The 288,358-nt window shown below is 40.2% G+C and overlaps 3 protein-coding genes across 4 annotated transcripts; 2 read left to right on the top strand and 1 right to left on the bottom strand.

Annotated features, from left to right (window-relative positions):
* Positions 1-59,312: 59,312 nt before the first annotated feature.
* Positions 59,313-119,495, top strand: pigq (phosphatidylinositol glycan anchor biosynthesis, class Q). Of its 2 annotated transcripts, none has more exons than XM_063058833.1 (11): positions 59,313-59,400; positions 73,049-73,768; positions 84,131-84,262; positions 90,215-90,335; positions 92,304-92,430; positions 94,510-94,663; positions 106,124-106,235; positions 107,615-107,695; positions 108,765-108,879; positions 111,518-111,579; positions 115,594-119,495. In XM_063058833.1, the coding sequence occupies exons 2-11, from the start codon at positions 73,080-73,082 to the stop codon at positions 115,747-115,749; spliced, it is 1,749 nt and encodes a 582-aa protein (XP_062914903.1). In that variant the 5' UTR covers positions 59,313-59,400; positions 73,049-73,079; the 3' UTR covers positions 115,750-119,495. The 2 variants fall into 2 exon arrangements, with proteins under 2 accessions (XP_062914903.1, XP_062914901.1); XM_063058831.1 differs by lacking the exon at positions 59,313-59,400 and adding an exon at positions 66,770-67,217.
* Positions 119,496-157,116: 37,621 nt separating this feature from the next.
* On the top strand, positions 157,117-240,854 carry rab40c (RAB40c, member RAS oncogene family). The gene is made up of 6 exons (XM_063058830.1): positions 157,117-157,544; positions 212,954-213,014; positions 221,898-221,958; positions 228,528-228,605; positions 236,906-237,128; positions 239,227-240,854. Exons 1-6 carry the CDS (start codon positions 157,394-157,396, stop codon positions 239,502-239,504), a joined length of 852 nt encoding a protein of 283 aa, XP_062914900.1. The 5' UTR covers positions 157,117-157,393; the 3' UTR covers positions 239,505-240,854.
* Positions 240,855-263,713: 22,859 nt separating this feature from the next.
* mettl26 (methyltransferase like 26) lies at positions 263,714-287,718 on the bottom strand. The gene is made up of 6 exons (XM_063058829.1): positions 287,364-287,718; positions 278,951-279,113; positions 273,421-273,480; positions 266,448-266,515; positions 266,257-266,335; positions 263,714-265,589 (listed from the first exon to the last, which is right to left on the bottom strand). Exons 1-6 carry the CDS (start codon positions 287,555-287,557, stop codon positions 265,533-265,535), a joined length of 621 nt encoding a protein of 206 aa, XP_062914899.1. The 5' UTR covers positions 287,558-287,718; the 3' UTR covers positions 263,714-265,532.
* Positions 287,719-288,358: the final 640 nt, after the last annotated feature.

Below are 288,358 nucleotides of genomic sequence, written 5' to 3'. Positions count from 1 at the left end.
CCACTGGAATTTGCCCATCACCACAACAGGTCTACAGCATATGCTATTACACTGGCTCTTCACCCAGCCTTAGGCCATCTGGACAACAGCAATGCCTACATCAGAGTGCTGTTTACTAACTACAGCTCAGCATTCAACACCATCATAGCTTCAGTGACAAATCACCAACCGTCAAAACCTGGGCCTCTCTACCTCCCTCTACCACCAGATCCTTGACTTCCTCATCAGTGCAGATCAGAAATAACATCTCCTCCTGGCTGACTATCAACACCAGTGCAACTCAAGGATTCATGCTTAGCCCATTGCTCGACTCTCCCTATACCCACGACTATGTGGCTAGGCACAGCTCGAACGTCATCTATAAATTTGCTGATGGCACAACTGCAGTTGGCAGAATGGTGACAAGGAGGCATGCACTAGCAAGATAGATCAGCTGGTTGAGTGGTGTTACAGCAGCAATATTGCACTCAATCAATAAGACCAAGGATTTAACTGTGGACTTCGGGAAACACACAGCAGTCCTCATCAGGGGATCAGCAGTGGAAAGGGTGAGTAGCTACACATTCCTGGTTGGCAACATCCCTGAAGATCTATCCTGGGCCCAACATATTGATGCAATTGCAAAGAAGGCACAACAGCAGCTATATTTCATTACGAGTTTGAGGAGATTCAATATGTCACCAAAGACTCTAGCAAAATTGTCAGGTGTATTATGTTACAATTTAAGAAAGTTTATCACATCCAGTGCAGCTGAATAGGGCTGCTTGACTTGTAGTCACCCAGAAAAGAATGAACACGTTCACACACAGAGAATCAGAAGGTCAAACGTTAATTGACAGATGGACGAACCCACAAAATTGACCGATCCCGTGATGTCACATGACAGACCGATAAACAGTCATATGGTGGATAGGGTATCTCTCCACCCTTACATTTTTAGGCGAAACCTGCTTGATGATATTCCACTGGTTTTCTGGTCTGTTCTGATCAGCGCAATCCAGAAACCCCAGGATCGAGTTTTGTCTAGATCCAGTGCTTTCAACGGGGGACTCTGTTTCGATAGGTTGTGGGGCTAACCCATCTTGTTCACTAGCTCATTCTGGAATGAGGGATTCACTTGACCATTTCCTGGTGTGGTCTTGATGCTGGCGGCATATACTACCGTGCTCAAGTGCTGAAGTAACTTGTTGGCCCTCTTCCACCACAAATTCGCTTTTCACCACCTTCAGCTCTCAGTGCTTGAGCGAATGTAAACTGGATCTCTTACCTCAAAGTTATGATGTTCCGCATTTGAATTGTGTTGTAATTAATTGAATTGTAACATTAACCGTACAGGTAATGGTGAAAATGCATGACCCCAAGAACAACTGCCAATGCTTCTTTGTCCAACTGTGCATAGACTCATTCAGCTGACAACAATTGTTTGTTGTCTGTCTCTTACTTGGTTTTCCGGCTCTGGCGCAATAAATCCAACCAGGAACAAAACCTGCAGCCTACCAATAGCTCAGATGGAGAGAAACCTGTGGTAGATTGTAGGGCTATTGGGTACCAGAACAAAAGCCAGTTGATCCTGGTTTGTAAGTCACCATTCAACAATTGTATCCCCAATCCATTTAGAATGTGCATCTACGACTACCAATAGCATGTGATCGTCCAATGGACCTGTGTAGTCTACGTGTAAACATCTCCAGGGTTTGATAGGCCAGTGCCATGAAGCCATAGGTACAGGAGCAGTTAAAGGTCAAGACTGCTGGCATGGATCGCATGCACAAACAATGTGCTCAATGTCTTCATCAATTTTTGATCACCAAACATAACTCCAGGCTAGCGCCTTCATACGTGATATTCCTGGATGCACGCAGTGCAACTCTTCCAGGATAGGGGACCGTAATTGTGTAGGAATTACAATACGACTTCCCTAGAGTAGACAACCGTTGTAGATGTTATGCTCACTTTAACACCTGGCATACGGTAGCACAGTCTCAGGCACTTTAGTTGGCCATCCATTTTCTACTTACCTTTTTACTTGGGCCAATGTAACATCTTGCTCAGTTTCTTCTTTTAACTGAGAAGCAGTGATCGGAGATGCGGTGACCCAGTCCATCAGTAGTACCAGTTCGCCCGGTAGTTCTGACTCGCAAGGGTATTCATGAAGCAGAAGAAGGATTAAGGCATCTATAGTTTAATTGTTTCCAACAGGAACAAAGATATCGTATACTGGTGAGTGGACAGGTATAGAGTCCACCGTAGCATCTTTTGTGATGCCATCTGCAGCACAGCCTTGCTCTCACCAAGCAATCCCACCAATGGCCTGTGGTCGATATGCATCTCGAAACATTGTCCATGCAAGTAATGGTGAAGACGCATGACCCCAAGAACAACTGCCAATGCTTCCATGTCCATTTGTGCATAGTTTCATTCAGCTGATTTAAGGGTCCATCACTATCTGTATCATTCTGGATTAACACCACACCAATACCATACAGGGAGACACTACTGCAGTTGTACAAGGCCTTGGTGAGACCACACCTGGAGTATTGTGTGCAGTTTTGGTCCCCTAATCTGAGGAAAGACATCTTTGCCATAGAGGGAGTACAAAGAAGGTTCACCAGATTGATTCCTGGGATGGCAGGTCTTTCATATGAAGAAAGACTGGATGAACTGGGCTTGTACTCGTTGGAATTTAGAAGATTGAGGGGGGATCTGATTGAAACGTATAAGATCCTAAAGGGATTGGACAGGCTAGATGCAGGAAGATTGTTCCCGATGTTGGGGAGGTCTAGAACGAGGGGTCACAGTTTGAGGATAGAGGGGAAGCCTTTTAGGACCGAGGTTAGGAAAAACTTCTTCACACAGAGAGTGGTGAATCTGTGGAATTCTCTGCCACAGCAAACTGTTGAGGCCAGTTCATTAGCTATGTTTAAAAGGAAGTTAGATATGGCCCTTGTGGCTACAGGGGTCAGGGGGTATGGAGGGAAGGCTGGGTTCTGAGTTGGATGATCAGCCATGATCATAATAAATGGCGGTGCAGGCTCGAAGGGCCGAATGGCCTACTCCTGCACCTATTTTCTATGTTTCTATGTTTCTATCTCAGTGCAAAACTATTGGCACCCCAGGTTCCCAACGCCACCTCGTACCTCTCTTCAACAGAACGTTAAGCAAAGCCGGAAGCGTAACTGTGTGAAGCAAAAGTCTGGCATAATGATTGAACATGCCCAAAAGGGAATGAAGTTCATGGATACTCCTTGGTGTCAGGGCTTCAAGAATGAGATGACGCTTCTCTTTGATAAGACATACATCTTTGGAATCCAAGTGGAAAACCAGTTATTCTACATGATCTGTCACAGGGTGCATTTCTCGCATTTCAGTCGTAGACCAAGTTGCATTATTCAGGGACGTTTTTAAATCAAGATTATTCAGATGCTCTTCCAGGGTCAACCCAGTAATTAGACTACCATCTAAGTAAGCAATTGTATTGGACAGGTCTTTAATGCAAGATTAGATGGTACATTGGAATATTGCTGGATATGAATTTATGGTGAATGGGAACCTCATATACTGGAACAGGCCTTTGTGTGTTGCAACAGCTGTGAGGCTCTTAGACTTTTCTTCCAGCTCAAAGTGTTGGTATGCATGTGCGAGGTCAAGTTTAGTGAAGAAATTTCTGCCTCCTAGTGCTGTGTAGATACCTTCTATCTTTGGCATTAATTCACTGCAACCACATCTTCTTACACTCCCATCACTCTTGATTACTGGCACAATACGTGTGAAAGCCTCACAGGTTCAATGATCCCATTTTCTTGTAATCATGTAAGCTCCGCCTCAACTTTGGGGCAAAGCATGTGTGGCAGGGAACGTGTCTTTGAAGAACTTTGGTTTGTCTGTGGCTGATTCTAGAAGACATACTTTGGTACCCTTGAGCTTACGTTCATCAGGATTGCTGTAAAGAAGTTTAAGTTGCTTCAGAAGTTTATACTCTAGATTGGCATGTCGGTTTTCATCTGACACACACCTAGGACAGGCACTGCTGTAGCCAATCATGCCTGAATAAGTTCACACCTTCTCCTTTAGTGATATGCACTGGTAGTTGGTGCGATTGAATTTCATGCTCTAGAAGAACCCTGCCACAACCAAGCATCTGTAACTGCTCCCCTGTGTGAGTCTTCTATCTAATGTGGGGGCACAAGTGTTTTCAAAGAGTCAGGGCCAAACGTGTCGACCCATGTCTTTTTACTGCATATAGTAATAGCACATCCAGTGTCAAGTTCAAGTTCAGAAGAAATGGGCCAAAACCATCTGTACAGGAGGAACTGGCCCTAGACCATCTAATTGCATTACCATAAATCCATAAGACATAGGAGCAGATTTAGGCCATTTGGCCCATTTAGTCAGCTCCACCATTCAATCATGGCTGATCCTATTTATTCCCCTCCTCAGCCCCACTCCCTGGCCTTCTCCCCACAATTTTCAATGCTGTGGCCAATCAAGAACATATCAACCTCCTCCTTAAATACACCCAACGACCTGGACTCCAGAGCCTCCTGTGGTAACAAATTCCACAAATTCACCACCCTCTGTCTGAAGAAATTTCTCTGCATCTCTGTTTTAAATGGACACTTCTCTATCTTGAGAGTGTGCCCTCTTATCCTAGACTCCACCATCATGGGCACATCACCATTTCCACATCAACTCTGTCCAGGCCTTTCAATATTTAAAAGGTTTCAATGAGATTCCCCCACCTCCATCCTTCTAAATTCCAGTGAGTATAGGCCCAGAGCCATCAAACATTCCTCATACGATAATCTTTTCATTCCCAGAATCATCCTTGTAAACTTCCTCTGAACCCTCTCCAATGACAGCACATCTTTTCTTAGATAAGAAGCCCAAAACTGTTTACAATACTCAAGGTGAGGCCTCACCAATGCCTTATAAAGGCTCAGCATCACATCCCTGCTCTTGTATTCTAGACCTCTTGAAATAAAGGCTAACATTGCATTTGTCTTCCTCACCACTGACTCAACCTGCAAGTTGACTTTTAGGGTGTTCTGCACAAGGATTCCCAAGTCCCTTTGCATCACAAGGTTCAAAGGTTCATTTAATGACAGAGAAATGTATACAATATACGTTTGTACATCCTGAAATGCTTTTTCTTCGCAACCAACTACGAAAACAGAGGAGTGCCCCAAATAGTGAATGACAGTTAAATGTTAGAACCCCAAAATCCCCCCAACTCCTCTTTAGAAAATAGTCTGAACATTTATTTCTTCTACGAAAGTGCATGACCATGCATTTTCCAACATTGTATTTCATTTGCAATTTTCTTGCCTGTTCTCTAATCTGTTTCAAGTCCTTCTGCAGCCTACCTGTTTCCTCAACACTACCTGGCCCTCCATCAATCTTAGTATCATCTGCAAACTTGGCAACAAAGCCATCTATTCCATCATCTAAATCACTGATACACAGCATAAAAAGAAGCAAATCCAAAACCGACTCCTGCGGGACACCACTAGATCTTTTAAAGGATCCTTTTATTCCCACTTGCTGCTGCCCACTAATCAACCAATGCTCTAACCATGTTAGGATATAAGAACTTCGGCTCCGTAACCATCTACTGTGCTGCTGCGGAACATTCGGTTTGAATGGAGGCCGAGATCGGCAAACTCTTGCCAAGTGTCCTTTCCTTTGGCAAGTACAACAGATGAAATCTTGGTGTCGTCAGTCAGTAGGCTTCTGCTGAAATTCGCTGCAACGGTAATATCGGAAACCCGGAGTATAGTTCCTTTTTTTCTTAGCACCATTGTTAACGTCGGGATAATCTGCAGCAGTTGTAGGTGATGGGGAAACCGCCCCTCATTTACTTTGCACGGTCACAACAAGACTGCATTCCTATCTGCAGCTTCCATGCTATTTGCAATATCAAAGGCTGACTTAAGTGTGAGCTCTGATTCTGCCAATCGAAGATCTTGAATGCAAACATCACCCACGCTGACAACCAAGCGATCTTGTATCATACTCTATCTTCTTGTACAGCTCCAAAATCACAAAATTTAATCAATTTTCTTAATTCAGCAACAAATTCATTTTCTGATTCATTTTCTAACTGAATACAAGTGTTGAATCTAAAGCGTTGCATAATAACTGGTGATTCGGACTCAGTTAATCTCACAAGTTCCTCATAAGATTTTGAAGAGGGCAAATTGGGGCTCAGCAAACTTTGGACGATGTCATATGTTTTCGGACCACATAGTCTGAGCAGGATACTGGCTTTTTATTGGGCTCAGTGATGTCTTTTGCCGCAAAGAAAATCACTCCAAATGTTCAATATAAATGTTCCAAGGATACTGTGAATCACAGTATTCCACCACTTTTCCAATTATACTCATTGTTCAAAAGTGAACACATGTACTCCAAAAGAGTGAGTGTCATAGATTTAATCCTCATCGCCACAGTTACAATTTACGAATGTTTATCATGCCCAGTGCAGCCAAATAGGTCTGCTTGACTCCTAGGCATCCAGAAAACAATGAGCACGTTCACAGGCACAGAATTAGTAGGTCAAACGTTAATTGATAGATGGACAAACCCGTGAAATCGACCAATCCCGTGATGTCATACGACAGACCAAGAAACTGTCACCTGATGGATAGGACATATCGTAGAGAGCATTCTAACTGGTTAGATCACTGTAGATCACTGTGTGGTACGGAGGGGCCACTGCACAGAATTGGAAAAAGCTACAGAATATCACTAACTCAGCCTGCTCTATCATGGATACTAGCCTCCCCGGCATCAAGAGTATGAGGGTATCTTAAAAAGGCGATGCCTCAAGAAGGCAACTTCCATAATTAAGGACCTTCATCACCCAGGACATGCCCTCTTCTTATTACTACCACCAAGGAGGAGGTGCAGGAGCCTGAAGATACACATTTAATGTTTTGGAAACAGCTTCTGCTCTTCCGCGATCAGATTTCTGAATGGATAATGAAGTACACTACCCCACTATTTTTCTTATTTTTGCTCTCATTTTGCACTACTTACTTAACTTAATTTTACAGTACAATATACAAAAGAGTATAAATTACAATTATATATACAGTATATATAACTGTAATTTATAGTTTTTGTGTATTGCAATGTACTGCAGCCACAAAACAACAGATTTTCAGAATATTCCAGTATATTAAACCTGATTCTGACATGTTAGATATTTTCACAATACCATGTTCTTACATTAGTGTCTACTTTGATTTTGGAGGCTGTTCTGCTTAGTATGAAATTGCATGTGATGCAATTCAGCATATAGTTAAAATAAATCATAAAACAAATCAATAAATTTCAAATTTTAATTTGTCCACTGATGAAGCACTTTTTGCATAATAGTTAGATGTTATTAATTTATTATTTTTCTACCACCTCTCATCACCTACTTCTCAATTTCATACATGCAACTTTACCAAGTCATTTAAATGATGCTGCCTATAATTATTACCGTCACTTAAGCTTCCTAAGAGAAACAGTTGTGAGTTATTAGCATGTGATACTTCGGAGTGAGTATTCCGTGGAACAGGTGTTATTCTTCTGCATTTTTATGCCTAACGGCCATAGTTCCATTTCCTACTTTGTCTTGTAGCCAAGCGTAAATGGTGGCAGGTAAGCATGAAATCTGAACATATTTGCCATCTTTTGTCAAAGAACAAAACACTGTTCAAGACCCTAGTGATTGATCCATCCACACCCAACTCACAACTGCACCCTATTGGCTCGTTTTCTTTAAGGAAATCATTTTTCACAGTTCTTTCATCTGGCTTAATGTGTATAATGAGTTTACAGTATATCGCTATGTTAAAAGCCAAATCCATTATTTGCAGAATAATTTAAGAGTAAATGTGGTTTAAATACAAATCTAAGCATTGAAGTTATTTCCTCAGAGGCAGAAATTCAGGCTACTGAATTTGCCCTATAATGGTTACATATTAAAAATAACATCTTAATTTTATTGTTAACATGTACATGCTGTTTCCCTAGCCACCTAGAAAGAGTTTGTACGCTGTACATGAAGTTACAGAAACCGGTAAAGCTCAAAGTTTGATTACTGGTTCATGGTTGCTTTGGTCTCTTCTGGATCTTTTGTTTGTTCGCGTGAATAACTTTGCTTGAGGGAGTATAAGAAGGAGTAAATGTATCTGGTTGTACTTTTTCACACAGGAAAAAATGGCATTTAAATAAAGCAAATAAATGGTACTGGTAGTATTTATAATACTAATTGAAAATTTTCAAAAAAATGTGCATGCTTATTTAATAATGCACTAAAAAGGAACAGTATGATTAGAAATAACTGCTTATCAATGTACTTTACAATCACAACTCTGTTAATGTGCTAAGCTGATGTTGACTGAGTTTTATTTTAAATATTAGCTATATATTTATCTTTTAGGTTCTGGCATACATTCTTGTAAGGACCAATGGTAATAACAAGTCTTCCATTGCTGATAAAATGCCTTTCTAAAAGTGGAGGCCAACTGAGCTGAAGCACGTTCCTGACATATAAAAAAGCAAGATATTTCTGCAGTATTCCATGAATAAAATGTCCAAAGACGAGATCACTTGCAAGATTAATGCAGTTTGTAAGCATAAGGAGCGCAAGCCAAAGAAGCCCCATTACATTCCCCGACCATGGGGAAAACCGTACAACTACAAGTGCTTTCAATGTCCTTTTACCTGCATGGAGAAATCACACCTTTACAACCACATGAAGTACAGCTTGTGTAAAAATTCCCTTTCGCTGCTAATAGAGACTGATTGGCCCTACAAGAAGAACAACATTCTCAATCCTGACCTACACTTTCTGCAAAGTACGACAGAACGAGGTCGAACTGGAAAACATAAAGAAGAATTGGAAAGCAGTGATAGTATTTCGATTACAGGTGATACTTCAATCAAAGTAGGCGACAGATGGGATTCGTGCAAAGCCAACATTGAATTAAGTGCGGATCTGACCATTTTAGAAGGATCTGATAAACAGACATGTTCTTTTGGAGAGCGAGAGAAACTGGGCTTTGCCACTGAACGGAAAGCAACAGAGGATTACAAAAAAGCACAGGAGCTAAGGTGTTTAGCTAACACTGACACGCAATCTCCCTCAAGAAGCAAAATGGCAAAACTGAGCAAAAAGTCTGAGAGTGATTTCATTATAACTGATGTATTTTCCCTGAAGGACTCAGTCGTGAAGAATAAGATTTTACCAGCTGCAGGACTGGAAGCCAAGCTGAAACAGTACAAGCTTCCTAAGAACTATGTGAGCAGCAGTAATGGAATTCTCATGGAACAGTGGAGGCTGGTCACATCTGGGCAGAGAAAAAACACAGCTGACATTTCTCCACCATGTACTGATACAAATGTAATTCCATGCTGTCCACCACCAGCATATAGTGACTACCAAGAGCCACAGGGACTGAATCTCTCGGTGCTGGAGGTTAATTACCCCATGAACCACAATCTGTTCTCCTATTTGAGTCCTGGGATCACTTCCAGTGGAACAACACCTGCACAAATGGCTCAGCTGCCTTTTCTGACCTCATCGGCTCAGTTAGTTCACCCACGATCTGGGCATATGCAATCTGCACATCTTCCAGGAAGATCTCCAGTTCCATCCAGATTCTTCTACCCCCTGCTATTTGAGCAGACACTCAACTCAGCAGAGAATAGACCAACAACTGGCAACAATGATCAGGAGCCAGCAACTCCAATTACTTCCAATATCCTTGCACCAAGAATGCTAGATATCCCAAATAAAGCATATTTGCATAAGGTTCCTATCCTAAGGCCTCGTGTAAGTAAACCTGGTCAGGTGGAAGGGAATCTAGCTGACTCCAATTACAAGTCTTTTTTATTACATGATGCTGAACAGAAATACTCAGCACAAAGTAGGGAAAGTACCACAATAACTCCTAAAAATGCATTTATGTACAAGTCACCAATTTGTGTAAACTCAAAAGATGCTGAAGATATGTCCAATAAGCTTCGAGCCATAAAAAACCAGGAGACTGCTGTGCCTGTTTCTTCCGAGTGAAAGTTCAGTGAGATTTGTCGAAAATAAAGCACAATTGTCACCAGAAAAACCAAGCAAGTCAACATTACTGCTAGGTTGTCTTTCTGCAGAAAGCTTGAAGCAACCACACAACAGGTTAGTTCACCGCTGATACAAAGTGTTCATTTTCATGGCAAATAAAATGTATTTCATTTACTGATCTAACTGGATGAAATATGTCCTCTCCCACCCCTCTTACACATTCACTTTTCTTGGGTAACAAAGAAATAATCTAATAAATAAACAACAATAAAGGATTAAAATAAATTAGAAGCCAGCAGGTCATCAAAGCATATATCAAAAGGGGTTAAGTCTCTGCTTATCTGCTGTTACAAAGTAGTGGGAAGCACAGTGTCATTTGCCTTTTGGCTTCTATTCTTTAGTGATTCAACTGTTCATCTAGATGTTGTGAGAGTCTTTGCCTCTACTGCCATATTGGACAGTGCATTCCAATTTACTACCACCCTTCGAAAAAAATTCTTCCTTGCATCTTCTCCAAACCTCTCTCTTCTTAGACCCATGTCCTCCAGTTTCAGATACTTCTGCAATGGGAAACAAGTTTATTCTACTCTATCTAGTCCAATTTTGTCAATTCTTTCATGTCTTCCCTCAACAAACACAGCCTATCTAGTCTTTCCTCATTAATGAAACACTCCCTCCCATACAAAATCTCAGTGAATCTCCTCTGCACACTCCCTAGAGCAAGCATATCAAATTGATACTGTGACAATCAAAACTGCACCTGATATTCCAAATGTAGCCACACCAATGTTTTAAAAAGCTGTATCATGACTTTCCTACTTCTGTTATTTAGTATATAAGAGGGAGCAGGAGGTAGTGGAATATCCCTCAAGACAACAAGGAATAAAGATTCTCTTTCGAAAGTTAACAACAAAATTTTAAATGGAATTTACATGAAGTGATATTTCTAAAGAACCCTCGGGTACAACAATATCTCAAGCAGGCAGAGGACAAGGGTATGAATGAGATATTGAAGGAAATAGAGAAGAAAAGGTTTTATTTGAAGGGGAGTAAATGCAAAAAAACATGAAATAACAAGATTGAGCTGCAGGGAAGGATTTCTATACAGCATGGACACTCCAATAAAAGAGCAAATGAATGAGGTGCAAAAGCAGAGTAATTCATAAAATTTACCAAAGAAGGAAGTAGATAAAAGGATCTCCAACCTTATTAATAATTAACAACTTGAAATTACTTTTTATTCTTCTCTTGATAATCTGGATTGTAGTCGTACAGTAAAGGTTGCTGTATTTCAAGATGAGCATTTATGAGCAAGTAACTTCCCAATATAAAGCACAGCTTTAAGAAAAACAGAGTTTGCATTTATCTATTCAAGTCAAGACTTGACTTGTATTAGCCCTCTTAAATCCCATACAGGACAATGTAAAAGTGTTTTAAAACTAAATAAACTATTGTGATACAGTTGCCAGGATGGACAAAACAAACTACTTCAAGCAGATAACTTGCTTCTGTGATGTTGGTTAATGGATAAATATTGGTCAGGTCACCTGGGATAGCTCTCCTGCTCTCCTTCAATATTATACTATGGGATTTTATATACACACACCTGCAAGAACTGATGAGACTTCAATACATTATCCAAATGACACACTATCACTTTTAAGTCTCCAAAGTGAGAACTGACATCACGAGTGACTAGGTCAGTAGCAAGATTACTACTAACAGAATTACACCTGATTGTTTTTTTTAAATATGAAGCAACAAATTTGGGTTTCTGGGTTGCAGTATTCAGCTTAGTTAAAATGTAATTTTGCAAGGTAATTTGTAACAATGAATTTAAAAGAAGATTTTACTGCTCCTAAATTACTTACTTGCTGGTCTTAGAGAGCAGCTTATTTTTTTTATATTTTACTAATTAGACAAACAAGCAAAATAAGCAAAACTAAGACATAGAGTTAAGATGTTCTGTTTAGTTCAAAAATTTGATTTCTTTTGCATAAATATAACTTCAATTTTTTTTCTCCAGTTCAACACATTGCATTGAGAGCATTTCTTCATCTTACCGAAAGATACTTCCCCATTGGAGCTCAGAACCTGAGGAAGTGAAGAGAGAAAATCCAAGAAGTAGCCCAGAGTTTAGACAATTGTCCCCAGCTGCATCTTCCCCTGGAATTAACAGCCTTGGCAATTCTGGTAAAAACTCAGACTGCCTTCAGATTTACAAAGAAAAGAATGGCCCGATGGTGCTGATAAATGATCTCTGTAAAGTGATTCATGAATATCAAGATGTTGAAGAACAACTTTGCTTTGTGGATAGTGAAGATACACCTGGGCAGAAACAATTGAGAGGACAACTAACTAAGATTAGAAAGGAATTGTTCCAAATTCGTCAGGCATTGGAAAAGACATCCAAACAACATGAAGGACCCTTGGACCTTTCAGTCAAAAAGTCATTAGATGGGATTGTGAAGAATCATAAGAACATTGACTACTCAGAAGATACATTTGATGATTGTGACATGCAGCACAACAACTTGGAAAGAGTGGAGCAAATGGATAGCAAGTGTATTGAAAACACAATCAATAAGGTAACGGCATCACAAAATTCTTTTGCCAACACTGAAAATAGGTCATTAGATTTATGTGTGAAAGTGCACAAGTTCGAAGGACTGAGAACTTTTTCAGAAAGGAGTGCAGGTACACCTAACAAGGCAGAGATGATTAAAATGACCAGTCCTCAGCAACCAAGAAGCACTTTAATGGAGACGACATTTATAAACAGAGCAACAAAATGTGAAGCGGACTCCAGTGTACCTCTTACTGTTGACGGAAAATTCAGCTTACAGCCTAGTCTTCTGCTTCCGGTAGCTGAAGAGAACTGCACCAAGAGTGAGACCTTGAAAGGGCCACTAGCAGGTGAAAATCAGAATGAGGGGGAAAAGTTGTGCATGCTCAGCCCTTTGGTGGCAGAAAGGTTAGGATCAATAAAACAGAATAGGATCATATAAATCCAGCAAGATGTAGATGAAAGCACTATGATTAAGTTGGTAATTAGAGAGGCTAGCCTAATTAACACCCAGCACTAGTACAGATCAGTAGAATATCTGAAATGAATTACAGATATGGTAAAATATGAATTATATCAAACAAGAAATAGTAGAATGCTATTTGTTAATTAAAGTAAAACACTCAAGCTTCCAGAAACTGTGATTTTATATATCGCATACACACAATTCAACTGCAGTACATGTTCTATATTGTAGGGTAAACATCCAGTTACTTCAATCTTTTGCATTACTGAACACAGGTATACAGTGGCATGCAAAAGTTTGGGCACCCCGGTCAAAACTTCTGTTACTGTGAATAGCTAAGCAAGTAAAAGATGACCTGATTTCCAAAAGGCATAAAGTTAAAGATGACACATTTCTTTAATATTTTAAGCAAGAAAACTTCTTTGTTTCCATCTTTTACAGTTTCAGAATAACAAAAAAGGAAAAGGGCCTGAAGCAAAAGTTTGGGCACCCTGCATGGCAGTACTTAGTAATACCCCTTTGGCAAGTATCACAGCTTGTAAACGCTTTTTGTAGCCAGCTAAGAGTCTTTCAATTCTTGTTTGAGGGATTTTTACCCATTCTCCCATTTGAAAAAGTTCTATTCAAAAAGTTCAAAGGAACATCTAAACAGGCTTGATGCATTTTGGAAACAAGTCCTGTGGACTGATGAAGTTAAAATAGAATTTTTTGGCTGCAATGAGCAAAGGTAAGTTTGGAGAAAAAAGGCCGCAGAATTTCATGAGAAGAACACTTCTCCAACTGTTAAGCACAGGGGTGGATTGATCATGCTTTGGGCTTGTGTTGCAGCCAGTGGCACGGGGAACATTTCACTGGCAGAGGGAAGAATGAATTCAATTAAATACAAGCAAATTCTGGAAGCAAACATCACACTGTCTGTAAAAAAGCCGAAGATGAAAAGAGGATGGCTTTTACTACAGGGTAATGATCCTAAGCATATCTCAAAATCCACAATGGACTACCTCAAGAGGCGCAATCTGAAGGTTTTGCCATGACCCTCACAGTCCCCCGACCTAAACATCATCGAGAATCTGTGGATAGACCTCAAAAGAGCATGTCATGCAAGACGGCCCAAGAATCTCACAGAACTAGAAGACTTTTGCAAGGAAGAATGGGTGAAAATCCCCCAAACAAGAATTGAAAGACTCTTAGCTGGCTACAAAAAGCGTTTACAAGCTGTGATACTTGCCAAAGGGGTGTTACTAAGTACTGCCATGCAGGGTGCCCAAACTTTTTCTTCAGGCCCTTTTCCTTTTTCATTATTTTGAAACTGTAAAAGATGGAAATAAAAAAGTTTTCTTGCTTAAAATATTGAAGAAATGTGTCATCTTTAATTTTATGTCTCTTGGAAATCAGTTCATCTTTCACTCACTTAGCTATCGACAGATTAGAAATTTTGACCAGGGGTGCCCAAATTTTTTCGTGCCACTGTATTTGATATGCTTATAACCATTATAATTTCTCAATTTTACCCTTTATTCATGCACATGTATAGAAGTTTGCATATTCTGAGGAAATTATGGGGCAAAGGCTGTGTGGCATCTTACATGTTTTCAGGATCTGAAATAGGTGCCACAAAATCACATTCAGGAGGGGGTCAACGAATGGATGGAGCATGCACGCCGGCACAACAGCTTTCTGTGGTAGATACCTGCAATGTTATTTCAAGACAGTATCATATCCCTTTATCTGAATTCATTCCCATCACCAGTGAATGTATTCATCCAGCAAATCATGGTGTGAGTAGTCAGGAAACAAATTTTAGGGGTGGTAATTAAAGAGATCCTGCTCGTTACTAAGGTAATGGCAAGAAATTATGCTTGTCTGCATTCTCACCAGATGCCAACTCCTCACACACCCCTTGCCCAGAATGTCAATAACTTGCTCTTTAAGCAGAGGCAGCATACAGAAACCTGCAGCAATCCACTCCTTGTTGTTTGAAGTGATCTGCCCATTAGGACAGAATGGCACTCTAGTTTGTGAAAGCAGGCAACAATGTACAGATGCCAGAAAATAGATGCAGATTTAATGATAGAAGCTGAAGGATTTGAAGTGCGCCACAATGATTTATAGGAGAGTGCTGATACTTAACAGTAGGAATGGTGGAGCAACAGATGGGCAATGCATTTCATAAGCTCTGTATTATTTTATATCTGTTTTTATATTATAAGCTCTGTAAGCTCAGTAGTTTGGAAACTACTATTCAGTTGGACCGGGCAACTTTCTTGCATGTCTTCCTGTGACCTGATGGACTGAGGATGTTCCACTTTCTGCTACTTACCTTCATCAAAACCTGCAGTGAAGTGTCCAAACTCTGAAGAGGCATTGCACCTTCTCCTGCACTGGCTATTAACTACCATTGTCCGCAAAAGTAACTTTATCAGTCTGTCTTCAAGTAATGCCAGGATTGCATGAAAATGAGCCCCATCAGCAAAGGAACAACACAACTGGCAGCCTGCATATTTTACTTTAATTGATAAGTTACACAAATGAGTCCTCTTTGTGCACTGTGATATATTTGTTCTATGCATGAAAATGTACTCTATCCAAATTCTACTTTTATGTCCTTGAAAATGCCTACTGTATATTGGCTTTGAAACACCAATAATTCTTCTGTAATTTTCAGCCTCCTGTATTTAATATATATTTAATACACAGCATGCAGCGAGTGTTTATCAATGGGAGCTGAGTGGCTGAGCCATCCTAAATAATGCTGGTAATCTCTCTGTCTGTTAATTTGTGCTGGTCAGTTTTCATAAATACCTTTCACTCCAGTTTCACTAAGAACCGAGTGGAGAAAGAGACTGCGAGCTTGCAGTAACTTACTCACTCTGCTGCCGATACAGCAGTGAAGGAGACTACTTAACCCATTGGGAGCCACAATAGATTACTCGATTTGTCTCCAATGGCAGCAAGTATTGGTGTTTATAATCACAAAGCGGCTAATGAACAATAATTTTGTTCTTGGGCACCACATGTTTGCTGTTGCATTCACATTAAGAATACGTAGCTAACAGTAAACTTGTTTCTTGAACTGAGATACAAGTCATCTTTTGGGCTGTAAGCAACTATTCAGATGCCCAATTATAATTACACAATTATAAGAACATTGCCTATCTCTCAGATATGAATGGGAGCATTAGGACAAATAATAACAATTTCAACTGGAATAAGGCAACAAATTCATGTTTGAGTGATGCTTCTTTTTAATATATGTTGTATATTAAAATGCGTTTGAATGTCATTCACTAATTTGCTAATTCAGAAAATATAGATCTAAGGGTATGTAAGATTTCATTTTTAAGATCCTTTCTTTGTCCACAAGTACTGTCTTATAATTTAAATTATTTATTCTTTCCACAAACATTTTGTCATTACATTTGTTACGTAGAAAGCACTATGATATAATATTCAAAACTGTACATGTTACAAGAACATAGATTATGCTCCCACTCTACAACTTCTTAGGATGTATTTCACTACAGTATGTCATTGTAGACACCAAAAAGGCACTTTATGATTAAAATATTAATTGAAAAACTATTTATTCATGTAGTGTAATTAAATTTGATTTTGTATGTTAATTTTGATAGATTAAGCATGCTCTGAACCTATAACATATAAGAATTCCAACACTTTTTTTACTTCTTTGTTGAGTAACAGTTATTCCATGTCTTATTTAATGGATAGTTATATCTTACTTGGTGATTTTAACACTGGTAAATAAATATGAGAAGTGATAAAAGCTCTAAACATTGGATGGCAATGGTAATGTTTTTAATCTTTGTACTTCCACCACTTTTTAAAATTGTATGTAATAATTGTTTGCATGGACAATTTCACATAAGAAACAGAGAGAAGATACTTTCTACACAAAGCATTAGGAGAAAGAATCCAACTGCCCCCTATGTTGTGACCGATAAATGTCCTACCAGATGGAGTGCACTCTCATAACATTTAATTCCATTGTATTATATTTAATTCCACACAGAGACACTCATGGCTTTTTCATTCCTGTAGAAATGATGTGTTGTCATGCTGCTATCTTGCAAAATTGAACCATAAAATAATAAGTTTGATATTATTTTTCTCGTGTTACTATCTCTTGCTGCCCACCACCATTTGTAACCACATTTACTTGTAGAAACATCAACATTTTTAGTGTTTTGGCACAGTGTTTGCCACAAATACTGCAGTGAGCATTGAATAAATTTGAAAACAGAGGATTTAGACAGGATAAAGAATGGCAGAGGTATTTGCAATTTGCACATATTGTGCCCATTAGTATTTGGCCCAGGATTCAAGTATTCATACTCAGGAACACCTGTTTACCAAGTGCTTTACAATTTATACTTTACAAGAGAAAGTGTCACTGAGTCACACCAAGATCTTAACTGGATCCAAACACATGTCAGCTGATCATTCCCATGAATGTTCTTGTAGCGTTGCACCTCTACATAGTTGCAGCATATACGGCAATCACTGGTGACTTACATCACATTATTTAGACCATTAGTCCTTTGGTAAGTTGAAAATGGATGGAAGTTTTATTTTGGGGGGAAAATCATATTACATTGCACATTTTTCTGCAGAAAGACAAGTAGGTTTGAACTTTCACTGGACTAGAAGTACCTTTACACGTGCAGAGACGTGGAACCAGTTAAGTAGCTCTTTCAGCAAGCCAACATGATTATAGTGAGACGAATTTCCTAATTAGGTGCTCTCACACTCTATCATTATGGTCTATCTATGCTTTCTGGTTAATTCTTCAACTATAAGTTACCCTTTATTGAAATCACCTATTCCTAAAACTTAATTCTCTAAAAGTATACTGACAACACCTAGCACCACCTCTCTCAACCCTCGAACTTTCTGATGTTATTTAAACTGCTTTCTCAACACAGGGCCATCATTTTCCTTCTATCATGTGTTGAGATAAGCAAAGCCATTATCTTTGGCTGGCTTCATTAAGTCGCTGCCAAATCTTAGCAATTTTACCATCCTTGGCCAACTTTTCAAATTTAACTGGAGTATTACATTAGCATCCAAAGTGATCTGGACGCAAGCTTCCAGCTACATATCTCTCCATCAGCAAAATCAGCCTAAGGCACAAAGACAGCTTCATCTAATAGATAGATCTTAACAAGTTCTTAAAGCAGGAAAGAAAATCAGAAAGGTAAGTTTAAGGAGGGAATGCCAGAGCTTAAAGCTTTAGTGAGCAAAGGCACAGTAACAAGTAACAAGCATTGAGAGTGGCAGATGGTTAAAAGGATGGTTAAAAGCTGAGATCTGGCAGAGACTTTATGACGCCAGCCAAAAATAATGGCTCTGTTTTCTCAACACATGATTGAGGAAAATGATGGCTCAGTGTTCAGAAAACAGTTTAAATAACATCATATGGTTAAAATATGAACCCTACCTCAACTTGTGGCTGAAACTTTTTTAACTACTCTTATGTTCTCCAAGCCAGCTTCTGGTTACTTATTATCCATAAACTTAATCTTATCCCAGACTCTACAGCATGTGTTCCGACTCATATCGAGATCTATAAACTTAAAACCCTCTGCTTGCTCATTATTATTGGTTCCAGTCTCAAAAATGCACCATGTTCCGATCCCTCCATGGCTTCAGTGTTTTATTGCCTTAAAGGCATGATTTAATTTTAAGCTATTATTGTTCTGTGATTGCTGAAAGCCTAAATTAGTGTTTGGGGGGGGTGCAGTTAGGAGCAGTGCGCATGTGCTGCAGCAAATTACAAATTATTATAAAAAGATGAACGGGGAAGAAAACAAAAAGGATTATGGGAGTTTAAAATAATAAAACAACATTCTATACAAGCTCAGTTTCTCAAGGACTGCTTTTAGCCAGTGGAAATATACAGTCAGCTCACTTGAGCAGCAAGACAGCCTAATGCAACCTAAATGAAACTGTAATGTTCGAATAATTCAGAAATGTTCATTCTAATGTATTTCCCCTAAACTATTTACAGAGGGCTATTATGCACCTTTCCTAACTGCTTAAACTGCATTTCAGTTAGATCTGAAATTAATTGTGTTTTTCAGGCAAATATTTGAGACTTCAGCTGTCATATGGAGACTTGCTGGAATGCCTTAACAACAAAATCAAAAGCGACAACAATTAAAATTACAAATTCAGTGGAAATATCTGTCCATCTTTCCACAATCTTGTCAATGTTGCGGAAATTAAAGTGATTTATTAAAGGCACTGTGTGATTTAATTTGTAAGTGGTTGCTTTTTTTACATAAAGTAATGTGAAAATATTTATCATTACGTATTACAATACGGCAAAGTAACAGGGTTCTTCATTCCAGAAGGAAACTTCAATCTTCAATACATCAAAATTACTTCAGTCACTTACACATAAAGATTTTAGACAGAGAGCTATTCTTTAACAGGGTTTAAACACAAAATGCACTGAGAACTCTCTTCAAACTGAGATTACCTTTTGTATATCTATTTATTAATTTAACATTAAAATGGCAGGAAGGAGGAAGCTGTGGTTATGCCTATTTAAATTGACTGTGTTTTTTACATGCTAAAGAGGGAGCTGGGGTGTATTGTTGAAGCAAGTTTAAAAAGTAAAGAAAAATTGCTGCATAAATGTATTAAGGTCATTTGAATTATTTTGTACTTTTCAATATGAACAAAGCAAGCAGTACAGAGATGTGAGTGGTTCACTCATGCCTTTGATACTGTTTAGCCAATCATTTAGGTAATGGTCCATCGGTGTCTTAACTCATCTTCATTCCAATCCCTTAATTTGTTAATTTATCAAAAAGTCAATCAACCTCAGTTTAGAAAATTTTAATTCAAACCCCCCACCCTACCCCCAGCCATACCAGTTTACTTGGGAAAAGATTTCCTGAATCCTGTCATACATGGCCTAGAGTTAATTTAGGCATTCTCCTATATTGGAAAAGGCAAATTAGGCCAATCGTGCAAGGTCTGCCTGCTGCTACAAAGTTCTGTCATTCCATGGGACCCAAGGTAGGTCACACTTATGGGCTTTGGGTCTTAGGTTCTAGTGTAGCTATGTAAAGTTAAATTGGAAAATTCATTTATTATCACTTGTACCAAGGTACAGTGAAAAATTTGTCTTGCATACTGTCCGTTCCAGATATTCAAGGTATCCAAGATTCTTTAACATCATCTCCAGGTGTAAAGCAGAACTAAATAATTGTTACTCCAGATCCTACGCAGGTCCAAAAAAAACAAGATAAGGATCACATTAATATAAATAAATATAAATACATAAGATAGCTGATATACAATACATAGTTTGATCATATTATAGATAGATTGATTTGATAATTGTCCATAAAGTGATGCTAAGCACAGGAGTGTCTGTACATAAGGTGACTGACAGGAAATGATAAAGCAGTGCTGGTGGGGGAATAGGGTAGAGTGAGTTCATGGGTGGAGGTGTTGCTGCTTGGGGAACATAATTGTTTTTGAGTCTGGAGGACCTGGTATGGATGTTACATAGTCTCCTCTCTGATGGGAGTGGGACAAACAATTCATGAGCAGGGTGGGTGAGATCCTTCATGATATTACTGGCCTTTTTCCAGCAACTTTATGTATATATGTCATTGAAGACAGGCAGGATAGTGTAGCATTGGGCAGCTTTGACTACCCATTGTCGAGCCTTCCCATCTGCTGCAGTGCAGTTTCCATACCATGCAGTGATGCAGCATGTTAGGATGCTCTCTACTGCACATCTGTAGCAGGATGTGAGTATGGATGTGCATTGTCCAGCTCTCTTCAGCTCCTCAGAAAGTAAAGGCATTGGTGAGCTTTCTTAATTGTGTAGAATGTGTTCTGGGACCATGAGAGGTTCTGCGAGATGTTGGCCAGTTAGAACACAATCGACATATCAGCAAACAGAAATGGGGCAAGGGCGGCAGAAGCAGACAAAACAAAAGTCTTTGTTCTTACCATGTGGTGAAAGGAATGGAGGCAGCCATTTTGTGAGACTGGCCTTGCAAGTGTCATTTTGTGTACTGTTTGGAGATCTGATTCTTGCTCTGGGAACAACTGAACATGGACATAATGAGTTTTCTGCTGAGACCATTTTCAGATGAGAAGCCTTTTTTGTGTAAAATGCAGGCTTGCAGAATGGACAAATTTTTAGCTGACCTGGTCTGACTGACCTGAACCAGTCTGAGTTGGACAAAGAAAAGAAATCACTTAAGGCATAAGTCTGAAGGGAAAGACATAAAGCAAATCTGCTTGTGCCTTTGGGCCACATCTAACAAGAAGCTGACACAGGTCAGTCAGATGACCTTGAGCCAATGAAATTGAAATATCATAGATTGATCCAACAAGGAAAAGAATATGAATGGAGGATTTTGGGAGCATATGCAGCAACAACTATGTGGAGCCCAACTATCGCAGAAGTGTATGACCCCTCATCAGAGACGTGATAACCAAATGGGGATCAAGGACACCCGGCCAGCAAAGACTCCTTTTCTTGGGTATTACCTTTTCTCTTCTTTAACTGTTCATGGAGGGTCAGAGAAACCTAGTGGGTGTGCACACAGGTACTCAGTCGTGTAATTTCATGTGCTGGTGAACTGAGACAATAAAGGTACTCGTCAGTAAAGAGAGATCCTTTGTGTGTGTAACTGATCGTTAATATTGAGGGGCAATCCTTGTATAAGAGATGTGCTCTCCCAGGAGTTTGTAACTGCTCAGAGTTTCCACTGATGTTTCATAATGTAAAGAGGAGTGTGAGTGATGTGAGTTCTCCCTAAGTTGATAACCATCTCCTTTGTCCCATTCAATCTGGTTGGTCAGAATTCTAGCATGGCTCAGGCACTGCTACCCACAAACTAAATGTCCTAAGGCACTGCAAAATCAGGAAATTACTGTATTTGCTGAAAGGCAGTGTTTGGCCAGGATATTATAAGCCTGAAGTACAGTATCACCTGGGCATTGAATGTGCAAGTCGCTGCATGAACACAATATTAAATATCTAAGGAACAATATCACATGCAATACACAAGCAAGGCACTGAATGTCTGAAGAACTGCAGCACAAATGCCAAATGCTCAAGGTAACAGAATGAATGATAAACATACTCATAGCACTGCGAGGTTAGGATGCAAGTGACTATTAAAACCGGAAGACAAGGACAACAGACACCCAAGGCTTCTGCATAGCCAAGATACTGAGTGCCCAAAGTCCCAGAATGGTCATGACAATGAATGCTCAATACTCTGCATGGCCAGGACACTATAAATCTGAGGCAACACCTGACCAGGGCACTATGTGCCTTATGGTATAATGTTACCGAAAACCTGGATACCCAGAGCAATCCACATCCCAAACATGAAATTCTTTAGGTATTGCATGCTCAGGGGATTATATACTGAGTGGTACAGCATTACCAAGACACCACATGCCCAGTGGCACAGCTTCGTCAGGTTACAAAATTACTGGGGGACTCCAAGACGTGAATGGCTAACACCATGTTACTGTATGGTCAGGACACATCATGGCTAGAGCTTCACAGACCTGAGTAACTGCATGCTCTGGTCATGAATAATTAAAGGCACAAAATGGTTAGAAGAAGATGTGCAAAGGCACAGTATGGCTAGAACACTAAATATCCAATGGCCAGGAAACAACAATTTCAAGGCACAGTACTCCCATTGCACTCATGTCCAAGGTCTGAATCTGAGGCCTCCATTGGCCAGAGTTTCTCCCAGCTGTCTAGATATGCAAGCCAGGGCAGTACGATATGGAGAGCAAGCTGTTGCCCATGTAGTAAGCTCTCCCTCTCCACACATCTGATGAATCCAAAGGAACGGCAGAGATCAATACATTTTGGTACCAGCAGCATCGCAGGAGTTGACAGTCAACATTGAACCCAATGTAGGACTGCCTTAGGGACTTCACCTCTGGATTTTTCCCTAGGGGTTTATTAACAAAGCCTTCCCCATGACTGGGTATAGCTGCAAGGCAGCAGAAGTTTGAGATCAGAGTTTTCCTTCTCCTAGATGAGCTGCCAACCACAGCAGATGAGCCCCATCTGCCCTTAGCGGCTGCTTTTAAGACGCCAGTAACCCGCCTTTTCCCCTTCTCTTGTCAGTCGAAACGGTTCTGCCAGGCTTAGTAGTTAAGCTACACGTGAAGGCCAGGAGCTGGACTTGCATATCAGAGGCTATTTGAGGTTCACACAATTGGGAATATTTAATAGGTAGCGGGAGCTTGTCCTCATTACCACCCACGGCTATAAAAACCTTAAGGAACCAAGATACTATATGTCCAATAGTACAAACTACCAGTGGAACTGCAAGGCCAGGACAATGAACACCCAAAGTCCCAGTATAGCCTTCAAAATGAATAATCATTCAAAAAGAATAAACAGTTGATGTTTTGGGCCAAGACTCAGGCTTCCTCTGCTTACTCTTTTATATAGATGCTGCCTGGCCATTTGAGTTCCTCCAGCATTTTGTGTGTGTTGCTTGAATTTCCAGCATCTGCAGATTTTCTCACTTTTTCATCTCTTTGTTTAGCATCTGCAACATCCTTCATCCTCTCTAATATTATCCTGTAAACTATTCCTGGGACTGATATGACTGTGATGCTTCTGGAGTTGGAGCAGTTGCTAACCTTCCTTTTGCATGGAAGTCTCCCACAAGAATGTTAATAACTCTCTCAGGATATGCTTCTGGGATGTTCTGGAGTATGTCGTAGAAAATGTCTTTGGTTTCTTCATTACTGCTACTACTTGGTGCAATTCGCTGCATGACGTACATCTTTATCTTTTCTTCTTTGTCCTAAAGGATGCCTAGATGATGTGGCGACCCATCCTATCAATGCCTTCTGCGCTACCTCTGATAGCATGAATGCTTCTCCCTGTGTGTGTGAGGCATCATCTTCCTCATGCCCTGATTAAAGCAGGAGTTCCCCTGTCATCAGATGCCTCTGTGCTGACCGTGTCCATCTTGTCCAGCTGATGCCGAGTAGGCTCAGAGTGCTGTTCCTCATTTCGGCCACCACTTCTGCTGTCTTTCCACTTTCATGCATGGTCTTTACATTCCAGGCTCCAATGATGGCCGTCCTGGATGATAGCAGGATGATCACCCTTGTCGCTGTCATGGACTTGCGGCCTTTATCACATGACTTCATATGTCTTCTAGGCAAAGATCCTTTCTGTCCCAGGGATTATGTCTTTGGAGCTTCTGCTGGCATCTCTGCTGCTCTCTGTTTACAGGAAGAGGTTGCTAGTCCCATGCCCAACCCTTCTCCTTTCGCAGCCGGGCTTGGGACCATCCATGGCACAGTCGTGGATCTCATCTTAGAGGAGATAAATGATTTTGATGTAAAACTTGTGGGCCCCACTGTCTATGTTTTGGCCTTAAACAAAGAACCACCAGTATTCCACTCGAGGAACACTGCATAGCTTGTGGCCAAAGAAGACAATTTACTATATAGAACAGATGAGCATGGTAGAAGTTAAACTTCTTATCTGTAACTGCATGCCAATCTATTTGCTCAGTTCCCCAGTAAGTAACCAGGCCTGAGATATGGCACAACATGTTGAACAATCTGCATGACCCAGGCACTGGCTGATTAAGACATATCCAAGACTGTACACACTGCTTTGGACATGAAATGCATTTTACCTAATACAGCCCACATAAAGTAAAGGTAACTTGCGCATGTCACAATGGAGCTTGTTTTTTCTGAAAACTTTCCAATCAATATGTCATCCAATATACAATCAGATTAAAGTTCAAGGTAAAAACTTTAAAAGAAAGTAAACATTCAAAAGTCTTTATGTTGTTATCTAGCTATTTCATTAAATATATGGAAATTGGAATTAGGTTTGTTATCTCTCCCAGTCAATCTGACCGAGAGTTAAATTTACAACAGGTTAAGCACTGATTTAACTGAACTAACAAAATGTAAACTATGAGAGATCATTGCATTTTTGTTGTGATAAGCATTGTGATAGTCACCGATGGCTTGTTAGGTGTTGAAAGACTTCCATGAAGCTTACTTGAGACTGAGTGCCAAGACAAATTCTTGCCTGATTTATGTAGCTTCCAGTCATCCAAAGGCATGTCAGGAAGCTTTCCTAATCTGTCTTTCAGTTCAGAATTGTGCGCTGGTGACCGATTGGCACTTGGAACTTGTTTGGAAATGCAAGACAAAAACATGGCATTTTAGCCAGCAGTTTAGGAAAGGAGGTTACGTGCCATCTGACATGATTACATTCCCTAATTCTTGGCCTTGTGAAAAACTGTTGCCCTATAGGTTTCTGTTTGGGCCACAACTGGATAACTGTACACAGTTCTGATCCTAACAGGGACAATTTAAGCGCACCAAAATTGAATCAGAGGCAATTTTAAAAGAAGTTGGGTCATTGGGGAAGTTTACTACACTGGAACTGCTCTGCTTCATGCAGAGGGAATCACTGTCTGACAACGGCAAGTCTATCTGCCATCCATAATGCACAAAGGAGCATGATGGAATACCCTCAATTGCCTATGCGAGTGTAATGATAACAATTCTCAAGATGTTTAACACCATCTAGGGCAAATCAGCCATTTAACTGGAGCCTCAATAACCTCTCATTCTCTCCAGAACAGCTGAACAGTGGCTGTTCACAGTTACTATATACCAACAGCAAAATGTATCACAGTTGCTTGCCAAGCCTACTTGAAGAATATATTCCAAATCCATCAGCTCTTCCACCAAGAAGGACAAGTCAGCAATTACAAAGGAACACCACCACCTGCAGGTTTCTCTCCATGTCACACGTCATCCTCACTTGGAAATATATCATAAGACTTTCATCATCTCCAGGTCCAGGCTTTGGAAGCACTTCTCCAACAGGACTGTGGAGAATAGCTCAACCAGATGGGCTACATACAATCATCATCTCAAAAGCAATTAACAATGGGCACTAAATGCTGATGTCGCCAGTGATAGTGGCAGGGCAACGATGTGATCTGGAACTCGGTGCCTAAGAGAGTTGGTAGTGGTGGGACAAGCATTTAATCCATGGTTATCTACAAGGTTATGGATCAGGAGTTTGGAATTGAGATCTTGTGAAGTAGCATTTCAGAAGCCCAAATTAATAGGCCAAGTACCCACCTCTGTGATCCTATAACCATATACAGCACTATCAGATTTCAAAGCGATGAGTGCAAAAACACAGACTGCTTGTCTCCAACCATACTATAGTATCAGGTTTTACTGAATTGTTGCTGGACTGGAATCAGCCATTGAAACTTTGGTCGGTCTCGAACCTCTACACACTTATTGGGCTTAACAAAGGCCCACCTGCCAATATTACTTTTAAATAGAGAGCAACAGCAGGACTGGTGTTGCTGAGTGTATCCAACATTTAGAGGGAGGATTATCCCAATCAGCTCATGCCAGGTGAGATCTAGCAGAGGATATGAGATCCTTAGGTAAAAAGGATCTTCTAATCTTCAAGTTTGGCATACCAATAGCAAGTTCTGACGAAGGGTCCCGGCCCGAAATGTCGGACGTACCTCTTCCTATAGATGCTGCCTGGCCTGCTGCGTTCACCAGCATTTTTTGTGTGTGTTGCTTGAATTTCCAGCATCTGCAGATTTCCTCGTGTCTGGTGAATGTCTATGAATTATATGATTACAGCTTAGTGAAATGTCAGAGACATTTACCATCACAAAAATGCAACAGTTTTGACAGAATCTGAAATACTGCCTTCTTTACCTTCCTGCCAAAGCTGTTTGGGGTGTATTGGGTGCCAAACTTCGATACTATGCTGTCCAAGATCAAGTTCTCATTGAGCCCTCCACACCCAACGAAGATCCAGTGGGGAACCAAGATATGACTTTTACATCCAAGCTAAACAAGCACAAGCAGGGAAGATCCCCTTGATGGCAGCTCCAGGCAACAGGCTGTGAGTAGCAAGTTCCATATCAAATATCCAGCAGACACAAAATGCAATAACTGCCTGGTTATATTACAAACACCAGAGATTCTGCAGATGCTGGAAATCCAGAGTAACACATGCAAAATGCTGGAGGAACTCAACAGATCAGGCAGCATCTACGGAAATGAACAAACAGTCGGCGTATCAGTCCTAGACCCCTAATCAGGACATCAGATGTTCAGAAGCTTCCCAAATGTTTCTCCAGCAGCCTGTGTGGTCTTGATGTTATCAAAACCCTCCTTGAGACTTGGTCAGAACCGAATAGGGCAGTGACTATCAACACAACAAAAGCAGAAGAATTCACATGAAAACTGCTGAGAGATTTTGTCCATCAGTGGAAAATCCATTACTATCTTGTACAGCAGATTTCCAAATAATGTGGGTAAGTACTGCCCTGTAAGAAATGTTCAAGTGAACCTTTCTCCAGTAAAGAGCTGCTTTCCTTGTACAGGTCATGCTGCTTCATTGTTGTGCTACTAGGTTGTAGCAACAGCTTTGTGCTTTGTACTCCTGTTGATGTTGCATCGATCTCACAAACAGCAACATGTAAACCTTGTGATATATTAACTACTCCAGGAGGTGCTGTTTATACAGAAAACCGATCATGTGGCATTTGGGTGGCACAGTTGGCATAGCCAGTAGAGTCACTGCCCCACAACTTCAGCAACTTGGGTTTGATTCTAACCTCTGGTTCTGTCTGCATGGAGTTTGTATGTTTTCCTCAAATGAAGATCTTAAGCCCAATCTGAACAAGATGGCTACAGGTACCCTCACTAAAGGGAGGTTATACTGTTGCTACCTACTCTTCAAAGGATAGACCACTTCCCTGTTTACCCTCCATGGTGGTTTAGCTGCCAATACCCACTTTTTTTTATATAACAAAATATACTTTATTCAAAAATAATGTACAATAAACCATTCAATGACTTTCAATCCTTTACAGATATTTCCACTATATTCTATACACTTCCACACTTTTAGCCACTCGCGTGGCACTCTGTTGTTTCAACTTTACACACCGCTGATGAGGGGTATACTCCCCGCCACCCGACCCCTCCCAATCCCGCGGGAGAAGAACCGTAAGCCGTGGTCCTTCCCCACTGAGCCCTTGCGGTGGCTGCACCGAGTTTCAGTGCGTCCCTCAGCATGTACTCTTGCAGCCGAGAATGTGCCAGTCGGCAGCATTCTGCCACGGACATCTCCATGTGCTGGTAGATCATCAAGCTTCGGGCCGACCAAAGAGCGTCTTTCACTGAGTTGATGATCTGCCAGCAGCACCGGATGTTGGTCTCCGTGTGCGTCCCCAGGAACAGCCCATAGATCAGAGAGTCCTCTGTTACACAGCTGCTGGGGATGAAACGTGACACTAGCCCGTCCATCCTCCTCCACAGCCTCTCTGCAAACTGACAGTTTGCAAAGAGGTGGGTCACAGACTCCTCCCCACTTCAGTCCTCCCGTGGGCAGTGGGGTGTGGAGGCGACGTTCCGGGCGTACAGGAGGGATCTGACTGGGAGGACCCCTCTCACCGCCAGCCAGGCGAGGTCCTGGTGCCTGTTGGTGAGATCTGGCGATGAGGCATTTTGCCAGATGAACTGGACGGTCTGCTCAGGGAACCACCCCACTGTGTCCATCATGTCCTTCTCCTGCAGTGCCTGCAGGACATTACATACCGACCACTGCCTGATGGCCCTGTGGTCAATGGCGTTCTCCTGGAAGAACTTTTCTATGAAGGACAGGTATGGCGGCAATGACAAGCTGACTGGGGTGTTGCACAGGAGTGGGGCCAGACCCATCCTTCATAGCCAGGGTGACAGGTAGAACCTGGGCACATAGTGGTACTTGGTGCCCACATTTGAGCAGTGGGTCCCTCCTCCCTACCAAAGAGGAGATACTTCCTGCTAACAAAGTAGTTTAAACACAGTTCATTTAATTTTAGTGACATACGTTTAAACTTAGATAAAATTATTCAAACACATTTAAAACTCATAGAGGTTTTCTATCTTATAAAATATTTCCAAATTACGAAGACTTTTAAAACACAAAGGAATTCCAAAACACAGGTACAATTCCTATAAGCTAAAAGACATGTAAATGTGTTGCAGGTGAACAAATCACAGAAAGAAAAGGCAGAGGAAGAGATTGTAGTCCCCCATCTTTCCTTGATGTTCCTCAACCATTCCAAACAAGCCTGGCTGCACTCTTACAATTATACTGGGGTTTCTTTGCCACTTGGGTGACTTCACAACATGAGAAGATTTTTCAGATAACTTTTCACACTGATGGTCTAAAAGCTTCTGGGGACAGATATCCCAAACACCAAAAATGAATGCAGTGAATGCTGACTTTCTGAGTACACCTATCTTCCAACTATTAATAGATCAGCTATTTGATGTGCTATCAATCCGGTCTGCAAGCTTAATAACTTAGCCAGTGTTGTCTTGTTTGATACCCCATTGTCTTATACTGCATCTCTTGAGCAATCAGCCCTAGACAGTGATGTTTGTTTGCAAAGCTGTCCTTTTAACTTCAGACTGATTATTGCTTGCAATTTACATTAAGGATTAAAGACTGGCTCCCATTTCTGTCAAGAAGCTGAACAAAGAATATTGGTTGGAAGTTTAACCTCCTCAAAACAATCCTTTGATCTCTAGAAGTGTCAGTTGATGTTAGAAAGCTGAGGTTGGCAAGAAGGCCCTCTGGCTCTGGACAGTGAATATCCACCACAGCACCAAAAAGTTACGATTCAGGCACAGCAGGTAACTAGGAAAGCTAATGGAATGTGAATGGTATGGAGTATGAAAGGAGAAAAATCTTGAAGGGTATTTACAGGGCCCTGGTGAGACCACATGTAGGGGGTTGCATATAGTTTTGATCTCCAGGTGAGGAAGGATATACTTGCTTTAAAGGTAATACAAAGAATGCTCACCTGGCAGATTAATGGGATGAAGGCATTGCACTAATAAAGTTTAATCAGTTTGGGACTAAACTCATTGGACAAATGAAAGGTTTCTAATAGAAACACATAAGATGATGATTAGGATTTTCAGATTGCAGGCTGAAAAAGTACTTCCCCTCATAGGATTACCTGGAATTATGGTAGCTTTAGAATAAAGATGATCCATTTAAGGCAATTAAGGAGGAATTTCTTCTTTCAGAGGGTTGTGAATTTTAGGAACTCTCTGCTACAGAGAGCTATACAGATGAAGTTATTGAAAATACTCAAGGCAATAATTGCCAGGTGTTTAAGCTTCAGAGAGTTGAGAGATCCGAGGAAAGAGTAGGAGAGAAGTGTTGAAGTCAAGACCAGCTGAGTAAAAATCCTATTGAATAGCTAGACCCATTGAAGGAGTTGACTAGCAAACTCCTGTACCTGTCTCTTGTACTTATATGGTGCACAAATGAACTTCTAGGCTATAGGTGACTTAGGTGAAGTCAAAAGTGGGGATTGATAAATATTACAGACATGAATAAAGAATTCTTTTGAAACATGTATGCAGTGAATGGTTACAATGTAGAAATTTCAGCTGGTTATGGTGGTCAAGATACAAAGAGAGATTTATCAGTCTATCATTCTCATTTATTAAAAAGACATTATTTGATTCTTTAAAGTATGAATCTCAAAACCAAAACAGAAATATAGAAATGACAGAAAACATTTTAATGAACAGAATATTTAACAAATTTTCACCAGTCTGTCAGCAAAACTAATGCTACTCACTTTAAAACTACAGCTATTGATGATATACCTCAATGTAACTTTATTATTTAAAGAGGCTGTGTACCAAGTATTTGATAACATAAACTTGTTCATCTGAACCATAAAGAACTACAGTAAAAAAATCAGAAATCAGATTAAGAATATAAAATGATTGTTCAGAATAAAGAAGGCAAGAGTATTTCCAACAAACACATAATGTTTCAAAAATATTAAATCCATAAATCACAATATCAAAACATGCATCAAATACACAAAGAAATTGTTGGACCTCTGTAAGACAGAGTCACACTATTAATAAGGCAGTGAAGTGTACTCGTTTCAAATCCAAGGCAATGGTTTGCAATTAGTTGTACAAATTTAGTCGGCAGTATTTACTTACTACAGTATTTTTAAATAATCATTGTATTGCAAGCTTTAAAATATAATCTAATATGGTGAAGTGACAACTCAAAGTGTTGAGCAGTATTATAGGAGCAATTAAATACTTCCTATCCACCACAGCTTCACTGTGTTCAATGTGAAGGGAAAAATCAACCTCCTCACCCACACATTACTCTTATGCCCCAAGTTTAATCACTCAAAGAGAAAAGAAAGAGATAGCGCCTAAATTGAGAAATTAAGTTATCCTTATGTTAATCGAGCAAATTCAAGATCCTATATCTGTGAGATCAGGAGATGAAACTTCGAAAGACAGGATGTGCATTAAGCACATAACCATCATAATTCAATTCTTCTGCTTTGACAGTTTCATTCAATTTTCAACATTCATAGTGCAATCCTTTGTGTTCTGTAGAGAAATACAGAAAACTATATGAATGCAGCTTTCATTTAGTTTTATCTTACTTAAAGCTCCAATGCAGAATGCAAACACAAGGAATTCTGCAGATGCTAGAACTCCAGGGAAACTCACACAAAATGGTGGAGGAACTCAGCAGTCCAGACAGCATCTATGGAAAGGAATAAAGGTTGACATTTTAAGCTGAGACCCTTCATCAGGACTGGAAAGGAAGAGGGAATGAGCAAGAGTAAGAAGGCGGAAAAGGGGAAGGAGTATAAGCTGGAAGGTGATTGGTGAAGCCAAGTAGGGTAGGTGGGTGTGGGAGCGAGAATGAAGTGAGAAACTGGGAGATGATAGGTGGAAATTACAAATAGACGTCACCATTACTTGTGATTTACTCCAATTTACTTCATTTCCCATAATACTATTAATTACTTGTTTAATATTTGGACTTTTTAAACTGCTTCCATGATTGGCAAACGTTATTAACGACCAAAATTTTTTAAAATGTGAAAGATAAAAGTCTAAAGTAGAGGTGGAGATACACAGCAAGTCATTCAGCATCTATGACAACAGAAGCTAATTTCAACATTTCAGATAAGTTACCTGTAATTAGGCTTGATCTTCGTAGATTGTTTTTCTCTCTCCACAATTACTGCCTGACCTGCTGAGTATCTCCAACATTTTGTTTTGTTTTATTTCAACTTGACCTTTGATTTGAAAAGACAGTCTTTCCAATCTTGACATCTCCAAAGTAAGATTATAGATTCTGCAGGGTTTTTTTTCATTCTTTCCAGTAGCTTGGGATAATTTCCTTTGAAAAGGGCATGCTTCACTTTTCATTTAAGTCAGTGCACTTTGCTTTACTGTTTATCATATGGTTGTTATCATTTTATAGTTTCATGAAACACTCAGTGTTTTAGGAAAAGCTTCTTCCCCTCCACCATCAGATTTCTGAATAGTCAATGAACTCATGAACACTACCTCACGAATTTGCTCTCTTTTTGCACTATACATTTATATTTTTATATTTTTTATTGTAATTTATTGTAATTTTTTACATCTTACACTGTTCTGCTGCCATAAGACAACAAATTTCACGACATATGTCTATGATAATAAACTTTATCCTTATTCTGACTCTTTGGTTATAAATCGGAGATCTTAATTTTTATCCTGCAGTACATTTTCTTTTTCGTTGATATATGTATAAACTAAGCAAAATGAAGTTAACTAACAGTATTCCTACTGTTCTTTCTTCCCAGGCCCAGCTTGAAAGATGTCATTATACCGTAATGAGGGGCCAATTAGCCAAAGACATGTTTTTGATGTGGATTCTTGTTTAAACATCCAGGTGTAGTAACTTCATCAATGTGCACATATACTTTACAGTAATGGGCCACATATATCATTCGGGACACTTTTGCTTGAAGAATCAAGTATATTCCAAATTCCCTATTCCCTGATGGGATAGAGGTTCAAATGTTGTAATAAAGTTTAATGTCTCCAGACTATTTTGTTTAAAACAGAACACTTCAGAACTATAGAACCATGGAACCATACAACTATACAGTACAGAAGCAAGCTCTATCAACCCACCTCATCAATGCTGACTGTACGCTACTTCCATTTGCTTGGATTAGTCCCATGTCCCTCTATGCTTTTCTCATCTAACTACCTGTCCAAATGGCATTGTAAGATGTTGGACATATTCAGCATGCAGCAGCTGTGGAGTGAAACCATACCTTTGGGGAAGAGAAGGACTGATGGAAGAAAATGGACCTAAAGTACTGACTGTTTCTGTTGTCATAGACGCAGTCTGGCTTGCTGAGTACCTTCAATATTTAATTTAGATTTTCATCAGGCAGGTTTTTATCTTCAGTTTTTATGGCAACATCCAAGAAGGACATTCTCAAGAAGGATGGAGGCACAACTGTTCTCATTAGCTTCCACTCTCCAGATGAAAATGAGAAAAGGTATCCAGGATATTTTGATCTGACCCGGTTCAGCCTCAACAAATTCCGGAATGCATTTTGGCTGTTCAGTAATTCCTGCTCAGACACCCTGCATTTTTCAACATCACTGCTATCTGAGCACATGTAAAGAGAGTCAGAAGGGTGGAAGTAACCTTACAGGACTGTAATCCGGTACAAGAAACTGTTTTCAGAGAGGGAGAGATAAAAGCAAAAGAATAAATCTCACCTCTTACATAGGCAATATGTGCAGGACTTAATGTCACTAAGATTAAGTAAAGAATTCCCTCTAACCAATCAAGTACTTTAATCAAACAGTATTAAAAATCTGGTTCCTAATTTGTCTTTGTCAAAAGTATTGGAAAGATTCCTGAATTAATGTTTGGAATCTATATCGAGCAATAATTTTAAAGAAAGAATTCTATTACCTTTGTTTTTTCAACAGAGTCCGAATAGAACAGGAACTAAAATCCAAGTGGCTTACCAAACTTAAATCCACCACTTAAATTACTGGATTTAGTCCATCAACCTCCAGTCATTAATCTCACTCTCTTTAGGGTAGCATGAATTTCTACAGATGGGAGCTTCAGGACTTTCTGTAAACCAGGGGTGTATGAGAATATTACTGCAATTTTAATAGTGTCTTTAGCAGAGCATCAACCAAAAACCCCATAGCAGAGAATCAGGGCTTAAAAATTGTTCAAATGACACTGATAAAAAAAAAGCTTACATCAAAGAAACCAGCAGGGCCAGTTGGGTTATTCGGTGTTGGCAACATCAGCAGAGCCATTGGCCTGAGGACTTTGAGCGCGAGTTTTGGAAAAAAATTAGACCAGTCAGATCATTAAGCACTCATGAGGTCATTGGATAATTAGGTGTTTGGCAAGGGCTAATGAAAAGAAGTTAATTTTAAGCAGAGTGGCCATTGTGAGAGCAGCCATAGTTGGAGTGGGACAATATGAGAATGGATTTGGCTCAAGAGGCTTCAGCAAGGAGAGGCGTGTTTCTGGTAAATTTCTTTCTTCCTTTGTCTATCACTGCTTAGTAGAGTAGTGAGAATGGGTCCAGGGTCAGTAGTCTGTTCTTCATATCAGATGTGGGAGTTCTGGGAGACCTGATAACTACACCTACATGAAGTGCATCCAGCTGCAGCTCCTTACAAACTTTCGGCTCATACAGGAAAATAAGGAGGCATTAGATAGGAGCTAAAGGGAGATAGTCACCACTAAGTTACTGTCATGGACCGGTCCGTGATGTCCGCATTCTGGTTCACGGTCTGGTCCGTAGACTCAGGACTCCAGGTCTTCCAGCTGTCCCTTGTTTTGATTGAGTTTAGCATAGGCACCTGATTCCCATCTTGGGGCTTGGAATGTAAGTAGTCTTGGGGTCGACTGTGGGCTGCTGGTTTGTCTCGTCAGTACCCCTTGGAGCAACCTGCTGATGGAAGGCTAGTGAAACCATTTGTGATCTCTAGGTCTTGTTGGAGGACCACTGCTTCATGGAGCCTTGTTGCCACTTGTTGGAGCAGTCATTGTGGTATGGATTTGGCCATTTCTGTAGCCAGACAAGGTTGCTGGCTGCCCTGAGACTCAGAGCCACCCTGGATTGAGCTCCTTTTCTGTCCTTGCCACCAATGGGTAAACCAGGCCGTAATTGCCATTACCCTGTGGTTGGTTCTGTCCCTTCCTGCCCTTGCCTCCGTGGGGTGAAGTTCCACGTCCTGCCCAGGAGTTCCTCCAAGAACCCAAGCCTCGAAAGTCCCAAGCCAAACTCCAAGAACCCAAGCCTCAAAGATCCCAAGCCAAGCTCCAAGAACCCAAGCCTCGAAGATCCCAAGCCAAGCTCCAAGAACCCAAGCCTCGAAGATCCCAAACCAAGCTCAAGACCCAAGGCCCCAGCCTGCAGCCAAGCTCAAGACCCAAGGCCCCAGCCTTGAGCCTCAAGAGCAAAGACCCCAGCCTGTCTCCAAGCTCGGGCTCGGAGTAGAAGCCTTGTCTCCTAGTCCATGGTTTCTAGTCCTGGTCCCGCCTTCCCTAGTCCAAGTCTGCGTTCTTGTCCCTGCGCCTTGTCTGCATCCTGTCACGTCCCTACTCCAGTCATCTCCTGTTCCTTGTACTTCAGTGTCTGTGTCTTGCATTTGGGTCTGTTCCCAGCACCTCATTGTCACTGTTACAGGTTTCAGGTAGCTGGGAGACAGACAGGAGAGAGCCAGGAAATAGACAGACAGTACAGACTATCCCTGTGGCCAGACCCCTCAAAAACTGTATACTGTTGGGGGAGGGGCGCAGAAGAAGGAAATGATATAACAGGGTAAAGCAACAATGACCAAGCTTCTGGCACAGAGTCTGGCTTTGTGGCTCAGATTGGAAGAGGGGAGAAGAGGGGTGTAGGACTGACAGGGAGTTCAATAGTTATAGGAGCAGATAGGAGATTCTGTGGACATAAAAGAGAAAACTGGATGATGTATTGCCTCCTAGGTGCCAGGTTCAAGGACATCTCGGATCGGGTCGACAGCATTCTAAAGGCGGGGGTGGGGGATGAGCAGCCAGAAATTGCAGTAGATATTGGGACCAATGACATAGGTATTGATATAGATATTGGGGCCAATGACATAGGTTTTGATATAGATATTGGGACCAATGACATAGGTATTGATACAGACATTGGGGCCAATGACATAGGTATTGATATAGACATTGGGGCCAATGACATAGGTATTGATATAGATATTGGGGCCAATGACATAGGTATTGATATAGATATTGGGGCCAATGACATAGGTAAGAAAAGGGATGAGGTCCTGAAAAGAAATGATAGGGAGCTAGGAAGGAAGCTGAAAAGCAGGGTAGTAATTTCTGGATTGTTCCCTGTGCCAAATGCCAGCTACGGCAAGAACAGGATAATTAGGCAGATTAATGTGCGGCTGAAGAATTGGTGCAGGACAGAGTTTCAAATTTGTGAATCATTGACATTCTTTCTGGAACAAGTTGCTAGGCCTGTTGGAGAGGGTTTAAACTAGTTTGGCGGAGGAATAGGAACCAGAGGATGTGGTATTGTTGGTATACAAGTAGATGCAGCATGTAATGAGACTGTGAGGAAGGACAGGCAGTTGGCTGGATAAAATTGCAGTCAGTGAGATGGGTTGAAGTGTGTCTATTTTGATGCAATAAAGAACAAGAACAAGGATGGTGAACTTAGAGCACAGGTTAGTACATGGAACTAAGACGTTAAGGCCATTACAGAGACCTGACTGCCACAAGGTCAGGAATAGATGCTGAATGATCTGAGGTTTATATTCTTCAAAAGGGTTAGGGGGGGAAGTAAAAGAGAAAGGGAATTGACATTGCTAATTATGGATAGTGTCACAAAAAGGGAGAACATCATAGAGGGATCGTCTACCGAGTCATTGCAAACGAAAGTCAGAAAAAGAAAGGTAGAAACCACTATACTGTGGCTATTCTATTGACCCTCTCTCCCAATAGCAGCAGAGACATTGAGGATCAGATGTGAGGCAGATTTTGGAACAGTGCAAAAATAACAGGTTTGTTGTCATGGTGACTTTGACCTCCCAAATATTGATTGGCACTTCCTTAGTACAAAACTTTTAGATGGGCTGGTATTTGTTAGGTGTGTCCAGGAAGCATTGCCGACACAATATGTCGACAGGCCAAAAATGGAGGGCTTTGTAGGAGCAAAAGGCTAGATTGTTCTTAGAATAGACATAAAAGGTTAGCACAACACTGTGGGCCAAAGAGCCCATACTGTGCTGTAGTGTTCTATGTTCTAAAATCACAGCAATTTCTGTCACCCATCGACACTCCAGAGGCCAATTAGCCTATCAACCCACAAATCCTTATGAGCTCCGGATCGAACCCAGTCTAGTGGAGGTATGAGTCTGAACGATACTAGTTATGTCGCTATACTGCCTTAATACTGAACCTGACAGATCTTGTTTTTATGCAGCTTTCTAGACCATAACAGCTTTAGTAGCACCAACAAATCAGCATTAAAAAAATACTAGACCCCAATTAGCAAAGGTCAAGATTTACCTTTGTAGAGCTAGCGGAGGTGGGAGTTAAAGTTTACAGTAGCCCAGTCCTATGTAAGCTCACGACAATGTTTCCTGTGCCCCATACTCACCCCCACCCTCCACACCCCAAGCATCGTCCTGTTCACCATACTCCACTTCTTCACTCATATCCTACAAATCCCCACTTGCAAATCCGGGCTTACCTCCCTCTGGGTGTCATGATTTTAAAGGTTCTAAGGTAGTGAGGTGTCACAGGTTGTCCATCTCTAGCGCTCAGCTGGAAGATTCTCAATGGTAATGAGAAGTGGGTTTCGAAATGGCCCTAAATGCCCAACTCCACTTTCCAGATGGTCATTTCTTTGTGACCCACCAGCTTTCTGCCCAGATGTAAGGATTACATCCTGTATGCTAAAGAAACATGATTTATTCCACTGAGTCTACAACTTTTGCAAGAATCTGCAAAACTTCAAGCATATGTACATTTAAACCCCTGGATATAATTTGTCCATATCCTGTGGCAGAGACAGAGGAGATGATTGAGAGGGGAAGGAAGAAAAAAAAATAAATTACAGATTTGCTCTCCACTGTTCTGTGGGCAGGGCTTTTTCTACCTCAACATCACCATTCAAAACTCTATTTTGAGAAATGACACTTTTGACAAATATATCTCTAGTTTCATCCAGATCTGCAAAATCAGATAAACATACAGGAACTTCCACAAAAATAAGATTCGAAACATAAAATTGCTTCTGATTTTGACTGAATTTTGATATATTTATATTACATTACATCTGAATTTCAAACAGAAGATATTTGCAGGTTATTGTGCTCCTGGGTCTTGATTATTTGAACTGTGTGAGCACTGTAAGTGGAAGACTTTCAAGCGGTGAAGGCTGCTAACCCAAGAATAAATTCACCTGATTTTCTCTTTTATTAACTTAAATAGATGGATAATTGGGAAGGTTCCCATTCAAACGTTCCAAACTCTTACAAGATTTGTTTTAGTCAGGTGACCCAGTTCGACAAGAGACACAAACAGGAATACCCACTTCCCTTTTTTGCAATGTATTGCAGTCAAATCCAATTTCCAGTTTGAAAACCAACCATTGCTCTCTTCTGAAACATGAACTAGCTAACTTTCAACATTGAAGGATGGATTGTTTTAAAACTTCAAAACTACATGAATGCAAAAAAAAAATCCTCTCCTTTTTACCTGCTAAATGTGACTCAGCTGTAGGAAATCTGAATAATAAAGATGAAAACAAAACATTGCACAAATTTGGTTGCACACTTTTTTTCTCTTATTGTCTATTGCAATGTACTGCTGCCACAAGGGCAACAAAGTTCACAACATATGCCAGTGATATTAAATCTGGTTCTGATTATTTTTAAACAAACTACTCTGAAGTGGTGTTCATGCAACTGAGATAAGATATAAGGGAAAACACAACCTGCATTATGTCGTGTATGACGAGGCAAATGTTGTTGAAGACTGTAAGAGTTGCCCGGCAGTCACAAAACTATTGCAAGAAAATCAATAAGTAAAATGCAAAAGTTTTCTCTTAAAATGTACCGGATGTGAACTTGCCTGTGCATTGTTATGTTTTACTGAATAATCACATTAACTAAGCATACATTGATGGTCACATGGTGATGCTCTTTAGACATCATTTAAAAAGAATAGGTTTCATCACTGAAAGGAAACCTCAGAAATATCTTCAAAGCCTGTAATGGGTTACAGCTGCTTATATTTTTATTTGGATTCTCAAAACATCTGCCATTCTCTATGTATCAGATTCCATGCTGAGGATGAATGTCTAAGTGATTGAGAGATTTAGGGAAAATACACTAATGCATTAGTTCTCAACTTCATTAACCATCAACTTTACTAAGATGTATTCAACTTATTCTAATAAACGATATATTGTTGTTAATCTCAACTTACTACTATCACCAACAGAACATATTAGCTCCTGCAATTAACCCACCACCAACCAACACTACACCACATATCTTTCCCTATTCTTCAGTTTTGAAAGGAACTAGTCCTTGAAGCAACACCCCTAAATATAACACAAACAGAAGTCCAATTTATCTGCTGAAGGAACTCAGCAAATCGGGAAGCATCTATGGAAAAGAATAAACAGTTGACATTTCAGACCAAGGCCTGATTTGCCTCCATAAATGCAACCTGAATTGCTGAGATCCTCCAGTATGTTGTGTCTGTTGCTCAAAATTTACAACATCTGCAGAATCTACACCTCCCACAACCACTGCCCAAACTATTCAACCCTTCCCAGTCAGAACCATAGGAGAAATAAATATCTCCTAGATCTTTCTAGGACATTAATCCTTTGCACTTGTCACCATTGGTTGTCCAAGATTTTGTGCATTTAAGGTTGCCACGCAATAGGAAGGATGCCATTGTACTGGTAAGTGTGCTGGAAGGGTTCATAAGAATTTTACTGAGACTGGAGAGCTTGAATTATGAAGAGAGACTAGATGGTCCAGAGCTTTTTACCCTGGAGCACAGGAGGTTGAGGGGTGACCTTACAGAGATTTATAAAATCATGAAAGGTACACATAAGGTGTATGGTCACAATATTTTCCCACGCTGGAGGGGTCTAAAGCTAGACAGTAGAGGTTTCAGGTGAGAGGGGAGGTTTGTAAAGGAGACCAGGGGTAAGATTTCACATACAGGATGGTGAGTTGCCAGTCCTATCTGCTTGTGTAGGGGAAAGAGCTGCCAGAGGAAATGGGAGAGGAAGGCACAGTTACAAAGTTTAAAAGACATTTAGACAGTTACACGGATAAAAAAAATACGCAGAGCCATACAGGACTGGTTTCAGTTGATCTGCATGGACAAGCAGTACCAAAATGTTTGTTTCAATGCAATATACCTCTTCGACATTACAGCCAAATAAGGATGCAGCAGTCATACCAAACTATCACGACACTATTATTACCTATAATCCACTACAGTATATAAACCGGATTCTCACATGCTATACCCAGTACTCCACAGTAATTATTAGACCTATGGATTACTGTGAACGATGAGCTCCAGATATCATGCAACCCAATATCACAAAGAGAGAGATATCACCCTAATCACTAAGAAATGGGGATATTACAAGGTAGATAATTGTATCTATTTGTTCAGAATCTGAATAATTGCTTGAATGTTAGAATGGTGCAACCATTTAATAGATCTGATTGGTAACTAATGCAAAAGAAAACATATAAAAACCTAGTTATTCACTTCCAGCTGTTTAGCTCTATACCTCTGTGGAATGTAGAAATTAAATCATCAGATGTCAAAATGTGCTCAATGAGCAGTGTTCCAATGCGTAGATTGAATCAGGTTACTGCTACATCTAGTGGCCTACCAATACACTGCATCTATATATCTATGTCGCTTAGTCACAGAGTTATACAGCATAGAAACAGGGCTATCAGCCCAACTCATCCATGTGTCTTCATGATCTAGTCCCTGTACACTGTTAGAAAATTTATTTGTGACAGGACTAGACTGAGGTAAACTTCAAAGCCAAGAAACTTGGGTCCATTAATGTCCATGTTCATAGGCATGTAAATGATACTACTTGAATGAGATCCTACCGGTAATCATTAACGGGTGAAATTGTGACCATCAGGAAAGAGCGCCACCACATGTAAGTTATCTTGGCACAGCTGATACTTGTTTTCCCATCATCAGTCATGGACTCATAAATCACACATTATCTGTTTCCTTCCTTTAACAAGATGCTGAAACTTTTTGGTGCAACCTGTGATCTTCATTGAGTATACAGAATCAGGTTTATTATCACCAGCATGTGATGTGAAATTTGTTAACTTAGCATCAGCAGTTCAATGCAATACATAATATAGAGGAAAAAAACAAATTAATTCATAAATAAATAAATAAATCAGTTACAGTATACATATATTGAATAGATTAAAAATGGTGCATATATATTTTAAAAAGTGAGGTAGTGTCCAAGGGTTCAATGGCCATTTAGGAATCGGATGGCAGAGGGGAAGAAGCTGTTCCTGAATCACTGAGTGTGTGCCTTCAGGATTCTGTACCTCCTACCTGATGGTAACTGTGAGAAAAGGGCATGCCCTGGGTGCTGGAGGTCCATAATAAAGAATGCTGCCTTTCTGAGGCACCACTCCTTGAAGATGTCCTGGGTACTTTGCAGGCTAGTACCCAAGTTGGAGCTGACTAGATTTACAACCCTCTGCAGTTTCTTTCAGTCCTGTACAGTAGCACACCCCCCTCCATACCAGACAGTGATGCAGCCTGTCAGAATGCTCTCCACGGTACATCTATAGAAGTGTTTGAGTGTATTTGTTGACATACCAAATCTCTTCAAACTCCTAATGAAGTATAGCCACTGTCTTGCCTTCTTAATAACTGCATTGATATGTTGGGACCAGGTTTGATCTTCAGAGATCTTGACATCCAAGAACTTGAAACTGCTCACTCTCTCCATTTCTGGTCCCTCTATGAGGATTGGTATGTGTTCCTTTGTCTTACCATTCCGGAAGTCCATTATCAGCTCTTTCGTCTTACCGATGTTGAGTGCCAGGTTGTTGCTGTGGCACCACTCCACTAGTTGGCATATCTCACTCCTGTACGCCCTCTCGTCACCACCTGAGATTCTACCAACAATGGTTGTATCATCAGCAAATTTATAGATGGTATTTGAGCTATGCCTAGCCACACAGTCAGGTGTATATAGAGAGTAGAGCAATGGGCTAAGAACTCACCCCTGAGGTGCACCAATGTTGAGCGTCAGCGAGGAGAATATGTTATCACCAATCTGCACAGATTGTGGTCTTCCAGTTAGGAAGTCGAGTATCCAATTGCAGAGGGAGGTACAGAGGCCTAGGTTCTGCAACTTCTCAATCAGGATTGTGAGAATGATGGTATTAAATGGTGAGCTATAGTCGATGAACAGCATCCTGACATAGGTGTTTGTGTTGCCCAGGTGGTCTAAAGCCATGTGAAGAGCCATTGAAATTGCATCTGCCCTTGACCTATTGTGGCGAATGGCAAATTGCAATGGGTCCAGGTCCTTGCTGAGGGAGAGGTTCAGTCTAGCCATGACCAACCTCTCAAAGCATTTCATCACTGTAGATGTGCGTGCTACCGGGCGATAGTCATTAAGGCAGCTCACATTATTCTTCTTAGGCACTGCTATAATTGTTGTTGCCTTGCTGAAGAAAGTGGGAACTTCCGCCTGTAGCAGTGAAAGGTTGAAAATGTCCTTGAATACTCCCACCGGTTGGTTGGCACGGGTTTTCAAAGTCTTACCAGGTACTCATTTGGGATATTCTGCCTTGCAAGGGTCACTCTCTTTAAAGACAGCCTAACATCGGCTTCTGAGACAGAGATCACAGGGTCATCAGGTGCAGCAGGGATCTTAACAGCTGTAGTTGTATTCTCCCTTTCAAAGCAGGCATAGAAAGTGTTGAGCAACATACATCAAAGTTGCTGGTGAACGCAGCAGGCCAGGCAGCATCTATAGGAAGAGGCGCAGTCGACGTTTCAGGCCGAGACCCTTCGTCAGGACTAACTGAAGGAAGAGTGAGTAAGGGATTTGAAAGCTGGAGGGGGAGGGGGAGATGCAAAATGATAGGAGAAGACAGGAGGGGGAGGGATAGAGCCGAGAAATAGATAGAGCATAGAAAGTGTTGAGTTCATCAGGTAGTGAAGCATCACTGCCACTCATGCTATTGGGTTTTGCTTTGTAGGAAGTAATGTCTTGCAAACACTGCCAGAATTGTTGTGCATCCGATGTCACCTCCAATCTCATTTGAAATTGTCTCTTCACCCTTGAAATAGCCCTCAGCAAGTCATACCTGGTTTTCTGGTACAGGCCTGAGTCACCAGACTTGAATGCCACAGAATGCCACAGATGCCTTCAGCAGAGGACATACCTCCAGGTTCATCCACGGCTTTTGGTTTGGGAATGTACAGTAAGTCTTTGTAGGCACACACTCGTCCACACAGGTTTTAATGAAGTCAGTAACAACTGCAGCACACTCATCCAGGTTCGAAGGTGAATCCCTGAATACAGTCCAGTCCACCAACTCAAAGCAGTCCTGTAGGCGCTCCTGTGCTTCCCTTGTCCATACCTTCTTGGTCCTCACTACTGGTGCTGCAGTCTTCAGCCTCTGCCTATACTCAGGGAGTAGAAGTACAGCCAGGTGAATACATGCAAATACTAAATGCAGATCAAGGAAAAGGTGCCAATAAAAGCATCTCTACTGTAACACTTTTGTCTTGCATGTGGCAACCTCTGTCTTTAATATTCGGGGTAATGGAACTGGTTATTAGATGGATAACTCATCATTGGTTATTCCTTCACCAACTGCAGCCTTTTTTTTAATTCAATGCACATCAAAGCAGCATGTAATGGTCTCTGCCTGCAGGTCACCCAACAACACACAGTGATATGGAGGACACTCATGACATAAGACTTAGTTGGAGAAGACAATCACATGCAGTGTTGCGTATATTCCTAGGAGGTAACAATGTCCCCACTCTCCTGGTCTTTTGTTCTCCTTATACAGTTGTTCAATAATTGTCGTAAGAGAGTTCCTTTAAGGTGGATTAGCCCTTCCCAGTGATTAGTGCAGCAATAGGAATCGGGAGCTTCTCCTGGAAGCTGCACATTTTTTTAAAAAATTCTGGATCCATAGGGAGAGGGTTGCAATCTCTAGCTATAGGTTTCAATCATAAAGGTAGGTTTTCAGTTTTATTGCTTAGGTGGGGAATGGAACTACCTTTTGTAGATCTCACCCCGTTTCCACTGCTGACCATCAGGCATTGGAAGTTCACCATGAGGAAAGAAACAAAGGCTAAGATTTCCAAGCTAACACATTAGGTAAGGATCAGATAAGCCTCATAGTTTACGCTCTTTGCAAAATAACTCTCAGGGAAAAGCAGAGTAAGCAGATTGATTGTAATAGTTCCCTCCTGAGAAAGCTGAGCTACAACCAAACTTTCTGTTTCCAATTTAATGATATGTCCATGTTGGGGCAGCATTACAAAGGGAACCTAACAACTTGCTTTGCAACTGAAGTCTCATGTTTTTAGTTCAAAAAGAGCAACCCACAATGGTCACTCTTAGGGTGACCTACTATGCTGTTTTAATGCTCCCTTTATATGCCATTCCAGACATGTCTTATTTTTCAGAATCAGGTTTAATATTACTGGCATGTCGTAAATTTGTTATGTGGCAGCAGTACATTGCAATACATCATAATAATAACTATAAATTACAGTAAGTACATATATTTAAAAAGTTAAGTTAAATAAGTGGTGCAAAAAGAGAAAAAATGCAATGAGGTAGTGTTCATGAGTTCAATGTCTATTCAGAAATCTTATGGTAAAAGGGAAGAAGCTATTCCTGAATTATTGAGTGCTTGCCTTCAGATACATCCTTCCTGATGGTAGCAATGAGAAGAGGGCATGTCCAGGGTGATGGGGGTCCTTAAATATGGATGCTGCTTTTTTCAGGCATCCTCCTTGAAGATGTCCAAGATGCTGGGGAGGCTAGTTCCCATGATGGAGCTGAGTTTACAACATTCTGCAATTTATTTCAATCCTGTGCAGTGCTCCTCCCGCCCCATACCAGAAAATGATGCCGCCAATTAGAATGCTCTCCACAGTATATCTGTAGAAATTTGTGAGTGTCTTTGGGGAATACCAAATCTCCTTAAACTCCTAATGAAATATAGCCGCTGTTGTGCCTTCTTCGTAACTGCATCGATATATTAGGCTCAGGATAGATCCTTGAAATCCCTCAATAAGGACGGTGTGTGTTCCCTCATCTTACCCCTTCTGAAGTCCACAGTCAATTCTTTGGTCCTACCGACGTTGAGTGCAAGGTTTTTGCTGTGACACCACTCAACCAGCTGATATACCTCACTTCCATATGCCTTCTCATCACCTTCTGAAATTCTGCCAACAATTCTTGTCACTTTTGTCACCAACCCCTGTAGTAGCCCACTACTTACGGTCTGCTAAACAGAAAGAACCATTTATTGTTTTCCAACATATTCAGGTCATGCTTTTGCACTCAAGCATTAACTAGTCCCAGTTTAGGGAAATGGCTTCTCCCTGCTCCCATTTTTCATAGTTTTTGGTTGGGTATCTAACAAATTTTGCTGGTGTTCGTTCCTGTCCAATCACCCCTTTGCACCCCATGTCCCATGTGCTCCTGACACCTTTTGCCACTCCCTCAGATATCTATCACTGAGTGCTCAATCCCTTACATCCCCATCTCTTGGTCTGAACTCGCGTACTTTCCCAATTGCCACTCTATTCTGCAGGTCACCTTGCAATTGACAGCCTAATTCATGATGGAGCCACAAGGAAGGACCTTTCTGTATACTCTCCCATGCAATGCTGGTTTATTGTATCCCATAAAATATTTACAAAAAATAACTTTACAATTGTGAGAAGAATTAGTGTGAGATTAGTCTAAATGCATGTTTGGTGATCAGCATGAACTCAGTGGACCAAAGGATCTGTTTCCATGTTACAGGGTATGACTCCAAAACAAAACTGGCACAAAACTTCCACACAGAATACATTTAATGTGCCTTTTAGGCGCTATAGAATCTGAAAATCATTATATTCTCCCAGCTTTAAAAATTGTAAAGCAGGGATTTAAAATATATTATCAGTTTAAATTTATTGCAAGAAGTATTTGTGCCACCAACGATATCCACCACTGTATTTGAAATAAAGTGATGTAGAAATAAAAATATCTTGTTCGAGGTTTATTAAAATTCATCACAGAAATGCTCCTAACTCCTTTAATTTTCAAATCTAATGGATAAAAGAATCCTTAAGTTCCTCAGAAATGAAACTAAACCACAGGCTTCTGTTTTGAAGAAAATGACAGATTCTTAAAGATCTTTTGAATAAATTGTGACACAAGTAAATCCAATTAAAGGTGAAGATCACCCAGAAGGTAGGAGCTTAGTTATGTTTTTACCTGTGCTCACATATTTCAGTAAAGGTCACTGCTTGCAGCAATATTCTGCAACCATTGTCCCCTCTTGTCTCACACAGTCATTTCACCTATCAAAGCCAAGGAAAGATTGCTAGTTCAAACTCGTGTACACTAAAGCTACAATACAACTGAAATGCAAATAAAATAAATAAGAGTTAAAATATTCAAATGATGTTGAAAGCAGAAAGTGTCCGTCAAACCAAAATTGCACTTTTCCTTAGAAATTTCGGTAAGCATTTAGTCTCTGAAATTCCACACGACTCCAATACTACAAGGGGACTATTGGAACTGGAAAAGAACAGTGCAAGTAGGTGAATGTCCATCTTACACCACTTCTTTGGTCTCCATGTGACATTACAAAAGCTGTACCCTTGCAGAATTTCAGAGTCAGAAATAAGAATCATTCTCTGAACTACTTCATTAGATCAGTACAGCCTGCTCAAAGTAAGAAATTCAAGCCTTTTCTCTATGTGAAAATATTATTGCAATGTTCCATTGATTGCTGTGTAACTAAAGAAACTATTTAAAAATTTGTTTTGTTTGCTTTGAAATGCAGTGGTGCACACTGGGCATTGCTGTTATAAATCAGGATGTAACCTTTTTGGCAACTGTTTTCTTGTCGCTAACAACAAAAATCCAAAACCACTCTCCCTGATTGTTTCATTTCGAGCACATTTGTTGCAACATGTCAAGTGCATACTTGCATATTATCCATTCCTCTCAGAAACATTGGAGTTCCATTCTGTAAGTAATATCTGCTGTGTTGTTACTATTTTGTTACGCCAGATATGTTCAGTTAGAAGGTAAAGCCTGCTTGGTTGGATTTGAGCAAATAGTAAGATAAATCTAAATGTTGGAGCTTAATGCCTCCAGAAAGTGGGCACCAAAATATCCACCATCAGTTTATAATCCTAAATGTTGCCCGTCCTACCACAGATAAGCAGAAGCAGAAGGGTGGGGACATGCTCCCATGATAGCTCCCATTCCACATCGTATCAAATATAGAAGAATGGTATCTAAAGTTATTTGGCACATAAAGGGGTCCCTCATGGGGAGCTTTGTTCACCTTTCTAAAACTTCCCAAGCCGCCATTTTAATTGTTTTGTCTCCCTTGCGTCAGTGAAAAACTTGAATTTACTTTAAATGGTCGTCTTAACAAAATATGTTGGATATGTTTTGGAAACCACTTTTTTATGTTGAGGAGAGGATGCAGATCTCAAAAAAGAAAAAAAATTAAAAATATTGGAGTAAGCTAACGTAGGGAAGTGATCCTTTCCAAGACACACCAGAGAGATTACAAAGTTTACAAAAAACAAGCTGCCAGAAGAACTCACCAAGTCAAACAACATCAGTGGACGCGAACAAATGGCTGACTTTGCTCCATATTCCAGTGTCTGTAGTCCTTTGTGTCGTCATACAGCGTTTTCAGTTCTGATGAAATAGCCAAAATATTGACTGTTTCTTTTTCTACAGATACAGCCTAACCAGCTGAGTTTTTCAGGCATTTTCTGTTTCTAATCCAGTTATTGAACAAGGATATTGATCAGCAGAAGCCTAGTACTGGATTGTCTAAAAATACCTTTTGAAAAAGTAGTAAATACAGAGTCAAATATTTTAATAAATGTTATATTAAGCGATTTGCACAGCTATAGAATAGTTTATCATGTCAGTTCCTACAGACATTTTTAAATATAAACAAACCAAAACAGCTTTTTTTTATTTTTCAGGTATGAAACAGATCAATAATAATGGACTCATTCAAAGCCTCAAAACTCAAAGAAAAACTAGTGGAGAATAATGCATAACCTACAAGTGAAGTTGGGGGACATTCTGCAAAAGACAGGCCCACTGCTAAATTGTCACAGAGGATTAGGTATGGTAACAGTGCAGCACTTGTATCATCTATCACAGGAAGCATCACAAATACGTCAAGGTATTAAGAATACTGGAAATCTTGCTCAATTTTGTCAAAATGAGGTCCTGTATAAAATTGCAAACCCATATGGTGATAATTCTAATGATTTAAGTGGTACCCATTTTTATCTGGATGGTACTATTTATATTGTTAGTGTCAGCTCATCATGGGTCTATGTATTGACGCAGTCTGGTCAAGTATTAAAATCACTGTACTGCGTTCAGAACCAGGGAAGAAGTAAAAAGCGTTTCCTACCAGAAGACATAACTCTTAGTAGGAGTGTAATGGTGGCAGCTACTGATATGATGGGTGGAGCTGTTTGAATCTTCAATCCACATTCAAATTTCTCCAAAGGTGAATGGATAAATATTGGGGAAATTGATTGTCCTAAAGGTATAGATATAGACCCTTCTGGAAAGCTCTTGGTGGCTGATTATACAGTGGGCAAAGTTCATATTTTTGCTATTGATCATGCCTTCAGGCTGCTGAAAGCACAAACTATCACAGGTCTAAGGGAGGCCAGATACATGTGTCCAACATATGATGAGAGAATAGCAGTGAGTGAAGAGTATAATGTTGCTAAGGTGTATGGAAGAAAAATCCACGCATTCAATTGGCCTAAAATATCTTCAGTCATTTGGTAATCCTTCTGGGATATGCGCCAATATCAAAGGGAGCGTCATGGTAGCAGATGAGCAGAAACGAAATGTAATGCTTTTTCCAAAGAATGGATCTCACATATGTATTGTGTCTGAAGGCCTCAAAAAGCCTATAACTTTGACCTGCTCGAGCAATGGTCAAGTGTTTGCTGTGGATACTGGAGACAACTGTATAAAAGTCTTCAAATTCCAAGTAACTCCATATTATGGTTCAGCAAAACATTAGACCACTTAACTGTTCTCATAAAAACAGCGAGAAAATAATGAACAGAATAATCTACTTGGAAATTTGAAGAAACATACATCATACATAGTAAAATATTCAAAGCTACTTTCTCAGTAGAGCTACTAGGACTTGATGTTTCAATCCCTATGGTAAGTCGGCACTCCCGATGTTGGCAGTGGGCTTGGAGTGGTGACAAGGAGGGAGGGTAGGTACATCATCGGAGTCATCAGGTGGGCACCCTCCTTCTTTGACGTTTCGTTGATAAGCCTATGACATCTCCAGAGAGCTCAACGGTGCTACCTGGCGTCCCAGATACAGCCCCCTCAGTTCGACACCCTTCTGTCTTCATCTTTATACTTCATACTTTAGTGTCACCAAACAATTGATACTAGAACATACAATCATCGCAGTGATATTTGATTCTGCACTTCACACTCCTTGGATTACAAATATTAAATATTAAAAATATTAAAAATAGTAAAAATTAGTAAATATTAAAACTTAAATTATAAATCATAAATAGAAAATAGAAAAATGGCAAGTAAGGTAGTGCAAAAAAACCGAGAGGCAGGTCCGGATATTTGGAGGGTAAGGCCCAAATCCGGGTCAGGATCCGTTCAGCAGTCTTATCACAGTTGGAAAGAAGCTGTTCCCAAATCTGGCCATATGAGTCTTCGAGCTCCTGAACCTTCTCCTGGAGGGAAGAGGGACAAAAAGTCTGTTGGCTGGGTGGGTCGTGTCCTTGATTATCCTGGCAGCACTGCTCCGACAGCGTGCTGTGTAAAGTGAGTCCACGGACGGAAGATTGGTTTGTGTGATGTGCTGCGCCGTGTTCACGATCTTCTGCAGCTTCTTTCGGTCTTGGACAGGACAACTTCCATACCAGGTTGTGATGCACCCTGGAAGAATGCTTTCTACGGTGCATCTATAAAAATCAGTGAGGGTTTTAGGGGACAGGCCAAATTTCTTTAGTTTTCTCAGGAGGTAAAGGCACTGGTGGGCCTTCTTCGCAGTGAACTCTGCTTAGTTGGACCAAGTCAGGTCATTTGTGATATTGACCCCGAGGAACTTAAAGCTTTTGACCTGTTCCACTTGCACACCACCGATGTAAATAAGGTCATATGGTCCGCTACTCCTTCTGAAGTCAACAACCAATTCCTTTGTCTCTTCTGATGTTGAGGGATAGGTTATTGTCTTCGCACCATGCCACCAGGTTCTTAATTTCCTCTCTGTACTCAAACTCATCATTACCTAAGATATGGCATACAATTGTTGTGTCATCAGCAAACTTACATATTGAGTTTGATGGAAACTTGGCTACACAATCATAGGTATACAGTGAGTACAGTAGGGGGCTGAGTACACAGCCTTGTGGGGTACCAGTGCTCAGAGTGATTGTAGAGGAGAGCTTGTCCCCTATTTTTACAGCCTGGGTCCTGTCTGTGAGGAAGTTGAAGATCCAGCTGCAGATCTGAGTGCTAAGGCCCAGGTTCCGAGCTTAGGAATCAGTTTATTTGGAATGATGGTATTAAAGGCAGAGCTGTAGTCAATGAAAAGGAGCCTTATGTATGCGTCTCGCAGCCCAGTTGTTGTCTTTCCTTTTAATCCAAATCCAGTTGCTGCTTTCTTCTGCTGCATTTGACAAGGACTTGATTGTTTGTTGGAGGGAGTAACCCCTCACCCCCATCTTCCTTAATAGACTGGTCGTAGATGTAGCAACGAATCCCGAGCATCCCACTTCTACAGGGAAAATCTTGGTCTTCCAGCCATTCTGGACAGCTTCAGTTGCCAGTTCAGAGTACTTGGTCTTTTCCCTCTCATAAACTTCTTCGACATCATCTTCCCATGGTACTGTCAATTCCACAACATATGCCAGCTTGGCTGCTGTGGACCACAGGACCATGTCTGGCCAGAGTGTTGTAGCCGCAATGTCTGGGGGAAACACAAGCTTTTTTTCCAAGTCCACGTCCATTTTACAATCCCGAGCAAACCATATTAAAAGCCAACTTGGGATTAAAATACACATAATTGAGACACAATTTTTAATATCTGAACTAAATCTCATAAAACTAAATATCAATGCCAATCTGGCAATCAACAATTCTATCATTTTCTCTGCATGAATAATGGTTTTGCAAATAGCCAATTACAATTTACAATTTATAATTCTTGTAATACTTCCAATAACCAAACTTAAAATGCTCTTAAATACACTGTACTTCCCAATTCTCTCCCCTCATTGGTCTGAATCAGTAAGTTAACTTAATTCTCAATGCATGATCATCTAGACACATAATTTTGCATGTTGTGTCATGAACATTTTTTAAAATGCCAAAATAGCCATGATGATTGAATGGGTTTCTTCTGTACCACGACGATTCTATGCAAAATGATATTATAATAAAAATATACTTTGCAATTACTATATTTTTCACTGCATTGGTATTAAACATCAAAAGAACCAGTGATTAATATTTCATGAACAGGATCAATCTCAGTAAGTACTCCATCAGTAAATAAGTTTTGGGAAAGGGGATTCCTGATAGTCAATTTTAGAGTAATGCTTATGAATGAATCATGTGAATATCTTTTCTGATACATTAATTAAAGTAGTGGGTATAAAGGCAAACTGACCAATAAATATGCACTTCATATTTTTGCCTGCCATTTTAGTGTCGCTTTAAAGCAATAGGAACTATCCTACAATTGTCATCAAAACAATTTACCTAGTAGAATATCTACCAGCATTTGAAGTCTACCACTCTCTTGCTGGGAGTGTAAGTGGCAATTAAAAATTGGGCTGGTCTCAGTCACAAACAGATAGGGAAGCTGATTATCACACACCCTGGTTACAGTCAGGGTGATCCACAAACACACATACAGATAACTGTATAACCCAAGCCAAAATGTAACGATAAATGAACTTGAACATCCCACCATAATCCCACGAAAGCATTTTAACACTGGAACAATAATTAGTGCTGGTCATTAGGAAAGCTGCGGCTGGCTGTCAACCATGCCCCCCCACACCAGAATGCCACACTGCCCCCACCTGTGGGCTCAGCTATCCCCGGCAATTACAGAGTCCACAGCAAAGTCCAAGAGTCCAGGTGCTGCCACCTGGCGCACTGGGTAGGTAATGGAGACCCCCAAAAGGAAGCACTGTTTGGTGAGGTAAGAGGCAGGGCTCCCAGAGTGTCACTCCCTTCCTTCAGCCTTGCTGGGTTGTTGGTGGCCAGGGGCCGATACGGTGCCAGCCAGTCCCGGTGAAGCACGACTGCCTTCCGCCACTCAGGCAACCGCACCCGGTATACCATGTCAGAGATGCGGTTCAGCACCTCTCCAGGCCCCCTTCCCACGGCTTCTCAGCTCGGGGGATAGTCCCTTCTTCCAGGACAGGCAGTAGACCCATTCTGGGGCCCCCACCATGTACCGCTGCATTGGCACCCCGGACTGTTGGCCCGCCATCTTCTGGGACAGGCAAGCATCGCAGCGGTGCATGAACAGCTTCACATCCTGCCTGTACCCGGCCCAGCAGAAGCATTCCCATAGCTTTGTGACCCCGAAATGGTCAGCCCCCCACCGGACTGTGCACCAATCGCGGCATCGTGGTGCAGACTCCCCGGGGGACCGCCAGCTGCGGGAGATGTCTGTCACCATTGGAAAACTACCACCGCCGGAACAGCAATCCGCTGCGCTCTTCCAGTGTTCCCCACTGAGAGTGTAAGGCGTTGGTCTCTGGATCCAGGGCAGGGGCCTCTACTCACACAGGTCACCGTCCCATGCTCAGCCATCCTCTCACCTGGGCCAGAACAGGATCGCTCGCCTGCTCTCTGCACAGCTGCTGGTCAATGATGGGGAGGTCTACCTCGCCACCAGCTGCCACTTGAAGCGGTGCTTGCCCCGGTTCTGCTGTGTTACATTGACCCGCTGCAGGGTGTGCTGTACTGTGGCAGGCCACTGTGAGACCGGTGGTGGTTGTTGCTGTGCCCACCTGGTCTGCTTCCTGGAGCCGCCCTACCGGAGAACCACAGCTTCAGCGCTGATGTAGAGTGTTACCCCCAGCACATCCACACAGTCCTCCAGTGGGACAGCAGGCCCAGGCCCAATGATGCAGGACTCCCAGATGTCAGCCAGCCATACCTCATGCTCCACTGTGTTTTTCTTCACTGTGATATGCAGCCACCTCTCCCCTCTCACTGCTGCACAGTCGCTGGTGACCATAGCCAACTGGACTGCCATCATTGTCCAGCCAGGCAGGGATGGCTGGTCCGTACTGGGGAGGACATCCGAACAGATGATGGTTGACCCCGTGTCCACCAACGCACGGCATCTGATGCCCTCCAGCACGCAGTCCACATGCAAGCCTTGCTCTTCACCCAGACGGCTCACCTGCAAACGCGAGAATGGAAGGGATTTGCTGGAAGTCTCCAGAGGCACCGCCCTCTCGGCGTTTCCCTATGGCTGCGCTGGCATGGTGCTGGTGTGGGGCAGTCCTGGGCCAAATGGCCTGCCTTGTCACACCAGTGGCAGAGATCACTCTGTGGTATGCGGCGGGGCTGGCACGGCACTGGTCGGACCTGTCTCACGGGTTCCTCTCTGTCAGTTTCCTCCTCCACCTCGGTTACACAAGCCCGGGCTTGCAGCGTGTGGGGCAATGCTGGAACACCTTGGGGGGGCTAAAATTACTTCTGCCCTCTCCGCCTCGGCCAGTGACGATGGTGATGTCAGGCGAACATGCTGCCGAAGGCACTCCGGTGTCAATGCTTTCACAAAGGCGTGGAGGGCAAGCTCTTCCTGTGCCGCAGGAGGGAACTGGGGATGGCCATACTGAGCATAGTGGCAAAGATCTGCCACAAATGCCCCCAGGCTTTGTCCCACATGGCGCCATCTGCTGCCCATTTCTTCCCTCAAACACCACTACGAGGGCCCTGTAATCACACTGCTCAGTCGGCGTTAGGCCAAGGATGTCCACAGGGCATCATCCTCCAGTGCCAGGGCAAGATGCGCCACCGTCTCAATGGAACTCCACCAACTGTGCCATGCAGAGTTTGACTTGTGCCAGGTAAGGCCTCAGACGGCCGGTACCATTGTATCTGGGGAGCTGCAAGGTGGACCTTGAGGTGTGAATTGCTGAGGCCCATTGGTTTTCCTCTTGCTCCGGCGGCTTCAGTGTTGCCTGCCATGTTGCCCATCCTCCCATGGCTGTGGCTTCTTGGATTCCCCGGTGCGGGTTGCGACAGAGGCGGGTGATGCGCTCCGCCATGTCCCCCAGGTTGGAGAGCCCAGGTACGCTTTACCTGTTGGGGTTCCCTGGGAAGGCACGATGCTCCAGGTTTCTAGGTCCTCCCTCCTAGTTCCACACTCATGGGCCCAGCCTGGGGGTGCAGGGGAGACATACTTCTCCGTCTCTCGACATCGTTATGATAGTCCTGGGAGATTTTAACATGCAGGTTGATTGGGAAAATCAGGTTGGCAATGGATCTCAAGAGAGTGAGTTTGCTGAATGCCTAAGGAATGACTTTTTAGAGCAGTTTGTCGTTAAACCTACTAGGGGATCAGCTATACTGGATTGGGCGTTATGTAATGAACTGGAGGCAATTAGGGAGCTTAAGGTAAAAGAACCCTTAGAAGCCAGTGATTAGATTAGATTATGAGAATGCTCAGTCCTCTTTTATTGTCATTTAGAAATGCATACATGCATTAAGAAATGATACAACGTTTCTCCGGAGTGATAGCACAGAAAACAGGACAAACCAAAGACTAACACTGACAGAACCACATAATTATAACATATAGTTACAGCAGTGCAAAGCAATACCATAATTTGATGAAGAACAAACCATGGGCACAGTCAAAAAAAGTCTCAAAGTCTCCCAGTCGATCGACTCCCGAGTCCCCGATAGCAGGCGGCAAAAGGGAGAAACTCCCTGCCATAAACCTCCAGGCACCGTCAACTTGCCGATACCTTGGAAGCAGCCGACCACAGCCGACACTGAGTCCGTCCATCTGAAAACTCCGAGCTTCTGACCAGCCTCTCCGATACAGCCTCACAAGCGCCATCCTCTGCTGAGCGCCTTCGACCTCGCCCCGGCCGCTGAAACAAGCAAAGCCGAGAATTCGGGGCCTTCAGCTCCGGAGATTCCAGTTACCACACAGTAGCAGCGGCAGCGAAGCGGGCATTTCAGAAGTTTTCCAAATGTTCCTCCGTACTCTCACGTCCGTCTCCATCAAATCAGAATTGTGCACGGTCCCCTACTTGACAGATTACAGATATCATTCACCGGAGAGGCCGCGCGTGCTGCCGTCGCGTCGCCATCTTCTCCTCCTCCAATCACAATATGATTGAGTTCAACTTGAAACTTGGTGGGGAGAAAGTGATGTCTGACGTAGCAGTATTTCAGTGGAGTAAGGGAAATTACGGTGGTATGAGAGAGGAGTTGGCCAAAGTAAATTGGAAGGAGTTGCTGGCAGAGATGTCAGCAGAGCAGCGGTGGTGTGCATTTCTGGGAAAAATGAGGAAGGTGCAGGACATTTGTTTTCCAAAAGTGAAGAAATACTCAAATGGCAATATAGTACAACTGTGGCTGACAAGGGAAGTCAAAGCTAATGTAAAAACAAAAGAGAGGGCATACAACAAAGCAAAAATTAGTGGGAAGACAGAGGATTTGGAAGTTTTTAAAAACCTACAGAGAGCAACTAAAAGAATCATTAGAAGGGAAAGGATGAAATATGAAAGCAAGCTAGCAAATAATATCAAAACGGATAGTAAAAGCTTTTTCTAGTATGTAAATAATAAAAGAGAGATGAGAGTGGATATAGGACCACTAGAAAATGAGGCAGGAGAAATAATAATGGGGGACAAGGAGATGTCAGATGAATTAACAGAGTACTTTGCATCAGTCTTCACAGTGGAAAACACTAGCAGTGTGCCAGATGGTGTGGTGTGTGAAGGAAGAGAAGTGGATGCAGAAGGGAGAAGGTGCTCAAAAAGATGAAAGACATAAAGTACATAAGTCACCCGGGCCAGATGAACTGCACCCTAGGGTTCTGAAAGAGGTAGCATTAGACATTGTGGCAGCATCAGAAATGATCTTTCAAAATTCATTGGACTCTGGCATAGTGCCAGAGGACTATGAAACTGTAAATGTCACTCTACTCTTTAAGAAAGGAGTAAGGTAGCAGCAAGAAAATTATAGACCAGTTAGCCTGACCACAGTGGTTGGGAAGATGTTAGAGTCAATTTTTAAGGATGAAGTGATGGAGTATTTGGTGACACAGGACAAGGTAGAACAAAGTCAGCATGGTTTCCTTCAGGGAAAATCCTGCCTGACGAACCTGTTTGAATTCTTTGAGGAGATTGCAAGTAGGATAGATAAAGGTGATGCAGTGGATGTTGTATATTTGGACTTTCAGAAGGCCTTTGACAAGGTGCCATGAGGCTGCTTACCAAGTTAAGAGCCCCCAGTATTACAGGAGAGTTACTAACATGATTAGAGCATTGGTTGATTGGAAGAAGGCAATGAGAGGGAATAAAAGGATCTTTGTCTGGTTGGCTGCCAGTGACCACTTCTTTTTATGCTGTATATAAATGATTTAGAACAAAGATTGGTAGAGAGGCAGGTAGTGTTGAGGAAACAGGTAGGATGCAGAATGACTTAGAAAGATTAGGAAAACGGAAAAGTGTCAAATGAAATATAATGTTGGAAAATGCATGGTCATGCACTTTGGTAGTAGAAATAAATGTGCAGACTATTTTCTAAGCAGGGAGAAAATCCAAAAATATAAGATGAAAGGGATTTGGGAGTCCTTGTGCAGAACACCCTAAAAGGTTGAGTCAGTGGTGAGGAAGGCAAATGCAATGTCAGCATTTATTTCAAGAGGTCTAGAATACAAGAGCAGGGATGTGATGCTGAGGCTTTATAAGGCATTGGTGAAGCCTCATCTTGAGTATTGTGAATCTCCTCACCTCAGAAAGGATGTGCTGCCCTTGGAAAGGGCCCGGTGGAGGTTCACAAGGATGATTCCAGGAGTGAAAGGGTTATCATATGAGAACGCTTGATGGCTCTGGGTCTGTACTCTCTAGAATTCAGAAGGATGAGGGGAGATCTCATTGAAACCTTTCGAATGTTGAAAGGCCGAGACAGAGTAGATGTGGAAAGGATGTTTCCCATGGTGGGAGAGTCCAGGACAAGAGGACACAGCCTCAGGATAGAGGGGTGCCCATTCAAAACAGAGATGCAGAGAAATTGCTTTAGCCAGAAGGTGGTGAATTTGTGGAATTTTTTGCCACGTGCAGCTGTGGAGGCCAGGTCATTGGGTATACTTAAGGCAGAAGTTGATAGGTTCTTGATTGGACATGGCATCACAGGTTACAAGGAGAAAGCCAGGAAATGGGATTGAGGAGGAGAAAAAAAAGGATCAGCCATGACTGAATGGCGGAGCAGACTCGATGGGCCAAATGGCCTAATTCTGCTCCTAGGTCTTATGGTCTTATTCCTCCGATCTTAAGGCGTTCTATTTGGCATTGTAGCTCTTCATTCTCACCGTCAATGTCTAATCCCAGTCCTGACACTATGATGACAGACGTGAAAAACTCATTTAATTCAACAGCCATTTTTATCGCAACAAGCACAAAAACAGGGCGAGCACTATGACCCAGGGGGAGAACCCACTCAGTCACATACAGATGAGGGAGCTGATTATCACACACCTCGGTAACATTCAGGGTGACCCACAAACACACATGCAGATAACTGCATAACCCAACCTAAAATGCTACAATAAATGAACTTGAACATCCCACCATAATCCCACGTAAGCATTTTAACAGAAGAACAATAAATAGCGCTGGTCATTAGGAAAGCTAGGGTGGGCTGTCGATCATGCCCCCACCCCAGAGTGACACGGTAGCTTAGTTTCAAATGGGGGTGATTATTACCTGTGGACTTGCAGCCCAGGACAGTAGCTACTCTCTCAGGAAAGGAAGAGGGAAGGGGAAAAACATAAACCTGACTAACATGTCTTTCAACCAACACCATAAAGGCAGATTGACTGGTGATCTATTCCACGACCATGGTGTACACAAACTGGCTGTCATGTTCACCCACATAGGGAGACAGCCTTCACTTCAAAAGCACTTCATATACAACCACAGCACCAAGAACACTATGTTCTATAGTAACAGCAGGCATTGTACTTCGGAGAACTTCTTGCTAATGCATTACAGTATGATGAATATTCCATTAGGTGGCAGTATTGATTTACAAATACAAATGGACATACAATTTTCATTTCAATTCAGGAGTAACATTCCTTTCATTTTCACTCATTTGGAAGAGAACCTATTGAATGCACGTTATTCCTTTCAGACATTAAACATAATGTATTCCTTAACAGAAAAATTATTCAGCATTTTGATGAGGTTGAATATCATTTTAGCAAGACTATTATTTCTAATTTCTAGCTACATTTTCACCAATATGTTTACATTGAAATAATATTGTTTTTTTCTAAAACAAAATCATTGGTCTAACACTGAGTGTCTATGTAACAAGGGCGGTGCTGAAAACCAGTATCATCAGTCTGACCTTTTTATTGTCCACACCCATAACGATGATATTAACCGCTGCACCAAATAACCAGCTGAAAACTCAATAATCTGCAAATATTTTCATCATAGTTAGTGAGATTGCACAAAAAACAGAGTCTGCATGCATAAAGCACAAAAGAATATAAATGATTATATCCAGAATTCATAAAGACCCAGTGTCTGGTAATACAACTTTGTTATCTTGTGTAGAATTATCATTAGCCATTCCACACACAAAATTCCACCCTTTCTATCTACAGTCAGCACTAACCCTTGTATTAAAAAGAGATAACGGAGACAATTTGCTGACCAGATATGCGCTTGTTGACTTCAGATGCATTTTCAGACTCAGCTTCCTTCAGTCACTAAAGGTAATTTTACATTCCAATTTTTATATCATCGTCTTTAGTTAATGTGTCCAAAACAAATATCTACACAGTAAGAATGTTCTTTGATATATAATCTTAAACTTGTCTCCTTTTGTAATGAGATATTTTTGCTACATAACAGGATCAATGCAGTATTTGAAGTATTTCTCACACCCTACTTCATTAAACTATAGTGGATAATCAATGATAATTTATGAGCCCATACCAACTACTAAATTAAATCCCACCTTAGTAATATTCTTACACCTTAAGTTAATATAATTTAGAGTCAGTTAACTTTCCAGCACATTACTTTCTGAGGATGAAAATTTCAATACAGGCAGTCCCCAGGTTACGAACGAGATCCATTCCTAAGTCTGTCTTTAAGTTGAATTTCTAGGTAAGTCAGAACAGGTACATACGGTTCTTATTTAGCGTCAGTTAGTCAAATGTTTGTCTTAATATATAGTATATATTTTACCATTCCATGCAGAGCTTTTCTTTTTCTCATCATAAATGGCCTTGTAGCGGCTGAGGCCCTCGGTAACTGTACAGTAAACTTTGGTAATCCTCTCTGTATTAGGATCTTGCTCCTGTAACTTTGCCATCCCTGCTTCAATGAGACAAAAAGCTTCAGCTAACTCTTTCGTCAAAAACTTTTTCAGTTCTGGAGTTTTTAGGTCCCAGTCTTCTTCCTCAAATGCTATCATCACTTTATCCTTTAAAATTGTTCCGATCGTTAACCGACTGTAGCCTAACGCTTTTCCAATGACGAATGGCGTTTCACCTCTTTCCGATCGCTTTATTATTTTCAATCATGATTGTTTTCCTTTCCTTTGATGCATCACCAGCACTTGCATCAGATTTACGCTTTGGAGGCATGGTTACAAGGGTAAATAAGAGAAAAATTTAAGCCAAATACAAAGTTACACAGTCAACACAGTGTTAACGGCAACGTGACCTGACTTAAAATGGCAGACGGCATTCTTCTTCCTCCAGCCAACGAAGCGCTGAAGCCACGCAATGTTTTCATGAGCGTCACAAAGTAGTGCATGCGTTCATTATTACGAACCATTGTATTTAATTCGAATTTTTAATATAATAGGCTTTATGGCAGTCCGTTCGTAAGTACGAGTTGTCCGTAAGTCAGACATTCATAACCCGGGGACTGCCTGTAGTGGCACTTGTCTTGTTATAGTGGACTGTTGTTAACACTGAAAAAGAAATCGAGTTACTGGCAGTCAAAGGTTTAAACTAACTGGATCAGGTTGGTGATCTTACCCTCGGATGTCAATCTGACTTAGATACTTAATTCTCCGATTCACTAATGATCCAAGATTTGACTGAATTGGATTATTTCACTTCATTCAATGGAGTTCCCCCTTCAAAACTCTCACCAAGAAATTCTTGTACTGCAAATGTCTTTATCCGAACTTAGAACAGGGGCAACTGTGAACATAGGACCTCGATGTACAACAATACAATCGATTTCTCAGCCACTGAGAAAAGAAAATGAAATCAGGACAATGATGGAGATGGAACTAGGGAGAATTCAGATGAAATGAAGTACAGAAAGGGAGTGGAAGGAAAATGAGAGGGAGGTAAAGAATGTTAAGGAAAATTAAACAAAATGTGACGTTTTATCTTTTAAATACCTTGAAGAACAATTTATTATCTGCAAGAATGAAACCTGGCAATTTCAACTGTCCCTTTTTGAACCATAAATATTTTATTTCATTCCAATTGTATTATTAATAGGGTCCCTGTGCTATTACATTCTTTTCTGGGGTTCATAAGTAGTAATTGAAAGGCTTTTCATGATGTTCATGGAAATACTAATACATTTATAAATCCTATAACTACAGTTCAAATAATTCAATAACTTCCACCATGATATGTGTTTTACAACATTAACTTGCATGTTCATTAGATTTTCTGTACATTTGGGTCCAATATATTTCAGACAAATGCAGTTCAGATAGTATATTTATGCCTTATATACTTATACGCTAGATGTTTAAAAATAATTTGCACTTGAAACGAAGTATCTGCGGAGGGAAGTTTGCCCAATCAAATCAGCGGTGTTATGAATCATGTACAGAAATGAAGAAAATCAAGGGAGTTATCGACAGTGTCCTGGTCAATATCACTAAACAGATTACTTGTTAACTTGGAATTCTTCATATTCTCTCAAGCACATCTGGTAGTTTATGAAAACTATGACTCAACACAGACCTTGGATGAATTTTCTGGGTCATTCTGTGTTCATGCTTCTTCCGAAAGATGTGCATTCATAGACTGTTTTAGATTTTTGCTGCAATGTAGAACCTGTGGCCCGGTCATAAAATGTATCTGAGACAAAACTTGTGTTTGAATGTTACCTAGCACCTATTCAAACATAAGCCATTTGTTGTGCTCTCCTGCACTCATTCTATTTCCGGTTACCACATGGATTTGATGCCTGGGAGACCAATGGGCAGCCAATACATTCAGATGTTTTTGGTGCCTTTTCAACCCATAAAAAGATTAATGAAGAAGAAATAGGTAGGATAGAAATTATGTGTGAAAAGGTGAAACTTCTGCTTGAGGCTGTGCTTAGTATTTGTCATTTCAAGTTCACGTTCAAAGTTCTTGTCATCTCTCTGGACCATGGTGCACCCACAAAATATATATCACACACAGCACATAAACCAAAATATTACCATGAATAAGTTAATAAAATTGGTCAAAATGCATGTAATGTGAAGCACAGATAAACAGTAAGCAGTTTGCTCCCCTCGTGATGAAACCTCACTGGTGGCAGGGTATTCATTAGTCTCACAGCCTGAGGGAAGAAGCTGTGACCCAGCCTGGCAGTCTTAGTCCTGATGCTTCCTGTCAATAGTGGGTCAAAGAGATTGTGAGGTGAGTGGTAGAGATCCTCGACAATGCTTTGGGTCTTTTGTCTGCAAAACTCCGGGTAAATATCACAAATGGGGATGGGGGGGGAAGACCCCGGTGATCCTCTCGAAGGCTTTTACTATCCTCTGTGGGGTTCTGCAGTCCGATGCCTTGCAGCTTCTCTACCACACAACCATGCAGCTAGACAGGACACACGGTAGTGCTCCTGTAGAAAGTTGTTAGAATGGGGGTGGGGAGCCTTGCATGCCCCAATTTCCTCAGAAACTGTAGACGCTGCTGTGCCTTCTTGAATAGTGAGGAGGTATTGTGGGTGTAGGTTAGATTGTCTATCATATACACACAAAGGAACTTTGTGCTCTTCACTCTCTCCACAGCAGAGCCATTGATATTCAATGGAGAGTGGTCGACCTGGGCCTTCCTGAAACCCATAATCATCTCTTTTGTCTTGTCTATGATGAGACTCAGGTTGTTGTTCTCCACACCATTTGACAAGTCTCCCTACCTCCTCTCTGTATGTCAATTCATCATTGTTACTGATGAGGCCAACTGCTGTTGTGTCATCAGTAAACGATGCAGATTGAGACAGATATGGCAGTGTGAGTCAGCAGTGGGAACAGCAACGGGCTGAGTACACAACCCTGAGTGGCACCAGTGCTCAGTATCGTGGCGTTTAAGATGTTGTTGCCAACTTGGACCAAGTGGGGTCTTTCCATCACGAAGTCCAGGATCCAGTTAAAGAGAGGGATGTTGAATCCCAGTGAGGTCAAAGTTTACCCAACGGCCTCTGAGGGGTGATTGTGTTAAATGTCAAGCTGAAGTTGACGAACAACATCCTGGTGTATAAGGCATCACTTTCTAGATGGGACAGGACAGAGTGAAGGGTCAAGGCTATGGCATAATCAGTGGACCGGTTTGAGCAGTAGGCAAACTGAAAAGGTCCAATATAGTTGGAAGGTGGAATTTTATATGATCCATTACCAGCCGGTCAAAGCACTTTATGATTGTTGGTCAGTGTTTCTGGACGGTAATTGTTTAGGCCAATTACTGTCACTCTCTTGGAACTAGAATGATGGTGGCTACAAGGACAGTGGACTGATCAAAAAGATATTAAAGATGCCTGTTAAGACCTTTGTTAGCTGAGCTGCACAATCCATCAGCGCTAGGTATGTTGTCCGGCCCCGCAGCATTGCATGGGTTTTTACTGGTTAGGTTCCTCCTCAACTCAGCTGCAATCAAAGAGGGTGCCTGATCCTCAGAAGGAGAAGGAGCTTTCCTCAATGTTACATCATTAAATGTGTTCTACATCTACATCTACATCTAAGAGGTGCACAATGAGATTGTTCTGATAAAGCAGCCACAACCTAAAAAGTTAATTTGGTTTCTTGTTGCACATTTAGATGGAGAGATAACGTAAAGATTTTTACTCCTCGTGTATGTGAAGGATGTAAGAAATAAAGTCAATTCAAATTCAATTCAAATGTTACCTGGCCTGCTGACTGCTTCCAGCATTTTCCATTTTCCATTTTAATTGCAATATGGTGATTGGTAGTGCTAATTCAAATGAGTAACACATATGACAGCAAATGTCGTACTTTTATTCAGGAAGGGTAATGGGGATAATCCAAGTTATTATAGGCCGGTTCATCTAATATTAATAGTTAGGAAATTATAGGAAAAAATGATGTTAAATGGGATTAATCTACACTTGGAGAGGCAGGAATTGGTCAGGGATGATGGGAAATCTTGGCTAATTTAACTTTATTTTTTGAAGAATAACTTACTGAAAGTAACTAGTTTACATGCATTTCAGTAAGACCTTTGATAAGGTCCCTCACAGAAGGCTGATTCAAAGGTTAGAGGCCATGGGACACAAAGTAACAAGGTAACAAGGTCAAATGGCTCAAAAATTGATTTGTTAAAAGTGAAAGAGATCAGTACTCAGACTGTTACTTTTGTTATATATGATAACAATGTAAATGTAAGAGGTATATCAGGGAGTTTATAAATGGCATGAAAACTGGTGGTATTGATAGTGAGGAGGGTAGTCTAATGATATTGATTAGCTGGGCAGGGCAATAATAAATGGAATATAATCCTGATACATGTATGGGGATGCATTTTGGGGTCTAAATATGTGATGAGAGGCCTCGAGGATGGTTAAGAACCCAAGTGCTGGAGAATCCGAGCCTAGAATTGTGGACATCCCACCTCTCCCGGAAGTCCCGGGAGTCTCCCGCAAATTAATAGTGGCCCCCTGATGCCCGCAAATTATATACAATGTCCCGGAAATTGATTTTTTTGAGAGCGAGCATGAGGGAACGCGCGAGAAAGAGAGAGTGAGCGCAAGAGCAAGAAAGCAAGCGCGAGAGAGCAAGCGCGAGTGAGCGACCACAAGAGAGCGAGAGCAAGAGCGAGAAAGCAAGCACGAGAGAGCGACCACGAGCGAGAGAGCAAGAGCAAGAGTGTTCAAAAAAAAGAAAATATGAAACATATGTCACCCCAGACTACACTGAAGTGTACCCCTGCCTAATAGGGGTCAAAAATAATGACAGTGTTGCTTGCTGCACTGTTTGCAACAGTGACTTTTCTATTGCCCATGGTGAGTTAAGACTGTAAAAGACATGTTGAGGTGAGTTTAACAGGTGTCATTCGTTCATTAGCATAGCTAATGTTATTTAAACTAGCTGGCTAGCTGCTAAGGAGCTACTCTATTGCAGACATCCCACAATCTCCCGGAAGTCTCCCGCAAATTGATGGTGCTACCTCCCTGAAATGAGTTTTTGCAAGGTGGGATGTCTGGAATTGAGACACGATTTCAAGACTGAACTGAGTAAACGGCTCCTGAATACACTCTAGACAACAACCTGATGAGACTGGTCAAGAATCCAAGTGAGACAGAAATCCTAAACGCAATCACAGACTGAACCAAAGTTGACCTGATGATTGAGCTCTTTAAATATTCAAATTGAGTTCAGGTGCTCTTTAAATACAGTATCCAAATTGTGGCACCAAAACATGGCCACAATTAGCAGAGCAGGCCTGAATCTTTATAGGGACTGTGTCAGTTATCCATACTCTGAAAAATCTGAGCGTGTAAACACTGGCGTGGTTGGGTGTGTACCATAACATAATACAGATAGAATATCTATCATGAATGAGAGTTCATTTCATTTCATTTAGGTTCATTTAATATCAGAGAATGTACACAGTATACAACCTGAAATTTGTGCTCTTTACAGACATCCACAAAACAAGAGACCCCATAGAATGAATGATAAAACACCAAAGCCCCCCTCCCCAACCCTTCACAGAGGCAGCAGCAAAAACATCAACAATCCCCTTCCCCCCAACTCATGCCAGCTGAAGCACCAACCCCCCCCCCCACCATGCTAGCACAGCAAAAGCCCCTGAAAGAGACCTTGATCCAGAGTCCATCAAAACTGCAGTCCACACTCCAGCACTTTTGGTATTTCAGACAAGCTTTCTCTCTCCAGCAAGGGAGAGGTCGCTCCTGTAACAACGAGAGCAGAAGACCAGCAGGTCACTGTTCAGATGTTACAATCTTCCATGTTGCTTTTCCAAGCACCACCCTGCCCCATCTCGAGGACCAACTGCTTCTCACTCTCTACCTAAAGGGGGGGGGGGAATCACTCGAGTACAGGGTCCTTCTTCCCACAGCAGCCGTCAATTAGCAAACACACTGCCTGCTGTCTCAATGTTTTGATTTCCCACGACTCAATCGGCAAAATCTGCCAGGAACTGGTTCGGCCACGGGGCTGCACCCCAAGGATGCACGTCTTCCAGACCATTCTTGGAGATAGCAAAGCGCTACACCACACACTCAGTCCAAAAACAAATGAACTTAAGTGTACAAAACCTTTGAACTGGTGGCACAAGTAGATAGGGTAGGGAAGAAAGTATACACCATGTTTGCTTAATTCCTAAGCATACAGTATAGGAGCAAGGTCTTGGTTCAAATTTATAAAATGCTGACCAGGCCACAGCTGGATATTATCTGTAGTTCTAGTCACAACACCCTAGGAAGGATATGATGCCTCTGGAAATTGCCTCTGCAGAGGGGATTCTCTGAGAAGTTGCCTGGGATAGAAAGGCTCAGTTATGATGTACACTGTTGGGCTTAATATTGACCTTTGGCACTGTGTATGAGTTTCCATATTCTCTCTATAACCTCATGGGTTATCCTCTAACATACCAAAGGCACGAGAAGGTTAATTGCCACTATAATTTGTCTCATGCATTTAGATGAGTATAAATCTGGAACGAATAGTTTACCACGGAATTCCCCCATCGGCTCATTTCTATTCGATGGGCCGAATGGCCTTCTACGTTCTATATTAACATGAATTATCGCCTTGCTGTTCTTGCGATCTCGCTAAGAGTAAATGGTTGCCGTACACTGCCGGAATGACTACACTTCGGAGAGTTCAGTGGGTGTTCCTGCGGGTCGTACTGTGGTGATGCAACTCCACCGCCTTCTATGTGCTCGACATTACCCGGGCCTCAAAGTTGGGCATGTGTTTCCCGCCGGGCTGATTTCGGGTTGCACTGCTTAGTGGCGGCTGCTTTAGCGACGTTGGTCTGACCTAATCGGCTGCTGACTTTCTGGTAGTGATGTGTTGCTACACCCACACCCGGCGTTGATCGCCACCATCGCTGGTCATCTACTTGAGAGCAGCTTTAATGTCTCGGCGCCTCTCGCAGCGCCCGGCTTGGGTCGCTCCGTTTCCATAACAACCGACCTCTCTCCAAAAGGGTGGAGAGGACACGACGGGTTCACTCGACCTTCAAAGGCAGCGGAATGCTGCTCCCTCAGTCTGACAGGGCCAGACTACTTGAGTTGAATTTGGAACGGGTGCAGACGAAGATGGGAGGCAATGTGGCTGGTGTGCAGTGATCTTGTAAGTTAAGTCGGGTTTATTGTCATATGCACAAGAACGCGTATACACAGATGCAGTGGGAAACTTATTTTTATTAGCATCACAGGTACATTGCATCAAAGAAACAACATTCACAAGAAAAAGCATAAACAGAATCATCCAATAAATATCAATCAGAATGTAAGTATAGAGTCTGTAGTAGTACAAATTAGTCATTATACTGAAATTGTGGCTACTGTTGTGCAAATTGGTTCAAGAACCGAATGCTTGAAGGAAGGTAACACACATCAAAGTTGCTGGTGAACGCAGCAGGCCAGGCAGCATCTCTAGGAAGCGGTACAGTCGACGTTTCGGGCCAAGACCCTTCGTCAGGACTGGCGAAGGGTCTCGGCCCGAAACGTCGACTGTACCGCTTCCTAGAGATGCTGCCTGGCCTGCTGCGTTCACCAGCAACTTTGATGTGTGTTGCTTGAATTTCCAGCATCTGCAGAATTCCTCGTGTTTACGCTTGAAGGAAGGTAGTTGTTCTAGCATCTGGAGGTGTAGAACTTTCTGTTTCTGAAACTCCTACTTGATGGTAACTGCAATAAGATGGTGTGACTCGGATGAACTTTGATAACTAATGTTACCTTTTTGCAGTGCTTCACGTGTATATTTTTAGGGATGTGCCCATGATGTATTGGGCTATGTCCGCTACTCTGCAGTATCCATGCAGCATACTAAATGATGCTGTGTCAGATGTTATGAATGGGATGTGGTCTGTGTGTTTCCCTGAGAAAGCACCTTTGCTTGCCAACACTTCTATTTCATCCCAGGTCAAGTAAATCAGAACCTCAGATAGAGTAAGAACACATCCAAGGAGAATGTGCTGCAGCAGAAAAAACAGTGAGCGGAGAGTGATAAGTAGTGATAAGTTAGTTGTAAAGTTTTTCTGAAAGTGGATCTGTCAGAGGTTAAGGGAAAGAAGATACAGAACATTATGATACAGCACAAACACGGGTCTTTCTACCCAGGATGTTGTGAAGAACTAATTAAGCTAAATAATGCTTAACTTAATTATTCCCTTCATCCTGCACATAGTCCATGTCCTTCCATTTCCTGCATATTTTTGTACCTATCTAAGAGCCTCTTAAGCATGATTATCTTATCTGCCTTCACCACCTCCCCTGGTTTCCCCTCAGCCTCTGCTACAACGGAGCAAGCAACCCAACTTTATTCAATCTTCCTTCTAGTCCATGCTCGCTAATCCAGGCGGCGTCCTGGTAAACCTCTTCTGTACCCTGTTCAGAGTCTCCATATTCTTCCTATCATGGGATCATCAGAATTAAATGCAGTACCCCAGATGCAACCAAACCAGAGTTCTATAAAGCGGAAAAATAACTGTTAAATTCAATGCCTCAACTCTAAATGCCGCCTTTATCACACTACAAACTTGTGCAGGCACGTCCAGGGAGCTATGGACTTCGACTTCAAAAATCCTCTGTACATAAAAACTACAAGTAACTGTGTACTTCTCCTTTATGTTTGATCTCCCAAAGTACATCAGCTCATGCTTGCCCAAGTTAAACTCTATCTGCTGTTTCTCCAGCCAGTTATAATGGATCCATAACCCACTGTACACTTTGACAGTCTTACTGTGCCATACTATCTATAAGCCAATCATTGCTTCATTTGCAAATTTACTAACTCACCCATATACGTTTTCATCCAAGGCGTGTGTGTGTATGTATGTATGTATATAGGCAAGGCAATTTTGGATCCAAATGCACATGTCACTATGGATCTTATACACCTTAATCTCTAGATTTAGTAAAATAAATATTTGGCACAAAGAATTGATTGGCCTGGTTAGGAGGAAACAGGAGTGTGGATGATACCTTTTAAAACAAGAAAGCTTAATAAACTCAAAATCAGAAACGCACAGCAAGTCAGGCAGTGTCTGGAAAGACATGAATTTGATAGTGCTTTTGGGTTACTATTGTCACATGCACTAAGATAGTAAAAAGATTTTTGTGTGTTATCTGTACATATGGAATTACATATGTTGTAAGTATATTGTGTGTGAGCACGTGGCCAAGTGGTTAAGGCATTGAACTAGCTACCTGAAGGTCGTGAGTTCGAGCCCCAGCCGAGGGAACGTGTTGTGTCCTTGAGAAAGGCACTTAATCACACATTGCTCTGCGACGACACTGGTGCCAAGCTGTATGGGTGCTAATGCCCTTCCCTTGGACAGCATTGGTGTCGTAGAGAGGGGAGACTTACAGCATGGGCAACTGCTGGTCTTCCATACAACCTTGCCCAGGCCTGCGTCCTGGAGAGTGAAGACTTTCCAGGCGCAGATCCGTGGTCTCGCAAGACTAACGGATGCCAATTAATTAATTAATTAAGTATATTGAGGTGAAAACAATGGAATGCACAATGTAGTGTTGTAGCTACGGAATATGTGCACCTTTAGTTTATCAGGGGTCCATTCAAGGGTATGGTAGCAGCAGGACAGAAGCTCTACTTGAGTCTGGTGTTATGAGCTTTCAAGCTTTTGTATTTACTGCTTGGTTGGACAGGAGAGAAGAGGGAATGACTGAAAGACATGGGCAAGGAGATCCTTGATTATGCCTTCCAGAGGCAGGGGGAAGTGCAGATTGAGTCAGTGGGGGAGAAACTGGTTTTCATGACTAGAAACCGGACTGGGTGGCTTGATGCATCATGTATCATGGCTACATTCACAAATGGCTACAAATTTGTGCAGTCATGGTTAGAGCAGTTGCAATATTAAGTTCTGATGCATAGATATGATGATTCTGTAAAAGATGAAATGGTCAACAGAAACATGCTGAATTCTATAGGGTTCTGAAAAAGTAGAGGTATTAGTTTTCAAACCCTAAAACTCCTTGTTCTCCCTTTTATAAGAAGGATACAGGCTAGGGAAGGTCATTTAAAAAAGGAATGAGAAAGTCTTCAGGGAAATAATCTTTCCCATCTAGGATGAATTTAGGACTAAATTCATATGAAAGACTTGTAGGACTAAAGTTGTCAGATTATTTGACATTGGCTGGATGGCATGGCTTCACAGCCAATGTTATTTTTGTCATACGTACACAGGAATCATTAGGTAGCTGTCAGGAACAAATTGCCCAAATCGAGGGTACAGGTGTTCCCCACTTTTCGAACGTTCGCTTTACGAAACCTCACTATTATGAAAGACCTACATTGGTTACCTGTTTTCGCTAACAGAAGGTGTTTTCACTGTTACGAAAAAAGGCAGCGCGCTCTCCCCCGGATTCGGAACGGCATTCTAGCCGGCATTGCTTAAACACATGCCTCTGAGCAGCCGTTTGCAAGATGAGTTCTAAGGTATCGGAAAAGCCTGAAACAGCTCGTAAGGATGTTAGCATAAAACTAGACATAATTAAGTGTTTTGATCGTGGTGAACAAAGTAAAGACAACGTGAGTTTGGCTTGTGGAAGTTGACAAAGATGATGTTGAAGAGGCTTTGGCATCCCATGACCAAGAATTGATAGATGAAGAGCTGATGCAATTGGAAGAGGAAAGGATAACAATCAAAACCGAATACAGTAGCAAACGGACCAAAAGTGAGATCGTCCAGGAACTGAACGTGAAGCAACTGCGTGAGATTTTCGTTGCAATGATAAAGTACGACTTTAATTTTGAAAGGGTACGTCGGTTTAGGGCATATTTGCAGGATGGTTTGAGTCCTTACAAAGAACTGTATGATCTAAAAATGCGCGAAGCTAAGCAGTCAAGCAAGCCTTCCACATCAGCCACAGCAGACAACGAACCTCGACTTTCGACATCGAGGCAGGGAGACATAGAAGAAGATGACCTGCCTGCCCTGATCGATGAGATGACACCCCAGTGTCCCACCACCCCAACCCCCGGGCCGCGAACCGATACCGATCCACAAAGAGTGCAGCGGTAGCCGGGACGCACCCAGCACATCTTTAAGAAAAAAAGCCAAAATAAACAAGCTAATTAATTAGGTGCCACCCATCACGTAAATGTCGGCCCAGATCAGATGCAATTGCGGATTGCATCGCCTCTGATCTGGGCCAACATTTACATGCCAGGCGGCACCTAATTAATTAGCTTGTTTATTTCAGCTTTTTTCTTAAAGGTGTGCTGGCTGCGTCTCGGCTACTACTGTACCACTGCATTCTTCACGGATCGGTATCGGTTCGCTGCCCGGAGGGTGGGAGCCACTGCACCACCCCAACCTCCGACGACTCAGCCTAACACACCATCATCAGTGTGCTCGATGTCTTCCCGATTCTCGTAAGTAATACTACACTGTACATATTATTTCTACAAACACTTTATATCGGCTGTGTATTTTTACATGTTATTTGGTGTGATTTGGCAGCTTCATAGCTTAAAGGTTACTGGAGAGAGTGTTTCTGCCGAGAGCGTTTGCGCCGTGTTTTTACCGACGGCGCTTGCGTGAGATTTTCGCTACGGAGAACAGTGCAAGCAGTGATTATAGAAAAGTATTTCTACTTTATATAGGCTGTGTATTCATCATATCATTCCTGCTTTTACTGTATGTTACTGTTATTTTAGGTTTTATGTGTTATTTGGCATGATTTGGTAGGTTATTTTTGGGTCTGCGAATGCTCACATAATTTTTCCCATGTAAATTAATGGTAATTGCTTCTTCGCTTTACAACATTCAGGCTTACGAATCGTTTCATAGGAATGCTCTACCTTCGGATGGCGGGGGAAACCTGTGATTGTGTAAATGTTCTCTACCATCTAAAAACTTGAAATTGGAATTGGTTTATTATTGTCACATGTATCCAGCGAGGTACAGTGAAAAGCTTTCCTTGCATACTGTTCATACAGATCAATACATTTTCCAGTGCATTGAGGGAATACAAGGTAGAACAATAACAGAATGCAGAATAAAGTGTAACAGCTACAGAGAAAGTACAATGCAGGTTGATAGTAAGGTGAAAGATCATAATGCAGATTGTGAGGTCAGGAGTCTATCATACTAGGGAAGGATTTAATAGTCTTACAATATAAGAGAGAATGTCTGGGATCTTTAATTATGCTGGCTGCTCTATTGAGATAGTGAGAGGTATAGATGGTGTCAATTTTATTAGTGAAGTGCATGTATGTTACCGTATACAACCCTGAGATTCATTTTCCTGTGGGCATACTCAGAATAGTTACTATAACAGGATTAATGAAAGATCAACCAGAGTGCAGAAGACAGCGAACTGTACAAATGCAAATAAAAATAATTAGCAATAAATAATGAGATCATGAGATAATGAGTTATAGATTCCTTAAAGTGAGATCATTGGTTGTAGGAGCATCTCAATGGATGGGCAAGTGAGTGTGGTTATCCTCTTTTGTTCTTGAACCTGGTGGTGTAAGTCCTGAGGCTCTTGTACCTTCTACCTGATGGCAACAGCAAGAAAAGAGCATGGCCTAGGTGGTGGGTTGATAAATTTCAACTGCACTTCCTTTGGTTGGTAAACCTAGATTAAAATTTGTGAAGGTCAATAGGAACATGCTAAATTTTTTTAGCCTCATTAGGAAGTAGAGGTGTTAGTGAGCTTTGTAACAGTGACATCATTTGGTTAGACAATGGCAGGTTATTGGTGATGTTCACATCTAGGAACCTGAAGCTCAACGTCAGCATCATTGATGTAGGCTTTTTGTACACTGTGTTGGAAAACACGTCAATGAGCAAACGCAGCATTTTAATCTTGGCAATTATAGAATATCCTTCATTTAACAGAAATGTTTATTGAAGTCTAGTGTACACATTGAGGACTCATGTTTCAAGTTCAACAACTTCTATATTTGTGCTTTGAATTATTTTACAGACACAAAGCGAAGAATCTGTGAAATCATAACATGGTCATCAAGGTGTTTTTTCCAAGCTGCTGTCCAGAAGCAGAAAGTGGCTTACTGCTAGGTCGTTGGATTCCAGAGCAGAATGCTGCCGTTGTCCTTGCAATTATTCACTACCCTTTCATCCCAGGGCAAGTTAAGCAGTATCTCGAGCAGATTAAGAATGTGACTACCGTAGATGTCTTGGTGCTGGGATCCTGGAACAGCTATAGTTCTCAGCCAAAAGAAAACCTTGATCAATTCCTGCAGGATCTGAGCTCCATCTTTCCTCATGAGCTGTGGTTCCAGTTAACACAAGATAAAGAAAACAAATCAGTATTCGACTGCCATGTAGTTCAACAGTGTAAGAAGAACAACAAGGAAGATGTTATCTTAATTCACTATGATCAACGCAAGGTGATGCTGTCAAAGTTGCATGATCTGGAAACTAAAATCTTCCGGGAAAACCACATCACTGGACTGGAGTCAGAAGTCAGTAGCTCAGATTTTGCTGAAATTTTTGATACTGTTGCTAAATGCGAACTTTTGTTTATGATTGATAAATATGATGAAACTCCAATCAAATTTACTCACTGGCAATCTGAAGGACGAGAGGCTAGTGTTGTTGTGGAACTTACAAAGCAAGCATCTGTACCTGTGTGTATGGTTCTTTCTTTCCTGGTGAATTTTGTGTTGAATTTCTGCAAAAGCAGGTAATTGATTTAGAAAAAAAAACTCACGTAGTCAAAACTAAAGTTTTTGTAGCCTAGATTAACAAAACAGTTACTATTTTAATATATCTTGCATGTGAAACAAAATTAAATTAGTTTATATAGCAAAATTTTCAGGAGTAATTAGTAGACTGTTTAAAGTTTTGCACTTTGGACTTGGCTTTGCCAGGTAGCTATTATAGAATTGGTTAATTATGAAAAACCTTTGAAGGTGTATGTTGTACTAGTAAAAAGTTCATTATCTGCATGCAATTTGCTCCTTAAGTATAATTGTAGCTTCTGTTTTTTTCATGCCGCTAATTAAACTGGACTAAGCATTGTTGTTTATAGAGGGAATGAAAATTTAGCAAAACATAAAAACCCTAAGTTATTTTCACACTAATTTTTATCTAAAATAGCTATGAATACAAATACAGCCTCTTTTTTTATTAAGTGCTTAACAAGGGTACCAAGGTACAAATTATAAAACTGGGGAAAGTGAGAAATTTATGGCAAAGCAATGGAGGTTTTTATCATATATTTACATGTTGTATTTTAATTTACATAACTTGGTTGTGTCTCTTGGCCTCAATTCAAAAAGATTGACACTTCATCTCCCACTCAAAGTGTAAATAATACAAGTCCCAGCTCATGAATCAGTGTAATGCTCAGTGAGTGCTGCATTGTGGGAGCTGTCATCTTTCAGATGAGAGAGTAAACCAGGGATTCATTTACCTTCTCAACTGAATATTAAACACACTCATTGACTCTTTTTGAAGAAGACCTAGGAAGTTATCTTTGCCTATATCTATCTTTAACTATTAAAAAAATGTTTTGCCTAGTCATTAGCATTATGTCATTTTGGTAGTTGTTATGCATAAATTGGTGCTTTCGTGCACACCAAAAGAGAACATTTATAATGCATTCAAATTGCGAGTGGGAGAAAGAGTCAGCAAAAATATACCCATTCTCGATTATAGCAGAGCTGAACATTTGAGTCCTAAAAATAAGTCTAAAGCATTAGCAACCAATCTCAGCTTCCTTCCATGGTCCCAACCATAACAGAACAGTTTTTGGCCAATTAAATTCACCGTACATGATATCAGATAATGGACCAGATGATAAAAAGCAGCCAGAAATGGAAACCTTTACTCCAGAACAAACCACACCTCTGTCAAGGAGTTCCAGTAGAATTACAACCTTGGTATCCACTAGACAATCTGGAGCATTGCTCATCACAGACTTGATTGAAACAAATACAAAGAGCTGAATTGCAGAGGCAGATACCAGTGATCGACTTTCATATCAGGGCAACATTTGACAGGGTGGCATTGAGATGTGCGGGAAAATATTTGTCCTTGGGCATAGGATTATATATTCACTGGTAGGCACAGGCATGGTGTGCAGAATGGCTAATTCTATGCTACATGACTCTGACTTTCCCAAAGCCTTTCCACTATCAATGCAGTGCAAGTCAAGAGTCTGGCATTTTCTCACTTATCTGGATGAGTGCAGCTTCAACAACACTTGTGGTTGTATGTGATCCTGCATGAAGCAGCCCATTTGATTTGTCAACCATTCCATCACCCTGATGCTTTAAATAGACCTTAATAAGTTTGATATAAACATGAATTTTTGAAATTGACAGTGTTTTAAACAAATATAGATGTGGACCTTTGAACATAATAGATTTACTGAGTTAGTAATATAATATTCTTCATTGTGAATGTTTAAATATCTCTGGTGATTATAAAGGGTTTTGTAAAAGAACCACACTTCAGCTGATCTGATGAGATTTGGATAGAGTTGTTTGAATATGTTGAAGATCGTGGAGACTCAAACTTTATTGCTTGTTGTCTGATAGCACAAACTTGCTTCACCTCTCCTCAGTGTGACTGTCTCCCTGTGTTGAAGACTGCTCTTGATATACTTGCATTGGTGGTTATATACTGATGACAATGCAGAGTTCATATGGCTTCATGACTAAAACAAAAAAAAACTACAGATTCTGAAAACCTGAAATAGAAATAGAAAATACTAGAAATAATACCTTGGTAACGTCTCTGGGGAGAAAAGCAGATTTTATATTTCAGCTCAGTGATCATTTATTAGAATGAAGAAAGCTTAGAAATACATTGGATTTTCTTTAGTTGGGCCATTGGTTAGTCAGGACAGCTTATTTGGGACAACTCTTAAAAATTCTTCCGTCTAAATGCAGTGTAGCGTCTAACAGCCACAAAAGTGCACATGACTAACGCTAGGTTGAAAATGTTTGACAACAGTCTCCTGTCCCAATTACTCAGCAGAGTTCCAAATAAACAAAAGGAATTCTGGCTATTTTCTCAATTAGTTTTTGTTCTTTAAAACTTGTCCCAAGTAAGTGGCTGCCCCAATTAACTGATCACCCAATTAAACAGAATCCACTGTATATACATAACATATGAACATGAGCATAAAATAAAAATCAAAGGAAAGCGTAAAAACATTACAAGATTAAAAAAATCCTAAATACCGTGCACTGATGTCTTCTCTACCCTAAAAACTCATATGACTTCAACTCTTAATTATAACTTCAGCTCATATGTATCTCTCTCTAAATTTGATTCTGAACAGAACTACAGCAATTACTCAAAGAATTCATTTCCTGTTTACATGGGTGATCATCCTGTCCATAGTCATTTGCAACTTGTCCTTGAATATTGCTTTCCATTCCTCAGAGTTGATTAGTCTGAACAAGATCTGAAATAGTTTGTCCCAATTTTACCGCTGTCCAAAATGACATACTGTACAAAGGGCACCAATCAGCTTCAGCAGTTACATCATCATTCAACATTATTCCGGAGAGGAGTGCCATTGACCAATGCCTGGAGAAATAAAACAAAAGTTTCTCAGTAGCCCTAGGTATTTGATCTCGGCTACTCAGATCCAGTTTGTAAATGAATAATTCATTTAACAGAGTTTATGTGCAGGTTTTTGACTTAGATGACTCCTTAAAGCATGCACACAGCTCAGTTCCCCAAAAGCTGATAGCCTTTGTGGTCATCCATGCATCTGCATTAGCAGGAGAATGTTAGTATTTTCTATTGATCCACTATTTTATCGCTTTCTTATTTTCTGTCAATGTCCAATACAAGTACTGAACATGTGGTGAATGCCCTCGTAGCCCATTTGTGCCCATCAACTCAGGAACTAAACATTCCTTTCTTTTTCTCTTTTTAAATCTTTTATTGTTATTTTATACAAAAGAAATATCACGAGTACATTGAAGTAACAACACTTACATTGTCTCAAAAAAAGACATTATCTTAAAGATTTTTTAAAAATTGTGATAACAAAAAAACCTACGAAGCAGAAAAAGTGAGAAAAAAAACCCATTAGGTGTACAACCCCGGAGCCATGCGTCATACAAAAAGCTCCTAAAAATAAACATCAAACCGCCAGCAAGAAAAGAAAATCTACCAAAAAATTTACAATTAGATCATGGAAAAAAATCTATCAATTAGCTGAAATGATAATAACGAGCAAATGAGCCCCATCTTTTCTCAAAATCAAATAAAGGTTCAAAGGTTGGACTTCTAATTTTCTCCAGACTAAGACCTAGCATCACTTGAGAGAACCATTGTGACAAAGTGGGAGCTGATGTATCCTTCCACTTCAACAAAATGGCCCTCCTAGCTATCAATGTAACAAATGCAATAACATGTTGGTCAGAGACAGAAATACCATGAATATTTTGAGGAATTACTCCAAAAAGCACAGTTAATTTATTAGGTTGTAGATTAGTTTTAAGTGCTTTAGAAATTGTTGAAAAAACTGACTTCCAGAACTGTTCCAATATAGAACAAGACCAAAACATATGTGTCACTGTAGCTATCTCAGATTTACATCTATTGCAATAACTATCAACATTAGAAAAGATTTTAGAAAGTCTCTCCTTCGTCAAATGATAATAATGTACAATTTTAAAGTGAATCAATGAATAGCTAGCACAAATTGAAGAAGAGTTAACCAACTTCAAAATCCGTGTCCAATCCTCCGTCATAAAAGTCAAATTGAGTTCCTTTTCCCAATCTTGTTTAATCTTAACTAAAGGACGCTTATCCCATTGTAATAATAAATCATAAATTCTTCCAATAGAACCCTTGATCGAAGGGTTCATACTCGTAATAATATCTAACAGGTCAGCCTCCAATATGTAAGGAAAATTACTTAAATATTATTGTAAAAAATGTCTTAAGTTGAAGGTATTGCAGAAAGTGTGAGTATGAAAGAGAATATTTATCAATTAATTGTTCAAAAGACATCAATCTATCTTCTTTAAATAAATCCAAAAAAGAATTAATACCTTTATTTTTCCAAAGTAAAAAAACTGGATCACTCAAAGAAGGCTTAAAAAAGTAATTTCGATAAATTAAACTACAAAGTTTAAATTTTTTAAGATTAAAAGAATTGCGGAACTGGAGCCAAATTTGAAAAGAATACTTAATCACAGAACATAGGTTTAAATTAGCAACTTCAGCTAATTGCATAGGTAAAGCAGCTCCCAGTAATGAGGTTAAATAAAACTGCTTTACAACTTTCAGTTCGAGGTCTACCCAAATTGGCCGATCACTCTTATCAACCCAATATAACCAAAAGGACATGTATCGCACATTAACAGCCCACTAATACATTCTTAGACTAGGCAAAGCAAGACCTCCATCCTTTTTCAATTTTTGTAAGTGACATTTACTAATTCTCGTCTTTTATTATTCCAAATAAAAGATAAAATAATAGAATCAATCCGATCAAAAAATTTCCTAGTCAAAAAAACAGGGATATTCTGAAATAAATATAAAAATTTTGGTAAAATCATCATTTTAACTATATGAATATGACCAACAAGTGAAAATGTAAGTGGACTCCATCTACTAAATAAATACTTCATAGTCTACTAAAGGAACAAAGTTGGCTTTATAAAGATCCTTATATTTTCAGTAATTATAATACCTAAATATCTAAAAGAATCCGTGACTTTAAAAGGAGTATTATCATATATAAAGACAGAATCATTTAAAGGAAACAATTCACTTTTACTGAAATTTATTTTATATCCTGAAAAATCTCCAAATTCATTAAATAATTTTAGCAAGGCGGGAATAGATTCGTCAGGATTAGATATATAAACCAATAAATCGTCAGTGTAAGGAGAGATCTTATGCGTGGTCTCATTCACAAAAATCTCATGGATATTTTTAGCCTCACGAAGAGCAATAGCAAGGGGTTCTAATATTAAATTAAATAACAAAGGACTTAATGGACAGCCTTGCCTTATCCCCCATGAAAGCTGAAAAAGAGGAGACCTACAATTGTTAGTGACAACAGTAGCAATAGGAGCTTTAGATATCATTTTAATCCAATTATTAAAATTAGTACCAAAGCCAAATTTCTCTAAAACATTAAATAAATATTTCCATTCGCTCGATTGAATGCTTTTTCAGCATCCAAAGATACAACACATTATGGAGTTTTAAAAGTGGACGAATATATAATGTTAAATAGTCTCCGAACATTTGAAAAAGAAGAGCGACCCTTTATAAAGCCTGTTTGATCTTTAAAAATAATTTTACCCAAAATATTCTCCAACTGATTGGCCATTATCTTTGACAGAATCTTAGCGTGGACATTCAGTAATGAAATAGGTCTATATGAAGCACAGTCAGTGGGATCGTTATCTTTTTTAAGAATTAAACAAATATAAGCCTCATGGAAAGTAGAGGGTAAGTCACCTTTCACAAAAGAATCCTTAAACTTTTCCAACATATACGGAGAAAGCAACTTTCCAAATTTTTTATAAAATTCTACAGGATAACCATCAAGTCCCGGGGGACTTACCAGATTGCATTGAAAAATAGCTTTATGAATTTCGGCTTCAGTGATTTGAGCATCAAGAGTTTTTTGATCCTTAGCCGAGATTTTAGGAAAAGCAATCTTTCGTAAAAAAAAAAGCATTCATTTCAGAGGAATCTAACGGACATTGAGATTTATAAAGTTCAGCATAAAAATCTTGAAAAATGTTATTAATTTCTTCATATTCCTGAGCCAAGGTACCATCTTTCCTATGAATTTTCATAATTTGCCTTTTGGCGGCAGCCATTTTTAATTGAGATGCGAGCAGTTTATTATTTTTATCTCCAAATATATAAAATTGACTCTTTAACTTAAGCAAATAGCCTTCAATGGGATGAGTTAATAACAGGTTATATTGTGATTGAAGTTCCACCCTTTGTTTAAATAAATCAATATTGCGAGAAATTGCATAGATATTATCTAAATCTTTAATTTGTTTTGAAATTCTACCTAATTCTGCTTTAATCTGTTTTTTTAAGTTTAGCTGAATAAGAAATAATCTGACCACGTAAAAATTCTTTAAATGTATCCCATATAATTAATTTGGACATACCCCCTATATCATTAAAAAGAAAAAAAATCTTTTATCTGGGTTTCAATAAAACTGACAAAGTCAGAGTTTTGCAATAATGTCTGAGACATGCGCCATGGTGGTCGGGCAAGAATGACATCATCAAATTCAAGAGTCAAACTCAGAGGCGCATGATCAGATATAGCAATAGCGTCATATTCACAATTTTTAACACTAGGCAAGAAGTGGGGATTGATTATAATATAATCGATCCTTGAATATTTTTTATAAACATGTGAGAAGAAAGAATATTCTCGTATCAATCAACCCAAAATCAATCAAAAAGGAATTAATAACAATTTGGAAGTCGCTGATTGGTTAAGCTCTTATCAATCATAGGATTTAAGCAACAGTTAAAATCCCCACCCATTATCAGCATATATTCATTTAAATCAGGCAGTAAAGCAAATACTTTTTTTTAAAAAAAGAAGGGTCATCTAAGTTAGGACCATACAAATTGACCAAAACAACTTTTCTGTTACAGATCGTTCCTTTAACAATTAAAAATCTTCCATTAGATTCTGATTCAATATCCTCTTGAATAAATATATTAGATTTAATAAAAATAGACACGCCTTTTGTTTTACTCTGAGAAGTAGAGTGGAATTGCAAACCATTCCACCATCCAAAAAATCTATTTTGATCTTCCGTTCTGTTATGTGTCTCTTGAGCAAAAATTATATCAGGTTGGAATCAGTTAATAATTTTAAAAGTCTTTTTTCGTTTAATAGGATGATTCCAACCACATACATTCCAACTTATTATATTAATCCGTTGAAGTACCATGCTATAATTTTATTCTACTTTATACATGTGCAGAGCACATGCCAATACGGGATGATCAAAAATGGCAGCGATGAAGAATACAACCAGACAGAAAATACGCATGCTCCGGAACCACCCAATGGGAAAAAGCCCCTAACTCTAATCCCACCCCACTTCCCGAAAACCCAAGAAAAAGGCAAGCAATCTATGATAGAGTTCAAAGCCACTGACCACTCCATCTGTATTTTCTTTCCCTCCCCCCAGTTAGTAAAAAGAGTAGAGTGACCTTGTAAAAAAGACAATAAAGTCTCAGCAAAGAAAAGCATTTGCATTCCATCATCTAATAAACAAGAAAGAACCAAAATAATGTTATCTCTTAGAGAGAAAAAATAGCGCCATCTTTAAGTTTAACATTAACTCCCTAAAAAAAACTTTAAATTCAATTATAAGATGTTATAATAAAACAGAAAAAAAATTAATAGTATATTTGACCCAGCTGAATTTTCAAAAATACTAATTAATAATATCATAAGTAATTAAACTCTCCCAAAAAAATCAAACCAAGTATTAAATTAAAGGAACAAATCCCCTTCTTTTCTCAGTCGAATGTTCAGATCATCGTTTAGACAGTCATACTTGAGGCATAAATCTTCTTTCCAAAGGAAAACCAACAATATGCAATAATGAACAACTCTCCTTATCTTCTTTTTTTAGTCTCTCGATGAACTATTCAAATGACCTTCATAAATCTTCTTTCCAAAATGCAAATAATATGCAGATAGCCAAACAACCTTTCAGATAGTTCATTCCTAAACATGAAGCAGCAACCCTTTTATACTTCCAACATACCGGATTTATAACTTTCAGTGTGTTCTCTGCATTGGAGAAACCAGATGCAGACTGAGTGACCATTTTGTAGAACACCACATTTCAATTGGCAAAGGTTCCAGGTGTCTGTCACTTTAATTATGCCTCTCATTCTCACTCTAATCTTTTGCCTCATGCCCCTTTCTCTATTCCTGTGAAGCCCAACATTATCTTGAGAAGTATCTCTCGATTAGGTCTTGGGATTTAACATTAAATTCGACAATTTCAGAAAACCAATTTGTATTAGGATTGGTGAGTTTGATGAAAGATCATCAGTGATTGTGTTGTCAGTATTTTCTCTTTCCAGATACTAGGTGGCTCCTGAACATTTCAATCAGATCCTTTTGTTTCAGATTTCTGGTTTACGTAGTTTCTTTTTCTTCTTCTCAGTACTCATTCATCTCTCCCTATTTATTTCACCTGATGAACCAGCTGTGCCTAACAAGGCTTCACCGCATTCTGCCAGCACCATCAGGTTTTGTGTCTTTCAGTCTCTCTTGCCTCCACCCTCTCATAAATATTTCCTTTGTTCTCCACTTCCTCCTCCTTTTCAATTTAAAATATGTTCTGTTTCTCATTTTTTTCCATTTCTGATGGAAAGTCATTGACCTGAAATATTAACTTTCTCTACCCACTCTATAGGGTTGCCTGGCGCAAGTATTTTCAATGTATTCTGTTTGAAATCAATTTTGTGATAATTGTTTGGACTGTGCCAAAGATATAACAGGCCATGTCCCTCTGGTCATTAATGCACAAACCAACCAGCACATTCCAAAGAGAAAAAAATGCCATAACTTGCCGGATGTTACAAACAAAAACTGAGGGTGAAATGCAGTTATAATGTTTTTCATGTAGCAGCTGCATTTGAACCTAAATTGCACATTAAACTTGACAGAATTTAATTCACATGTGTGACCTCTTAATGAAGTAAGAATTGTAAATGACCAACAGTTGTAAATATCCCTTAAGTGAACATTTCCAGGATGTTCACTTTTCTGTTTATGAATTGTTGAATACTTTTCTTAAATGTTATTTTTAAGCAAAGTTTTTGTTTTGTTTCCTCTCTATTCGTCCTTTATTTTCTGTAACTAATTCGACATTGAATTTTCCCATTCTAATTTGTGTTCCTCAATCCTTTCTATATTTATTTCTCAATTCTTTATCTGCTTATTGCCTAGGAGTTCAGTGTGTCTTGTTCAAGCCCCGTTTTCCCCACTTCCTCTTTCAGAGTGCTAAAATCAAGCCAATTAAATGTTTGATTTTGGTATGGCGGGAATTTACATACTTGATACTTTTGAATATTATGAGATTGTTTAGCCCAATATGGTTAAGTGACACAAATTCATTCTTTTAAAACAGTAGCTACAGAATTCCTAGTTATTGTAATAAAGTCCTATTTCTGACTTTTTAAGGACATGTAAACAGTTTACTGCTCTGGTGTTATAAGGGTGATAGTGCTAGTAATCCCCAGCCTTGGTCTAACAACTTGGAGTGATGGGTTGATAACTGCACTATAGTAACCGAGCAATTTGTTTTATAAATGTACTTAATTGATTCAATTAGAAGCTAATATTAATTATCATGAATTTAGCTGATTTTTATTAAAAATACGATTCCATACTGTTTATTGAACAAATTCAGCCATCCTTACCCCTTTTACAATATGGTTAATCATTAAATGCCCAGAGAAGTATCTGTCTCATGCAAGTTGCTGTGTACATACATCTATTGCATACAGACATGCTTCTGGACACATCTTCAGTGATGTTCCTGGAATCATCGGGTGTTTCGGGTCTTTCAACATCATACAACCTCCTCCAGGTGACCCAGCCGGGGCTGATCAGACCCCAGCTTGTGTCCAGATGGCTAGCTACTTATGACTCCATGGCTCCCCTCTTTTGAGCCACAGCCATCTTGAGGCCCTCTCTGCCGCATCGGTGGTACTGCGGATGGCTCTCCTCTTCCTCTCTCCGTCGATGCCCAAAATGCTGAAGGCTCTAACTAAAGAATGGGCTACGAATCCCCTACAACCAACCTCCACTAGGAGACACCTCGCTCTCCATTCAGCCTGCTGACAGTTGCTGAACCATGCTGACCAAAATTAGTAATTTAAGAAGGTAGGTCAGTACTGTCTCACGGGAAATCGGGGTTGGGTAATAAATGCTAGCATTGCTAACGATAGCCATATCACACTAATTAGATACAGAAATGGATAAACTCTTCATGTTTTGAATCCAAGAAAAAATAATGTTATTTTTGTTCTTTTGCTCTAGAGTATTACACATATGGCCTCTGCATATTTTATGGAGTAGGCTTTCAACATGTGTGCAGCTTGCACATCGTTTGGATCACTTGCAGACGATTGCAAGTACTACAAAAGCACAAAATCACGCTGAGTTTATGAGGTACAGTAGTTTTGCCATGATTTTTCAACTAGAAATAACCTTAAAAGAAAAAATAATAGTCAATAGATTTATTTTAATAAGTTCAAAATAAATTTATTATCAATGTACATGTATGTCACCATATACAACCCTGAGATTAATTTTTTTGTGGGCATACATATTAAATACAAGAAACATGATAGATTCAATGAAAGATTGCATCCAACAGGACAGACAAACAACCAATGTGCAAAAGATAACTAACTGTGCAAAGGCAAAACTGGAAAAAAAAGTAATAATAATAATATTAAATAAATCAGCCATGAGTATTGAGAATATGCATTGAAAAGTCCTTGAAAGTGGGTCTATATGTTGAGGATTAAGAGAATGGGTAAAGAAGTGGCAAATGGAATAGAGTGTCAGGATATGTTGGTCATGCACTTTAGTAGAAGGAATAAAAGCATAAACTATTTTCTAAATGGGGAGAAAACTTAAAAATCCAAAGTGCAAAAGGACTTGGGAGTACTTGTGCAGGATTCCCTAAAGGTACATTTGCAGGTGCAGTTGGTGATGAGGAAGGCAAGTGCAATGTTAGCATTCATTTCGAGCAGACTAGAATATACAAGCAGTGATGTAATGCTGAGGCCTCACTTGGAGTATTGTGAACAGGTTTGGGCCCCTTATTTAAGAAAGGATGTGCTAACATTGGAGAGGGTTCAGAGGAGGCTCATGAAAATGATTCTGGGAATGAAAGGCTTATCGTATGAGGAGCAATTGATGGCACTGGCCTTTACTCATTGGAATTTAGAAGAATGATGGAAGAATCTTGTTGAAACCTTTCAAGTGTTGAAAGACCTATACAGAGTGGATGTGGAGAGGATTTCCTTTGGTGGGGAAGTCTAAGACCAAAGTGAACAGCCCCGGAATAGAAGGACATTGCTTAAGAATGGAGATGAGGAGGAATTTCTTCAGCCAGATGCTAATGAATCTGTGGAATTGCCACAGGCAGCTGTGGAGGCCAGGTTATTGGTTGTATTTGAGGTGAAAGTTGATAGGTTCTTGATTAGCCAGGGCGTGAAAGGTTAAAGGGAGAAGGTAGGAGAATAGGTTGAGAGGGAAATGGATCAGCCATGATGAAATGGCAGAGAAGACTCAATGGGCCAAATTATCTAATTCTGCTCCTGTGTCTTATGGTCTCATCAAATACTGTAATTAAATTGGCCAAAACTGAGGAGAAGCTCATTCTTTTTTGTTCCTTGACCAGCCTCCCACCTGTGAGTCGATGTCCAGGCTTAAAAGTTTGTTTTCATCAGTTAGAAGATCTGCTAGTATCTAATTTCTACATAAATAGATGACAACTTGCACACTTATATTTAAAAATATTGAATAGGAAATAAGTCATATTGGGTTTTATTTTCTGCTGTTACTTTATTGAATTTTAAGTTAGAAATATAATTGTTTTACTATGTGGAACATTCCATATCTAGACATGCTGTAGGGATATTTACTGTGCTCTTGCATTTCCACAACCAGCCTGTTTGCTATAGTTGCAGCTATACTGAATTGAATTACTGGAATTAACTGACCTGTGGTTATCCCATTTGAAAAGTTAAAGAAATGTATTACTTGAAATAAGTATTTGTAAATGGAATGTCAGCTTGCACCATTAAATTGTAATCTTAGTTGAAGTTGGAGTACATTGAAAATTGTTGCCCATATTGGCAGGAGCCGAGGCAGAAATTGGCACCCCTCACATCGTTGGGAGAGTTTGGGGGATGAAAATTAACCCACAATGTCTTGTACTAAATCTATAGCATTACACTGATTGCTGCCTTTATCTAAATGTAGTTGGAGCTACATTTTGGAATTTGAATGCCGGAACACGTTTTTAATACAAACAACAGAGAATGAATTTCCATCTCTGTGACTTAAGAGCATGAAAAAGGTTAGATGAAAACAAACTTTACTGAGTGATTAAATAAAGTTGTGGTACCTACTAGATTCAGGAGCATGAGGAGTCACAGGAAAAGCATATTGAGAAATATTCTGTCTGACTGGGAAGTGGTAACCCAGTAATGGCAAACTTAATTACTTTTTATTTGCCAGATTGTTCTCAGTCAGGATTTGAAACTACAATGTCAATTTGCAGATGATGTCAGTTTGGGAAATAGCAAATATTGAGAAAAACCGATAAAATAAAAACACTCTTTAACAAACCCGTATTTGCCAAATTAAGATCAATGTGGATTATTGTGAAGTAGAGTGTTTTGGTGTGAGGATAAGGAAGACACCTTAAGAAATAGGACTCGAAATGGGGTAGAGGAACAAAGGTAGCTAGTGACAAATACATAAATAAAGTATAAGTAACACATGTTATGCAAACAAAACAGGTTCAATTTATGAGAATAATATTTGAAGACAATTACATTTGTACCTATACCTAGCCATATTTGGACTGCTGTGCTGAATTGTATTCTCTGTTTTAGAAAAGGCACTTATAGGCACTATAAAAAGTGAAGAATAACAATAATGTAAGCAAAACCAGGAGAATACAACTATTGGGAAAGCCTCAGCAGTACATGTTAAAATAAAATTATAATGGATTTGATAGGGTAACTACAATTTTAGTAAAACTAACTAGGATACACATATTTTATTCCTATTCATTCCTTAAGGATTAGCCACTCATTAATATCTTTAGATGGTGATTGGTAAGCTATTGAGCTTTGGAGATGTTACATTAAAACCTGATGGTCTTATTTTCATCATGGTTTATTCTCAAAATTCAAGATTGTTTAATGTCATTTCCAGTTCATAAGTGTAAAGGAGAATGAAATAATTGTTACTCCAGATCCAATGCAGCACAGGAAAAAAACACAATAAGAAAAGGAACGCGATAATAAAAATAGGTTAGCTTGACTCTATTACAGCTCAATGCGTCAATGTTTGGAGTTCAATCCCAGTGTCCTTTGTAAGGAGTTTATACGACCTTCCTGTGTAAAGCATGTGTTTTCACAGTCTAAAGACATACTGATTAGTAGGTTAATCGGTTATTTAAACTGTCCACGATTAGGCTAGGGTTTGGATTGAATCAGGAGTTGCTGGGTGGCGCAACTTGGAGGGCCAGAAGGACTTATTTTGTACTGTATCTCTTAAAATGTTTAAATACAATGAATATAAATACATGAGATAGTTTATATACATTGATTGTATGTCCATAAAGTGATGCTAGGCACAGGATTGTCTGTACATAAGGTGACTGACAGGAAATGATAAAGTAGTGGTGGTTGGAGATGTGGTGAGATAGGTGTTGATCAGCCTTACTACTTGGGAAAATAATTTTTTGAGTTTGGTGGTCCTGGCATGGATGCTACATGGCCTTCTTCCCGATGGAACTGGGATCCTTCATGATGTTATTGACTTTGCCAGCCCTTTTCTATATATATGTCCTTGGTAGGCTGGTGCTAGTGATGTGTTTCCTGATAATGTATGATGTGTTCTGGGACAATGAAAGGTTGTGCAAGATGTGCACTCCCAAGAAATTGAAACTGCTCGCAGTTTCCACTGCTGTGCCACAGAAGTACAGAGGATGTGAGTGGTGAGAGTTTTTCTGAAGTTGAGAACCCTCTCCTTTGTCTTGTTGACATTGAGGAAGAGGTTATTTGCCTGGCACCAGGACTTAAACTGTTCCGCCTCTCTGTAGACAATCTCATCATTGTTAGTGATGAGCCCCACTACTGTCATGTCGTCTGCAAACTGGACGATACAATTACTCGGGTGTTTGCCTGTGCAGTCGTATGAGCAAAGTGTACAACAATGGGCTTAGCATGCAGCCCTGGGAGGCACCTGTGTTGAAGATGATGGATTCGGTAGAGCAGTCGTGTATCCTGACTATCTAAGGTCCATTAGTTAGGAAGTCCAACACCTAGCTCCATTTAGATAATAATCTGCCTTCCTGTTCTTACCACCAAAGTGGATAACCTCACATTTATCCACATTAAACTGCATCTGCCGTGCATCTGCCCACTCACCCAGCCTGTCCAAGTCACCCTGCATTCTCATAACATCCTCCTCACATTTCACACTGCCACCCAGCTTTGTGTCATCGGCAAATATGCTAATATTACTTTTAATTCCCTCATCTACATCATTAATATATATTGTAAACAGCTGCGATCCAACTGAGCACCTGAAAAGGAAATCATAAGTGTAAGGGGGTTTCGTCTTTTATGTTACTGCGTAGGCTAATTAAAATGGCTTCTTTGTTATGTTATACTTGGGAATGCTTCTTTGTTATGTTAAACGCTGAGAAAGTTCTTGCGCTAGCAGCTTGTTTTGGGTTAGACTGTGATAAGAAGATGTTACGAACCAATTGGGATAGTTGTTATGTTTTTGGTGTATCTGAAGATATTGTATGCGCGGGATTTTGGGGCAGAAGGCGGGAGAGAGAGAGGATGGACCAGATGCTGTGAGTCCGCTAACGGGGTCGGGCCTTGAGCGGGGCGTTCAGCGAGGAGAGGAGACGGAGACGGACTCGTGGGGAGCATCTGGTCGACAACCATTGTTGGTCCCAGGCGGCCAGTCGAGGTGGTCCGAGGGGTCGCAGGGTGAAGAAGAAGGGTCCTGAGCTCCAACTGTTTGTGCACGAAGAGACTGAACTTTGATAAGTGTGGCGCCTTTTATTTTCCTTTTATATTTTACTGTCTATTAATTATATAGTTCCAGTAATATCTATAAACTGTAAATCATTTAATCATATCTGGTGTATTGCCTGTTATTTGGGCGGGGTGGGGTACATCACATAGCATCCATACAAACTATTACACAGTTTGGCGGGTCCGAGGGCTGTTTCCCTAGACGACAGCGAGCCGAGCAATTCCAAATATTCTGAAACCTCTGTAAGGGAAAAATAAATTTTACCTCATCTCTACCTTAAATTGATATCTGCTTATTTTTCAACAAAAGGAAGCACATTCACGCTGCCAAGATCCCTCAGGATCTTGTGTTTCAATAAAGGCCCTCCTCAATGCTTTATACTCTTGTGAATAGAAACATTAGTCAGTCTAACTGTTCTTCATTAGGCAGCATTCTCATTTCAGCTATCAGTCCAGTAAAAATTCTGAGTTGCTTAAGCTTCTTAAATAAAACCATTATCTCAAGCATAGTCTCACTATACTATACTGCAACACACTATGACTGAAGTATAATTTCTCTGATTTTGTATTTAGTTCCCCTAGTACTAAACAACAAAATTCTTTTACTTTTCCAATTTACTTGCTGTAATTTATTTACTTACTAGCCTTTTGCAAACTATAAACTTGGATTGCTCTGTATCTCAGAGCTCTGCCATCTCTCCATTTAGAACTTTTTAAACTTTTCTTTCAACATGGAAAATATGACATAATGCACCATTTGCCCAGTCTTTGGCCTCTTACCTAACTTACTGTACTTGTACCCTTTTTGTAGCCTTATTATGTCTTTTTAACAATAGTTTTCATACTATCTTTGTATCATCAGCAAATTTATGTAAATGGTTGGTAAAAACACCAAATTTAAAAGTATTGAAGCACCACTCCGATCATTGTGACAGCCATAAACAGACCCTCCTAAGCCTACTCTGTTTCTTGTCCATCAGCCAAACCTCTGAACCACACCTCTTCCACCATGAATTTTAATTTTCTGTACTGTTTTGATGTAGCACCTTTTCAAATGTACAGCGCTGAACTGTAGAGAGTGGCCAATTTCATTTTAACTTTGTGTTAATAAACTACTTTACTGTGAGATGGTTTATCAAATGCTCAAAAACATTAGTAGGATTCCTGGGCATCTGTTTCAGAAGGTCTGAACTCTTTTGCATCAACTTATGAGTCATCTTGTTCTCAAAAATCATTTGTCAATGTTTTTTTGGCTTTATAAAAGAAAGTTTGCAAACATATGAGTAAACATCAATTTCTTTTTTTTTTAAACTTCCAGAAAAGCCAACCTCTTTGTTTCATTCCTAATTGACGTGGGCCTTGGAATGTTGCTGATCTCGTGGCTTTATCAGCAGAATCGTATCGGCCATTTAGCAGATGCTCTCGTTCCGGCTGCTGCTGTAAGATATATCCTTTAAGGGTATGAAAATTGTGATCCGTTGAGAGAATTTTTACACCACTTTTATTCTTGTGTTGGGGTGGGAAAGGAAGAGAGAGAAACACAAAAAATTGTTATAACATTTGATATCACTTGCATTTTGTCATTGAGCCAATTCATATTTTGTAATAATTATATTAGCGTCATCCTGTCATTTGAGTTCAATTGATTTTTAGTTGGAGTATTTCTGGCTTGCTATTTCATAATGGAATATAGAAATACTTGATGTCATTTGTCCATTGACGTTACCAAATTTGACTTCATAACCAAAGCATAGATTCATAGTGCAGAACCAAAAAGGGCCATTCAGCAGATTGAGTCTATACCAGTTATTCTCAAGAATATTCTGGCTGTTTCTCTATTTTCCCACAATTTTTTCTCTTTCCAAGTACATACTTATCTAATTCCATTGTGAAGCGTGCCATTGAAGCAGCTATATGTTGTGTTTAATTAATTTTAAAATGTACTTTTTCACCTTGCCTTCAGTTCTTTTATCAATATCTTTTTATACCCTATAGTTTTTGACTCTTTAGCATTGGAAATAGTTATCTGCATCTATTCTATTTAAGCCTTAATGATTTGATAAAAGCCTTTTAATCACCCTTGTCCTCTTCTCAGTTCCAAGAATATCTTCAGTTCTTTATTCAAAGTCATTTTCCCTTAACTCTGAAATCATTCAAATGAAGCTCTACTGATTCTCCAGTCTTCCCATCCTTCCTGAATGATGATGCCCTGATTTGGCTATAATACCTCAAATGCAGCCAAATTAGTGTTTCATATTAGTTTACCATAACTTCTTGAAGTTTGTATTTTATCTCTCTATATAGCCCAAGAACCCATGTGCTTTATTAATTGCTTCCGTAACATCTCCAACCACTTTCAAGAAATTGTGTGCTTTAAAGAGTCCAATTGACTTGTAGTTTTGTTCCATATTCTTTCCAACAAACTGTTGCTTCACACCAAAATCCATCTAGTTTCAGTTGTCATATCTGCCATTCCACCGGCCTGACTTTGTCCTTTTGAATTTTATTATCTTCCTTTGTATTCATTTCCATGTTCTGTGCCATCTGTAATTTTTGACTATTTTCCTATTGCCCCAAGTCTAAGCATTAATGTATATCAAAAATAGCAGTAATTTTTATACTGAACTGTGGAGAAAATGGTCCCTTTAACACAATGAGCAACCTTTCACTAGCACTGTGTTCCATCCGTTGAGTAATCTGTGATGCCAGTGCCCCTTTATCCCATAAGTTTCTGTTTCAGTTCTGCCAGTTTTATTAAACACCTTTTGAAAGTCCATCTACAGTACAGTAACTACTGTCAGATTCGGATTAAGATTCACTTATCACATGTACATCAAAACTTACAGTGAAATGCATCATTTGTGTTAACCAGTAACACAATCTAAGAAAGTGCTGAGGGCAGTCCAGAAGTGCCACCACACATTCCGGCACCAACATAACATGTTGTTATCCATCCTTTCTATTATCTCATTAATAAAACATTTGTTGTGAGTTGCCTTTGGCTGCTTTGCTTTCAAAGATACTCTGATAACATTTGACAATTAAGGTTAAACTGGGAAAGAGATCATACATGTAAGGGAATGCATTTATATGGGCAAAATAACAGGAATTTGTGAAGGATTTTAAAACTGTGATTAATCTGCTAAACGTATTTAAACTACATTATATGAGTGGTGTGAACTATGTTATTTATGTTGACATGTAAAGCAGTTAGTGGAATATGATACATAATAAGCAGCCATAAACCACACTCAGTGGCAGACTTCGCTGCTATGCTTACAGCAAAAACATTGAAAATAAGTTCATTGTTCTTGTTATAAAATAAATTATCTGTAATGTGAAATCTAGAATTTATAAATACCTTCAATGCTTAAAATCCATAATGATGTGATATTTTGTGACAACAGCATATTGCCAAAGAGTTAGAGAAATTGCTGGAGTGGCTGATGGGAGCTCCTGCTGGCTTGAAGATGAACAAAGCGCTAGATGAAGTACTAGGACATTTCTTTCTTTATCATATTCATCTATGGATAAGTAAGTCACCTTTTTCTGTCAACACTTCTGAAGTGATATGCTTGGAAAGGGTCTGGAATGGATTAACAAGAATAATCACATTGAACATTTGGAAGTAGGCTCTGGGTCTGTTCTCTAGACTTTAGAAGAATGGGGAAGGGTGGGGTTGGGGGGGGAAGAGTCTCTTTCTTTTTAAATCTTTTTATTGAGTAAGTATACAAAAAACATATAAACATTAATACAATGTTAAAGTATAATAAAATTCCAAAAGATATCAATACCAAAAAGAAATTACTACAAACAATGTAATTTAAACATAAGAAACCAAGATAACATAATAGTATACTAAATTTTATATATATCAATGGAAAAAAAAAGAAAAAAAAACCCCCAAAAAAAAACCCACCGTGCAGCTAACTAAAAGCAAAGCAAAGCAATGGGCTAACTTGAAACCAAACAGAGTTAAACTTAAAATCACGTCCTCAATCCCGACCTCCATTAAAAACAGTGAAAAAAAACAAGGGTAAATATTACATTAAATGAAAATATCGAATAAAAGGTCCCCAAATCTGTTCAAATTTAAATGAAGAATCATAAAGGTTACTTCTAATTTTCTCCAAATTCAAACATAAAATCGTCTGAGAAAACCAAAAAAAGGTAGTTGGAGCATTAAGCTCTTTCCAATGTTGTAAAATACATCTTTTCGCCATTAAAGTAAGAAATGCAATCATTCTACAGGCTGAAGGGGAAAGATTACTAGAAATTTTAGGTAGTCCAAAGATAGCAGTAATAGGGTGAGGAGAGATATCTATATTTAATACCTTAGAAATAATATTGAAAATATCTCTCCAAAAAGTTTCCAAAGCAGGGCAAGACCAAAACATATGAGTTAAAGAGGCTATCTGCCCCGAACATCTATCACAGAAAGGATTAATATGCGAGTAAAAACGGGGGGAAGAGTCTCAATGAAACCTACCAAAAATTGAAAGCCTGGATGGAGTGGACATGGACAGAGTATTTACAGTAGTACGAGAATCAAAAACCAGAGTAGGGATGAGGGGAATTTCTTTAGCTAGAGGGTGGTGAGTCTATGGAATTCATAGCTATAGATGGTGGTAGAAGTCAAGTCATTGGCTATACTTAAAGCTGAGATAGATCGACTCTTTATTAGTAATATTTACAGAGACAAGGCAGGAGAATGGGGTTGAGAGGGAAAAAATTAATCAACCATGATTGAATGGTGGAGTAGATTCAATGGGCAAAATACCCTAATTCTGCTTCTATACTTATGGCCTCATTCTGCTTCTGTTGTATGGCCTTGTATGCACTGAGTTATCCAGAAACAGGTCTGTGAACAAAATGTTAGTTGACAATCCAACTGTTTAATTATTCTTAACAGACATTGTATTGAAGGTTAAAATGACTTTTGAGTAGCCTCGGGTCAAGAGAGGTAACGTCAAGAAGACAAGGGGCCAACCATTTCTTTTTTTGGTGAGGTAATCATCATCATCATCATTATGTGCCGTGTCATTTGACGTGGTTGAACATGGTTCTTGACCATGATTGTTTTTGGCAAATTTTTCTGCAGAAGTGTTGTGCCATTGCTGCCTTCTGGGCAGTGCCTTTACAATATGGATAACCCCAGCCATTGTCAATACTCTTCAGAAATTGTCTGCCTGATATCAGTGGTTGCAAAACCAGGACCCGTGATGTGCACCAGCTGCTCATACAACCATCCACCACCAGCTCCAATGGCTTCATGTGACCCTGATCCAACAGATGCTACATCTTGCCCAAAGGTGACCTGCAGGCTAGCAGAGGGAAGGAATGCCTTACACCTCCTTTGGTAGGGATGTACCTCCACCATGCCACCCCTTGGTGAGGTAAAGGGGGAGTAAATAATGTGTTTATGGCTGTCCAAAGCAATTTTTTTCAGCAAGGTTGTGATAAATGACAACTTTACTTGTTGAAAAGGGGAAAATCAAACCAGTAACCAGTATGTACAACAAACAGGGAACATTTTGGTAAAGATGCGGTCTTGTTCAGTATTCCAGAGTTTCTTTGATCCTGATACCAATTCAGTGCATATTTACTCCATAGGTTATATCCATCTGATGTCTCCATTTATTGAAATGATCCTGTGGTACGTTGGACTATCAGCATGTCTTGGCTTGACTGTGGCCTTGTCCATTGTTTCTGACATTATTGCTCTCCTGACATTTCATATCTACTGTTTTTATGTATATGGGGCCAGGTAAGATATCAATCTTTTCCGAAAGCTTAGAACAGATTAATAGCTAGAAACACACAATTGAAAATGAAAGATCAGAAAATTTGGATTGAGTAAACAAAAATATTCGTTATGTTCAGGGATGGTAAAAAAAAATTGTTTACAGACCCAGGTAGACAGCAGGCATTGCGTTGTGCACAAGAAGCAATAGCATTCCAAATTTGCATTTTACCAAATAAACAGGCCAAACATATCTCATAAATGTCCCAAAGCATTCCATGTGGACATAATTGACTGTAATGTCATCTTCATCACAGGAAGGTTTGATTTGCTGTCATCACCACTATCTAGGGAAAGGCACTAGATGTGATCACGCCTATTCTACCCATGGTGGTTGAGAAAACAATTCTACAAGAACTGTCTTAAAATTACTTGAATTTCCAGTTTCTGATCGTGTTCATGGCAATATACACTTTGTTGTGATTCAGGTGTAAACTGATCTCAAAAGGCTAATTTAATGCTTGGGATCTTTTTGACCTTTTACAGTGTTGTGTTCTTTTATCAGCATCTTTCAATGGTGTGTTCAGAAACATTAACTCCATAACTCAACATTTGGTGGTTCAGTGGGGGTTTAATATTTAATTTATGAATGATTTGTCACTTCACTACATATCAATAACTAGGTTTAGCATTAGTTTGGCATTTCCTTTATCTAAAAGTATTCAGAAACATTCCTTTAAATAATTTAATGTTTTTGAATAAAATCATAAATGCAATTCCAATTATTTCTACGGGAAATTTAAAAGTAGTAAGTACTGCTATAATACAGTTTTGTATTCATAAATTATGTTTAATTTGAATAATGCTCTGGCCAAAGATGACTTTAACCTTTCTGGCCTGAATTTTAAAGTAACAATTCTTGTGTAACTAGTTATTGTATCACTGGGTGGCGCTAAAGGTCTTCATTTCTCTCTCTCTCTCTACTATGGTTGGAGTGCATTTTTCTTCAAAATTAATGTGTTTTACTAAGAAACTATTCAACCTATACTTGAGATGATTCCTTATCTGGTCTCTCATTTTTAGCATTAGTTCAGAATATTGTTCCTGATTGGTTCTTCAGTCATAAATCTTCAATTATCTTTAATCTGTACATGAGCCAACAGGGATTCCTTGATGTTACAATTTGTTAAATACAAAACTATTTCATTGAAAAACATAATTATTTGCTAAGAGATTAGAATATTCATTGTTACATCTACTAATGCCATTTGTTTAAAACATTAGTGAGAGGAAGATGTCCATGTAACTCCATTGGCAAGCATGATTAGTAAATTTGCCGATGATAGAGAAAAAAAAGATGGTGTCATAGACGATGAAGATGTTTATCAAAAATTACATCAGGATCTTGATCAGCTGGATAACTGGGCAAGGAATGGAAAATGGGGTTGAGTTTAGATAAATTCAAGGTGTTGCACTTTGAGAAGTCAAATCAGGGTTGGACTTTTACAATGAACAGTAGGGCCGTGGGAGTGTTTATAGAACAGAGGGACCTAGGAATACAAGTACATAGATTCCTGAAAGCGGTTGTTACTAGTAGACAGGAAGATGAAGAGGGCTTTTGACACACTGGCCTTCAGTCAGGCAATTGATTATAGAAGTTGGGATATTATGTTGCAGTTATACTGTGCTTCTCAACTCTGCTTCCCATTCCCATTCAGATATGTCCATACATGGCCTCCTCTACTGCCATGATGAAGCTAAACTCAGGTTGGAGGTCATATACTGTCTAGGTAGTCTCCAGCCCCTTGGTATGAACACAGAATTCTCCAACTTTTGGTAATTCCCTCCCCCTCCCTTCCCCTATCCCTATTTCACTCTGCCCCCTCCCCCAGCTGCCTATCACCTCCCTCATGGTTCCGCCTCCTTCTACTACCCATTGTTTTCCTACCTATCGCCTCCCTGCTTCTCCTCCCCCACCCCTTTGTCTTTCAAATTACTGGTTTTTCAACTGAACCTACCAGCCTTCTCCGTCCAACCCTCCCCCACCTTCTTTATAGGACCTCTGCCCCTTCCCTCTTCAGTCCTGACGAAGGGTTCCGGCCCGAAACGTCGACTCATCGTTTCCACGGATGCTGCCCGACCTGCTGAGTTCCTCCAGAGTGTTGTGAGGGCTTTCTCTCATGTTGGTTTCTTCACTCTGTTTCCTTAGTTGACAGCTATGTCCTTCAAGGCTCAGCCAGCTTGGTCAATGATGGTGTGACCTAACCATTCCTGCTGACAGATATTGATGTTCTCCATCTAACATACATTATCTGTTCTTGTTACTGTACCTATGGCTAAATTTTGCTCAGTATGGAGAAGCATTAATTCAGCAGTTTAGGGAGGATGGTAGATGGTATTTGGGAGAAGATGGTGAACATATTTTGCTGTTATTACTATACTTCATGGGGTCTGGAATCTATGTTGAGGACTCTCAGGGCAGCATCTACATCCTGTACAGAATGCCTGCTTACCTTCTGGCAGAATAGGATATTCCCTTAGATTCTGATTGAGCAGTCTGGCATTCTATCTGTAGGGATGATCCTCAGCTTACAACCTGATCTGGATCTAATCACTGAGTGGTCTCAGATATATCAGCCACTTTAGATAGATAATATGCAGGATTACTTATGATGAGAGGTACTTTGACATTGATCTAACCACTGAATTCAGACAATGTTCCATCTGATTTTATTCCTGTTCTCAGTAATGCTATAACAAAGTGCTTTGCCTGGCCAATTCAGGGGCTGTTTAAAGTAAACCATATTTCTCTGGGTCCCAATTCACATTTAGACCAAATCAGCTGTGGTGGTAGATCTGTTTCTCTGAAGGAGATTAGTGAACCAGATGCATTTTTCAAACAATCCAGTGGTTTATGTTTTAAATTTCTTTTTTTTGTAAACAAAACTAAATTTAAATTTCACAGCTGTCATGTTGGGATTGGAACTTGATTCCCTAGATTGCCAATTCAGAACTCTGGATTACTAATCAAACCACTGCACTAGAGTTAACAAAAGTTACCATAGAAGTTGTAGGATACTTGGTAAGCCAGCTTTTCTGTATCCCTTTTGTACATTTTTGTAATGAATGCCTCCTTAAATAAATACTGTTTGTATTATACTTGTTTATCTTGTATCCGTTTTAAACCACATAACCACCCACTGGAGTATTTTAAACTTAGTTTTTTTTTTGTTAATCGTAAAATGCCACTTCTTGCTGAGCTGCAGTTGTAGAAGTGTCAGCAGTCCTTCAACTGGCTTAACCATTTAGTTCTGAAATAAAACCATAAATATTAACATGCTAAATCAATCGTAACATGCATCTCAGTTAAGTTTTATACAGCTTTCCCTTCCCCAAAATACAAACGTGCACTTTTCACAGAAAACTGTGGAAAGCTTTCACTTACGTTGTTATTGGGGAGAAGGAACTATCCTGTGCAACTGAGTCTTTTTAAACTGATAGCTTGTCTTAACACGGCTTGTTAACAGACCTGACTGAGAATACTTAACAATCATTGTGGAGGAATGCTTGTTTTCAAAGTTCTGTGCAGTAAGTTTTTCAAACACATTTTTGGGATGATGTCAATATAAACACTATTAAGTAGCAAATCATTTTATATTTAAACTGCTTACCGCTAAAGTTTAAGGGAGATGCATTATAAAAAGGAAAATTATTTTTTCTCGTAATGATTTTAATATTAAATTATTATTGTTAAAGAAATTCATCAGTGAATACTTGAAATCTTTGTTTTAAGCAGGCTCCCTTCATAGTTTTAAAATTGTCATTGGTTTCCAGACTCTTTACTAGAATTAGCCCTGCATCCTTAGCAAGAGATACAGACCTGAGTTTCTGTGCCATCTGCTTTCCAGTAACTGCTGTGGAGTATCCACTTGTAAACTGATCAGGTGCTACAAGTTTGATTTTTATCCCCACTTAACCTCCCCACATTCTTGCCATTGTTTTCCTGCACCACACAAATTCAGGGTCCTAAATACATGATTAATGTACACTTAGGTGACGTATGGAAGTCACCGGCTCCTTGAGAAATCTTATGATTGAAATATTTGAAAAGCAGTAAACTGATACTATAAATCTGAAAAAAAATCACAAAATTCCAGAAATATCAGAAGATCAAAGCTGCATTTTTGGAGGGAAATTAATCAGCCTGAAATACAAATATATACACAAATGCTGCTGGGTATATTTATTTCCAGCATTTCTGTTTTTTTAAACTGAAATATTATTGTTTTTGAAAGTAGAGAAAATAAAATTGAGTTACTGCAGGAAAAATACCTTCTTTACAAAATCTTAGAAGCAGTTCACAATTATAGTTCAAAATCCATCGCCATCACTAGAGCTGCTGAGTTTGAAATTGTGAATTATTTGCCATGATATGTTAATGAATTTGTTTTATTTTTTCTTTTTTAAACCTTCAGTACAGATACACATGAGATAAATATGCATGCACTAATAATGTGAGTTGTTATAAACTGGCATACATGATCCAGAATCCTGGGCTAATTATCCTGTTTCAATTCTTGCCACAGCAAATGAAGAATTTGTTTTTGAAATTAATTAGTCACCTAACTGCATCTTATTCACTAATGTCCTACTGAGGAAATCATTCTTAACCTAAGCTTGCTTGTATATGATTATAACAATGTGGTTGACTATTATGCCAAGGCTAGGTTGAGGTTTCTGTCAAGTGTCCATTTCTTTCTTTATTAGCCTGTAGTTAGAGCAGCGAGAATGGATCCCTGGTCAGTGGTGTGCTTCTCTTGTAGATTCTTGGAGTTGGGAGACCACCAGTGTCCCTGATTGCTATATCTGTGAGAAGTACTTCTGGGTGAGTTCCCTCCAGACTATGTTAGGGAGCTGGAACTGGAGGTGGATGACCTACAGTTCATTTGGAAGAATGAGGAGTTGATACTTGGGAGCTACTGGGAGGCAGTCACACCCAAGTTGCAGGTGACAGGTAGCTGCGTGATTGTCAAGAGAGGAAAGGAGAATAGACAAGCAGTAAAGAGTATTCCTGTAGCCATTCCCTTCAATAATAAGTTCACCACATGGGTACTGTTGGAGGAATGGCCTACTAAGGGAAAGCCACGGCGGCCAGGTCTCTAGCACTGAGTTTGGCTCTGTGGCTCAGAAGGGAAAGAGGGAGAGGAGAGAGGTTGTGATAGGGGATTCAGTAGTTAGGGGAACAAAACAGGAAATTCTGCAGATCTGTTGAAGACTCCTGTATGGTATATTGCCTCCCAGATGCCAGGGTTGGGAATGTCTCAGAATCAGAATCAGTTTAATATCACCGGCACATGTTGTGAAATGTTGTGAAACCGCCAGAGAAAGCAGGATCTCCCAGTGGCCACACATTTTAATTCCACGTCCCATTCCCATTCTGATATGTCTATCCACGGCCTCCTCTACTGTAAAGATGAAGCCACACTCAGGTTGGAGGAACAACACCTTATATTCCGTCTGGGTAGCCTCCAACCTGATGGCATGAACATTGACTTCTCTAACTTCCGCTAGGCCCCACCTCCCCCTCGTACCCCAGCTGTTACTCATTTTTATGCACACATTCTTTCTCTCACTCTCCTTTTTCTCCCTCTGTCCCTCTGAATATACCTCTTGCCCATCCTCTGGGTCACCCCCCCCCCGTCTTTCTTCCCGGACCTCCTGTCCCATGATCCTCCCGTATCCCCTTTTGCCTATCACCTGTCCAGCTCTCGGCTCTATCCCTCCCCCTCCTGTCTTCTCCTATCATTTTGGATCTCCCCCTCCCCCTCCAACTTTCAAATCCCTTACTCACTCTTCCTTCAGTTAGTCCTGACGAAGGGTCTCGGCCTGAAACGTCGACTGCGCCTCTTCCTATAGATGCTGCCTGGCCTGCTGCGTTCACCAGCAACTTTGATGTATGTTGTTGTGAAATTTATTGTTTTGTAGCAGCATTACTTTGCAAGATTGGGTCCACAACATTCTTAGAGGAGAGAGTTAGCAGCCAAAAGTCAGAGTACCAAGGGAGGAAAGGAGATAAAGTCCTGAAGGGCAATTATAGGGAGCTAGGTAAGAAGCTAAAAAGCAGAAAATGCCATGTGCCAGTGAGTGTAAGAATAGTATAATATGGCAGATGAATGTATGGCTGAAGAATTAGTGCAGGGGTCGGGGATCTCTTCTGGGGAAGTTAATGGCCTGAACTTAGAACTTGAGGGATACCAATATTCTTGCAGGCAGGTTGGCTAGAGCTGTCGGCTAGGGGTTTAAACGAGGTTGGCAACAGTGATATGCCATAGGATGGAGCAGTTGGTGTAAGAGTAGATGCAACTTGTAGCAAAAAAATATAGATAGGTGGGTTTGTAAGTTTGCAAGTGATACAAAGATTGGTGGTGTTTTAGATAGCATAGAAGAGTTCCAAGGGATACAGCAGGATATAGATCAGTTGTAGATAGGGGCAGGGAAATAGAAGCATTCTAGAAGCTCTTGGATAAGCACATATATATGCAGGAAATGAAAGGATATGGACATTGTGTATGCAGAAGGGATTAGTTTAGTTGGGCATTTGATTCCCAATCCTCATGATCTTGACTACCAACCAGACCCAATGAAGCATCTCAGCCCGAAATATTGACAGCTCATTTCTTTCCAAAGATGCTGCTTGACTTGCTGAAGTTCATCCAGCATTTTGTGTGCGATGCTCATGATTTCCAGCATCTGCAGAATCTCTTGTGTCCCATATTACCAATTTAATTGGTTTGGCACGACAATGTGGGCAGAAGGGTCTGTTCCTCTGCTGGACTGTTCTACGTTCTAAATGGTTCAACCCAATTCAGACATGTTTGTGAGGATATTGCAGCTGCAGCGTTTGTAGCTTGTACAGTACAACCTTATGTAATTCTGACTACAAATTAATGAAAACATCAGCTATTATGCACCACTGAATATTATTAATTTTGTTTCCAGTATTTACATTTCTTGTGAATACTGTTACAGCATTTCTTTATCCTGATCTGGAAGGCTTATACTGGAGAGCAGAAGGCCATTATTGTTTGTACAAAGTTCAATCAATGTGTACCAATTGGAATTTTTATTTCCCAAACAAAGGTACTTTTCAGTCACAGTTTCCAGGAGAAAGATATGATTCTTGCAAGCAATTATTGCATACTATAAAGAAGCATTGTTTGACAAATTTTGTGGTGTTATAAACTGTATGTATGTCGAATATTGAAATGCTTCCTGTTACTTTATATTCTGTTTGCTCAAGTTCTCATAATTTATGAAATTGCAACGGGTGCAGACATTGAGGATGTGCAAATGTTGTACTGAATAGTTTACTCAAATGAAATTTTATCCAACTTTTTTTATATGTGTGCCTGACACTTGACAGTTTGTAAAACAGATGGGAATCCATTTAAAGCTAATATTGCAATCAGAAAATGGATGTTTTCTAGTGCTTTAAAGCACTTAGCTTTGGGGAATTCTTCCGAACAGTAAAACTTTTAAAATGGTGTTTGTTTTTTTTTCATTCCTTTTTTTCCATCTTTCAAGTTATGTTATCTGACATTCTTTGGTCAATGAGGGAATTGAACTGGAAGGAATAATCAAACATGAAAAGTTGATAGATTTAGGAACTAAAATGCCACATAGGCATTAATCATTTTTTAATCATTGCTGTTTCATTTTCTAAAAGTGAGAAATGGACTTGGAACTTAATCCAGTTTTTGATATATTGTAGTGTACAATAAGTATGAATATTTTCTCCTACTGTGTAGCTTTAGGCAAAACCAGAAAGAGTACATTTGTTCACTTAAGTTTCTCCTTTTGGTTGATATTATTCCCCTTAAAAGTTGGCCCCATGTATTTTCAATTGACAGCTTTAACTTTTTGTTTAAGAGGAATGAAGGTTATAGCATATTGATCTTACACCCTGCAAGACTGCAGATGGTTGAGTTGGTAAAGCCAGAAACAACCTGCTGCTTACTGATCTATGAGTAAATGTGCTAACTCTTTAAAAGCCATAGTAATTATTCTTCACAAAATAAAATGTGTTGGAACCAATCTAAACTTCACTGTGATATCAGTTAAATTGTGATTGTATTACCTAACCAGTTGTCTGAGATGTGCAATCCATTTTAATAGTCATGCTTTATTTACATCAAAAGACTTGTATCTGAACTATCAATCTCCAGTGGCTTGCTGATGTAGCTAAATCAAAAAACGGTGGTAAAAGAGTTAAAGGAGTATTTGGTACAGTCAAAAGAAACTAAATGGATTAGTAAAAAAAATTGTATGCTAGGAACGTCATTCATGCTTCACGGTGTTCCAAAAATTAGCTGCATGACTTGCAGTCTGAGACTCTGAGTAGCCTACATTGGTCAATTGTAGGAGTATAGATGCACCACTATAACCATCGTTACATAAAAATCACATCCTGGAACTGCATATCTCTATTTTTCTGCCTCGGTGTGGCATCTACTTAAAAGATGTGAGTACCCTAAGCACCTCAAGTTTCCAAGAAAATGGAAACTATGGGTTTCCATAGAGGGCTATAGGTAACCCTAGGTAATTTCTAAATTAAGTACATGTTCGGCATAGCATTGTGGGCCGAAGGGCCTGTATTATGCTATAGGTTTTCTATGTTTCTAAAATGGTAAGAGGTGGGAACAGTCTGGTAAAGTGCTACAATTTTCAAATGTGATAGTGATAATTTATGACATTATTTTATTATAGAGCTTCTGCGGCATTACTGTTGAATGTTTCTTTTATTTAAGAATGGCTTGTAACTATTCTTGGCTCTTCACTCAACCTTGGAACAGGATGCTCTTCATTAACTACAGCTCTGCATTCAGCACTATCCTCACCTCAAAACTAATCAATAAGCTCCAAGACCTAGGCCTCAATGCCTCCTTCGGCAACTGGATTCTCAATTTCCTCACTTACAGACCCCAGTCAGTTCAAATTGGCAACAACATCTCCTCCATAATCACCATCAGTGCAGGTGCACCACTAGGCTGTGTGCTTAGCCCCCTGCTCTACACACTTTATACTTGTAACTGTGAGGCTAATTACAGCTCTACTGCCATATTTAAGTTTGCTGATGTTGGCCGAATCAAAGGAGGTAATGAATCAGCTTATAGGAGGGAGATTGGAAATTAGGTTAAATGGTGCCACAACAACAACCTCTTGCTCAATATCAGCAAAACCAAAGAGCTGATTATTGAGTAGGAGGAAACCGGAGGTCCATGAGCCAATCGGGATCAGAGGTGGAGAGGGTCAACAACTTTAAATTCGTCGGCATTATCATTTCAGAGGATCTGTCCTGGGTTCAGCACCTAACTGGCATTACAAAAAAGGCATGGCAGCACCTCTACTTTCTTAGAAGTTTGTGGAGATTCACATGTCATCTAAAACTTTGACAAACTTCTATAGATATGTGGTGGAGAGTATGTTGACTGGTTGCATCACAACCTGGATTGGAGACACAATGAATAGAAAAGTCTACAGAAAGTAGTACAGTAGATACAGCACAGTCTGTTACAGGTAAAGTCCTCCCCACCACTGAGCATGTCTACAAGGAGTACTGTTGCAGAAAAGCAGCATCCATCTTCAAGGATCCCCACCATCCATGCTTGTAAATGAATTTTAGGGCAATATATAGTGGTATATATGTACATTGATAATAAATTTACTGCGAACTTTGTTTCAGTTCTCTTTTTTCTCATCCTTTCTGCCTTTGCCTCTCTTGACACACTTTTCTGTAATTAGTTTAAAGTTCCTCCTCACGGACTTCCACTGTACATCTTTATATTCTTGCATTTCTCTCTACATCCCTGAATAAAGCATTGTGCAGATCCAATAGAAGAAGGCAGATTGTAAGTCACAGTCAACACCATCATTTTTCAAATAAAATTTAAGAAATTATTTGATGTATAAACAAAATGGTTGGATGTGTAAAGATCTCTTAATGTTGTACGTACTGAATAGGACTCTATTGCAATTGAGTAACAGATTAAATTCCATTGAAGTCCAACTAGTTTTGTGAAATGTTTGCAAGTAACTGACACATAATTATGCTTAATTCATAAGTATTTGATCTGCAGAGACACGAAGTATTTTGAGTCTTGCTAGAATAATCTTCAATAATCTTTATTTAAACTTACATTTTACAGTGTAATAATGTTCTCGGTGAAAGTGATAGCAGTTGTGTGAATAGGTCCAATGAAAAAGTATTATATCACAGAACAAAAAATTAAAAGATTTGAACATTAAATAATGCAAAGTTTTCAAGAGGTTAAAAGCATACATACAAATTGTCAAAATTTCAGCCTGTTTCTGGCAGTGTTTTTTAATTTTTGTAACCTGTGATGATAAGCAAAAAGGAAACTGAACATTTGAATACTTTTAATAGAACTTTCACAATGCAAATTTTACTGTCTCATAACATTGTGGAATACACTTTTATAGTTCAAAGTAAATTTATTATCACAGTACATATATCACCATGTACAAACCTGAGATTTGTTTTAATACAGTCACACTCAATAAATGCAGTAATCATGATAGACTCAATGAAAGGCCACACCAACAGGGCAGATAATCAGTTTGCAAAAGACAACAAATTGTGCGAATAAAAAAAGAAAAATAGAAATAATAATAAATAAACAATAAATATTGAAAAGAGAGATGAAGAGCCCTTGAAAATGAGGCCGTAGGCTGTGGGAACAGTTCAAAGATGGGTCAACTGAAGCTAGCTCCTCTGGTTCAGGAGCCTGATGGCTGAGGGGTAATAACTGTTCCTGAACCCGGTGGTGTGAGTCCTGAGGCTCCTGTACCACCTTACTGACAGCAATAGCAGGAAAAGAGCATAACCTGGGTGGTGGGGGTCCCTGATGATGGATGCTGCTTTCCTGCAACAATATTCCAAGTAGATGTGCTCGATGTTTGGAAGGCCTTTATATGTGATGGATTGGGCTGTATTCACTACTTTTTGTAAGATTTTCCGTTCAAAGGCATTGGTATTTCGATAGCATCTATGCTGCAGCCAGTCAATATACTCTCCACGACACATCTATAGAAGTTTGACAAAGTTTTAGATATCATGCCAAATCTTCGCAAACCCCTAAGGAAGTAGAGGCACTGCCATGCTTTCTTCGTAATTGCATTTGCGCGCTGGGCCCAGGAAAAGCCCTCTGAGATGATCATCAAGGAATTTGAAGTTGTTGACCCTCCTTCTCTGATCCCCAATGAGAACTGTGAGAACTGACTCGTGGACCCCGTTTCCTCTTCCTGAAATCAATAATCAGCAAAGGATTTTGTTTTTTTTAAAAAAATGTCATGCTTTTAAACATTTTTTATAAACTGCCCTCGCTTCATGAAGATATTTTTTCTGTGCTGTAAAGTTTCCACATGTACAGTAAAACATGAAATTTTTATACATTTTGTATGTAGAATCTATTGTTTGAAGATCTGTGGCTTGTCATCTCTCTGGCGATTGTTCAGAGGGAAGAAGTGGAATGTTCTGAGGCAGCGTGTGGACTCCTGCAGTTATGACTTGGATCAGGTGGAGTGTTTTTACTGATATCTACACTTACTGAGTGATAGAGCTTTGGGGAAGTATGTTTGTATCTTTTTATAATAGTAATTTGAAAAGATTATGTACCCACCGAGTAAACATTCCTAGGTAGTTTGTGGCATCTTATTCATGAGCCATATGAAATCTCATGACTTTCATAAATCCATAAAGGCAAATTTAAAATTATACACCAATATAGGTGGGTACAGCTAAGTGAAGAAGACAGGGTTCCCGGGGAAAAAAGAAGGCTGCGCTGAGTCTATAAAGAGTACCTACATATATACTTTGGTAGTTAAATGACAAAGATTTTCAACAGAAAACAGTGAAAATGTGCAGTAGGTCTTAGTGCATCCATGGTGAGAGAAACGGTATTACCATTTACCACATATTTTGGTCTTATCTTGTAGTTGTCCATGCAGCCATGTAATTCCTATTTAATACAAAAAGAACTTATCTACAAAGGTTATAACATTCCAAAATATAAAATTTCTTATTGCTGCATGTACAGTAGCAGACCACTCAAACAGTTGATTCTTAAGGGATAACTAATTTCTCGTAGCCTTTTCTAGAGGAAAAGTACAGTGATATCAATAAAAATCTTCAGTCTATATCTGGTAAAACTAGTTGAAGTTTCTTTGCATTGACATGGTCTATTTTTTAAACTCGGAAGTTGACTTCTAAAGCTGTGCTGAAATTGCAGACAGTTTTGCCTTCCTAGTCCCATCAGTAAGGGGTGATGCCAGGTGTTTTTTTTCTACTTCTTAAACATTATTGTCATCTATTATTATAAAGGGCAATGTGGAGGAGAGGTTTGATATTTAAAGTTGCTTCAAGAGACTAAGTGCAAGAAGTCTCATTTGTGAAATTTGAGACTTTATCTATTGATAAAAGGTTGTCCTGCAGATTGGGTAAATGGTGCTTTACCAACCTTTCTGCACACTCCATTTTCCAAACCATTGCAGTATGCATTTTTATTGAAAGCTGTGTTCAAGAGTAATGCATCCTCTGCTGTAGTGTAGTTTTGACCTCAAATGCTCAATAGTTAGGCTTAGATTAGGAAATAAAATGATAAGCAACTCTTTCTCCTGTCCTATTGGATCACGGCAGAGCCTAATCCTCAAACGTGCTTCCTATACTTTCCCAAATCCCTATATTTCATTGGAATCCAGTCTCAGCCTTGAACCTTAAATCTGAATTAGAGTATACTGGGGTGTATGGTGCTGTAACCTTTTTCACCATAAGCTTGAACCTCCAAGATGGGAGCTCTGGGTCCGTAAAAGTAGAGAATTTGTTCCATAATCTTTTTTAGGTTATTAAATGCAGGTTTTTACATAACAGCCACTCATGTCTTTTATTTTTGTTTACAGCTGTTTATTGGAACATTGCTCTTCACCGTTCTCCTATTCCTCTTGCCAACCACGGCACTGTATTACCTTGTCTTTACACTGGTAATGAACTTTGGTTGTACTTCAGTAAGCCTGATTAAGATGCATATACTGCAATATGATTAGTATGAATGATCTACGAAAAGTTGTCTTCCATACTGTATCTAACTGTATATCATGTGTAACTGTGGTATGATTATCTATAATTCTGTGGTTAGACCATGGTTAAAAGGATGCTGCTTATGTGTTCATGGGGTAGATTTTACATTCCTTCTTGGGCAGTCTCTCAGGATGGAGAAAAACTTATGTCCATTTCAATTCTTTGGGTTGTGAGGTGACAGAAAGTACTTGAGTAGTGCCTGGTGAAATGTTCTTCCATTTTCATTTCCAAGGGCTTTGGTGCCTTCTCAATTTTGATTGGTCATGGATCAGGGATTCCCCAGAGTCAACCATTCTAGTTAGACGCGCGCGCGCCCACACACACACACACACACACACACACACACACACACTCACTCACACTTTCATACACTCACACACACAACCTGTCTTTTACCCTCATCACTGCACTGCGGACACAAAGCCACTTTTTTATAATGCTGTTTCCATTGTAAATATATGCTGGTATGTATTCACGTTTTATTCCATATCCGTCCTTTAACCTCTAACTTTATTTTATATAATTCTTTATTCTTTATCATTTTTGGCTTTTTTGTTGCATGTCATGTCCTGACGAACATACCACATCAAATTCCTAATAGATGTAAATGTATATGACCAAATAAAGTTGACCATTGAATGAGTGAAAATGTTGCATTTATTTTGGGGAGTCCTTGAGAACATTCTTGAAATGTTTTTAATATCCTCCTACTGATCTCAGGCTATGACAGACTTTGGAATACTTCTTGTTAGCCGGTTGTCAGGTATGTCACCAGTTGTAGAACTGGACAGGTTCACTAACATTGCTTATGCTGCTAGTGGATTTGGAGGATTTTGCAGTGATAAGCCTACCTATGTTCCTGAAGCAAACAGGAGGCTGAAGGGTAGGTTTTACACCAACCAAAAGAATAGGTGGATCATAAACAGTTTATGTTTGACTGACCTTTGTCTTTTTATTGTCTTTCTTGAACAGTTACGATTGGTGGTGGTAGTTATTCAGGGTCTCATTCAATTGCTCATGGACTTCATTAACACCCTCCCATTATTTGCATTAGGACTCAGACTGTGCCGGCCTTATGTCCTTGCAGGTATTGTAAAATCTGAATTAATTGTTAGATGCTTTAAGCTGTGAGAAACATTGGCATTGATTTTGATTATTGTCAAAGGAACAGCACATCATTTATTCCACTGATAGTTTTTTTTTCTAATAGATCATGATCCTTTTCAATACTGTGTACCTAAGAGGGCATCTGTGGAGTTTTTGAACAGGGCAAGCAATATTCCGCTCCGTTCCTCATTGACGCGGGCTGCATCTAAACTAGGAGATTTTTAGTTAATTATAAAATTGTACTATAACAAAATATGAAGAAAAACGTAAATAAAATCAACAATTTTATTAAACTCCAAAGTATTTACATTTTGAGAGAATGAATCACTTGTAAATGTAAATCTTCAGTGTCAGTATTTAAGATTTCATGCATTATAAATTTGTTTAGAATTGGATTCAACTGAACATTTTCAGAGGTGCTATAATGTAACTTACTGCTGTAAGGGAGAGCAGGGCAACATCAATTGTAAATTGTGCACTTCTATATTGAAGTGTATGCTTTCAGGCCTTGGACATCCCCTGCTGACTTATTTTACATTGTTGATTAGATTAGCCTGTATTTCAGACTGTTGGCTGTTTCCATTTTAAATTTGAGATGTTGTCATGCTTAAATATCTCTACAGATACAGAAAAATCAGAAAATTACCAGCAAAGTTTGTAAGATATGTGATAACATATGTTGATACATTATCCAGGCATAAGTAAAATTCCAATAATCTGCTACCTGACTATTCAGAATTCCACATGATTTGGGAACTGGGTCATTGGCTAATGATTCCTTCATTCCCTTTCACTCACCAGAGTCCCAAAGCCAGCACATCCTTTCACACATCAGGACCCCAGTTTCCCACTCTGTATTCAAACTTAACAGGTTCACCTGAAAATTTATAAATATATAATTATATATACACATGCCATGCAGTCCAGAAAATCCACTTGTCTGACAGCACTAAATTTCTGAGCCTGCTGGAGTAATGGAATTTTACTATAGCTTGACAACTGTAGAGGACTGTTAAAATTTCATTCATAATTATATTTGTATGTTGTCCCTGCCCATTTATTAAATCAAATTGGCACATAATGTATATTGGTAATTGATAAATCATAATGGCCACGATGACTTTATTTCAAAGAAGTATGGGTTAGGGTTAGTAAGTTGTGGGCATGCTATGTTGTTGCCAGCAGCATGGGACATTTGCGGGCTGCCCCCAGCATATCCTCAGATGTGTTTGTCATTGACACAGAGGATGCAATTCACTCCATATTTCAATGTGTATGGTGACAGATCAAGCTAACCTTTAAGATAATCTGTACATACTCATTAATTCAGCTAACAAATTTTACTGGCTTAGATTTGCTCACACACCTTCCCTGCCACCTCTCTCCTTTGAAATGTCCGTACCAGATCCAGATCAGATATTTACACTGCTGCCCTGGAGCAACCTGCCTTCCAGTGACCAGGCCTGAAGAGCAGCACTGTTTCCAATAATGAGCTGAGGAAGCGTCACCTCCTGCTTCTTCCATTGTCAAATCTGTGAGGGTTATTTAACTTTTTAAAATGTCTCTCACATTCAATAATATATAGGCATCCATTAGTCTCGTGAGACCATGGATTTGCGCCTTGGAAGGTTTCCAGGGCACAGGCCTGGGCAAGGTTGTATGGAGGACAGGCAGTTTCTCATGCTGCAAGTCTCCCCTCTCCACGCCACCAATGTTGTCCAAGGGAAGGGCACTAGGGCCGATACAGCTTGGCACCGGTGTCATCGCAGAGCAATGTGTGGTTAAGTGCCTTGCTCAAGGACACAACACGCTGCCTCAGCTGAGGCTTGAACTAGCAACCTTCAGATCACTAGACCAATGCCTTAACCACTTGACCACGCGCCAATTTTATAATTTTATAATAATTATAAAAAATAACATATCTAAGAATGTTTGTGAACTGTGATAAATAAATCAATTGTTTTAATATGATTTTTTTCAAAAATAGAACTTGTAGCTCTACAATCACCATAGGTATCGATGTGGTTACAGATCCTGTGCTGGGTCTAGCCGGGCATGATCAGCAAGACAATTCCCCAGCCCTCCCCCACCATCCCTAACATAAAGAAACAAACTAGAGGTCCAGCAGGTTGGGCACATTAACAGGTTTGAATTCCAAATATGTCTGGAAGTTCTACATTTGATAACGTATGCAGGAAAATCTCAGATTTTCATTTAAAAGGGGTGCATCACAGCACTAGTGATTTGGGGTCATTTTCTGCTACTGTCTGTAAAGTGTTTGTACGTTCGCCCTGTGACCACATGGGATTCCTCTAGGTGCTCTGGTTTCCTCCTGCATTCCAAAGGTTGGGGTTAGTAAGTTGTGCGCATGCTACGTTGGCGCCGGAAGCACAGTGACACTTGCAGGCAGCCTCCAGCACATCCTCGGACTGTGTTGGTTGTTGACGCAAAGGACACATTTCACTGTATGTTTCAATGTACACGTGACAAATAAAGCTAATCTTTCTAATCCTTGATGTCTGGGACAGCTTAAAATTTGCTTTATGAAAATAATTATGTATCCATTTACAGAAGTGAGGTTGAGTGCTGAATGTTTTTTTTCTTTGTTTTATGTACAGCTGGTGTTAAGTTTCAAGTTTTCCAGAAGGTTGCTGGTAAACCTCTTCACTTATTGATGCAGGTAAGTTATCCTAAATGGCCTTATTGCTTTGCCAGTAAGTAGAGATAAGCTTTTAAAGTAGTTATGTCATAATACTCGTTTCAAAAAGTTTAGTTTGTGAATTTAATGTATTCAAGGATAATCTGTTTTATATTTATTTCCATTTTGATTCAATTGATTTCACCTATTTCTCTCTGCAAACTCTTCTGGCTCATTTACCACAGACACTGAAGGGATTGCTTTTGACGCCTCTTAACTTGACCAATGTTTGCCTTATTGTGCGTCATCCCACTTTTATAACACCGTTAATCTCCTCCTCTCCAGTGCAATAATAGATGTTGCTGCCCTCAGTCATTGGTTATGCTGCTGCAACTTCATTTAGGCTGATTTACTGCTGTTCTTCTGAAGCTGACTTTATAGAAATCCGTCATTCCCCACCACCCCCCCCCCAAGTATTTTCAGATTAGAAGTTTTGAATGTCTTAACTTCTCATTCCAGGGCTCATTCCAACCTGTCCATATTACATAGAACATGGAATACTATGGCTCTGTACAGACACAGTGCTATGCCAACCTTTTAACCTACTCCAAAGATCAACCTAATCCTTCCCTCCACATAGCCCTTCATTTTTCTTTCAGCCGGCAACGGTGGTGGAGGCGGATACCATAGGGTCTTTTAAGAGACTTTTGGATAGGTACATGGAGCTTAGAAAAATAGAGGGTTATGGGTAAGCCTAGTAATTTCTAAGGTGGGGACATGTTTGGCACAACTTTGTGGGCCGAAGGGCCTGTATTGTGCTGTAGGTTTTCTATGTTTCATGTGTTTATCGAAGAGTTTCTTAAATGTTCCTAATATATCTGAAGCTACCACCATTCCTGGCCGTGTATTCCATATACTTACAACTCTGTGTTTAAAAAAAAGCCTTCCTCTGACATCTCCAATATACTTCCCTCTAAACACCTTAAAAGTATGTCTTTTCGTATTAACCATTGACATGCTGGGACAAAGGCATTAGCTGGCTCGGCTCTTTGTCTCTTATCATCTGATACACCCCTATCAACTCACCTCTCATCTTCCTTTGCTCCAAGAGGCAAAGTCCTAGCTTGCTCAACCTTTTCTCATAAGACATGTTTTCCAGTCCAGGCAGCATCCTGGTAAATCTCCTCTGCACTCTCTCTAAAGCTTCTGCATTCTTTCTATAATGAGGCAACCAGAAACAAACACAATATTTCAAGTGAGGTCTAACTAGAGTTTTATAGAATTGCAAAATTACCTCACACCTCCTGACCTCAATGCTCAGACTAATGAAGGGCAACATGCTATACACCTTCTTAACCATCTTATCAAATGCGTGAGAGCTTTAAGGGATCTATGGACTTGGACTGCAAGATCCCTCTGTTCCTCCACACTGCTATGAATCCTGCCATTAACTTTGTACTCTGCTATCAAGTTCAACTTTCCAAAGTACAACATTGCATAATTTTTTGGTTTGAACTCCATCTGCCACTTCTCAGTGCATCGCTGCATCCTGTCAATGCCCATTGTAAAGTACAACAACTTCCAACACTGTCTGCAACACTGCCAACCTATGTACCATCTGCAAACTTACTAAACCCCCCCCCCCCCACTTCCTCATCCAAGTCATTTATAAAAATCTCAAAGTGCAGCGGTTTCAGAAAAGATGCCTGTGGAATACTACTCATCACCATCATCTTGGCAGAATATGCTTCATCTCCTACCACCCCCTGCCTTCTGTGGGCAAGCCAATTCTGAATCCACACAGACAAGTTTCCCTAAATCCACTGCCTCCTGACTTTCCAAATGAGCCTACGCCTACCATGGGGAATCTTGTCGAAGACTTACTAACTTCATATACACCTGCTCTATCTTCCTCAGTTGCTTTATCACATACTTAAAGTCAACGAGGCTCGTGAGGAACGACCTGCCCCTCCCAAAGCCATGCTAACTATCCCTAATCAGACTATGTTTGTCCAAATGCTCAGAAATCTTGTCTCTAAGAATACACTCCAATAGTTTGCTCACCACTGAGCAAAATTCCCAGGATTATCCCTACGACCCTCCTTAAACAAAAGAAAACCATGGCCAGTGAGGACTCAAAGATCATCGTCAATGGTGCAACAATCTCGTCCCTTACTTCCTGTAGTAACCTGGAGTATATCCTGTCCAGCCCCAGAACTTGTACATTCTAATGTTTTTCAAAAGTTTCAACACAACATGTCTCTGCACATTACCTTGTTCTACACTAACCTCACATTTGTCAAGGTCCCTCTCACTGGTGAACAGTGAAGCTAAGTATTCATTCAAGGACCCTCCCTATCCTCTAACTCAAGGAACATTTCCTCTTTTATCTCTTATCAATCCTACCCTCACTCTATTCTCCAATTCTCCAAGTATGTGTAGAGTTTACCTCACCCTTCTTCTTATTAAATGTACTACTTGCATGATACCTTCTGTCACAGGTACTAATATTTCTCCAATCATTTTGTGTTTTCTTTTGCCTTTGTAACAACACCAGGTAACTTCATAGCATTAAAGGCAGCTTATGTTATTAGTTCTAGTTTTTTTTACATAATGTATCTAATGATAGCTGCCAGGAAAGGTCAGTTGTCACTGACTGAAGTAACCTTAACCAGAGGGTGGTGAATGTGTGAACTTATTTTTTCAACTATTTCTAAAGCACTTAAAATTAATCTACAACCTAATAAATTAACTGTGCTTTTTGGAATAATTCCTCAAAATATTCATGGTATTTCTGTGTCTGACCAACATGTTATTGCATTTGTTACATTGATAGCTAGGAGGGCCATTTTGTTGAAGTGGAAGGATACATCAGCTCCCACTTTGTCACAAAGGTTCTCTCAAGTGATGCTATGTCTTAGTTTGGAGAAAATTAGAAGTCGAACCTTTGAACCCTATTTTGAGAAAAGATGGGGCTCATTTGCTCGTCATTATCATTTGAGCTAATTGATAGATTTTTTCCATGATCTAATTGTAAATTCTTTGGTATATTTTCTTTTCTTGCTGGCGGTTTGATGTTTATTTTTAGAAGCTTTTTGTATGACGCATGGCTCCGGGGTTGTACACCTAATGGGGTTTCTTTTCCCCCCACTTTTTCTGCTTCGTAGGTTTTTTTTGTTATCACAAATTTTTTTTCAATCTTTAAGATAATGTCTTTTTTTGAAACATTGTAAGTGTTGTTACTTCAATGTACTCGTGTTATTTCTTTTGTATGATATAACAATAAAAAGATTTGAAAAGGTAGAATGTGTGAACTTCATAGCCACAGACAGCTATGAAGGCCAAGTCATTTGATGTATTTAAAGTGAAGGTTGATAGTTTCTTGAGTAGTCAAAGGTTACAGGGAGAAGGCAGGAGAATGGGATTGAGGGAAAATAATAAATCAATCATGATTGAATAGCAGAGACAACTCAATCAGCTGAATGACCTAATTCTGCTCCTATGTCTTATGGTCTTTTAAACACTGTCATCTAGCTATTCTAGCAGTTTTATTTTATTAATACCTCGCAAGCCAGTTGATAAAGAAACAACTATATTAGGTTGTTACATTAACTCTGGAATAATAGACAAGAAGGTTTCCACAATCAATTATTTATTTTTAACCTATTGCAGGCACTATGATCTTATAGTAAATATGAAATTGATTCTTTCTCTCATGTTTGCTTCCTCCAATGCTATAAATTAAGAAAGAAATATTCAATGATACCCAAGAAGACCTGACAAAATGTTAAAAAATACATATGCATTTGGTTAAGTAATGGCTGCTATTGTAGGGTAATGTAATTGGTGGAAATGTACATAATTCACAACCACCAACATTGAGCTAGGGTTTCATTTTAAAAGGCTAGTCTGGCGTGATGACCTAATTACGTAAAAGCTTTTAGCGTGCTTTTGTGTTCAAGGTTTTGGTGTTCAATAAATGAGTTGCTATGGCTTTTCTGAAACATGAAACACCTCCGCGGTTTTATTTGTGAAAACCTACACTGTTTTCAACAGATTAACCCATTGACCTATGGGATGATAATCAAGTGCTACAGACTTCCAACCTACAGATGTTATCCAAAGGACTCATGGGCAGCGCTTTGTAAGAAGCTGTTTGTTGGGAAACTGATTTATCCATGGAAACGCAAAACTGGAAACAAGACTCAGTAAATGTACGCTAAGTGGGAGCAGTCTTAATGTTCATACCCAATTTCCTGCATTGCTATATGTCTTTAAAATTATAAGTTTTTCTTTCAAATAAGGTTGAATTGCTATATTTGTTGAAGAATAAAAACTTTAAAATCAGATTCATTTTAACAATTACCAAAATTATGGTGCCAAATTGCCAGTAGATTAACATAATACTGCAGTTTTTTAAGTTATGAAATATAAAAATATTAAAGTATCCATATCTCAGAATACATTTTCACACTTTGCCTTTTCTATCAGAACAAGTATGCTTTTCCGCTAACTGGGTAGGTACAAATTCTGCAATTTATAAGAATACACTTCAGTTTGCTATAGAAGTGCAATGTTATTGCACTGTTTGTAGATAAAATCATGTTTCATTCATTAAGGACATGTGTTTCCTTTCTAAGTATAGTGACGTGGTATGTCATGTATATTAGTACTTTAAATGCCCTATAAAATGCTCATTTTACCAATTATTCTGAACGATTTTCTTAAGATCTCATCAAATTGATGCAATCATCTCTAACTTGAGAAAATAGTATACTTGCATTTTGGAGTAATTTAAAAGAGAAACTCCACTTTTTTAAATGAAAACTAAATTTCTGCTAATTTGATGTAATAACCATGTGTTGCCCTGTAATGGAACAATTTAACTGCTTTGTATTTTCCTTACCTCCTTGATTACAACGTGGTTTTTCAGATGTACAGAGGAAGGCCTCAATGTTAGGCATTCTATACCAATTACAATGCCTATAAAATATTTCAGAAATATACAATATTTTAATAATGTATTTTACGGCACAAACCTGTTGCTATTTTATTGTTCAAAAATGCATTGTTGCTTCTCTGTACAATGTGACATCTAGTTCTTGGCAACTGCCTGAAAGCGATATTTCTCGGCCAGTCATTAAATTTTGTAGACAAGCCTTCATTGTCATTTGATCTTGTAATGTACCCCACAGATTGTAATCTGAATAGCTACATTGGCCTGGGATTTCCTGAAAACTCATACTGAAACAATGACATCAGAAATGTTGTTTAATATTGTAAGAAATACTTGCCTGGATTTTTCTGCAAAAGCTCTTCCATAATCTTCAGTCATTTGCCAAACACAGGTCATGCAAAATTCTTGAATTTTTAACAGTTGTTAGTAACCAATTAAAACCTGAAGCATTTAATGCAACAAAGTTCTGTTTCTGGTGTTTATTAGCTTGGAATTTGTTTTTTCCTTCCTTGTGCTAAATGCACAATATAGTAGCTCTATGTTATACAGCTCTTCCAAAATTTGGTTTCATTCACTTCACTGTGACAAAACTTTCAAAGAAGAATATACTGTAATGGACAGTCACTTTCACGTTGGTCCTTTGCTAGATGTGCTATAAACAATGTGCTGTGCATGTTTCACTAACTTCAATTTTCATGAAGTGAGAGGAACAGAGAGAGTGTGGTATAAGTTTTGCAGCTTCCATCAGCCTAATTATTAATGAGGATTTTCCTTTATCTGCCTTACTACATTCCTGTTTTTAAAATTAATGGCAGATGGAAATGAGATTCTCTGGAAGTTTTATGATGCAAATTTCCAATGGGAAAATCAATGTAAATTGTCTGATTTTATGAAATTCCAGTCCATTAATGTGATCAAAATTATTTTTCTTCTGAAAATTTTACTTTCAGATTGTACTACCAGGTTTTGTAAAAGTCAAGTTGGTACCATAAATTAAATTGATTAGTAACCATAATGAATAAAATCTCTCAATGCCATTTGTATGTGTGTTACGGCTTCATTAACAGTTCCAAAGAAGATTCACATATCAATTAATTTGACACATCAGTAATAAACCTACGATTTAAATGCCAAGATACATAGCATACAAAGTGCATTGCCATTGACTAGCATTTTATTATTTTATTCTAGTTGGAGGCAAATCATATTTCACATTTCCTTTATTCGAAAAAGAATTAGAAAACAATTTACCACAAGCTTATCACCTGTCTAATGAAAAATGTTAAAGGTTATGTTAAATATGTTATAATAGGGCAATAGAAAAATTCAAGGTAATAAGGCAAAGTTGACATGATTTTTTGAAAGGGAAATGAACTTCGACCAATTTATTAGAATGTGTTGAAGAAGTAACTTGTTGTGGATAAAGTACAATTAATAGACGTACTAAGATTTTGAGAAAGTAAAAGTTCATCATGTAAAAGATAATGTAATCACATGCATTGAAGATCAGCTGGCTAACAGGAAACAGAGGAGGCATAAATGGATCTTTCTGGTTGGCAAATGTAACAAGTAGAATGTCACAAGAATCAGTGGCTGAGGCCACAACTTTTTTTAAAAATTCATGGTAATTGACTTGTATGTAGGGTCTTAGGGAATGGAATCTAGATTTGCTGATGATAAGATAATAGATTCTAAAGTAAGTTGAAGAAAACATAAGGAGTCTATAAAGAGATGAATAAAGATTAAGTGGTTGGGCAATTATCCATGAAATGATGTATACTGTGGTAAAGTGTAAAATCATTTTGGAAGAAAAACTAAAAATGTATCATCTAAATGGCGAGATGAACACTGAGATACTGTGGAATTTGGAGATTTAGTGCAAAATTTATAAAAGATTTGTGTGCAGATAGTGCAAGAAATTCAAAATGTTATTAATGTTATACGATTGTTAGAGAGATTCAATCCAAATATGGGGGAAATGCTTCAAAATCCAGGATGTTGGTGAGACCACATCTGGATTATTGTGTATTGTTTGCCTTATGTAAGGAAGGAAGGTGAAGTGTTGAGAGCAGTTCAGAGGTTTCCCAGACTAATATTAGGAATGAATGAACTGCCTTATAAGAAAGGGCTACTCAAACAACAAGAAGAAAATAGGAGTAGGAGAAGGTCACTTCAATGCTCAGGCTTGCTCTGCCATTCAATATGATTGTAGCTGATGTAGCCCAGGCCTCAGCTCCTCTATATTATGTCCTGGTAGTTGTCAAACACTAATCTATCAAAACTTTATCTACCTCCATCTCAGATGTATGTAAGATAAAGTTTTAAAGAATGAGAGGGGAACAAACATACTAAATTCCGAGGTGTCTTGGAAAATGAAGGGGATACTTTTTTTAAAATAGAAGGATCTAAAATTACAGGCCTGACTCAGTTCTTTGTCTGGATTTGTATTTTGCACATAGCTAAACAACTGATTCAGCCACGATGACTTATGCAGTCTAACCACAAGAACACAGAGCACCATCTTCATTTTAACTAGTTGTCTTTTCATTGAAAAGTTTCCTGACAACACAAAAGATGTCAATATTAAAATAAATTTGAAAAACTTCACCTGTTATGTTTGCTCTCTGCTTCCATATCATTTTATTATTTATTTGCATATTTGTATCTTTGAATGTAACTTTTTCAGTTGATACTTTTTTAAGTGGCTACATTACTCAGATACCCCTGTAACTGCTCAAAAGTTTTACACAAGCATATTAAAGATACCATTATTTTGATTTGCTTCCTGTTTATATCCTATGCCGATGAAACACTTACTACAGTCCAGCATCTATCAGCAAGCACAACCTACTCTCCACATTAGCTGCTCGACCCAACAAGCTAGCCTAAACACTAGTAGAGGGAATGACAGATAGCTATGTGCCTGCACTTAAATTCTCCTAACTATGACACTGTTTTCCCATTTTCAACCTACTGTTGCTGGTAGATCTACTGTACCAGAAACTGATAATCCCTTTGACATCAGATTTTTTTGAGGGTGTTGCTGCTCTTAATAACTGCATATAAGGAATCAATTCGGGTTTGCTCAGCAAAATATTCATTATGAAAGTGCAGTGCTATATTGTTCTTTCCACAACCAATGTACAGTGGCAGCAGTGTGAACCATCTACAAAATGTACTGCAGTTACTCACCCAGGTTACTCCAATAGTATCCTCCAAACCTGCAGCCTCTACCTAATGTTGATAGCATTGTGCTGAAATAATTAAAATAGATCAGGATCACAAGACTTTTATCCATTTCTCCAAGAATAATCTGTTGCCCTGTAGACTAATCTACAGGGCAACAGATTATTATATATAATTTCCTGGAGATATAACGTCCAAATTGTTATATTCAAATGCTATTAAGATGAACTTCAATTTGTTAATGGATAAATTCTCACAATTAACATGCAAATTGGTATCAAGAAATCTATTTCCATTTACTCCAGTAGGATTTCAACCATTTCATATTTTGGATTATAGTGATACACTGAATTTTACTAATTTAGTTAATCTATTCCTGAAAGTTTTTAATCCAACAAATTATAAACCAACCACTTAAAAATATACCATTCATTTATAGACAACCATTTTTCATTTAGTTATTTATAGGTAAGACTTTATTAAAATTTTAACATTTAAACACTTCCTTTCCACCAAAAGATTGCTACTTAATGAAGTAAATATTTAGGTCATAATAACTTCTCCTTTCATCTCCAAACCTGTGCCTGCAATAAATTGACTAAATTCCGTATTTAACTAGAAATTTATGAAAACCAGCCTCCTTTCCTTAGACTCTGTCTACACTTCTTGCTATCTCAGTAAAGCAGCCAACGTAATCAAAGACCCCACCCATCCCAGACATTCCCCACTCCCTTTTGAGTAGAAGTTACAAAACCCTGAAAGTGTACAGTACTGTGCAAAAGAGTTAGGTACCCTAGATTTTTTAATATAAATTTTGTTTTAGATATTTTTTTGTCTTCAGCATGTGTTTGTCAGAAAAAAGCAAATGTTAGGTTTCCAAACATTTTTCAAAAAATTAAATGTTACAGAGAAATGTTTGAATCTCATTAAAGAAAGTAACATAGATCATTTTTCAAATCAAAACTTGATTACTTTGCAGGTATATAGCCCAGTGCATGACGAAACAAAGATAACAAAAAAGAGCTAATGATCAATGACATAATGAGTTGAATGAACTAAACTGATTAACTGAAACAAAAATGCAAGTAGAAGGAATCAAACCAGGTGAGGGTTAACCAAACTAAAAAGGTGAGGATGTGGCAGATGTGACAGTTTAATCTTCAAATCATTAGTTCTTAGAAACATAGAAAACCTACAGCACACAAAGCTGTGCAGAACATGTCCCTACCTTAGAAATTACCTAGGATTACCCATAGCCCTCTATTTTTCTGAGCTCCATGTATCCATCCAGGAGTCTCTTAAAAGACCCTATACTTCTGCCTCCGCCGCCAGCAGCCCATTCCACGCACTCACCACTCCCTGCGTAAAATACTTAACCCTGACATCTCCTCTGTATCTACCTCAAAGCACCTTAAAACTATGCCCTCTTGTGCTGGCCATTTCAGCCCTGGGAAAAAGCCTCGGGCTATCCACACGATCAATGCCTTTCATTGTCTTGTACACCTCTATCAGGTCACCTCTCATCCTCCATCGCTCCAAGGAGAAAAGGCCGAGTTCACTCAACCTATTCTCAGAAGGCATGCTCTCCAATCCAGGCAACATCCTTATAAATCTCCTCTGCACCCTTTCTATGGTTTCCACGTCCTTCCTGTAGTGAGGCGACCAGAACTCAGCACAGTACTCCAAGTGGGGTCTGAGCAGGGTCCTATATAGCTGCAACATTAGTACTCCAAGCGGGGTCTGACCAAGGGTCCTATATAGCTGCAACATTACCTCTCGACTCTTAAACTCAATCCCACGACTGATAAAGGCCAATGCTCCGAATGCCTTCTCAACCACAGAGTCAACCTGCGTAGCAGCTTTGAGTGTCCTATGGACTTGGAACCCAAGATCCCTCTGATCCTCCACACTGCCAAGAGTCTTGCCATTAATGCTATATTCTGCCATCATATTTGACCTACCAAAACGAACCACCTCACACTTATCTGGGTTGAGCTCCATCTGCCACTGCTCAGCCCAGTTTTGCATCCTATCAATGTCCCGCTGTAACCTCTGACAGCCCTCCACACTGTCCACAACACCCCCAACCTTTGTGTCATCTGCAAATTTACTAACCCATCCCTCCACTTCCTCATCCAGGTCATTTATAAAAATCACGAAGAGTAGGGATCCCAGAACAGACCCCTGAGGCACACCACTGGTCACCGACCTCCATGCAAAATATGACCCATCTGCAACCACTCTTGCCTTCTGTGGGCAAGCCAGTTCTGGATCCACAAAGCAACATCCCCTTGGATCCCATGCCTCCTTACTTTCTCAAAAAGCCTTGCATGGGGTACCTTATCAAATGCCTTGGTAAAATCTATACACACTACACCTGCGGCTCCACCTTCATCAATCTGTTTAGTCACATCCTCAAAAAATTACATTAGGCTCGTAAGGCATGACCTGCCTTTGACAAAGCCATGCTGACTATTCCTAATCATATTATGCCTCTAAAACTGTTCATAAATCCTGCCTCTCAGGATCTCCTCCATCAATTTACGAACCACTGAAGTAAGACTCACTGGTCTATAATTTCCTGGGCTATCCCTACTCCCTTTCTTGAATAAGGGAACAATATCTGCAACCCTCCAATCCTCCAGAACCTCTCCCGTCCTCACTGATGATGCAAAGATCATTGCCAGAGGTTCAGCAATCTCCTCCCTCGCTTCCCACAGTGGCCTGGGGTACATCCCATCCAGTCCCAGTGACTTATCCAACTTGATGCTTTACAAAAGCTCCAGTACATCCTCTTCCTTAATATTTACATGCTCAAGCTTTTCAGTCCACTGCAAATCATCCCTACAATCGGCAAGATCCTTTTCCGTAGTGAATACTGAAGCAAAGTATTCATTAAGTACCTCTGCCATCTCCTCTGGTTCCAGACACACTTTTCCACCATCACACTTGATATGTCCTATTCTTTCACGTCTTATCATGTTGCTCTTCACATACTTGTAGAATGCCTTGGGGTTTTCCTTAATCCTGTCCGCCATGGCCTTCTCATGGCCCCTTCTGGCTCTCCTAATTTCATTCTTAAACTCCTTCCTGCTAGCCTTATAACGTTCTAGATCTCTATCATTACCTAGTTTTTTGAACCTTTTGTAAGCTCTCCTTTTCTTCTTGACTAGATTTACAACAGCCTTTGTACACCACGGTTCCTGTACTCTACCATCCTTTCCTTGTCTCATTATAACATACCTACGCAGAACCCCACACAAATATCCCCTGAACATTTGCCACATTTCTTTCGTACGTTTCCCTGAGAACATCTGTTTCCAATTTATGCTTCCAAGTTCCTGCCTCATATTTCCCCTTACTCCAATTAAATGTTTCCCTAACGTGTCTGTTCCTATCACTCTCCAATGCTATGGTAAAGGAAATAGAATTGTGATCACTATCTCCAAAATGCTCTCCCACTGAGAGACCTGACACCTGACCAGGTTCATTTCCCAATACCAGATCAAGTCTCCTCTTGTAGGCTTATCTACATTTGTTTCAAGAAACTTTCGTGTACACACCTAACAAACTCCAGCCCATCTAAACCCCTCATTCTAGGGAGATGCCAATCAATATTTGGGAAATTAAAATCTCCCACCACAACAACCCTGTTATTATTACTCCTTTCCAGAATCTGTCTACCTATCTGCTCCTCGATGTCCCTGTTACTATTGGGTGGTCTATAAAAAACACGCAGTAGAGTTATTGACCCCTTCCTATTCCTAACTTCCACCCACAGAGACTCCGTAGACAACCCCTCCATGACTTCCTCCTTTTCTGCAGCCATGACACTATCCCTGATCAAGTGTCATACCCCCACCTCTTTTGCCTCCCTCCCTGTCCTTTATGAAACATCTAAAGCCTAGCACTTGAAGTAGCCATTCCTGCCCCTGTACCGTCCAAGTCTCTGTAATGTCCACAACATCATAGCACCAAGTTTAAACTGAGTGCAGCAGATAAGAGATACATCAAACTGTCATCCCTTCTAAATCAGAAAAAAGTCCCGTACTTCTATCAGCACTGAACTCAGAGAAACCACTGGAACCCAAGTATACTCCTCTACAGTCAAGAGAAGTCTTGTCAGAAGTGGTCTTCACAGAAGAGTTGCTGCCAAACAGCCATTCCTTTGAAGTCACGCAGTACCATTAGGGAGGCTTCTGATCAGTCCCAACTTCATTCTGTGGCAAGGTAATAGCCCCAAACACATGGCCAAGGTCACAAAGAATTATCTTCAGCGAAATGAAGGACAAAAAGTCCTGCAATAGATGGTATAGCTTCCACAGAGCCTTGATCTCAATATCATTGATTTGAATTGACTTTATTTTTTACATCCTTCACATACATGAGGAGTAAAAATCTTTACATTACGTCTTTGTCTAAATGTGCAATGTGCAATCATAGTAATTTATAATAAATAGCAGAGTCAATGTAACATAGAAGTACACTCAGATCAGCATGAGTTAATCAGTCTGATGGCCTGGTGGAAAAGCTGCCCCAGCGCCTGTTGGTCCTGGCTTTTATGCTGCGGTACTGTTTCCCGGATGGTAGCAGCTGGAATAGATTGAGGTTGGGGTGACTTGAGTCCCCAGTGATCCTTTTCTCACAGCTGTCTTTGTAAATGTCCTGAATCATGGGAATTTCACAACTACAGATGCGCTGGGCTGTCCGCACCACTCGCTGCAGAATCCTGCGATTAAGGGAGGTACAGTTCCCATACCAGGCAGTGATGCAGCCAGTCAGGCTGCTCTCAATTGTGCCCCTGTAGAAAGTTCTTAGGATTTGGGGGCCTATACCGAACTTCCTCAACCGTCTGAGATGAAAGAGGTGCTTTTGTGCTTTTTTCACCACAAAGCTGATGCGTACAGACCATGTGAGGTCATCAGTGATGTGGATGCCAAGGAATTTAAAGCTGTTTACCTTCTCAACCCCAGATCCATTGATGTCAATAGGGGTTAGCCCATCTCCATTCCTCCTATAATCCACAACCAGAACTTTTGTTTTTGCGACATTCAGGGAGAAGTTACTTTCTTGACACCACTGTGTCAGAGAGATGACTTCTTCCCTGTAGGCCACCTCGTTATTGTTTGAGATCAGGCCAACCAATATAGTGTCCTCGGCAAATTTAATTAGCAGATTAGAGCTGTGGGTGGCGACATAGTCATGGGTATACAGGGAGTAAAAGAGGGTACTCAGTACGCAGCCCTGAGGGGCTCCTGTATTGTGAGTTAGAGGGTTGGAGGTGAGGGAGCCCACTCTTACAACCTGCCGGCAATCTGACAGGATCCAGCTGCACAAGGCAGGGTAAAGGCCGAGGTCTCTGAGCTTCTTGTTGAGCCTGGACGAACTATGGTGTTGAACGCTGAACTGTAGTCCGAGAACAGCATTCTCACACAAGCATCCTTCTTCTCCGGATGTGTAAGGATGGTATGTAGAGCAGTGGCTATTGCGTCGTCTGTGAATCGGTTGTGTCGCCAGGTGAATTGTAGGGGGTCCAGTTTGAGTAGTAGCAAGCTGCAGATGTAGTCCTTGACCAGCCTTTCAAAGCATTTGCTTATTATTGAGGTGAGTGTGACTGGACGCCAGTCATTCAGGTATGCTACCTTGGTCTTTTTTGGTACAGGGACAATGGTGGATGATTTGAAGCAGGAGGGCACTCTACACTGGGAGAGGGAGAGATTAAAAGTGTCTGTAAACACACCCGCCAGTTGTGCTGTGCACATCCTGAGTACCTGCCCTGGGATGCCATCTGGTCCCGCAGCCTTGCGACTGTCCACTCATTGGAAATATCTGCATACCTCAGACTCTGAGATGACAAGGTTGCTTGTTGTAGTGGTGGCTTTCCTCGGAGGCTCAGAGTTAGCAACATTGAACTGAGCATAAAAGCGATTGAGCTCATCTGGGAGAGAGTCTGTCTGGGATTACCAAGAGAGACAGAAGCAAGCGAGACAGCCAAAGTCTGTGGAAGAACTGTGGCAAGTTTGCCAAGGTGATTGGAACAACCTACCAGATGATGTTCTTATAAAACTGTACAACAATGTACCTAAGATGCAGTTTTAAAGGCAAAGGGTGGCAACACCAAATATTGACAATATTCAATTTTTTTTTTACTGTTTACTGCTCTTCATTGTAATTCTTTTGCTATTTAGAAACTTTTCACTTAATTATTTTTGGAAGTATATTCACTTTACAGAAGTTTTTTTTTCATGTGCTTAAGACTTTTGGACAGTATGTATTCCACCAGGATCAAGGACAGCTTCTATCTTAGAATATTGAACGGTTCCCTAGAATGATAAGAACAGACTTTTGACCTCAGAATCTACTCGTTATGACCTTGCTCCTTATTGTCTATCTGCACTGCACTCTTTGTAATTGTAACATTTTTTTCTGCACTCTGTATTGTGTTACCTTGTAATCAATGCACTTTTGTAATGAATTGATCTTCACAAACAGTATGCAATACAAGTTTTCACAGTACCTCAGTACGTGACAATAATAAAAACAATTTACCAACAACTGAATTAATGTATTTAATGGCAATACAAATAATTCACAAATGCATTTGAAGATGGCATTTTTAAGCCTTATAAAAGCAATTTCATGTAGTAAAAAGTCGAGAAAATGGTTTGTGAATCTAAGTATATTGAGATGGATTTGCTGTTCGGAATAGAAGTAGAATAAGGCCATTTGGCCCCTTGCCCTTGTTTTGTTATGTAGTAGGATATTGGATGATCCTTTACCTCAGCACTACATGGAATGAATCACACTTTCTGAGCCTGAGACACTGCCACTAAGATTAAGGAATCGCCACCTGCAAGTTTTCCTCCATGTCGTACACAATCAGGATTTAAAAATATAACCCCATTTTCATCTTCACTGAGTCAAATTTCTTGAATAGGCTACTCAGCATCATGGTGACAGCATCTTCACCAAAGGTTAAAACAGCCCACTGCCACCTTCTCTAGAACAATAGCTAACAAACTTTAGCCTAGGCATAAACATCCAAATCAGAAAAATGTAATGAAAGGAAACAGGATTTCATTGCCGTTTCACTTCTCCATACAGTTTTGATGATGTTCACAACAGAACTTTCCGGGATTAGAAATCCATTTCAGTCAAAAGCTATTTCAGCAGAAAGCATCCTCTGTGGGATTTATAAGTTATGGGAACACGAGACATACCTAAAAATATCTGGTGAAACTGCAACAAAAGATTAACTACATGCCAAACAATAACCAACACACATTAGATAGAGCTATATGATCTCACATTCTACAGATGAGATGAAGGCTCCATACTCTTGCCTGAAGAGCCTTGAAACGTCTCCAAGAACATTCCCATCCACACCATTGGCAAGGCCTAAATGTGACAGCTAAAGACAGGACTAACATATTCACAAGAATGTTTAACTAGTAGTTAATAAAATATTTCAGCTTTCTCCTGATATCTCCATCATCACAAAAGTCAATATGAGTTACTCCACATATTATCAAGGAACATCTGACAGTACTGGATACAGTAAAGCTTATTGACGAGATAACATGCTGTCTGCAGTACCGAAGACCTATGTTCCTAAACCAGTTGCCCTTCTAGCCAGACTATTCCATTACAGTTACATTACAGGACAATGTGGAAAATTATAAACTTGGGAGGAGTCTCTCAGCAGTTTTGATTTGTTGTCAGGTAAACACTGTATCATTGATGTCTTATATAACTGAAACGTAACACCCTGGTAATAAATATAATATTCTTTTGCTTTCCTAGTTACTTGAGGTATCTGCTTACTGTTTTGTGAATCATGCAGTAGGACACCCAGATACCTCTGCATCTCAGAGCTCCTCAAGCTCTCACAGTTTAGACAATGTGTTTCATTTTTGGCATTTCGTTCCAATTTTGCACATTACAATCCATTTGCCAGAATTTTGCTGTTTTAATTACCTCTCTATAACCCTTAGCCTAGTTAGGTTTTATTCACAAAAATCAGGACAGATCCAATCTGGCTAATTGTGCCCCAATCTTAATCAATACAGTGATGGAAATTGTCATTGTCAAGTTGAACTTTCTCACCAATAATGTACTCGGCAGTGCCTAATTTCAATTTTGTCAGAAACAGTCAACTCCAGATATTATTGTAGCCTTGGTCCAAAGACAAACAAATAAGATGGAATCCAGAATTTAGAAGAGAAGGACTGCCCTTGACATTCAGACAACATTTAATCAAATGTTGCATCAAGGAGGGGAGGGAACGTCGACTCAGACCATGAGAGGCCTGCGTCGGGTATTTTCATGCCTTACAAGGCGCAGATTGGAAGTCTGTGTGGGGCGCCACTCCTCATACAGACTAGAGCAATGTGTGATTAAGTACCTTGCTCAAGGGCACAAACACGCTGCCACAGCTGAGGCTCGAGCTAGTGACCTTGAGATAACTAGAAGAACGCCTTAACCACTTGGCCATGTACAACAAGGAACTGTGTTAAAATTAACATCAATGGTATCAAGAAGAACACACACCAAATGTTGGAATCATACCTTGTAGCGTTTATTGAAGATCAATTATTGAGCCACAGAACATTACTGCATAGGTTTCTCAGGGCAATGTCCTAAGCTCAAACATCTTCAGCTGTTTCATCAATGACCTGCTTTCCATTCATAAAATCAGGTGAAGATACTTGATGATGATTGCACCTGTTCAACTCCATTCACAATTCTTCTGAAAATGAAGTATGTAGGAAGCACTAGACAATGTTCATGCAAGAGCTGATGAATGACAAGTGGAAATTGCTCACCAATTTGTCATGAAAATATGCTACTGTTCTTTAAATATTCCTGTCTCTAAATCCTGGAATTTCCTCCTCAGTAGAAGAGTGGGAGTACCTTTGATACAAAGAATGCTGCAATTCAAAAAAAAACATCATTTATCTATACCTAGATCATGAAAAATGAATAAAACAAATCAAAGCACATTGTAAAATATTAAATAAGCGGCTTCAGGGTATAAGGAATGAGCAATGAAATTGTAGCATTTTACAATATGCTTTAAAGCGCTGTTGTTGTCATTTGAACATAATTAAGAAAACAGTTGTGATCCAATATGGAATTAAAGAATTTTGTAGCAAACAAGGAGGCACATGAATCAGCTCTTAAAGGACACTCAATCCTTTGCATCACTCTTTCATTGCATCTGGCTTTTAGAGTCATAGAATCATAGAACATTACAGCATAGAAACAGGCCCTTTGTTCCATCTAGTCCATACCAAACCATTAATCTGCCTAGCTCTATCAACCTGTACCCAGACCATAGCTGTCCATACCTTTCCCATCCATGTACCTAACCAAATTTCTCCTAAATGTTGGAATCGACATTGCATCCACCACTTGTGCTGGCAGCTCATTACAGACGCTCACCACCCTCTGAGTGAAGAAGTTGTCCCTCATGTTCCCCTTAAATATTTCACCTTTAACCTTTAACACATGACCTCTATTTGCAATCTCACCCAACCTTAGTGAAAAAAGGCTGCTTGCATTTACCCTATCTATACCCTGCATAATTTTGAATGCCTCTATCAAATCTCCCCTCAATCTTCTATGTCCTAGGGAGTGAAGTCCTAACCTATTCAACCTTTTGTTAAAAACTCAGGTCCCCAAGTCCCAACAACATCCTTGTAAATTTTCCTTGCATTTCCTCAATCTTATTTACATCTTACCTGCAGGTAGGTGATGAAAACTACACACAATTCTCCAAATTTGGCCTCACCAACATCTTGTACAATTTCTACATAACATCCCAACTCTAATACTTCATACATTGATTTAGAAGGCCAATTTCTTTATGACCCTATCTACCTATAATGCCACTTTCAGGGAATTATGTACCTGTATTCACAGATTCCTCTTCTACTGCACTCCTTTGTACCTTACTGCTCACCGTGTAAGACCTACCAAGGCTGGTCCTCCCAAAGTGCAACCCCTCACACATGTCTGCATTAAATTCTATCGGGTCATTTTTCACTCCATTTTACCAGATTCTGCTGCAAGCTTTGATAGTCTTCCTCACTGTCCACTAAATCTCCAATCTCCAAAATTTGTCATCTGCAAATTTGCTGATCCAGTTGACTACATTATCATCCAGGTCATTGATATAGATGACAAACACAGACCCAGCACCAATCCCTGAAGCACTCCACTAGTCACAGGCCTCGAGTCAGAGAGGCAAACATCTACTGCCACTCTCTGGCTTCTCCCACAAAGCCAATGTCTAATCCAATTTACTACTTTATCTTGAATGCCAAGCAATTCAGCATTCTTGGCCATCTCCAAGTCCGTGTAGACAACATCCACTGCCTTGCCTCCATCAATTTTTCTGATAACTTCCTCAAAAAAATCTATATGATGGGTTAGAATATCTTGCAATAACTTCTCCATGCCTGAGGTCAGGCTCACCTGCCTATAATTGCTTGGTTTATTCTTAGAGCCTTTCTTAAACAGTGGAACAACATTAGATATCCACCAATCCTCGGGTACCTCACCTGTCACTAAGGATGTTTTAAATATCTCTGCTAGGCCCCTGCAATTTCTTCACTAGCCTCCCACAGGGTCCGAGAGAATACCTTGTCATGGCCTGGGATTTAACCACCCTAATTTGGCTCAAGATAGCAAACACCTCCTCCTCTATAATCTGTACAGGATCCATGACTTTGTTGCTGCATTGCATCACGTCTATAAACTCTGTGTTTGTCTCCTGAGTAAATACAGATGCAAAAATTTCATTTAAGATCTCCCCATCTCTTTCAACTCCACACATAGAATACCACGCTGATTTTCCAGAGGACCAATTGTGTCCCTTACTATCCTTTTGCTCTTAATACATCTGTAGAAACCCTTTGCATTCTCCTTCACCTTCTCTCGTAGGGCAACCTCATGCCTTCTTTTAGCCCTCCTGATTTCCATCTCTTGCATTTCTTATACTCCATAAGCACCTCACTTGTTCCTACCTGCCTATACCTGCAATGCACCTCCTTCTTTTCCTTAACCTGGGCCTCAATATCTCTCGAAAACCAAGGTTCCCTAACCCTGTTATCCTTGCCTTTTATTCTGAACAGACCCATACAAGCTTTGTATTCTCAAAATTTCACTTTCAAAGGCCTCACGCTTTCCAAATACAGCTTTGCCAGGAAACAACCAGTTGCAATCTACACAATGAAAGATTCTTTCTGATTCCATCAAAATTGTCCTTTCTCCAATTTAAAATCTCAACCCAAGGGCCACAATTACCTTGAAACTAATGGCATTATGATCAACAGATGCAAAGTGTTCCCCTACACAATCTTCTGTCATCTGCCCTGTCTCGTTCTCTAATAGGAGATCTAGTATTGCACACTCCCTGTCTGGGACTGATTAAGAAAACTTTCCTGAATGCATTTAACAAACTCGTCCCCATCCACCCCTTTCACAGTATGTGAGTCCTAGTCAACATGTGGAAAGTTAAAATCATCTACTGTCACAACCTTATAGTTTCTTGCAAAAGTCTGCAATCTTTCTATAAATTTGTTCCTCTAAATTCCATGGACTGTTGGGTGGCATTTAATATAATCCCATTAACATGGACATACCTTTCTTATTCCTCAGTTCTAGCTCTAAAGCCACTCTAGACGAGCTCTCCAGGCCTTCCTGAGTACTGAGTACTGCCGTGACTCAGCTCAAAACATTAGTTCCACCATGTTCAACCTTTTGATTCCTGTGACTTTGTACGTAGGTTTAACACAACATCTTTCTCCATAACCACTGCACTATCTGTTCTGGTGCTCTGATTCCCATCCCTCTGCAACTCTAGTTTAAGCCACTTCCCCTCCACCCCCACCACCGTGTGCAGCACTAACAAACTTTCTCCCTCCAGTTCCAGTGCAAACCATCCCTTCTATACAGGTCCCACCTTCCCTGGAAGAGAGCCCAATGATTCAAAATCCTGAAGCCTTCCCTCCTGCAGCAACTTCTCAGTCACATGTTAAACTGCATGATCTTCTATTTCTACCTCACTATCACATGACACTGGCGGCAATCCTAAAATCAAAACCCTGGAGGTCCTGTCCTTTACTTTAGCACATAACTCCCTGAAACCACTTTGCAGGACATTGACACCTCTCCTACCAAGTTATTGGTACTGACATGGACCACAATTCTGGCTGCTCACCCTCCCACGTGAAAATGCTGTGGACTCAATCCGAGACGTCCCTTACCCTGGCACCCAGGAGGCAATGCAACATCAGTGAATCTTGCTCTTATCCAGAGAACCTCCTTTCTGTTCTGCTGATCAGTGAATCCCCTATCAGACAGCTCACCTTCTCTCTCCTCTTCCCGTCTGAACCACAGAGCCAGACTCAGTGCCAGAGACCTTACCACTGTGGCTGCCAGGTCATCCCCCAACAGTATACCTGTTGTTGAGAGGAATGGCCACAGGGCTACTCTGTACTGGCTGCCCATCCCCATTCCCCCTTTTGATGGTCACCCAGTTACCTGTGTCCTGCTGCTTGGTGTAACTACCTCCCCGTATGTCCTGTCTATCAACTCCTCAGCTTCCTGAATGATCCAAAGTTCATCCAGTTCCAGCTCCAGCACAGTCTGTTAGAAGCTGCACCTGGATGCAATTCTTGCAGGTGTATTCATCAGGGACACTGGAGGTTTGCCTTCCCACATCCCACAAGAGGAGTATTTCACTATCTAGCCTGGCATCTCCACTGCTCTAAATGTCCAATAAGAAATAAAGGAAACATAAATAACAAAAAAAAAACAACCTATGGCCTATCCTTTCCTTGCTAAAGCCTTGAAAAGCCAAAGCCTCAAATCCCCACTCCAACACTGGCCCACTAACACAATGCCCACTCCGCTTATACCTAACTTTGTTTTATTGGATCTTGCCAAGTGCCTAATTATTTTGTTTCTCAATGTTTCTTAGTTACTCATTTTTATAGGATGTGGGCATCAACAGACCTTTAAGGGAAGAAATTTCTTCTCTGCCTAGACATTTGGAGTTTATTTTCCTAGTTCTAGGCTTTAAGCATTAGCAAACCACACCTCAGCAACCTCAGAATTCTAAATGTTTCAATGTCATACACATGAATGTAGACCCTTCCGCTCACCACATTATTGCTGACCCATCTGTATGGCTCACATTTTTTCTCTTGCATTCCCAACAATATACCTCCCAACCAATTCTTCTGCAATTTACAATCACAACCTACATACTCACTGCTGTACTGGTAAGAAACTGGAGGATCCGAGGGAAATCATTGTTGGTGGCCATCAGGAGAGTGTGCAAACTCCGTACAGAGTTGCATCCAAATCAGGATTGAACCTGGTTCTTGAAATCTGTGAGGTAGCAGTACTAACCACTGCACCAAGCCTTGTGTACGTGACTAAATCAGTAATACAGTCAAAATTAATATGTCATCCATTGCTAAATCAATAATTAATTGGGTCTTAATCTTGTAGTGACCACATGCCGCAGTCCCTTGTGTCAAGCAGAATTTACAAATGCAGTGGGTTACGAAACTTCATTATGAAGCCCATCAAATGCTATGACTTCTGAAAGATGTATATTTCCGGTATTTAACAGACCAGCATCAATATAAAGAAACATTCTCAAGCATAACAATACAAGGCTTCAAAAAGATTCTGAACGGCAGGAACGCTCTAGCCCTTGTTTGTATATTGCACATTACTAAAAATATTTGCATTTAAGCCAATTATTATAAAGGGTGTGACACATCTGGCTAGATCTTTGATTCTAGCTGAAAGACTGGGGCTCAATACTTTTAGGAACTCAGTCAAAAAATACTTTCTCTGTGGTGGTCTTCCCACAGTGACCCGATGGCAAATGAGAAGCTTGATTTGTTTCTGGCTTCATTGCATGCAGGGTCCCTGTAGAATAACATCACCCCCATCCTCAGATTAACAGCAGATGGCTATCTCTCCAGAGAGCCACTCCAGGCCTCTTAACAGCAAATCAGAGTGTGTCTGCACAGCCTGCTCACTTCCTATTAGCATTTTAATCTGTTCATTATTTTTCAAAGCATGCCCTGTAGCCTCCTTTTCAAAGCAAGCTCTTAAGGCAACAAAAAGATTATTGTGTACTGATCAGCTACATTGTTTCAACGTGATGGGAAATATAGCTTAACACATTATTTTAATAAAACAGGTTCATATCTGTTTCATCAACAACAGACATACAAACAAAATACTGACTAAGTTTTACTAGGCCCTTAGGAAATGAAGTTAATGAGCTTTCTTATAGATAATGATAGCTGACAGAACAGTAGCCATGGTTAGAAAAATGCTTGATGAGCTTTTTTATTCAAAAATCCTTCCTCCAGAGTGTGATTGCTGCTTAATAGTTGTGCTTTTTCATAAATAATGTGTCAAATCGTCCTCACAATTGCCAGGAATATGTTTTGTTGGATATCGCAACAGTAACAGCTGTTTTTTTTCTGGCCAACATCTTTAAAATGCCAATGATGTTGTGCTCAAAGTAGATTCTCTTAATATATCCTTTGCCAATGGAAAAGACAATCAGTTGCAAATCTTTTCTACAGCACTGTTACTCAGTAAGAAGGGGAATGCCTTTGAATAGTTTTCAAATTTGCAGAGTTCCTTAAAGCAACTGGAAATGTGCACTTCTCTTTTTTAAAATAAATGCATGGTAGTTTTATATTTTTATTGAAATTATTATAGAAGTTTCTTTAAAAAATCTAGCTGACAAAACAGTTAACTGTGTGCAGAGATCTTTTTTAATAATATGATATATTAATTCCCTTGTTACTCAGCAAGGGGAAAACAATTCAGCCAAATCTCTGCCAGTTCCAGAAAATATTGAAGCAGCTGCAGCAGAAGGCGAGAACATGGGCTAATTCAATCTGACTTCTTCCTCCCTGTGGGAAGTGCCTCGCTTCTACTCAGCACATCTCTCCAAAGGGCAATCTTGCCAGGTTAGCCTGGGAGCTGAACTCGGACCCTTAATGATATATAATGTTTGTTTACATTTAGGAATGCATGGAGTTTCAATGAACCATGTTATTGTGCATGAGCATTACAACAAAGAACACCGAGTTATGCTGCAGTAATGAGTTTAAACTATGAAAAAAACACAGCAATTGCTGTACAGAGGGTTTCAATGATTTATCTGCTAAATAACATTTCACTTATTTACTGGTATAGCTTTAAAGTTAGTTGTGAATAGCGTTTTTAGATTACTGTATAACAATTTAATATAACTTCTTGTAAATAAACACTTACTGTACAATGAATTATCTGGTCATTATCACATTGCTGTTTGTGCAAATTTATTCTGGAGAACCGGTTGCTGTGTTTTCTACATTACAATGGTAATGATATCAGGGCTGAAAAGCTTTGGGGATATCCTAAGGTCACAAAAGGAGCTGTCCAAATGCATGTCTTTTTCTCTTTCCAAATGTGAAACATGTTCACCACATTAGTAATCTGAAATATTTGCCACATATCTGCCACCGGAACAGTAAATGAGGAGGTGTTGACCACTAAATGAGGAGATGTTGACCACAAAATGAGACACACTGCTTTCTTCAGGGCTCTGAGTGCCAACTTGCTTCCAATTCAAATGCAGATTATAACCACACACCGCTTGGCAAATAGCACAGTAGAAGTAAGGCATGCTGGGCAGTTGATAAAGTCAATCCCCAGGCAAAGTTGATTAGATGATAGTCCTGCCAAAAAGAGCTATCGTGATCCTCCAACTCCATGCACTAATTACATGCAGTCTGAAGTTCAGCAGCACAAACCCAAACCTAAGCTAAAGAAATGATGATTGATTTGCATGTTTGTTGGTGACTGAAAAAGATTAGTTAATTTTGATTTATTTATTTATTGAGATACAGCGTGGAATAGGCCCTTTTGACCCCTTGAGCCACGCCGCCCAGCAAATCCCAGATTTAACCCAAGCCTAATCACAGAATTTACAATGCCGAATTAACATACCAACCGGTACACCTTTGGATGGTGAGGGGATACCAGAGCACCTGGAGGAAACACACATGCTCATGAGGAGAATGTACAAACTCCTGATAGGCAGTGTCGGGAATTGAACCCAGGTTATCTGTACTGTAAAGCATTATGCTAACCACTATGCTCCTGTGCCACCCCATATAGAATGCAAAAAGTCAGTCCTATTTATCTACACTAAACTCAACATCGATCATTTGGTTGGTGGCTGCCAAATACAAAGATATTTCATGTCCTCATCTAATACTTAAATATTGTGAGAGTACCTGCCTCCACCACCCACTTAGGCAGTGTGTTCCAACTTTAACTATCATCTGGTTATAAAAATATCATTGTGAAGCTTTATTTGAATCTCCTACATTTTAATTTAAATCTGGTTATAGACACATATGTTAAACCATATTTGTCTTTTTTTTAATCTATCCTATCAATGCCCTTTCTAATTTACTGAAGTCACTCAGACCCCACTTTAACTTTCTCTGCTCCAAGATAAACAAATTCTACCCATTCAGACTCACCACAACTGAAACACTCCATGTGTTGGGCTGAGTGAATTATTGTTGGAGGTAACACGTATCTCTGCTGTTCTTACAAAGACAGAGCAGGATGTAAACTGCAGGTGACATGTTGGCGCACAGTGCTGCCTGTGGTCCAACCATGACAACAAGCCAAAGAGAAGCTGAGGAAATTGTTCAAAATCAAAGTAAATATATTATCAAACTGGGGTCATCCCGTTTGCTGTTTAAAGGGGTAGTTTTAGTGATCATCTTGCTACGCATCTCCACCAGGATAGACAGTCCTTGACATCTCCCTGATGTTGGTGGAAAACAAATTGGGAAACATTGCCTGTGTCTCCCCTTCCTGTTCTGAAGTGGAAAAAATCAATAAAATTAAGCACCTCTGTGACTTTGATTAGAGTATGGCTGCAGTTCTGCCTGTAGCACATAGAAGATCTCAATGACAGCTACCTTGTCTGCCTTTGTGGACATTGCTTCTCAGCCTAAGACCTAGTTGGATAATCCCTTCAGAGTAGAGTAGTTTTCCTTCTTCATCTCCGGGTAGTTTGAATGCCTTCTGAGTTTCTCCTTTTTCATCCTATCGTTAAGAGAGACCCAACACGCTGTTCAGTAAAATATCCACTTTTCATACAATAAAGGATTACTTAATCTCCTGCGCGCGCGTGTGTGCACGCACACACACACACACGCCCATTCAGTATTCTGCATGCTAATATGTGTTACTCCTTTAACTATATCCTCTACACACATCTTCAAGACACAAGCTGGAAGTGCAATTGAATAATCTTCACCTGCCTAGTCAACTGCAACTCCAATACAACTCATCAGCCTCAACATTCAAGCCAACACACCCAAATTGCAAAAATGAACATTCTCTTGTGGCTGTGGTGAGTAACATTTACATAGTTTGTATGCTTAGAATTCAGTACTAAAACTGGAAAGTTTTCTTTGCATAGAAGTATTGATCACATTGATATTTGAAACGGAGACCTCAGCAGGTTGCAAAGAATGATCACATAAATCAACAAACAAAGGCTTCAATCTAATTTTGCACTTGTGTGTATACTGTTATTCACGGTGGGGATGCTGATGAAATTTTCTCCCTCTTTTAGTCCAATGCTATACATGACAGGCTAGCATAGAACAAAGTTTTAGCCCAATCAATTGTAATGATTACTTGACTCTTTCCACACCTATGTTTTTGCTGGGAGTGGCACATCATTTTCGGTCCACCTGAGACGTGTTCCTCCGTACTCCCAATCTGACCTGATTTATCACTTGAACTGCGTTGCTATGCCTGTTCTTAATTTGTCCTTATGCTTTCACATAAGCAATGTCCTCAATATGAAGATGAGTCAGTGAAATCAATCAGTGCTCTCTGATTTTGATTGGTTTCTCTCACATATTCTGTGTTTTTTGCTGTTTGCATGGTTTGTGTTTTTTTGAGCATTGGGTGTTTGATGTTTTCTTTGAACAGATTCCATGGTGTTTCCTTGTTTCATGGCTGTCTGTGGGAAGAAAAATCTTAGGGTTGTATACTGCATGCATAATTTTATAATAAATGTACTTTGAATTTTTGAATTTCATATTTTGATCCCAAATTGCCAATTATACCGACAAGACATGAATAGCTTGGTCAAATGCAGCATTATTAAGTCATCCATGATCATGAGATCCCCCTGAAATGAGAAGCTACTCTTCGAAATCATTAAAGTCCTCTACAGCTAGGGTTCTCAACCTGGGTCCACGGACCCCTTGCTTATGGTATTAGTCCAAGGCGTCAAAAAGGTTGGGAACCCCTGCTCTAGAGTGTATTTTCTGTACTCTTGCTTCTGTCAGTGTTAATAAGAGACATTTTGCATGGAGGTACTGAATGAGGGAAGGATGCTAATAATCACCAGAGACTTCCTTCCCTATATTTAACTTAACTAATTAAATGTTATGACTTAGTGGGATCTGGATACAACTCTGCATGTACTAGAGTCTACATAATAATTGCTGGCCCTCAATCACAGCAATTCCTTCTCGTACAAAGAACACTTAAAATGTCTCAGAAGCATTGTGCAGATGATGAATGCATTGCTCTTTGACTACTGACGTGGAAACAATGTCGGTATATCATTTCCTGAGGCAGACAGTAGCTGACACTCCGACACAGGATCATTTCAGGACTTCACTATCCTGGTCCACCCTTAACAAAAGCCTCCCATTACCCTCCTCTCACCTGAGCATTATAGTGGATATTTGTGTAAGCAAAATGTTAATTGTGGCTTGGATTTAAACACATGTTAATAGAAATCCTAACTAAACACAATATTTATGTTGTGAATTGCAAATTCATTTCTCTATAGATTCCATAAATGATTAAAAGAGGTGAATAACCGCATGCATATTGTATGGATCAGCCCTGATGGGAAGATTTTGTGTCAAGAAAAACAACCTACAGGCAACCACCCCCCACCTGCACCCCAAACACACGCCAACACTACACTGTAAGCAGCTTTAACTCAAGTCTTGATTTATCATTAATATCTACAATATTCAAAATCTGATTTTTGGGTAAGCCCAGAGAAAAATATGAATAACTTTATCATATTAGCTAGAAAATGCCCATAGCACGAACCGCACAATCTATTTTCAGAATGATTTAGTAATCATTTAATTTTCCTTTATCTGTTTTGTAATAAAACTGTGACGTCAAACGAACAAAACAGCTAAATCTGATCCAATACAAACAAGCCTGATATAACAGATAGCTAGTATTGTTTGTTGGTTAGTTAATTAAGTGATACAGTGCGGAGGATTCTAAATCCTGCCAGAACTTCCTCCCTGTTAAAAGTAGTGGATGCAGTGTACTTGCTAAAATGAGGTGCAAGCTTTCACCAGAGGAATATACAAAAACAGCTAAGTGGTTAAATATGATTTACAATGGACTCAGTAAGTGCATGTTAGTACAATCTGCATTATATTCAGATGGATCTGCATTTGAAAGTGCTGCCATTGATAACATCTTCTACACCTGATTTTTTTTCACACCACCACCATATTAGACAGGTATTTTGCAATCTCAGTTTTAACCGCATTATGATGCTGTTCTGAGATATAAGAATAGAAATCTTAATGGCTCACAAGTCACAATTATGAATGTTCATAGCACAACAGACTGTATATTTTGATAGAATATTTCCTCGCTTTAGAGATTCGTACACAAAGCATTTTATAACATAAATCAGTTTGAAAAATATGGGCTATCTCCTAAAGTAGCCTGAATCAACCCATCTTTGGGAGCTACTAAACTAACCATCTGTTTAAATGTTGAATCAAGTTAGCCAAATAAAAGATGATGGTAACTAGAATATTAAACTTGCAATCATATTGTCTTGAGCAATCAAATGAGTGACAAAGGTATGGTTACAACTGATCAGTCTGCTTGTTGCAGGGGATGGGCATAGAGAATGTTCATTACACGCTCTCACTGTTTCTAAATGCCTGGTGTTAGCTGTCATTGTATCTGACCATTGTGGGTGTACAGGATCATTGCTGCTGAATAGACCACGTGTTTAGTTCTAGGCTTGAGGTTGGTCTTCAAAGACCTTTTCTGTCATTTGGGCAAAGGTTGCACTTGTGCGCTGGAGGCAGTGATACATTTTGTTATGGATGTGTGTCTTCCCTGAGAGGAGCTCCTCAGGTATAGAAAGACAGTCATATTCTATAGTGGGGTTCCCAACCTGGGGTCCATGCATCGCTTGCTTAATGGTATAGGGCCATGGCATAAAAAAAGTTGGGCACCCCTGTTCTAAAGGTCTCTTTGTGGGCCTTAACAGTTGACGCGTAGTGTTGTGTGGTGAGGGCTTTTTGGCAGAAAACCTGTGACCTCGAGAGGCTCAATTTAATGCACGTTCAATCTATCAATGGACAAACTGAGTGCAAGTAGGCCACAACAAGGTAGATTGGGAAATCAAGATGCCTTTATCCATGCTCACTTAAACTTACGACGTAACTAAATTAGGGATGATGGACAACCCTTCTCAAGTGCATTCATTTATTGAGATACAGCATGGAATAGGCCCTTCTAGCTCTTCAAGCTGCACCGTTCAGCAATCCCCGATTTAATCCTAGCTTAATCATGGGGCAATTTACAATGACCAATTACCCTACCAATCGGTGCGTCTTTGGACTGTGGGAGGAAACTGGAGCACCCAAGGAAATCCATGCAGTCACGGGGAGAACGTCCAAACTCCTTACAGACAGTGGCAGTAAATGAATCCGGGTCACCTGTACCGTAAAGTGTTGTGCTAACCATTACATCCCAATATTAAAAGAATGCCACTACCAAAATTTGGTGGTCCTCAGAAATCTATTACTATCCTAAATGTGCTACGTGAAAATTCTAACTGAAGAAAAGTAAATAAATGATAACTAAAGGCTCCAACCCTTGTGAAGACAGTGTTGAATAAAGCTGCATCATTTTTCCAACACACTCCTCAACTCTCCTTGCTGCAGTATTCGATATTACATTCTGTAATATCCTAGCTGTAGTGGTTAATCTGAAGAACAAGTGGCTAACTATTCAATCTTCACCACCCACCACCACTGTAAAGCCAAGATCACTTGTGTGCCTGTGTGCTTGCATAAGAGATGAGGCACAAATTGCCAGCAGAGTTTGAAGCAGAACAGGTGTAGTGTTTAATGAGTTTTCAGGGAGCACTTTCCATACTTCCGCTTCATTCCTTTGTTAGACAAGGGCTTGAAAATCTAAGTCAATTGCATAGAAGTAGTAAATGATTGGTTATCCAGCCCATTCCTACTCCACCCCTTCCATTTGTGTGTAGAGGTGTGACTGAATATTTGCACAATTGTGTTTAAAATTGTTTGTGTACCTTATGGGGTAAGAACACTTGTTTTGCAACTCAATGAGTTCAGATTAAAATCCTAGTCCTGCCTGGCATTCTAATCTATCAACCTCAATTATGATAAATGTTTTCAAATATCAACCAGACTACAAGGTGAGATGCTGGGGGCAATGGAAGCATAATTTAAATCATTCATCACTTTCCAGGATGCAGACTGTCTGTTGAAATAATAGGGCAGCATTTTTGGCATCTCAAAGAGATGTTTATACTATTCTATATTTCTTACTAATAAATTAGAAATTCACAACCTGCAATAGAAATTATTGCAGGTAAGAATTAATAACCATAAAGGATGAAGCTCTTAAAGGATCAGTACCTACACAATGGGGCTAATTAACTCCATGTATCTACCCAAAATAAACAAGACTCTACATTTTTGTATTCAAAGTGACTTTCTTTTTAGTTGCATGGATGTAGACATTAATTTTCTTTCATGTTTTTTTATAATAAATTAATACCAGCATTGAAAAAAAGAGAATAAATTTGGATTAATTCAGAGTAAAAGAAGGATACGTATTGAACCTCTTTTTTCTCCATCCATTTTTCCATTCCTGGTGTTGTATATGGGATGCCTGTTCCATAAATGGAGTCAGGAAGGCAATAATGCATGTCAAAGAATGCACAATTCCAAGTTTCAGCATTCAAATAATTGATTTGTGCTGGAGACTTGCAACACAAGTCTACAAATGTGCAAGTCTTAAGCACATACAGCATACACAAAGGGAACTAACTGCATGTACCATGTTAATTTAGGGCCACTTTATTATATTCACAATGATATGACAATAAGAGCTGTAAAGGATTTTTTGTACAGAATAAATTACTTTCTAAATGGAAATACAGTATGTATTTTAGGTCTTATTGAGCATAAACAATCCATACTACAGGTTTTTAATTAAAAAGGATTGTTAAAACTTGGAGAAAATTGCTATTGGATATAAATGATTGACTCCATTTGTGGACCAGACCTTCTGGAACCTGGACAGGATATGAAGGATGTCATCAGGCAGGGAGCAAGCTTCCACTCCAGGGTTTGTGCAACAACAAATTGTTTTGCTCTGAATTCCATTCAATAAATAATCAAGGCTGGAGTGCACTTGCACAACACCGACATTATAAAAACTTCAGCAAAACCTGCCTAGTGGTCTTCCTTTTGTAGCTCTACATAAAACAGAAGAAACTACCTCAGTGCTCATTGAATAAAAATGGCACCATTTATCTCAATATCGAGATTACTATTTTTTCCCTTCCTTTTCCAAGCAGTGCCAGCTGTGCTCTTTCTTTTTGCTATAGTCTCTCTCTTTCCACAACTTTCTCCACACCAATCTCAACTTTACCGTTAAACCTGCAGACAAAAGGAGTGGTTTTGCAGTGTGGTGGCCTGACCTCTACCTTGCTGAGGCCAGGCAGCAATACTCAGGCACCTCCTCTTACCTACCCTTTGAAAAAAGGCTGAGACCTTCCTTACTGCTGCTGGGCCCAAAGGCTCCCCTCCCCACCCCCAGCACTCTCCAATCATGGGTCTCCCAGACAACCCTATCATTTCTTGGGTCTTCATCTTCCTCAAACCTGACCTTCTCAAAGCACCCCAACCCTCCCCCTACTCTGACGTCACCAACTCTCCTCCCCTCTCCGATCCCAGCTCTAATCCCTCCTGTGTCTTCACCATTCCTTCTGATCTTCCACTCTCTGAGACAGAAGGTTCTGTCCTCAGTATGGGGCTTTCCTTTGTCCTCTTCTCCCACACCTCAGTGAGTTTTGCACCCACCACGGAGCCGAGCTCTTCTTCTGTCGCCCCTGTCTCCAAGCCCAATTCTTGGCAAGAACTGAGCCCCACACTGATGACCCCTTCTCCCATCTCCAACCCTCCTCCTTTTCTTGGACACCCCACTCTAGTTCTCTGTCTGCTCCATCTCTAACTGCTGATGAGACATTATCCAGCCATTCGGGACATATCGGCACTTCTCAATCCTCCTCATATCTTATCCCCTTTGAATGCAATATCCTCCACTCTCTCCGCAGCAATCCTAACCTTACATCAAATCCACAGACAAAGGGACTGCTGCTGTAGTGTGGTGGACTGATCTCAACCTTGCTGAAGCTAGGTGGTAACTCTCAGCGACACTTCTTCTTACCTACCCCTTGTTAAGGACGTCACTCCAGACCATCAGAAAATTGTCTCCTACACCATCACTAACCTGATCAACTCTAGAGAAGCAGTAGTCGTAGTCATAGTCATAGTCATAGTCATACTTTATTGATCCTGGGGGAAATTGGTTTTCGTTACAGTTGCATCATAAATAATAAATAGTAATAGAACCAAAAATAGTTAAATAGTAATATGTAAATTATGCCAGTAAATTATGAAATAAGTCCAGGACCAGCCTATCGGCACAGGGTGTCTGACCCTCCAAGGGAGGAGTTGTAAAGTTTGATGGCCACAGGCAGGAATGACTTCCTATGACGCTCTGTGCTGCATCTTGGAGGAATGAGTCTCTGGCTGAATGTACTCCTGTGCCCACCCAGTACATTATGTAGTGGATGGGACACATTGACCAAGATGGCATGCATCTTAGACAGCAACCTCTTTCCAGACACCACCGTGAGAGAGTCCAGTTCCATCCCCACAACATCACCGGCCTTACGAATGAGTTTGTTGATTCTGTTGGTGTCTGCTACCCTCAGCCTGCTGCCCCAGCACACAACAGCAAACATGATAGCACTGGCCACCACAGACTCGTAGAACATCCTCAGCATCGTCCGGCAGATGTTAAAGGACCTCAGTCTCCTCAGGAAATAGAGACGGCTCTGTCCCTTCTTGTAGACAGCCTCAGTGTTCTTTGATCAGTCCAGTTTATTGTCAATTTGTATCCCCAGGTATTTGTAATCCTCCACCATGTCCACACTGACCCCCTAGATGGAAACCGGGGTCACCGGTACCTTAGCTCTCCTCAGGTCTACCACCAGCTCCTTAGTCTTTTTCACATTAAGCTGCAGATAATTCTGCTCACACCATGTGACAAAGTTTCCTACCGTAGCCCTGTACTCAACCTCATCTCCCTTGCTGATGCATCCAACTATGGCAGAGTCATCCAAAAACTTCTGAAGATGACAAGACTCTGTGCAGTAGTTGAAGTCCGAGGTGTAAATGGTGAAGAGAAAGGACGACAAGATAGTCCCCTGTGGAGCCCCAGTGCTGCTGATCACTCTGTCAGACACACACTGTTGCAAGCACACATACTGTGGTCTGCCAGTCAGGTAATCAAAAATCCATGACACCAGGGGAGCATCCACCTACATCGCTGTCAGCTTCTCCCCCAGCAGAGCAGGGCGGATGGTGTTGAACGCACTGGAGAAGTAAAAAAACATGACCCTCACAGTGCTCGCTGGCTTGTCGAGGTGGGCGTAGACACGGTTCAGCAGGTAGACGATGGCATCCTCAACTCCTAGTCGGGGCTGGTAGGCGAACTGGAGAGGATCTAAGTGTGGCCTGACCATAGGCCGGAGCAGCTCCAGAACAAGTCTCTCCAGGGTCTTCATGATGTGGGAGGTCAATGCCACCGGTCTGTAGTCACTGAGGCCGCTGGGGCGCGGCGTCTTCGTCACAGGGACGAGGCAGGACGTCTTCCACAGTACAGGAACCCTCCGGAGCCTCAGGCTCAGGTTGAATACATAGCGAAGTAGTCCACATAGCTGAGGGGCACAGGCTTTCAGCACCCTGGTACTGACACCATCCGGTCCTGCAGCCTTGCTTGGGTTGAGACGTTTCAGCTGTCTTTTCACCTGTTCAGCCGTGAAGCCCACCGTGGTGGTTTCGTGTGGGAGAGGGGTATAGTCATGAGAGCAGGGTGGGGGACTGTGAGGAGGGGTAGGAGGGGAGAGTGGAATATGTGTTGATTGGGGGCCGACAACAGATGGCTCATGTGGGGGATGGGCAGGGGTCACAATGTCAAATCTGTTAAAGAACAGGTTAAGTTCGTTGGCCCTGTCCACACTGCCCTCAGCTCCTTTGTTGCTAGTTTGCCGGAACCCAGTGATGGTCCTCATCCCACTCCAGACCTCTCTCATATTGTTCTGCTGGAGTTTCCACTCAAGCTTCCTCCTGTACCTGTCTTTAGCCTCCCTGATCCTGGCTTTCAGGTCCATCTGTATTGCCCTCAGCTCCTCCCTATTTCCATCTCCAAACGCCCTCTTTTTAGCGTTCAAGATGTCGTTAATGTCCTTTGTCACCCATGGCTTGTTATTTGAATAACAAAAGACAGTTCTTGTCGGAACATTGCAGTCCACGCAGAAGTTGATGTAATCAGTGATGCACTCTGTGAGCCCATCAATATCCTCTCCATGTGGCTCACAGAGTGCCTGCCAGTCTGTCACCTCTAAACAACCCTGGAGCGCCTCATAAGCCTCCTCCGACCATTTCCTCACTGCCCTCGAGGTTGCAGGCTTACTCTTCACCAGAGGCACGTAGCAGGGTTTTAGATGCACCAGGTTGTGATCTGACCTTCCCAGTGGGGGGAGGGGAGAGGAGCTGTATGCATACATCAAATCCAGAGTCCTCTCCCCTCTGGTTGTACAGCTCACATACTGCGTGAAGTTGGGCAGTGTTCTAGCCATGGTAACCTGGTTGAAGTCACCCGAGATGGTAATGAGGGCACTCGGGTGCTGGGTTTGTAGTGCATTGGGGTAAGTTCAGAAAGAGATGTGACAGCAAGGATGAGTGCAAAATATAATCTAAAGCAATAGAAATGGTGATGAAAGTAGTTTCATTGCAAGGTCACAATAAATAAAAACAGGCTTCCATTTGTTGATGACTTAGACTTTATACCAAATATCATATGCTATGGAAAAATGGCATATTGTTCTGTAAATGCCATTGAACTGAACTGTCCATGACCTTTCATCTGAGCTGTAAATACCACAGAAGTTAATAGTATCAAGCAAGCACAGAGGCAAGCAAACCTGAACAAAAGAGGTATGAGACCGAGTGCAAGGCAAGGGTGACTCATAAGTAGTAGAAGCTCTACCATCATCACTGCTTGAAAAGCAAGCGTGAGCAATGGTTTCTTATCTAAATCGCTGAATAAAATATTGAAAACAGATTTAATTAAAAGGTGAAGTGCTGTTCTTCAAGCTTCTATCTAGCTTCACTGTAACTGGGTAGGACAGTTAGTGAACAAGTATCAGAGTGGAATGGAGAATTAAAATGGCAAGCAACGGAAACCCTGCACAACACTCATCAATCTGATGGAGATATTCAGCAAAACTAATAAACAATCTACCTTTGGTCTCCCTGATGTAGAAGCAAGTACAACAGAATAAAATAAAGTATTTTTTTACCCTGAATTTTTATTTTATTTAGAGATACAACACAGAACAGGCCCTTCTGGCCCAAAGAGCTATGCTGCCCAGCAACCCACATATTTAACCCTCACCTAATCACAGGGCAACTTAGAATGACCAATTAACCTACTAACTCGAATGTCTTTGGACTGTGAGAGGAAACCAGAATATCCAAAGGAAGCCATAGTGAGAACGTACATACGCCTCAGAGACAGCACCTGAATTGATCTCCGAACTCCGATGCCCTGAGCTGCAATAGCATCGTGCCAACCTTGGGCGCCCTGAAGGGCAGACTGGGGCCCAGCCTGGGGGAAAAGAAGGATGTAAAAGGCCAGGTATTTCATTCCCTTCATTTGCATGGGAAGGGAGAAGCAGATGTCAGGGATGATGGAAGAGTCCATCATGGTGCACAGATGAACAATCCCTTTGAAATACAGAAATGAGAGAAAGGGAAAGATGCATTTACTAATGTTATCAGGCTGATGATGATGAAAAATGATTTGCTGAATGTGGAGACTAATGGGGTGAAAGGGGAAAATATGAAGAATACTGTTGTGGTTCTGTAGAGAAGTGAAAGGGGGAGGGCAGAGAGGTGGCAAATTGGATGGTCACAGTCGATTGCTTTAACAACAGATGCCATAGTTGCCTGTCCCCAGGAAACGTGACAGAGAAATTGAGGAAGATAAACTTCAGTGAGAGACCATGTGAAAATGAGTATGAGGTGAAAATATAAAACTAGCTGGTACAATAGACAAGAGAGAACAAAAGATCTATAGTAGATTTTAATGTTAGAGTTGATTGTGCAATAAGAAAGCAAGGCCGTTTTCTGTCATGTGATGTGGTCAAGATGTCACCTTTTTTATGCGGATAGACGTGATGATGGTGAGTTTAGAAACGGATAAACACAAATAGTTACTACATGATGTTGATCTTTCTAAACGACACAACTTTTATCCTTCTTCATGTCATAAAATACGCATTAAAGTTACATTTTCATTATTCTTGAACCGTAGTATTTTCTAAATTGGAGTTACTGATAGTGATTTTAATGTTATTTCATTTGCTTGTTGGTCCCAACTTTGAATTGTGCAAATACACAGATGTCCTTAGGAGCAGATATGATAGCTTAATGCATGTAGAAATCACTATTATCAAATCAAATCAATGGGCAAATCGAAATAAGTAAAAGTGCTTATGATGTTGTCTAACCCAGGTACATTTTCTACAGGTTTTTGCTCTTTTTCACTTCAAGTTTACATCAAAAAGATAGAGCAGAAATACTAATTTTACATTAGAAACACTAGTTAATTGTTTTGGAAAAGCATTCTGAATATAGTAAAAATGACATAATGTGGTAGTATTTATTCATTTAGACATACAGCGTGGAATAGGCCCTTGTGGACCTTTGAGTCACGTCACTCAGCAGTCCTCAACAGCCCCAACCCAGTTACAGGTCAATGATCAATTAACATACCTGGTACATCTTCGTACCGTGGGAGGAAACTGGAGCACCCAGGGAAAACCCACACATTCCACGGGGAGGATGAACAGAGACTCCTTACAGAGGATGCTGGAATTGAACTCCAAATTCTGACACCCTGAGCTATAATAACATAACATTTACTGCTGCGCTACCGTGGAGCAGTTCAAGGATGTGTTTTAAGTAGCAGTGATATTTGAATACTGAATAATTGTTTAAACTGATTTATATTCTGAATGAATTTATATTGAAATATAAGTTATCTATATGAGATCTAGACAGAGAGTGGAGGTGTGAGGATGTTTCTTTATATGGAAGAATCCAAATTAGGGAGCGTCTGTTTAAAAAGAAAGTCTTGCCCATTTAAGACACTGTTAAAATAAAGCCCTTTCTTTCACAGAACCTTGAGTTTGTGTAACTCTCTTCCTGCAAGGGTTGCAAAAGCAGAATTTAATATCATTTTATGAAAGAAATAGATAGATTCTTGATAAGAAAGGGTATGAAGTGAAAGGTGACCAGGGTCAGATGGGAATTCAGTGATGAGGTTAAAACCAGGGCATTCATAATTTTATTCACTGGTGGAAGGTACTGGAGTTCTACAGCATGGACACAGGCCTTTCAGCTCAACTTGATTGTGCTGACCAAAGTGCCCATCTAAACTAATCACATTTGCCCATGTTTGGCCCCTAAACCATGGGTTCCCGACCTAGGGACCATGGACCCCTTGCTTAATGGTATTGCTCCATAGCATAAGAAAGGTTGGGAATCCTTGCTCTAAACCTTTCCTACTTATCCGAATGTCTTTTAAATGTTTTTATTGTATCTGCCTCAACTAATTCCTTTGGCAACCTGTTCCATTTATGTATCACCCTCTGTGTGAAGAAATTGTCCTTGGGTCTGTCTTAAATCTTCCCCTTCTCACCTTAAAGCTACAACCTGTAGTGTTTTGGTTTTTTTCCTATGGGAAAAAGAATATGGGCGTTCACTCTATCTATGCCCCAAATATCTGCTCCTTCACCCAATACATTTGTTTGTATGGCTTCCCAATCAAAACCATTGAGTGTGTAATGTTTCTAGGCCTGATAAGAGGAAAACCGGAAAGTTCAGTCATTTCACTTCACTTAAGGAACCATTCAAATGATGTTGGAAATGCTGATTATTCCAAAGTCAAACTCTCTGGCATATCACGTCTGACGAATCTCATAGAATTTTTTGAGGATGTAACTAGTAGAGTGGATAGGGGAGAACCAGTGGATGTGGTATATTTGGATTTTCAAAAGGCTTTTGACAAGGTCCCACACAGGAGATTAATGTGCAAACTTAAAGCACACGGTATTGGGGGTAAGGTATTGATGTGGTTGGAGAATTGGTTAGCAGACAGGAAGCAAAGAGTAGGAATAAACGGGACCTTTTCAGAATGGCAGGCGGTGACTAGTGGGGTACCGCAAGGCTCAGTGCTGGGACCCCAGTTGTTTACAATATATATTAATGACTTGGATGAGGGAATTAAATGCAGCATCTCCAAGTTTGCGGATGACACGAAGCTGGGTGGCAGTGTTAGCTGTGAGGAGGATGCTAAGAGGATGCAGAGTGACTTGGATAGGTTGGGTGAGTGGGCAAATTCATGGCAGATGCAATTTAATGTGGATAAATGTGAAGTTATCCACTTTGGTGGCAAAAATAGGAAAACAGATTATTATCTGAATGGTGGTCGATTAGGAAAAGGGGAGGTGCAACGAGACCTGGGTGTCATTATACACCAGTCATTGAAAGTGGGCATGCAGGTACAGCAGGCGGTGAAAAAGGCGAATGGTATGCTGGCATTTATAGCGAGAGGATTCGAGTACAGGAGCAGGGAGGTACTACTGCAGTTGTATAAGGCCTTGGTGAGACCACACCTGGAGTATTGTGTGCAGTTTTGGTCCCCTAATCTGAGGAAAGACATCCTTGCCATAGAGGGAGTACAAAGAAGGTTCACCAGATTGATTCCTGGGATGGCAGGACTTTCATATGAAGAAAGACTGGATGAACTGGGCTTGTACTCGTTGGAATTTAGAAGATTGAGGGGGGATCTGATTGAAACGTATAAAATCCTAAAGGGATTGGACAGGCTAGATGCAGGAAGATTGTTCCCGATGTTAGGGAAAGTCCAGAACAAGGGGTCACAGTTTGAGGATAAAGGGGAAGCCTTTTAGGACCAAGATTAGGAAAAACTTCTTCACACAGAGAGTGGTGAATCTGTGGAATTCTCTGCCACAGGAAACAGTTGAGGCCAGTTCATTGGCTATATTTAAGAGGGAGTTAGATATGGCCCTTGTGGCTACGGGGATCAGGGGGTATGGAGGGAAGGCTGGGGCGGGGTTCTGAGTTGGATGATCAGCCATGATCATAATAAATGGCGGTGCAGGCTCGAAGGGCCGAATGGCCTACTCCTGCACCTATTTTCTATGTTTCTATAAAAAAATATCTAATACAAATGTGCATTTTGTTATTTCAATTTTAAAATGACACTGGGGTTTCTTTTAAATAAAATTACAATCTTCCCTTTTTATTAGTCATTTCTTCCTCCCTCTTATCCCCTCTATTCCTGACTCTCAATATGTAATTTGACACTGAAGACACTAAACTAAATTAAAATTCCTTTTCAGTGCTGGCACTGTTAATTTCACAACCTTAAACTTGATTGGCTGAAGAGATACTTGTTTTTTTCCTTCTTCACTCATGTTCTAGGTGTCACATTGACCCTGGGTGGGACTCTCTTCCTGTATATTAACTCTTGACTCTTATGCTACTGTAGTGCTCCTGATGCTTGGTCTCTATCCTTTGGACTCTTGAAACGAAAGATACACATTCTGAATTCCACGGTTTAAGATCTCAGGCTGTGCAGAGGAAGCTAGTGCAAAAGATTTTTGACCAGCCACAGGACTACTGTAATGATGGAAGTATTCGCAGGTGGGGTTTCCCTTCCTACCTCAAAGATCTTTATTTTACACCTTTATTTTAAAGCAGGAGGTGTTTTCCTTTAGTTTAGCAAAATGGCTATTCATTGCATGTCACACCATTAGCATGACAACATTGTAGCAGTTGAAAAACAAAATACTGACCAGTACTGGGGATACTGGAAATCTGAAATAAACAAAGTATTAGAAACATTCAGCACAAAGACAACTTCTATGGAGAGGCAAGGAGACCTAGCCAAGGTCCTTTCACCAGAATAATGCATAAGTACTTTTATAAAAAGGGCTCCAGCAATTCATGAGGGCAGCTCACTCCTATCTTCTTGCAGGCAAATAAAGCTGAGGAGTAAATGCTGGCTTTGTTGGAGACATTCTACATATACAACTCAAGAAATGAATGTTTTTTAAAAAGTTAAACTGTTGGGACCTTCAAAATTGGTCATGACCATTTGTCATAAGTCTGCACTTCCTCTTAGCCTCCAAGTGAGCCATAACTAGGAGGAGGACACCTTATTACAGAGAAATTGGCCATCCAGCCCACTGCATCCATTATGATCATTTTCCATTTACATTAATCACATTTGTCCATATCAGAACATTAACAACATCTCTTAAATACTACTTCAGAGTTGGGGGCATGAATTGTAAATTCTCCACTAGTTTTTCACCTAAGATCAGTTACCTTAGTACAAAGCAAAGGTGGAACTTGGCAACTTCCTGGTTTTTGTTTCTTAGTTCTTCTTACATGCAAGAAGCACTTGTAATTTAGATTGGCACTCTGGGCCAGTGATGAGGCAGCATGGAACTGTTGGAGGTGCTGTTTACAAGTTGGACTTAAATCAAAACCAAAACACAAACAGCAAATAATCAAATACTCAGCTGGTTAAACTTTATATATGGTCTCCATCAGAATTCTGATGAATGGTCTCTGACCTAAAGAGTTGTCCCTGTTTATGTTCCTACAGGTACAGGCTGAATTGCCAACTATTTCCAGCATTACTTGTTTTGTTTTATATTTCCAGCATCTGCAGGTATTTTTAAATTCAAACCTTCATCTGCCCTCTCAAGTGTTCCTAAAAGATCAACTAAAGAAAGAGATAGTGAGTTCTTCCAATGTACTAATGAATGCTAGATCACTGAACCATGTTGCTAAACAGATCATTTGGCGATTTACCTCATTCTTCTTTGTGCAGGCTCTTTCTATAGTGATTGGCTCTATTTCGTTACAATATTCCAACATTATATCATTCACTTAAGATGGATCTGCACTTCAGGGAAAGTGAAAAGCTTTATCTCAATGTAAACTATTATTCTCTCTTAAAGCCATTTCTATAATCGTTCTCCCATCTGAAACATAAATACTTCTCTTTTTCCACATATGCTGCCTAAACTCCTGAGAACTTCCAGCACCATATGTTCCTAGATTTCAAGTATCTGCATCTTTCTTTGATTTCAAATATAATTAGTAAGAGTAGTTGCACTTTATCCCAATGCTGTATTACTTAGTTCCATCCCAGAAGAAGATGGCGCTAGTGAACAACGTGACCAAAGGGGACGTCCACCAGCTGGTTCACAAAACTTCTGATCTACATTTTGGTGGTGTGTTTTTGAGCCGATTGAGTGATCTGGTGCTTTTCTGTCTCCGACAGTGTTCTGTAAGCGTGCAGCTTTGAGGCCAAGAAACTTGGAAACAGGGCGTGAAAATTTCTTGCTGATTGAAGTGCCAAGGAAGTTGAAATCATCAGGGCGAGTGCAGAAGGTGAGGAGGTGAGTGCAGTGCTGTCTACCAGCCTCTTGCTTGCTGCTGCCAAAGGAAGGTGTCTGCAAGTGACGGCCTCTCTGGCCCTCTTGCTCGCTGCTCCTTCAGGAAGGTATTTGGATGGTCTCTCTCTCTCTCCCTTGATGCTGTCCAAGGATGGTACTAGAGTTCTGGGTCTTAGGCAAGATTTAATTGACATAGTTTGTGGATTGGACTCTATAGTTCAGGTTACAATGTGTTTGTGGTCTCTGGATGCTCCTTCTTTGTTGCTATTCTGGGTGATTTTGAATTGGGGTGGCCTGCAGATAATGAACACCGAGTTGAACTGAATATGACTGCACTCTTTCGATTTTGTGTTTTACATTGTGTTTTTCACTATTTTGTGCCATTTGCACAAATTTTTTTTGCGTATGGGTGGGGTTGACATTTTTCTTTGAATGGGTTCTATGGTTTTGTTCCATGACTGTCTGTGGGGTAGACAAATCTCAGGGTTGTATAATGCATACATACTTTCAAAGGTTCATTTGTTATCAAAGCATATATACATATACAACTTGAAATTTGTATTCTCCAGATAGACACGAAAACAAGAAAGAATGTGAAAAACCACAGGACATCTACAGATGCTGGAAATCTGAGCAACACACACAGAATGGTGTGGCTCTACTGGTAAAGAATAGCATCAACTCAGTAGAAAGATATGATGTAGGATCGGAAGATGTTGAATCCTTGTGGTATGAGTTAAGAAACTGCAAAGGTAAAAGGACGCTGACGGCAGTTATACACAGACCTCCTCAACAGTAGCTGGGAGGTGGACCACAGGTTACAGCAGGAAATAGAAAAGCCGTGTCAAAAGGGTAAGGTTATGGTAGTCATGGGAGATTTTAACATGCAGGTCAATTGGAAAAATCAGGTTGGTAATGAATCTCAAGAGACATAGAGCCTACTAGGGGATCAGCTATACTGGACTGGGTGTTATGTAATGAACAGGAGGCGATTAGGGAGCTTAAGGTAAAAGAACCCTTAGGAACTAGTGATCACAATATGACTGCGTTCAACTTGAAATTTGATAGGGAGGAAGTAAAGTCTGATGTAGCAGTATTTCAATGGAGTAAAGGAAATTACAGTAATATGAGAGAGGAGTTGGGCCAAGTAAACTGGGAGGACCTGCTGGTAGAGCAGCAATGGCATGTATTTCTGGGGAAAATTAAGAAGGTGCAGCACTTGTGTATTCCAAAAATGAAGAAATATTCGAATAGTATGACTGTGGCTAACAAGGGAAGTCAAAGCTATTGTAAAAGCAAAAGAAAGAGCATACGACAACGTAAATATTAGTGGGAAAATAGAGGATTGGGACGTTTTTTTAAAAACCTACAGAGAGCAACTAAAAAAAAAATTAGAAGGTAAAAGACGAAATATGAAAGCAAGCTGGCGAGTAATATCAAAGTGGATAGTAAAAGTTTTTTCAAGTATGTTAAAAATAAAAGAGAAATAAGAGTGGATATAGGACCGTTTGAAAATGAGGCAGGAAAAATAATAACTGGGGACAAGGAGATGGCTGCTGAACTAAATGAGTATTTTGCATCGGTCTTCACTGTGGAAGACAAAAGCAGGATGCCTGATGTTGTAGTGTGTGAAGGAAGAGAAGTGGGTGCAGTTACTATTACAAGAGAGAAGGTGCTCAAAAAGTTGAAAGACCTAAAGGTACGTAAGTCACCAAGATCAGATGAACTGCACCCTAGGGTTCTGAAAGAGGTAGCATTAGACATTGTGGTGGCATTAGAAATGATCTTTCAAAAATCATTGGACTCTGGCATGGTACCAAGAAGACTGGAAAATTGCAAACCTTACTCCACTCTTTAAGGAAGGAGGAAGGCAGCAGAAAGGAAATTATAGACCAGTTAGCCTGACCTCAGTGGTTGGGAAGATGTGAGAGTCAATTGTTAAGAACGAGGTGATGGAGTACTTGGTGACACAGGACAAGAAAGTACAAAGTCAGCATGGTTTCCTTCAGAGAAAATCCTGCCTGACGAACCTGTTGGAATTCTTTGAAGAGATTACAAGTAGGATAGATAAGGAGATGCAGTGGATATTGTGTATTTGGATTTTCAGAAGACCTTTGACAAGGTGCCACACATGAGGCTGCTTACCAAGTTAAGAGACCATGATATTACAAGAAAAGTTATTAACACGGTTAGAGCATTGGGTGATTGATAGGAGGCAGCAAATGGGAATAAAAGGATCCTTTTCTGGTTGGCTGCCAGTGACTAGTGGTGTTCTGCAGGGGTTGGTGTTGGGACCACTTCTTTTTATGCTGTATATAAATGATTTAGATGATGAAATAGGTGATTTTGTTGCCAAGTTTGCAGATGATACAAAGATTGGTGGAGGGGCAGGTAGCGTTGAGGAAACAGATAGGATCTAGGAGGACTTAAGACAGATTAGGAGAATGGGCAAGAACGTGGCAAATGAAATACAATGTTGGAAAGTGCATAGTCATGCATTTTGGCAGTAGAAATAATTGTATGGACTATTTTCTAAATGGGGAGAAAATCCAGGAATCTGAGATGCAGAGGGACTTGGGAGTCCTTGTGCAGGCCACCCTGAAGGTTAACTTGCAGGTTGAGTCGGTGGTGAGGAAGGCAAATGCCATGTTAGCATTCATGTCAAGAGGTCTAGAATACAAGAGCAAGAATGTGATGCTGAGGCTTTATAAGGCATTGGTGAGGCCTCACCTTGAGCATTGTGAAGTTCTGGGCCCCTCATCTTAGAAAAGATGCGCTGGCATTGGAGAGGGTCCAGAGGAGGTTCACAAAGATGATTCCAGGAATGAAAGGGTTAAGATACAAGGAATGTTTGATGTACTCACTGGAATTCAAAAGGATGGGGGGGGGGATCTCATTGAAACCTTTTGAATGTTGAAAGGCCTAGACAGAGTAGACGCAGTCTCAGGATAGAGGAGCGCCCTTTCAAAACAGAGATGCGGATAAACTTCTTTTGCCAAAGGCCGGTGAATTTGGGACTTGTTGCCACATGCAGCTATGGAGGCCAGGTCGCTGGGTGGATTTAAGGCAGAGATTGACAGGTTCTTGATTGGACATGACATCAAAGGTTACGGGGAGAAGGCTGGGAACTGGGGTTGAGGAGGAGATAGAAAAAAGGATCAGCCATGATTGAACGGTGAAGCAGACTCGAAGGGCCAGACGGGGTAATTCTGCTCCTATGTCTTATGGTCTAAAATGCTGGGGGTATTCGGCAGGCCAGGCAGCATCTACAAAGAAAAGTACAGTTGGCATTTTGGGCCTAAACCCTTTGGCAGGACTGGAGAAAAAAGCAGAGGGGAGGGGGGTGGGAGAGAAACACCAGGTGATAAGTGAAATTTGGAGGGGGTGGGACGAAGCAAAGAGCTAAAATGTTGATTGGTGAAAGAGCCAGAAGTCCATGGAAGAAAGAAAGGGGTGGGGGAGGAGCACTAGAAGGAGGTGTTGGGTGAGCAAGGAGATAGCATGAAAGTGGGTCAAAGGGATGGGAAATGGGTGGGGGGGGTGTGTGGAGGCATTACTAATAGTTTGAGAAATCGATGTTTGTGCCATCAGGTTGGAGTCTACCCAAACGGATATAAAGTGTTGTTCTTCCAACCTAAGTGTGGCCTTATCACGACAGTGGTAAACCAAGGACGGACATATCGGATTGGGAATTAAAATGGGTGGCCACCGGGAGATCCCGTTTGTCCTGGCGGAAAGTCTTCATTAGCATTACCAGAACGCAAAAGGACTAGCAACGAATAGGCAACCACAATTATTTAGATATATCCTGTCTAAAAGAAAGATTCGGTTTTTTTTATTAAGGGTGCATCGAATCATTCATACAGCGACATGTGCTATTTTGCATCAACGACCAACACAGTCCGAGTGATGTGTTGGGGACAAAGCAGCATGCCCACAACTTACGAACCCTTACCCTAGCCCGTACCTCTTTGGAATTTGGGAGAAAAGCGGAGGGAGCGTCCGGAGGAAACATACCCGGTCACGGGGACAACGGCGGGAATTGAACCCTTACCAGTGAACACTGGCGCTACACCACACCACCCTCCACCACCAGTGGGTTCACATTAACATTTACATGCTTTTTAATTAACTTGTTTTTTTTACAAATTGATTGTTCCACACAAAAGGAGTACGCACATTAAGATACTGAGGCTGGTCCCCAGGCAAATTAAATGGCCATGCCACTCACTTGCGACGCTCTCCACTGCCAGCTCAGACCGGCCCCCATGACCACACCAGCCCAATCAGATGCCGGCATTGCGTCATACCCGTCCGGCCACAACCAGTCAGAGCTCGGTTTGAAAGGAGGTGCAGAAAATTGGCGGCGCTGTCAGCTGTCAGAGTCGGTGGTGGCGTCAAGCTGCGAATGAGAGGAGCGCAAAATATTCATATATAATATGTGTGACTGGAATTGCGTTACCTCAGAAGGGAATCACTGGAGCTTTTCCGACGCAGTTTCCTAAGGCGCATCTGGGGTGGTGGTGGTGGTTGAGGTGGTTATGCGAAGCGCATGCGCTGAGGGAGTTGTCGCCGCGCAGGCCTCGCCGACTGTTGCGGAGCCCCGAGGTCGTGAGTGTTCGCTCGATCGCAGTGTGACCGTGAGATGAATCACAAAACCGTGTGTCTCACGGAGGATGACGACAGTGGCGAGCCAAGGAAGCCCTGTGAAGACCTACGACTACCTGCTGAAATTCCTGCTGGTGGGCGACAGCGATGTGGGCAAGGTAGAGATCCTGGAGAGTTTGCAGGATGGAGCCAGCGAGTCCCCCTACGCTTACAGTAATGGTAAGGGAAACCCTGCACGGTCACACGGCACTGCAGTCTGCGCCAGTGCAAATCCTGGCGCAGGAAGTTGAACGCGTAACCTTGGCATTTAAAACATTTATTTACATTAACTCTTGGGTAACCAAAATAGTTCTTTCTTGGATTTTTGAATTACAGGTCTACAAGATAAACACTTTCACACTTTATCCGAGTGGAATAGGTACACTTCTTTGCTTATTTCTGCATTTGAAAACTCCACTGGAGTGTAAACAGCCTGAATGGATTGAAAATATTCGATTTTGCGTTTTCTGGCCTGTAGTGTCTGTCAATGCATTTGCTCTTGGAACTTTATAAATCGTACATTAATGATTGTATCATTTTAATTCCAGGTCAGAGCAATGACATTAGTAGAAAGCATGTCTAAAACCGCATTATCAAATAATCTGTAATTGTGAAAATTAAATATTTGATAGCATTTTTTTGACATGGTCATCGATTTCGTTTAAAAATATGGACCTGTATTTTTTTTCACTTTTGGAAAGCGGTGTTGTATTTAGTTAAAGAAAATTGCTGATGCAGGTTTGTATAATGAATCAAGCATTGCATTCTCTGCTGTCACGTATTTTGTGTTGTGGTTTTACAGCTATGTATATATATCCTTACTAAATTTGTTAATGCCAAAACAGTTGCTGAGAATGCTTGTGGCACTTAATCAGTAGCCTCAAAATCTTACTTTTTGAAAGTGATTTTCTTCCAATAATTGAATGATTATTGGATACAAAGGTGAACACTATGAAGTAAAGCTGTAGAGAAGTTGCATATCTTTGTTAAAATTGTGCTGATGGTTCTGGAGTATTGTTAAGATGTAATATTGTCAGTTGTTGATATATGGAAAAAAATAATAGCCACATCTGTGACTAGATCTAAGCTGACTAGAATAAGTTTGAATCTGAACAATAAATTTTATACACTTACTCTAAAATAAATACTTAAGATGGAGATGCTTGGCATTTGTGGAAGGTTATTGATAAGAAATTTTTACTGTTTCTCTCATTGCAGATGTTGCTTGACATGTTGAGGATACCTTGATTTTTTTTTCAGTATTGTACATTAATCTGGGAAACTCATAATTCCTTGGTGCATCTGCAGCCCTAAATTACAATATGTTAAGATGAATGCTAGATGTCTCAAGCTTTGTACATAGATTGGACATTTTATCTGGTGATGAGCAAGACCTCAGTGGTAGTATGTCAAATTGCCAAATCAGCAACACATTTTGTTCAGGACTTATTTCAGCTATTCTTTGGACAACATTTTAATTTTTTTCCATTAATGCATTAAATCTTAATTTCTGAATAAATCATTGTCCTCTAAGTAGACTGTTGTGGGGTGTTTGTTATTTGTACTAAACTGTTTTGTTAGTGCAGATTTGTTTTGATTCAGATCATGGAAGGAAAGGAATTTGGTTTCCTATTATGGACGGATGTAATTCGTTAAATGTCATCTAATTTGATCAAAAATAATAATTTTGTGTGTTGTACTGAAACACTGTGTATTTTAATAAGCCTTGATATTCTTTCTTGAAATTTCTTTCATTAGCTTGATGCTGAATGTGATTTGGTAGCATTCTTTGTTGTATTTTGTAGTAGCCTATGGTTATGCTCCATCTTTGTGAGGGCAAGATGGTAGAAAACACATTTTTGACAACCACTTTGCTTGGTGATTGTGGAATGAAAAATAATTTAACTATGGCCTCTGTTTTTGTATAGGAGTGTACTTAATAGCTTGTCAGAACACAGACTTCACTAATTTGAGACAAACTAGTTCAATTATGGCCTTAGAATTTGTAATTGATTGTCTTATTATTTGGCTGCTGTTTTAGTTATGAATTGTTTTTTTTTAATTGCAATTTTACTCGATTTGATCATGGGTTAAGTTCTCATCCCATAAATAGCAAAACAGTAATGTTGCAGGTACTGCAGCTGTCATACAGCTCTAAAGACTTGGATTCCATTCTGATTTCTGGCGCTGTTTTTGTGAAACTTACACTGTGTCAATGTGACCATGTGGATTTCCCCTGGGTTTTCCTGCTTCCTCCTGCATCTCAAATGAGTAGGTAAATTGCCTACTGTAAAATACCCATAGGTTAGGTAGTAAGAGAACTGAGGGGAGAGTATTAAATGGCATGGGTGAAGAATAGATTTCTCTGAGAACCAGGAATAAACTTGATGGCCCAAGTAACATACATCAAAGTTGCTGGTGAACGCAGCAGGCCAAGCAGCATCTATAGGAAGAGGCGCAGTCGACGTTTCAGGCCGAGACCCTTCGTCAGGACTAACTGAAGGAAGAGTGAGTAAGGGATTTGAAAGCTGGAGGGGGAGGGGGAGATGCAAAATGATAGGAGAAGACAGGAGGGGGAGGGATAGAGCCGAGAGCTGGACAGGTGATAGGCAAAAGGGGATACGAGAGGATCATGGGACAGGAGGTCCGGGAAGAAAGACGGGGGGGGGGGTGACCCAGAGGATGGGCAAGAGGTATATTCAGAGGGACAGAGGGAGAAAAAGGAGAGTGAGAGAAAGAATGTGTGCATAAAAATGAGTAACAGCTGGGGTACGAGGGGGAGGTGGGGCCTAGCAGAAGTTAGAGAAGTCAATGTTCATGCCATCAGGTTGGAGGCTAATGTGAAAGAATAATTAAGATGTACACAATGTTCATTATGCCCTCACATGTTGCAGTGTAGTCTGAAGTAGTGTGGCAAAGTGTGGTGACTTGATTTAGTAGTAGCTAAAGTCATAAACTGGGTTCAGAGTTGTTTGTGTAAAAGCTAAGAGTATGTGCTTAGTACTGCCAAAGCAAATTGCATGGAGTTAACTTCACCCTATACCTTGATGAGCCCTGCAGTCCTTGTGAAACCTTGTAATACTTGTTCTATGTGTTGTTCTGGCAAGAGAGGACGAAAATGTAGTGAGCAAAATTTGAACTGAGAACAGTAATGCACGGGCCAGCTAGTGGCGCAATGACATTGGCACCGGACCCGGGAACGGAGGTTCCCGGGTTCGAAACTAGTCGGGTCCACCCCTGAGCATGCTTTCCATCCGTGCCGGGTTGAGTGTCGAGACCGCAACTTGACCTCGTAAAACAAAGGGAAAATGCTGTGAAAATGTGTGTGTGGGGAGTGGCGCGCCACAGTGTGTGTGTGTGTGTGTGTGTGTGTCTCTCTCTCTCTCTCTCTTCTCCCTCCCCCCCCACACATAAAAAAAAAGAGCAGTAATGCACAATAAAGAGCAGCATCCCACCCGTATCTCCAGGCTGGGAGGAGCCCAGAATGTAGTGGGCAGTGTCAGTTACCCAGCCACAGGCTGAGTGGCTGTGCCCTTCTCTGAGGCTACCGATGTGGCGCTATGAATGGAACATCTCAGTAATGACAGCAGGGAAGCATGAATGTCTCCATCATTGACTGATAGCAAGTTTCAGAGGAAGAACAGTTTCCTGACTACTCTTGGGAGTTAAGGTTTCAACTTTCCAGCTGAAATGCTTTCTTGCCTTTCTCCTTGGTACTACTCCACCTCTTTAGAGGTTCTCCTGCTTGTGGTATACCCTCTACCATCTATCAGACATGATCTCTGTAATGCAAAGAATAGAAAATAAGTTGCCTGGAGTTGCCACAGTGTATACTTGTGGTCTTCAGTTGCTGTAGCCCATCCATTTCTAGGTTCAACATGTGTGTTCAGAGATATTCTTTTGTACACCACTGTTGTAACGTGTGTTTATTTGAATTACTGTTACCTTCCTGTCAGCTTGAACCAGTCCAACCATTCTCCTCTGACCTCTCATTAACAAGGCCTTTGTGCCCACAGAACTGCTACTCACTCAATGTTCTTCTTTGTTTTTTGTACCATTCTCTGTAACTGTAGACACTATTGTGCGTGAAAATCCCAGAAGATCAGTAGTTTCTGAGATAGTCAACCACGTTGTCTGGCACCAACAATCATTCCACGGTCAAAGTCACTTAGATCACATTTTTTCCCCATTCTGATGTTTGGTCTGAACAACAAAGTTCAAAGTACAATTATTATCAAAGTACATACAGTTGCAAGAAAAAGTTTGTGAGCCCTTTTCAGTTATCTGGTTTTCTGCATTAATTACCCAGAAAATGTGGTCTGTTCATCAACCAAGTCACAATAATAGACAAACACAATCTGCCTAAACAATTGTACTTTTCTTGTCTTTATTGAACACTTCGTTTAATCATTCGCAGCCCAGGCTGGAAAAAGTATGTGAATCCTTATATTTAATACCTGATAGAACCTCCTTTAGCACCAATAACCTCCACCAAATATTTCCTGTAGCTGCGGATCAGACTTGCACAATGGCAAGGAGGAATTTTAGACCATTTCTCCATACCAAACTCTTTCAGTTTGTCAGTATTTCTGGGATACCCGGCATGAACAGCCCTCTTCAGGTCCATGTCAATTGGGTTAAGGTCTGAACTCTGACTTGGCCATTCCAAAACACAATTTTTTTTCTTTTTAAACCATTTTGTTGTTGATTTACTCTTGCGTTTCAGATCATTTTGTTATTGCATCATCCAACTTCTATTAAACTTCAATTGACAGACCGATACCCTGACATTCTCCTGTAAAATGTCTTGATACAATTTTGAATTCATTTTTCCCTCAATCTGTCTAGGTCCTGAGGCAGCAAAGCAGCCCCAAACCACAATGCTCTTTTCACCATACTTCACAGTTGGGAGGAGGTTTTGGTGTTAGTGTGTAGTGCCCTTTTTCCTCCAAACATAGCAGTGTGCATTTCTGCTAGTAAGTCTCATCTGTTCACAGAACATTGACCCAGAAGTGTTGTGGGCCATCTGGATGGTCTTCTGCAAACATGAGATGTACAGCAATTTTTTTTTTTGAGAGCAGTGGTTTCTTCTGTGGTGTCCTTCCATGAACACAGTTCTTGTTCAGTGTTTTTCTTATAGTGGACAGATGAACAGAGACTTTAGCAAGTTCTAGAGCTGTCTACAAGTATTTTGCTGTTCCCCTTAAGGTTCTTTACCACCTCCTTCAGCATTGCATGTTGTGCTCTTGGTGTGATCTTTGCAGGAAGCCCATTCCTAGGGAGAGTAGCAACAGTACTAAATTTCCTCCATTTGTAGACAATTTATCTTGCTGTGGACTAATGAACACTCAGGTCTTTAGAAATGCTTTTGTAGCCTTTTCCAGCTTCATGCATCTCTACAACACTTCTTCAAAGGCCCTTTGAAAATTGTCTTGATAGCGGGAGGCTCTGTCAGTAATCTGACTTTGTGTGTCTTCTTTTTATAGAACAGGGCGACTCTATAACCCATACCTCCAATCTCATCTCATTGATTGGAATACCTGACTCCAAATAGCTTTTGTAGAAGGCATTACATCAGAGGTTCACATACTTTTTTGAAACTAAACTGTGATTGTTTAAATGGTGTACTCAGTATTGATGAGAAGTACAATTGTGTTATTAGTTTAGGCAGATTGTGTTTGTCTATTATTGTGGCTTAGATGAAGATCAGACCACATTTTATGAGTCATTAATTCAACAAACCAAGTATTTGCAACGGTTTCCCAAGCTTTTTCTTGCAATTGCATGTCACCATACCATCAGGTAAATGGTACAAGAGCCTCAGGACTCACACCACCAGGTTCAGGAATAGTTACTACCCCTCAAAGATCAGGGTGTCGAACCTGAGGGGTTAACTTCACTTGCCCCATCACTAAACTGTTACCACAACCAATGGACTCGCTTTCAAGGACTCTTCATCTCATGTTCACAATATTTATTGCTTACTTAGTTATTATTTATTTTTTCTTTTGTATTTGCACAGGTTATTGTGTTTTGCAAGTTGGTTGTTTGTCTATCTGTGCGGTTTTCATGAATTCTATGGCATTTCTTTGTATTTACAGTGAATGCCTGCAAGAAAATCTCAGGGTTGTACAGGTGTCCCCCGCTTTTCGAACGTTGGCTTTACGAAACCTCGCTGTTACGAAAGACCTACATTAGTTTTCGCTAACAGAAGGTGTTTTCACTGTTACGAAAAAGGCAGAGTGCGATAAAAGGCAGCATGCTGCGCGCCCTCAGCAGCTAAGCTCCTCCCTCAGAACGGCATTCTAGCCGGCATTGCTTAAACACATGCTTGTGAGCATCCATTAGCAAGATGAGTTCTAAGGTATCGGAAAAGCCTAGAAGAGCTCGTAAGGGTGTTACACTGAACATAAAACTAGACATAATTAAGCGTTTCGATCGTGGTGAACAAAGTGAGGACAAAGTGAGTTTGGCTTGTGGAAGTTGACGAAGATGATGTTGAAGGGGTTTGGCATCCCTGGTTTGGCAGACCAAGAACTGACAGATGAAGAGCTGATGCAATTGGAAGAGGAAAGGATAACAATCGAAACTGAACACAGTTGCGAACAGACTGAAAGTGAAGTCATCCAGGAACTGAACGTGAAGTAACTGCGTGTGATTTTCACTGCAATGATTGCAGAAAAGTACGACTTTAATTTTGAAAGGGTACGGAGGTCTAGGGCTTATTTGCAGGATGGTTTGAGTGCTTACAAAGAACTGTATGATAGAAAAATGCGCGAGGCTAAGCAGGCAAGCATACTGTTGTTTTTCAAGCCTTCCACCTCAGCCACGGCAGACGACGAACCTCGACCTTCGACATCGAGGCAGACAGACATAGAAGAAGATGACCTGCCTGATGGAAATAGACGACGATGAGATGACACCCCAGTGTCCCACCACCCCGACCCCCGGGCCGTGGACCGATACATTGCCGTGGAGAATGCAGTGGTAGCCGGGACGCACCCAGCACATCTTTAAGAAAAAAGCCGAAATAAACATGCTAATTAATTAGGTGCTGCCAGGCACGTAAATGTTGGCCCAGATCAGAGGCGATTGCGGATTGCGTCACTTCTGATCTGGGCCAACATTTACGTGCCCCGTGGCACCTAATTAATTAGCTTGTTTATTTCGTCTTTTTTTTAAAAGATATATTGGGTGCGTCCCGGCTACCGCTGCATTCTCCGCGGATCGGTATTGGTTTGCTGCCCGGAGGTTGGGGACCACTGCACCACCCCAACCTCCGACGACTCAGCTTAACACACCACCATCAGTGTGCTCGGTGCTGACTTCTCAATTCCGGTAAGTGATACTACACTGTACATACATTATTTCTACTTTATATAGGCTATGTATTTTTATGTGTTATTTGGTATGATTTGGCAGCTTCATAGCTTAAAGGTTACTGGAGAGAGTGTTTCTGCCAAGAGCACTTGTGCTGTGTTTCTGCTGAGAGCGCTTGCATGAGATTTTCACTACGGAGAACAGTGCGGCAATGATTGTAGAGAAGTATTTCTTCTTTATATAGGCTGTGTATTTATCATATCATTTCTGCTTTTACTATATGTTACTGTTATTTTAGGATTTATGTGTTATTTGGCATGATTTGGTAGGATTTTTTTTGGGTCTGCGAACACTCACAAATTTTTCCCATACAAATAAATGGTAATTGCTTCTTCACTTTACGACATTCCAGCTTACGAACCGTTTTATAGGAACACTGTATCTTCGGATGGCAGGGGAAACCTATATATCAAAGTTCCTCTTGCAGGCATATTCAGTAAATCCAAGAACCATAATAGGATCAGTGAAAGAGCCCACTCAGCTGGGCAGACAAACAACCACTGTGCAAAAGACAGCAACGAAAGAAAAGGAATAATAATAAATGAGCAATAAATATCAAACATGAGATGAAGATTCCTTGAAGGTGAGCCCATAGGTTGTGGAAACAGTTAATTGATGGGGGAGTGAAGTTAACCCCTCTGTTTTAAGAGCCTGGTGGTTGAGGGGTAATATCTGCTCCTGAATCTGGTGATCTGAATCCTGACACTCCTGTACCACCTTCCTGATGGCAGCAGCAAGAAGAGTGCATGGCCTTGGATGATGGGTTCTTATTAATGGATGTTGCTTTCCTGCGAGACTGCTCTTCGTAGATGTGCTCAATGATGGAAAGGACTTTACCTGGTATGGACTGGGCTGTATCCACTACCTCTTGTAGCCATTTCCGTTGAAGGGCATCAGTGTTTCAATACCAGGCCATGACGGACCACGTCTGCATGCTTTTATGCATTGAATTGCTGCCACATGATTGACTGGTTACATATTTGTATTAACAAGCAGGTGTATGAATAAAGTAGTCACTATTTTCTAATCGTCAAAAAAATGCTATCATGTGCTTGGATTTAGAGAATGAAGTCTGGGCTTGGATTTAAAAATGTCTTTAATATTGAGTATTGATTTTTGTCACCTTCCACCTGTACATCCTTATCCTTAGAATTAGCATGTAATTGTTCAGGCAGAAGCTGTGTATTCTATCATCAGCTTCATCACCTTGTCATTTGATTTCTTTTTGACGGGCATCAAAAGGTTGTTAAATTGAAGTCTCAAATCCTTCTTAGGTTGTAACAACCTTTCAAACTGCATTAATACACCTATTTCTACTGCTTGGTCTGTCAATTTGTAAACAATAGTTAAAGGTTTTCCAATGCTGCATTATTTTTAGATTTTTTCTTCCAATTTTTGTTTTTAATAAGGCATTATATTTAATAAGTTTTCTTTTTATGCAAATGATCATGCCTCATCCTACAACCTGTATCAAGGTATGTAATTCCTTCTGTATTACAAATTGACTCCAGTAATCCAGTTTGCTCAGGATTTGGTGGTACTAGACGAGCAGATATTCCAAACTATTGGATATTGTATCCAATACTCATTTAATAATAGACTTTTTTAACACCTTTACATAGTATTACAATAAATCTCCCAGTGAACCATGCAAGTTTAAATGGAGCACATAAATTGGGTCACAAGCAAGTGGGAAGCATGCATAGTGATCGTTACCTGATGAGGCAAACCATTGGGATTTCAGACTTGTTGGTTATTTCCTCCAAAGATGATTGAGTTTATTGTCACTTCATAAATTTATGCACTAAGTTTAGACTAATTCTTCAATAGAGTAGTCAAATTGGGAACAGGTCATGTGTCTGTAGGCCTTCTCAGCTATTAGCTGATCCACCTATCTTCAAATAAATCAATGAACTGCATTTTATGATTTCAAATGAAGTGACTGGAGATGTTGGATGCTCTTGACATTCTCAAATTCCATAGATTCTAGAACAGTTCACACAGATTAGAAGATAGCAGATGTAATCCTTCTGTTAAATAAAGGAAGAAAAGAGAAACTAAATAAGTAGTGGAATCAGTGTTGGCAAAAAGCACTTGGGGAAATAGTAATATTGCATTTCTGAATGGGAAATTCATATTTGACTAATTGCTGGAGCTTTGAGGCTATAATGACAATAATGAGAGTGAGCCAGTTAATTTTGCATTTGGACTTTCAGAAAGTTTTGGATAAGATACCATGTGAGATTTTTTTTTAAAGTGCAGACTCTTTGACTGATGGCTAATAACAGAAAGCAGGGAGTAGGAAGATTTTGGTGTGAGATTCTGCAGGGATGAGTGTTGGAACTCATTTTGTATGAATAATTTGATGATGGGATCAAGTGTAACATATCCAAGTTTGCAGCTGATACAAGTCTTTTGCTAGATAGGCTGTGAGGAGGATGAAATGGAGCTTTAGGCAGCTGTAAACAAGTTAAGTGAGTGATCACAGACATGGAAGATTCGATATAATGTGCAAAAATGAGACATTGGTAGAAAAAATATAATGGAATAGGCTTGCAGGACCAAGTGGCCTAGTCTTCCATTTCCTTTGCTCTCATAAATCATAAAACCAAGGTCCCATACCAACGTCTTGGGTTGGTGTAAAATATCCTGTGGCAGTGTTAGAGTACAATATTTATCATCAAATCAAGATGGACTTGTGTTGAGATTGACTTGTTTTTGTTTTAGGTGGACTTAGTGATCTCAAAGTGTGTGTGTGTATTTTTTTCCTATATTCTCTTTACAGCTGGTGAAATCTTTCTGCCTATTTTAAATTTTAAGCCAATCCTATTCTTTAACTTTGTTTTGGATTTTGTTTTAATAACAAAATAAGGTTCATCATCAAAACAATTATGTAGGCCAACACATTTATCTAGCATAATCCTCTTCAGTCTGCAAGATTTTGCAGTTTAAAAATAATTCAAAGGTTTCAGAGGTACATTTAATGTCAGAGAAATGTATCCAATATACATCCTGAAATGCTTTTTCTTCGCAACCATCCACAAAAAACAGAGGAGTGCCCCCAAGGAATGACAGTTAAATGTTAGAACCCCAAAGTCCACCCCCCCCCCAGCTTCCCTCCCTCCTGCGCCTAAGTGGCAGCAAGCGGTGATTCCCCCTTCCCCCCCCCCCCACCGGGCAGTGAATTAAGCTGTATACCCCAATCATGTCATTATCCTGAAGTCAGTTATAGCTGTCTTGTTGTTTATGCAATGTTTTAGTTTCTGTCAACATCAGTATTTATGGACATTCATAAATTGTGTTTGAAAATGGTGGGCTGAATCATGTTGAACTGTAGCAATGTTGTGAGATCACTGTGGGGCTAATGGTTTGGAAATGATGGAGGAATAGTAATGTATTTCCAAGGAGGATTATGTAATGTGGAAGGATGTCTGCTAGTGAACTCGTGAGTCTGCTGTCCGTATTTTGTTAGGTGGTAGAGGTTGCATCTAGAGAAACCATGACAAGTAGCTGAAGTATGTTTTAAAGTTAGTACAGTATACACTGTAATGAAGCAGCAGTGATAAAGGAAATGAATATTTGGCATGCTCAATGTGATGCTAATCAGGCCAGTTGTTTGTCTTGGATGGGTTAGAGCTGCTTGAAAGTTATTGAAGCCATACTTCTCCAAGTAGAGGTTATTCCCTCACATTACTACTTTTGCCTTGCAGATCATGGAAGAGCCCAGGAAGTGTGGAGACTAATTACTTGCTAGAGATACCACTATCACTCTTGTCACTCATAGCTGTAGTTTATTTTAATATTTTTCAATGTTAGGGAGATGCTAATAAGACCAGCCTTTCTGACTTCTACTTAACTACCTTTTAATAAGGTGGTCATGAGTTGCCTTTCTGAATTGCTGCAACCTTCTGAAGAAAGTATTCCCAGCATGCTGTTGTGCTGGTTTGCTGCATTTGGGAATTGGGTGCTTTAAATAATTTGGCAATGTTCATTAATACATTGAATTATGTTATCTCCACTTTGGTCAGAGAGGCTGCATTGTCGTTGAAGGTGGAAAGTTTTCCCCTCTTCTATTGACTTCAGTTTCACCAGGGCTCCTTGACGTCAAGCATGGTCTGTTCCTTTACAGTAGTGTTTTGTGAAACAAAGATAGTAATATTTTGGGATTACAATGCTCAGCAATCAAAATGAAAGTGTTGCTTTGTGTTTTTTCCTTTGGGGATGGGAGGAGGAAGAAAGGGACAGGATTGCTATGCAAATCCTTTTACTGAGTAGAATTTGTCTAACCATTTATTTGATGCTCCCCCTTTTTCCTGTCAATATCAACTTACCCTCCTTTGAGCCTCTGATCAGTTGAGACATCATTGTGCTAGGTGATGCTGCTGTGAGGAGGGGACGGAAATGGATAATGATAGTAAGACTGTATACGTGGAATTTTTGTGTACTCAAGATTATGAAGAGTTGGCATGGGCTTTTTTCCCAATACTGAATAGCAGGACACTTGTACTCTAACCGGGCCCCAATAATGAATGTTGGACCAACAACAGAGACATGGACTCATTGGGGTATGCAGCATGGAAACAGATCCTTCTGCCCACCTCATCCAATGTATTCAGCCCATTTGCTTCTGTTTGGCCCATGTCCCTCTGGGCTTTTTCTATCCATGTACCTTTTAAATGTTGTCATAATTGTACCTGTCTGTACAGCTTCTTCTGGCAGCTTGGTCCATGTACCCACTACCCTCTGAAAAGGGTTGCTTCTCAAGTCTCGTTTAAATATTTTCCCTCACCTTAAATCTGTGGTCTCTAATTTTAGGCTTCCCTATCCTGGGGAGAAACCCTATCCAAATTATCTACGCCCCTCTTGATTTTATGTACCTCAGTGAAGTGGAACTGGATATTATTGTCATATGGATGGAAAGACTTGACAGTTTCTGCATTATGTCACTGACAGTAGAACTAAACAAAGAAAAGGTATTGGCAAATAAATAGATCCTTTTGATATGGAGGGGTAACGTACGAGGTGAAGACGTGTCATGATAGGAGCCATTGCAGACTATTCTCTGAAAAACATAAATTCAACTAGGTTGATGTGGCCTGCCTTGTCAAAGCTTGGAGAGAGGTGACAGTCAATTTCTTTTGTCATAATCGTTACAAATGACACTCCGTTTCATTAATGCAGCAGGAGACAGAGATCTGATTTCAGATCTCTGGAGAAGAGAATTTTGAGAAAGTCATTGGGATTTGGAAGGCAGTGGCTTTTCAATAACCTGGTAGGAAATTTTAAAAAAAGTTGCAAATGGTCTGGAAATTTGTACAGGTAAAAGGTCATGCATGGTTTTCAATGATGGATGTTGGTAATAGGTGTGCCAGAGGAATATAGAACCAAGGAAACTGATATGGGATCTGCAAGGGGTGTTAGGTAGTCAGCAATTTCATGGTTGAGATAGGCCAGATAAGGTCTAAAAGGCCAAATAAGGCAGTGTGGCAACAGGATCACTAATAATGTAATCTGATTATGTTAGCTGACTAGAAAAGGCACCATTAATGAAATTCCTCTGGAAACCTCTGACTGACAAAGAAATCCATACCTCTTAACGTGCCAACTGTCAAAATTGTCCAAAAGAAACTTCTGTCTTTTTGAATTTTGGAGGACAAGTTCTTTAGCACTTGGTGCAATAGAATCTTGGCAAACTCCTGTGCAGTGTGCTACTGGGAAATGCTCAGCAACTGGGAATTATTTCATGTTTGTATAACAGTGCAGAAAGTTGATGGCACATGCTGAACCTTTGCAGAAACCCAGGGCATTGTCACTCGGTTTTCTATTTTGTTACTTTAATGTATATTGATGGGCATTGATACAATAAATCAGGTTGTGAAATGTGTTCTATGTCCTGCTGTGCTTCATAAGCAGCAGCTTGTTTTTATCAGCTTAGTGAACAGCTGAGGTACCTTGCAATGTAGTGTACTATTGTGATAAGTCTTTAATTGCATGACTGTCCTGATCTGGGTTTTCTTTGTGTTTATGTTGCATATTGTGGACATCTGCCTGGAAGATAATCTCCCCTCAAATTAATGTGGTTGAAATATAAATATATATTGTCTTAGTAATACTATGTTAGCATTCCAATGGTACACTGTCTTGTTGTTCATATCAAAAAGTTGTTTCTGAGTGTTTGGTTCTATAAAGATAAATATATCAAGAAGAGAGATTTGGATACTTTACCATTTTAATGTGAAATTGGTTCTCTGTTCATTGTCATGATAGTTAAGTATGGAGCAACTGACAAAGTTGCTTTCACAACCTAATCTCTTTATAAAGTATCAGATTCTGTGGTTTCTATATTATCTCTTGTGTAAAATGACAGGTTGTTTTTAAAATATTAGAAATGATTAATAAAAGTAGTGTACTAAACATTGTATAACAATTGATTGGTAGTGCATTCTTAAGTGCTATATCAAAACAGTTGCAGTTATTGTAATTAAAAATTAAAGGTCAAACAGATGAACTGAAAATAACTTGACTTTTGATTGCAAATCTTCATTGCTTCTGTTGAAACCATAGAACCCAATTTACAAATTTCTCTCAAGACAGTAGAACCCAATCCACCTAAGGGAATGGCTGCTTAATGGGTTTGGCATAAAAGGAGAATTTTCATTACAGCTTATAGGTTTTATAAAGCCATGCTGGTCTAGAAACTGAAGTAGTGATACAGATGTCTCATCTGCCAGATGGAATGAAGCCTTTTAGCACTTTTGAGATGTAGTCACTTCTTCAAATGTGAGCTTCAAATAATTGATAGTTGATATTATAATCTCATTCAAGAAGACACACTTCATAAGCACATCTGGCCCGTGCATAGATTGTTAGAGAATTTCACATTTTCCTCATATTTTCTATCAATATCTTATTTGTACCTAAACATATTTTATCCTGTAGGTTTCAGTATTTTAGCTAGCTTTGTATGTTGAGGTTAATGGGTAATAGAATTGGATGTTCTGTAAATAGTGTGGAGTGTATTTGATATGAAAGTGGTTCTAATGTGTTTCTTTTTAAGAATATGAGCTTTTGTCTTTGCTTTAACATATAGGTCATGATAATAGGAAGAAAGAGACTACACAGAAATTTTCCAAGAGGAAAGGGTGGATAAATGCTGTAAAGCATGAATCTGCCTAATTTACACTTCTTTCAACTTTGCATTAATACTGATGAAGAATCCTAGATCTGAAACTAAGGCCCAAAATAATCAGTGCTAAATGTTTACCTGATACACTGAGTGTATTTTCTGTTTCCAATATTATTTACAGCTGTTTCAGATTATTTCTGAATCCATGTGTAACACTGCATAATATATTTCCTATTTAAATGAAAATTTATTTTGTGTCATTAACATATTTGGCACTATACAGTCGGCCTTCCTCATCCGCGGGTTCCGCATGCGCAGATTCAACCAACCATGGATCGGGAAAACCCAGAAGTTCTGTCTCCAGCACCTGTTGTTTGAGCATGTACTGACTTTTTTTCTTGTCATTATTCCCTAAACAATAAAGTATAACAACTATTTACATAGCATTTACATTCTATTCGGTACTATAAGTAATCTAGAAATGATTTAAAGTACAGGCAGTCTTTAAGTTGGATTTGTACGTAAATCGGAACAGGTACATCCGGTATTATTTAGCGTCAGTTAATCAAACGTTTGTCTTAGCATATAGTATATATTTTACCTTTCTATGCATATAAAACACTTAAGTATGTATTTCAATAATTAAACCACTGCGTTGCTTAGTAATAATTGTAGCTTTCATCGGGGCAGGGCCTTTTACATGCTCCATTATTCTCACTTTATCCTTTAAAATTGTCCCGATCGTTGACCGACTGTAGGCTAATGCTTTTCCAATGACCGATGGCATTTCACCTCTTCCTGATCGCTTTATTATTTCCAGTTTATTTTCAATTGTGATAGTTCTGTTGACAGAAAGCGGAAACACTGCGGATTCAGCTGCAGCTCCCCCAGCTCCTAAAGTCCACTGCACTGAGACAGATTAAATAAGGTCCGGAGCTCTCCTGGGTCCTAAAGTTCACCCGCACTGAGACAGGTTAAATAAGGGACTTGAGCAGCCGTGTTTTTTGGTATCCGCAGCAAGTCCCGGAACCAGTCCCCCGCGGATAAGGAGGGCCGACTGTACTTTATTCGAAGCAACACAGCAAATTGAGTAATACTGGTGTTTTTGGTTTTATGTGGAGAAGAACAATAATGCTATGTGAAACTGAATGCACAGTTATGTTCACTGGGGTCTGAAATGTAGATGATTATTTTTACATTTTTACAATTTAGTTATTTTTACATTTTTATTTGCTACAGTTATGTCATGGATTCGGTTCATTCAAAACAATAGTTGTTTTATTTTATGAGTACACAAATTAGAAACAGGATGAGGCACCAAGTCTGTTATGGCTCTCAATAAGAACATGGCTGACTTTATTGTAACAACTCTTTTCCAACGTAAATAGGTGATTCCTTACTTTTAAACCATGACTCCATATTCTGTCAAAATTCTTCACCATCAAGTAATTTCTCACTCTCATTGATAGTAATGTCATCCAGCCTTTCTTTGTGAAAGAACTTGCCTATAATGGGTATCAATGTAGTAAACCTTGGCTGTTTCCAATCTATTTACATCCTTCTTCACCCAAGAATTGTGCTGTACATGGTGCTTCAATACCCATATTAGCTCTTTGATTAGTGGAGCCTTTTATTCCCCCAAATTATATACCTCACTGATGTTTCCAAATTTGTCAATGGTCTTCGCCCTCCCTTTCCTAAAATTTCTTACAGGCCCACTTCAAATATCTGTGCTCTTTTATTTCTTTATTCTTGCATGCTATCATATTTAATTGCCTCACCATTCAGCTGTCAGCACTTCAGTTCTGCAAATTTTTGTTGCTCTCTCTGCATTAGTACATCTTTCCTTAAGAATGCACCTTCAAACTTTCCATCTTTGACCAAAATAGATTAGGATTAAGAAGAACTATAGATTGTTCACCTTTTACTGAATGTTATTATTTAAAACTATTTTAAATACATGAGTATTACAGATGTGTTCAGTTGCCTTATATAAATGACTTTGACAGGTGGTGTTTGTTTTCTGACAGTGGCTGTCAGGATATTTTAGAGGAAAGTTTGTGTTAACCAAAATGTAGGTGTTACTGTGGAGTGCCTTTGTTCCACCCACAAAAGCAAGATTTCCCAGGGGCTAACCATTTTAAATCCAATCCCCATTCCTATTTGACATGTCAGTCCGTGGCCACCTCTTTTGCCACAATGAGACCACCCTTAAGTTGGAGGAGCAATTCCATCTAGGTAGCCTCCAACCTGATAGCATGAACATCAATTTCTCCAGCTTCCAGGAACTTCTTTCCCTTCCCTCTTCAATTCCCCACACTGCCCCCCCCCCCTTTAACTGCTTTGCCTCTCTTGCCTATCACCTCCCTCTGGTACCCCTCCTTCCCTTTCTCCAATAGTTCATCCAACTGATCCCTTCTTCTCCAGCCCTTTCCACCTATCATTATTAAACCACACACACACACACACACACACACCCCTACCTACCTTCACTTATCACCTTCTTGCCTGTACTCCTTCCCCTCCACCCCCCGCCCCCCACCACCACTTATTCTGGCATCTTTCATCTTCCTTTCCAGCCCTGACTGCTTATTCATTTCCATAAATGCTTCCTGACCTGCTGAGTTCCTCCAGCATTTTGTGTGTGTGGCTGTGGATTTTTTAACATCTTCAGAATCTCTTTTGTTTATGTCATTACTTCTGAAGCCTAGCAGGCGAATTCCTCTGTGTCCAGCAACAAAAGTAAACATCAGAAGTATCTCAATATCATTTATTGTTTGTGACAATCTTGCAAGATGCCTTGATATATTTCTTGTTGTAAGTGGGAGGTGGTGAATCTTAAACTTGTGCTTAAAGACAGTTTCCTGTGGGGTCTTTGGTAGCAATTATATATGTGTGAAAACTTGCTGATATGTGTAAAAGTTTCAGTGAAGTTGATACCCACTATGTTCATACTACTTCCAGGTTACAGGATGGGTTTTCGGTGTAATGCAAACAGGAAGTGGATTTGTGCATTTAAAAATCCAGTTTGAATCAGACATTTCTAGTAATTGTACCTGGTTCAAAAAGCAAAACAAAACACGTGCTTAAATATATGAAATTTAATGAGCAGATGCAGAAAATACATGTTCCAGTAAGATGGCGGCATGTTCAATCGCAGCACTTTCTACAGGGTCAACCAAAGGTGTTAATGTCCTTTTTAAATGTTTTTTATGATCACAAGACCCTTTGGGACATTAAGAACTGCAGGTTTACCCCATTACCCCATCAGTGAGCTGCTCGTTGGTGGAGAAAGTGAAGGATCTGGATTTGGTGCAGATCATGCTGCTGCCTGCATCAGAGATATCTCAATGCGTGAAGGCGGTATGCAGTCTCTCTTTCTTTAAATCTTTTTATTAAATAAGTATACAAAAAGGTAAGCCATATAGACACTAATACATTGTGAGAATATAATAAAATTACAGAAGATATTAATACAAAAAAAATACTACAAACAATGTAATTTAAACATAACATACCAAGGTAACATAATAGTATACTAATTTTATATATATATATATTATATCAATGGAGAAAAAGAAAAAAAACCCCCCAAAAAAAACCCACCGTGCAACTAACTAAAAGCAACGCAAAGCAATGGGCTAACTTGAAACCAAACAGAGTTAAACTTAAAATCACGTCCTCAATCCCGACTTCCATTAAAAACAGTGAAAAAAACAAGAAGGGTATATATTACATTAAATGAAAATATTGAATAAAAGATCTCCAAGTCTGTTCAAATTTAAATGAGGAGTCATAAAGATTGCTTCTAATTTTCTCCAAATTCAAGCATAATATCGTCTGAGAAAACCAAAAAAAGGTAGTTGGAGCATTAAGCTCTTTCCAATGTTGTAAGATACATCTTTTCGCCATTAAAGTAAGAAATGCAATCATTCTACGGGCTGAAGGGGAAAGATTACTGGAAATTTTAGGTAGTCCAAAGATAGCAGTAATAGGGTGAGGAGAGATATCTATATTCAATACCTTGGAGATAATATTAAAAATGTCTCTCCAAAAAGTTTCCAAAGTAGGGCAAGACCAGGTATGCAGTCTAACAGTGAGTGATCATCTTAGTTGCTTTTGCTGTGATCGCAAGACCTTGTTAGACAAAGTTGCAGATCTGATGTAGGGGTGAGTGGCAGGAGAGCTGTGTGGCCTTGGTTGTAGCAAAGACTAGGCCTCAGGCTGCATGTTGCCTGTTTACAGCCATCCAGGGGAGAGGCATTGGAGTCAGTGCACTCCACCAGAAGTGGTGTGGCATGGTATCCAAGCTGAAGTCAATGCTGCCTCTCTCCCCAGTGTTTGCTCAGCAGAAGACAAATTGTATTGTGTTTGACGGCAGACTCCTACAATGTTTATGGACTTGGGGCCTTGGACTATTTATTTTGATGTGACTATTTTACTGATATCTTATGTATTTAGTATATTATATGTGCCTTGTGTGTGTGACTGTTGGTACTTCGTTTGTCCCTTGGCCCCGGAGTAAAGCTGTTTTATTTGGCTGTATTCATGGGTGTTCATGTATGGTTGCATGACAGACTGGAACTTGAAATATTCAGTAGTCCATGCAGCAGAGGGATAAATAGTTGATCGTTTGCGTTAACGTTCTTAAATATTCTAAAAATTAAGTAAACTTTTGGATTCAAGCGCATAGAATCATAGAAAAGCTACAGCACACTACAGGCCCTTCGGCCCACAAAGGTATGCCGAACATGTCCTTACCTGACAAATTACCCAGCGTTACCCATAGTCCTCTATTTTTCCAAGCTCCATATATCTGTCCAGAAGTCTCTTAAAAGACCCTATCGTATCCATCTCCACCACTGTCGCCGGTAGCCCATTCCACGCTCTCACCACTCTGTGTGAAAGAACAACAAGAACTTACTCCTGATATCTCCTCTGTAACTACTTCCAAGCTGGGATAGACAACTACTAAATCGTCTGGTCACTCATCTGGAGCTGGGCCTGCTGCCAGAGTCCCAGTGTGGCTTTCGCAGAGGTCGTGGGACTATTGACATGATTTTTGCCGCGCACCAACTTCAGCAGCAGAATCGCGAACTCTACACAACTTCTGTTGACCACAAAAGCCTTCGACACTGTGTGCCGACAAGGCCTGTGGAGGATCATGTCAAAATTCGGCTGCCCCGCCAAATTCATTCAGGTGGTACGCCAGTTCCATGATGGCATGATGGCCAGAGTGCTGGACGGCGGAGAATCCTCTGAGGCGTTCCCAGTCACCAACGGTGCCAAACAGGGCTGTGTGCTCACACCCGCACTGTTCAGCATGATGTTTACTGCCATACTGAATGATGCCTTCCAGGACAGTGATGCTGGAATCAGCCTCAAGTACAGAGTGGATGGAAAGCTCTTCGACCTGAGGAGACTTCAAGCTATTACCAAAGTGAAGGAGACTGTTCTGAGAGACTTCCTCTTTGCCGATGACTACGCCCTGTATACTGGCTCGGAGCCAGAGATGCAAGTCAATATGGACAAATTCTCCATGGCTTGTGACAACATCAAAAAGACCGAAGTCATGCACCAGCCTGCCCCTCATGCACCGTACACAGAACCGAAAATCACAGTCAAAGGACAGAAACTACAGGACCAGTTTATTTACCTTGGCAGCACCCTCTCCCAAGCAGAGACTATTGATACAGAAGTTAACTGCAGAATAGTGAAGGTAAGTTCTGCTTTCGGTAGACTGTGCTCCACTGTATGGGACCATCAAGGAATCAGTCCAGCAACTAAACTGAAGGTCTACAGAGCTGCGGTACTCATTACCCTCCTGTATGCCTGTGAAACGTGGACTGTGTATCGAAGGCATGCAAGACAGCTCAACCATTTCGACATGACTTGTCTTCACAGAATATTAGGCATCAGATGGCAAGATAAAGTACCAGACACAAGTTCTCTCTAGAGCATGTCCACACACTGCTGATGAGAGCACAGACCCGGTGGGCAGGTCATGTCATCCGCATGCCGGACAAGCACATACTCAAGCAGCTCCTTTTTGGGGAACTCTCTGCAGGAAGACGCCTGCATGGAGGGCAGAAGAAACGTTACAAATACACACTAAAGGCCTCCCTGAAGTCATTTGACATAGACACGACCTCCTGGGAAATGCTGGCACAAAACAGCCCTACCTGGCGCAGCCTCATCCACAAGGGCTGTTAAGCTTACGAAGCAAGGCGCATTGCTGAAGCACAAATAAGCGCGAGCTGAGCAAGTCCGGACCCACCAGTTCAACAACTGCAGTGCCTACACATCTGCCCAACATGTGCCAGGACATTCTGTGCCCGAATTGGCCTGACCACTCATCTTCGGACACACCGCATCTAGTCTCAAAATGACTAATGGTGTCGTGGTCTTCATCAACAATGATGGATGAAACACTTCCAAGCACTTTAAAACTGTGCCCTCTCATGTTAGCCATTTCTGCCCTGGGAAAAAGCCTTTGACTATCCACATGATCAATGTCTCTCATCATCTTGTACACCTCTATCAGGTCACCTCTCATCCTCTGTTGCTCCAAGGGAAAAAGGCCGAGTTCACTCAACCTATTCTCATAAGGCATGCTCCCCAATCCAGACAACATCCTTGTAAATCTCCTCTGCACCCTTTCTACGGTTTCCACATTCTTCCTTTAGTGAGGCGACCAGCACTGAGCACAGTACTCCAAGTGGGGTCTGGCCAGGGTCCTATATAGCTGCAACATTACCTCTCAGCTCCTAAACTCAGTCCCACGATTGATGAAGGCCAATGCATCGTATGCTTGTTTTAAGCCATTCACTAAGTAGTTTTTACCTACTCACTCTTTAACTTGAAATTTGGTTTATTTATAAATTGATAGGATAAATCCACAATAAAAGCAATTTGATACAATTTTCAATTGTATTAGTCAAAGTAACATCAAATAACCACTCTATGAAGGGATTTTTTCAATATTTCAAACTATTTAAAGTACCTAATCGAATCGCCTCACAACACATTTTATCTTTTATTGGGCCTTGCAAAGCCAGTACTTTTGTAAGCCAGTACTCTGTTAAAACTAGTGCTTGAGAAGGAACTTATTATGGAATTATTGACTGTTGAATTTACATACATGGCAAACAATGCACTTTTAAATAATTCAATTGTGAAGCAGATAGCTAAAGTACAAATAATTATAGTTCGTGTTTGGACTAGTTTAAAATAGTTTATCAATGTTTAAAATAATGGATTTGTACTACTATCCCAGTTAATTTTGGTTCCCTTTTTTATTATGAAGAATGTTAAGCTCTTAATAATTTGATGTAGGCTTCTATCACCCAAAGGAAATAGTGCTGTTTTCCTAGGATTTTTCTTGGAAATAAGAATTTTATTGTATCTTGTGACCTAGTTGAAATCATTTGTTTTATTGCCATGCCTGAAAGCAAGTGAAATTTTATAAACAGCCAAGAAGTTAATGTTACCCAGATATTAACATGTGAAACACAATTTGCATAGAATCAGGAGGCTGATTGAAACAACATTACATTTGTTGCATCTGCTTTATGAAGTGTGCTTTATTCCTTTCTTGTTGTAACTCAGCACTCAGTTGTAATTACAGTCATAGTTTCAAATGACATTGAAGAGGAAAGTACATTGATACACAGTAACCAAGAACAACAGTTTTAGCGTGATGTATTCTAGAAATGGAGATGGTTATTTATTGTGAACATGCCCAATAAAAATTGATCTGAGGCAGCCTTAAAAACCTGATTTATCAGACATGTAAACAAAAATCAAAATTGCAAATACTGGCAACACTCCAGCAGGTTCACCAACATCTGTAGAAAGGGAAATGGTGTTAGCATTTCAGTTTAAAAGGGAGTGGAAAGGATGAATAGGACAAAGGGGCTATGTCTTGGCAAAGTTAGGGTTAGCATGGTGAAAAGGCAATGAAATAATTTAGTCAAAATATTCATGAGTTAAGTTAGAAAGAAGAATGGAAAAGAAACAAGTTATGAAGTGAGGGCAGTTAGAGACAGAAAACACAGGGATGAAAAGCTCAATACAGAACTGCATGGAATGTTTGTATCAGAACTGACCTTTTTGGTATAAATTTGCTCAGTTTGTATAATCATCTTGCATTTCCTACAACTGTTTTGCAATTTTAAAAAAATCCTTTATTTCCATTTTCTTTCTCTGTAACTCCCCTGATTAGTCTATTAATGGATTACTTCAGCAGTGACACTCTTCTCACTATCAGGGGATCACTTTGTCTTATCTTTCACTTCCACACCAATATAAAATTAGATCATCTTATTTCTTTCCCTCTTCTCACTAGGAGTCTTCAATCTGAAATATTACCTCTGCATTTTTTTCCATATCTGTTGCCTAGCCTGCTGAGTATTCCCATCATTTTCTTTCAGACATTTATTGTTTTTATTGGAGAGTTACTTGTTCTTCAATAGTGCCTGATATGTTCAATTATCATGGCCACATTTATCTTTCTAAAGTTCATCTGCATTCTTACCAATGATCCAGTTATATCTCAAATATATTTTTTGTTTTCCTTAATGACTTTATTTTTGGTATGACTAACTATTCAATCCACATGTGGCTGGACAAAGAATTGAACTTCTGTGATGTGGAATTTTGTAACTGAAGCCTAAATTTGGCATCTTCTGACACCTTGTTGCAGAAAGTTGTCTTAATATTGCTGATTACACAGATAGACTGTTGCTGCTGAGGTGGTTAACTGAAAAGCTGAATGGTTCGGATCTTTATTATGCTTTGTGCTTTGAGAAAAGGAGATCCAGTTGGATGGACTTGAATAAGGGTTGTGGGGGGGGGGGTTCAATTCTACAAGGCAGTAGAACATTTTGAAAGAATCATTATTTAAGAAGAATGTGTAATGTGTTCTTGAACAGGTTTTTGAGCAGAAGTAAATAGTATCGAGGAATTATATGCAGAGAAATGGAACCATTATACCAGCTAGCTTGAATGACTGGAGTGGTTATTTTGAGTGGTTAAGATTTAAGTAAGACTATAGCATTTGCATTTTATTGAATGGAAATATTGAGGAGCAAACTATAGTGGAGTGGGGTTGAATGAGTGGGAGTTTAGATATCTGAATGAGAGGATTTGACATCATTAGTTCTGTTTTTTTTATTTTAAGTACTAACTTGTGTTAATCGACATCTTCACTGATGGCTGTGGTTTGATAGAAAATAAATTAGGAATAGTTTGTCTAGTTGCAGATGGGATTGATTAACTCAGATAATATATGATTGGGAATACCTTTTGATATGGAGGGGAGGAGAAGATGGCGGCGCAACACAGTGCGCGCGGCCACTCCGAAATGATATCAGTATTTGTTAAGTAGGTATCGTGCACAATCCTGATTTGATGGAGATAGACGTGAGAAGCACGGAGGAACATCTGGAGAAACTTCTGAAATGCCTGCTTCGCTGCCGCTGCTACTGTGCGATTGAGAATCTCCGGAGGGGAAGGCCCCAGATCCTTGGCTTTGCCTATTGCCTGTTGCCGGGGCCGGGGTTGAAGCGCTCAGCAGAGATGGTGCTCGGTGTCGGAGGGCTGGTCGGAGGCTCGAAGTTTTCGGACGGACTCGAGTGGGCTGTGGTTGGGTGCTTCCAGGGTGCTGCATCAGCAAGTTTGTGGCGCTAGAGATTCATGGCAGGGAGAGTTTTTCTTCCTTCTACCGTCTGTGTGAGATGATTGGACTTTCAAGAGACTTTGAGACCTTTTTTTTTACCGTGCCCATGGTCTGTTCTTTATAAAATTACGGTACTGCTTTGCACTGTTGTAACTATATGTTATAATTATGTGGTTTTTGTCAGTTTTTTAGTCTTGGTTTGTCTTGTGTTTCTGTGATATCATTCTGGAGGAACATTGTATCATTTCTTAATGCATGCATTACTAAATGACAATAAAAGGGGACTGCGTGTCCTCATAATCTAATCTAATATGGGGCTATTTAACTGCAGGTACCATGTAAATAGCCTCATATCAAACACATTCAGATTACTGAATTGCAAATGAGCTGTTGTCAATCATTGGAATGGAATTTCCCAAGTGTGTTATAGCTTCCTAATTTGCATTTAAAAACACAAATACTGAATCAATATCACACATTCTGGTTTAATGAACACTGAATTTTGAAGATGGAATTGCATTTAGTTTAAATTTGCCTTATTTTAGGAATGTTTCCTTTCTATTGAATACTTGTCTTGAAGTACATATTAGATATGAACATTAAGTCATAGTTAAATATAACCCACAGAAAAATAAATTTCAGAAATGGGGCTGAAAGAAATTTTCCTTTTTTTAAAGTGATTTTTACAGGCCATGAGCCTATTCTATTAGTACCTGCAGTGTATAAGTACAATGCAGAGTGTTATGATCTAAACTTTATTAATTATAGTAAGTTTATATTGTCCAGTTGTTTGAATATATAAGAACAGAATCAAAATAATCCCCATGGTAATTAGTGACTGTTTGAATTTATTGTTAAGGCACCGTCTTCCAGGAAACAGGACATCCTGTCTCAACACGAGGAATTCTGCAGATGCTGGAAATTCAAGCAACACACATCAAAGTTGCTGGTGAACACAGCAGGCCAGGCAGCATCTCTAGGAAGGGTCTCGGCCTGAAACATCGACTGTACCTCTTCCTAGAGATGCTGCCTGGCCTGCTGCGTTCACCAGCAACTTTGATGTGCCATCCTGTCTCAAGTTGATTCAACCTGACCAGTATTACACTGTGTGATTAATATTTGAATGTCTCCCTCATTTCTGTCAATAGATTGATTTTCTCTATCGTGGTACGTACTTTCATTTGCAGTAAACTCACTAACTGCTTGTCCCTGGAGTTGGAGCACAGTGTATCCTCTGGCATAGCCCCAGGTACAAGCTTCCAATTTACGTGGCAGACTACAGCAAAGAAGTTACCTCACTGAAGAGTTTATTGCACTTGCAGCAACACTTGACAGTTTGTGACCACCCCTACTTCCGGATTCCATAACAGACGTAACTGTCAGTGTTATGACATCCCCAAACATTTAATACCACTTGGAACCTGTTAAAAATGTTAATTTAAAAAAATTAAACACAAGTACAAACCATAATTAAGAAGCTGTCAGAAACATTCAATTGATGTGAATGGTACACTAGATCAAAGTCAAAAGTTGAGTTTATTGCCATATGCATAAGTACATGTAGCACAGGTGTAATGAAAATCTTTTTTGCAGCGGCATTAAGGCAATTCATACCAGGTTTAATCTAGTATGGGTTTAGCAGGCAGGTTTAGCCTGACAGCTGTAAAGCTTGCATAAGTTTGTGCTGCTTGGTATATTTCTAATAAGAGTCAACTATAGCAGCAAAGAGGCAGGTGGCAACTCTGGTGTCAAGTTGGAAGATGTTATTGCCAACTTGGGCCCTTGCCAGTGTTGGAGACTGGAATTTCTGGGGCGAAAATGCAGGCTAATCCTTGAATGAGTGCAGATGGGAATCAGAAAATCTCACCTGATGGCTTTTATCCAGTAGGTTCTAGTTAACATTAAATTTAACGCAAAATTGGATTGAACAGTTAGTAGTTAAAACTAAAGAACAAAAATAATCCTACTGACAATTCTGCATTTTTCTTCAAATTTAATTTCCATTGCAAATATTGTTTTTTTTTTGCTGAAGCCATTTTGTAATAAGAAAACATACTATGACTCACAATCTACGGTTTCGGTTCACTTCCATTAGACAGTTGGTAGACAGTGGTCCTGTCAGTACTCGGGACCGAATTTTTCTGTGTCACATACAATCTGTTTTCTTTTATTGGGCCAAGTATTTTGGAACACACTGCTGTTAATTTTAAGTTCTTTGCACTTCAAGCCAGGGTGGCCCAGTTCCCTGACTATGTTGCTAAAAGGTTGTTGGTCGGTAGAGATATGAAGTGGAAGAATGCAATACAAGGCCATGTAGAGGCTTGAGTTGAAGGATGTGAATTTTGAGACTGAGTCATTCTTTAAATGGATGTCAGCGAGCAGAGATGGAATGCTGCATGCTGTGAAGGAACATTGGGCAGAATGGGCCTATAGTCCTTAAGAATTCAGAACTGATTTTGCTGAAACATTTTGAAGGCCTTGTGGAGTTGATTCAGAAGGACTGCCTCCCTTAGTTAGCGTTTATAATTGGCCTTGGCAGCACAAGACATGGACTTGAGTTAAGGGAAGGCTGAGGGCTTAGAGAACCAACAAATTCTTTACTCAATGCTGTCAATCTTTGAAATTCTCTAACTCCAGAAGGTTTAGTGGTTGGTCAACAAATATATTCAAGGTTATGATTTGCTTCTGGATACCAATGGAGTTGAAAGGATATTATGATTGGCAAGTATGTGGAAGTAAAGGATCAACCAAATGTCATTGAATGACAGAGTAGGCGTGAGGACTGTGTTCTATCCTATTTTAGAGTCATGCAGTTTTACAGCACAGAAACAGGCTCTTTGGCCACTACATCTATGCCAACCACTAAACCTATCCATACTAATCCCACTTGCCTACATTAATTCTAGCTCTTTCTATGGCCTACTCATTCAATTACCTATTTGGATGCCTTTTAAACACTTTTTTTCACACCACCACCTGTGGCAGTTCATTCCAGGCGCCAATTACTTAAAAAAAAAAAATCCCTCTGGTCCCCTTTAAACCAACTCCTTTCAATCTGAAACTGTGTCCTCTAGTTTTAGATACCCTTACCATGAGAAACAGACATTGAAAGGCATTGATAGGGTGGATGGCCATTCTTTATATACCTCTATCATATCACCCCTCAGTCTCCTTTCCTCTAAGGAAAATTGGTCTAGCCTATCCATTCTCTCCTGATGACTCAAGCTGTCCAATTCAGACAGCATCCTTTTAAATCTTTTCTGCTCCTTCTGTAACTTAATCACACCCCCCTGTATGTGGTGACCAGAACTGTACACGTTGCTACAAGTAATGTCTAACCAACATTTTGTACAATTGTAATACAGGTCCACAATCCCTTATCCGAAATCCTTGGGGCCAGTTGCATTTCGGAATTCAGAATTTTTTGGATTTCAGACACCCCGCCCCCCCGCCGATACCAAAAAACATGTACACTCAAGTTCCTTACTTAACCTGTCTCAGTGCAGTAGACTTTAGGACCTGGTGGCACACCAAACCTACACACATCCTCCTGTATACTTTAAATCAGCTCTAGATTAATGTAAATGCTATGTAAATAGTTGTTATACTGTATTGTTTAGGGAGTAATGACAAGAAAAAAAATTATTTCCAACAAAAACATTCAATAAAACATAAAAATATACAGCTTCAAATGAACCGAATCAAACACATGGTAAATGACTTATTCGAATACATGTGGAACGTCACTGTTACTGTCACTACAAAACTTCAGTAACTTGTCTTTCTGTTTATTTAAATCATATACAGTGGTAGTTCCGACACTATTTTCTTCAGTAAGACGCCGCACAGACACGCCACGATCAAGCGCTGCAATAACTACACTTCCTGCGTTATTGATAATGATAGATGCTTCCTTTTTTTATCATTGTTATGTATTTATCCAAGACCTCAGCATTACACCCCTAATGTTGATATGGGAAGATAAGTTTGCACAGATGTTTCCATACCCACGAGAAGTAGAATTTCAGGTAAAGGAGATCTTGCTTGACCATGATATTTTAAAAAAGGCTTATAAATTAAAACGAGTAAAATGGAAAATAGATGAGCAAAGGTGGCTCAGCTATGGGAATAGGTTAGTTGCTTGAATGGAGACAAAAGTAGGAGCATTTAGTACAGAAGGTTGTCAGAGGTAACGAAGGGGCTTTGATAGGGCGCAGAGCTGTGCTGAGAAGTGGCATTTGGAGTTTAATTCAGAAAAGTGTGATTTGATACACTTTGGAAGGTCAAATTTGAAGGCAGAGTACAGGGTTACTGGCAAGATTCTTAGTGTGGAGAAACAGAGGTTATGGGGTCCACTTCCATAGATCCCTTAAAGTTGTCATGCAAGTTGATAGGGTGATTAAGATGGTATGTAATGTCCCTCCATTAGTCAGGGACTGAGTTTGAGAGCCATGAGGTAATATTGCAGCTGTGTAAAACTCTGGTTAGACTACATCACTAGAAAGAAGGGACAGAGGATCAGAAGAGGTGGAATCCTTTTGGGCCGAGTTAAGAAATGGCACGGGTAAAAAGTCACTAATAGCAGTTATATACAGGCCTTCAAACAGCAGCCAGGATGTGTACTACAAGTTGCAGCTGGAAATAGAAGAAGTGTGTCAGAAGGAAAATGTCAAGATAGTTATACTTTTTATACTTTATTGTCGCCAAACAATTAGTACTAGGGCATACAATCATCACAGCGATATTTGATTCTGCGCTTCACACTCCCTGGATTGCAAATATTAAATATTAAAAATTGTTAAAATTAGTAAATATTAAAAATTTTAATATAAATCATAAATAGAAAATAGAAAAATGGGAAGTAAGGTAGTGCAAAAAAACCGAGAGGCAGGTCTGGATATTTGGAGGGTACGGCCCAGATCCAGGTCAGGATCCATTCAGCAGTCTTATCACAGTTGGAAAGAAGCTGTTCCCAAATCTGGCCGTACGAGTCTTCAAACTCCTGAACCTTCTCCTGGAGAGAAGAGGGACGATAAGTGTGTTGGCTGGGTGGGTCGTGTCCTTGATTATCCTGGCAGCACTGCTCCGACAGCGTACGGTGTACAGTGAGTCCACGGACGGAAGATTGGTTTGTGTGATATGCTGCGCCGTGTTCACGATCTTCTGCAGCTTCTGTCAGTCTTAGACAGGACAACGTCCATACCAGGTTGTGATGCACCCTAGAAGAATGCTTTCTATGATGCATCTATAAAAATTAGTGAGGGTTTTAGGGGACAGGCCAAATTTCTTTAGTTTTCTCAGGAAGTAGAGGCGCTGGTGAGCCTTCTTGGCAGTGAACTCTGCTTGGTTGGACCAAGTCAGGTCATTTGTGATATTGACTGCGTGGAACTTAAAGCTTTTGACCTGTTCCACGTGCGCACCACTGATGTAAATTGGGTCGTGCGGTCCACTACTCCTTCTGAAGTCAACAACCAATTCCTTCGTCTTGCTGACGTTGAGGGATAGGTTATTGTCTTTGCATCATGCCACCAGGTTGTTAATTTCCTCTCTGTACTCAAACTCATCATTACCCGAGATACGGCCTACAATTGTTGTGTCATCAGCAAACTTATATATTGAGTTTGATGGAAACTTGGCCACACAATCATGGGTGTACAGTGAGTACAGCAGGGGGCTGAGTACACAGCCTTGTGGGGCACCGGTGCTCAGAGTGATTGTAGAGGAGAGCTTGTCCCCTATTTTTACAGCCTGGGTCCTGTCTGTGAGGAAGTTGAAGATCCAGCTGCAGATCTGAGTGCTAAGGCCCAGGTTCTGGAGCTTAGGAATCAGTTTATTTGGAATGATGGTATTAAAGGCAGAGCTGTAGTCAATTAAAAGGAGCCTTATGTATGCGTCTTTATTCTCCAGGTGTTCTAAGGGGGAATGTAGGGCCAGAGAGATGGCATCTGCCATTGACCTGTTGCTCGGGTAGGCAAATTGCAAAGTGTCAAAGTTGACCGGTAGGCTGTGGTTGATGTGTGCCATTACCAATCTCTCGAAACACTTCATAGCAATTGATATCAGAGCTGCAGGTCGATAGTTATTCAGGCATGTCACCTTGTTCTTCGGCACTGGGATTATCGTTGCCTTCTTAAAACACGAGGGGATCTTAGACTGAAGCAAGGAACAGTTGAAGATGTCAGCAGACACTCCAGCTAGCTCGCTTGCACAGACCCGGAGAACCCATCCTGGGAGGCCATCTGGGCCTGTCGCTTCCCTTGGATTTATCTTCAGGAAGGCCCTTCTAACGTCCTCCTCCATGACAATGAATCTCAATGCCACCAGGTCCGGTTCATCTGGAGGGAGCAGGACGCTCCTCTTCTGTTCGAATCTTGCGTAGAATACGTTAGGTTTGTCAGGAAGAGAAGCGCCACAGTTACTGATATTCCCAGCCTTTTCTTTGCACCCAGTGATCTTACTTAGACCCTGCCATAGTCTACTGACATCCTTTGGTTAGCCTGGGCTTCCAACTTGGCTCGATATTGCCTCTTGGCGCCCTTAATGGCTTTCCGGAGTTCACGCCTGGATTCTGTGTAGCGACTGGTATCCCCGGACCTAAAAGCCGCAGCTCTAGCCTTTAAAAAGGACTTGATCTCATAATTCATTCAAGGTTTCCGGTTGGGGAATACCTGGATCGTCTTGCGAGATACACAGTCCTCCGTGCATTTCCAAACAAAGTCCGTGATAGCTGAGGCATACTCATCGAGGTTAGCTGCGGAGTCCTTGAATACTAACCAGTCCACTAATTCAAAGCAGTCACGGAGGACCTCATCCATTTCCTCCGTCCAACGCAACACTACTTTTGACACCGTGACCTCCCGCTTCAGTTTCTGTTTGTAAGCCGGGAGGAGGAGTACGGCCTGATGGTCCGATTTTCCGAAGTGAGGTCGTGGGAAGGAACGGTAGGCATCCTTGACTGCTGTGTAGCAGTGGTCAAGTATATTTAGGCCTCTAGTGGGGCAGGAGACATGTTGGTATAACTTTGGCAGCACCTTTCTGAGGTTGGCCTGGTTAAAGTCCTCGGCTGTAATGAGCAAAGCCTCCGGATATCTGGTCTCAAGTTCACTGATGTTGGCAGACAGTATGTTATGGGGGATTTTAATATGAAATTGGATTGGGAAAGTCAGGAAGGTACTGGATCTCAGGAGAGGGAGTTTGTAGAATGCCTACGGGATGGCTTTTTGGAGCAGCTTGTCCATAAGCCCACCAGGGGATCGGCTGTTTTGGATTGGGTGCTGTGTAATGCACCTGAGACGATTAGGGAGCTGGAGGTAATGAAACCCCTTGGAAGTAGTGATCATAATATGATTGAGTTCAGTTTCTTTTTTTTTAATTTTATTTTTATTTGGATAAGGAATTCACAAGTATAATGTACTTTTTCCACACTTATAACCTTTTCCATTTTTTTATATGTATAAAACTATATTTATACATTCTTAAGTACACATTGAGATATAAAAGGAAATTAGACACTTAAATAGATAATGATGTACAGTGGTAATTCTAATCTATTAGGCTAAGTAATGGTATTAGTTGTTAAGAAACATAGAAATAATAGTTTCCATATATCTCTTCTGGACCATTTCTTCTGGTCCAAAATGTTGTATGTAAGCCTATGTAACAACCATTGTAGGTGTTTATATCTTAACTTGTTCATGCTTGCTCCTGCCCCCAGACATAATTATCCAATCCCTATGTGCTTATTTACTTAATTTTATAATTTTTTATCCCTTTCCCAAATCTTTTCCTTTACTTGTATTAATTCTCTATTTTCCAAAAGAAAACAAAAACAGTAAACATTTAGACTAGGGGTGCATACGTTAGCAATATTACTGTGTTGATGAGAAGAGCAGTATAAATCATTAGGAGAGTCATCTAAAGTCTGCTCGTATTGGGGTTATATATTCAATCCATTTATTCCAGATTTGATAAAATTTTTCTTTTTGAATTCTCAGGTAGTAAGTCAACTTTTCCATTTTAAATATTTCCAAGATAATTTCGTGCCAATCTTCTAATGTAGGTGGTATTGGATTTAGCCACTTTCTAGTAATTGATTTCTTACTTGCCGCTTAGAGGGCCTGCAGCAACTTTATATCTTCCTTCTGTTCAAGAAACAATACATGCCCCAAATAGAGCGTCTCAAAGTTCAGAGGTATCTGGGACCTAAGTACCTTGACTAATGTTCTATGAATACTTTCCAAATATATACTTAATTTAGGGCAATCCCAGAAAATATGAAAATGATTTGCCTCCTTGGAGCCGCACCTTCTCCAACACGTTATGTTTGTATCTCTATACTTTTCCTGATACGGGGTCTTCAAGTATCTTATAATATTTTTCCAACAATGTTCTCGCCAAGTCAAAGAATTAGTCGAGGACCACTGAAAGCTGCATATTTTCCCCCACGCCTCCTCTGAAAGTACCAACCTCGCTTCTTTCTCCCACTTCTCTTTAATATACAATGTGTCTACATTTTTAGCATGGGAGAGTGCACTATATAATCGAGAAATTGATTTATTAGGTATTGAACTGCAAGCCGAGTTCAGGATCTTGAAAAATTCTAATTCTACTGTTGATAGGTCTGTATATCTACAACTCTGGTTAACATAGTTTCGTACTTGAAGGTACCTAAAAAAAAAAGTCATTGTGTTCTAGGCCATGTTTGTCCTGCAGGATTTGGAAACTTTGTAATACTCTTTTATCTATAAATGAGAGGTAGGTTGTAAGACCTTTCTTTATCCATGATTCAAATCTTTTATCTCCTCTGTTGGCAAGGAATTTGGTATCATATGCACACCATCTGAAGAGTTTTAACATGTTATTAATTCCACGCGAATTAATCACCTTCTGCTATACCTTTAATGTAAGATTTATCCAACTGTTTTTAAATTTTTCCAATTGGGCCATCAATCCTTTGTCAGCTATTGAGGCCTGTAGAGGAAAACTGTCAACTAATCCAAATTCTATTTCCTTCCATCTAGCCTTATATTCCCTATTACACCAATATAATAGAGGGGTTATCTGTGAGGCATAAAAATAATTTCTCAGGCAAGGAAGAACCATACCTCCTCCTTCCTTCCCTAACTGTTAGGTGTTATATCGAATTCTAGGTTTCTTTCCTTGCCAAATGAAGCGGGAAATCCATCTGTCCCATTCCCTGAATAGATTATCATCCACCTCCACAGGTAAAGTATGGAAAAGATACAGTAACCGAGGAAGAATATTCATTTTTATAGTATTTATCCTTGAATTTAAACTTAAAAAGGGGATAAGATTCCATCTATGCTTTTATCTCTGAGATTAATGGCACATAATTTACCTGTGACAGCGTTGAAAGATCCTTTGGCAGGGTTATTCCTAAATATTTTAATGATTTAGCTTCCCACTTAAGATCGTATGTATCCTGCAATTTTTTGGATGGTGTATAATTTAGGGACATAACCTGCGTTTTCTTTACATTTATTTTATAACGTGATATTTTCCCAAAGTCATCCAACAGTGTAAACAATCCTATAAATGATTTTTCTGGTTCACTCAGATAGACCAAAACATCATCTGCGAATAACGCCACTTTCTGTTCAATCCCTACCACCTTGATACCTTTTACGATTTCGCTCTGTCTTATTAGTTGGGCAAGCGGTTCAATATATAGCACAAAAAGGAGAGGAGAAATTGGGCATCCCTGTCTAGTACCTCTCTCTAAGATGAAAGAGTCAGCGAGGTCCCCATTTATCTTAATTCGGGCTGTAGGGCTGTCATATAGAGTCCGAATTACTTTAATAAACTTTTCTTGAAAGCCGAATCTTCCTAACACTCTGTATAGGAATGCCCAACTAACCGAATCAAAAGCTTTCTCAGCATCTAATCCTACTACCATTGTCTCTGTCTCGTTCTTATTAACCTGTTCTAATATGTGTAGCGTTCTCCTTATGTTGTCCTGTGTTTGTCTTTGTTGAATAAATCCAGTCTGGTCTAAATGGATTAGGCCAGGTAAAAGCTTTTCCAATCTGCGCGCTAATATAGATGTAAATAGTTTGTAATCTAAATTAAGAACACTAATTGGCTGATAATTGCCACATTCTAGTTTATCTTTACCCTCTTTAGGAATAACTGAAATAATCGCTTCTCTCCAGGAAGGTGGAGTTTCTCCTCTCTGCAAGATCCAATTAAAGGTGTTAAGTAGTAATGGGGCTAACTGTGACCTCAGGGACTTGTACCACTCTGAGGTAAACCCATCAGAACCCGGGGACTTTCCGGCCTTTAACCTAGAGATGGCCACGTTCAGTTCTTTGGCAGTTACTGGTTCTAATAAACTTTCATCTTGTAAATCTGTAAGTTTAGGTGGATCTAAATAATTCAATAAACTGTCTATATAGGGCTCATTGGGGGCCCGGGGTTGGGAGTACAGCTCTCGATAATATGTTTCAAAACTCTCTTGAATTTTCCCTATTGTACTCTCCACAAGCTTTGTCTTTGGATTCTTTATTTTATGAATTGTATTGTCTGCTTGTTGTTTTCATAATTTATATGCTAATATTCTAGCTGATTTACCTCCTACTTCATAATTCTTTTGTCTCAGGTAAAGAAAATTTCTTTGAGTTTCCAATGTATAAATATCGTCAATTTCACTTTGCAATTTCCTAATTTCCTGTTTTAGATTTGAATTACTTTTGTTGCTATCTACAACTTGGAGTTGTTTTGATTTTCCTTGAAGGTCTGCTAATTTTTGTGCATTGATTTTTTTTCATGTGAGTGGTAATGGAAATAATTTTCCCTCTTAGTACAGCTTTCAATGTATCCCATAAGATCACTGGTGATGTTTCTCCCGTGTCATTAAGGTTTAGATATTCTTTGATTTCTCCCCTTAATCTCTCCATTACTTTTGGGTTATTGAGTATATGTGAGTTTAGCCGCCATAGTGTTTTCCTCATTTTCCTTTCCAGGATTAGAGACATAGAGACTGGGCTATGATCCGACAGATCAATTGTTGCAATATTGCAGTTTTTTATCCTGAGTCTATCTGTATTAAAGATAAAGAAATAGTCTATCCTTGAATAGGCTGAATGAGGGAAAGAGTAATGTGTATAATCTTTACTAGTGGGGTGTAATTCCCTCCACACATCTATAATTCCCAACTCCTCCATCAATAAATTCATTTTCCGAGTCAGAGGTTTATTCTGAGTAACTATTCTTGAAGAATCTAATATAGGATTTAATCTAATATTAAAATCCCCTCCACAAATTACTACCCCTTGAGAACTGACCATTAGGTCAAACATGTGTCTATAAAATGACCATTCACAACCTGGAGGAGCATAAACATTCAGCAATGTTATTTCTGTACCTCTATTCTTCCTGTAATTTTTACAAACCGTTCATCTTTGTCTTTAGTCTCTGAAATATGTTCATAATTAAGAGTACTTGATATTAAAGTAGCTACCCCTCTTTTGTGACTCAATTTATATGATGAATAAAATACATGCTTAAAGCCCATTCTTTTTAATTTTCCATGTTCAGATTGGCTCATATGTGTTGATTGAGTTCAGTTTCAAATTTGAAAAGGAGAAGCTGGTATCAAGTGTATCGATATTTCAGTGGAACAAAGGAAATTACAGTGGTATGAGAGAGGAACTGGTCCAAGTCAATTTGAAAGTAAGCTAGATGGAGGGACGGTAAAGCAGAATTGGATGAAATTCCTACAAAAAATAAGGAAAGTGCAGGAAAAATATATTCCAAGAGAAAAGAAAATCATGAATGAAAAAATGGCACAAATGTGGCTAACAAGAGAGATTAAGGCTAAAATAAAAGCAAAAGAGACGGCATACAAGGAAGCAAAAATTAGTGGGAAAACTGAGGACTGGACAACTTTTAAAAACTTACAGAAGGAAACTAAGAAAGTCATTAGGAAGGAAAAGATGAATTATGAAAGGAAGTTGGCAATTAACATAAAAAAATACTAAGAGTTTTTGAAATATATGAAGAGTCAAAGAGTAACAGGGGTAGATATAGGACAAAGGGTCTCGGCCTGCCTGAACGTCGACTGCACCTCTTCCTAGAGATGCTGCCTGGCCTGCTGCGTTCACCAGCAACTTTGATGTGTGTTGCTTGAATTTCCAGCATCTGCAGAATTCCTGTTGTTTAGATATAGGACCGATTGGAAATGATGCTGGAAAAATTAGAATGGGTAGCAAAAAGATGGCAGAGGAACTAAATGAGTATTTTGCATCAGTCTGCACAGTGGAAGACGTTAGCAACATACCTGAAAGCCAGAGGTCTCAGGGAATAAATCAGACACGTGGCCAAGGGGTTAAGGCATTGGACTAGCGACCTGAAGGTCGTGAGTTTGAGCCCCAGCCGAGGGAACGTGTTGTGTCCTTGAGCAAGGCACTTAATCCCACATTGCTCTGCGACGACACCGGTGCTAAGCTGTATGGGTCCTAATGCCCTTCCCTTGGACAACATTGGTGTTGTGGAGAGGGGAGACTTGCAGCATGGGCAACTGCTGGTCTTCCATACAACCTTGTCCAGGCCTGTGCCCTGGAGAGTGAAGACTTTCCAGGTGCAGATCCATGGTCTCGCAAGACTAACGGATGCCTTTACAAGATTCAAGATTCAAAAAACTTTACTGTCATTCTAACCGTACATCAGCTCTGCAGGGCAGAATGAGACAGCGTTCCTCAGGGGCAGTGCAATCATAACATAACAAACGCAACACTAAATAATAAAAATAACAATAAATAGTAAAACACAACATCCACATGTCAGTTAAATCAGTTATAAGTGTCCAGTGCAAGTTAAAAGTGTCCAAAGCTGTTTAGTAGCCTTGTGGTTTTAGTTTTGATGCTCCTGTAACGTTTGCCTGATGGCAGAAGAACAAACAGTTCATGGAGAGGGAGTGAGGGGTCTTTAATGATGTACTGTGTCTTCTGGAGGCATCGACTCTTTAGTCAAGATTACTAGAGAGAAAATGATTGGGAAGCTAAGGAATGGACTAAGAATAGATAAGTCTCCCGGACTGGATGAGGTGCACCCATAGATTCTGAAGGAGGTAGCTTTGGAGATTGTGGAGGCATTGGAAATGATCTTCCAGGAATCAATAGACTCTGGCATGGTTCCGGAGGACTGGAAGGTCGCAAATGTAGTTCCGCTGTTTAAAAAAGGAGGGAGGCAGCAGAAAGAAAATTACAGGCCTATTAGTCTGACATTGGTAGTTGGAAAGTTATTCGAGTCGATCCTCAAGGACGAGGTTATGAAATATCTCGAGGTGCATGACAAGATAGGCCCAAGCCAGCATGGTTTTATGAAAGGAAGATCCTGCCTCACCAACCTATTGGAATTTTTTGAGGTAATCTCAAATAAGATTGACAAGGGAGAGGCTGTGGATGTTGTGTATTTGGATTTTCAAAAGGCCTTTGATAAGGTGCCGCATAAGAGGCTGCTTAATAAGATGAGAGTCCATGGAATTACAGGAAAGATATTGGAATGGAATGGGTGGAACATTGGCTGATAAGCAGAAAGCAAAGGGTGGGAATAAAGGGATCATATTCTGATTGGTTGCCGGTTATTAGTGTTCCGCAGGGGTTGGTGTTGGGGCCGCTTCTTTTTACAATGTATATTGATGATTTAGATTATGGATTAAATGGTTTTGTAGCTAAGTTTGCGGATGACACCAAGATAGGTGGAGAAGCAGGAAGTGTTGAAGAAACGGAAAGGTTGCAGAGAGACTTGGTCAGTTTAGGAGAGTGGGCAAAGAAATGGCAGATGAGATACAATATTGAGAAATGTACAGTTGCACATTTTGGAAGAAGAAATAATCGGACAGATTATTATTTAGATGGGGAGAAAATTCAAAAATCGGAAGTGCAAAGGGACTTGGGGGTCCTTGTGCAGGATACCCTAAAGGTTAACCACCAGGTTGGATTGGCAGTAAGGAAAGCGAATGCTATGTTGGCATTCATTTTAAGAGGAATAGTGTATAAGAGTAAGGTGTTGATGAGGCCCTATGGGGCACTGGTGAGACCTCATTTGGAATACTGTGTGCAGTTTTGGGCCCCCTATCTTAGAAGGGATGTTCTGATGTTGGAGAGAGTTCAGAGAAGATTTATGAGGATGATTCCTGGAATGCAGGGACTAACATATGAGGAGCATTCGTTGACTCTTGGACTGTATTCATTAGAGTATAGAAGAATGAGAGGGGATCTCATAGAAACATTTCGAATGTTGAAAGGGTTGGACAGAGTAGATGTGGAAAGGCTGTTTCACTTGGTGGGTGAGTCCAGGACAAGAGGCCACAGTCTTAGACCCACTTAAAACAGAGATGGGAAATTTTTTTAGCCAGATGGTCGTGGATTCATGGAATTCGTTGCCATTCATACTCATTCCTTCGAGATGCAGCACAGAGCCTGTGGCCATCAAACTTTACAGCTCCTCCCTTGGCGGGTCAGACACCCTGTGCTGATAGGCTGGTCCTGGACATTTCATAATTTACTGGTGTAATTTACATATTACTATTTAACTATTTATTACTATTTTCTATCAGTATTCTATTACTATTTATTATTTCTATGACTATTACTATTACTATTTCTATTACTATTTATTATTTATGGTGCAACTGTAACAAAAACCAATTTCCCCCGGGATCAATAAAGTATGACTACTACTACTACTACTACTACTACTACTACTACTACTACTACATACAGCTGTGGAGGCCTGATCATTGAGGGTGTTTAAGGAGGAGATTGATAGGTATCTAATTAGTCAGGGTATCAAGGGATATGGGGAAAAAGCCGGAAATTGGAACTAGATGGGAGAATATTTTAGCTCATGGTGGAGTGACGGAGTAGACTCGATGGGCCGAATGGCCTACTTCTGCTCCTTTGTCTTGTGATCTTGTGATTTGGAGTTTTGGGTTCAGTTCCGGTCACTTCATCATAAGGATGTGGAAGGTTTTGAGAATGCAGTGGAGATTTACCTGGATTAGAGAGCACATCTTATGGGGAAAGGTTGAATGAGTTGGGGCTTTTCTCTTTGGAGTGAAGAAGCATGAAATGTGAGTTGATAAAAGTGTATAAGAAGATAAAAGGCATAGATAGGGTGGACAGACAGCACTTTTTTCCCAGGGCAGAAATGGTTAACGTGAGTGGGCATAATTTTAAGGTGATTGGAGAAAAGTAAAGGGGGTGAATATTAGAAGTAGGATTTTAAACAGAGTCCTGGGTATGTGAAATGCACTGCTAGGGTAGTAGAAGCAGATACATGAGGGACACTTAAGAGACTCATAGACAGATGGATGAAAGAAAAATGGGTGGGGGTATATGGGTGAGAAGCATTAGTTTGATCCTAGAGTATGTTTAAAAAGACAGCATAACATGGGCTAAAGGCCTGTGTGGTGCTGGACTGTTGTATGCTCTGTAAAAACAAAACTCTAAAAAAGTACTGGAAACACTCAGTATGTCAGGGAACACCCCTGGAAAGAGAAACAAAGGACACATTGCTCCAGTTATATAGGGCCCTGATGAGACTGTTTTGATGTATCATTTACAATGAAGGAAGGATATACTTGTGGTGGAGAGAATGCAGTGAAGGTTCTTTGGATTGATTATTGAGATATAATTTTTATTGTACAGGGATTAAACAGACTTTTATACTCTTGGTTTTAGTAAGGCTACGTCCACATGTAGCTGGATAATTTTGAAAACGAAGCCTTTTCTCTTTGTTTTGACCCTCTGTCCACACTAAAACAGCATTTTCATCCCCCGAAAACAGAGATTTTCAGAAACGGCCTCCAGAGTGAATAAATTTGAAAACACCTAATATCCGTTGCATTGTGGACGTGGTAAACGGAGCTTTTTAAAACAGCTGTCATGACGTGCCGGAACAGGTGGCGGCAGTGCGGCATTTCATTGTTTTCTTCTTCTTATTATTATTACTTTATTGTCGCCAAACAATTGATACTAGGGCGTACAATCATCACAGCGATATTTGATTCTGCACTTCGCAGAACCTAACAATTTCAGAACAGACGGCAACAAGACTGAAGCCAGAAGCGTTAGAAATGTACTCACCAAATACTTTGACCCATAGCTTACTGAATAAATAAGTATACTCACTTTGCCCTGTTTTTTGTCCTTGCTTGTATGAAGGTGGTTTACCTATTTATGCAAGTACTTCTCTGACAATAGATGGGTGTTACATGCTCAAGGAGATCTGTTTTTTTTGTGAGAATGATGTAATGGTCTTTTGGAGGTCACCTGATGTGATTTTCCCACCGATGTGAGGTCACGTGATGACGTGCCCCGTGACTAATATAAGGGTCGACCCAGGTGACGCAGTTGGTTTTTGAGTTTGTAGATTTCCAGGTAGAACATGCTGTATCTCCGTTTCTGTTGCGTTTTTGTGACGCAGTTTCATTTTTAAAACAGTTGTACGTTCTTTTGAAAGATTCCATATTACTTGGACTGGGAATTTGTGGCTGGAAGTGCCAATTTACTCAATTCCGACAGTTTTGAAGGGAGAGTGAAGAATTCATCAAGTGAAGGATCGAGAGAAGTTGGCATCATTTGGCAGTTTAATAAAGAATCAACCTTATTGAGTCTTCGTTGGAGAGAACCTGCATCGAGATAACTCTTGCAAAAAGGGCAATGAGTTCATGCAAAAAGGTGCTCTCTTTCTAAAGGAATTTAAGGTCAGTTGATTTAAATTGTTTATTTTCGGCATCGGGAATCCTGTGGACAGAACCGGCAGTAAAGTTGCGTCTGTGAAGAAATCTTTCTCCAGAGAAGTCTCTCCCAACTGAATGTGTAATACTGTTGGACTTCCGAAGTTATCACTTTAAGAACTATATCTGACTGTATTGCTTTAAGAACTGTTTTCGCATTTAACGCTTTACGAACCAGAGCCGAGTGGAGTTGGTGAACAGCTGCATACCTGTTTAACCTCCGGTTAAAGTTTTCCTTTGTTTTTTTTTCCCTTATCGGTTATACGTGTTTAATAAATGTTTGGTTGTTTTTATAAAACCTGTCTCGATTAATATTCATTGTTGCCGGTTACGTAACATGTGTAACAGCCTAATGTAACATTGTGTGGAAATACAAGATAACACTGATGCAGATAGGTTTTATACATTTAACAAGGTGCTTTATTAATGCAACAGAGTTAGTCAGTTTTTCAATGTTCGTCGTCAGCTGGGTCATACTGTCCGTGAACTCCCTGTCGGTTGCCTCCGTATGTGCCAGTATTTGTTTTTTTTTAGTTTTAAGCCGTCCTGCAAAGGAGTCAAGAGCAATTCCTTTTAAGTTTTTCTACTCTGTAACTAGACAAACACACACCAAGTATACCGTTTCCTCTTCGCTTGTTTTCTGTGTGTCCTGTGTGTGCCCAGTAGGAGGAGATTCACCCAAATATCCATCCAATATGGACAGAGATATTTTGAAAAACGCTTAGTGTGGACGCCTGTTGTTTTTATTCGAAACCAGCGTTTCCAAAATTATCCGGCGTAGTGTGGACGTAGCCTAAAATGTGAGGTGATCTCATTGAAAGGTACAAATTCCATGCAGAATTGTAAGGAATTGACCCTTACCTGCCTCTGTGTAGAACCAGGGATTGAGTATCAAGGTAAGACCTTTCATCCAGAAGACATCTGAGAAGAAATTTCTTCAACCAAAGGGTAGTGAATCTTCAGAATGTTTACTCTAGAGTGCAGTAGAGGCAATGTAGCTAGATAAAGATCAATTAAATGTTGAAGGAATCGAGGGAAATGGACTTGGTATGAGAAAATAAAGATCCACTGAGTACATACTCTTGACATTCTCACTGTCTCCATCTCCGGAGACAGCTTATCCATGGATGTTTATTATAAATCAACAGACTCTCACAGCTACCTGGACTATACCTTGTCCCACCCTACTACTTGTAAAAACGGCATCCCTTTCTCTCAATTCCTCTGTCTCTGCTGTATCTGTTCTCAGGATGAGGCTTTTCATTCTATGATGAGGCTTGTCCTCCTTTTTCAAAGAAAAGGGCTTCCCTTCCTCCACCATCAATGCTGCCCGCAACCACATCTCTTCCTTTTCACACATGTCTGCTCTTATCCCATCCTTCTGCCACACTACCAAGGGGATAGAGTTCCTCTTGGCCTCACCTACCACGCAACAAGCCTCCACGACCAGCACATAATTCTCCGAAACTTCTGCCACCTCCACCTGGATTCCACCACCAAACACATCTTCCCCCCCACCCCACTTTCTGCTTTCTGCAGGGATTGCTCCCTATGCGACTCGCTTGTCCATTCGTCCCTCCCCACTGATCTCCCTCCTGGCACTTATAATTGCAAGCGGAACAAGTGCTTCACCTGCCCCTACACCACCTCTCTCGCTACCATTCAGGGCCCAAGCAGTCCTTCCAGGTGAGGCAACACTTCACCTGTGAGTCTGTTGAGGTCATATACTACATTTGGTGCTCCTGGTGTGGCCTCTTGTATATCAGTGAGACCTGACATAGATTGGGAGGCCGCTTTGCTGAGCATCTACGCTTCGTCCGCCAGAACAAATGGGATCTCCCAGTGGCCATTCATTTTAATTCCACTGCCCATTCCGATATGGCCATCCACGGCCTCCTCCACTGTCGGGATAAAGCTACACTCGGGTTGGAGGAACAACACCTTGTATTCCGTTTGGGTAGCCTCCAACCTGATTGCCTGAACATTGATTTCTCAAACTTCCAGTATTGCCTCCACACCCCCTCCCCTTCACCTTTTCCCTCTCTCATGCTATCTCATTGCCCAGACATTACCTCCCCCTGGTGCTCCTCCCCCTTTTTCTTTCTTCCATGGCCTTCTGTCTCTTTTACCAATCAACTTCCCAGCTCTTTGCTTCATCCTGCGATCCTCCTCCAAGTTTCACCTTTTGCCTGGTGTTTCTCTCTTCCCTCTTCCCACCTTTCAAACCTACTCCTCAGCCTTTTTTTCTCCAGTCCTGCTGAAGGGTTTCGGCCCGAAATGTCGACTGTACTTTTTTCCCATAGATGCTGCCTGGTCTCCTGAGTTCCTCCAGCATATTTTGTGTGTTGCACGTACTTGGACAACTTGATTTCTGCTTCCACAGTCCCTTGCCATCATAAAATTCAACCCAGTGAACAATTTTTGCGCCCTTTTTGGCAAGGACATTCTTTTTTGAGGTTAGACAAGAAATACTTATATCTGCTTGCCATTACTATTGTACAAGGAAATAAAGTTTCTTTGCATATAAGTACTTTCCAATCTAATGTACTTTAATAGTCAGTGGCCTTTGTTTCTTTTACTAAAGTGTAAAAGTTAATATTTATCAACAGTGAATCTGCGGAATTCATTGCCGCAGGCAGCTGTGGAGGCCAGGTGATTGAGTGTATTTAAGATAATAGTACTTGGTTTGAAAAGGTTACAGGGAGAAGGCAGGAGAATGGGTTTGAGGGGTAAATGGATCAGCCATGATGAAATGGCAGAACAGACTTGATGGGCCAAATGGCTTATTTCTGCTACTATATCTTATGGTCTCATTGTCTGCCAAGTTCTTGCCCAGTGGCTCAATCTATCTAAATCACAAAATCCCCTCCCCCCCAACTTTTTTTTTGCGGAAGCTATCTCTCACATCTGCATATACCTCAGAATGGAGATTCTTTAGACTGATTTTAATCCATCAGAATCTTTAATGCTTGGATACCTATTGATTAAGTAGTCTGACTGTAAACTGGTTCTATATTAACCTGTAAGCATGTAATTTGTTGGCCCACTCTATTTAATTGGATTGTTGTGAGTTGAAGTCCTACTTGTTAACTTGAACATGATTATTTAGGCTAGTGGTCACCAACCTTTTTAAGCCCAAGATCCCCTACCTCGACCTCAGTGAAAGGCAAGATCTACCTACTAAATCGTTTAGAGAAAAAACAGCTCAGATTGTACTTCCAATTTGAGGCCTTTTATTTGGGCGAATTGTATTTGAATTACACAAGATACTTCTGTCAAACTTTCAAATTAATTCAAACAAGAAAACACTAACTAGCATATCAAACAGGCCATACCTATCTTTCTTTAAGAATATTACAATACTTCACGCCTTTAATTCTAAGTTTCATTATTTAATTTTATTTCAACACGAAAAATAAATGAATAAATATTGACTGTTGCACTCAGTGTGATGACTGGGACTGAATACTTTCTGCTAGTTCCCTGAAATTTGGCTCAGAACTACAGACAGCCAGTCTGAGACAGTCTGTGAGGTGTAGGGTTACCAACTGTCACGTATTCCCCCGCTAAGGTAGAGCATTCCTATGAAAGCTTTCGTGTCGAAATGCTTTACACCGAAGAAGTAATTTATATGGAAAAAAAACTTTGAGCGTTCCCAGACCCAAAAAAAACCTACCAAATCATACCAAGTAACACATAAAACCTAAAATAACCCTAACATATAGTAAAAGCAGGAATGATATGATAAATACACAGCCTATATAAAGTAGAAATAATGAAAATTAAGCCAAAACTAATTCGTGGGGTTAAAAAAAATCGGCACGTACGCGCATGCGCACACAGGTGCCTGTGCAAGGCTTCACGGTCATGGTAGTCTTTCTCGGGGTAAACACAAATGTCCCGGGATTTGACTGCTACTTTTGTCCCTTATTTGGGAGTGAGAAAGTTGGCAACCTTAGTGAAGTGTCTGTCAGTAAGTCAGCTCCTGTACTTAGATTTAATAATTTTCATCTGTGAAAATGCAATTTCACATAGATAAGTTGACCCGAAGTAGGCACTGACTTTTAGTGATATGAAACACACACCGCGCATTGCTTGGCCCCATCAGTAGTATTTGCCACCAGTTTATGAATGGGGATGTCATTTTCATAGACATTTTTTTAAACTCATTGTAAATATCCTCACCTCTCGTTCTTTCCTTTAATTGCAAAAGAGTGAAGAAGTCCTCCTTTGTTGTAAAATCCTGGAAAGCCGTTCTGACAGATACAACAAGCTGAGCTGTTTGCATGACATCCAGGGATTCATCGAACTGTAGTGAAAAATATTCACGTCCTCTGATGGTGACTCTACCCTCCTTGTCACTGTTACAGGGCCAAGCATTATATTATGTATTGCAGTTGTGATGCCGTTTTTGTTTTTAAAGTCATTAAAAACAGTCTCTGCGGTAATGACCATTGCTTCCTTGAATAAATCGCCATCTGTAAAAGGCTTCTTGTGTTTAGCCAAAAGGTGACTTACACGAAATGATGCTTCAATAGCAGCCTTATTTTGAGCAGCATGTTTTGTGGAAAACGATTGCTGGGCCTCCAACCCTGATTTCAGCTCAACTTTCCAGGCACGAATTGCGCTCTTTGGGGGGTAGGTGTCTTTAAATTCCTGGTGGTTGGTGTTGTGGTGCCGCTCCAGATTCCCTCTTTTAGTCAGTGCTTGTGTTTGGTGGCACAACATACATACACACTTGTCTTTCACCAAGGTAAATAGAAATTCCTCTTCCCATTCTGGATGGAGTTTGTATGTTTTTGCCCTCTTTCGTGGAGCCTCCGCTACGCTATCAGGATATCACGAGCGATTGCTGATTGCGTCGTCTCTGATCTGGGCTGACATTCACGTGCCAGGTGGCACCTAATTAATTAGCTGGTTTATTTTGGCTTTTTTTTTCTTAAAGATGTGCTGGGTGCGTCCCGACTACTGCTGCACCCTTGCATGCTTTGCGGCCTGGAGGTTGGGGACGCTGCCGTATATTGATGTTTGCGACAGTCTGTACTCTTACCTAATCTGATTGGTCACTTTGATGCAGCACAAGCTACACTGAAAACGCGGTGTATGGCGGAGGTGCTACACACATGCGCACTGGGCAGAAAGAAAGGAACTAAACCCCCGCAACCCGGAAACAATCTCTCTTTACAACCAGCTTTTTAGTGAAAATATTGCTATATTACCATTATCCTAATTAGTATTACTTACTTTTATAATACTCACACTACAACAGTATTAGTGTATTTAATTTTTGATTTTTCTTCGGGATCTACTGGGAAAGTCTCAAAAGATTGACCGGTCCATTGCGATCGACGAGTTGTCAACCCCTAATTTAGGCTGACATTCTAGTGCTGCGCTGAACACAAGGAAGGGAAATGAGTGTAAGCCATTGAGCAGCTCATGCCTGGTTTGTCAATTAGTATGATCATTGCTGATCTTTTTCACTTCTGAAACACTTATGAACTGAAAGCTTCTCTTTATTATCTTGATAGATTTTTGGCTATTCATCTTGCGTAAATCCTGTGTCTCTGTACCATTTTAGGTTCAGGTTAATGTTTCATGTTGATGGCCATTCATCAGATATGAGAAAACTTAGAAGTTAAGCATGTTTCATGAAAAGGAGGAATAGATCGAGAAAACAAAAGGAATGCTGTAATGGGTAGAGAACCACAGTCAGCATCAGCACGGGTGCACCACAAGGGTGTGTGCTTAGCCCCTGTTCCACTTCCTTTATAGATATGACTGAGGATAAGCCCAGCTCCAATGCCGTATTTAAGTTACTGACGACACCACTGTCATTGGCTGAATCAAAGGTGGTGATGAATCAGCATATAGGAGGGAGTTCGAAAATCTGGCTGAGTGGTGCCACAATAACAACCTCTCACTCAATGTCAGCAAGTCCAAGGAGCTGATTATTGACTTCAGGAGGAGGAAATTGAGGTCTGTAAGCCAGTCATCATCGGAAGATCTGAAGTGGATAGGGTGAGCAACTTTAATTTCCTTAGTTTTATCATTTCGGAGGACTTCTCCTGGGCCCAGTACATAAGAGCAATTACGAAGAAGGCACGGCAGAGCCTCTTTGAAGTTTGCAAAAATTTGCCGTGTCAGCTAAAACTTTGACAAACTTCAATAGATATGTGGCAGAAAGTACATTGACTGGTTGCTCAAGACCTAGTAAAGGAAAGGTACATTGCATCTGGAGTTTCTCTGGTTTGCGGACAATTTCCCTCCACGCCTCTGACATAGTGAGGAATCGTGTACGAGGCAAGTTACAGCAGGGGTTTGCCATTGCCTTCTGCCAGGTGAGTTTCCAAAGAGATCACCAACTCGTAACCCAGCACAGATGGAAAGCATGCAGGGGAGCCGGCTAGCTGGATTCGAACCTGGGACCTTTCGTCCCGAAGTCTGAGGCTGATGCCACTACGCCACCAGCTGGGTCCTATGACCTAGTATTGACAGAAAAAAAAACTATAAAAAGTAATGGAAAGTAATGGATACGGCCCAGGCTAATACAGGGCTAAAGCCCTCCCCCCCCCCCATTGTGCACATCTATAGGGAACAGTGTTGCAGGAGAGCAGCATCCATCAAGGACTCGTACCATCCGGGCCATGCTGTCTTCTTGCTGCTGCCATCAGGAAGGAGGTACAGGAACCACACCAGGCTCAGGAACAGTTATTACCCCTTAACCATTAGGCTCTTGAACCAAAAGGGTTAACTTAATTCAATTTTACTCACACCATTACTAAACTGTTTCCGCAACCTATGAACTCACTTTCAAGGACTCTTCATCTCATGTTCTCTATTGCTTGTTTATTTATTTATTGTTGTTATCTCACTTTTTTCTTTCTCTTCATACTTGCACAGTTTGTTTTCTTCTGCAAATTGGTTTTCTGTCCTGCTAGGTGCAGTATTTCGTTGGTGCTATTGTTTCTTGTATTTATTGTGAATGCCTGCAAGAAAATGAATCTGAGAGTTGTTTATAGTGATGTATATGTACTTTGATAATAAATTTACTTTGAACTTTTGAACTTTGAGACCAAGAAATCCTGTGACACATGGCTAAGAGTCTGACTGAGGTTTGTTTGGAGGAGAAGAGAAAATAGGGAGAGTTGAGGTAAAGTTGTGTGCTTGTATGTATTCCAGTTTAGTGTACATACTTGATTCAATGCTCACAACTTGGTTTCTGTGTTGGAGAACCCTAATGTGGATTGTGTGACTGCATAGTAACTCAAACTTCCTGTTCTTGTCACATTAATTTGCCATCCCAGTGTCTCTGTCTTTAACCACTAACATATTCCAACTTTCGTTACTCTCCTCAGGACATTAAAATCAACAATTTCTAGCTTTTTTAGACTGCATTTGTATGAGCTGGTTCTTTTGAAGGATCATCAGGTTGAGACATTAATTTTATTTTCTTCTTCCACCTGCCAAGTGAGTATTTTTAGCATTGTTAATTCAGATTTCTTAAGTCTTAATGTTCCTGTTCTACAGAAATTTTAACTCTTTCATTTCTGGCATTTTGTTTGCTTTTCTCTCTTTGTGTTCATTCATCTCTTCAGAGCTACAAACTTGACAGGTCAAATGACCTCTTTTAATGCTATAACCATTCAATAGTCATAGTCATACTTTATTGATCCCGGAGGAAATTGGTTTTTGTTACAGTTGCATCATAAATAATGGAATAGCAATAAAATCATAAATAATTAAATAGTAATATGTAATTTATGCCAGGAAATAAGTCCAGGTCCAGCCTATTGGCTCAGGGTGTCTGACCCTCCATTGACTTTTAAGATTATTACTGTTGCTTTGGTTTGGTGTTGTATAATAGTTACAATATTATAATGTCATTGGCATATGTAGTGAACATTATTATGGAATAATTAGTGAGGGGGAGGGGAGGGGGAATCGGTGAGCTAGTGTTCATGAATTCATTATCTGTTCAGAGGTCAGGAGGGGTAGAAGTTGTCCCTGAAACAATGAGTGTCTCTCTTCAGGTTCCTGTATCTCCTAGATGGTAGCAATCAGAAGAGGGCATGTCTTGGGTGATGGGGGTCCTTAGTGATGGATGCCACCTTTTTGTAGCACAGAGGATGCCCTCTGCTGGAGAGCTTAGTGTCCATGATGGAGATGGCTGAGTTTACAAGTTTCTACAGCTTTTTTGATCTTGTGCATTGCCCCTCCATACCAGACGGTGATACATCTGTAGATACATCGTGAAACATCAAGTCTTTTTCAGACTTCTAATGAAATATAGTCATTGTCTTGTCTCCTTTATAATTGCATCAATATGTTAAGCCCTGGATAATTACTCAGAGATAATGACAGCCAGGAACTTGAAACTGCTCATCCTTTTCACTGTCGATCCCTTAATGAAGACTGGTGTGTGTTCACTCACCTTCCCCTTCTTGAAGAACGCAATCAATCACTTGGTCTTACTAATGTTGAGTGCAAGGTTGTTGTTATGACACCACTCAACCAGCAGATCTAGTTCGCTCCTGTACGTCTCCTCGTTGCTATTTGAAATTCTGCCAGCAATAGTTTTGTTGCAGCAAATTTATAAATGCCGTTTGAGCTGCGCCCAGCCACAATCATGGGTGCAGAGGGAGTAAAACAGTGGACTGAGCGCACATCCTTGAGGTGTGACACTGTTGATTGTCAGCGAGGATGTGTTAATTACAATCCACTGAGACTTTGGTTTCCTGGTGAAGAAGTCATCGATGTAGTTGAGAGGGAGGTACATGTGTCCAGGTTTTGTTGATTGTTGATTAGAACTTGATGGTCTGATTGTGTTGAACGCTGAGCTGTAATCAATAAACAGCAGCCTGATATAGATGTTCCAAAGCTTAGTGGAGAGCCAGTGAGATTGCAATGCTGGATATCTATTGTGGAGATGGACCCACTGCAATTTGCCTATGTCCTTAGGCAGGAGTTGATTTTAGCTATGACCAACTTCTCACAGCACTTCATCACAGTTGATGTGAGTGCCACTGGGTGATTGTCATTGAGGCAGCCCACCCTGCTTTTCTTTGGCACTGGTATGATTATCGCCTTTTTGAAGCGACAGTCATACCAGTGGGAACCTCCATCTGCAGTGGTGAGAAGTTGAAGATGTCCCCACCAGTTCAACACGTACAAACTGCTGAGTAGATGTACAGCCAGGTGGTTTCCTGGGGATTTCCCAGGAGTGAAGGGAGTTGAACTTTTTCCCCCTTGCCCTTCAGTTCTGATTAATTTCAGATTGCAGAGAGCTGGAGTAAAAATTGATTGCAGCTTGGTCAGCAGGGCGTCTAGGAACTGTGAACATTGAGGGCAATTAACCTATCTCCTTAACCAATTAATGATTAACCACTTCTTAACCTAACATCTTGGACAGCCATAAGACCAGAATTAGACTATTCAGTCCTTGAGTCTTCACCATTCGATCATGGCTTATTTATTTTCCTGTTCAACCCCATTCTTCTGTCTTCTCCTCGTAACCTTTGACATCCTTACTAATCATAGCTTTTTCAACTAAATTGGCATGAAATTGCATGGAAGAAAATGTGTACTTCTAAGATTTATTTCTAAATAGAGCATGAAGATGCAAATTTAATACTGAGTTTGGGTAGCTTTATTGGTGAAATTTAACCACTATCTACATTTAAATCATATAATTTAACAAAGGTAGAAGTGTTATTTTCAAGGTTGGTATGGTGATTGTATGCATCAAGTCGGAGAAACAATAGATTCTGCAGCTCCTGGTAACTTTTTCATCTGCAGTTTTAATTTTTTCAGAAATACTGTAATTTCAAAAGTTTCCAAGTAGACTATAATGGAGATTGTATAGACATGCTGTACGATTTTCAATATATTCCACTGATAAAAGGATAATTTTCTTGAGGCATGCTGCATTTCATAGAGTTAGATTAAATAATACAGAAACAGGACTTTCAGCCAACCTTACCATGCTGATTATGATGCTTATCCACACTAATCCCACTTGTATGTATTTAGGCCTGTATCCAGTCTATACCTTTCTTATCAAAGTACGTATCCAAAAACCTTTCAAAGATTGCAATTTTATCTGCTTCAATTGCATCAGCTTGTTCCTGATGATTACCAGCTCCTGTATGGAAAAGCTTATCCCTGTTATCTCCTTTTAAAATTCTACCCTTTAAACCTGTTCCCTGAAGTTCCAGATTTGCTCTGTCCTGGAAAAAGGACACTGTCTATGCCCCTAATAATCTTTTTGATCTCTTATTTAGTTTGCTCCTTGGATTAACAGAGAGATTGGGAGTAATCATGAACAAACTAAATTGAAACTTTGTATTAATATCTCATACTTTCAAGTTCAAACTAATCCTGGAATTCACTTTTCGTTAAATATTCATGCACACTCACTTTTTCCCATCAGTCTGCAAAATGTGTCTTGGAAAAATTCCTGTCAATGTTGGGTAAAATGCCAGTATTTTGAGCTCATTGTTTTTCAGATCACAGTCAAAACATTTTTCTTCACAAAACCAGACTGTTGGTGGGATGGTGAAATGTAGTACTAATTAATGACCCAGAGTTTGTGGCCTGTGGCTTATCATCACCATTCACTCCAACCTCAAAATAAGCTCCTTACAAGGATATAGCAATCTCTATGCACAAATTTTTCTGAAGCCTAATGTCAATTTCAGGGGATCTCTGACAATCTAGTGATTTTATTGGCTAAACTGAGCACAATAAAGAACTTTCAAATCCTCAAACCAGGAATGATGTAATGCTTTTGTATTACCATTAAACAAAATACTGGATTAAAATTCATTGCTTTGTAATATTTTATGTACTTCAAAATATTTTATGTCATATTTTATAATTGCATTATAATTTGCTAAGCGATAATTAATCACGCTTGGCAAATGATTATAATGCATTTTGAATAAGGTATTTGATAGAGCATAAATGTAGATTCTGGAAATCTTTAATGCTGATGGGTGATATTAATCTTTCAAGTGAATTTTTAGTGTGTGATTTATAGTGTAGAATGAAGAAAGGAAAATCTCCCTTGTTCGTTTAAATTCATAGACACTCCCTTATTGTGCTCTTGTTTTCATTCTTGTTATGTCCTTTCTCCAACGATGAAATTTGGTGAATTCTCCTTCCAAAGACATCCTGAGAGTCAAGAAATTGAACGTTAAGAAGGGACCAATGTTCTTGATTTGGAGCTTTTAGTTTCACTTCCATCTTGTTAGTCTCAGGTAGAATGTGTGTTGGCTCTCAATTCTGTACGTTATTTAAAAAGATTTTATAAATGTGGCACTTCTGTAACTTTAAGTCAGATGAAACTGATTTGCCTTTATTTTCAGATTTCTCAGCATAGTAAACTAAATATGCAATAACCTTTCTAACCTTCCTTTGAAATCGCTTCCACATTACTTAGTATAATGAGTGCAGCTGGCCACAATGTGATATCCTGATAATATGTGACAGAGCGTCCATATCACTTCCATGCAGTGTAGTCTGTGGGTATAATTGCATGCCTAAATTGACATCTGTTCATCTGTTACATCTAAATCCTTTCTTTGACTTGCAAAGTGGAAGCTATCTTAACCTACAGAGCATTGCAAATGCATTGTTCCAGCAGGACACTTGCCATCTGCTTATCGCTAATATGGCTGTATTGCCGTATAGATTGATATTTACATTATGGCATGACAAGTTCTCTTACTACTAAGCAGATTTATCTTTAAACATTCTCTTTGATTTGTAGTCCAATTTTTAAAATGCATACCTTGCTTATACATGTAATAGTTGAATTTAGGAAAATAAAAATGAAAATGGGTCAATTAAATATTTTAAATGCTATTAATTGTAAGGAAAAGTGCAAAGTAGATTAAGTCAAAATGAGAGTAGGGAAGGTATTAAGATGTAAGGACAGAGCAAGTATAAAACAGAAATATTTGAAAATGTTTGAAGTTGAAATAAGTCGTATTCCACTTTTAATAATTGTGTACCTTCACTGTTGCAGTAACAAAGAGTCATAGAGCAGTACGGTATGGACACAGGCCTTTCGATCTAATGAGTCCATGCCAACCGCGGAGTTCACTTAACTGATCTCAGTTTCCTGCATTTAGCTCATATCTCTCTAAGCCATCCAAATGCTTCTTAACTGATACTATTGAACCTGCCTCACCCACTTCCTCTGTCAGCTTGTTCCATATATTCACCGTCCTCTATGTGGAAAAAGTTGCACCTCAGGTCTCTTTTATATCTTTCTAACCTTAATCTCTTCCCCCGCCGCATGTAGAAAAGTAGATAGGGAAGTCTAAAACTATCTACCTTATCTATGCCTGTCATAATTTTAAACATATCTGTACGGTTGTCCCTCATTTTCCAAGGAATAAAGTGGCCAACCTCCACATATGGCTCTGGCTCTCAAGTCTTGGCAACATCCATGCAAATCTTCTCTGCACTTTAATTTGGCTACATCTTTCTATATCAGCACAGCCAAGTGTACCTCAGCAGTGACTTGTACAATTGCAATATAGTGTCCCAACTCCTGTATTCAATGCCGTGAATGATGAATAGAAACTCGTTGGAAATGGCAGGTGCTTGGAGGATTCAAATACCTTTAACTAAAAGAGCTCTGGAGTTTAAGTGCTCTCGAACTTGATTCAAAGTAAAGGAGATTATGTTGATTATTCAGTTTCAATTCTGACATGAGTACGTGAGTTTAACTGATCATTAGACTGATATACCAACATTTTGCAGTTCCAGTTTCTTGCTACTTTTCAGTAATATAGCAGTTCAATTGCATTCTAAATAAACGCACAAAATGTTGCACATAATACATGCACATTCCGCTTCATTAAAAAACAAGTCAACTGCAGTATACTGATTAGGTTACATCAGAGAGATCAATGTGCCACTGATCACTGTGCTTCAATTAATTTGTTATTTTAACAATATGCTTTTTTTTCTCTTTTCCTTCTATTGTTTCATTTATCCCATTGCAACTTGCTTCAGTCATTTTTGTTCTAACCACAAATCTATTGAGTATCAACTGGTGTGCTGTGTAAAGCACTTAATAACATTTAAACCTGGAGAATTTTCCTGAAGTAGAAATTTAAGTTTGAAAAGTTATCAGTTGTGGAGAAATGTAGTATTTTTAATAATTGTTTTAATTAACTGGACAAAATGTACAATGCTATCTTGAAACTGTAGAAAAAAGTGACATTAATGATCAGTTTATTTTCATGCAACATACAAAATGCTGGAGGAACTCAGCAGACCGGGCAGCATCTATGGGGAAAAATGTATAGTCGACATGTTACAAGGTGATACAAAGATAGATGGAGGAGCGGGTGGTATTGACGAAACAGAGAGCCTGCAGAGAGACTTAGATAGTTTAGGGGACTGGGCAAAGAAGTGGCAAGTGAAATACAATGTTTGAAAAAGTATGGTCATGCACTTTTGTGGAAGAAATAAATGGGCAGACTATTATTTAGTTGGGGAGAGAATTCAAAATGCAGAGATGCAAAGGGTCTTGGGAGTTCTTGTGCAGGATACCTCAAAGTTAACCTCCGGGTTGAGTCAGTGGTGCAGAAGGCAAATGCAATGTTGGCATTCATTTCTCAAGGTATAGAATATAAGAGCACGGAGGTGATGTTGAGGCTCAATAAGGCACTCGTGAGACCACACTTGGAGTATTGTGTGCAGTTTTGGGCTCCTTATTTTAGAATGGATACACTGACATTGGAGAGGGTTCAGAGAAGATTCACGAGAATGATTCTAGGAATGAAAGGGTTACTGTATGAATAGCATCTGGCAGCTCTTGGGCTATATTCCCTGGAGTTCAGGAGAATGGCGGGGGGGAGGGGGAGGATCTCATTGAAACATTCCAAATGTTAAAAGGCTTGAACAGATTAGATATGGCAAAATTATTTCCCATCGTAGGGGATTCTAAGACAAGAGGGCACAACTTCAAAATTGAAGGACGTCCATTTAAAACAGAGATGTGGTGAAATTACTTTAGTCAGAGGGTGGTAAATCTGTAGAATCTGTTGCCACAAGCAGCTGTGGAGGCCAAGTCATTGGGTGCATTTGAGGCAAAGATAGATAGGTTCTTGATTAGCCAGGGCATCAAAGGGTATGGGGAGAAGGCAAGGGAGTGGTGATGACGGGAAGAATTGGATCAGCCTATGATTGAATGGCAGAGCAGACTCTGGGCCAAATGGCCTACTGTACTATATTTTATGGTCTTAGGCATGTTTTGGACCAAAACCCTTAAGCAGGACTGGAGAAAAGAAGCTGAGGAATAGATTTGAAAGGTGGGGGGAGGGGAGAGAGAAACGCCAGGCAATAGGTGAAACTTGAAGGGGGAGGGATGAAGCAAAGAGCTAGGAAGTTGATTGGTGAAAGAGACAGAAGGCCTCCCCCCACCTTTCAATTCTTCTCCTCAGCTTTTTTTTTCCCTCCAGTCCTGCTGAAAAGGTTTCTGCCTGAAATGTCAACTGTACTTTTTTTTCCAAAGATGCTGCCTGGCCTGCTGAATTCCTCCAGCATTTTGTGTGTGTTGCTCACATTTCCAGCATCTTCAGATTTTCTCTTGTTTGTAATTTATTTTTGTGTGTTTTTTACAGGAATTGCCTATAAGACCACTACAATTCTGCTGGATGGCAGACGTGTAAAACTAGAGCTCTGGTAAGATTTTTAAAAAATACTGTGAAAGTGCACTTGTGGTTTTTAAACTGTTCTGGAATATTCACAGAAGGTTTGCAAGCTAGAGCCCTGGCTTTACTCTTTTTATACATATGCTTTGCTGGCACTGCTCATCTGAAATGTACTTGGGGGAAAATGATTGCCAACTGTCACCTTAAACTGCTGCAGTCTATGAGCTAGTGATGGCAGTAAGTGGTTTGCTGGACCACTTTAAAGAGTGGTTAGGAATTGATTGTACTGTGGATGAGATGCGATTTTAAAAACATGTCCAACTTGTCATCAAGTGAATGTTAAACACGAGGTCAATAACACCAACTAAAGAGTTGACATAGAATTTTGTTATTCTAGCTAACCGATTTTACTATAGCAGATGTTCACATATCTCATTGCTGTCATTGAGAGTTTTCTGTGCTCAATTTCTTGCATCTCAGTAGGGACTGCATTTCAAAACATATTTGATTGTATCGCACTTTGCCAGAGGCTGAGGATACTTTGAGGTTGTAAAGCTAATTTATAAATCCAAGTTAATTTCCTTTATTCTACACCCCCCCCCCAACTGTTTTCCTGCCCTGTGCCATGTACTACTAATGTAATGGCACAATGGGCCATGAATAAGTCATTCAGGTCTGTCCATTATTATGTCATTTAATAGTTGTTGGTAGCATTTGGATTACTCTATCTACTAACAGATCAAGTCTAAGTAGTTTCTTTGTGAAATACAATGTTACAGAATAAATGTTTGGGGCGAAAAAGCTCCAGGTTGGTCAGCATGTATCACCTCCACCACCCTTACACCTGCTTCCATTTCAAATTTGTAAGCAATATTTGGGCAAAAGAGAGAGAGGGAAGTATGTTCTAGGATAGGAGAGCTTCACTGAGAAAAATTAAGATGAATCAGAGTCAGTTCTATTATCACTGACATATGCCATGAAATTTGTTGTTCAATACAGCGCAACACATTTTAAAAATTACTATATATTACAATCAAAATATGTATTAAAAATAAGTAGTGCAAATATAGTGAGGTAGTTTTCATGGAATCATGGACCATTCAGAAATCTGTTAGTGGAGGGGAAGAAACTGTTCCTAAAATGTTGTGTGTGTGATTGTGGGCTCCTGTAGCTCATCCCTGATGATAGTAATGAGAAGAAAGCATGTCCTGAGTGGTGGGGATCCTTAATGAAGGATGCTGCCTTTTTGAGGAATCAGCTTTTTGAAGACTTCCTTGATGGTAGGGAGACCAGTGTCCATGATGGAGCTGGCAGAGTTTACAACCCTCTGCAGCTTTTTCAAATCTTGTGCAGTGGCCCCTCTATACTGGATGACTATGCAACCAGCTTGAATGCTCTCCACAGTACAACTGTTGAAATTTGCTAGAATCTTTGATGGTGATGTTATTTCTGATCCGCACTGACAGGTCCTTGCTTAGGCAGGAGTTAATTCTAGCCATGATCAACCTCTGAAAGCACTTCCATACAGTAGATTTGAGTGCAACTGGGCAATAGTCATTGAGGTAGCTCACCTTGCTCTTCTTTTGGAACCAGTATGATTGATACCCTTTTGAAGTGGGTGGAAACCTCTCACTGCCGGAATAAAAAATTGATGTTCCTGAATACTCCTACCAGTTATTTGGCACAGGTTTTTAGTGCCCTACCAGGTACACTGTTGGGACCTGTCACTTTGTGAAAGATGTTCTGAATTCAGCCTCTGAGACACATATCTCAGCCAGATGCCTCAGGGATTTGCACAGGTATAGTTTTATTCCCCCTTTTAAAGTTTGCATAAAAGCCATGCAGTTCATCAGGGAGCGAAACATCACAGCTTAGATTATGATGTTAGGTTTACCCGTACAGGACATAATGGCCTGCAAATCCTCCCATAGCCAACGTGCATCCAATTCTGTCTCTAACTTCACTCTGAATTGCTTATTCACTTTTAAGATGGCCTGGACTTCCTGTAAAGTTCTGAATCACTGGTCTTGACCACCACAGATCTAGTCCTGAACAGTGAATCTCACAGTTTATCCACAGGTTCTGGTTCGGGAATGTCCAGTATGTTTTTAGAGGCACACACTCATCCACACAGGTTTTTATGAAGTTGGTGACAATGTGGCATATTCATTCAAATCCAAAAATGAATCTCTGAAAATGGCCCAGTTCACCATTTCAAGACAACCTTGTAAACGCTTCCCTGCCTCCCTTGACCATATCTTTGCAGTCCTCACCACTGGTACTGTGGTCCTCAGCTTCAGACTATGCAGCAGGAGTAGAAGTGCAGCCAGGTGATAGTACTTGCCAAAATTTGGGCATGGTATGGCATGGCATGATGGTGGTATAACAGTGGTCAAGTGTGTTGACTCTTCTAGTTCCACAGGTGATAGATTGGTGATATTTGGTCAGAAACTTCTTCAAGCTGGCCAGGTTCTTGTCCTCACAATGATTGGGAAGGTATCAGGGTGCACTGTTTCATGATAGCTGATCATGGTGCTCAGTTCCTTCAGTTCTTGCCTGACAGTGGCCAAGGGTGGAATGACAACTGCTACCAGGATTACAGTGGATAACTCTCCTGCAGATAAAATGGACACTTGACTATGAATATTCCATTTCAGGGGAACAAAACTAAAATAAAACTGCATGATTGAGTTAATCATAAAGCAAATGCCACTGCCTCTGCTTTTACCTGATGCTGCTATCCATTCCATGTGATGGAGGATGAAGCCCTTGGGCTGAAGTGCTCTGTCTGGAATGCTGGGGGTGAGCCATGTCTCTGTGAAGCTTAGTATGCAGCAGTCCCTAATCTCCTTCTAGAAATGTATTCTTGCTCTGAGGTCTTCAATTTATTTTCCAGATACCCTACATTAGTCAGGGGGATAGTAGGAAGGTCCTTTGTTTCATTTTTACCGACAGCCCAGTGGATCAGCCCTTAATGGGAAACTATACTCACTAGCTGGGTGGTCTGCAGGCAGAAGTCTACTGATTTTGAGGACAGTAGATTTTTAAAAATTATTATGCTTAGGTTTTGTACTCTGTAATCATCCTAGAAGTGAATGTAGCTTATTGGTTTAACTAGAGGTTGGCTACAGAATGTCTTAAAGCAAAGCATATGAAGATACACGTCAATACACTTAAAAAACCTCTCAGTTTCTCTTTATTTCAAATATATTGCTTCCTCCTGTAGTTGGTAATCATCCTGTATATCTCACTCAAATGCCCATTACCTAACATGTTCTGTGTTCAACTGTGCAGGAGTTAAAGCCAAGCCATTCCATGGGGATACTTTTTGCACACTCACCTGGAGCTGGCTTCACAATCTGGTCAAGTCTGGGGATGATTGAGTTCTTGCTATTTATCTCGGAACCTGAATCCAAGACCTAACTAGTTTTGTAGCTAATTTTGATTTAACTTTTTCCCTACATGCGCTTGTAAATGATCATTTAAAAAAAGCTTTACAAAGTATTTTCCTAGGATCTCTAATGCTGGTTAGTATTCATAGACGTCAGGGCAAGCTTGTTTCTTCAATCACTTCTACAGTAAAACTATTTATCTTGCTATATCTCTGCATTGTAGTGAGTGTCTCTATGCTGGTTATGTATTTTCTTTACTCAAAAACTGAGTAGATGACCAGTTCTGTAGTTATTCTTTGCAGGTAGAAGGATGATTTCTGTACATATAATCTGATACCAATGTTTCTTAATTCAACAGAAGTTTAACACTTGCAGTTCATCAGAGAAAAAAGCAATTTATCATTTGGGTATTTGCAAACTGTTGGTATTTTCTTCTCATAGTGATTCTGGATGACACTTGTCTGCAGTGCTGGCAGAAAGAGTGTGGTGAAGGCTTGATAACAACAGATAAGGAAATGGAAGGAAATAGCACTGGGAATTCTGGGGAGGAGCAGAAAGGGGAGGCATAGCTAAAATTGTAATAGAGATACTGATTTTTATTTGGAAAAAGCAAACTGCTGGGACTCATTAGGCCAGGTAGTCTCTCTGTAGAAATGAAATTTAAACCTTTGTTTGACTTTCCATTAGAACAGATCAGTTTTGACAGAAACTGGATTGGATGGTTATCTGATAGGACATAGAATAGTACAACACATTACAGGCCCTTCGGCCCACAATGTTGTGCCGACTCTCAAACCCTGCCTCCCATATAACCCCCACCTTAAATTCCTCCATATACCTGTCTAGTAGTCTCTTAAACTTCACTAGTGCATCTGCCTCCACCACCGACTCAGGCAGTGCATTCCACGCACCAACCACTCTCTGAGTAAAAAAACCTTCCTCTAATATCCCCCTTGAACTTCCCACCCCTTACCTTAAAGCCATGTCCTCTTGTATTGAGCAGTGGTGCCCTGGGGAAGAGATGCTGGCTATCCACTCTATCTATTCTTCTTATTATCTTGTACACCTCTATCATGTCTCCTCTCATCCTCCTTCTTTCCAAAGAGTAAAGCCCTAGCTCCCTTAATCTCTGATCATAATGTATACTCTCTAAACCAGGCAGCATCCTGGTAAATCTCCTCTGTACCCTTTCCAATGCTTCCACATCCTTCCTTTAGTGAGGCGACCAGAACTGGACACAGTACTGCAAGTGTGGCCTAACCAGAGTTTTATAGAGCTGCGTCATTACATTGTGACTCTTAAACTGTATCCCTCGACTTATGAAAGCTAACACCCCATAAGCTTTCTTAACTACACTATCTACCTGTGAGGCAACTTTCAGGGATCTGTGGACATGTACCCCCAGATCCCTCTGCTCCTCCACACTACCAAGTATCCTGCCATTTATTTTGTACTCTGCCTTGGAGTTTGTCCTTCCAAAGTGTACCACCTCACACTTCTCCTGGTTGAACTCCATCTGCCACTTCTCAGCCCACTTCCGCATCCTATCAATGTCTCTCTGCAATCTTCGACAATCCTCTACACTATCTACAACACCACCAACCTTTGTGTTGTCTGCAAACTTGCCAACCCACTCCTCTACCGCCACACCCAGGTCGTTAATAAAAATCACGAAAGTAGAGGTCCCAGAACAGATCCTTGTGGGACACCACTAGTCACAATCCTGTCATCCTTTTTTTCTTCACATAATTGAAGAATGCCTTGGGGTTTTCCTTTACCCTACTCACCAAGGCCTTCTCATGTCCCCTTCTTGCTCTTCTCAGCCCTTTAAGTTCTTTTCTTGCTTCCCTATATTCCTCAATAGACCCATCTGATCCTTGCTTCCTAAACCTCATGTATGCTGCCTTCTTCCACCTGACTAGATTTTCCACCTCACTTGTCACCCATGGTTCCTTCACCCTACCATTCTTTATCTTCCTCACCGGGACAAATTTATCCCTTACATCCCGCAAGAGATCTCTAAACATCGACCACATGTCCATAGTACATTTCCCTGCAAAAACATCATCCCAATTCACACCCGCAAGTTCTAGCCTTATAGCCTCATAATTTGCCCTTCCTCAATTAAAAATTTTCCTGTCCCGTCTGATTCTGTCCTTTTCCATGATAATGCTAAAGGCCAGGGAGAGGTGGTCACTGTCCCCCAGATGCTCACCCACTGAGAGATCTGTGACCTGACCTGGTTCATTACCTAGTACTAGATCTAGTATGGCATTCCTCTGGTCGGCCTGTCCACATACTGTGACAGGAATCCATCCTGGAGACACTTAACAAACTCTGCCCCATCTAAACCCTTGGAACTAATCAGGTGCCAATCAGTATTAGGGAAGTTAAAGTCACCCATGATAACAACCCTGTTATTTTTGCACCTTTCCAAAATCTGTCTCCCAATCTGCTTCTCTGTATCTCTGCTGCTACCAGGGGACCTATAGAATACCCCCAATAGAGTAACTGCTCCCTTCCTGTTCCTGACTTCCACCCATACAGACTCAAAAGAGGATCCTGCTGCATTACCCACCCTTTCTGTAGCTGTAATAGTATCCCTGACCATTAATGCCTTCCCTCCTCCCCTTTTTCCCCCTTCTCTATCCCTTTTAAAGCACTGAAATCGGGGAATATTGAGAATCCATTCCTGCCCTGGTGCCAGCCAAGTCTCTGTATGGCCACTACATCATAATTCCATGTATGTATCCAAGCTCTCAGTTCATCACCTTTGTTCCTGATGCTTCTTGCATTGAGGTACACACACTTCAGCCCTTCTGCCTTACTACCTTTACACCGTTTATTCTGCTTCTCTTTCCTCAAAGCCTCTCTATATGTTAGATCTGGCTTTACTCCATGAACTTCTTTCACTGCTCTATCGCTTCGGGTCCCATCCCCCTTGCAAATTAGTTTAAACCCTCTCGAACCATGCTAGCAAACCTACCTGCAAGGATAGTGCTCCCCCTCAGATTCAGGTGCAACCCATCCAATCTGTACAGGTCCCACCTTCCCCAGAAGAGATCCCAATGATCCAAAAATCTAAAACCCTGGTCCCTGCACCAACTCCTCAGCCACGCATTCAACTGCCATCTCCTCCAGTTCTTACCATCACTGTCATGTAGCACTGGCAGCAATCCTGAGAACGCCACCCTTGAGGTCCTGTTCTTCAGCCTTCTGTCTAGTTCCCAAAACTCACATTTCAAGACCTCATCCCTCGTCCTGCCTATGTCATTGGTATCAACATGTATCACGACATCTGGCTGCTTTCCCTCTCATACCAGGATGTCGTGCACCCGGTCAGAGACATCCCGGACCCTGGCACCCGGGAGGCAACAAACCATGTGGGTGTCCTTTTCACATCCACAAAATCTCCTGTCTGCTCCCCTGACTATAGAGTCTCCAATGACGACAGCTCTCCTCTCCTCCGTCCTACCCTTCTGCACCACCAGGTCAGACTCAGTGCCGGAGGCCCTGCCACCGTGGCTCACACCTGGTCGGTCGTCCCCTCCAACAGTATCCAGGACGGTAAACTTATTATTCAGGGGAATGGCTACAGGGGTGCTCTGCACTACCTGTCTGCTCACCTTCGCTTTCCCCCCTCTGACTGTCACCCAACAACCTGCTTCCGACAGCCTAGGTGTGACTACCTCCTTGTATGTCTCATCTATGACTGCTTCATTTTCCGTTATGAGTCGAAGGTCAGCCAGCTGCTGCTCCAGATTCCTTACACGGTCTTCCAGGTCGCCCAGGCGTATGCACTTCTGGCAGATGTGACTCTGCGGGAGAGGGGCGTTCCCCCAAGACTGCCATATCTCACATGAGAGGCACATCACCGTCTCAGGAGGCATTGTAAAGACTAACTGCGAGCAAGCTTGTCCTCCGCCTCTTCTAGTCGAAGCCTCTCGAGTCAAAGCCTCAAAGCTCCACTCCTTCACTGTTGTTGAATTCATTGTTGAGTACTGAGCCATATAATGTTAAAATAGGAGATTTGTTGGCAATGAATCGAGAATTAATATGACAGATAGTTGGAATCTCAGGGTCGGCCTAAGCACACTGAAAGCAGATGTTCTGCAAAGTGGTCACCCAGTCTCCATTATGTTTACTTCGGTGTAGCAAGAACACTTTGAGCATCAACTATCATACACTAAGTTAAATATAGCGTCTTTTCTATTGTTCCTTTTCCCTCCTATTTCTATATTTCCCAAACAGAGCATCTGTAGTTAACAAGCTGATATCACTACTGCATATTATTTAGTGTCCTTTATTCAGATTTTGTATCAAAAACATTTCCATTGTTCTCCACCTTCCCCTTTCTCTGCAACTTGGAAACAAATGAATTTTTAAGCTTTTTTTTGTAACTTCTGATGAAAGATGATCAACTTGAAACATCTGTTTTTCTCTGCACATAAGCTTCCGACTAAGCTGAGTATTTCAAGCATTTTCTACTTTTATTTCCTATGTAAGTTTGCTGTCAACACCATTGGGATTGGCTGACTAAAAGGTGGTGATGAATCAGCATATAGGAGGGAGTCAAATATCTGGCTGAGTGGTGCCATTACAACAACCTGTTACTCAATGTCTGCAAGATCAAGGAGCTGATTATTGACTTGAGGAGGAAGAAACCAGGAACCAGTCCTCATTGGGTGAACAGAGAGGGTCAGCAACTTTAAATTCCATGGTGTTATCTTTTCAGAGGATTTGTCCTGGGTCCAGTCCAGCAAGTAAGTGCCATTACAAAGAAAGCATGGCAACGACTCTACTTAGAAATTTGTGAAGATTTAGCATGTCATCTAACACTTCGACAAACTTCTGTAGATGTATAGTGGAGAGAATATTGACTGGCTGCATCACAGTCTGGTATGGAGCACCAATGCTCTTGAGCGGAAAAGCCTACAAAAAGTACAACCCTGTCCAGCACCCATCCAAACTTCTCATAAACGTTGAAATTGAACTCACGTGTACTACTTGTGCTGGCAACACATCCACGACCCTCTGAGTGAAGAAGTCTCCACTTATATTCCCCTTAAACTTTTCACTTTTCACCCCTTAACCCAGTTAGCAGAAATATCATCTATCTTTTATCTAATGGAGTTAATAATTAATTTCAGTCGCTGTGTTTCTGGTCTATTAGCTGCTGGATTTATCAATGTAATAGCTCAACTGTTACCTGGTACAGACATTCAATGATGTAGAATCATATGCAGTGTCAGTAATACAAAACTATAAATCTAATAGAAATGTTAAATAAAATGATCAAAGCTGGAAATAAACTTATTTCTTCCTTCATTCAGGAAGGTGGAAGATGGAGGCTTAAAAGCTAATCATAATTGTAATTCTTTAAACTACAATTATGTTTCTTTTAAAAGCTATTGAACACTTAACATTCCAATTTATTCCCTAACGGTTTTAAAATCTAGTATTGAGGAAATTGCTTTGAAAATGCTAATGCTAATTAAGCTGTTTTTTTTTTAATGTTTTAGGGACACTTCAGGCCAAGGAAGGTTCTGCACAATCTTCAGGTCCTATTCCCGGGGTGCACAGGTGTGTAGTATTTGGACAAGCAAAGAAAATGGGAATAGGGCATTTCATTCCTGCAAGCCTGATTCACCATTCACTGCAACCAATGGATAATTATTTATCTTAGCGTCATATTCCCGCTCTGTCTCAATACCATTCAGTTCTTTTTTTTTGTGTGTTTATCTACAAATGTATGCCTGGTGTGATTGAGAATTCCATAGGTTTATCACCCTCTGAGTGAAGAAACTTTTTCCCACCTCAGTTCTAGATATCTTACTCCTAAGACACTCCAGTTTGGTCTGCTATCAGTGATTGAGTTTTGGAAGTTTTAATGAGATCCCCTTGAAAACAAATGACTTCTCTGACAAATATGAAATATCTATATTGTTTTTGTTTTGTATTTTCCACCGCTGTTGTGAATATCATGTGTAAAGCTTGATTTGTCTATGTATACAACTCTATTACATTTTTATAGGCAGTGCAAAGGCAAAGCAAATTGTGTTTTGCTTTGATATGCCTTGATGAGACTGGATCAGTCTTGAAATACAAAGGTAATGTTAATTCTGGAGACCAAATGGGTTGATTTTTGTGCTGTCTGGGTATTGGAAGAAGAATGAATGAGTTCATCAGTTTGCTCTAGAGTTGTTAATAATGTAATATTAAAAGCCCTCGTGAATGTGCCATGGATGTTGGAAATTTTTGCCTGATGAAGTCCTAAACAAGTAGAACTAGCTCATAAAATCCCTAGAATAGTAAGCAATTCCATCAAGGCAATTTTTGAAGAAGCTGCTCTTTTAACTATGCCATATGTAATATGATGCTTGAAGTCACTCTGCTTAATGAGCACAGAGGTTCACATTCACATTTGAGGTGATTGGGATACAAGGTTAGAATCACTTTAAATAACTGCTGTGCTAATGAATTTAAAGTTGATAACCATTCTGATGTTGGTAAATGGAATACTTCATAGCTTTGATTATCAGCAGGTTTCTTCTGAAGTAAAATTCTCTTTGGAATTTAATCCCCAATTTAAGTTTTTCCATATAAAATACATTTAAATCTGCCTCTGCTAAAATGTTACTTTTTGTATACGTTGGGAAAACACTGTTGTCATGATTGAATAGAATGTGATTTTTGTTTTACTCATTAGCAAAATATTTGTAGAAAAACTGGCCTCCTTTGGAAATGAGAGTTTTTTGACATTTTATTCCAGTTTTAATTATTCATGGTGTTACTAATAAGCTATGAAGTGACCATATCCCAGAAATTATTATGCTTTGATTTTAAACTTTTCAGCAATCTTTAAAGTGATGGCGACAGGAAAGATGGTTGTGCTAATATTGTTTTCCTCTACTAATAAAAGTAGAGAGTTTAGTTAGTAGTATTATAAGATTGGAATCCTGTCCTTTCCTTTTCAAATATGAATTCTATTAATGTATTTTAATGGAAGATTCTAGTCATTTATATTGTACATTTGAGATCCTTAATTGCAGAATAAAGTTCAGAATTGTGACTGAGTTGTTAAGAGGCACAAAATAGTAAGGATGTAATATTTATATTAATTACGGAAGTTACTAGAAATCAGTAGAGAGACAGCCCAGGTGTTCTCATGATCTTCTGAAGTAAAGTTGTCAAACAATCTGCCTTACTGCAGTGGAAGCCTGGTGATAGAGGATCTGCAATTTCTGCTGTATTGCAGTGCACATGGGATACAGGAATATATTCCTCATGGTAAATACTAGCTTCTTTATCATTGATCAGAAAAAACGTAATTCTTTAAACCTGCTATTTGCAGAAGCAGCAGTTTGCAGAAATCTTCCTTACGTACCACAAAAGTAGAAAAGCTTGAAGATTTCTAGTGTAGCACCTCTGGTATCAGTCTCAACCATCCAATTCTGTCACACATTGATTATGCACAGCTCCTCAGTTGGAATGTTCTTTCACAATTACATTCATCCTGTTTTATAAATTTTGTATTAGCTAGTTGTTAACTAAGATCTAAATGACAGTCTGTTGTGTTCTCACCTAAAAATTTTGTTTAGCCTTTGAATAGTGTGTTTGACAAATATACAGAAGATTTCTAATTGTTTAGCATTCACTTCCTATATGTCTAGCCTTGGAGGACTCATTTACCCATTTTTATCACAATTCCACCTATATGAATAGTGGTACTCAAAATTTCATGTGAATTTATATTATTAGAAAATTTGCTAAATATATTCACTTGAACTGAAAATTGCACAGCAGTTGAGAATAGTGATATGAAAGCAAAACAAAAACCGGTAGATTTAGGATAAGGTACTGTTCCTTAAACCTAAAAAATGTGCTGCTCTGGATGAAAGTCGCTACACAGAGAGGGCAGAGTGGAACTAAGATTCAGAATTAAAATGACAGGTGTTGCGTCCTCCTGTTCGCTCTAGTCTAGGAGTGTCAGGGAAACAGCATTTTTTTTTTAAGTCTCGCCCTCAGTGTTTTTTGTGATGAGAAAAGGATAATGTGAACACAGGCAATCCGGTTTGTAGTGTCACGTACCCCGTGACGGGAATAAAGAACCAGCAGAAATAGAAAACACTTTGGAGTCCAGTATTGCTATTAACTAATAATACTTATTAGTAACTATGCAATACAGTAATATAAGTGTAGATAAATCAAACAGGTTAGCTATATATATAGTTACGAGAATACACATAAAATTAAGATGTTTGCTGGCCTGGGTTAGCATCAGTGACATCAGCATTTGGTCTGCCACCTGCCCTCAGGAGAAGGAGAGATAAGGAACAATGGAGCAGCGTCTGGAGATGTGTAATGAAGGAACAGGGGAGAGAGAGAGCTGTCTGGAGCGGCTCCCCTCTTTGAACCTTGAACTGTTTGAAGTGATGGACGGGCGATACCCCAGCAGGGGGATAAGAGGGGACCGGTTCGCTAAGGCAGGACACACGCCACCCGAGATAACGAGACCCTGGAAGCGGTGCGCCTCTCACGAGTGGGTGAGAAGTACCAGACAACGACCAGGGTGGAAAGGTACGATCAGCGGGAACCCGGTGTGTGTCCGCCCTTGCCTGGGTGCCGGGTTCACTGCAGAGGATCGACCGCATCTGGAGGAGGGGTCACAGTCGGTGACCTCAGGTGACATCACCAAGGACCCGCCCAAAAAGCTGCTTGTGAGCAATATCGCCGGTCTGTGAGTGAAGCAGTGTTCTGAATGATCAGTTGTTCCTGTTCTATCTCTCTCTTGCCCCCCACGTTGTCCATCGCCATGGCAACGTTTACTGCGAACTGAACTGGACTGAACTTTGAGTCACTTTTAAATTTGGTCATTTACCCCTAGACAACGATAGAGCTTGATTGATGCTGTTATCTTAATTCTGTGCACATGTGTGTTTATCATCGCTGAACTGTTGCATTTATTATCCTTTCGATTACTGTGTTGCTTGTTTCTTTAATAAAACTTTCTTAGTTCTAGTACTCCAGACTCCAACTGAGTGATCCATTTCTGCTGGTTTGGCAACCCAGTTACGGGGTACGTAACAATATATATATATATATGAGAAAGAGGGAGAGATTTGAGTCTTCAGGTGAGCTGATGCTATTGATCTTCTCGTTGTCCTTCGAAATCCTTTAAAAGTCACCGACTGTGGCTTTAACAAAGGGGACCGGTTTTCTGTGGTGAAGCTATCATCCAGGCGAGGGTGGACACATGGACAACTCCCCACCAGTCAACCCCTTTCCTTTTCACTGCAAGAGCGACTGATCGATCCGCCTGATCGCTCCTCCAAAACCTACTTTATCTGAGAGAGAGAGAGAGAGAACAGAAAAAAACATGGGTATGCATGGACACATAACACTGGCAACTGAAATCTCAGTCACCCTTGCAAACTAAATTAACGGTTCCACAAGGCATCACCCAATCTACATAGAGATTGTCTAGTGTAGAAGAGCTCACTTGGTGGATGTTGAAAGCAGGGCATTAAAGTAGTGTAAGTGAATTGCAGATTTACCTTCAAGCAATGTTGGAGTCCCTGGAGTGTATGAAAAGAGAAGAAAGACGAGTGTTTTATTTATTCTGGTCCCAGAGGAAAATGTGTGTTGGGCTTGGTTATTGGTAGAGATGGAAGATTGAACCAAGAAACTAATAAGAGAATTTTTTTTCAAAATGCTAGTAGGAAAAGATGTTTGGTATGTTTCGGTGAAGAGAAAGCAAAAATTATCTCACATTTGGTAACTTGTTTAATTATTGTCAGATGTACTGAGATAAGATGAAAAGCTTTTGTTGCGCAGCATCCAGACAGATCATTTTCATAAATTAGTTAAATATCTTCAGAACAGGCATGATGGAAGACTGGAATGGAATCCTTGAAGGAAGCATAGTGTACAGTCAAAATAACTTTTGTAATGTGTGGTTTGTCACAGATATTGGTCACTAAACTCTTTTGAAATGGTGTAAGAGAAATCTAGAAGAAAAAGAAGAAATATTTGATATATAATTTATTCATTTTATCACTAGGTATATTGTAACCCTGGGGATTTGCTGGATCCAGACCAACTCAGTTCAGACCATCAACATGCCTGCCCTGCAGAATATCTTTAGCATTCTCTTCTATAGGAACGTAGAAAACCTACAGCACAATATAGGCCTTTCGGCCCACAAAGCTGTGCAGAACATGTCCTTACCTTAGAAATTGCCTAGGGTTACCCATAGCCTTCTATTTTTCTAATCTCCATGTACCTATCCAGGAGTCTCTTAAAAGTCCCTATTGTATCCGTCTCCATCACCGTTGCTGGCAGCCCATTCCACACACTCACCACTCTCTGTGTTTCTAAAAAAAAACAAACAACCATAACAACAACAAACTTACCCCTAACATCTCCTTTATACCTACTTCCAAGCACCTTAAAACTGTGCCCTCTTGTGTTAGCCATTTCAGCCTTGGGAAGAAGCCTCTGATTATCCACACGATCAATGCCTCTCATCATTTTATACACCTTTATCAGGTCACCTCTTATCCTCCATTGCTCCAAGGAGAAATGGCCGAGTTTGCTCAACCTATTCTCATAAGGAATGCTCCCCAATCCAGGCAACATCCTTGTAAATCTCCTGTGCACTCTTTCTATGGTCTCCACATCCTTCCTGTAGTGAGGCGACCAGAACTGAGCACAATACTCCCAAGTGGGGTCTGACCGGGGTCCTGTATAGCTGCAACATTACCGCTCAGCTCCTAAACTCAATCCCACGATTGACGAAGGCCAATGTGCTGTATGCTGCCTTAACCACAGAGTCATCCTGCACAGCAGCTTTGAGTGTCCTATAGACTTGGACCCCAAGATCCTTCTGATCCTCCTCGTTGCCAAGAGTCTTACGATTAATACTATATTCTGCCATCATATTTGACCTACCAAAATGAACCACCTCACACTTATCTGGGCTGAACTCAATCTGCCACTTCTCAGCCCAGCTTTGCATCCTATCAATGTCCCGCTGTAGCCTATGGCTGCCCTCCACACTATCCACAACACTCCCAACCCTTTTGTCATCAGCAAATTTACTAACTCATCCCTCCACTTCCTCATCCAGGTCATTTATAAAAATCACAAAGAGTAGGGGTCCCAGACCAGACCACTGAGGCACACCACTAGTGACCGACTTCCATGCAGAATATGACCTGTCTACAACCACTCTTTGCCTTCTGTGGGAAAGCCTGTTCTGGATCCATAAAGCAATTTCCCCTTGGATCCCATGTCTCCTTACTTTCTCAATAAGCCTTGCATGGGGTACCTTATCAAATGCCTTGCTGAAATCCATATACACTACATCTACTGCTCTTCCTTCATCAATGTGTTTAGTCACATCCTCAAAAAGTTCAGTCAGGCTCGTAAGGCACGACCTGTCTTTGACAAAGCCATGCTGACTCTAATATCAGATTTCTACCAGCGTCTGTGTTCTGCGCCCACCAGAGTTTATAATTAATGGTTAAATTATCCAACTACAAGTCTTTGTTGTTAAATTTCTGCTGTATTTGCTGTAGTTGTTCACACTTTACTGTGCAGCATCAAATTGAATTGCATAAGGATGTTAGTGAGCTGAGATGGCAGTATTGTTGCAGCAGTACAGCTGGTGCTACCTAATGATTCACTTTCTAACGTTACAGTTCCAAAATTATAGTATTTAGAAGATGATGGAAATTCTGGGCTGTCATTTAATCAAGCAGTTCTATTATTCAGATGTTCCTTGGTGTTGCAGCTTTGTGACATTGGAGCCTCTTGATTTAAATTGTCTGCACTGTTGCCATTCTTCAAAATCTACTTCTTTAGAATACTTCGAGGATTTGACATGAAAGCACTAAATGAATGCTTGCATGTATCATTCAATGTAGGTTGAGAGAATTGATTTTTGTTTCTCGTTGCTATCGTGGATTCTACTTTGGCAGCCTTCTGTTTCTCGCAGTTTCCATTGTTACAAGTGCAGGAAGTGTTAACTATTGAGTCGTGTACAGTATTGTAATTATAACCATTATAGTAATGCATTTCACTCTTTTTAAAGAAGTCAGATAATTATTGAAAAAAATAATGAAATCTGTTTTCATTCTTTTCCTCAGGGTATACTCTTGGTTTATGATATCACTAATAGATGGTCCTTTGATGGGATTGACCGATGGATCAAGGAAATTGATGAGGTAAAATGTTCTTTTTGACTCAAGTAACATTTGAGATTTCTGCTGAAACTAACTTTCTTTTCATGCACTTTGTTGAGGCTGACTTTGTTAATGGGATTTTCCTTGGCAATGAAATGCTTATTTGAAATTATCAAAGGTGTGCTGCAAATTGGAACTTGTTGATTTACATGTTGGCACACTAACAGTGGTGATGTTCCCATATACCTATTCCTTGTCCTTTTAAAATCTGCAATCTCTACTGCAGAAAAGTGTTTTTATTTTCAAAGAACCCATATACTTAATGGTGCATCCTACCGAAAAAGCAAACTGCAGCCATGATATGCCAGTTTTGTGACTTGGCCCATAGCTAAATGCTTAGCACTTGTATTATTGGACTCTCTTTAGTTAGAGCTAGTAATTACCATGGTTTTCTATATAACAGATATTACTTATTTGTCTAAGCTTGTTGGGCTGATTCATTTCTGGGGGGAAAAACCTTGAAAATAGACTGAATATCGCAATCATCTGTGAACTTGCACGTGTCTGCCAGCTGCTAGACTGCTGTGATTCTTTGAATTGATTGCTGTTGTAGATGTGTTTCTTTGAGGAACTTTTCTCAGTTAATACATCTTGCCCCAGAACCTGCAGTTGACAGTGTCTGAAGGTAATATCATAAATATTGTCCACTCACCAAATTTCCCCATAGCTTGTCTTGTTACTGGACAGAATTCATACACCTGAGGAACACCTGTCTTGGGCATAAAATACATAGGGCTATATAGATGACCTAGATACAAGTGACAATAATAAACTAGCTAACAGTTACACAATATGGAAATAGGCCCTTTGGCAGAGCTTGTCCATGCCAACCGAGGTGTCTACCTGAGTTAGTCTCATTGGCTACATCACTGTAAACTTTGCTGTCCGTGTATCTAAATGTCTTTTAAATATTGTAATTGTACCCACCTATATTACTTACCCTGGCAGTTTCTTCCATATCCCTGTTGCTCCCTATCCTCTTTGTGCAAAGAACTTGCCCTTGGATTTCCATTCAAATGTTTCCTCTCTTGCCTTTAAACTATGCCCTCCTGTCTTAAGTTTGATCACCCTGTGGAGAAAAATTGGCTTTCTACCCTATCTATGGCACTCATAATCTAATAAACCTTATTAGGGTTACTCGCTAATCACCACTGCTGTCAGGAGAACAGTATTAGCCTAACCAATCTCTCCTTAACTATAGCTCTTCAGTCCGAGCAACGTCCTTGTGAATCTTTTCTTTATCTTCTGCTTAATCATATGGATACATATCAAAGACTGTAAAGGATTACTGCATACTTTATTCTAGATAGTAAGATCATGATTGCTTTACGAATTGAAAATGGGAGGATTAAATAATGATTGGCATTTGCTGCGAAGGCATGGGAGTAGCAGCCTTAAGTAGTGATGATCTGGCCATGGTGTGAAATGATATGGTATTAGTCCTTCTGAGGTGGCAAACTGTAGGGAAGTTTTGGGGGAAAATGTATTAATTAAAGATGTAGAGAAAATGAGGATAAGGCACCATGATTCATCCCCTGGAGTGTCACTCATGACTTTGAACCATTATAAAAAGATTCAATACAGAATTGCAGGAGAAATGACCAGTGATAAGAAATAAATTATATATTGAGAGATTACATATACAATTTAATCCATTAATGTTATAATTATAATCTCAGTTGAAGGTATTAAATTCTTCAGTTTTTAGTCTCCATGCCTGCGTAGTTGATGTATTTCCAATTTTGATTGTATAACACTTTAAAAGCACCATCATGTACATTCTTCCTCATATTTGTCTCATTCAGCAGTGCAACTGGTTATGTAATGAGACCAAATAAATTTGTTTATTTACTAAGAGTGAAGCGAGGATTTTTAATTACTGAAATCAAATTTGTGTTAAATATTTTAAAAGTCAAACTGAAAATCGCAGAAAAACATTTATTATATAACACTAAGTATGTTTTACTAATGCTTTCCAATGTCTTTGCTAGTCAGTGTTACATATTTTCAACATTCTTGTCTCATTTTTGATTGGTAAAATTGCAATAAAATAAAAACAAATAATACAAAAAGCAACCAGTACAATTTTACATTTATGAAATTAAAATCAATTACAAAAGGTTAGCGTAAAATTTAAGTGGAAAATCATGTCCGTGTTCCTTCCAGGTTGTGTTTTCCTTCCGCTCTCAGGATAAATAATTTATTTTCTGCATCCCCTAGCACAGTCAGGAAGAATTGGCTTCTGGTGAATTTTAAAAATCATGACATTAATTTCCCCCTAGTTACTTAACCTGCAAGATTATTTTTGAAATTCATTGCTTAAATCGCAAAACATAAAAGCTCAAGTTATTTTATAAGTTAGCAGGAATATTTTTCACTCTGTTTTATTAAACACCTAACTCCTTGAAACTTCCCCTTCTTTACCCAAGCATAAAAAACCATATGACTAGAATTTTTAAAATGTAACTGATGCTTAAGAATCTAAAAGCCATCAAGGTATGAAGGTTTAGAATGTAATGGGAAGAAAGTCCTAGTGAGGTTTTTTGATCTGGAATATAAATAAAGAAAAACTGTAGATGATAGAAATCTAAAATAAAAACAGAACATACTGGAAACACTCAGCAAATTAGGTACATCTCTCCACATTCAGTGGGTTGTTTTTCAAATCATAAACACAAGACATTCTGCAGATGCTGGAAATTCAGAGCAATACCCAAAATGCTGGAGGGACTTGGCAGGTCAGGCAGCATCAATGAAGAGAAATAAATGGGCGATGTTTTGGGCTGAGACCCTTCATCAGGAAAGAAAGGGGGAAGAAGACAATGAAAAGATGAGGAAAAGGGAAGGAGTACAAGCTGGCAGGTGTTGAGTCAAACCCGGTGATGGAGAAGGTGGATGGATAGGGGAGGGGTTGAATTAAGAACTGGGAAGGGGATAAGTGGAAGCTGGGAGGTGACTGGTGATCATTCTTCAAGTTTATTTGTTTAATTTGCCAAATATGTAGATGAGTGGTAGAATCTAGGTTGGGCAATGTGAGGAAAATAGGTTCATGGTGGAGTATAATTGTTCTGTGAACAAGTATAGACTCACTGGGCCAAAATTGTCTCCCATGTTATAAAGAAATATGGTAATATGCCATTACCAAACAATTTTCCCCTTGACCAGCTTTCAACATTCCAAAGAGACCTTTCACTCTCCAATTCCTTGGTTTCCTCATCCATCTTTTCCAACACCACCTCCCAATCTTACAGCATTGTTATTTGCAGTACCAGCCCATTTATGTCCTTCCCTTCTTGGCCATCAGGTACACTAACACTCTTTGTGTATGCAAAGCAGCAACTGAACTTCATTTCCATTTTAGTGAACTGCATTTTGTGTTTACGATGTTTTTCTTAATGCAATTTTTCTACTATTCTCCTAGTTCTAGTTCCAACTTTTTAACTTTTTGTGCTTTTTTTTTGCAAATATTATCACCACCCACTTTTATACTCACTTTTCTCGTAGCATACCATTTGAAACCAATCACAAGTTTCCCTCCCTAATAATGCAGGTTGTTAGATTTGCTGACAAAAGTCATCGCACTTGTGGGTGTGATGTTTTTTTTTCTCTTCAGTATTCTGCAGTCAATCATTTAGTTGTTTTTCCTCTGTGATTCCACTCTGAATGTGCTAGCTGTAACAAATGGCCTGACCTGTATATCCTGCAGTTATTTGGATCCAGCATGAGTTTCTGTTCCTGGTCTTTTATTCACTTTTCATGGCTCTGCTTTGGAATTAGTTAAATGTGCATTATTTGTTTTTAATTAGATTTACAGGAACAAGTTATTAACAAATCTTCCTATCACTATCCCAGGACTTGCCCTGAGTTCTGCAAACATTATTAAATAATCATGTCCAGTTCAAGCTAAATTTCCTGCATTGATCCCTTACTGATTGAGCTATAGTGAAAAACTTGTCTGCTCCTTGATCTGTCTGTGTACTTTCTCATTACCTGCTGCCTCTTTTAACATTGTCTTGCTTCACTATTATCTCAGTCCCTTCCTGCTGCAACACTGTGTTATCATTATCTCTTGGCTCAGTTACTCCTAGTATTTCCTTCTCTGATCTTCCTTTTTAATCCTTAATAAGATTCAGTTTGTCTAAAATTCTGCTAGTTGCACCCTAACTACAGCTTCCTGATGATTGCTACCTCCTCATATCAAAATTCTGTAGAAATCTTCCAATTCTTCCAATCTTGTGTATTCTGGGTGTAGTCACTGCTCTTATTTTGTTGAAACCTTCAGTGCAGGAACTTTCTACAGTTTTATTTTCCACATACTGAACTCACTTGCTATCTCTTAAATAGTCTCAGCAAAATTTACCTTAATGACATTGGCAACTCAACAGGAGCCACTGTATGACTGCAGTAATAAGATTAAGTTGTTCTAGGAGTCCAGTATCAATTATTGGCCCTATGGTCTGCTCAAATCTTCTAACATCCCGGGTAACAAAACCTCTATGCAATTGAATTTTTATACACATAACTGGAACCCCTACTGTTATGAGCAACACACACAAGATGCTGGAGGAACTCAGCAGGTCCGGCAGCATTTATGGAGGGAAATAAACAGTCAGCATTTCAGGCCGAGGCCAGTCATTAGTTCGTGTGTTGCGCAAGATTTGCAGAATTCCTTATATCTCTGATTTGTACCCCTACTGTTACAGGATTGAAAAATTATTAATTCATAGTAAAATAGTGCAGTTTGTTGAAGTCAAGACCTTTTGTATAAAAGGCAAAGAGAAAACTTTAAAGCATGTTAGAGAAAAGAATTTGCATCAGTATACAGTGTTTATTATACTGTAACATTCTATTAAGTGTTTGCAGTTTTATCAATCACTGTTTAGGATAGCAAAGTGCACAGCAAGGTCTCTTGTACATCAATAAGTAACTGGATCATCAATTTCTTGTCATAGCTGACAGATTGAATATTGGCCATCTTTAAAAAAAACTTTTCTGCTAGTTTTTGTGTAAATATCTCACATTATCAATCACTTTTGATCCAGTAAAACAGTCCATGGTGTTTCACTTGTGTGTTATCAAACAAAAGTTCAATTTCAACGATTCTTGGAACAGTAACCAAATGCTTGGTCAAACAAATGTAATGTGCTCAGTGAGAGAATTTGAAAGATTGGGACATACCTGTCAGTAATGGAGCAATGGGGCTGCACAAGCCGTTGGAAATTGAGGAGTGCAGAGATTTTATAGTGATCGTCTACCTCTGTTTTCAAGATGAGTATGTGTTAGGTCTAAAGATGAACATTTTGAAATACAGGTTTCCCCCTCCATCCGAAGGTAGAGCATTCCTATGAAACAGTACGTAAACTGGAATGTCGTAAAGTGAAGAAGCAATTACCGTTTACTTATATGGGGAAAATTTGTGAGTGTTCGCAGACCAAAAAATAACCTACCAAATAATGTCAAATAACACATAAAACCTAAAATAACAGTAACATATTAGTAAAAGCTGGAATGATATGATAAATACACAGCCTATATAAAGTAGAAATACTTTTCTACAATCATTGCCGCGCTGTCCACCGTAGCGAAAATCTCACGCAAGCGCTCTCGGCAGAAACACTCTCTCCAATAACTTTTAAGCTATGAAGCTGCCAAATCACACCAAATAACACATAAAAATACACAGCCTATATAAAGTAGAAATAATGTATGTACGGTGTAGTATCACTTACCGGAATCAGGAAGGCAGCAGTGAGCACACTGATGATGGTGTGTTAGGCTAAGTCATTGGAGGTTGGAGTGGTGCTGTGGTTCCCAACCTCCGGGCCGCCGACCGATATCGATCCGTGAAGTATGCCAGCGGTAGCCAGGACGCACCCAGCACATCTTTAAGAAAAAAAACCAAAATAATCAAGCTAATTAATTAGGTGGCGGCCAGGTCCTGGCTACTGCTGCAGCACTGCATGCTTCGCAGCAGTGTATCAGTCTGCGGCCTGGAGGTTGGGGCCACTGGGGTGGTGGGACACTGAGGTGTCACCGTCGTCTGTTTCCATCAAGGCAGGCAGGTAATCTTTTTCTATGTCTGCCTGCCTTGATAGAAACCATAGAAAACTACAGAAACAGGCCTTTTGGCCCTTCTTGGCTGTGCCAAACTATTTTCTGCCTAGTCCCACTGACTGCACACGGACCATATCCCTCCATACACCTCCCATCCATGTATCTGTACAATTTATTCTTAAATGTTAAAAAAGAACCCGCATTTACCACCTCGTCTGGCAGCTCATTCCACGCTCCCACCATTCTCTGTGTGAAGAAGCCCCCCCAATGTTCCCTTTAAACTTTCCACCCCTCACCCTTAACCCATGTCCTCTGGTTTTTTTCTCCCCTTGCCTCAGTGGAAAAAGCCTGCTTGCATTCACTGTATCTATACCCATCATAATTGTATATACCTCTATCAAATCTCCCCTCATTCTTCTACGCTCCAGGGAATAAAGTCCTAACCTATTCAACCTTTCTCTGTAACTGAGTTTCTCAAGTCCCGGCAACGTCCTTGTAAACCTTCTCTGCACTCTTTCAACCTTATTAATATCCTTCCTATAATTTGGTGACGAAAACTGAACACAATACTCCAGATTCGCCCTCACCAATGCCTTGTACAACCTCATCATAACATTCCAGCTCTTATACTCAATATTTTGATTAATAAAGGCCAATGTACCAAAAGCTCTCTTTACGACCCTATCTATTTTGTATCTATATTCCCAGATCCCTCTGTTCTACTGCACTCCTCAGTGCCTTACCGTTTTACCTGTATGTTCTAAGTTGGTTTGTCCTTCCAAAGTGCAATACCTCACACTTGTCTGTATTAAACTCCATCTGCCATTTTTCAGCCCATTTTTCCAGCTGGTCCAAATCTGTCTGCAGGCTCTGAAAACTTTCCTCACTGTCCACTACACCTCCAATCTTTGTATCATCAGCAAATTTGCTGACCCAATTTACCACATTATCATCCAGATCATTGATATAGATGACAAATAACAATGGACCCAGCACTGATCCCTGTGGCACACCACTAGTCACAGGATGTCGAAGGTTGAGTTTCGTTGTCTGCTGTGGCTGTTGTGAAAGGCTTGAAAAACGACAGTATGCTTGACTGCTTAGCCTGGCACATTTTTCTATCATACAGTTCTTTGTAAGCACTCAAACCACCCTGCAAATCTGCCCTAAACCTATGTACCCTTTCAAAATTAAAGTTGTACTTTTCTGCAATCATTGCAGCGAAAATCTCAAGCAGTTGCTTCACGTTCAGTTCCTGGATGACTTCACTTTCGGTCCGTTTGCTAATGCATTCGGTTTCGATTGTTATCCTTTCCTCTTCCAATTGCAACAGCTCTTCTTTTATCTTGGTCGTGGGGTGCCAAACCTCTTCAAGATCATCTTTGTCAACTTCCACAAGCCAAACTCACTTTGTCCTTACTTCGTTCACCACGATCAAAACGTTTAATTATGTCTAGTTTTACACTAAGTGTAACATCCTTACAAGCTCTTTTAGGCTTTTTTGTTACCTTAGAACTCATCTTGCTAACGGATGCTCAAAATAAATCAACGTAAAGCACAGATGCTCACAGGCACGTGTTTAAGCAATGCTGGGTAGAATGCAGTTAGGAGGTAGGAGCTTGGCTGCTCGGGGCGCGCACTGCCTTTTTTCGTAACAGTGTAAACACCTTCTGTTAGCGAAAACAGGTATCTAATGTAGGTCTTTCATAACAGCGAGGTGTCGTAAAGCGAACATTCAAAAACTGGGGGACACCTGTAGTGGCACTCCTTTGTTAAGAGCCATTGTTTGAAAGGACATTTGGCTTGAGCTCTGTTTGATCTATTTGCACAAGATCAAAATACCCATTCAGATTAGTCATTTCCATAAAATTCCATTTGTCTTGCTGGTTATTTCCAACATGTTTTCAATTTGGGAAGAGCTGTTTGTTGATCAGTGGGTCCATGGATAATGGGCAAAATAGGGTTAGCGTATTAAGATAAAGATGAACTTAGTGAGGGTAGAAAATACATAGCCATGAAGATGAGCACTTTAAGAGCACCAGTTTAGCATCTCATCCATAAGAGTTGGTCTAAGCAATAGGCATTATCATCTTCTGGCTCCAAAGCTGAGACTGACTATAGATTAGGGGGAAGAAAGATAGAATGCATCTGAAAAAAAAACATTTAATCCCATGATATGTTCACAATATGCCAAATATCATTCAATTTGATTTTGTATTTTCTTTCAGCATGCTCCTGGCGTGCCAAGAATCTTGGTTGGCAATAGGTTGCATCTTGCCTTCAAGCGCCAGGTTCCCACTGAACAGGCACGTGCCTATGCTGAAAAAAATGGAATGACATTCTTTGAAGTTAGCCCACTCTGTAATTTCAATGTGACAGAGTCCTTCACAGAACTATCTCGCATTGTATTGATGAGACATGGCATGGAAAGGTTCTGGAAACCAAACAGAGGTAAGGAAAAGTTACTTGATCATTTTAATCTTTGGATTTTTAATCTTTTTGCATAGATGGAAATAAAACATTTACAGAAATCAGTTGAATGATTTTGTTTTACATTGAGTTATTTAATGTCAGCTGGAATTGCAGTATGACCATAGCAGTCAGCCAGGACAGTCCAGGTCTGTTTGCTTACTATCTAAAAGATTATATGTGTGCTCAATATTAAAATTTTAGCTCATTTCAATGTTTCTACGTTCCCATTTGGATTGGGTAAAAGAAAGCCATTAGTGTTTGTAAAACTTCATTGAGTTGCTTCAGGAAGAATGGCAATGAAGCAACAAAATTTTTAAGTTTGGAATAATTGGCTGGTGGGGGAGAGGGAAAAGCATTCAGGATATTCTGAATTATTTTTCAAGGCAAAATTTTTAAGGGGCACAGGTAAAACATTTTTTTTCAAGGTTCCCTGGAGGTCATTAGTAAATCAATTTTTAAAATGTTGAGTCTAATATTTTATGGACATCATTTCTGTCTAACTTTTAAATTAAAGCATCAGATTTATTTTTATTACTTGACTTAAATTTCCCAGCTAAACCTGGGTACAGACTAATGATCTGAAAACCACTTTCCTACAGTACTCCTACTTGGCTTTCTATGTGTGAGTTCTGCAGTATCTGGTTTTCACTTGTGCTGGCTGCATATTTTTAAGCATATACAAAGACTATTTGGAAAGAATGAAATAGTTGCTTTTATATTGAGTTGGTCGAAGGATATAGTATTTCTCACTTAATTCTCCCTGCTTATGCCCTCCTAATATTTTGCTGCACATGTTCCAAAAACATTAGCATAATTTTTCCTGAAAAAAATGCTTAATACTGGGACATTATTTTTTTTAAAAATCACACTGTTGTACTTGAAAAGCAGTATCTTTGATTTTGCACTATAATAATTGAATAATTTTTGCAGTAATCTCTGCCCCCAAGTGAAAACGTCTGGTAGTACAAGGAGAGAAACTTCTGTCCTCTGATTTTGCTGTCAAATAACTTAAGTTCATTTGAGAATAAATTGCACAGTTGTATTTAAACTTGAAGACATCACTTATTTTATATAAAAATAACAGTTGAAATTCTTTTGTAAACTTATCTTGAGTAAATTTACAACAATGAGTGAGAGCAAAGTTCACTAATGACATAAAAGATCAAGAGAAGAGGATAGTGAAAAGGATTATTTCATTCCTTTGGCAGAGCTAAGTAGAGGCTACAATTTTATGTACATATCACAGGAAGGATGAAAAGTGTATCCCTAGTTCTCCCTTTGCCATGGCATAAATGGTACCCAACTAGCTGTAAGGCCTTGACAAATATAAAAAAGAAATTATAACTAACATTTCTTTAAACAAGTGCAAGGCAAACTTCCTCAAGGGCTATTTCCTTTGTTCAAATTTGGCCCTGTGACCATGACCAGTGATGATTTGAGTTGACACCCTGCCAGCATATCCAGTTGTTAACCTGTAGTTACCCATTTTGTGACGTTAATTTTTTTTCTTACCGTAAGTAAAATAAATTGCTTGATTCATGATTTCTAATTACATTAAAATCTAAGTGTGCCTTAAGGGCATATTTTTTGTTTTAATACCCAATACTTGTCTTATTGGGCTTGGGTCATATACTCAGACATAAAGTATGGAGCAGTTGTGCACATATTTATAAAGAGCTGATCTGACTAGAGCTTATTTGTCTGATACCCAACCCTGATGTGCATAATTGGTCCTGTCAGTGTCAGATAGAATAATCGAGCTTCATCTCCTCTAGCTTTGCAGCAACTGATTCAAATGAAGTATTGAGGCCTTATCTTCCTAGTAGTTTGACCTTTTTGAAACTGCACCATGTTTTTCATACCATTATTTAAAGAAGTGCTACAGACATTTTAGGGAACATTGTAGTAATTTTGTGATTGCTCCTTATCTTATTAAAGTGTTAATCATTATAAAGTATGGGAGTTTTAATTAACTACCAAGGAGAATGATGGTTTCTTTTCTTTCTAAGATTTTTTTTAACTTTTTAATGTAAACTAAATGTTAAAAAACCTAAATTTACTTCTGTCTTTTAATTAGTTTTCACACTGCAAGACCTCTGTTGCCGAGCCATTGTTTCTTGCACACCTGTTCATCTTATTGACAAGCTACCACTACCTGTTGCCATTAAAAGCCACCTGAAGTCTTTTTCCATGGCCAATGGAATGAATGCTGTGATGATGCATGGACGTTCGTACTCGCTGGCCTCAAGCAGCGGTGGAAGCAAAGGAAACAGCTTGAAGCGGTCAACTAAACCCTCCAGACCACCACAGAGTCCACCTCAGAGCTGCACACGTACTAACTGCAAAATTTCTTAGCAAAACGGTTTTGTTTCAGGCTTTCCTTCTTGGCAAGAACTTCGTCAGCTGGTCAAGCTTGAAACCTGAATTCCTATGGAACATTTCTTGCAGCTTCCTACTGGACCAAATGAAGATTGGCTCTGCAATTTTTTGAAAAAAAAACTTTTATTTGCTGGGATGTACAAACACACTAGTTGAAAGAGATACTCATTACATTTTGTTTTGACAATTTGCACTGAAATTTCAAACTAGTGTTTTTAAAACTGCTTGCAGGTGCCACTTTTAATAAAGGGACAGCCAGTTTTAAAGGAAGGTGGTCCTGGGTTGTTTACATGGCTTTGATCAGAATTTAAATCTTCACCTTTGTCCTCCTGACTAAATTATTGCTCCATGGTAGAAAAAGAATCTCTGGGAATTGAACCAGTACACATGCAAAGAATGCTGTTGCTACTATACTCCTTACTAGCATCACTAAACTCCCGTGCCTTTTGATATTATAGACTATATCTAGCCTGCAATGGCCTGCATGTGGCCTTTCATACCTGCCTTGCATCTTTATCTTCTGAAGGCCAGCTCTTTAATGTTGACTGACAAGATCATGTGCTTTTTCCACTGTTCTTAATACGCCAATTAATATGTATTATTATTTAATTTGCATTTAGACTACTTTTGTAATAATGTTCTGTTATTTGTATGATGTCATTGTTGAGTTGGTTCTTCATTAACTATCCATCAAGCTCCATACCCAAATTCTTGATTTAAGAAAGATATTTTCGGTAATATAGAATAAATTCAAGACTTCACAGCAACAACAAGTGCTCCTGGCCTGAATGGTAATTGTATAAATCACTGCACTCAGAAACTTTTTCCTTTTAGTTCATTGGAACTAAAGGTTCAGCATTTATTTTGACAGAAGCACCTGTCACTTCTCTTTTCTTTCTTGCCCTCTTGCCACCCTCCCCTCCACCCCAAATCATGGCAAAGAAATAGAACTTGCTCTTTTGTAATTGTTAACTGTATTTCTCTTGTTATAAAAAAAACTTTGCATTTTGGCCACTAATTGTAACAGCTTTTGTGTTGGATGACACTTGTTAAAGGTAAACTGTCTAAATGGAAAGAATGCATAGGAGAAATCTACTGTAACACTGAGAATAGGCCACCTTCTGCACCTGAACTGGATAATAGTTGCAGTATCACATAAAATATGAGAGAGAGAGAAAAAGGGAACAATTTAAGCAAAATGTTCAATTATGTAAAACACTATTTCACATTTATTATAGCTGCTGTGTGACACTAAATGATTTTTAAGTTTTATTGGCATTTTACTTTGTACAGTTTCAATGTTCGATTGTGAAATACATTTCTTTTGCAAATTAATGTGTGGTTTGTCTTTTTCTATTTAATGAATTACTAAAGAAATGCATTTAAGATTTTTTTGAATCAATTCTTCTGAAGGTGATATTAGGACCGTAAGACATTGGAGCAGAACTAAGCCATTTGGTCTATTGAGTCTGCGCCACCACTTGATCGTGGTTGATCCATTTCCCACTCAACCCCATTTTCCTGCCTTCTCCCCATAACCTTTCATGCCCTAACATATCAAGATCTGTCAAACTGCCTTGAATATAACCATATAACAATTACAGCACGGAAAATAGGCCATCTCGGTCCTTCTAGTCCGTGCCGAATTCTTACTCTCACCGAGTCCCACCGACCTGCACTCAGCCCATATCCCTCCATTCCTTTCCTGTCCGTATATCTATCCAATTTAACTTTAAATGACGACATCGAACCTGCCTCAACCACTTCTGCTGGAAGCTTGTTCCACACAGCTACCACTCTCTGAGTAAAGAAGTTCCCCCTCATGTTACCCCTGAACTTTTGCCCTTTAACTCTCAACTCATGTCCTCTTGTTTGAATCTCCCCCACTGTCAATGGAAAAAGCCTATCCACATCAACTCTATCTATCCCCCTCATAATCTTAAATACCCCTATCAAGTCCCCCCTCAACCGTCTACGCACCAAAGAATAAAGACCCAACTTGTTCAACCTTTCTCTGTAACTTAGGAGATGAAACCCAGGCAACGTTCTAGTTAATCTCCTCTGTACTCTCTTAATTTTGTTGACATCTGTCCTATAATTCAGTGACCAGAATTGTACATAATACTCCAAATTTGGCCTTACCAATGCCTTGTACAATTTCAACATTACATCCCAACTCCTATACTCAATGCTCTGATTTGTAAAGGCCAGCATACCATAAGCTTTCTTCACCACCCTATCCACATGAGATTCCACCTTCAGGGAACTATGCACCTTTATTCCTAGATCCCTCTGTTCTACAGCATTCTTCTATGCCCTACCATTTACCATGTATGTCCTATTTTGATTAGGCCTATCAAAATGTAGCACCTCACATTTATCAGTATTAAACTCCATCTGCCATCTTCAGCCCACTCTTCTAAATGGCCTAAATCTCTCTGAGAGCTTTGAAAACCTACTTCATTATCCACAACTCCACCTATCTTAGTATCATCTGCATACTTACTAATCCAATTTACCACCCCATCATCCAGATCATTAATATATATGACAAACAACATTGGACCCAGTACAGATCCCTGAGGCACATCACTAGACATCGTCCTCCAGTCTGACAAACAGTTATCCACCACTATTCTGTGGTGTCTCCCATCCAGCCACTGCTGAATCCATTTTACTACTTAGATATTAGTACCTAACGATTGAACCTTCCTAACTAACCTTCCGTGTGGTACCTTGTCAAAGGCCTTACTGAAGTCCATATAGACAACACCCACCGCTTTACCCTCGTCAGCTTTCCTAGTAACCTTATCAAAAAATTCAGTAAGATTTGTCAAACATGACCTTCCACGCACAAATCCATGTTGACTGTTCCTAATTAGACCCTGTCTATCCAGATAATTATATATACCATCTCTAAAAATACTTTCCATCAATTTACCCACCACTGACGTCAAACTCACAGGCAGATAATTGCTAAGTTTACTCTTGGAACCCTTTTTAAACAAGGGAACAACATGAGCAATACGCCAATCCTCCGGCACCATCCCCGTTTCTAATGACATTTGAAATATTTCTGTCAGAGCCCCTGCTATTTCCACACTAACTTCCCTCAAGGTCCTAGGGAATATCCTGTGAGGACCTGGAGACTTATCCAATTTTATATTCCCTAAAAGCGCCAGTACTTCCTCTTCTTTAATCATCATATTTTCCATAACTACCCTTCTTGTTTCTCTTACCTTACACAATTCTACATCTTTTTCCTTAGTGAATACCGAAGAAAAGAAATTGTTCAAAATCTCCCCCATCTCTTTTGGCTCTGCACATAGCCATCCACTCTGATTCTCTAAGAGACCAATTTTATCCCTCACTATCCTTTTGCTATTAATATAACTGTAGAAACCCTTTGGATTTATTTTCACCTTACTTGCCAAAGCAGCCTCATATCTTTTAACTTTTCTAATTTCTTTCTTAAGATTCTTTTTAGAAACATAGAAAATAGGTGCAGGAGTAGGCCATTCGGCCCTTCGAGCCTGCACCGCCATTTATTATGATCATGGCTGATCATCCAACTCAGAACCCCGCCCCAGCCTTCCCTCCATACCCCCTGACCCCCGTAGCCACAAGGGCCATATTCATTCTTTATATTCCTCGAGCACCTCACTTACTCCAAGCTGCCTATATTTATTGTAGATCCCTCTCTTTTCCCAAATCAAGTTTCCAATATTCCTTGAAAACCATGACTCACTCAAACTTTTAACTTTTCCTTTCAACCTAACAGGAACATTAAGATCCTGTACCCTCAAATTTTCACCTTTAAATGACCTCCATTTCAAGGTGTCCCAATCCACTCCTAAATCCTTTCACATCTCCTCCAGTCAAAAATCTCAACCCAGGGTCCAGTCCTATCCTTCTCCATAATTATATTGAAACTAATGGCACTGTGATCACTGGACCTGAAGTGCTCCCCAACACATACCTCAGTCACCTGACCTATCTCATTCCCTAACAGGAGATCCAAACTGCCCCTTCTCTAGTTGGTACCTCTGTGTATTGCTGCAAAAAACTGTCTTGCACACATTTTACAAACTCCAAACCATCCAGCCCTTTTACAGAATGGGCTTCCCAGTCTATGTGGAAAATTAAAATCTCCCACAATCACAACCTTGTGCTTACTACAAATAGCTGCTATCTCCTTACATTGAATAGATGCAATGACCTACCCGTGGCAATGAATTCAACAGATTCATCATCCTTGGGCTAAAGAAATACTTCATCTCCAATCTAAGTGGATGTCCCTCTATTCTGTGGTTGTGCCCTCTGCCCCTGGACTCCCCCACTATAGGAATCAGATCTCCAGATCTACTCTATCACGACCTTTCAACATCCCCAAGGTTTCAATGAGATTTCTTCCCCCCACTCCCTTCTAAATTCTTATGAGTGTGGGCCCAGAGCCATCAAACGTTTGTATGATGAGCCTTTAAATCCTGGAATAATTTTTGTCAACCTCCTTTGAACCTTTCTAAGATGAGTCCAAAACTGCTCATAATACTCCAAATGAGGGCTTAATAGTGCTTTACAGAGCCTCAGCATTACATCCTTGTTTTGTATTGTAGTTCTTTCAAAATGAATGCTAACGTTGCATTTGCCTTCCTCACTACTGACTCAACCTACAGGTTAACCTGCATGAGGACTTCCAAGTCCCTTTGTACCTCAAATTTTTGAATTTTCTCCCCATTTAGAAAACAGTTTATTCCTTCTACCAAAGTGTATAACCATACACTTCCTGACACTGTATTCCATCTGCCACTTCTTTGCTCATTCTCCTAATCTGTCTAAGTCCTTCTGCAGCCTCTCTGCTCCCTCAACACTACTTGCTCCTCTACTTAGTTTCATATCATCTACAAACGTGGCCACAAAGCCATTAGTTCCATCATCCAAATCATTGACATACAATGTAAAAAGCAGTTCAACACCAATCCCTGCAGAACACCATTAGTCACCGGCAGCCAGTCATAAAAGACTCATTTTATTACCCCTCTTTGCCTCCTGCCAATCAGCCAATGCTCTATCCTTAAGACCATAAAACATAGAAACAGAATTAGGGCATTCAGCTCATCACATCTGCTCTGCCACTCAGATCCCACTCAACGTCATACACCTGCCTTCTCAACATATTCTTTGATGCCCTGACCAATCAGGAAACTACCAAATTCTGCTTTAAATATACCCACAGACCTGGCCTCCACTGCAGTCTGTGGCAGAGCATTCCACAGATTCACTACTCCGTCTAAAAAAATGTTGGTCCTTACCTCTGTTCTAAAAGGTTGCCCCTCAATTTTGAGGCTATGCCCTCTAGTTCTGGATACCTCACCATAGGAAACATCCTCTCCACATTCCACAGTCACCCTATCTAGTCTTTTCAATGTTCGGTAGGTTTCAATGAGATTCAGCCTCTGCTCTTCTCCCCCCACCCCCCCCCCTGCATTTTTTTAAATTCTAGTGAGTACAGGCCCAAAGCTGCCAAATGCTCCTCATATGTTAACCCCTTCATTCCTGGAATCAACTTCAACCTGGATTCTCTCCAATGATAACACATCCTTTCTGAAATAACAGGGCCCAAAAACTTGACAATACTACAAGTGCGGCCTGACTACTGACTTGTAAAGCCTCAACATTATCACATTGTTTTGATATTCTATTCCCCTTGAAATAAATGCCAACATTGCATTTGCCTTCTTTACCACAGACTCAACCTGTAAATTAACCATGTTAGTCTCTTTCCTGTAATACCATGGGCTCTTGCTGAGCACCTTCATGTATGGCACCTTGTCAAAGGCCTTGAGAAAATCTAAGCACACAACATCCTCCTTTGTCTATACTACTTGTTATTTCTTCAAAGAATTCCAACAAATTTGTCAGACATTTTATTTTACACTACGTACACCAAAACCACACCCATTTACAATTGACCACCATCTTCCCAACCACTGAAGTTAGGGCTAACTGACCTAGAATTTTCTTTCTAGAAGGGAGGAGTGATATTTGCAATCTTCCAGTCCTCCAGTCCAGACCCATGCCAGAATCTCTTGATATTTGAAAGATCATTATTAATTTGTAGCATGTATCCTGGCTACTGTTTGGAGACCAGTATATATCTTGTATCAGGATCTTTTTACCCTTGCAGTTCCTTAACTCTACACACAAGGATTCTACATCTTCTGGTCCTGTCACTTCTTTCTAAGGATTTGATTTCATTTTTTACCAACAGTGCTACATCACCCCCTCTGCCTTCCTGCCTGTCCTTTCAATACAATATGTATTCTTGGATGTTATGCTCCCGACTATAATCTTCTTTCAGCCATGACTGATACCTGCCAATCCCTAACAGCACTACAAGATCATCTACCTTATTTTGTTCACTGCGTGCATTCAAATATAATACCTTATGTCCTGTTTTCGTCACTTTTTTCAATTTTGTCCCTGTTACACTGCAACTCATCCACTGAATGCAATTTTGCCCTGTCATCTACCTTCCTTCCTGACAGTCTCACGACACAGTGCCTCTGCTTGAATACCAACTGCCCCTTCCTCAGTCCTATCACTCAGTTTCCCATCCCCCTGCTGAATTAGTTTACACCTTCCCCAAAAATTCTAACAAACCTGCCCACACGGATATTGGTCGCCTCGTGTAACCTGCCCCTTTTGGATAGGTCGTACTATTCCCGGAAGAGCACCCAATGATCAGAAATCTGAAACCCTGGCCCCTACACCAGTTCCTCAGTAGTGCATTCATCTGCCAAATCATCCTATGCTTACCCTCACTGGTGCATGGCACAGGCAGTAATCCAGAGATTATTGTCTGGAGGTCCTGCTTTTCAGCTTTCCACCTAGCTCCCTCAATTCTCCCCAGGACCACCTTGCCTTTTCCTACCTATGCCATTGGTGTCAATATGTACCAAAACCTCTGGCTGTTCACCCTCCCTCTTTAGAATGCTGTGGACCCAGTTGAAGGCATCCCAGACCCTGGCACATGGGAAGAAACAGCAAGTTTCAGGTGCCATTCCAATGCTGCCTTCGCAGGCAGTGTAGAAGTATATTTTCTTGGTGCCTTTTCCACACCAGTCAGCTTCCAGTGTATTTACTCTTCTCATATGTCAATTTAAGAGGGGTACAAAATTAAGCATATGATGTATATTTTTGTACCAAGTGCAAACACTGCCAGTACATGGAATGAGCTGCCAGAGGAAGTGCTTGAAACAAGTATATTAACAACGTCTAAAGATGCTTGGAGTGGTACATGGATAGGAAAGGTTTAGAGGTAATGGGGCTAACTTAGATTGGCATCTTGTTGGACATAGACCAGCTGGGCTGAAGGGCTTGTTTCCTGACTCTGTGCCCAATTCAACAGAATATATTAAGAACCAAACTGTTGCTGGAGACTTGCTTCTGGCCCAATTGTGATTACCATTCTCACAAAATTGCACCAATTTAATCAATTTACTGTTTATTAATAGATTTGTAAAGCAGGTTATTGCTGATATCTATTTTTCATTTATTTACCTATCATTACTTCATATATTTTCATTATTTCCAAGTTTTCACAACTTTAAAAAGATTTTCCATTCACCATTTACAATTTGTCTTTGCTTTATTGATGGTATAATAGATGAGGCTAGTGATGAACCACATAAGGTAAACCACAGCTACTTGGTCTCTTAAACTACAAGATCAAGAATTATCTGAAACTGAATATTGTTTTATTTTTCAATGGCCTGAAGTATAAGGGCCACTTCCAGTAGCACAGTAACTTATTAAGAAAGTAAGTTGTGGATTCAAGGCATTTCAGACTTGATCAGATTATCTGGACCAAAGTCGGCATTTATTCAATTTAATGCCTTATTGATTATTTGTTATTTTAAAAAAATAATTAATCTCTAATTCGACAAGGCTAACTAGGTTTGGCAATACAGGTAGGACTTTAGCATGTGGAAGTCTGTAGAGGGTATTACAATATCTAGTAAACTGGTGAGAAAGAAAAACCCTAGCTGTTTCCTAGTTTTTAGATTATGAGAACACTCAGTCCTCTTTTATTGTCATTTAGAAATGCACACATGCATTAAGAAATGATACAATGTTTCTCCGGAGTGATATCACAGAAAACAGGACAGACCAAAGACTAACACTGACAAAACCACATAATTATAACATATAGTTACAGCAGTGCAAAGCAATACCATAATTTGATGAAGAACAGACCATGGGTACAGTAAAATAAAAGTCTCAAAGTCCCGAGTCGATCGACTCCCGGGTACCCGATAGCAGGCGGCAAAAGGGAGAAACTCCCTGCCATAAACCTCCAGGCACCGTCAACTTGCCGATACCTTGGAAGCACTCGACCACAGCTGACACTGAGTCCATCCGTCCGAAAACTTCGAGCTTCCGACCAGCCTCTCCGATACAGCCTCCCGAGCGCCATCCTCTGCTGAGCGCCTTCGACCTCTCCCCGGCCGCTGAAACAAGCAAAGCCGAGGATTTCAGGGCCTTCAGCTCCGGAGATTCCGATTACCACACAGTAGCAGTGGCAGCTCTTCTTGGTTGTTACAAGAATTTTCTGAAATCAACTAGCACAGTGGATCAGAATGTTAACAAGTAAATAAGGATGTAGACTCTTGTTTACATAACATGTGTTTGTTCAACTCCAATAAATCTGTAGGTCCTTTGAATCAATGAAATTTGAAAGCAGAAATGGGATACAGCAAGACTGAGTGAAGAGTTAAATGAATCAGAACAGGTTATTATCACTGCCTTATGTCATTAAATTTGTTTGGTGGCAGCAGTACAGTGCAATGCATAAAATATACCATAAATTACAATAATAAATCTATATATATAATAAATAAATAAGTGAGCAAGAATGGTGTTCACGGACCATTCAGAAGCCTGATGGTGAATGGGAAGAAGCTGTTTCTAAAATGTTGAGTGTGTGTCTGAAGGCTTCAGTACCTCCTTGATGATAGTAATGTGAAGAGAGAAGGTCCTGGACGGTGGAGTTCCCTAGTGATAGGTGTATCTTTTTGAGGCATCACCTTTTGAAGATGCTGTCGATGGTGGCGAAGTTCGTGCCTATGATGGAGCTGGTTGAATTTACATCCCTCTGCAACTTTTTTATGATCCTGTGCAGTGGCACTTCCATACCAGACAGCGATGCAACCAGTTAGAATGCTCTCCATGATACATCTGGAGAAATTTGCTAATATTTGGTGACATACCAAATCTCCTCCAACTTCTAATGAAATATAGCTGCTTGCATGCCATCTTTGTAATTGCATCAATATGTTTAGCCCAAGATAGATCTTAGGCGATGTTGACACCCAGGCTTGAAATTGTTCATTCTTTCCATGCTGACCCCTTGATAAAAACTGGTGTGTGTTCCCTCAACTTCCCCTTCCTGAAGTCCACAATCAAAAATTGGCCTTAAGAAAGAGAATTTGAATGCTAGCTGAATGTTATGCCATCAGTAATAAAGTGTACAAAGGGGAATATTTATTCCCTATAGTGCCAGAAGAGCAGAAGATTTTAATTAAGATGGCAGCCATTACTGCCCTTGTCCCAAGGTGGTTTAGAGGGATTTAGAGTATGACCACTATTTTCACAATGAAATAAGTAACAACAAAGCTTGCTTTTGTGTGTACCTCAGCTATCTCTTCTGGCTCCATACACGCTTTTCCACTGTCCTACCTACAAAGGAGGCACGCAAGCGGTACTTTCATTAGGAGTTGGAGGAGATTTGGTATGTCACCAAAGACCAGCAAATTTATACAAATGTATCATGGAGAACGTTCTAGCTGTTTGTATCGCTGTCTGACTTATTACTCTTTATTAAGCTTTATTACTCTAAGCCTTTTCTTTGAAATATGCCACGTCCACCAGACAGTTTCAACTGAGCTCTTGTTTTATGGTGCTTTCAAAAGATGACCTCTGAAACTCCATCATTTGATTAGTCCTGAATTTAAAACTCAACCTCAATTATCTCATGAAAACTAGAGTTTGAACACTCACCTTCCCATTCCTGAGATGAATTCTGATGTCACTAACTGAGGCACTACTTGAATTGCACTGAAAAGTGGGTGGAATCTCCAGGCAAGTGCTAGAGGGTGATCTGGGATCAGTAATCTAATATATGTTCCTTTTGACTTTATCCCTGTAGGACTGAATTTCTATAACCAAATGTAAAAATAATGCGGTATGGTATCAAGCAACCCTATCAATGAATTTTGCAAGCTTTAACACAGTTACCTATCAATGTCTGATGAATAACCTGTTTTTTTCATTGTACTGTAGACCAGTGAAGAACAGTGATTCTGCTAGAAGTTGCACAGAACTAGCTGAGCTCAGTGGCTGTTGCTGTCCTACCACCTGGTGAAAAATGTGCTGTAATGCTTTTCTACAGAGGTGATGAATATGTTGCTAAATTATGTAACTTCCCAAAAGTAAATGATGTAATTTCTGCTTCTGAGGCCGAAGTTGTCTGTGTGAATCCATGTGAAGATAATAAAGGTATTTTATCCTCTAGTGCCAAGGACTTGCCTGGCCTGCTGAGTTCCTCCAGCATTTTGTGTGAGTTACTTATGAAATTCTAAACTGGTTCAACCTTCTCTCTTTTGCTGCTCTTTTACCTTCTAGAAACTGAGAAACACAGATTTGTCAAATGCGATTTCCTTTTCATAAATCCCTACTAATTCTGTCCACTTCAAAAAAATTATTTTCCAAGAGGTCTGATTTGTACAATTCCCGAAGGTTGAGGTTACCTTATAATTTGCAGTTTGTTCTGTCCGTGGAGCATTTTGTACCTATGGATATGTGTAATTATCAATATTTGCAGCAAAACTACTTCTTACTCTGGATTTCCATCTGTTACTTCTGCTGTCTAAATTGACCCTGTTCCCTTTCCAGTGACTGATTTGGAAAATTAGTTAGCATTTTTACCTACTTTTTGTACTTTTGACAGTATCTGTGGTCTGTACTATGCTGATCTCCACATTCCGGTACTTTAAATATTTCAGTTCAGTAAACTTTTATCCATTCCCTTAACTTGCCGAATGTACTTTAGTGCTATGCAAAGAAATCTTGGGTCTTCTCTCTGAGATGAATCTGTTGAATTGATTTTGGCTTAATGTATGCACTGACTGAACTATTCAAACGCCATGTTAGAATTTTTACATTATTGCCATTTACTCCTCATCAGTTGAAAGGACCAACTCCTTGTTTGCCAGTTCAGAAAAGGGTAAAGCTGGCTTTCTGAACACCAAGGGTAACTGCTGGATGTGAGTTTATTTTTTGTTGTATACTTGTGAAATCCTTTTTTACTGGGCATCTCTAGAAACGGCTCGTTAGCCCCTCGCTAGCAGCCATTGGACTCCATGGTGAGGAAACCCACCTTCCTCAGGCTTTGTATGTCTCGGGTGTATACAACTTTGGTCCCGCCAAATCCGTGAAGTTTTGATGTCTCCCCACACCCCCCCACCCAAACCCTGGTTTTTGTGAATGCTGCGTGATTTACTGCCCCCTGCAATTACCCATTGGCATGAAATATCAGATCGCCACTGTTGGAGCCTGAGATCTACATTTTGGTGGTGTGTTAGAGGGCTGATTGAGCGATCTGGCACTTTGCTGTTTACAAGGGTGTTCCGGGAGGCTTCGATTGAAGTGTGCAAGCTTCGAGGCCAAGCTACCTTCAGACGGAGAGTGAGCCCATGATTTCTCATCAATCTTGCTGATGAAAGCACAGAGGAAGGTTGAAATCATCGAGGCGAGTGTGTTCAGCGCTACCAGCCTCTTGCTTGCTGCTGCCCGCAGGTGTCTGTGTGTGACAGTCTCTCTCTCCCTCAATGCTGTCAGAGGATGGTGCAGGAGTTCACGGGCAAATTTTAATTTTCGCGGCCTGTGGATTGGACTCTGTAGCTCATGTTATGATGTGTTTCTGGAACGTGGGGGGAGGGGAGGGGGTTTGCTGTTTTCTTTGAGCAGGTTCCATGGTTTTCTTTTGTTTCCTGGCTGCCTGTGGGGAAGTATGCATGCATATTTTGATAATAAATGTACTTTGAATCTTTGTTTGATGGTTTCCCACAGCAAACTTAGTTAACCTGATGGCCAGACCAAGATGTACAGCTCAATGTCAATGTTCCCTGATTCTCAAATAACATCCTTTCTTTTAGGAAAATCAGATCACTAGTCTCTGATATGGTGCAAAGAAGTATACATACACTCCATAATTTAGCTCCCTATTTACTCTAACAATAAATAGTCACGAACAAAACATCAAGCTGCACATCACTTTGTGCAAAACAGCTGTGGTGTTTGCCTCCTATAACCAGTTAGCACACTTAACAAAAATAAATATTTGCTTCTAATCTAGCTACTAAATTGGGTGTTCCAGAATATCTTCAAGTGTGGCAATTTCTTAGTCAGGCTGTAATAAATATTAAGGATGTGGGAGCTAAGGCTACAGACCTATTTCTAGAAGTCTCAGCCAAAGGCAGATGGGAGACAGCAGGGTTTATTTCCTGGATGTGCATGTAATCATAAATCTACCCTGACAATGAACATATGAATTGTCCCATATCTAAGTAAAAGACAACAATCATGGTTCAACCAGACATATTAAACAGTGAGAGAATAAAAAACGCAGCTGGTGAGCCAGCATGTCTGCTCATTTCACTGGTACTGACTATAATGGACTGACTCAATTGCTGCTTTTATTCATAAAGGAAAATAGTACTGGTACTGCCTTTACAAAATGCACTTGCAAGTTCGAATGAAGCATCCAAGACTTTCTGAAAATAGATTTTGAAAGGCGAACAGAATATAAAATAAATCCAAAAGTCATCATAAGATTAAATTTTGGTATGGTGGGAGTGATTTCACTAAGAAGTCCTTAAACTACTGTTTGGTGTGCAATTTCATTAAGAACAAACCATGTGATCCTTTCCTTTCCTAAGGACATAATCAATAAATTACCTTGAAGTGTTGTCATATTTGACAAATAAATCAACTAATTTATGCACAGCAGTCACACAAATAGTGGAACGTTGAAATAATAATAAGTATTAATATTCATTAAGAATTGCCATCTTTTTTTAAAAGTGGCTTTGAGTCTTCTGAATCAACCAAAGAACAGCAGCTCTGACTTTGAGGTAGACTTTTACATTATGTTGTAACTTCAGCCAATAACCTAGTCTCCAAAAGAAAAAGTCCCACCACTAACCAACTTAATACTAATGCCATCAATGATTATTTGATCAATACTTGCTTTTACAATGATAAAACATGCAAATTGAAATTATTTAATTTCTTGCTAAATGTGCCAACAAGAGGTAAGACCTTGCCTAAGGATAATAGCAAGCAGGGCGGGAAAAATTGAAGAGGGTGATGAATACAGGACTGAATGTGTTATATTTGAATACACACATATACAGAATAAGGTCGGTGATCTTATTGCATAGTTAGAAACTGCCAAACGTGACATTGTGGCCATTACTAAGTTTTGGCTGAAAGAAGCTTAACATCAAAGGACACTCCCTATGTCAGAAGGGCAGGCATGTGGCAGAAAGGATGGAGTGGCTCTGTTGGATAACATGAAATCAAATCCTTAGAAAGAAGGGACATTGATTGGAAAATGTAGAATCCCTATGGGTAGAGCTCAGAAACTGCCATGGTAAAAAAAGACTTTGATGTGAGTTATATACAGGCCTCCAAACAGTAGCCAGGATGTGGGGTACAAGTTACTTGAGGCAGAAAAGGCATGTAATAAGAGCAATATTACGACTGTCACAGGGTATTTCAATATGCAGGTAGATGGGAAAATCAGGTTGGTGCTGGATCCCAAGAGAGCGAATTTGTAGACTGCTTATGAGATGGCTTTTTAGAGCAGCTTGTGGTTGAGCCCATGAGAGAAAAACAATTCTGATTGGGTATTCTGTAATGAACTAGATTTAATTAGTGAGTTTAAGGTAAAGGAATCCATAGGAGGCAGTAAAGTAAAGTAAAGGCATCTGTTAGTCTTGCGAGACCATGGATCTGCGCCTGGAAAGTCTTCACTCTCCAGGGCACAGGCCTGGGCAAGGTTGTATGGAAGACCAGCAGCTGCCCATGCTGCAAGTCTCCCCTCTCCACGACACCAATGTTGTCCAAGGGAAGGGCATTAGGACCCATACAGCTTGGCACCAGTGTCGTCACAGAGCAATGTGTGATTAAGTACCTTGCTCAAGGACACAACATGTTGCCTCGGCTGGGTCTCAAACTCACGACCTTCAGATCACTAGTCCAATGCCTTAATCACTTGGCCATGTGCCCACACAATAGGAGGCAGTGATAATAATATAATAGAATTCACCCTGCAATTTGAGAGGGAGAAGATAAAATCAGACGTTTCAATATTATAGTGGAGTAAAAGGAGTTACAGAGGCATGAGAGAAAAGCTGGCTAAAATTGAGTGAAAGGGAACACTATCAAGGATGATGGCAGAGCAGCAATGCCTAGAATTTCTGGGAGCAATTTGGAAGGTGCAGGATAGATACATCCTAAAGAAGTGGGAACTCAAAGGCAGCATAAAAACAAAAAAGAAGTGATATAATATTACAAAAATTGGAAGTTGGAGGATTGGGAAGTTTTTAAAAATCAACAGACAGCAACTAAAAAAAGCAATAAGCAGAGCAAAGATGAAATATAAAGATAAGGTAGCCAATAATATAAAAGGGTACATCAAAAGATTTTTCAGCTATGTAAAGAGTAAAAGAGAGGCAAGAATGGATATTAGATGGCCAGAAAATGACACTGGAGGTAGAGTAATGGAGGATAAGCTCAATAAGCATTTTCCTCAGCCTTCACTGTGGAAGACACTGGCAGTATGCCAAAAATTGGAGCATATCAGGGCAAAAGTAAGTGTAGTTGCTATTACTAAAGAGAAGGTGTTTGGGAAGCTGAAAGGTCTGAAGGTATTTAAGTAACATGGATCAGCTGGACTACACCCCAGGGTTCTGAAAAGGGTAACTAAAGAAATGGTGGAGGCATTAGTAGTGATCTATTAGTAGACGGGTCATGAAGCAATTCCTTTCACTTCTTTTTATTTCGGATATGATTCTTCTACTGTTGGAACCTGTTATCTACATTCTGGTGGTGCGATTTCTGGCCGATTGGGCGATGTTTCACTTTGCTGCCTCTGAGAGGGTTACCTGAGGCTATGACCAAAGCATGCTGCATGGAGGCTAGAAAGCTTGGAGACAGGGCACTGGCCCATGATCGACTCCATCTTTCACTGATCAGGCACTGAGGACGACTGAAATCATCGAGGTGGGTGTGGAAGATGAGCGAGAGTTCAGCGCCGTCTACCAGCTGCTCACTTGCCACTGCCAGAGAACGTGCCTGTGTGTGACGGTCACTCTCCCACTCTCAATTGCTGCTCCTTGTGTTCGACTGACTTCTCTCTCTCCCTCAATGCTGTCGGCGGATGGTGCCGGAGTAAGGTTTAATCACTGTAGATTGTAAATGTGGGCTCTAATTCAGTTTTTATGATGTGTTCTATTCCTAGTTCTAGGTCTGGCAGGTCTTTTTTTGTTACTACTTTTGGGTGATTTTTGTATCAGGCGGTCTGAAGATAATGAACACTGAGCTGAACTGTACTGAACTATGCCTTTTGTGTTTGAGATTCTGTGCTTTTGATCATTTTTTTGTTGCCATTTGCACGATTTTTTTTGCTCGTGGAGGGGTAGGGTGGTTTGATGTTTAATGTTTTTCTTTGAACGAGTTGATTTCACAGTTCGTCTTTATCTTGTGACTGTGGGGAAGACAAATTTCAGGGTTCCATACTGCATACTTACTTTTATAATAAAAGGACATGGAACTTTGATAGCTTTGTGACCAAGTTTGCAGATGATGCAAAATATAGGTAGAGGAACAGGTAGTGTTAAGGAAATGGGGAGTCTGCAGAGGGACCTGGGCAGATTAGGAGAAAGGGCAAAGAAGTGGCAGATGGAATACAGTGTAGGGAAGTGTATGGTCATGCACATTGGTAGAAGGAATAAAGGTGTAGCCTATTTTCTAAATGGAGGAAAAAGTCAGAAATCAGAGGTGCAAAGGAAGTCCTAGTGCAGGATTCCCTAAAGGTTAATTTATTGGTTGAGGCAGTAGTAAGGAAGGAAAATGCAATGTTAGCATTCATTTCGAGAGAATATAATGTTGAGCCTTTATAAGGCATTGGTCAGACCACATTTGGAATATGGTGAGCAGTTTTGGGCCCCTTATCTAAGAAAGAATATACTGGCATTGAAGTCGGACCAGAGGAAATTCACAAGAGTAATCCCAGGAATGAAAGGATTAACATATGAGGAGTGTTTGATGGCTCAGGGCCTATACTCACTGGAGTTTAGAAGAATGGAGGGCGGGGTTCTCATTGAAATCTATTGAATATTGAAAGACATGTGGATGTGGAGAAGATGTTTCCTATACAGCAGTGGGTGAGTCTAGGACCAGAGGGCATAGTCTCAGAATACAGGGACATCCACTTAGAACAGAGATGAGGAGGAAATTCTTTGCCCGGAGGGTGGTGAATTCGTGGAATTCATTGCCACAAACAGCCGTGGAGACCAGGTCATTGGGTATATTTAAAACAGAGGCTGATAAATTCTTGATGAAGGTAAAATTCAGAGTAAATGCTATTATGAGAGTATATATAAGATACCACATACAACCCATTTTTCTGTGGGCATACTCAGCAAACCTGTAGAATAGTAACTCTAATAGAATCAATGAAAGATCGAGTGCAGAAGACAACAAACTGTGCAAATGCAAATATACATAAATAGCGATAAATAATGAGAATTGAAATGACAAGATAAAGAGTCCTTAAAATGAGATCATTGGTTGTCAGAACATCTCAAAGGATGGGCATGTAAGTGTAGTCATCCCTTTTTATTCAAGAGTCTGATGGTTTTGGGGTAGTGACTGTTCTTGAACCTGATGGTGTGAGTCCTGAGGCTCTTGCACCTTCTACCTGAGGGGAGCAGTGAGAAAAGAGCATGGCCTGGGTGGTGAGGATCTCTGATGATGGTTGCTACTTTTCTATGACAGTGTTTCATGTAGGTGTGCTCAATGGTTGGGAGGGCTTTACCTATGATGTACTGGGCTGAATCTATTAACTTTTGTAGGATCTTCTGTTCAAAGGCATTGGTGCCTGGCCGTGCTGCAGCCAGTCAATACACTCTCCATGACACATCTATAGAGGTTAGCAAAGTTTTTGAAGTCATGCTGAATCTCCGCAGACTCCTAAGGAAATAGAGGTGCTGCTGTGCATTCTTCACAATTGCACTTACCTGCCGGGTCCAGGGCAGGCCCTCTGAAAGAGTAACTCCCAGAAACTTAAAGTTGTTTAGCCCCTCCAACTCTGATTCTCCGACGAGGACCTCTGATTTCCTCTCCTGAAGTCTACAATCAGTTCCTTGGTCTTGCTGACATTGAGTGGGAGGTTGTTGTTAAAGCACCACGGAGCCAAATTTTCAGTCTCCCTCCTGTATGCTGATTCATCGTCACCTTTGATACAGCCCACAACAGTGGTGTCATCAGCAAACTTGGATGTGGTATTGGAGCTGTGCTTAGCCAGACACTCATAGGTGTAAACCGAGTAGAGCAGGGGGCTAAGCGCATAGCCCTGGGGTGCACCTGTGGTGATGGAGATCGTGGAGGAGATGTTGTTGCCAATCTGAACCGACTGGGGTCCACAAGTCGGAAAATCCAGGATCCAATTGCACAAGGAGGCATTGAGGCTAAGGTCTTGGAGCTTATTGACTAGTTTTGAGGTAATGATAGTATTAAATGCTGAGCTGTAATCAATGAAGAGCATCATGATGTAAGCATCTTCGCTGTCCAGATGTTCCAGGTTTGTGTGAAGAGCCAATGAGATGACATCTGCTGTGGACCTGTTGCTCTGGTAGGCAAACTGGAGCAGATCCAGGTCACCTCTCAGCAGGAGCTAATATGCTTCGTCACCAGCCTCTCAAAACACCTCATCACTGTGGATGTAAGTGGATGTGATAGTCATTGAGGCAGGTCACTATGCCCTTCTTGATTGAAGCCTGCTTGAAGCGGGTGGGTACCACACCACCAAAGCAGGAGCTAAGGAGATAGTGAACACACCAGCCCAGGTCTTTAGTACATGGCTGAGTACCCCATCCGATCCAAATGCTTTCCTTGGATTCACCCTCCTGAAGGCAGCCTGCACATCAGCTTCACATACTGAGACCAAAGGATCAACAGGAGATGTGGGGGTTTGTGACGGTTCCTCCATGTTCTGACAGTCAAAATGAGCATAGAAGGCATTGAGCTCATCTGGAAGTGAAGCTCTGCTGTCCCCCACGATGCATGATTTAACTTTGTAGGAGGTTCCAACCCTGCCACAGCTGTCGAGCGTCCCTCATTGATTCCAGTTTGGTCCGGAATCTTCACTTCACCCATGAGATGGCTTTCCGTGGATCATATCCGCACCTCTTGGCGCTGAGCATGGGTCCATGGTGCAGAAGGGAAAGGGAGACAAGAGGGGACCGGTGGTGATTAGGGTCTCAATAGCCAGAGGAGCAGATAGGAGATTCTGTGGACACTCGGATGGTATGTTGCCTCGCAGGTGGCAGGATCAGGGATGTCTCAGTTCATGTCCATAGCATGTTGGAGGGAGAAGGAGCCAGATGTCTTGGTACATATTGGTACCAATGGCATAGGAAGGGAAAACAAAGAAGTCCTGAAGAGAAAACTGAAAAGTAGCACCTCCAGGGTAGTAATTTCTGGATTGGTACCTGTGCCATGTGCCAGTGAGGGTAGAAACAGGATGATTTGGCAGATATAACCATATAACCATATAACAAAAACAGATAAATGCATGGTTGAGAAACTGGTGCGGGGGCTGGGCTTCAGGTTACAGGGAGAAGGCAAATTTTGCTTTTTATGGTTCATCCAGGGCTTCTGATTGCATTTAGTGGGGACACACTCATCTACAGCTGTTTTAGTAAAATCCATTACAACCCTGGTGTATTCATTCAGATCGCTAGATGAGTGCTGGAACATGGTCCAGTCCACTGACTCAAATCAATCCTGTAATCGTTCCTCTGCCTCCTGTGACCACCTCATAGTTGTTAATCTCTGGAGCCTTGCTTTTGGACAGCCAAGTGATCTGGCTTACCAAAATGTGGTCTGGGCAAGGAACAGTAGGCATTCCTTATCTCAGTGTAGTAACGGTCTAGTATGTTGGGACCTCTGATGCTACAGGTTATATGCTGGTGATAATTGGGTAGGGTTTTCTTTAAACAGGCCTGGTTGAAGTCTGACTATAATTTGAAATGTGTCGGGATGGGCTGTTTCTTGTCTGCAGATGACATCGTGCAGTTTCGTGAGCGTTTGTTCTTAGTCAGTCGCTGGTGGTATATAAGCTGCAATCAGGATCACTGGTGAGAATTCCCGGGGTAAATAGAATGGTCTACATTAGATCGTTAGGTGTTCCAAGTCAGGGGAAGCGAGTTCAACATAACCACCACAATGAGAATTGATCATAAAACATGCACCACCTCCCTTTGCCTTACCCAGTGCCAAAGGTTATGGAGAACGTGTTTGACGTGGAGAATAAATCAGCCATGATAGAATGGTGGAGCACAGTCAATGGGCCAAATGGCCTAATTCTGCTCCTATGCCCACTTCTCATTGCTATCATTCAGGGAGGAGGTACAGGAGCCTGAAGACACACAGTCCACGATTCAGCAATAGCTTCTTCCCCTCTGCCATTAGATCTCTGAATGGACATTGAACCCATGAACACCACCTCAGTACTTTTTTAACTCTTTTTGCGCTACTTATTTAACACAAACACACACACACACAAACATACACATTCTTACTGTAATTTACAGTTTTTATTATTATGTATTGCACTGTACTGTTGCTGCAGAACAACAAATTTCACGACAAATGCCAGTGATGTTAAACCTGATTCTGATTCTATGACTTATGTTCTTAGGATAATTGGGAAAGAAAGGAACTTTACAGATAACATTTGTTTTACCTGCAAAATAATGTAATCAACTCTGAAGAACAAAATGGCCTTCATGCTGGAATAGCATTAAAATTACAGCCATTATCCAAAAAAGTTTGGTAATTGTGCAAGAGTAATTTAGTCTATTTTTTTCTTTTTTCATACAATTTTGCATAAAATTGTATTCGTGAATGTTGGTATTAGTAACAGGACCAAGTTATCACATAGCCCCAGAGCTGATGGTAGTGGGTCTCATGAACCATATTTGACCACGTGTTGACTGTGCATCTACACATCTGTGAGCATGAAGTTACAGAATTCTCTGTTCAGGTTTAATTGGTGTTCATTCTTTTTGTGGTGTGCTAAACACATGCTATGTGTCATAGTAATGCCACATTTTGTGACCTGGAAATAAAATCAGGGTAGGATTTTGATTATAACTCATAAGCAATGGCTTGATAGCCACAAACCACTGTAAGGCAACTGCTTTACTATTTGCAGATGTTCCACTGTGGCACAAGTTCATGACATCATCATGTTAGCAAATGATACTAGAGAATGGCAGGGAGACTAGGTGAATCCATCCTAAGAATGTATGTCTCAATTCCCCAATGGAAATGAACATCATGTGTCAAGTGGCTCTAGTGTACAATTGGAATCTTTAAAAAAAATGCAATGGATTTAGTTTCTAGTTTCAAATTCCTTAGAGCCAATATGCAGTTCAATGTGAATACCTGGAAACAGCTAATTTATTTTGCTTCTTCAGTTTAACGTCAGAGAGAGACAAGATCCTTGTAAGTTGTTACTACATTGGACATGGGTTCTCCATTAAATATACCAGAATGAGGTAGTTTGATTTTATTCAGATGCAAGTTTTATTTTATTACCTTAACAATTCAGCTCTCAAATAAATTCAACCATATTGTCTCATTCCTTCAGAATACAACTATTGATCATCTTTAAAAACTGTATTTTTTACATTTTCCATCTCTCTCAATCCCATACTTCTAGTGTCTCAGTTTATGAACATGCTTTTATAATTAATGAATTATTGTGCTTCATACTTATTTGTGCTCTCTGGTCTCTGGTACCACGGCAGAGCAGATATTGATTTTTTTCTCTCTGTCTGATCAAGATAAATGGAGATCCAAAGCTCAGGGTTTGTATTTACATAATGGATCAAAGAGGTGCAGAAGAATTAAAGTGACATCCATGGTCAGCAGGCTGACATGAAAAGGAAAGTCCTGGTAAACACTAGGATCAACAATAGAGAGGGAGTAAGAATTGAGATCTCAGTCAGACTTTCAGGCGCTAAAGTCTAAGTTGAAAGTAAGATCTATACGATTACAAACACATAATAGCATGAGAAACAATAGGAAAATAAGATTATTACATTGTTGGTGATGTGGTGCCTAGAGGTGGGAGGACTTCAAATTCATGGGGCATTGCAGTTCTAGGGTGATGCCTATTGCACTTCACCAGAATTAGGATCAACGCCCTTACTGGGAATTTCACTGGTGGATGGGAGCATTTATACTATATTTGCCAAGGTGTAGGTGCTGGTGTAGTGCATGAAACAGAATTAAGGATATTTAACAGTGCGAATGTTTGAGGGTAAAAGAGGATGAAATAGCATAGTGCTAGTCAGAAACAGACTGAGACCAGGAGAGGTTAAAATGCACAAGCGCATAAATGCAGTAAGGTTGGTGACCTGCAATTACAGATTTTGTCAGAAAGTAATACAAAGGAAATAACAGAATTGGCAATTCAATTGATCAGACAATATTAGAATGGTTTATTATTGTCATATGTTCTGAGATATGGTGAAAATCTGTCTTGCAGACTTAATATAGCTCAAATCATTACACAGTGTTTTGAGGTAGAACAAGGTAAGACAATAATAGAATGGAGAATAAAGTGTAACAGCTACAGAGAGAGTGCTGTGCAGGTAGACACTAATGTGCAAGATCATAATGAGGTAAATTGTGAGGTCATTCGCACTAGGAAAGTATTCAATATTTAGTTTCTAGTTTCAGATTCCTTGGTACCACCATGCAGTACTCAATCCTGAGAAATGGGGCAGCTTTCATTGAGGAAGTTGCAGTGTTGGACAGAGATGATGTCTTTGTGGAGTCAATGACAGAATCCATTTGGTTAGTTAAGTATAATTTTAAGGTTTAGGTTAATAAAGGAGAAGTGCAAGAAGCAACCTCAAACTTAATCAGAGGGGAGCTGTCTGTAAAGAATTGAGAAAAAATCTCGCCGAGTTATCAGATAAATATTATGATGGATAACTGTGGACAACACTGAAACAGTATCAGAAAATGCAATGTTCTTCACAAACACTGAGGGGGCCAACGAGAGATAATAGAAAGATGGTAATTGGAAATGTAAGGAACTGTACATATAAAATTCAGGAGCTCCTGCAGGCTATCTGGGGTAATGTGCACATCAGCATGTAATTGAAGCTCATCTTTCCTGACCTACTTAGGTCATTAAAGTGCTGAATCCAGAAGAATAACACTATATTCCTTTTGACTTCTGCTGGTATCCCAAACATGCTTCCCTGGGTTCCACACCAGGCTTCCTCTTCTCTTTGGTAGGGAAGAAGCTCCTGACCTAGCAACAGATCTGTAGCGGTGTCACTAAAACAGGTTAGCTTGCACCCTGCTGGATTCTATCCTGACATTTGCTTCTCTTTTGTTCCTAACATCATTCACCTTCAAATTATATGATAGACAGACCACTGCTCAGTGTTGCTGATTGGATGAAACACCCAGCAGTAAATTCATTCATCGTGGGTTGAATTATTATGCACCTTGAAACATCCTTGCTTCCCCTGTTCTCTGCTGGAGTGGCAGCTTAATAGCTTGGGGAAAATTTTGTGTAGCGCACAGGCACAGTGAGCGATGGACTAAATGTGGGTCTCTGCACATACCTTGACATTTGTGGTTACAGTGGTGTTTGATGATAAAGAAAAATGAAAGAACTACTCTTGTACAATGTTTTTACCTACCTCAGAGCATCCCAGAGCACTTTACAACTAATGCAGAAAATATGCCAACAGATATGCAAAAATGATCGGGTAATTTACTTTATTGATATTGGCTATAAATTTGTAACCAACTGGGAATAATTTCCTGCGCTTTATATAGCATCAAAGGATTACTCACAACCAGCTAGAAGGCAGTAATTATATTACTGCAGTCTCTCTAAAGATTTTGATTCACTGAATGTAAAGCATTACTGGTAAAACCAGCAATATATTGCTATTTGTAATTTTGCCTCAAAAAGTAAGTGGCTCATCGGGCTATTTCAGAGGACTATTCAGAATCTACCAGGATGACCATTCTGGAGTTAAAGTTAAGGCAGACTGGGCAGCACAATGGTGCCGTGGCTGCCTCATAGTTCCTACAGTTCAGGTTTAATCCTGTGTTGTTTGTCTGGAGCTCGTAGGTTCTTCCGAAGACCATGTTTCATCTGGGTGCTCTGGTTTTCAAGACATGGGGTAGGTTAATTATGTCCTAGTGTGTAGGATTGGTTGAGCCAGGGGAGGGTGGGAATTAATGTTATGATTAATATTAGCAGATTCTTGAAAGGCTGGAGCAGAATCACTGGGCCAAAGGGCCTGTTTCTGTGCTGTATATGACTCCAAGGGTGGTAAAATATCTTCTCTAAAAATCATTAGTGAAATGGACTTCTTTGACAATCCAGTAGTTCCATAGGTTGATCTGATACTCTAATTTAAATTTACTAACTACTATGATGGGAACCAAGACTCATATTTCCTAGCTAGCATTCCAATCCTCTGTCCAGTAATGTAACCATTATGCTACCATACTCCACTCTTCAAGACATCCATTCAGCAATGTATATACTTCTCAGAAGAAGGAGAAACAAAATATATTGAATGAAGTGTTTAAGAACACTTAGCTGCTACAGATTGTGGCATATTTGAAGTACAGCTCATAACCACAGAAATTACAATCTTGCAACAAATGTGACTCCTCCCTGATTCCTAGAGTGAAGTTGGACATGTTCCTTTTACATCAACTTTAGATCCATGCGATAACACTAAATTGATTAAAAATCCACATGGAGGTAAACAGGAGAGGTGTATAAAACCTTTATTTTTAAAATGTACATGAAGTTTAGACATGATATCCCAGAATGTATGACAACAATATGCTAGTATTTTCAACATTAAGATAAAGGGAATTTGACAGCAACAGCTGGGGCAGACCCATGCCTCATTAACTGTGGAAGTGCTGAAGTTGCTGTTTCTGATAACTTCCCTCTCCACATAATGCACTGCTGTAATCAGCATCAAGGAAATTGATGTAAAAATAAAGAATTGAACTGAACTATTATTAAATACTGAAATTTTACTGTAAAATCCATTGAAGAAGCCTGAGTGTTTGAATTGCAAACTAAACACAAATAGTATTGTCCATCTAGCTTTGAGAAACATACTTAATTTCCATAGAACAAATTATTTCAAAATTCCACATGTCAACTTTATTTTTAATGATGTTTTAAATTTAAGCTTGCATTAGTTCTGAATTTTTTAATCTTTATTTTGCTCAAGAAATTGTTTACAATGTTATAAAAAATAGAGCATATTACCTCCTCGTTTGCTGCCTGCTAGAATTCTTCAAAATACTTAACTATAAACTGGCTTTCACTAATCTATAAAGACGTGTCTTTCAGCAACTGATGTGGGGTTAACTATGATCACTGTTCCTTGTTTGAGAAAGTTTGGGTCATTATAATAACAAAGAGGAAATTTTCCATTCCAGTATCAGGATAAAATACCCTTTACATCTCCAAAACAGCCTGACATATTGCAAAACTCCATTCACTCTCTCCCAACACTGTACTTCACCCAAATCTCCACCTCAAATCATTTTACGTCAATGAATCAGCGTGATTTCACAGGAATAGGAAAAATTGTCCCTAATCTCTGCTGATTGACACAATCAGTTTGTGTTGAATGAGGTAATAAGCAAATTGACATCAAATGACTCAGTCTGTAGAATTACTTTACATAAATTTGAACCCACTGTTAAAATGTGTGCAGCCAAAAACACAAACACCATCTTTAGCAAGAAAGTTTTCCAAGCCTGTACATGGTTCATTAGGTTTGTGTTTACACACTTTTTTTTTACCATTTATGAACCATCTTAATATTCTTAATATTCTTAATATTCAATTGTGATTTTGCCTTACACACACTGTTAATATAGTCACATTTAAAAAATCACTCAAATAAATTAAAGATAGTTTGCTTTACATCAATATGCACACCTCTGAGTTCATTTAGTTACAATCTCATCAAGTGCAAACTACATGTAGTACAAGATCATAGTCAAAACACAGTCTACTCCAAGCCAATAGTAACTAGATTATGTTTGCAATGACAGCAATTCCTCTTCTAAAAAGTTACTTATGCAGAACAACGTTTGGGAGACAGCATTTTTGCTTGCACTACGAAATGCAGTGGCATCAAGGCACTAATATCTCACCTTGAATAAGAGAGGAGGTGATCTTCACCACCTCATACTTTGCTCAATCAGTGAAAATCCCAAAAAAACAAATTGCGACGCACAGCCACCCAAGAAGAAACCGAAAAGACATGAGAGGGTAAGAAAAGCTGTGTACTTCTCCAACACAATAAATCTTTTCATAGAAAATTAATTCTTCTGGGTCAGCATATTTCAATGCTTAGGAAAATGCCTACAGGGCCATTAAAACAAAAGTTGTCCAGGAAATATATACATTTTCTTGAAAGTCAACCCTTTGGTTTAATTACAAAAGTAACTAATTAATAGAGGTTTAGCAACAATTTTGCTTTATTAATGAATTATTACAAGAATTAGAGCTAAATGTTCTGCTCCTCTGTGATGTTGCATGGAATTGCAGAAGAGATGACTCTGCTATACACTTGACCTTTTCTGAAAAATCAGGCATTTGTTGTTAGCTGGCATATCAACCTAAAAATAAATTAGACTACTATTAGCATGCCAAGTGACTCCTGCTGGTTTTTTAAGCACCATCATCACAAAATCAGCTACAGCTTGATAGGATAGATGAGATGTTTTCACTTGTGGGAGCTTCACAAACGAGGGGTGGAAAGATAGAGGGGTAAAGTGGTACAGGAAGAGGGGAAGACAGAGAGAGGCATGAGATATTACTGTTTTTAAATTTTTTTTTAGTGAGAGACAGTGCAGAATAGGCCCATCTGGTCCTTCGAGCCACACGACCCAGCAATCCCTTTGGGTCCCTTTGGACTGTGGGAGGCAACCCAAACACCTGCAGAAAATCCACACACTCCATGCGGAGAATGTACAAACTCCTTACAGGCAGTGGCAGGCTGCTTGCACTGTAAAACGCCGCGCTAACCACTATGTTACCATGTTGAGCTGAACAGTGGAGCAGAATAAAACAGGATGGAGACTCAGAGGAGGAAGAAATGTAGAAAAACAGATAGACAAAAAGTTAGATGTATTACTGAACTGCGTTTAACGTAAGCAGATGCAAATAATACATACACTGTTAAATGCAAAAGCACAGGAGAATTTGTCCAGAAATATTTAGTTGATATCTATCATACATGCATAATTTTGTAGTTCGATTATATAGACCACAAATAATTCATACCATCTGTTTGAATGTCATCCCATTTTCTTCAGCAAGCTTCTGTAATATGCTCAAATCTTTTAAACCCCAGGATGGATTTCTTTTAAAAGAAAAAAAAAAGCATTTAAATTGAAATGTTGCAAACTATATTATTAACTTTTTTTTAAAGCAAGAAACTTTATAAATGAAAATAAATTGCAATCATAAATTACCTCTGCCTTAAACTCAAATCAAAATCTATGTTGCTCTGTGGAGTAATCAAGCCATTGATCGCATAGGGCTGCAGGAAAGAGTAATGTCAAATTAAATCAGTGACTATCCATATTAATCAAAACATCCCCTCCAGCAACCTACTCAGCCACAGTGAAGAGGGCTTCAAAGTCCAAATTACCAATTAGTTGAGTCAAATTTGTAATCTTCCAGAACAATATTACACAGGCCAAACCACAGGAAGAGTTGGAATAATGCAAAAATAGGAAAGAAATAAATGCCGTTCCATAGCAATGTTCACAATGTTTTCATAATGCCAACTTTATTGTTCCAGGTTATTAATACAGGCACAAATGATCACCATCATTCCCTGAAAAGGCCCTCTTAGTTCAAAAAATTATAATAAAGAACCAAATCTACTGTTGTGCAGTGTTAATTTCAAACCCCCAGTGTATTCACTACTTTATAATTATGCAGCTTCTTTTACTCTGTGTAAACCAGTACAAAGACATTGAATATCTTCAACCTAAATGGACAACCTGTGATAAATACCTAATCTTTTCCTGTAAAAGCAAGTTGTTTGGCACAATTAACTAGAAACACAGGGGGCTAAAGTGAGATCATGGAGGATGTCAGAATCATGATCTCTGTGTCATCAGTGACTGATTTCATGCAGGTCACTCTGGGAAATTCATGCTCACACATCAAAACCTCCTTGCTGTTTATTGGATAAACAATCTCATTCATGGAGGGCAGCGGGGAGAAGAGTAGCTGGACATCACTACATCGAGAAAACCATCACTACATCTTTAACTACCACTGGATGTTATTCCACAGCTTAGAAGAAGCCAAGGCAGACCATCGGTAATAGCCCCACCTTCACTTTCTGAAACAACTCTGGATTCCATAGCAGAAGAAACATAAAGCAAAGTAGGCTCTTCACACCCTGGTGCCTTCTCTACCGCTCAATGAGATCATGAGTGATCTTGTACCTTCATGCCACAACTCTGGACCAATCCTCTACCTCTATTCTTTGATTGCCTTAATATCCAAAAATCTATCAATCTCTGCCTTGGAACAATTCAGCCCAATTTGTGTAAAATTCACTGTGGACAAAGAAATTTCCTCTCATCTCAGTCCAGAGTCACCAAGCCCTTATTTTGAAATTGTGACCCTTATTTCTAGACACTCCAGCCAGGGGAAATATTATCCCTGTAACTATACTGTCAAACTCTTTAAGAACAGTGGTCCCTAGATGTTGAGGTGTAGTAATGGTTATGCAGATGAACATTAATTGGTTAGCTTCTCCCTTTTGCTAGAGCTGCTGATTTCAGCACATGTGAAACTTGGGACAAGCTATTCCCAGGCTTGGTTGCATGCAGATGTGAACTGGTGCGTTGAGAAGAAACTGCTTCCTTAACTGAACTGAGAAGTGATTAATTGTACCTTACCATATCTTCAGAGAAGATCTTTTGTTGTTCCTTAAGTTTCAGTCATCCTCCTCCTCCTACTGGAGTGCCATGGGAGAGGACTGCATTGTATAAATACAATATTGCACAGAACACAATAAGATGAGATATTCTGGTATGTCCAGAAAGATCCTTTAAGTGGTGTCAATAAGCCTTTCCTCCAAGCAACACTGCTTGCTGCTCCCTTCATGAAGGGAGATGAATTTGCTTCTCTTTCAGCAGAGAAACTTCCAACCCTACCAAATGCAGAGAGTAATATGGTAGATCATCGTCTAAGGTCACAAGAATGAATCCAGATCATTGATATATTATGTAAAAAGAATCGGTCCCCTGTGGAACACCACTAATCATAGGCAGCTAACTAGAAACGGCTCCCTTTATTCCTACTCTTTCCCTGCTGCCAATTAGCCACTGCTTTATTCATGGTAGAATCTTTCCTGTAATACCATGGGCTCACAGGTTGTTAAGCAGCCTCATGTGTGGCACCTCGTCAAAGGCCTTCTAAAAATCCATATACACATCAACCAATTCTCCTTGTTATTTCTTCAAAGAATTCCAACAGATTTGTCAGGAAAGATTTTTCCTTAAGAAAACCATGCTGACTACAGCCTATTTTATCATGTGCCTCCAAGTACCCTGCATCCTCATCCTCAGTAACCGACTCCAACATCTTTCCTACCACTGAAGTCAGACTAACTAGCCTATAATTTCCTTTCTTCTGCCTCTCTACCTTCTTGAGGAGTGGAGTGATATTTGCAATTTTCCAGTCTTCTGGAACCATTTCAGAATCTTATGATTCCTGAAAGATCATTACTAATGCCTCCATGATCTCTTCAGTCACCTCTTTCAGAACCCTGGGGTGTACACTATCAGGTCCAGATGACTTTCCTTCAGACCTTTCAGTTTCCTTAGAACCTCTCCAGTTATGTTAACCTCACACACTTCATGACCACTGACACCTGAAACTTCCACCATACCGCTAGTGTGTCAAGGTGCTGGAGCAGCGACCCAATCGCAGACGAAGTACTGTGCACACTGTGATATTTACTGAGTAACAAATCCAGAGGGGCAACAAAGTCAGCGTCAAAGTTCAGGCGGAGATCAAAAAATCCAGAGAAATCCAAAAATCAGAATCAGGATATAGACAGGGTTAAAAACCAGAACAATCAAGATAAACAGGCAGGGGCAATACCCAGACAGACAGAGTTCATTTATGGATGCTGGAAAGGCTCAGGAAAACTCACTGGCATAATCTGGCAAAACAGGTGAAAACACAGGACTAAAATACGCAACAGAGGGGCAGATGATAGGTGGAACACAGAGACACAGGTGGCAGCAATACAGGAAATCATGGGAAACAGGTGAGAGGCGGAGTAATCAGTGATACAGGGGCCAGAGTAGAGCAGGGGCGGGGACAGGAGCACCCGGGGCATGAAAACAAACAAGAGCACATGGCAATACAAAAACACAGAATGATGGCTTGGGGGAAACACACAAGACAGGGTTCAACTGGAGGTACTAACATCGTGTCTTCCACCACAGTGAAGACCGATGCAAAATACTTTAAAAAGTTCATCCACCATTTTGTTGTCCCAAATTACTCCCTTTCCAGCAGTCCGATATCTGCTTTTGTCTCTCTATTACACTTTATGTATCTGAAGAAACTGGCGAAGATGGCTTTCCGTCCCTCACCATCAATGTTGCCCTCACCTGCATCTCTTCCATTTAGTGTATGTTTGCTCTCACCCCATCCTCCCGCCACAATACCAAGGATAGGGTTCCTCTTGTCCTCACCTACCACCCATTAGTCTCCTTGTCCAGCACGTAATTCACTGTAAATTGTGCCATCTTCAACAGGATCCTACCACCAAGAACATCTTTCCATCACCCCCCCCCCCACTTCCCGTAGGGAATGCTCCCTACACGACTCCCTTGTCCATTTGTCCCTATCCACTGACCTCCCTCCTGGCACTTTTCCTTGCAAGCGGAACAACAGCTACACCTCCCCCTACACCTCCTCTCTCACAACCATTCAGTGCCTCAAACAGTCCTTCCAAGTGAGGCAACACTTCGCCTGTGAGTCTGTTGGGGGTCATCTACTGTATCCAGTGCTCCCGGTGCAGCCTCCTGTATATCAGTGAGACCCAATGTAGAATGGGAGACCACCTCGCTGTGCACCTACACGCTGTCCCCAGAAAAAGTGGGATTTTCCAGTAGCCAGCCATTTCAATTCTACTTCCCATTCTCATTCTGACATGTCAGTCCATGGACTCCTCTACTGCTCCCCCTTCATCATACCCCATTCCTCTCCTCTATCTCCTTATCTACCATCACCCCCCCCCCCACCCCGCACCACCCCGGTGCTCCTCCTCCTTTCCTTTCTTCAACCCTCTCCTATCAGACTGCCCCTCCTCCAGCCCTTTATTTTTGTCACTAAATAACTTCACCCCCCTCCCCTTCTCCCGGTTTCACCTATCAGCTACCACCTTGTAGTTCTTCCTCTCCTGCCCCCCACTTTTTACTTTGACTTCTCATTTTTTTCTCAGTCCTGATAAAGGGTCTCAGCCTGAAATGTCGACTGATTCCATAGATGCTGCCTAGCCTGCTGAGTTCCTCCAGAATTTCGTATGTGTTACCTTAGATTTACAGCATCTGTAGATTTTCTCCTGTTTGTGAACCAATCCAGAATTGCTGATCCTCGAGTGGGCTCAACAAAAAGCTGCTCTAAAAAGCCATCTCAGAGGCTTTCCACTAACTTTCTCCTTGGGATCCAGCAACAACTTGATTTTCCCAATTTATCTGCATAATGAAATCCCCCATGGTTAAAGTAATATTGCCTTTTTGTCTTGTTTTTTCTATCTCCCACTGTAATTTGTAGAACACATCCTGGCTCCTGTTCAGAGGTCTGTAAATAATTCCCATCAGAATCTTCTTACCCTTGCAGTTTCTTAATTCTACCCACAAGGGTTCCACATCTTTCAATCCTATGTCACCTCTGTAAAAATTTGATTTCACTTTTTTACCAGCAGATCCATTCCTCCTCTGCCTATCTGTCTGTCCTTTCATCAGGTTGTGTATTCTTGAAGATTAAGCTCCCAACCACAATCGTCTTTCAGCCATGACTGTGACACCCACAATCTCTTAACTTGCACTACAAGATCATCTACCTTATTTTGTATACTGTGTGCATTCAAATATAATATCTTGTACTTGTCACCCTTTTCAAAATCAAGGAAATAAAGGGCTCTTTACTTCACATTAACCTTCACTGTGAGGTTGAGGCATGACATTGCTGCTATCAGGTGACCATTTCCTTAGAAGAACCCTAGCCTCTAACTATCCTGTTCTGGTCAGTTGCACATATGAATGGAGCTGTCCGAGCACTGTTATTTAGAGATCTTCTCCACCATCTGCCTCAACTGGTAAGTTTTCCATCCCTTCTAATTACACTGAAGTTCCCTCTACCTGGACAGAAGGATACACCCCACTATCTTGCTCCCACTAAAAACTAACTCACCCCAGTTCCACTTAACACCATGACTGCTGAAGAACTTCAGAAAATTAAGGACTGCAGTTTAAATAGTGGGGCACTTCTTCATGCGGCCACAACAAGGTTTCCTGTACATAGTTCATACAGTGCAGTAGCAGGATAGACCTGGCCTAATTTTTCAGCATTGGCATCGAACTACTGTTTCATGACACCACTAACTCAACATTGTGCATACTGATAGCTATACACACACTAGAGGTGGGAGTGACATAGTCAAATGCTGCAGAATTGCCCCTCCAAATGCAAATGAAATTCGTGCTCACTGTGTTACATTCCTTGTTTTCAAAGTTTTACATTTAGGCTAGGCCTCGCTTGTGAGAACATCCCACCAAGGGTTGAACTCCAACAGTGTAAAACCCTGTGAAAATCAGGCACTTCACTCCTACCCACGTTGGTTTAACTTTGTTAAAAGCTGGAATTTCAGCTGCACACAGTAGAATAAAATTTGGCAGGTTCAGACTAAACCTACTTGACATTTTTACAAGTACTCCAAGAATGTTTGACCGAGCATGATGTAAAGACCAGTTCCACAGCTCTGCAAACCAGAGCTGGAGACAAAGAAGGATCAATGTCAAACAATTATTGCTATATGAGAATGCAGTTCCCGATCACTTAACCTACTTCAACAATGATGTAGTGTTAAATCTACATTTGTGTGGGATGCCAACTGAACTTCCAAAGACCCACTAAACGGCTGGCATTTTAAACGGCTGACAAAATTGGTTTAATCAATGGTCACAAGGCCACAGCACAAACACATTATTTTATTTTCAGTGATAGAGGTCATTTCACAGACTATGACAAAAACGTCGGCTTGAGCAGCTGGTGCTCTTCTGTGAGGTGGGTCATCTTTGGTTGTCATAGAGACAACTAGCCTGGTTACTGATATGATTATAAAAAAAAATGACTGAGACAGACAGAAGTGAAAAGCAGATTTTACTCATTGTTGTACACGAACAAACGCGGTGCTGTGGAACTGGTACTCCCCTGGAATGTAAATTATTCTTTCTAGTTGCCTGAGAAATATACATTTATGTGAATCAACACATTGTCCATCTTAAAACAAATTTTTTGGCATTACTGATTCTATCCATGAACTCAAGCCTCCTATAATTAAGAATTTCAAGCTAAAGATGATAAACTTTCTACTCTGAGTAAAGATTGAAACTACCAAACACTCCCAAGTTAAATAATCCTGGCAATGCATTTTAGGGTCTCTCCAGTTGAATTTTTCCACCTATTTCTGAAAATTACTTCCAATTTATAAGTTTAATGTATGGCAATAGCCAGAACAAATCAACTCTATTTACTAATACTCAAATTCTACTAAGCCTAACTAATTGCAAAAGGTTAAAGGATATAGCTGTTATTAAAATGAACAAAAATTAGTATTAAAAATTCACATCACTTTTAAATGCCTATACTTCTTTTTGTCACCCTAACTCCAATCTTCTTCCAAATTTCTCTCCTTATACCTCTCCGCCTCTTTCCCTCTTCCCACTTGTAACACGCTTCTTACAGCCCATCTCCTCCATAAAACCTTTGATCATCTATAACCTTTCGTTTCATAATACTCCTTGGGAAGGCTGGCTATGTTAAAGTTGCTTTCTAAATACAGATTAGCACCGTTGACATAAACACAACATGAAAATTGCTCTCGACATCTCAGGGTTCTGAGTGGTTTCACAGATGCACTTTGGTATCATTATGCATCAATTCCTTGACTCAGATTTGCTTCAGCTTGCCACAGGATATAAACCAAGACTCTGTGTTTATAATGCAAACATTTTTCCCATTTAGAATATTGTGCAGTTTATCAATTCTCTGCAATAAAAAGACCCGGAATCATTATAAAACCTAATTTGTTTTCTGTACTGCTAACTTGACAATAATACTAGAAGGTACATTGGGAAGCTGTATAAATTGTCAAAGAATCCAATCTCATGGCTTACTTACCCCATAAGTGATCAGTAAGGCATTTGGTTTTAGTAATTGGCCAGCTCCTTTGAAGAGACCCTGCAGGAATAAAAATATTGCAAACAGTAATAGTTTTATAAGAAGGCAAGTTCCTAGGCAGGTGATTGCTTTCTCAAATGTCTTTCCAAATTACCTCAAACTTACACAAACAGAATTGCTTGGTAACTTCCATTTACATTCATAGCTAGGCTGTCAGAGAAGATGGTCCTCCTCAGGTAAGCAAAGTGGAGTATCAGATGGATAAGATGGAGATTTGTATAGTTCACAAAGAGCAAGTAAAAAAACAACACTAAAGGATCTGCTGTCTCACAGTGAGGGGCAAAAGGGAGAGAAAGCATGTGCTTGCAAACAAAATGGTATTTGGAAGAATAAAAAAAAACGGCTGAGGATTTTTCCCCTCAGATATTAACCTGTAAAATACAATAAATATAGATAATTAAAACTGCAACTGGCAGGGTACTGACACAGTGCCATTGAATTATACAGCACAGAAACAGGCCTTTCAGCCCATCTCATCCATGCTAACCAAGCTGCTTTCTTGAAGTATTCTCATTTGCCCACATCCCCTAAACCTATCCTATCCGTGAACATGTTCCAGTGTCTAATGCTGTAAATGCATCCACCTCTACCACTCTGGAAACTCATTCTACACACCCACCATCCTTTATGTGAAAAACCTGCCTCTTGGGTCCCCTTTAAATCTCTCTGTTCGCTCCCTTAACCTCCATTTTTAAACTCCCTACCCTGAGAAAAAGACTGCAACTATCTATGCCCCTCATGATTTTAAAAAAATCTTCAAGTTCCACACCACAGCCTCCTTCGCACCAGAGAAAACAGTCCCGCAGAACCAGTTTCTCTTCTTTCTGCAATGGTCTTATAACTGAAGCCCTCTAGTCCCAGCAATATCCTATGAGTCTCTTCTTGCTTCCTCTCTGGCTTCAGCACAACCTTTCTATAGTATGGCAACCAGAGTTACACACAATATTCCTAATGTTATCTCACCAAAGTCTCCTATAGCTGTAACCTATTTTTTTTAACCCAGTGCCCTGTCTGATGAAAGGAAATATGCTGTATTCCTTCTTTAGCACTTTGTCCAGCTGTTGTCGCCATTTTCAGGGAATTAGATTCTCCCAGCTCTTCACTGGTCTCTGTTGTTAACTGTGCAAGCCCTGCCCTGGCTGAACTTCCCAAAATGCATCACATTGCTCTTGTCCGAGTTAAATTCCATTTGCCATTGCTTTGCTCACTTTCCCAGTTGACTTAGATCAAGTGTAACTTTAGACAACTCTCTTAACTCTCCATCATACCAAATATTCTGATGTCATTCACACATTTAATAATCATGTGGTCTTCCAAATCATTATATATTATAAACAACAGGGGATCCAGCATCAAACCCTGCTCCAGTCTGAAAAACAACCCTCAGTACCACTCTCTGACTCCTTCTGCAAACCAATTTTGTAACCATCTCCTTCCACTGATCCAATTTTGTATCCGTGGGATCACCCTGGGTTCCATATGGTCTCAGTTCCAAACCTGCCTACCATGAGGGACCTTGCCATGACTGAGTCAGATACAAATGTGTCAAGCATTTTTGATTAAATAACTCACAGCCTAGTAGTGGAATGGAACAGAAATTAATGCACTTCCAAAATCTTTAACAAAATCTCCGCTGTCTTTCCACCAATCAGCCATTTTATTGCAGGTGATCCCAGTTCCTTTGTCTTGCAAAGGTCATTTGAATCAAGGAAGTTAATCATCAAACATCTGTGAAATCAAAACCTTACATACAGTCTATTTTTGCAGGTAGTTTGAGCACATCAACTTGGCAACTCTTTGAAGCCATTCTTCCAGCATCATCTTGCCCCAACTTGCATTCTCCACACTTCCAATTAACATGTAAGTATTTCCTCCTGTTGCCAATTGCTGCAGGTTACGTAGCTGTAGGCTTTTGTATGATTCAAGTGAAAAATTTCAGATTGCGAGCTATCTGCCTTCAACTTCCAAAAACTTTTCAGAACTCATCTCTTTGACCATGACTTTGATCCCTCCCCAATTCTCTTTGAATTCCTATGTAATGACTGATCTCGCTCTGTGTGAGGATGCATGAAATGCTGTAATATGGTAAAGCTGGTGAGCCGATTAAAAACTTTTACTTTTGTAGATAAATCACATGGTGGATGATGCTGCCAAATTAGATAGGAGATCAATTCAATAACTAGTTTAAAAAAGAAATTTATCATTTAATAAATCCCTAAATTGACATATTGAAACTAAATACTATAATATATATTTGCCTAATGATACATCAGAAGTATGAATAATAAAATATTTCAATTAAAGTTAAAACTTTAACTGGCAAATAATTAAATTGTGGAAGTAGATTACTGAAGTTGATTTCCATCTACTATAATCTGTTAACTCCAAAGTTGGACAGGAAAGGGTTGATAACATCATAGGACCTTTTGGATTAGGGGAGAAAAATGAAAATGGAGGAAGATTTACTGGCTGGTGTGTCAGAAACAACCAAGTGATCACCAATACTTGGTATAAAAATCATCCACGTAGATTGTGTACTTGGATTAGCCCTGGAGATAGAACAAGAAATATAATAGATTTCATTACCATCAATGAATGCTTTAGAAATAATATCACAAATTCTAAAGCCTACCCAGGAGCAGACTGTGGATCAGATCACCATCCAGTAATAGCTACCATCAAAACAAAATTAAAGAAACTGAAATGTGGAAAAAAGAGAGAGAAGTATATGTTGGGAGAACTTAAAAATGATAGCGTACTTAAGCAACAATTCAAAACAGCTGTAGAAGAACACCTCAATGAAAACAAAACAACAGCTATTTGGGACAGATTTAAATATGCTATACCGCAATCAGCAGAGGAGATAATCCCAGTACAAGAAGTCCAACACACCAACAAGGGGTGGATAACCCAAGAAATTCTAGATCTGATGGAACAAAGAAGGTTAGTGAAGAATAATGAAGTGCAATACAGAGAGCTAGACAGACAGACCAGACAATTGTGCAATATTGCAAAGGAAGAATGGCTGAATCAAAAATGCAATGAAGTAGAAGGCCATATTAACAACAGCAAAGAAATGCACAAGAAAATTAAGGAAATTACTGGAATTAAGAAAACCTTCTCCACAGGATGCATAAGATCAGCAGATGGATCCATACCAACAGATCCAGATAAAGTATGTGAGAGGTGGATTCAGAATATAGAGCAGCTTTTTGAAGATAATAGAGGGGAACCCCGAGATATTAAACACCCTAATTCTGGCCCACCTATTACCAAAGAAGAAATAACTAAAGCAATGAAAAGCATGAAACATGGTAAAGCCACTGGACTTGATCAAATTTCAGTAGAAATGATACAAGCCCTAGAAGATCTGGGCATAGATATTCTTTTTGAACTGTTTCAAGGCATATATGAGTATTGCCTGACGATCTCTTGAAATCAGTATTTATAACTCTGCCAAAAATTCCTGGAACTATTGACTGCGAAAATTATAGGACAATCAGTCTTATGAGCCACATAATAAAGATTTTGTTGAGAATTGTTCTGATTCCAATTAAAAACAAGGCCAGAAACTTCTAAACTGCAATATGGGTCTATTGAGGATAGAGGAACTAGGAACGCAATTTTCATACTACCAATGCTTTCAGAAAGGGCTTTCTGTGTTGTGCCGTCGCGGTGAGGCGACGCTGGAGTGTCCTCTCCAGGGCGCAGGCTTGGGCAAGGTTGTATGGAAGACTGGCAGTTGCCCATGCTGCAAGTCTCCCCTCTCCACGACACCAATGTTGTCCAAGGGAAGAGCAAGGGCCAATATAGCTTGGCACCACTGTCGCCGCAGGAGTTGCCAGAATGAGGTTGAAGGCAACGTCGGACTGCCTTAGGGACTCCAGTTCTGGATCTGTCCTCAGGGTTTATTCCCTAAGCCTTTCCCATCAGTGGGTATGGCTGCAAGACAGTGGAGGTTTGAAATCAGAGTTTCCCTCTCTTAGATGGACTGCTGTCCCAGGCTGACGAGCTCCATCTACCCAAAGCACTGGTTTTAAGGCGCCAGGACCCGCCTTCATCCCTTCTCCTGTCAGTAGAAATAGTTCTGCCGGGCTTAGAGGCTAAGCCACACGAGAAGGCCAGGAGTTGGACTTGGTTGTCAGAGGCTATTTGAGGCGCATGCCATGAGGAGCACTTTTAGGTAGTGAGAGTTTGTCCCCACTACCACTCCTCGGCTTGACAATCTTGGAAAGGGCAATTGAATATCAAAATGATGTCTTATTATGTTTGATTGATTTCAGTAAAGCATTTGACAAAGTGCAACATGAAAAATTATTTCAAATTCTCGTTAAACTAAACATAGACGGAAGGAACCAACAACTGCTTCAAAATTTATATTGGAATCAAATGGTGGCGGTAAAAATTGATGATAATATAACTGTTGGACTAAAATTCAGAGAGGAGTTAGACAGGGATGTGTTGCCTCACCAGAATTATTTAACATCTATAGTCAAATGATTCTCAGAGAAATAGAAGACCTAGATGGATAAAAATTAGAGGTGTTAACATCAACAATATAAGATCTGCAGACAATACCACCCTATTAGCAAGTGCTGCAGAAGACCTACAAATCCTCCTAGACAAAGTAGTACAACCTAGTGCAGATTTTGGTCTAACCATCAACTGTAAAAAAACAAAAAGTATGGTAATATCAAAACAGCAGGATACTCCCAACTGCCAATTGTACATCGGTAACTAAGAGTTTGAACAAGAGACCAGCTTTAATTACCTCGATAGTTTTATATCACAAGATGCTAGAATTTAAGTAGAAATAAAAAGAAGAATTGCCATTGCCAAAACCAACTTCAAAAAATGAAACCCATTTTTACCAACAGACACATTTCTATAACAACAAGGCTTAGGATACTAAAATGTTACATCTGGTCAATCTTGCTGTAAGCTGCCAAAACATGGACTATAACACCAGAACTCCAAAGAAACTTAGAAGCAGCAGAAATATGGTTTCTTAGAAGAATGCTGAAAATATCATATAGAGATAGGGTAACTAATGAGACAGTACTCCAACGTGCCCATACAAAAAGATCTTTAATAAGAACATTAAATGAGAAGAAACTTAAATTCCTGGGCCGTGTCACCAGAAAGGGAGAAATAGAATGCCTTACATTACAAGGCCGTATGCCTGGGAAACGTGGTAGAGGAAGGCAAAGAAGAAAAATATATGGACACTGTGAAAGAACTAACAGATCTAAGTGTGTGAGATATCATTGATGCTGCAAGGGATTGTTCGATGTGGACAGCCATGATCGCCCAAGCGTGTAACGCACAAGGCACATGAAGAAGAAGAAGAAGTAATCTGTTGTTCAAAAGAAAATCATTTTGGTATTTCCACTTCAACTTTTTGATTCTGACAGAAATGTCTGCTATAATTCAAACAGGATGAATCTATACAAATGGATTGAAACCTCACCTTGGTGCACTTTATTTCTGTGATATGAATCATGTTGATATTTAAAATAAGATCAAAGGTGTTTGGCTGCAGTCCTCCCCAGGTCTCCCAGCTTTGTGAGCAGTCAATATTAAGTGGCTGCTTGACATTCTCCACCCGAGTTGCTGCAATGTACGCAGAAATGCTAAAAAAAAAGTCAGAATCAGGTTCAATAACATGGGCATATTTTGTGAAATTTGTTAACACAGTCAGCAATACAATATAATACATGATAATACAGAAAAATGAATAAATCAATTACAGTAAGTATATATATGTATATTAAATAATTACATTAAAAAAGAGTGCAAAAACAGAAATAAAAAAAAGTGAGGTAGTGTTCACGGATTCAATGGCCTTTTAGGAACCGAATGGCAGAGAGGAAGAAGCTGTTCCTAAATTGCTGAGTGTGTGCCTTCAGGCTTCTGTACCTCCTACCTGATGGTAACAATGAAAAGAGGGCATGCCCTGGGTGTTGGGGTCCTGAAAAATGGACGTCACCCTTCTGAAGCACTGCTCCTTGAAGATGCCTTGGATACTATGAAGGCTAGTACCTAAGAGAGAGCTGACTAATTTTTCAACTTTCTGTAGCTTCTTTTGGTCCTGTGCAATAGCTCCATGCCCCCTCCATAGCGCACAGTAATAAAGCCTGTCAGAATGCTCTCCATTGTATATCTGTAGAAGCTCTCAAGTGTTCTAGGCAACAGACTAAATCTCCTCAAACTCCTAATGAAATATAGCCGCTGTCTAGCCTTCTTATAGCTGCATCCATATGCTGGTACCAGGTTAGATCCTCAGAGATCTTGACACCCAGGAACTTGAAATTGCTCACTCTCTCCACTTCTGCTCCTCTAGAGCATTGCTTTGTGTTCCGTTGTCCTCTTCTTTCTTTAGTCCACAATCAGAGATTTACAAGGATGTTGCCTGGATTGGGGAGCATGCCTTATGAGAATAGGTTGAATGAACTCGGCCTTTTTTCCTTGGAGCGACTGAGGATGAGATGTGACCTGATAGAGGTGTATAAGATGATGAGAGGCATTGATCGTGTGGATAGTCAGAGGCTTTTTCCCAGGGCTGAAATGGCTGCCACAAGAGGACACAGTTTTAAGGGGCTTGGAAGCAGGTACAGAGGAGATGTCAGAGGTAAGTTTTTTTTACGCAGAGAGTGGTGAGAGTGTGGAATGGGCTGCTGGCGATGGTGGTGGAGGCTGATATGATAGGGTCTTCCTAGAGACCCCTGGACAGGTACATGGAGCTCTGAAAAATAGAGGGCTATTGGTAACCCTAGGTAATTTCTAAGATAAGGACATGTTCAGCACAGCTTTGTGGGCCGAAGGGCCTGTATGGTGCTGCAGGTTTTCTATGCTGCTGTGTCTCTAGTAGGTCTTTGGTCTTAAATGATTGCAAGGTTGTTGCAACTACCTGGTACATTTCGTTCCTGTATGCCCTCACATCTCCATCTATGATACTTCACATTAAGTCTTTTTGTAAGACACCATGCTAATTGACAATAAAAATAAAAAAATCAAGTGCTGGAAACAATCAGCAGCATCTGATGAATGTTTCCAGCATTTTCTGTTACCCTCACTGTCAGTATGATACTACTGAAGGCAATTCAATGCTAATTCAGTTTAGGAATTCACAAATTCATCTTTACCTTAAGCATGTTATGCAAATTTAGTAATACATCAAATGTTTGCTGGTTGAAAAAAATCTCTCTTTCTATATATATATCTACCTATCTATCTCACACTTCAAGGTATGAGACATAGTTGATGTTTAACACATTTAGATGACAGTGATTATTTGTGGCACTCAAGTTAACAATGCTAATAATGCTAAGTGGTAAAAGCTAACATACCCAAGCCAACAAAATACATAAATTGAATAAATAAAAACCATATAATTTCTTCTCATTTGTTATTAGTTCCACATCCAGATGATTAAAAAGAGTAAAAAAACAACCATCCCATAAACTCTAGATTAGAGCACAAGTAACAATACATTAGTAATTTTATTTTCTTTAAACGCTTTAGGAAAGATTACACAGATTGTATACAATATAAGTATGTACCATATGTATCACATTACTTTCAACATGTTTTTGTCTTGCTGTAAACATCATAAAATAAAAATGGTTTGTCCCTCCTGGTGTTTTGATGATGATGGTTGACACTGGATAGATTACCAGTACAAAATGCTCAATGCCCCCTTAAAGGATTCTTTACATTCCTTGTTAAAGAGGTATCAATAGGCCATTATCTTGACCCGCTTATCATAATCCTGGTCTCTGGCACAGTAACCATACAATCCTTTGCAACATTAAAATGTTTTCTCCAAATCCATCATCTGTATGATGCAGTTAATATTATTCACCTACCCTCTTGCTGGCACTGTTAAATCTGGCATCTACAATTTAGGATTTGAGTACTTGCTCTTGTGAGCATTGTTTTGAATCTTTTGTAATCACACTTTAATGACATCGATGCATATAAAACTCAGACATCAGAGTTTCTAAAATTGATTTTCAATAATATTTAGAAAAGCAAACCAGCTTCAAACTTAAATATAAAAGCTTTATCTAAGTATACTTCTCCACATAGATGGTAATCATTCACACATCTTTGATGTTTCTCTTATTTCCTTTGAAAAATGATTTGGCTGTTAAATTTGAAATGAATAGGTCATAGTAGATAAAACATACAATTTAATCTTCTACAAATGACCATTCCTAATTTCACGACATGTGACCGTGACACTAAACCTGATTCTGATCTGAGTAATCTACTTCGGCACAAAAACTTCATTTATACTCAACAATTAATATCTGTAAGCGCAAAACTCACTGCAATGCTTAAAGTATAACAGATTTTTTGGAATAAAATTAAACAGAATGTTGCACAAATCGATTTATACATTAGTCAATAGCCTATTTTTGTTTTTAAAACTTATGATTGATCACTTTCTTCAAAAGTTTCTTCAAAGCCTTTCTTGATTGTACACATGAAAAAGCTCATATGTTAAACAAGATTAATCCACTGACAAGAGTTCTTAATTAAGTGAATTTTGATATGAACGCAGAAGTGAATGAAGAGACTAAGGAGAATAAAATGATTTTGGAGCACTATTGTCAGACCAATATCATACAAAATATGTGCCTGAATGAAACTGAGTACAAGTACCATATAATGTGAAAACTGTCTTAATCTTAAGAGATCAACAAAAATGCATGTTTTGTGAAATAATTTGAAAATTATGAATTATTACTCCCTGAAATTAATATCATCTTTATCTTACATTCCTCTGACAGAGATTAAGTCAAACAAAATAATTTCATGACATGACACAATATTACAAAAGACATACATATTTAGATTCACAGTTATACTGCATTGAAACCGGGCCTTTGGCCCACTTAGAAAAAGATACCATGCAGTAGTCAATCCATTTTCTACTGAGCTCTGGCACTTAAGTACTTTATACACATACTTTCCATGAAATTAATGACAATGGGGGCCTAAGAGGAAATCTAGAACAGTGCTCGAGGAGCAGGACATCTTCATACTGTTCAGCCCCAATCCATTATCCTGAGTCTAGATACAAGTAGAATGAAAATTAAGGGTGTTAGAAAGACACCTTATATTCCGTCTGGGTAGCCTCCAACCTGATGGCATGAACATCGATTTCTTGAACTTCCGGTGAAACCTGCACCCCCACCCACTTCTCATTCACTTCCACTATTCTCAGTTCCCTTTCTCACCTTTTCTCCTTATCTGTCTATCACCTCCCTCTAGTGCTCCTCCCCTATTTCTTTCTTCCATGGCCTTCTGACCTCTCCTATCAGATTCCCTCTTCTCCAGCCCTGTATCTCTTTCACCAATCAACTTCCCAGCTCTTTACTTCATCCCTCCTCCCTCTCAGTTTCACCAATCATCTGGAGCCTCTCCCTCTCCTCCCTCAACTTTCTTACTTTGATCACACCTTTTTTCCCCCCAGTCCTGATGAAGGGTTTCGGCCCGAAACGTCAACTGCACTCTGTTCCATGGATGCTGCCTGGCCTGCTGAGTTCCACCAGCATTTTGTTTGTTTTGCTCAGTGGAAAAAAAAGTCTACTTGTATTAACCCTATCTATAAACTTCATAATTTTGTACACCTCTATCAAATCTCTCTTCAATCTTCTACGTTCCAAGGAAAAAAGTCCTAACCTATTCAAGTTGCTGGTGAACGCAGCAGGCCAGGCAGCATCTCTAGGAAGCGGTACAGTTGACGTTTTGGGCCGAGACCCTTCGTCAGGACTAACTGAAAGAACAGCTAGTAAGAGATTTGAAAGTGGGAGGGGGAGGGGGAGGGGGAGATCCAAAATGATAGGAGAAGACAGGAGGGGGAGGGATGGAGCCAAGAGCTGGACAGGTGATTGGCAAAGAAGATGTGAGAGGATCATGGGACAGGAGGCCTGGGGAGAAAGACAAGGGGGGGGAACCCGGAGGATGGGCAAGGGGTATAGTGAGAGGGACAGAGGGAGAAAAAGGAGAAAAAGAAAAAGAATGTGTGTATATAAATAAACAATGGATGGGGTACGAGGGGGAGGTGGGGCATTAGCGGAAGTTTGAGAAGTCAATGTTCATGCCATCAGGTTGGAGCAACCTGATGGAAAACATATAAAGGATATATATAAAGGATTAAGACAGAGTTACAGGAATAGTATATATAGAGGCCATTACATAGCAGAATAAAGAAATGAAACAAATATTGTTTGTCTACTCAAAGACATTAAAATTTTGCTGGATATACTGCAGAACAACAATTCTAAGGAAAAAAACAGGGCACAATGAAATTCGCATTAGTTTAAGAAAAAGTATTAGAGAAATAAGTGCAACAGAAACCAATAAAAATCCAGAACCCAATAACTTGCCTCCTATCATTTTGAAAAAGGTGAATGTGAGAAAGTGGATGGACTGGACGTAAAACCAGAAAATTAGTCATCAGAGTTTTTAATCTAACATAGAATAGGAATGTTCCATTTCGCTGAACACCTACGCTCTGTCTGCCAGACATTTTAATTCCACGTCCCATTCCCATTCTGATATGTCTATCCACGGCCTCCTCTACTGTAAAGATGAAGCCACTCTCAGGTTGGAGGAACAACACCTTATATTTCGTCTGGGTAGCCTCCAACCTGATGGCATGAACATTGACTTCTCTAATTTCCATTAATGCCCCACCTCCTCCTCGTACCCCATCCGTTATTTATTTATTATATATATATATATATATTCTTTTTCTCCCTCTGTCCCTCTCACTATACTCCTTGCACATCCTCTGGGCTTCCCCCTCCCCCTTTTCTTTCTCCCTGGGCCTCCTGTCCCATGATCCTCTCATATCCTCTTTGCCAATCACCTGTCCAGCTCTTGGCTCCATTCCTCCCCCTCCTGTCTTCTCCTATCATTTCCGATCTCCGCCTCCCCCTCCCACTTTCAAATCTCTTACTCACTCTTCTTTCAGTTAGTCCTGACGAAGGGTCTCTGCCCGAAACGGCGACTGTACCTCTTCCTGGAGATGTTGCCTGGCCTGCCACGTTCACCAGCAACTTTTATGTGTGTTCCTAGAATAGGAATATCAACTTTGTAGTAATAATGCGAAGGGTACATCCATGGTTTGCTAGCTAAGTGAGCTGAGGAACCAGCTAGGGCATGGGTTACTTTAGACTGAATATTGTGCAATAGGAAAGAATTAATTCATAATCTTGTGGTTAAGGGTCCTTTTGGGAAGAGATTTTAGAACGTCCATTTAGATTGTAAAGGAGGCAATGTAAGGAGAAGGGAAAATAAACAGATTAGTCAGTCTGATAGCAACAGAAGGCAAAATGCTACAATTGAAAGTAAATGAATACATTGAAAGTAATTACAGGATTTGGCAGCATCAACATGGATTTACAGAAGGAAATTGTGTCTAACGAGTATGTTTGTCTCTCTTGAAGGTCCGAGACTCCCCGACTATAGGAAATATCCTCTCCACATCCACTCTAACCAGGCCTTTCAACATTCGATCAGTTTCTCCCGCCCATTCTTCTAAATTCCTGTGAGTAAAGGCCCAGAGCCTCAAATGCTCCTCATACAATATCAGACTAGATCAAAACAAATAACCTGTCTCTATTGTTTTCAAATCTAGAAATAGTGGTGGAAAACCTCCAATCTACTTACCCACTCGCAGCCTAGGGATCAAGGGCCTTTGCTGAGTAGTGGTGGGTATATGTTCTGTTTAAGTAAAGGCAAATTATCTCTGCCTTATGTTTCTTTCATGACGGTAACCAAACCATGACCCTACACATAATGTTGGAAAGACTCAACAGGTCAGGCCGCATCTATGAAAAGGTATAAACATTAAAGGAGTGGTAAGTGGATGAAAAGGATTAACAAGGCTGGATGGAATGAACAAGGGGGAAAGGTGGGATGGTGGATACTGAAGAGGATCAAGGTGGATAGGTACCTGAGGAAGGCTGATAAATAGAAAACAGTAAAAATAAAGAGGTTGTTTTTCAAGTTGAGGACTGTAACTAGTGAAACGGGTTAATTTAAACTTCAGACCACTGGATTGCATAGCGATAGAGTGACTGCTGGCAAACAGTACTGGGTAAGAGACCAGGGCTGAGGGGATTGTGTGGTTTGGGAATGGCTCAATCAGGAAAATTCCCCTGCATCTGTGATTTTGCTTCTTAGGTGCTGACAGCTCTTTGAAGTCCTTCTTTAAGCCAAGTTTAGCGGGTTATTCAGCCATGATATCCATCACATGTAGGTCAGATCCTTTCCTGCACCACTAACTGGCAATTCTGCCCCAAAAAACCCCCCTAGAGCAAAGTCACAGGGACAGGATGTCCTTTTCCTTCCTCTACAAACTGGACATCTGCTGAGTTCAACACACCAGGGCGAGCCACCCCCTACCCGTGTCGTTATACAATCCGACTCCTCCGCTTGGTACAGCACTTGCAGCCTCCAATTCCCTTTTTGCTGCAACTACTTCAGCCATTCTTAGATTCCGATCATCGACATCACTTTATAAAATACTATTTGCATCTGCAGATCGCGTTCCTTAGATTTAATCTACAATACCGCTGTATGAGAAACTCTAATTCTAAACAGGATGGAAGCAGTTTACGAACTTGTATCTGAAGGTTTAACTCCTCGGTGGCTCGTGGCTGTGGTTTGATGTTTAATGTCCAATGTCCTCAGCGCTGAACGCGCTCCGAGGCTGTGGCTCACTTCGGGAACTCTGCAGTTCATGTTCCAAGTGTTTTGGTTTACTCTTTTTTTAAAACTTATTTGCGCGATTTAATCGAGGCGCGGAACTGGCTCTGCGGCTGTGGCCTGCAGCCATCGACCCGTCGCTGAACTGACTGACTAAGTAGCTGTGGCTTGTGGCCACCGGCTTCTCGACTTCTGGACCGGCTCGGCTGCTCGTGGATTTGGACTCCCGTTCAGCGACTCTGCGGTTCGACGTTTAACGTCTTCCGTGTTATTTGCTCGCTTTTTGTTGTTTGCGCGATTCGTTCTTTTTTTTCGCGCGTTGAGCGTTTGACGGTCTTTGTTGAGTGGGGTTTCTTTAAACGGGTTCTATGTGTTTGTCCACGGGAAGGCAAACCTCAGGGTTGTATACTGTAAACATACATTGGTAACGAATGCTCTTTGAAACTTTAAACACTGTTGTTTCAAAATAAAAGCTGCCAAAATGCTGAAGGGAGGGATGCGTCGATCTTTAGTTCAGACGAGTGAGCCAGCAAGGTTTCTCGGTCTGTGAAGGGTAGTGATTTAAAACGGAATAGCTATGATGGCCAAACTACTGACCGTTGGACTGAACAGTGGCATAGCAAGGGACTCGGGCTCAGGCTGGAGGGGGACTGGGGAACAAAGTAGGGCCAGGGATGGGATGGTGGAGCGATGTGTTGAGTGACTTCCAGTAACTGGAGTGGGCATCAGGGCTGAACTCGGATGGGAACAAATTTGGGATGGAGAGGGTGGGGGAGGGAATCGAACCAGTAATTGAGCGAGAGAGAGTGTGTGTGTGTGTGTGTGTGTGTGTGTGTGTGTGTGTGTGTGTGTGTGTGGTGGGTGGGGGGGGGGGGGTGCTGAGTGAGGCCAGGTATGGGAGAACTGAGTGAGTGGAAGTAAAGTCTGAGGTAGGAGAGGTCACGAGAACAGATGCTCTGGTCAACCTCAGTGATGGCGAAGCGGGAAACAATGCGCAGCTACTGCGAATCTGAAATAAGAGTTGGGTACATTAAGCTCTCATTGTACATTTTCAGCATCACCCGCCTTTATCTTTCCGACCTCACCTCCGCCACGCTGCTTAGAAAATGACAAGAGTAAAGCAGAGCAAGAGACATCTGTTGCTTCCTGCCCACCTTTCCAGAGATCTCGGCTCCACTTCAGAGGGCTGCCACAGCACGTTGGGCAGCGCCTGGGCGAAGTGCACGGTGTGCTGGCCGGAGCCCGACGCCAGTTCCAGAGCGAGTGCGGGGACTTCGGGCTGCAGCTGCTGTCTGATCACATTCAGGATGGGCTCCTTGTTCCTCTCGGCAGCCGGCGCCACGATCATGTTGCAGCTAAGGCTGGACTGACTCCGGAGCGAGCCGAGAGCGGAGCGGAACAGCTGACGGGCCGTTTAGACTGTGTGTGGGTGACCGCACTCCTTCAAACACTCAGCATCGGCCCCCGGAGTCTCACAGCCCGAAACTTTCCCGGCAGCTGTATGCTCGGGCCGCACCGTGCCCTGGGACTTGTAGTCCGATATAGAACGTTACCCCAGTGAATACTGGAACAAACGGGGACTACTACTCCCAGAAGTACCTAGGACTATACGCAGGCGTATTCGTCAGTCATACGTGTGCACTGTGTGATGCAGAGGATTGCAGAAAGTGTGAAGCGTGGAAATTGCTCTTTGTCATTGTTTATTCTCTTTATGAGTCTTCTTCCACATCTAATCCGCTCTGTAATTTAATCCAGTCTCCCTCGCGTTCGTCCCCTAAAGTGGGATTTGTCCGTACCCACACAGTACCGAGTTCCACATTCTCACCTGTGAGGAAGTTTTTCCTGTATTCATTGCTGGATTTTTCGGTGATCACATGGTGTCGGAAACATTTCTACAAAAAAAACCATCAAACGTTCTTATTTTAACATTACAGTTTATTCATAAAATATATACAGGAAATACAATACAATCAATACATACACGTCCTTCATTACATTCTAAATGTCGTCGTATCAGTACTTTCGTCTGCCACCAATCCAATATATTCCATTTACTTAGCATTAAAGCGTGTTTTCTTTTTAATAATACACCCATGAAGTATTCCAGCAGCTCAGTGTCAGGAGACAACAGGGTCTTATGTTGCAGTCC

This window comes from Mobula hypostoma, chromosome 9 (assembly GCF_963921235.1).
Source record: "Mobula hypostoma chromosome 9, sMobHyp1.1, whole genome shotgun sequence".
NCBI classification, from domain to species: Eukaryota; Metazoa; Chordata; class Chondrichthyes; order Myliobatiformes; family Myliobatidae; genus Mobula; species Mobula hypostoma.
Note: the sequence above shows the minus strand (reverse complement) of the source record. Positions and strands in the feature narration are given on the sequence as shown.

Excerpts from the sequence above, each read along its gene's own strand:
- pigq (XM_063058833.1), top strand. The coding sequence starts at position 73,080 with ATGGTCATCAAGGTGTTTTTTCCAAGCTGCTGTCCAGAAGCAGAAAGT. Across the intron at positions 73,769-84,130 it reads TTGAATTTCTGCAAAAGCAG|AGTATTACACATATGGCCTC; the intron begins GTAATTGATTTA and ends CTTTTGCTCTAG. Across the intron at positions 84,263-90,214 it reads AATCACGCTGAGTTTATGAG|AAAAGCCAACCTCTTTGTTT; the intron begins GTACAGTAGTTT and ends TTAAACTTCCAG.
- rab40c (XM_063058830.1), top strand. The coding sequence starts at position 157,394 with ATGACGACAGTGGCGAGCCAAGGAAGCCCTGTGAAGACCTACGACTAC. Across the intron at positions 157,545-212,953 it reads CCCCTACGCTTACAGTAATG|GAATTGCCTATAAGACCACT; the intron begins GTAAGGGAAACC and ends TGTTTTTTACAG. Across the intron at positions 228,606-236,905 it reads GGATCAAGGAAATTGATGAG|CATGCTCCTGGCGTGCCAAG; the intron begins GTAAAATGTTCT and ends ATTTTCTTTCAG.
- mettl26 (XM_063058829.1), bottom strand. The coding sequence starts at position 287,557 with ATGATCGTGGCGCCGGCTGCCGAGAGGAACAAGGAGCCCATCCTGAAT. Across the intron at positions 266,516-273,420 it reads CCTTACTGATCACTTATGGG|CCCTATGCGATCAATGGCTT; the intron begins GTAAGTAAGCCA and ends TCTTTCCTGCAG. Across the intron at positions 265,590-266,256 it reads GGATGACATTCAAACAGATG|GTTGATATGCCAGCTAACAA; the intron begins GTATGAATTATT and ends ATTTATTTTTAG.